This window comes from Hippocampus zosterae, chromosome 2 (genome assembly GCF_025434085.1).
Source record: "Hippocampus zosterae strain Florida chromosome 2, ASM2543408v3, whole genome shotgun sequence".
NCBI lineage: Eukaryota > Metazoa > Chordata > Actinopteri > Syngnathiformes > Syngnathidae > Hippocampus > Hippocampus zosterae.
In genome coordinates, this window is record NC_067452.1 from 8911813 (window position 1) to 9159182 (window position 247370).

Here is a 247370-nt window from a genome sequence, read left to right on the forward strand (position 1 = left end):
GGGTAGCTTTGAGAGGCTGGGGAATATTTACTGTATTTACAATTTATATTTACATGGTGTGCAGCTTTCTCGCAGACAGGACAAGTTGATCAACATGAACCAAGTAGATAATTAGCAGAGGTTTGTCTTATTTTAAAAACGACACAGTTAATCATTGTCACAGAATGGAAGGACGGCGGCATTGCTGCGCTGCACACCAAGGGGGTCTATTGGAAAACACTTTGAACGACGGGAAACTGACCTTTGATATCGCCGTATTTTTTTAGACAAGAACAGAGGACAAATTGCAAGAGACCTGCCAGACTCTTTAATATTCACTCCTATTTTTGAAGAGAACGATATGCACTTACCGTCTTTGTCCACCAGGTGGCGGAGTTGTACTGCCAGTGACTTCAACAATCGAGTTCCATGTTGATCGCTCGGAGTTTATTTTGTTTGCTTGGTATCATACAGACGTTGATTCAAGTGAAACATGACGCATGAATATTGACTAGCCAGAGGCAAATGAAACAAATGAAGCACATTCATTTAACCCTTGTAGTCCACCGCTTGCGATAAATGCAAAATTATGTCTTTGAATCAAAGGCAAAGGCATTCGGAAAAACACGAGAGGGCTGAAACGTATGGGGGGGTTCTAAAATGGCCTAAATTTCATGACGTCAACGGCTGATAATTCTCAGGCATTGCAGCAATAATAAAAAGGTTTTGATTCCGTAATCTTCACAATTTACATATTTTCACCATAGAGACCCATTATAATTCATATTTTTGAATGCATCGTAAACCTAATGTGTAAACATGCATTTCACGCGATGTTTACGTCAATCGCTTTGTTTTCGCTTGGACAGACGTATGCATGCCACATTGTTGGGTTGAGGTCATTCCAATTTTGCAACTTTTAGGTGGCGCCAGAGGATCGCAAATGAGTTTGCCTTTTTGCGGGAGGCTTCAAACCAATGCATTTTACATGAACATGTCGGTCGGATTGTTAGTAGGGCTTGGTTGGGACCTCCAGACACATTTTTTTTTTCCTTTTGCAAAAAATAAAGAATAAAAAATCCCAAAGAACTAATAAAAACTATATATGTATGGATAGCACAGAAGCCTCTGAACATTCTGAGTGTTTGAAGAAAAAAAAAAGAATGTTTGTATAACACAAAATGCATCATTTTAAAAATTGTAAAATGCGTAACTTAGGGTTTTTTCCATTTGAAAGACCCAAGGGTTAAAGTCATCTATTTGTGTGTGTGTCTGTGTGTGTGTGGGTGGGTGTGTGTGTGTGTGTGTGTGTGTGTGTGTGTGTGTGTGTGTGTGTAATACTTCGATTCATTGAAATGCAGGCAATCCATGCAAAACTGCAAGTTTTAATTAACCTGCTCGCTTGCAAAAACGGGATGAAAGTTATCATTCAACGACATTCCACTAGACGTCCTGTTTGCCATGCATTTGTAATGTGTAATATGACATATGCTGTCCTGCCCCCCCCCCCCTCACTGTGGGCACTCAGCAGTTATATTGACGCTAACCACAATGTAATGAGCGTTTATGAGTCTGTACTTTCTTTACCTGTATGTGTCTTTAGCATACACTTGAATAAACACATCCAAGAGCAGTATGAGTGTGTTCTTCCTTTTTAGTGTGTAGCCCCTGAGACAAATTAATGAATGTTACATTGAGAGGGCCTGCCTCCATTTTCTATCGCGTAATTGAGTCATTATGTAATAAGAAAGAAAATTGCCACCATACTCCTGACCTCAGACAATCACTCATCTTCTCACATAGGCACGTGTACATGGAGTACGGCAGGTTTCCATGACAACATTGTGGGAAAGGTTGCAGTGAAAACATCCAGCAGGATGTGGAGTTCGGGGTTTTTTTTTTTTTTTTTTTTTGGCAGCAGCAGTTTTCATGAAAGACGCTGATGGCTTTGAGTGGCGCTCAAGGGCATTTGGATGCCCTGGAATACTTCAACCAACCCCCCCCCCCCCCAAAATGTTGTTATGCAGTATATTTATTTATTCACATGACTGTAACAGGTGTAATCAGCAACTCTATGTGACAATTTAAACTCTCACAGTCTCAGGAACTTGAATACAAATGAAACACACAATGAAAACCTCCCTGTGTGACTCCATTTGAGGCTGAGAGGTGGCACAGCAACGCGGGGTCATCAAACTGCGAGCCCCAACTGATGGTCGTCCATCACATTGCTTCCATTTGCCCTCATTATGCAGGAAGTGGAATTGCTCTTTCGAAATAGATTACAGCATACAACAGTGCCTCTCTTGAGGGTGTTTATCCCCCAGAAGCATCACACCGCCGTTAGTTTTGTTTTTTTTCCCTCATTCCCAATGTGTGTGATGTTAAAGGAGACATATTGGGCATTTTTTTCGATTCCCATGGATCTTCCACTCTCCATCCAAACCAAGCTTTCGTACCCTTGGAGCAAGGTAGTTGGAAGAGGAAATGGTATTCTCCAAACAAAGGGCGAATCGTGTGTGTGTGTGTGTGTGTGTTGTTGGGGAGCAGGCATACCTAAAGGTAATGAAATCAGTGTCAATCAGGAAGTACTTCATACACTTAAATAAATATACAAGTGTGCATGTGGCATTTGCAGTGGCACTCAAGTGCACTTGTCAGGAGCTAATGCAAGTCCCTCTGCATCTAAAGAAAAGTGCAGCTCTGCTTACCTTTTGGCTTTGACATGATAAAGTTTTTGACAGTGTAATAAGATAAGAAGATAAGAAAACCTTTATTCGTCTCACAATGGAGAAATTCCCAATCAAGTCTATGCTGAAAGTAACATATCTTACACCACCCTGGCTGCCAATTTAACAAATAAATCAGTCAAACATCCACCGTACATCTCCTTTAAATATCATGGAGGACTTCTCTGACCTCTTTTCTTCAAAGTGACACTGATGAGATTTCTGCCTGCATGTGCCCTGGCCACAAATAGCATCCGAATCATTTTTGGATAGCTACCCTAAATGAGACAAGTGTGTGACTTTGAACCCTATGCTCCCTCCTAACAATGGTATTTTGTACAAATTCTACATCTTGAAGCAATGAAGGCGTCTTGTATTGAACTATTTGGTGAAATTCGCAGGCCTTACTAATTTGCTGTTGAAGACACAGGAAGTAACACGAGATTCGTTTTACAAAGCAGTTTTACAATTTTACCTTAAGCTAGCAAAGTGAAATTTCTTCCCTCTCAACCAGACAACAAGACAACAAGAGTCGCTGCGGGTGCCCGTGCCACCATCAAAAGAACAGTTAACATTAAATGAGAAAATAATACAAGACAACACATAAGACACAGATTGTCGTGCAATCTTAACCACTTTTCCTGTAAATCCGCTTCAATTCCAAGCCGTCCAAGCTGCGACTCCTAGTTCCAAATACGCATCGGCGCACTGCGCTGATGCTCCTTTCTTCTCATTATCGGCTCCTCAAGCCATGCATCAATCCAGCTACAGACTGTCCAACAGCATCGACCTTTCCACTAAACAAAACGGGCCTGTGAAAATGCTGCCCATTACAGGCGCAAAACACAATCGCTCCGGGGCTGTCCAGCAACGACAGTCAAATAGCGCCGACATTCCTCCCAATCAAAAAAGTTCTGTCATCTTGAATTCAATGAAAAATAAAAAGACAGAACTCACAATCAATTGCTAGATTGTTTTCTGGAGTCAGGAAGGTGTTTACGTGTAGGATTTGGCCGTTGTTTTCATGGGATATCATTTCTGTCGACTAAGCAGGAGAAGCAGCAAATGTTATGCTTGGTCTGGTTTGTTCTTTTTTCTTAGCCTGCATTCAGTTTTTGCATGCTTTACTTCACTTCTATTTACATGTGTAAACCATAGCATAACGTAACCCCTCTACTGGTGTGCACAGATGCATGCTGAGCATTGTGTAAATGCGGTTGTTTATCTGCCTATGACAATCAGAAAGCAAGTCATGTAGACATGGCGGGCATCTGAAAGCGGCGCATTCTTTCATTCCCTCCAAAAAGCACTTAAACACGGCAACTGTCTATCTCCAAAACCACTAATGCCCCTGGACGTGCATGCTAGCATGCCTCCAAGAGAACCGCGCAATGATTTGATTAGCTCGGCTCAAGTCTTTAACGTCTCCTGGAAATGTCAGCCGAATCATCAAAGTGGCCACCCCCTTCATAAAGCCTTGATGAAAGGCATTCCTAGCATTCTGGGCCTTCGATGTTGTCCGCTCATAGGCACAGTGTCTCCATCTGCGCGGCATTACCTCTTTTATGGTGCTTTCATAAGTGGAGACAGACCCCAAACAAGAGACAAGTGACATTTCCCCCTCCAAGCCAAGTTGCAGGAATTTCTCGGTTACCGATCTTTACATATCATACTATTATTTCCACTTGAAATATTTGGTGCTATTACTGGTCACTGAAGTAAAAATCAGTTTGTTTGTTTTTTAAATCGGGCTCAGTGAAATATTTTCATCCTCATCAGAATGCTTCCGAGCTCCTGCATACAAATGTGCAATCCCGCATTGAATATAATGCATCTCAAATCGACGTACATTTTTTTCTTCTCAGATGCAACACATGCACACCCCAGTGTGCTTTCATTTTGCACTAACTGACAAGAATATTGGATGAACAAAAATCTTCATCGGTACACAAGGACTAATGCTAATGTTTTCACCACCAGAGCTCTTAGTTTCACAATATTTGTATTATTGTGTTTGTAGTTTGCAACTGTGCTTTACTACATTAAGATAAGATAAGATAAGATAAGATAAGATAAGAAAAAACTTTATTTGTCTCACAACGAAGAAATTATTGTCTTATACTGAAAGCTGTTTCTCATAGTTAGCTATAGGGTAGTAGATACTGTGAGGAGTTTGTATCTTTTTCCAGCAACATAACATGTATGTGCACGGATCGATGGGTCGCAAAAAAACTAAAATGATGGATCCTGACCCACAGGGGTGAAAATAGTTCTCACTATGTTGCAGTTTAGGTCAACACTACCACAGTCACACGAAGAACTAGTAAGCAAGAGGTATTAAGCAAGTTTGGAAACGGGCTGGCACCACGGACCTCCCGAATGGATTCTCTTTTTTGAGTGTTGTTGCGATTGAATCCACACCCGGAGTCAGGATGGCAAAAGTTTAAAATTGTTTTTTTTTAAAGGTTGCTTTGGTCACAGAATCACAGACATTCATTCTCCCTGCCATCAAGCTGACAGATATGATGATTGTCCCCGCATGTGGTTCATGTAGAGATGCTAATGAAGACATTGTATCATGCGCCATTAACCGCCAAAATCACACACGAGTGCACACACGCACGCAGGTGCACGCACAACACACACACACACACACACACACACAAACCTCCCTGTAGAATCAGGTCATCCCTGGAATGATTCATCATTCAGCCTATTAAACAGACGCGCACACACATGGACACATTCAGCGTGCCTCATTACATCAGTGTGTATCCACGCCTGAACAGCGCAAATGACTGATGGGAGGCAACTGGCACGCTTACTGTACTTGAACGCATCATTGCCTTCTTCCTCTATGCGGCGCTGCCCCCCCCCCTTCAGTACATTGAGCTGAGGATATGAAGCTAATGATTCATTAAGAAAAAATGTCATGCGTTAGTAAGCTATGAGGGCACCAAAAAATGGTGGGGGGGCTTCCAATCAGTTGTATGCCTCAGAAACTGACAGGACCTTATCATTGGAATTCTCCCAGCACTACTTGAACTCATTTTCTCTTAAGTGATGTATTTTCAGAAGACTCATACACTAAAAAGTGAAACACCAACCTGACCTTTGACAAGTTAAGCACACATGTCGATTGTGGATTGTGACCAGTCTGATGATCTAGGCGACTCCTCGCATGACGAAGAAAAGGACTGCCGCGTGCTTACTATTCTTACAGCGTGTGGTGTATTTGTCGACTGAAAGACAGCCCGTCACATGTACAGCAATATGTCGTAACATCGATACTGACCTGCGAGAGGAAGTGAGGTGCAACAGTGCATCCAGACGGATGGAGAATGGAAAGAGCAGGAGTAGAAGAAGAAACTACTTAGCTTATCTGGTAACTAGCTTGTGATGGTTGTCATGTCTGTTTTGGTGAATGACTTGAGATTAGACACGCTGTACATGTAGGCGCTCCCCGATTTGTGTCTGGAAACAGCGGCAGCTTCAGGAGGCTTCCTGATTGGCCAAGATTCCGTTTCACATCACAACCTCAGAGTCTGCGGCTTACTGTACGTCTTTAAGAGCAAGAAAGGGGAAATGTCCATGTTTGTCGACCTCCAATTTATATGCCTAGCCCTCAGTGGATGAATACCTGAGGTCATGGGAGGTCATATAACATCATCATCATCATCATCATCATTTATTAGCTATATATGTATACACATAACAGAATTCAACAGGTGCGGACGCATGCATAAATTGCTAGGATCAAACATTACATTACTGGACTAGTCAATGCTTAAAATGCTTAAAACACTCTGTGCTTAAATCTTTGTTCAGAAGACGGACTGCATTAGGGAAAAAACTTTCGCGATGGCGACTAGTTTTACCAAGTATCGATCTGTATCTTCTACCGGATGGAAGTTCTTCAAAAAATTCGTTAGCAGGATGAGAGTCATCTTGTGTGATTGAATGAGCTCTCCGCAGTGAGCGCTGAACATAAATCTCGTCCAAAGACGTTACATCATGACCGATAATTCTGGAAGCGGTTTTAACGACTCGCTCGAGCAAGCGCCGGTCGTCGACCGTTGCACGACCAAACCAGACCGTGATCGAGAGCGATAAAACGCTCTCGATCACCGCCCGGTAGAATTTTGTCAGAATGCGCTGGCCGACCCCGAAGCTCCTCAAGCGTCGCAGAAAGAACATGCGTTGCTGAGCTTTTGCTACACAGTGGCCGACATGCGCCGACCAGGTCAAGTCACTAGAGATGTGAATCCCCAGGAACTTGAAGGTTTCAACGATTTCGACGTCCGTGCCGTTGATAACCATCGGCTCCAGAGGAGCCAAGGGTTTCTTCGGATTGTCCTGACGGAAGTCGACGATTACTTCCTTCGTCTTCGAGACATTGAGCTCGAGATTGTTCTCGGTGCACCACATCACCAGTTCGTCGACCTGGCGGCGGTAGTCGCGCTCACTGGCCACAATGAACCCAGCAACGGTGATGTCGTCGGCAAATTTAAAGAAGTGACAATCAGTAAATGAGGCCACGCAATCATGTGTCATCAGGGAATACAGAAGGGGAGACAGGCAGCATCCCTGTGGAGCGCCTGTACTCAGAATTAGTTCACTGGACACTGAGGAGCCGACTTTAACAACCTGCGGTCTCAGACAAAGAAAGTCATAAATCCAGTGACACAAGTTCAGCGGAAGTCCTAAATTTAGAAGTTTTGTAAAAAGCTTGGACGGAAGAATTGTGTTGAAGGCGGAACTAAAGTCTATGAAAAGAAGTCGGCAGTAGGTCGGAGTACTCTTGTCAAGATGTCGGTACACTTTCTCAAGCGCTATAGACACAGCGTCATCTACTGACCGGTTCGCCTTGTAGGCAAACTGGTACGGGTCCATAGAACGAGGTAGTAACGACTGGAGAACATCCTTCACTAGGCGTTCCAAAGACTTCATGACATTTGAAGTCAGAGCCACTGGGCGGAAGTCGTTTAGAGTAGTTATCGGCGAGCGTTTTGGTACGGGAATGATGACAGATGCTTTGAAAAGTGCAGGAACTTTGCAAAGACGAAGTGACCAGTTGAAGATTTCTGTGTAGATTCCACCGAGTTGCTGTGCGCACATCTTGAGGAGACGGTTCGAGACTTTGTCGGGACCCGTCGCTTTATGGACGTTTGCGCGTTTAAACTGCTTCACGGTGTCAGTAGTAGAAATCTTCAGACGATCAGGATCTTCGGGTTCATCGCTGGTATTAGGCTTTGGCATTGACTTTTCAAACCGGCTGTAGAACCTGTTCAGCTCATCAGGTAGAGTTGGGTCGTCAGGATCAGAGTTCTTGTTGCCGCCAGACTTGTACGGCGCTATTTTCCGCACTCCCCGCCAGAGGTCGCGACTATTTGTAGACTCGAGGGAATCCTCGAGTTTCCTGGCGTAGTCGCGTTTGGCGGTTTTGACGGCGGACTTGAACCGATACTTTGATGATTTGTACGCGGCCGCATCTCCAGACTGAAAGGCTGTTTGACGAGCACGTGATTCGCGCCTGAGGGCACCGCCAAACCAGGGTTTCTGATTCGGATAAGCGGTCACTTCCTTGATGGGGAGGCATAAATCCTCGCAGAATGTGACGTAATCAGTCACCGCCTCGGTACACTCATCCAGGGTCGCATTTTCTAGGAACACATCCCAGTCCGTGCATTCAAAACATCCACGGAGTCGATCAATGGCATCGGACGTCCACTGCCGGACTGTCCTCTTGAATGGTTTCTCACGCTTGAATTGAGATTTGTACGTCGGGATGAGGTGGACACAGGCATGGTCAGAGGTACCGAGGGGGGCACGTCGCAGTGACTGATAGGCGTCCTTTATCGTGGTGTAGCAGTGATCGAGGGTATTCGGCCCCCGAGTTGGGCAAGTCACGTGCTGGTAGAACTTTGGAAGAGTTTTACGGAGATTACATTGATTAAAGTCGCCGGCAATGATAGAAATAGCCCCTGGATTCGCGGTCTCATTGTTCGCGATGACGTCAGCGAGCTGGTTCATTGCCTTCTTGGTGTCGGCTTTGGGTTCGCTGTAGACAACTGTCAGTAGAATTGAAGGGAACTCTCATGGTAAATAGAAGGGACGGCAGCGAATGGTGAGGCATTCAAGTTCCGGAGTACACGACCTAGAAATAACCTTTGTATCGGTGCACCAGGACTCGTTGATCAAAAAGCACACACCACCGGCCTTGCTTTTGTTGACCTGGTCAAATTCACGATCGAATCTGAACAAGGCGAATCCGGGGGGTGTAACAGTGGCGTCGGGTATCTTTGACTCTAACCAGGTTTCGGTGATACAAAAAACGTTACATGTTCTGAAGTCCTGTCGCGAGTCCATGAGGCTGATTAGCTCGTCCATCTTGTACCGCAGCGATTGCACGTTTGCCAGCATGATGCTCGGTAGAGGGGCACGGGAATTACGTTTCCGGAGTTTCACCAGCGCACCCCCTCTCGATCCCCGCCTCCGCCGGCTAACGGGTCGTATTCTACGAGTAGACTGGCTGGGTTCTGGAGACTCGGACAGGATTTCCTCGATCAAAATACGAGCTTCTAGGGCAAAGTGAGGCAACTCACCAGAACTGTATCGATGCTTGAGTAAATCCTCCCTAGTATAGTGAAAACACTGACACGATTTAGTCCAGATATCAGAAAATAAAAGCCAAATTATTGCACAGCGTAGCACCATGTCGCCATTGCCCGGCGCCATCTTGGTCCGGGGCGCCCTACTCCCTACTTTCATTTCCCCATTCCATTCAGGTTATGTCAGTCTTATCATCGAATTGTGGGGATGATTCCTTCTGTCGCTCAAGTCAACTGAGCCTTGTTGTCATACCTTTGCCCTGAATGAGGTATGAGGATAAAACGTCAAGTTGGAAGGAAGTGAACACTTATTCCTCGTAAGAAAAACCACAAAGAAGAATTGAGTCTGTCGTTTCACTGAAGTATTATTCCTGCCTTCCTATCTTTTTAGCCACTGCTGTCGCCAAGCAACCTCGACACTACAGCTGCACGATTACAGTCGCAGTGGGGGCGGTTGGAAATTGACGCTGCTACTCAACAGAATCCAAATAAACATGAAGCATAACGGTCCTATACGGTCATGCATGGATCAGGTTGAGGGGGATTAAATGGAGCATGCAATCAGACGGCTTCAAACTGCTGCGCGTGAGCAGTCATGTATCATGTATCCATTTTGCCATAACTAACTCTGTTCTTACAATTTGTGCATTTTTCCTTTCAAATGACACGACGCGTCCAACCAGCCATCAATAGTTTTCAGGAAAAACATTTATTTACAGTCTGCCCTTAATTTTAGTCGCTGATGTGAAAACCGTTAAGGGAATCCTTTTTTCCTTTTGTGTGTGTGTGTGTGTGTGTGTGTGTGTGTGTGTGTGTGTGTGTGTGTGTGTGCGCGTGTGTGTGTGTGTGTGTGTGTGTGTGTGTGTGTGTATGGCCCAGCTGTAAATGTCAGTGCGTCAGTGATTGAATGCATGTCGACAAGAGATAACTCAGGGGCAGCAGACCCACTGACCTAGACTCGTCGCTCACCTCAAGTCCGACTTGAGCCGCAGGCTGAAATCACATCAGAATTGGAATTTATTTGTTCCCCATTCTTGAGTCTTTTTTTTTTTATGAGAGCATTTCAGAAGGGAGTATTAAGTGTGCCACTGTTAAATGCTATCACTGATAATTCACCACTGGTAGGTACAGTAATGCCCTGCTTTTTTGGGGTTTTATTTTATTTATTTATTAATTTTAATAGTCACATCATTACTTAATACAATGGCACTACAGACATAACAGTATCTCCATTGACAATCGTGGGTGAAGTTGTCTGCAGGGCCGCTGCTAACCAAATCACATGCCACAGCCCCAACTGTTGTTCCAAATGCCACAAAAATACTTGTTGACAAACCGTGCGAGCGGCAGTTTTTCATGCAGCAAAACTAGCTTGTTGACAGGCGACAGGCGGGATCCTGATGGAAAAGAAGGACGACGATGATGAGCAAAGGCAATGTGCAAACTGTGTGAAGGACGGGGGGGTTTTTGTGCCTCCAAACTATTCTGTCGATGGGAGGGGGGACAAAATTGGATGAAGTGGTGCCACCTAGGCACGATGGGGCCAGACGGGAGCGGCGACCCTGCTTTTCTGTCATTGTGCCAAGGGGAAGCTGGGCAAACAGTCACTTTATCTGCATTGCGGTTGCAAGCGCTTCTCCTTGTCTTGTCATTTTAATTATGGTGAATAACACGGGAGGCACGTACAAACAGTGGACACAACCACTTGCGGTTACCAGCTTCACGTCGTGTCCGAATAAGCTAGCATTTTCCTTCCAACATGTCAGATGTACATGCTTTGGCTTGCCCATCCTGTTTTTTGTAACTTTCCACTGGATGTTTTACACTCAGTGACATTTTTTACTATGCAAATTACATGAAAGTTACTGCTAAGGGTCCCTGTGGAGATTTTCTGCTGATCCGCTGTCAAGGTTACCTGAAGATCATCTCCGCTGCATATGATATATGCATTATCAAAATACTGTACTTTCATTTGGACTATTTCCATGCTGAGGGACTTTTTTGCTTTCCATGGTAGAGAGAGAGAGAGAGAGAGAGAGAGAGAGAGAGATAGATAGAGAGAGAGAGAGAGAGAGAGAGAGAGAGATATTATCTGATCCGCTTATCCTCATGGAGATCATTGGCGTGCTGGAGTCTATCCCAGCATCTTTAAAAGCAAAAGGATAAGTAAAAAAAACAACAACAAAAAAAGAAAAAATAAGAATAGAAAAAATTGTACGCTAAAACGTGTGGAATCTTTGTACCTCAAAAGTCTACCATTTTCAAGCTGCTTTGTTCAATCACTAAGATTGCATGATCAAAGACGGGGGTGAGCATTCATTTTTAAATATGAGAGGATTTTCATTCATTCACTACCGGCGGTGGACATGTGCATCTGATGGTGTTTTTAGTGTTGCAGCAACCACCCAACGTGGCAATTGAGCCTTGATATTTGTGGCGCGGAAAAAATAGAATTAGCCAAATTTTGACGAAGAAGGTTTTGGCCCGACACCAGCGAAAAGTGTAACTTTCAATGTCGGATCATTTGTCATCAAAACGTACACACACAGTATTCCTCCAGAGTACATTGTTATATTGACAACAGAACTCAGCAGTTTGACTGTATTATTCGTCCACAATCACACCAAGACATGTCTTTCTGAACCAAGAGATGTTGCTATTTGCTGTTGAGCGATGCGCATATTGTTTTGCAATTTTCAATTCTGATCAAAGAAATGGACCAAAGCGATTGAGAAAAACTGTAAATGACATGTTTTCCAGTATTTATGAGTAGAGTGGACAACGTGGCAGCATATTTACACAAATCTCAAAACTAAAATAAAATCAACAGACTCGTGCTGCTCTTATTCCTGTCGCTAATCTGTTCAATTATGGTTCTATTTAGATATATACAGTAAATGGTTTGACTTTCTTTTGTGTGATATTCCTACTCCATGTAACTTGTTATGAGCTCAGGTTTTGGACAGGTGTGGTAGTGATTTGATCGCCGTGTAAATGGCTGATGATCTCATCGACTAACAATTGGCTCTGCAAGGCGGCCATCTTACGTTGCCATCGGTGCTGAGACCTTGTGTTCTGTATTTTTTTTTTTTCATTGAAAACAATGTTATCGGTCCGTGTTTTCCACCAGAATTCCTGTATGGAAGAATGACAGCCTCTCAATGAATGAACTTCACAGTTTGAATGGACAATTCAGAGTACCTTATATTATCGCACTATGTGCATGGTGACTTTGAGAGGTTTGGTTGACATTTCACAGTGAATTTTGTTCCAATGGGCTTCGCTTGCATTTTATTGTTGAGGCTTCTGACAACATGATGCAGACTTTGAGCAGCACTCGGAGATGTATATCTTATGAGGGAAAATTTTGAATCACATTCTGAGCAAAGAAATGTGCGTGTAGCGCTTCTTCCGCCTTTATTGGTATGACCATACGTCACACAGTGTACAGTTTTCGCCATAGACACACAAAAAAAAAATAATGCACAAACGTCCTGGAGAAATCAATGTTTTCAAGTGAGATGTGCGTAGTGAGCGGCAATGTGAGGTGGCTGCTCTGGCAAATAAGCGACGTCGGTAGTCCATTCATATGTCTATGGATGTTGCTCACCGTGGTCAAAGGAATGCTTGGGGAGTTTGTACGAATGCTCAGACGCATGGAAAATTAGACGCAACATTGCTCCAGAGTACACTGCTAGTTTGACAACATGACTAAGCAATTTGACTGACTTAAAGTGACACCAAGACTTGCTGTTCTGATGGCACTGACATGCTCACTGACACAAATATTTACTTTTGCGTAATGTACTTGGGATTTTGTGAACAAAAATGGCTTTTGCAGGGGAACTTTGATCCATTGCTATTTGTATGAATTGTTTTGAGATATGCACTTACCGTTTTGCAAATTTCAATTCTGATCTTTGAAATGTACCAAAGCGACTGAGAAAAACGGTTCCATGTCTTTGAAATGCGGGAGGAAGTTGCAGTTCCCAGAGAAAATCAACGCAAGCAAGGTGAGAGCCTGTAAACTCCATACAGGAAGACCTGTCAAGACCCAAGAGTCCCGAATCCCCGAATTGTGAGCGGAATAGGCAGGCGCTCACGCCGTTTTCCTTGTAGTGCCCAAATGGTAATGGTGTAAAATGGATGAAAGCGCAGAGAAAATTCCAAATCTATACTTTTCGGTGTTTATTGTTCAAGCTTTGTTTTTTAAATTGAGTCAATGTGTTCCGCGATGCAAACAATTTCCGTTTGATTTGTGAATGAAATCAGTCTGCAACAATAGAGATTAGCACAAACCAGTGCTGTCACCCGGGTGGTGAAGCTCCACAATCTCTTGCATCAGATTTAAATGAGGCCAAATGCACATGTGGTGAAGAAATGGCAGCCGGATAGCAGAGTGGGTAAAATCCCCCGTCCCCCACTCTCCTGGCAGTGTTTTGTCCTCCAGGCACAGTTTCCACACAACAGACGGGACTCCTGCCTTGCAGTCTGCAGGGTGGAGCTGTATTAGTGTAAAATAATAATAATAATAAGAAGAAATCTACCAGCCACACCAAGCGGACAAAAATGAAAGAACACATACCGAACACTGCTTTTTCCACATTTTTGTTGCCTCTTGAATAGAAAACGTGTACGTCGCTTGTGGGCAAATCTGTGCAAAAATGACTGACCGCATGTGTTGTTCACACATCATGAAAGAATTCTCAACGGATCAACGATCAAAGCTGCATTGAAGAACCAGAAACTCACCCGGGTTCTGCGGGTTCAAATATTGAACCTCACAAAAGCAAGTGACGTGCGCTCGCAGCGTAATCAATCACTGTGTCTCTAGGTTCCACGCACCAAACGGCAGCCAGGGGGCCCAATCCATTCATCCATTTTCAATGCCGCTTATCCTGAACAGGATTGCAAGGGGAAGGGGATTTCGGCGGAAGGCAGACTACCCCCTGAACCGGTCGCCAGTCAGTCGCAGGGCACATGCCGACCGAGTGGCAACCGATTCTATGCTGCCTGCACACAAGTCAGGCGAGTGGACCACGACACCATCAGTAAGGGGGCTCAATCCCAATTGAACAAAACATCTAAAACATCCTAGACATCGTATCTGGTCTTTAACTTACTATGGCTTTTTGTCACTGGGTGTTATGTTCTAATTATTATACGACTACACATGTATGACTAACTATTCATGACCCAGAGCAAAGTACAGCAAAGGACCAAATAAACACCACAGTGGCTTCGTATTTGAGCACCACTCTTTCAATTAAGAATAATCACATATAAAACTGTGTATAGTAATATGCACACTCTTCGCACTTACCTCAAACTTTGATTGTGTTCAATCACTTGATAGATGTGCACTGTGGAGTCAAAAAGAAATTAGGTAGGTTAATTACAGTAGGTTGTTTTTAAAAACAGTACCATTCATTTCCTGGTACTCTTACATAGAAATGTTTGACCTGAGTCTGGAGTTATCCGCTGAGCAAAAAATAATTTACGGCCATTTGCTTAGCAGATAACCTGCGGTGTGTGCGTAATTTGCCATGAGTTTTCTGGAGACAAATATAGACTGCGGCATGTTTGATATTTTTTACCCCGTGAGGTGAAAAACTCACCATGTGCTCGCTACTGGAGCTACTGTACCTGCTGAGAGCAGAAATGAAGATGGTCAATCAAAACACATACTGAACACTGTTCACATGATCTCAAGATGGTGGACCCCAGAGTAGTTGTGATTGGCTGCATTTTAGAGGACAAAGTGGTCGATACAGTATAGGCCAGATTATAACTGTTTATATGACAGCATCAATCATTTTCAAAAACCGGAATAAGGACCATTCCAAGACACGGCAAAAATGATTAATCAAATCGGACGAGTCAAGTTGTCTTCTAAAATGTATGCAAATCATTGTATTTTATTTTTTATTTATGTTTTACACAATGTCTCGACTTCTTTGGAATTGTGGTTTGCAATTGGTTTATTGAGTGTGACAGTTAGTTTATACAGCTACGCTAACACATTTTTGCTCATAATAGCATCGTGATATACAACGATTTATACAATACAATACAATAAAATACAATACATGCTAATTTATATAGCGCTTTCACAACAGCGGCAGCTGTAACAAAGTGCTTAACAAAACAGTTGTGTTTTATGTTATGTGTTGTGTTTATTATGGTTACGATTTATGCTCCATGAGGTAGGTATTGCTAGCAAGCGGTTAAGATCGTGATGTGAATAACTAGCATCAGTGTCCCATTGAATTTTAGCCTAGTTTAGTCATCCATCCATTTTCTGAACCGCTTATCCTCACGAGTGTTGCAGGCGTGATGGAGCTGATATTAGCTGTCTTCGGGCAAGGGGGAGGGGGGGGGGGGACCCCTGAACTGGTTGCCTGCCAATCGCAGTCGCATAATTTATGCCCAATACAAATAATGACGTGATAGCTACACATTGCTCGATGCTTTTGGGAAAGCACTTTGAAATGTGATTAATATATGTGTAGATTAACATTGGGTGTCCATGCCAGTTTCAGTGAATATTCGCTTCACTGTGACATAGATGTAACCCGAGTGTGCATGTATGTTGTGTACTGTATATCACTCACAGAGTAACAAGTAACAAAGCGCAAATACTTTGTGACTGCACTAAGGTCAATTTTTCAGGTGTCTGTAATTTCCTTGAGACTGAAAAATATTTGAAAATTACATCTGCACTTTTTTTTAACAGTTTTCAACCTGTCTGAATGAGGTCACAACATCAGAAAATACATAAATAGAGAGATGTGAAGTTAACTGCTGTTAAGATCTTGATTGATTCAGTTGAATTTTATAAGGCAGAAAGAAAGAAAAAAACAGGGACAGCAGCGACATGGATGAATGTGCAAGGAGCGTTTCCAAGGACAGCAACACAGTCACGAAGCAAGATTTTCCCAGCCTTATCGAAATGTTTGATGATGACCTCTACAAGAATGATTTATCATGCATATATTGTGTCTTGTGGCAGCCTAAAAACACCAGCTTCTGGTGTTCAAAAATTCTCCAAAAAAACAGTAAAAAAATTTTTTTAGATGTTCTGATTGCTTAAATTAATTCGATTTGTTACCCATTTGACTTTTCAAAGCGATGGGAACATGTTTAGGTGGCAAGGTTGAGCAAGCTGGATTTTTTTTTAAACGTTATGTGTAATGTGGGTTTTTTTTGTCTCAGAAAGAACACAAATAAAAGGGGGGAAATATTTTTTGGAGCGAGACCTTTTTAATGTTGAGCCAAAGTATCACAAAAGATATTGAATACTATTATTGACAAAGAGAAGAAAAAACATTTTGACGTTTTACTCTTGAATTTAAGTGCATTTCAGTGTCAGTATTGCTACGCCGTAGACTTCAGTATTTCTCCTTTTTGAATTTTCCAAGAAACACCACTTTGTAGGAAAACGACAAAAACGAAACAAATCCATAACGGAATGTGTGTGTGTGTGTGTGCGTGTGCGTGTGCGTGTGCGTGTGCGTGTGCGTGTGTGTGTGTGTGTGTGTGTGTTTTTGAGCCATTAACATTTTAGGCCCTAGCACAGTTCGTCACCATCAAACATGGAAGGTGGAGAGCAGGTCTGTCAAGTAGGGGGAAGCTCAATTTTGGCCTCCATCATAAAATGTGTCCGTTTATTTCTACGTGAATTCTACTCTCCGTTCCTTTTCAAGAAAATGATCTGTGACCCTGTCATGCCAACAAGGCGTCTTTTCCAGGGACATAACTAGTGTCCTACAGCGACAGCAACTACAATAAAACCCACCAGAAATAAAAGATTAATCTGTCGCTAGTCGTTTTTAGCAAGGAGAGTGGCGCTAAGATGATTAGAAGAAGTCTCCAGTTGAACTCAGAACAGAATGAGAATTGAAAGATGCTTCCACGGATGCCTATACCACAAGATCGGTGATTGGCTCATTTTGCTGTCAATCAAAAAGAGATTCGGCCTCAGACAGATCATCCAATCGTCATGCAGAAAAGCTCAGCGTCCAGACCAACCCATAAACGCCCACTGTCCGTAGACTCCCAGAGACGCTGAGCGTCCGGCGGGCGGGACAAAACCAGCATTTATCCAATGACTCGCCTCATTTCAATGCATTGGGACAACCGGCTCTGAACTCTCTAGAGTCGCTCAGCGTCCGTCCACACAGTTTAAAGCACAGCCAACCTGTGGGAATGAATGAGAAGAGAGTCGCGTCGTAAACCAGTAATAAGACGCTGATTCGGAATAAAAGCTGAGCGCATTGTAGCGCATATTTAGCCGATGACATTTACACACGATTGTATGTACATACCTATATTTGATCACTTATTTTTTGATATTTTAGGGGAAGCTGACACTTTGACACTTACAACCAGGAGGGGGTGCCATAGCGCAGACAGCACTGCAGCGAGCTGTGCGTTGCCTGTGCGTTGCCTGTGCGGAAGAGGCTCACCGAAGAGGCCCGAGGGAGGGGAGAGGGAAGGGGGGCGGGGGCGGGGGGGCGCCGCCTACCTTCGTTGGTTTCCAGCGCCCTATAAGAGGGAGCCGGGTACGTTCCCACCGGCTTCGAGCAGGCGCAGACAACGCCGGGAGTTCGTCAAGTGAGGCGGTGTCAAGCATCCGCACGCACCAAAAACGTGGACTGTCTTTTGTTTGTTTTCAAATCATCGTCACTCCCCGGCGGGAATCAATGAAGGAAAGACGTCCGTCTCAGAAACTCTCCGTGAAATCCGCCATGGATCCTAGTCCGAGTGTGAAGTGCAAGATCGTGGTGGTGGGAGACAGCCAGTGCGGGAAGACCGCGCTGCTTCACGTGTTCGCCAAGGACTGTTTCCCAGAGGTGAGAACCTTTTTAACATCTTGACGGGGGTGAGGTGCATCATCAGCACGCGCAGACTTTGGATGCGATGACGACGGCAATGCCTTCCGTGTTTGCGTGCGCGGATGTACGGTGCATGGGTTGAACCGGTGGCGGCGCGTGCGAGGATGCAGCGAGGATGCAGCGAGTCTTGCGCTAACATTGCGTTGTGTTTGCGTCCCGGCAGAGTTATGTCCCCACTGTGTTTGAGAACTACACGGCCAGTTTTGAAATCGACACGCAGAGGATTGAACTCAGCCTGTGGGACACCTCAGGTAAGAACATGTTCACGTCTCTGTTTCATGAATGTGTTTAGACACGTTGAAAGCTTTGAGAAACACATTTCTCCAAGAAGACGTCGAAACGATGAAGTTATTTCTTTTAGTGTGGATGAAAAATGACTACACATATGGCGATGCTCTTTTTAAGGCTTGGACTGGGGCTTCCCTTGCTTTTGGGGAGTGGGGCCTATTGTTCCCCTCCCACGTTCAACTCTTTACAGCCCTTGTTGAGACTGCTCCTTCTTTTGAAAGAAAAACGTCAGAGAAAAAGCAGAAGACTTTTCGTCCTTTGATGCCGGCTAAACGCATGTATTGTGATGTCATGCATGACTGTGGTTTTGCGCGACTTGAAAAGCGCATCTTTCCTGAAACTGACCTCACTCTAAGCACTCTAAATAGATTGGCGCGTGTTCTCCGGATACGTCCCAACATGTAGCCTTGACAAAGCAAGCATAAGCAACATTTTCTGTTAAATTTGTAGATAAGAATCATTTGGACTGACCGGTAAATCAAATAGCACGCAAAGAAAAATGCGCCGCAGTCATTTGACATCTGGACAACAGACTTTTGGAAATCTGCCTAGTTTTGAGAAAAGTCAAGTCTTGCAACATATGTACTACCTCCGCGATTTTTTTTTTCTTTCTTCAATCTCTTGTTTTGTAGACTTTGCGATCAGGGGCCAAATGAGCTGTGGCAACGTGTGTGTTTGGGGGGGTGGAAACAACCCCGCTCACATTCATCAATGTCTGAGCAGTGAAAAGCGCAACAGTCAAGTCAGTGCATCAGGCGCAAATGCAACATATGTTATAGGGGGTGAGGAAGTAGTGACGAGTCGGGTGATGAAAATGCGGATGGGTGGGACCAAGCAGACAGCCAGCTGTTGCTCTTCTCAGGTTTGGAATTCCTCAGTGGTGTTTGAGCAACTTTTTTTAGACCTCAAACTATTTGTCCGCCTTAAAGAAACAAGACTGCCAACAGGCAAATCCCTCTCGAAGAGGCAAGAGCGGCGTATAGGTCGGACCTATTTCCTTAAGGGAAGTAGGAGAAGAAACATCTGTCAAATATTGCTCACATTTGGAATTCCTTCACGCCCACTGTTTGTGTGATTTGTGAAAGGCAAAGAAAAGAGAGCGCGTTTTCTAGCGGCGTGTCGCCCAGAGACATTTTTCTTTTCTCTCTCTCCTTCATAGAACTCCGTTTGTCTCTTTCGAGGCGATTTCTTTGATGTTGTGAGATAGCACTCGGAGCCCACCTCAATTTCAACCCCCACCCTACGCTCACGGACACTTGCTGACAGAGCCTTGGCCTCCCGATCGATCCATCATGTGCCACGTCCTCGTGTGCTCTCAAACAAAGGCCGGCATGCTGAGATAAAGGGCAGGACACATAAATGAAGTCAAACACAATCTCTGAGCTCCCACCCCCTGCTTACAAAACACCGACACACACATATATGGTGGTGGGGAGGGGGCTGGGGGGGGGGTCTTTGTTGTGCCCTAGGGGCAAACTAATAAGCAGCGTGTGTTTAATGATGGCAGGTGAGATAGGACTAATTCAGGTCATCAAGGCAGACCCCTGACAGTCTGCGCTGCCCTCCGTTTGCCCATCCTCCCTTGTTGGTCTTCATTCTCGCGAGCAGTCTTTTATTTAACGGTGAGTGAATACCTGCAGTCTGAGACCAGGTCAAAGTAGGACTCAGATGAGCCTCCCACATGGCAACAAGTATTCCTGGGAATGTGCTCCCTTCCCCTGTCGGCAGCCATTGTTGCGTGGGATCACATTTCGGGGCTCGAATTAAAGCCGCGTGTCTGGCATTCCTCGGACGAGAGGTTTCGCCATCCGCTGGACAAAGAACCCGATTGTGTCCCCAGGTCCGGATCCTTAGCGGGATGAAATTGAAGCGGCGCGGTTCACTCGTCCTACACGGACAAATGGAATCACGGATGAATTAGTCAATTGGCAGGAAATCCCAGAGTGCACAAAATGAAAGGCAGTGCCCTCAGCCTCACCTTGTTGCGGGCCGGATTATGTCACAACTAAAAAACAAAGTTCCCTTGTGATGTGTATCTTGTCTTCTTTTCCCACATTTTTCCAGTTTTTTCCTGGATGCGGGTATCGATGAACTTCAGGCGTTTCGAAAAATAGATGAATAACTCCAAGCCTTTTCTAGAAACGACTAATCTAACGCATTACTTTTTCTAGTAATTAGACTAAAGTTACTTTTCAAACTCACATCATGTTCCAATGTCGTGCTTATTTATTTTGATAGTAAAGAGATGCAGCTGGGAAAACAGCTTTCATCCCGAAAGACAGTTCCCATGAATTGCCTGCGGGTTGCAGCAGTAAGCAACATTTGACTTTTAAAAAACAAATTTTCAGCTACCTTGGCTACTCACGCATATATAGAACATGCAAGAAAACAAATAGTTAATGATTAATAAAAAATAGGCCAGCTACCGATCACCCTCATATTCACAAAAGGCACTCAGCAAACGGCTGTACAGCTTATTGAACTTGTACGAAAGGGGGACTCTATAGTCTATACCAGGGGTCGGGAACCTATGGCTCGCGAGCCATTTATGGCTCTTTTGATGATTGCATCTGGCTCGCAGATAAAAAAAAAAAAAATATATATATATATATATTCTCGCTTCTTTATGAATGCATCCATCAATCGATTTTTCACTGCTCATTTCCTCGTTCGGGCTGCAGTTGGCTCCAGGAGCCATTTTGAGTGGATGATACTGGCCAACGTTGCCGTTGCTGTGGAAACGGGTATACGCCCCCTTTTGAATCAACCCGCTCGGCCATTAGCTCAAAGCTAATCCTAAGCGAATAAAGGGCTGTTCACACGGCAAGATTTGATCCGGAGCTGCCCCAGTAGAGCGTCCACGCGTGCAAATTAGATCCGGCGTAGCCCTGGAAAAACAGCTTACACCGGACCAAATTTGATCCACCTCAGGGAGGTGGTTTAAAAATTTGCTCCGCAGCAAATGTTCGTTTGCGAAGCAGCACCGGTGTAAATTTGCACGTGTGAACGCAACTGGGTTAAATTAGCTCCAGAGCAAATGCTTGTGAAGAGTACGTATGGCGAGAATGCATTGCTTTCGTGCTCTGTCGGACTTCCGTAATGTGTTGATTCATAACGACACAAGACTTGGCTAGTAACATATTTCCTTTTGTAGGAGACTGGACTGTCTCGGAGTTGTTTGTTCTTTTGTTGTTTGTTCACAACCCCCGTCCCCCATAGAATTTATTTTGTGATTTCCTCTCTTGATTTTCTGTTTAGCGCATTAGTGTTTGCTTTTCTGAGTGTCATTGAAGTCATCATTCATTTACATTTTCTTGGGCTCCGTGCTATAAGCTCCGTGGGCTTCAAGTCCAGTATGTACCTATTACTCCTTCCACAGGTGGATCAACACCACTGCATGCACACATGTGCGCATGCACATACGCACACACACACACACACACACACACACACACACACACACACACACACACACGCGCATTCTACGCTCCTTCGCTTAAGCTCAGCTATGATAGCTATGCATGAAATCAGTAGGTCATTCCCTACGTCTTTTGTGGCTAACTCCAGGACGGCGTGCCTGTGTTAGATCGCACATCTATCCGTCTCAACAAGCCACTGTTGTCTACGGAGTTCATAGTCTGTCAGGATGGAATATCGGTATTCCGAAGTAGCATCAGAGCACCAGGAATGTATCTTACTTTTAGATTTACTGTTTCTGTTAGAACAATCTCAGAAGCTAATTACATAGCAGTCACCTGTGTGTGTGTGTGGGGGGGGGGGGGGGGCTGTGTGAGTGCATGCTGCTGTGAGTACCATTTTTTTTGGGGTCCACGTTTCTTTTGCTTGTATTTCCATTCATTGGTTCCAGCAACTGAATGATGGAGGGAAAAAGAAAATGTTGAAACAGTGTGATATGTTTGAACAAGACAGCCGTTAAAAAATAAATTCCTGCGGTTGATCTCCTTGACATAAAGGGACGATAATCCCTGCTAAGAGTTCGAGCTTTTGCTTAACTGATGAAACCTCGAGTCGATGTCTTGCTTCAACGACCCACACGTGGAGCGTACAAGGTAATTGAGGGAATGAGATATTCATCACATGAAGAACGTATGAGAACCCTATGCGGGATGCCCTCCATTTTTGGCTTTTATTGACTGTGTTGCATTCTTCTCGGTTGACATCACTGGCAGGTTACGCTGCGTCCCACTGCTATGATTTCACTCCATTTACATAGCTGACACACCCTGTGGCGAAAACATCAACCAGATCCGTTAATTTTCCTACGCTGTACTGTGGCAAGTTGAACGGGCGAGCTTGGTGGAAATGTTTTCGTGGAACCGGCCCCCTGGATCAACATTTGGCAGCAAGTGATATTGTGGAACTGCAGGCCTGCAAACGGAACACAATGGGCCTGATTCCCTCCAACATAACACCCCATCATATCATATCCACTTCTTTAACACGCTGCCAAGATTGCCTCCTATACCACCGAGCGGTCCGTCATGCATTTAACTCTGGTTTAAAAAAAAAAAAAAAAGTAGTTCTGCAGACAGATTTTACGGTGCCCTGTTTGGACAGACCGGTTCAAAATACGCATTTCCATCTATTTTCCATCATCAAGACATTTGGGAAAAGGTGGACCCATTTTGCGCTCCAGCACGTGGCCATGTTGTGCATTTCAGAGTGTTTATGCTAATATGCACGGTCGAGCTGCGGCGTGTTATGTGATACACAATACGGGGTAGTCAATCTATGTACTTATTCATCACTGCCAAGTCTAAAGTGAAACATTATTGATTATGTGACAACCACAAATGATGGATGACAAGGCCGACTCTCCCGATGGGCAATTGGGTTCACGTATCCATCAGGCCGTGTCACTGTTTTATTTCACCTGAAAGGAAGTGGGGGTTGTTGAAATGGTGCCCCCACCCAGTGTGTTTGAATTAAGAGAGCGCGCGAGTCTGTGTGTGTGTGTGTGTGTGTGCGCGCGCGCGCATTCCTGGCTGTTCAGTGTTTGGAAACGGACCTCCCAGGGGAGACTTCCATTCCCCATAACAAAATTCCCCAGATTTTTGGCAGCCATTTGTGTGTGGTCGGCCATAACTTGTCATGTGATCTTGCCTCACCTTGCTCCCCCCAGCCCCAAAGCAGTTCCTGACCACGATGTCTGTCGGGTAGAAAGGGCGTCTCCATCCCATATGGCTTCGATTTGAGGAGGGAGTCGTTTTCTAGCTCTGAGGTTCGATTTCTCTGCTGCCCCCCCCCCCCCTCAGAGAAGGATTTTGCCGTAGTCAGCATATTTTATGCGTTATTTGTTTTTCTCTCCGTTGCTATGGATTATGTCATGCAACCAACTGAAGTGCATTCCTTTGTATGTACATTGTTATTTTTGGAGCTCAGGAATGGGTTCCTCCCTAAAGTGAAGAAGACTTTCCACTATTCGTTGTTGGTGAAAAATATCTGATGCTGGCTGATTTTCTTTTTCTTTCCTGTTGACGCTCAATCTATAATTGGCTGATCCTGAAATACCTTCAGTCGTAACCGAAGGTCTTTGCCTCATTTGGCGACATGACAACAATTTTTCTACACACCTGGAAGGAGGGTGTGACATGAGAACCTAGGGTCGATTCGTGCGTTTAATCCATCTCTTCATTTCTCTTTCTTTCAGGTTCTCCATACTATGACAATGTGAGGCCTCTCTCGTATCCAGACTCAGACGCGGTGCTCCTGTGCTTTGACATCAGTCGCCCCGAAACCCTCGACAGCGTTCTGAAGAAGGTCAGTTGTCTTTGATGACTATATAGTATCTCTTCATTAAGCCCCTCTATGTGTGTCTACAATGCAGCTGTTGGTTGTGTTTTTTTTTTCCGGATCAAAAATCATTCAAGCTGTCAGCGCGCCGTGTGACATTTTGGTTGACGTAGCTGAAAGGAGGTGACGCATATCCACAAATGTGATATGGAACTGTGGAGTGGCTGTGGCTTTTTTATCTGCTGATTGTGGGTTTTCAAGCTGATTTCCACATGCTACGGTGTATAAATATCAGTCATCACACCGGTGGAATGTCTGTTTCCCCAGACACAGCTCTACTCCATAAAAAAGGCAAAGGGATTTTCCACAAAATAACAACATATTACTTTGTGACTTTTGCACCATACTCGCCAATTCCGCCCTGTTTGTTGTTGCCTCTACGGTCCTTCGGCGAGCTGAACTGGCCTGCTTGGTGGAAATGTTTTCGTGGAACCGGCCCCCTGGATCAACATTTGGCCACAAGTGACATTGTGGAACGCAGGCCCGCACCCGAGCACAATGGGCCTGATGCACACAATACTCGCCAAAACGCCCCGTTTGTCGTTGCCGTTCAAATAAAAGTTACGAGGTGGAGTTTTTGGCACAGTGTACTGGAACATTTATTTTATTTATTATCACATTTGTTCTGCATTAAATTTTTCCTTATCAGGTGTACCAGACTCGGAAGGCAGAGGAGATTGTAAACCCTTCCAAAGTAAACTTGAAAAAGACCCGAGGCTACTTCCACCTCTTTATCACCCGTGCAAAGGATTAGTAACAACTTTTGTCAAACTTGTAGAATGCGTCTGCTCCAGAAGTAGTCCAAGTGTCAGGTGACCTGCGTGTTGCAGTTGAGTCATTGTGCAATACGATTACCCTTTTATATCCGGTGAGCTTGATCCCCTGACTGTTTCGTCTCAGATTGAAGCCCTAAGAGATCCATCACAAAGCGTCCGTTGTTGGCAGGAAGGAAACATTGAGATTATTTGTAGCGCTCTCCCCTGGCCCCTCCACTCCAGGGTTCAAAGCCTTTGTGGCACGAGGAAGTTGCAGTCCTGACCTTTGTACCTCAAAATCAAGAAGAATCAGCAGATGTTTCTTATATTTCAGCATCAGTTCCGTGTCCTTCATTTGAGACTTTGTTTCAATTTCCCCACAGTGGAAGGGGGAGATCCTGGAGTTTTGTCCCAACACTAAGATGCTGTTGGTTGGCTGTAAGTCAGACCTACGCACTGACCTGAACACACTCGTCGAGCTCTCGAACCACCGGCAGACCCCCGTGTCATATGACCAGGTACGCCAAAGTTTCAAATCAAGGTTTTTGTGCCCTGCCTTTAATCTGGAAGAGCAACACTGTTCCCCCATCCCATCATTGACCATACACTCTCCTCCACAGGGCTCCAGCATGGCCAAGCAGATCTCCGCGCCCTACATCGAGTGCTCGGCTCAGCAATCAGAGAACAGTGTGCGGGACATTTTCCACATGGCCACCCTGGCCTGCGTCAACAAAAATGGCAAAAATGTCAAGCGCAGCAAGACCGCCCGCGCCACTAAGAGGATTTCACACATGCCTGGCAGACCCGACCTAGCAGCTGTAGCCTCAGACCTGCGCAAGGACAAGGCCAGAAGTTGCTCTGTCATGTGACTGTCAAACTGAGGGGGAATAGACTGACAGGATGGGGGACTGAGCATGGAGCAAGCAGGAAGCTACGGGGAACGCCTCTTTCCTGCGGGAGAAAGACCCATTTTGTGCCTGGAAAGGAGCATTATAAGATTCAATTCATGTACAAGTTCCCGCAACACGCTGCACCAATGACAAGTCAAAGTCGCGTCCGGCTCTGCACGGCCCCCTCCCGGAGTGTCGAGGAAGTTATCTGTCAGCGTGCTACCTGCTCGGGAAGTGGGTTACTTCCTGCTTCCTGCAGGAGAACAAAGCGGATGCAGGCCACGCCCACAGGAGCTAAATTAGAAAAGTGATGTCATTGGAACACTCAGAAGAAGGTGTGATGTCGTGATGAGGCTACTCTTGGGTGGGGTCGCAACTAAAAGTGGGCTTCAGAGCAACCCGCTGTCTGTCAATTCGCAGCAGCCCGGCACAATGAAGATACTGTTCGTCCCATCTGCGATATGTTGTCTGATGTGAAGTCATCGGTGTAGAACAGCGTCACTTTCCCATGATGGGGTTGTTCTGGAAATTTCATGTCGCCACTAGGGTTGGGTGGTTGAAGGAATGTTTGGTAAAATGAAGAGTCGATTAGTGAGCAATTTCAAATTTATTTAATATTCGTTTTAAATGGCCACGGTGGAAAATGCTCAAGGAGGCGTGTTTTCCAAATCGTTTGTAATTGTAAATCATATAATGTTCCAACAATTTTTATTACTCAATTCAACATGACCCCAGGGGGGTCAAACTAATTCTCATAGTTATGAAGTCGTCCAGTATGACTGTGAACCCATATTAATGTATGACTGACTTGTATTATCACACAGGCACAACACATTGATTGATAACTAGTTTTGAAATCAGAAATCAGAAGCCAGTGAATTATTTTTGATTAAGATTTTTTTTCCCAATTATTTTTCCAATGTATTTTTCAAAGAGGGATGGGTAGCAAAAAATATATTGCTGACAATATCTCATATTTCAGTACTGTCAAAATTCAAGACGATTTGAACAAAACATGAAGTCGTCGCGCATGATTTGCCATCGTGGGCCACATAGAATGATGTTGCAGGGTTGGATCCAGCCCCTGTCTGACACCTCTGTATTGCCCAAAAAACATTTAACAAAGTAGAGCCACTCACTGAGACTATGAAGTACATTTCCTCACTTTTAAGTACTTTTAAGTACCTCAGTCTCGGGATATAGGAGCAACTGAGTGGCAACTGCAATCTCCCAATGTGCCAAAGATGAGGGGATAGTGCAGCCTACAGGGTCCATTCATCTTTCCATTCCCCGTGCACCAGTCTTTTCTGTAAGCAGATATTTATCACAACATTCGTTATGTGTTAGTCCTGCACCAAACTTTTTTGTTTTTTTATGTGTTGTTGGCTGCCTATTTGACAGCCGACTAGTTGGATTTCAAAGCTGCCAAATTGGGAAATGCATAAATTAAGTTTGCCTCCATAACAAAAACAAATATATAAAAATAAAGCCTTGTGTAAAGCTACAGTAAAATATGCAATGATTCTTTTAAAAGAGAGGGTGGTATATATATTCATGGTGTGTGTGGACTGTTGTCAGTCCTCGCCAAGCCAACCTTGTAAAAGACAAATACCATTTAGCCTATAAGTCCCAATCAAGAAGGTGTTCTTGTTGTTGTTCTTGTTTTTTACTATACTAACAATTAACATTGGCAATGTTGTTTGTGGTCAGTAGAAATGCATTAACTGGCTCTTTGACGACAGTTGACCAAAGAGGCATCTTTTCTGGAAGGCCTGTGTCTCATGGTTGCTAGCTTAGCCAATTGATTTCACTTTTCCATGTGATATTAGCCACTGGTGTATATTAAGATGATCTTACTATAAAGTCATCAAGAGTTGACTTCCCACCTCCAGAAGAGAGCAGCTAGTGCTAATGTTGCCTTAATGTACAGCGCTGTTAGCATCTTAGTTTGGTTATTGGGTGTCTTGAACGGCGCTTATAAATTAAAAAAAATATATTATTATTAGTCAAGGTAACACAACTAAGATTTGTTCTTGCATCTTAGTTTTTATTTGCGCCAAAAGACACCCTGCGGTACATGTTTTAATCTGTGTCATCAGGGTCTACGTTAAAACATGTCAACGGGTTGACGCCCAGTTTTGAAGCCATGCAATTTAACTGGGGAAAAAAACACAGGTAATAACGTACTCGTGACTTAAGTTTTCAAATGTCTCAAGTTAATGTCAGTGCTGTGAGCTAAATTTTTGGTTTCATGTTGTGTCCTGCCTGCGTGCTTTTTCATGTTTTCTCAAATGCTGACATCACCTTGCCGATGTTGTTGCCACAATATTTATTGAATTGTATATTTTCCTTTTAAAATAAAATTAAATTGAAGATGGAAGCAAGTGTTGTTGGTGATTCTGTGGTTGATGTTCTCTAGGGTCTCTTTTTTTTCTTTTTTTGGGAAGGGGGGGGGGGACTTCAAGCACACCTGTCTTTCATTTGAAGCAAACAGGATGTTGAAGATTACAATTAACTGTGAAAACAAACTTGCATGCGCTTAGGGAAAAAAGCTGCTCAGTGAATTTTTGGCTTATGAAATCACTTTTTCCAAGAAATTTCACTCATTCACTCACTGAATTATTTGTAAAACCGAATTTTGTGTAAGTCTGTGATTCTGCTCTACAGAGTAGTGTACTACTGTAGTTGAAACTTCCCTCGAGTTTCCTCCACAGAAAGGCTTTGACAAACTCACGCTACTGTCTTTTCCAAAGATTTTTCTGCACTTCGCATTTTGTTTGATATCAAATCCACTCGTGGCATATTAAAACTAGAGCTGTCAAACGATTAAAATATTTAATCTAATTAAAAATGCAATTGACATAATTAACTCAAATGAACAAAAAAATTAATCGTGATTACTCACATATTTTTTATCGTTTCTGAATTTCTTTTTACATTTTTTGTCCTATTTCTCCCCATTTTAATGCTCTCATCAACTTGGAATCATGAATCAGTTTTCTATGTGCCAAATGCAAATATTTACTGAAATAATTTCAATTTTCAATTTTACATGAACATTTTTCACTTGGAGCAGTTGTTCACACATAATCTCTCACACAATATTACTGTCCATCAACAACAGTGAAATTTTTTTTTGTCACACAACATCTGCTTTAACAGCTTTTTTTATGAAATCAAAACAGAGCAATATAACATTATAAAGTGCACACCTAAGGTACTCTAGTACTCAGCCTATAGTGGATTTAAACCATGGTTGCATACTTAGTATTTCTCAAGTTTGCTTTCAACACAGCAGTCTGTTTCTGTGTTTGTTGGAGAATAACGAGACCCTGGACACCAGTGTTCGTTATGTGCCGCTGTCTTCAAAACTGCCGGCCGTGCAAACAAGTGCAAGCACTTCCCCGTGCTCCTGGGGCAAACCATTCTGAAAGGGGGAGGGGTCACTCCCCCTAACAAAGTCAGGCTATGTTGATTATGTTGGTACTTCTTGCACGGAAGTCTCTCTACGGTTTTTGTGTCTACCTCATTTCGGATGACTACACTTGGTTCGATGACAACACTGGAGACGTTTTATTTTCGCTAGGTCGCTACCACTGAACTTTCTTTGTCATGTCACCGCCTCTGCGTACCGTCACTGTCAGACGAACACAGAGAAGCTCCACCCGCTCTATTTATATGGACACGGAACGCTGTAACCTTCCACACAAAATAGTTCCAAACAAGTAACAATCGCGTCAGTGGCATACATCGTATACCTGTATGATACGCAGAGAGAGAAGAACAGGTAACTTTGATCTTGTCAGTGGAGCAATCGGGCAACTTTTTAAAAGTAAACTTTCTATTCATAAACTCTTTAAGTATCCGTTTTCGGTGTCTCCTGCTGCTGTGACTGGCAAAACAGACATGGGCGTGGACTTCTGCAGCGCGCTTGTTGATTTGTTCTTGTGTATTTATAGAGCAACGTAACATCCGCTTGTGACGTGTGCCGCGTTAAAATTCATTTAAATTAATGCCAATAAAAACGCGCTAAACTGACAGCTCTAATTTTCAGCGCTAAACTGAAAACAAAAATATATGTTTTCAGTGGCGTCCAAGGGTGTGTTGATGCCAACTACAGTATGTTGCTGATGCCCTATGTGTGCGGACGGACTTTTATTGATCATACGCCACCTACCTCGTTTGTATGCACCCCTTAAGGTTGGGGCCTCATACTACAATGCAATACAATACCATACATCTTTATTAACATATCACACTTTTCACATGACACTTTCACATGCGCAGAAAGTAAAACAATGTAACATAGAACATCAACAATAATACAATTTTTACAGCTATGAGGACGCTTTGATCCTCTCCTCTTTCATCTGTAACTCTTCATCTATAAAGAGGATGCAGAAAAGTGGTTAAGATTGCATGACTGTCTGTTTCTTATGTGTTGTCAAGTCAAGTCAAATACAACTTCATTGTCAAATGTGCTCTATGTGCAACATACAGTGCAACATTGTGTTGTATTACTTGGTTATTTTAACTTCAAGCTGGCGCCACGAGAGGAGCTGCTAAAGGCAGCTCCTATATTTTGTTCTTCTACTTCTTCCTTTCATAACTTTGCTGCTGTGAATTGGGAATTTCTCCACTGTGAAAGGTTTTCTTATCTTATTCTTACAAACGCTGTGTTGTTTGGAGCGGTAATGGATGAAAGAAGAGAGAATCGGTTTCCTTTCATCAGCGGTTCAGAGACGTCATGATCACAGCATGCGTGACATCACCAACGTCTGGTGCGAGTGCGTTGGACAAGTGGTTACCATGTCTCCTGTAAGAGTCTGAAGTTTAGTGTTGGGGGCTCAACTCTGGTATTCCTCTGTGGAGTCTTTATGCTTGTGTGGGCTTTCTTCTGCTACTCTGGCTTGCTCTCACATTGCAAGTTATCGTTTGTTCTTGTATTAATTATTTTTGCTCTTTACACAATTAAAAAAATCACAGTGTGTGTTTATTTTGTTGATTGCTTCAAAACTTATTTTGTTGAATGGTGGATCTTTTAAACATGCATTGAGAAAACCTATTATGAAAAATGAAATACTGTAAGTTCCCTGCACATATAGGCATGTATTTTGTCCCAAATTAAAATGGCATTTTTGTCATACATGTAGCTAGGAAGTTTGTGGTTCTATATGGCCCTCACAGAAGCACCAATGAAAATTGTGGAAAATTGTTCCACCCCCGCACCATTTAAATCCACATATGAGTTGATGGAGCCATGAAAATGTTACCAAAATGTAAACCAGTTCATACCAACAACACACATGTTTTGTGCGTGCATGAAATATATTGCACATCGTGTAAGTTTCCTCAACTTTATATTCACTTAATTTAAAGGTGAAATTCGGCAAATCGTCACGAGTAAACAGCAAGGAACATACATACAAGCATTCTGTTGACATTCTATTGTGGGTAGAATGAGCTCATGGCCAAGTCGTCTGCCGCTTCACTTATTCACTTCAAAGTTATTCTCATTGTTGTTTCCCTATTTTACAGCTGTGCATGACTGATTGCGTGAGGCGTGAGAAGGAGATGGGCTTAGAAGGCGGAGATGACAGCACACCACCAGTTTGGACCTATTGATCCAAACATTCCATCCCGGCTGGTCCTGAAGGGAAATAACATAATGGGATGGGGGTTGGGGGGGGGGGGTACGGGTATGAAAGCAGTGACCTCAACATCTCACTTGAGTTCTCTATCACACTGTTTAAAGCAGCACTCCATCACAGCGCTGAATGCTTATTGTAGTGTCACTTGTATCACATCGGCCCATCTAAATTGCTTTTTTTTTCTCAATCACTTTTGATCAGCAGCTTGTTCAATTGGGGAAAAATGTCTCGCTCTCACATTTTCAAGGACTTTAACAATAGCACTCCCAACAAAAGAACATACTGGATGACATTAAGACAAATTACAGAAGGCCTTCTAATATGAAATTAGTTTTTCTACAGCTGTGTTACAATTAAAACAGGGGTTTAAGAGGAAGTTAAGAGCAGACTGTATTTTTTATTGTATTCAAAGTGACTGTTCAGAATGTTACTTACGGTAAGTATTGCCTGTTTGGAAAAAACGTTTTATTTCTACATTTTATTTATTTCTACAGCCACGACCGCATCAGAATTGTTTTTATTATTACTAATACTATTACTACAACTATTAGATTTTTGCTATTTCACCACTTAAGTCTAAAGTGGTTAAATATGATCCTTCAAACATTTTTTTGGTTTTTATTTTTTATACAGAGCTGTATAAAAAAATGAATGCTAGTCTCTATATTAACCTCAGCCAGTGTCACTCACACCATGTGATGTCTGTCTGTCGAGTTGACACCTGACCTCCGATGACCACTGCCACCCCCCCCCCCCCACCCTTGCCCCTCCTCAATGGGAGCAGCTGGACATCACAAGACCACATGCAGCACATTTGCAACCAGGATATTGGTTCATTTGTCTTGGTAACACGCTAACTGTATACCTACTAAAGTGAAGCTCACCCGAGGATGGGTTTGAGACAAAGAGGGTTGAGCTCATGTGCTCTGCTGTGGCTTATTACTGTATCTGGGTCAGGTGAGACGTCATTCGAACCCAGCCGCAGAGCGCCGGTTGAACGACAACAGTCTGTGTACAGCAGACCTCTGACAAGATTTTAAAATGCACAGATACTGTATATCTGTTCAAACAAGTGAGGGCAGCAATCGACATATTTCACAAATATGAATCTCTTCATTTGTATAATATTTGTAAGCAAAGTTGGCAAAAAATGTTTTTTTTTGTTAGCGAATCATAATATCTGGAATCTGCGATTGGCTGGCAACCGATTCAGGGTGTCCCCCGCCTACTGCCCGGAGACGGCTGGGATGGGCTCCAGCACCCCCCGCGAACCTAGTGAGGATCAAGCGGTCCGGAAGATGAATGAATGAATGAATGAATGAATGAATGAATATCTGGAATCTCACCAACATCCGTAGAAATGAATATTGTCTGAAGAACAATACTTTAAAACAATAACAGCAACTCGACTGTCAACAATGAATTGCACAAAAACAACTACAACATACAAGATCCTTTCTACCGGTCCCATCTGAGTATTTCTATGTCCACACGTTACAAAACAACGAACTGAACTACGAGAACCCCGGCTTAACTGCATGTTTAATAGTCAAAACAAAAAAAGTCAAAATGTTGTAATAAGTGATAAAGGTTCATGTGTTCCACTTTTCGGAGCATTTTACATTTCTGAGGCTGCACTCAGGGTGGAGTAAGTTTGAGATGTTCTACATATTGCAAAACCAGCACATGGGTTTTTTATAAAGGAGGAGGAAGTAAGGAGGCTTAAAGGGCCAGTGAGCTGCCTCTACTGTCGCCAGCTAACACAACATGTACCGGTGTTTCATGTAAATTTTCAGCATTTGGTAGGAAATCTGTTGTTGATGTAAGGTATAGACAAAACAAAGAAAAATCCACCTCATGCAGTCGTGTATAGTTTCTCACATTCCTTTGTCCGCCCACCTGACAAACTTCGAAATCTCAGGCCTCGTGCATGTGGTGAGATCACTGCCTGAAGTGTCAGCTTTCAGTTTCGGGGGAACTGCTTGCATGCTGCTTTATGGATGTGTTTTTTTTCCTGTGCAGCTCTTGTTCTTGATCATATTTGAGGAAGTATGTGTATATTCTTAGATTCGGATTGAAAGTTTGCCATGACACGACAACAATCCCAAGGATTGAGATCTCATAAAGTACAAGGTAAAAGGCATCACTCATGACTGGCGGTAGTCCAGCAAGCCGTTCATTCAAAATGCCTGTGCATAATTATAAAAGGTGATCTGCGAGGCTTTTGTTCCTGCAAGGAGACGACCAACCCTCATTTCTGTCCCCGCCTTGTGACAGGGCAAGTGAGTGACGACGCTTAAATAAGCTGCAACTGAGCAATCATGACAGTAGGCCCGTGTGTTCTGGGAAAATGAAAAACATTTCCGGTTACAGGGAAAAGTGTGAGCCAAACTGCAAATGAACTTCATCATCCAGCACAGGGGACTCTACACCAGTTTCTTGCCTTCACCTCCTGACTAGCAGGCAAAAAAAATGTTGTCCAATCACATTTATTTTGAAATTCCCCAATCTATGTGAAGTAATTGGACTACTCCAAAAGAAATGTTTGAAATCACACTACATTTTTTGAACAGGCTCAAATACACTTAAAACAACTCAAACAACACTCTAACGTGTTCATAAGAGTCTTATAATTAAAACGCCAACAGCATTTCAAGACAAAATGTGTTTGATAAAAAGTATTACTTTTCATCTTCCCATAAAAAGTGCTTGCACTGAGGGAAGCCATTTTCTTACTTTTTCTAACCCCTACAAATTTGATATCATTGGAGAGCACTGAATGTCCTCTTTAGAGTAGCAAAGGGAGTTAATGCGATTGGATGCACTGGGTGGGAGATATTTTGGTTCACAAATGTCCTCTACAGAGGGCAAATTTGAACTACTGGTTATGAGGAGGATAATGGAAATCTGTCTTCTCAAAGCGACATGGACACCGACAACTGACATGGGTAGTAGGATGGATGATTATGTGTGATTTTGACTATGAGTGTGTCTGTGTCTCGACGCAGCATTCACCTTGTGCCTACACAAACCAGATCAGGCTTTATTGTACTTCTCTATGCGGTGGCAAACTAAACTGAAGCGTATCACTTGGTGGAAATGTGGCTTAAAAAGCCCTCATTGAATTCCAAAGACATTCCCATCAGGCACCACTAAGTGCATTTTTTTTTCAAGAAATGAGAGCAGAGCAGGCAAAGCGGGCCTCTCTCACCCATTTTGATTAGCATGAATCAGCTTAAGATGTCAAGCCAACAACCCGTAGCCACCAGGAAACACACCCTAACACCCCCCCCCCCCCCCCACACACACACACACTCCTTCTCCCCTCCTCTCCTGGAGTGTTGCTGAATCCCTGCTGTGCATTTTGTTTTGCTTCAACGGTGGCTCCATTTCATCTCATGTTGTGAGAGGAGTGCGGGAGGAGACTTCTCATGGCTGTCTTTCTGCTTGTTTTCCTCCGATGAGCCCGCCGGTCTGCTTAAGAAGTCATTAGAAATCCACCATGGGAAATCAAGTCCCTCCAATCCCAAACCCATTTTGCAGTCAACCGAGGGAGTGGTCTCTCCTATCCCTAACTTCAAACCCAGTTGTTGTACAGCCAAAAGCAATTAGAACCATAAGGGAGGTCATGGGTGACTCCAGGTCCTGCAAGGTGCCCCCCCCCCCCCCCCCAAAAAAATGAAAGTCAATTAAAATAGGGCGAAGCGGTTACTAGGCTATCGATCTACAGATTTCAAAGGGAGCACACGGGACTGTTCCAACCATCTGGAACATTGTAGAAAAACAAGGCTAAAATTCCCAACGGTCCTGAGCATTTTGTTTCATCCCGTTGGGAAGCGGCCAAAAGATCATTTGGAGGTCATACTTTAGATTTTTACCTTGAGGAAACAGAAACGAGAGTGTATAACACTCATCCTGTCCACAATCTCTGTCAGGTTCAGACCGAACCCAATAATATTTTTGGATTCCAAAAGTGCAGGCTCAGACAAAGTGCGATAAAAAGTATTCCTTGAAGAAAACTGCACCGGCAAAGTATAAACTGAAATTTCTGGTCACAAGGTGCCAGGAAAAACAATGCATGAAACAAAAAGCACTTGCAAAGGCAAGGTTCAATGAACACAGAGGACACACAAACAAAATATCAAAAATCCAATAACATGAAAACAATGAGCCAGAGCAATAATTAAATAACAAAAATACGTACAATCAAGGATCTATGAACAAAATGAGAGCAACTTAGAATAGTAGCGAGAGGTCTAGAAAATAACACTTGAAGCACAACGGCCAGCAGTGTCAATAATCCAACGCCAACTTGGCGCTTGGGAAGTCTTTCGATACATGCTTTAACTTGATGATCAAATTGGCAGCAGGTGTGCACGCTGGAGGAAAAGGCCTCCCCTGCCACCTGCTGGAGACAAACAAGAACAGGCTCATGACAACCTCACAGCTGCAAAATAAATTCAAATCCCTTTAGGCCATTTATAAAAAATGCGTGGGATTACCTACTCAATATGTTGTCATGCTCCAGAAACTCCACTGGTTTCTTCCAGCGCCAATGTGCACAGCCAACGCTCATCTCGTAAGGAACATTTTGGATACTGACGCCAACATGATTTGAAATGGATGTATTCTATTTCATTGACTTCTCATTGGTCGGATACAAATAGGTGGGTCTCTGGAATGCCTACCAATATGCATCAAGTGGGGAATTTCAACAAAAATACCTCTTAGAGCTGCATTTTATTTATTTTATTATTTTTTTTAATGTGTCTGGAAGCGAGGCGTTCTGAATTTCTTTCAAAAGATGACACAACAGTGTGACTGCCCCACTCGGCAGCATGCTTTGGGCAAAAATCTGCCATTTTCAAGTAAGAGAAAAGGAAGCAAAGATTAGCATTAGCTAACGGTATTGACAGCCTTCGATTCAGATCTCCAGCATTTCAATTCTGAGTGCAATTTTTAGTGTGCGGTTAGGGTCAAATGTAATTTGACAACTTGTTGAAGAAGTGCTGCCTCCATGAGTGAAAATACAAATGAGGTTTCTCGTCAACGTCAAAGGCAAACGGGCTGTGCAGTACAGGACGGCAGTGAGACGGAGCCACCACCAGTTGCCCCGGGGTTCAACTAGTTTTGGACAAATGAATGTTAAATGTGCTCTAATTCTTTATCCTCTGGCTGACAAATCTCAGATAGTTTTATTAAGACACCTGGAAAATATGTCTCCTTTGATACGGTCACAACATGTGGTAAATTTGGATAATGTTTATGTGCTGATGTCAAATTTTCTTATGCCGCCTTTCTTCATTAAATGTGGGGTTTTTTTTGTTTTTTTTTTGGAAAGAAGGTCCATTTAACGCCACTTTGTTTTGAGGATTACAATATTATGCTTATTGCTGGGGAAATTTTTACATTGCCCAAAAATGGAGTTCATAAGTATGGTGATATTTGACTCAACTTGTGAAAAGCACTAAAAGCCTCAAAAATCACAAGTTCACATTGAAATATTGATAGATTAATAAGACTGGACTTGAATCTTGCATCCTTTTCCTCCTGTCGCTTTCTGGCCTCAGGCTGTCTGTCACTCACACCGGCATGCTTCAAGGGCAAAAAACAGTCAGGAAATGGAATATGCGACGAGGTCAGTCTTCCTCCACATCCTGGAGGGTCCATCCTGAAATTAATCTGATTAGGTACCTTGTCATCTCTCCTGTCTTTTATTATTCATGTTTAGAGTGTTTTTGCAAAGTATTCAAATCAGAACAAAAACGAAACAATTCTGTTCAATGTTTCTTGTAATTCACTTCAATTGGGTTCCTTCTCGTGCTTCATCCTAGATTCTAAAGGCATCCAGCAACATGCTCTACCTTTCTGTGCCAACTGTAAATAAGTAACTGGTTAAAGTATACCTCTGACGGCCCATTTCGAGGTATTCATGGGGACGGATGATGAATATCGGGCGGTCATATCTTTGTTTCTACCCTTGTATTTGTCAAAACAGTGTCACCCTTGGTTAATTTTAATGCAGGGCGATTGATAAAGTGGTGGAACGTATTTTCTTTTTCTGTCAAGCGATGAAGATAGAAATGCGGTGACTATCTGCACTGCTTGACAGAAAATACAGTTGTATATGGTCACATTACAGTTTGTTATTCTTAATCAAGCATTAACTGTTAATTTACATCTGGTGATGAATATCTAATGGTATTTTACGTTAAAAAATATATAGTAAGGTATTGTTCTGTCATCGGAACTTTACAGCAATCCATACTTTTATACCGTTAAATGACAGTGATATAATGTTCTTTTTAACTGACTGATTAACTGTTTAATTTACATGCAATGGATGAGTAGGTAACTGTGTTTTATAGTTTTTTTTTTTTTTAACACAGTAAGAGACTTTCATAAATTCACAGTAAGTTTACAGAAATCCGTTCCAATGCAGCCATCCATCCAATACTTGTCTTCAGTAAGCCTATGCCAGATGTGACCTTGCGTGAGGGGCAGGGGTGCACCCTGGACTAGTCCCCGGGCCGTAGACAGATAAAGACAAACAAGCAGTAGACATCTATGGACAATTGTGAGACTCGGAGAAGCATCTTTTTGGAATGCACACTTCACATGATCTGATATTCACCATACTGGTGTAACCTATTACTGTGCTGCCATATTTGTAAGGCTAATGTCTAAGCATTTATTTTGTAAGGAAATATGTACCCCATAAATAGAAAAATGAAATAAAAGAGTTTGTTGTGTGAGTTTAATTTTAATCATGTTGACCAGGATATGCGTCAGCATCAGCCGACCTGCGCCATGTCTTTATATCGCCAGAGACATGACAATGCCAATTTTTGCAAACGTTCCAAAATGTGTGCTCACTTGTAATACAACGCAAGTAGTAAAACAGGCAGCAGAGCAGCAACAGCTTGACTCCACGAAATATGACAGCGAGTTGTTGTGGCACCGCTTGGACAAATCTGAGACAATTGTTCCACACCGGTGGAGACCCAGATCTGTCAGATCTAGGTTTCTATTTTTTGGAGAACGCTTATCTTTTCAAATTTCATGGCTGCAGCACTGTCCTCATGCGGCTGAGCATTTCTCCTCTGTGAAAGATTTCCATGTCAGGTTGTGTAAAGATGACATTCTCGGCCCCATTTGCAAGCACACAAACACGCAAACGTGCCGTATTACTTGTATATGCCTTTCGGATATCATCATAATGGGAGGAGGTGGGACACCTTCTTTGTTGTGGCTTGTCTGATTTCAGTCATTTTTAAAAACACGTTTTTCTAATCTCACGTTCATTGATCTGATCCAGACGGTAACAGTGGACGAGTGGTTAGCACGATTGTCTCATAGTTTTGAGGTTCTGAGCTGCAGACTTGCGTAGAATTAATATGCTTTGTGACGTTCTTCCTCGCACAACCCAGAAACATGTATGGAAAATTAATTGAGGAATTTCAATTGTACAAAGGGGTGAATGTGAGTGTGAATGGTCATTTGGCTCTAATTGCCTTGTGATAGGTTGGGAACTGATCCAGAGTGTAACCAACGTCTCTCCTCAATTTCAGCTGCTACAAGCTCACATGGGACCCTAATGAGGATGAGCAGTACAGAAAAAAGATGGATGGTCATCTATATCTCTGACACACAGTGAAGTCCAAAATCATCTATACCGTGGCCAACATTGAACTCAAACTTTTTTAAAAAATTCTTTCCTGATTAGCATGCACCTTTGCGGATGAGGCTCTTTGGCTATTTATGTCGGTATTGATGGAAAGAGCCAAAGAGAAAAAAATGTGGTACGCTTGCTGCTGGGATATCCACGTATCATTTGCACAACTTGGCCAAACATGTCCTTGCCCTGTTCCCATCAGAGCAGCGGGTGCTGCATTGTGGGAAATTGTGGTCTTTACAAATTCTCAAGGCTGACTTGATGTGCATTAGATAATTTGCATCGTATCTACTTTGCAAGCATGGAAAATGGCTGCCTGCTTGAGCCTGGCTTTTTTTTTTCACCTTTACTGATTCACCCTCATTACCAAAGCTGGGCATTCCGAATGAAAAGGCAGTTGAAATCAATTCAGGGCCTGAGAAACAGCTCGTGGACATGAAAATGGAGAAGTCGGCTGGTCGGCACAATCCCTCCAACCCTTACCTTTGACGGTCACCATTCACTCGTTTAAGTAGAGAAAATAATGACGCACTGGCAGTGTGCTTGCAATTATAAACACAAAAAAATGCAGACATCAGACCACAGCTATCAATTGGACTGTGACCATCAAAAAAGAAGACACATTTTTCACTGGTGACATCATCTCATGACCAAGGAGTGACTTGATGTTTTTTGGTTAATATGTTCTGCCGTGTTAGTGAAATACATAAAAAGGCTTTCCACAGTAATACTTTGCCATTTTAGTTTTGTGAGAAACGTGCCATAAAGTAGACTAGAAGTTACCCAACATTGGCATTATAAAGCTTTCCAGTCATGTACGCTGAGATGTAATATCACAACACTTGTCAGAAGTACCTGATTCAACTCTTTCTGCTTTCCAACGGATTAGCCAAAGAAACAATGAGTGGCCGTCACGTTGTGACACATAAACACAGTGACCCCATGCGGGCTGGTGTTGTTGCCAAGCAGGTGGTTCGAGGCGAAATGGTGGTAGGCCACCGGAGGCAGTGATACTGCTGATGCGTGTGGACAGGACTGTCACTGATGTCACTGCCTGTACACCCCATTATCACTGACATTCATAGGAAGAAACCATAAATTCACCATTCAACATGCAGTACATACTGTGTATAGTCGGGATGGCATAAATGGGCCAGCAATGGATTTTAGATTTCAGATGAATTTGGAAGGAGTCAGCAATCTCAAAAATGGAATTTTCTCATGTCCTGTATTTTCTTCTGCCTTCTGAGGATGATTTTCTGGTGATTTCATGAAAAGTGAGCTTTCTCTTCTCACCGCCTCCTTTTAAAGTGTTGCAGTGAACCACAGGTAAAAGTGAGGAGTGGCATATTCCCCTTGAAAAATTCAGAAATTGTTCCTCACCCGGACACCGCCGTGCAGACTACGAAAAGAACTCATTCATGTATTACGGTATACAATCCAACCAAAATGATTCCTTCACATGATTGAACATCGGGATTTATCTGACCATCGCAAATAACAGATGTTGGTTTCAGACAACAGGAGAGGTGATGCTGAGGCCTTGGGCTGTCATTTCATCAGTGCTGTGTGTCACAACAGTGGAGGCCCGCAATGACACACATGGAGCTGACATGTGAAATATGGCTTTGTGGGACCCCATTATGCAGCAATAAGTGTCAGCGCTCATCACAACAGTGTCACTTGGTTGCCGCTGCAGCCTGAAGCTATTTTGTGAGGAGCTGATGAGGTGCTGTTTAGAAAGTTCATCTTGTGTGCAGCAGAGGGAAGCAACTAACTGAACCTTTGTTTTTGAAATTAAGTCTTTTTTTTTTTTTGGTACTTTAATTGAGTAGTTATTTTTCTGACCAAAAAAAGATAGCTGGACTTTCTATTCCTTAAGTTTAGTACTTTGTTTTTTCAACAGTCAAGAGATGACGACGCATTTAAAAAAAAGATTATCTTTAATTTGATGACCAAAATATGTTTCTTTTGTTCAGTCTTTCTTATCTCCAGACTGTTAAAAAAATCATTTAAAAAGTTGACTCAACTGAAAATTTCATGTGAACAAACGTCAATAAAATTTGAAGTTGGGCAATTCAACAAAATATTTAAAGTTTTGCTCATGTGATAATTGGCTTTCCCCACATTTTCAACAAACTAGTAAGACTTTGCAAAATGTATTGTCCCTTGCATTGTACCCCAACTTAAAGAAATAAGTAAAAACAACTTGCAAATTCTTTTGGAGCAAAATACTTGCTTGCTTTGTTGTGCTAACAAATATTGTTGCCATAAATTTTAAGAATTTAAAGTTTTCCAACTTAAAGAACTGTTTTAGCCCAAAAATATAAATGATGTGTTTTTTTGTTGTTTTTTTTACAGTAAAAGAGTTGAATCAGTACTCCTGGGGTTGTTTCTTTTAAACAAGCAATCGGGTGCAATGAGTTTTACTCTCTGATAAGGCGCTAACCATAACTGTAACCCAAACCAACTGGAAAAACATTGTAAAAGAAAATGGTTAAAAACAAAAAATACCGGTAAGCAAAATCTTCGTGCTTCAAAACCGTCTCAATTGAGATTATTGCAAGTAAAAAGTCTTCTTTGAGCTGCCCTGTTCTGACACATTTGGAGCTAGCACAGTGAGCGCAAGATAGTGTCACTTTGTAAGTTTCAGTACACTGTCAATCAAATAAGAAGTTGAAGCTAACTAGTCTACATGGGTGAACCCCGCCCACTTTTGGTTTTGTGAGACCACATTTGATCACGAATGATTGCTTCATGTGTCACCCCTTATGTTCTGTCCAGAAACCATCGTTCACAACAAACTGGTCTTGTAGTGATCCCCCAAAAATGTCTGCAAGTTCACATTTTTTCCTTCGGACTCCAGTGCTCTGGAATGCTTCATCCACGAAAATTGGAGCTGCTCCCTCTGTAGAAATATTTCAAACTTAACTTAAGACTTATTTGCATTGTTTTGCATTTCGTCGAACTATATGTTGGCATGTTTGATTGCCGCTTGTTGTCTTTCTCTTACCCCCCCTGGCTTGGAAAGGGCACGAGTCGATGATAGGTGGACTACCTGCTATGGAGATTTCAGCATTAACCAACCGAGCTGGGTTTTGAGGAGGACCCACTTTTCTGTAAGCTTCTTCCTACAGCTCTTCATCTTTTTTAAATGTACTCTTACACTATTCTAAGTAACATTGTACAGCAGCATGTTGTGTTAAATGTTGCCCAGTCTGCATCTGCTGCAGACTCGTTCTCTTGGAATGGGGATTCCCCCATCCGTGGCCCCTTCTCAAGGTTGTTTTAATCCCCACCCCCCCCCCACCCCCGCACCCCCCGATGTTTTTTTAAAGTTTTTTTCTTGTCCTCCTGTGGGGTTAAGATAAGGGGATGTTGTTAATATTTGTCAGCTGTGAGTATGTGAAGCCCATTAAGACTCTGATTTAGGGCAATATAAATACATTTGGCCTAAATCGGTGACAGCTCCGACAAAGGCTCCAGTGTTAACAGCTGAACCTGTTATTATGGTAAGAGAACTTCTTTTTCCACTCAAATGTATGTGTCTGGACACAATAAATCACAATCTGTCAAATTACCTTACATTTATTTCGTCTGGATGTGATACATGAGTATGGGGGAAAAAAATCATCCTTTGAAGGCGATTTTCGGGCTGCGTATAATATACTGTTTGATTTTCATGCCAGCTCAATAAGATAAGATATACTTAGTGCAGTCTAACTGTGCGCATCAGTGTTCTTCCTTTCGGTGTTCTCCGAGACTTTGCGCAGGTTTAAATTAGCATAAGGGGGCATTTGCACCATTGTGCGATGTTGGACGGAATTTAGCCGATACCCGGCCAATAGTAGCGGATCCCCTTATTTGCATTAAAATCAGGGCAGACGAAGCGCTCATAGAGCTTGAGACATTTACACTGTGAAAGCAGAAATAGATTCGCTGGGGTCCGTTTTGTACAGGTAAACTGCAAGATCTTGCTGTTTATGTAATCGGACGCGTCTGTGATGTGGGCAGCAAATGCCATGCATCCAGGACTGTGCATCAGCTCTATCAGGCTCGACTTGCTCCGGCACCGAAACGAGGATGTGCCCGTTTTTAACGCAGAGGGCCTGCCAATGAAAACAGGGCCATCTGTGTTATTTTCGACAAATTACGGTATCTGTGCTTCTACTTAAATACAGGGCGTGAGTACTTTTGCCACCTCTGGCTATACTGGGAAAAGACAATAAAGTGTACCTAATCTGTTGCCAATTGTTGTATCATTCTTGTGGACATACAGCATCTACTGATGGCAAAAGCATCGCAGCGCCTGGCTGATTTTGCCGCCGTGGCGATGTCGACACGTAAGAATCTGACAAGATCAAAGGTCTTTTTCGCTTCCGACATCTTCCCTTCAATGTGAGCTGAATCACAGTCATGGTGTTTCACCTCCAGCAAAACGACAACATCACCATCCTTATAATGAAAAGGTTTTTGCGTGTCACATCCATGACTGAATATAGCGTTTCAAGTTGTTCATATCTCAAAGCAAGGAACAAGGATGGACGGGTGGAATTCATCCATACCTGGGTCAGACTTTTTGCTTTATGAAGTGGTCAGGCAAAGGTTTCAAGTAACATGAACATGTGGAATTGCTAGCAAAACAAAAGAAAAAAGAACGTGCAAAGTTGATATATTGATGCTTGCTGAGATGATGTTTTGGGAGATTTTGCCGAGGTTTCGTATGAAACATGCATGAAGACAGTTGAAAAAATAATCCCCCCCCAAAAAACGGATCAAAAAATGTCAATCATTTTCAGTGCATTTTTTTTTACTCGGTCCGATTGCACCCTAATTCCAATTTTAACAGCCAATTATCCAAGCTTGACATTGGCCAAAATTTTAGCACGGCTCCTCATGAGATAAAAATACAATGTGAAACCTGAGCCCCACAAAACGATTTTAACATAAAATCCTGGCACTAAAGCAGTAATAGACGATTCACACAGGGAATCAAAAGGGCCATGCAGCGGGACAGGGAGGTCACAGTTATCTTGGGGAAGGTCAGAAAAAAAACTGCCACAGGGTAATGGAGTGAGGCTCATAAGCAAGCTGTTAATAGCAAACAGCGACTCACCTCAATTTGTCAGGGGGTTGAAGATGCCTGAAGTTATCGTTTTTCTATTTCCGTTGAGCGGAAAAGTGCAAGGCGGCAGAGAAGACATTCTGGCACAGGTTTATTATGCTTGAATGTTATGTCGTTGCGTCTCCCTTGTTGCCGTGAGCAGGGGACAAAGGAGAGCACTCTCACTGGAATCAAAGTGCTTACCCGTCGAGGCAAGTGCATCCACGAGGGAACTGGTTCATGTTTTTCCCATTAACTCAAGATACGGCAAGTGCTGATGGTGGAGCTTTCGGGCAAGTCTCTCTGCGCCATTCTTGTCACAAACAATCCGGATAGCAATCTTTTAACCTTTCATCCTTTTTCTATACCACTTATGGTCGTGAGGGTCTCGGCTGTGCTGAAGGCTACCCCAGATGACTTTGGTGAAAAGTGGGGTACCCGGCGCATGTACACAAACAAATGCAAACTCATATTCACCTTGCATTCAACGGTTTTGGAAGACTGACTATTGGCAAAGTAGCCACTTCGGAAAGGACAGACGAGGAACCAAGCCTCCATCAACGGGTTTGAGGAAGGCATTTTCTCACTGGTTTGTCTAAAATACTCGGTTGATTTGTTGATGTGTAATTTAGCAAAGCCTAAATGGACAGTCTGTCCATTTAGCAAAGCACAATGGACAGTCTGCAGGCTAACGATTACGGCATAACCAGTTGTCACGAAGCCAGGAGGAGACTTACACATGCCATTCAATTTTGGTGAGTACCCGAAAACACCTGCAGATCAAGGATTTTTGAGCTATTTTCATTACAGCTAGACTCCGTTGGGGCCACGTGTGATCGAGAGCGAACAAATTTAGCAGCATTGGCCCAACTCGGGAATCTCCTCCAAGCGGTGTTGGGAATGCCTTCGGGCTACAAACAGTTCCCAGTCAACAGCCGACAACTGGGTCTTCAGGAGCGGCTTTGCGACCCTGTTGGAAGTTGCTCAACAGCAACAGCAGCAGCATTGAAAAACGGTGCAATTTCATGTGCATTACCACCGCCTACAGGACATGGGTGGAACGATACAGATTTCTCACATAATTCATCATGTCTGGGTGTCATTTAAGTTGCTCTTGGTGGTTCTGTTGTGAGGATTTGAATTTCACTGAACGGAAGTGAATTAAATCAATCTGTGGGCTTCTTTCGTCAAGGCTACGAGCTTAATAATGTCTCTATCCGATGCCACTTGCCCTTGAGCGTTTTTAACACTGTCTGCGGGCGCACAAAGGAAGAGAATTCTTGTGATGCTTTGAAAGAAACTAACTGCAGATTAGTTTGAAAAGAGGAGAGGAAAGGTTCCAACATGCACTATTCAAGGTTCCGCTATCAGCCACAGATAATGGCATTCCACACGTTGACATTTCAGGGTGTTTTAATCAGGATGTACTGAAGGGTGCCAAGTATGTTATGTTGTGTTACTCCGGATGATTACCCGATAATTCCCAAGATTTCAGCAAAGTTCTCTGTAAAATGTAATATGCAAAATTCTGTAACTATTTAAAAATAAGATTTAGTCAGTCGCCGATGGTGTACTGGTACACCGCCTGACTTGTGTGTAGGCAGCGCGGGATCAGTTCCCACTCAGTGACGGTGTGCATGTGGGTGCGAATGGTCGAGTGTCTATCTACTTGAATACATTGATATCCCTGCGGCGTTGTCATGTTATATTCTGTCTCCATATGACAAAAATGCCACAGTGTATAGCAAACGGTTGTACCAATATGTCTGGGAGAAGCACATTTCATCGGTAAGAACGCAATTTCAAACGTTCTCTCACGCTAGACCCGAATGTTCAAAATAATTGAATAGATTAAGTACAGAATACTCAAAGTTTTACAAAAAGTACAAGTAGATTAACTACCGGTATGTCAAGTTGGTGGAACATGTTACGTTTTATGAGTAATTTTTGATTACATTGAACTATATTAGTTTTTGGGTATGCATAACTTAAAAACATAAATTAATTCTAACTTAAATGGAATTGAGTTACTTAATGATAGTTTTGTTTCTACTGTTTCAAAAAGGGTAATATTTACAAATAAAATTTAGATAGCATGTGCTAAAAGTGCAACTGATGAATGCTTGAGAATCTGCTGTGCAAGCCAGTTCACCTGAAGGTGATGGGGGCTGCCACTGTGGTGAACTCTACAATATCGTATTTGCTGCCGTTGTTAATGCATGCCATGCTTTTGGAAATGTATCATTTTGCCCTGTAGATATAAAGTATAGAGTGCACATCAACAATAGGTTTATTATTTTTGTTGCAGTTTGCAGTGGAGGAGGACTGTACTGTGATCCACAGAGAGCTGTGACAATCATTACATTTGGATTTTTGATTATATTTTGTGTATACTTCGTAGTATGTACAATATGTACTGTATGGTAACGGGTCCGTTTATGGTAAATACAGAGGCCACCAGTGGAACCAAGACTGAAATCTTCTCTGACCTTGAGGGTCTCTTTGTGGAATGACCTGGCCATTGTGCATCTTTGCTTTCGGCTTTATCTCCTGCTCTCATCACAAGGAGTGTGTTCTGCAGCTCTCCGTCAAACTGCAAGGACAGCTGTCACGTCAGCATTTCTGGCATTCATCATGGCTTCTCTCAAATATCTCAATTTAATTTAGGATTCTTCCTGCAAGTTGGACATACAGGTATTGTGTATTTTGCATTTTCTCTGCAACAGATGATGCATGGCCAAATTGCACATGGCTGCTGGGTTGGCGTAAGACTCAAGTGGATAAGCTTATTGATTTAACTGAAGGCAAATAGGTAGCTATTGATTGAGCCAATCCAACTGCTAGGTTTTTTTTTAAAACCATAGAAAAACGTTCATGAATCATTACTGCGATAAATAAGGGGACAGACTTGCCCAAAGAATAAAAACAATTTGGTCGGTTGATTTTTTAGCAGGGTTGCAATTACATGCAATTCCAAGCAGTGAACTTAGATTTCAGTGTAAAATGGTGAATTCAGCTTGAAAGTGCTCATTCCTGTTCAAATGGTAAAACATAATGAATGTTAAAGCTCTTTTTTTAATGACAAGAACACAATTAAATATTTGGCTTATATCCGATGACCCTGAACATGATATGCAAAATAGAAAATGGGTAGATGGAAATGGCTTTCCAGATTCACAGTATGGACAAAAATATTTCAACAACAGATTACAGTGATCCATCGCTACTTCGCGGTTCATTTATTGTGGGTTCAGTGCATCACTGATTTTTTTGTAATTTTATTATTTTTATTTTTTTATTTATTTTACATATACATGGAGTACAATACTGTATATGTTGCTCTATGTGACTCGCTGCTGTTTTGCAGCTTCTCGCGGACCGTTTTGCAGTCTATAAAAAAAAAAGAATATATATATATGTTTTTACCTGTTTATGTTAATTGGACGCTACTTTGCGGATTTTCATTTATCGCCGGTGGTTTTGGTCCCCATTAACCCCGATAAACGAGGGATTACTGTATAACACCTATGTAAAATGGGAGACAGGATACTGTACGTGGAATTGGTCTCACTTTTTGTGATATAAAAAAAAAAACTCAAATCAACAAATCAGCTTGTTCCGCTATTAATGTACCCCATAACTATAGTTGACCCTATGTTCTGACATTTGTAAATATATGGTGGTGGTTAGGGTAAGTTAGTCCCGTGTATTAAATTGTCATGATTCGGTTTAGGGACCAACAGGTGGCACTGTAGGGCTCCCCGGGCAGCTGCACACCTGTTGGTCATTTGGTAATTAGTTGTATAAAAGGACTCCAGCCCGAACACAAAGTGTCGGGTCATTGTTGCTTCTTGCTACTGTCATGTGTGTTGCTGTTTGCTCTTGTTTTCTGTCATGTTTAGTTCATTGTTATGTTTTAGATTTAGTCATGGTTTTTGTTTGATACTTTGGACTTTGTGTGTTTTGGATTTAGTTTTCTTTGTTTTAAATACAATTCTTCAAATACACCCTGCTCCTCCCTCCTGCCTGCTTTTTGGGGTCCACCACCACCTTGCAAACGTGACAAAACTGTGGCAGAGTTCACAGGGTGTATGCAGGATTTGCATTTTGGGGGTTGATATGTATACCGGTACTTGATATGTCACTTTAAAATGGTGTACAATGATAATCTGCATCAACTGTTACAGTATTGTATTCTACCACTGATCACTTTCGCTCTGCTTGATACTTTGCACATGTCTCACAGCTGTCATTGGGTGGTAGTACCGCACAACGGTACCCTTACATTATGGAATGTCTTTCCATACCTATATGTCATAGTTGCTTGTTATTGATGATACTTGTGTGGCCTGTACTACGAGAAACAAATTCCTTGTGTGTCCTACATACTTGGCCAATAAAGATGATTCTGATTCTGATAAAAGATGGGACAACCAGATATTTATCAAACTTGACAAAAATATTGCTCTGTTTCTTCATCAAGACCTCGAGGTGGACCGGCGGAGGTACCCCTTTAGAGGTGTGTCGTAACATGGCCCATTTATGGGATTTCTATTTTATTGCTCTAATACATAATATTGTATTGACTGTTTTTCAAACAATTTACTTGGCCAAATATATCCATGCGACATGGAGTACTTGGAAGAGATTTTGTCAAGGTTGGCCAGTCCCAAGAGTTCCAAGTGATGCTATTCATGAGAATTCACGCATGTCGTACATTAGCAAAGTCTTAGCGTGCGAGTCTTGTCAATTATGAATGAGTATCCAGCCCACGCTTCACACGGGGCATACTCTGCACCAAAAGAAGAAAAATAGTAAAAAGAACACAGACCAGCATCATTGCACCTACCAGTTGACTGGTGATGTTCTTGCCACCTGTCATGACAAACAGCCGCAGGGCGATTAAAAGAGCACATGGACTGCTGACGTTAACGTGACCAGATAAGAGATAACAATCCAAATTAGGTCATTGCTGGTCGGGTAGTTGGTCCTGTCTGACGGCAAGAGGTCAGTTCCTCTCACCTTCTCTGGCTGCGCAGCTGTGGCAAAAACACAAGATACTCACAGCCTTGACTCACTCTGCTTGTGTAAGGTGAGCTGCTTCAATTGAGTGCCCAATTCTGCTTTAATGTGTGTGTTGGGTTTTTTTGCCATTTGTCTATTAACATTTTTCAGATGACACGAATAATATGGGCACGCCACAACAACAAACAGCACGCCACGAATGAGATCTTTCAGCTCTTCTTTGGCTTCTTGCTTTTTTGTTGTTGTTGATGAATAACATTTACTATGCTTGTAATTAATGTCAGAGAATTGAACGCAGAGACAAAAGGTCATTCTTCTGTGTTCTGTTGAACTGTACCGATGTGTCTATTTTTGTGTCTCTGTATCATGCAACCCATGGCCTTCTGATTATGGTACTCAAAGGTGTTTTTGCCCCTCAGTGAGGTATCATACTGCTGCGTTTAAGCCAAGCGTGAGGAGTTGAATCAGCCCCGAGGGCATGATGCACTATGACTCTCCATTTTGGAGCATCTCCAGCTGTCTGCTAACATTAATACATCTTCCTGTGGAATTCCAAGAGCCGTTTTTTTTTTCTTTCTGCAGGCTCTTTTGAAATTGTTTTTCCTACGTTGTGTTCGTGTACAGGCATGTTTCACGCGCACACTTTACTGGTCTATTGGACCAGTGCACACACCTCTCATGTTGTATTAGCGCTTGTGTATGCAGTAGGGCAGGGTATCAGAAAGTGACTGCCAAGACGATATCATCACAATATTTCATCTCACACACACACACACACACACACACACACACACACACACACACACACACACACACACACACACACACACACACACACACACACACATTTTACCGTATGAATATATGTTTTTAGAAGGCGGCACAGTGGTCGACTGATGTCGATTAGCATGTCGATTAGCATGTTGGCCTCACAGTGCAAAGTTGGTGGATTTAACTCGAGCCCGGTCTTCCTGTGTGGAGTTTGCATGTTCTCACCATGCCTGTGTGAGTTTTCTCCAGGTACTCGGGTTTCCTCCCATGTTCAGACGAATGCACAGACACTGTAACATCATACATCAGTTTCTGTGAGGGTGTGAGTGTACAGTACTATCAAAGTCCTTCGGCACCTTCAACAATAACAAGCCATGGTTCACTGCCAAACTCAGGCAACTTAGAAAAGCGAACAAGGCCGCCGTTAGAGGTGCACTGTACAAGCATGAACGAAACCAATTGGCAAAGGAAATTAACATTGCAAAGAGAAGCTGTGCAGAGAGGCTGAAAAAAAAAACAGTTTTCCGCTCACAACTCTGCATCTGTGTCTTATGGCCTGAAAGTAGTTCAAACTACTACAGGACAGCATTGCGCAAAGCAGTGAACAATAAGGGACTGGTTGACAATCTAAACTGCCCTGTGTCAACCGTCGAGGACTTCAAGTTACTGTGCATCACAGTCTCCCAGGATATGAAGTGGGAGGCCAACATTAACACCATCCTGAAAAAGGCCCTGCAGAGGATGTACCGGTACTTCCTGAGGCTACTGAGGAAGCAAGGCCTCCCACCTGAGCTGCTAAGACAGTTCTACACAGCAGTCATCGAATCAGTCCTGTGTTTTTCCATCACAGTCTGTTTTGGGGCTGCCACAAAAAAGGATAAAATCTGACTCCAACGGACAGTTAGGACGGCGGGAAAAATCACTGGTACCAGCCCAACCACTCTCAAAGACTCGCACACCGCAAGAATCAAGACAAGGGCACAAAAAAAAGCCCAGTGAATTTAATTGGACACGTTATAGTGGCCCTTAGTCCTGAGGTGTGGTTGTGAGTGTGAATGTTTGTTTGTCTATATGTGTCCTGCGATTAGCTGGCAACCACAGTTCAGGGTGTACCCCACCTACTGCCCGAAGACTGCTGGGATAGGTTCCAGCATGTCTGCGACCCTCGTGAAGATAAGTGGCTCGGATAATGGATGGATGTTTCTATAAAGTACAATAATATAGACTGCTATTTTACTGATTTAACAAACATTTCCTTTTGTAGGGGAGGCTGGGACAGATGAATGGCATTTCCATTCCTTTAAATGAGGTTAGAGAATTTGAGATCAAACTGTTTTGAGATACATGGTCGTGAAACAAATTAAACTTGTACCTCAAGGCACCACTGTGCAGTCATTTCAAGCTTGTAGTGGTGTCATGGTGTTTTCTTTTCTTCTATTTCCTTATTTAGCTCTTTGTTAGACTTTCCCTGTCAGCCCTGTAATCCAACCAGACAGTGCTGTAAGACAGTGGCAAGGTTTTAAGTGCCTTCAGAAATGTCACAATACATTGCTTTTGCGGACAAATTGCACACAAGCACACAAACGGAGATACTGTCACATATTGTATGTCAAGTGTAACTGCATGAGAATGGAAGATGGTTCATAAAAATGTTTCTTGAAGGCGTCTGCTCTTATTGTGAAGCAATTATTCTCACTGTGGTGTGACATGTCAGCAAGAAGGAGAGGTTTGCGATGTGTGGATAAGAGTGCAGAAAATCACTAGAATTCAACCACTGCTGCTGGTCAGTTACCTCCCTGCGGAAATAAAAACAGCATACACCTGCAAGGGCTTTCTTGTGTTTCGGTGCTGGTCTTGCTGTTGTCACAAGCAAGGCCAGTAGCAAATGCAAAACAAAATAGCCGAGATTTAAATAGTATTACCTTCCATCAGGGCGGCATGGTGGTTTGCATACCGGCCTCACACTGAAGAGATGCAGGGTTCGATTCCAGCTTTGGCCTCCCTGTGTGCAGTTTGCATGTTCTCCCCATGCCTGTGTGGGTTTTCTCCGGGTTCGCTGTCAAAACTCTGACAAAATAAATAACTCATATGTCAGGGTGTGGGGGGCTTTATTTTGAGGTTGTTACTTTTCCTTTTCTAATTCTTAAAGATGAATTGATCCCAAATCAGCTTGGTTAACCATTAACTGAGGGCTCACCAACCTTTTTGAGCCTGAAAGCTACAGTACTCTACTGATTAATGTGTAGTTTCATACACATATATAAAATAACAAATTTGCTGAAATTATTTTATTTGATGTGCTATTTATAGTCAATCATATTCTTTCTTGTGATTTCTCAGAACAACTCGAAAACAGAAATATATCTGTATTTTCTTTTTGCCAATGGTTGTTAGGGAGGAGCCAGCCAGGCAACCTCCTCAGCCGTACCCAGGTGTGAGGTGCAGAGCACCCTGGCTGAGGAGGCTACCTGGCTGGCCCCTCCCTAACAACGGTCACATCTTTAAATGATAACTTGTACCATACAACATTCCTAAGAAATCCCAATGTCCCATTATTGGTGAGTTATTTTCAGAACAGCCCCCGTGCTGCTCATGTGGTCCTATGGGACTACCGGTGCCGCGCGGGCACCACGTTGGTGACCCCTGCATTAAACGATCACTGGCTCAGTACACATTTAAGATTCACACAAGAAAATATTGCTTTGCAGAATGTGGGAAAACATGACATGTTCCAGGCAAGGTATTTTGTGTTAATTATGTGACTCATTTGGAGCGTACTTCAGAGAGTGGAGAGCGCCAAAGCATCCAAAAGTGTGTCTTCGTGTTCGACGAGGTTGATTGGAGTAGATATTATCAGTATGTGTTTGTATTCAATGCTTACATTTGCACCTTCTAATGCTAATGAGGACTGGGAGAAAACACTTTCACAGCACTTTTTTGCTTTGCATTGAAAATATGTAGATGCATAGAGGAGTGTCTTTCAGGAAAAACAGAAATTGGAGCACAGAATTAACTGTGTATTTCCATAAATGTGCTCTGGCCTAGCAGCCGTCTGTTGGTGCTGATACTCCGATAACAACCCCGGAGGCCCTTGATGCATATGCATGATTTTACAGTGCACATACGCACTGCTAGCTCATTAGCGGCCACTGCCCTGAGGCTTCCAACTGAGGGTAAGGCCTCATTGCACAGTTCAGCAGCTCTGATAGTACTTGGGGCATTTTGGACTTCCCTGTGTGAGCGTCAGGTGCAAACACCTCCAGTCATATTTCATCATTTGGATCCTTTCTGCCACAGCTGTCATGGCCATATTTGGGGCAATGTCAGTCGTATCTGTAACTTTCTGGAGCAGAAACAGATGGGGCCAGTTTTTTTTTTTATTTTGTGAATAGTCCAATATTAAGAGCAACGTCCCCCCAGTATGGTTTAATGTCAATGGACGCAAAAATAAATTCCACATTAATGGAGACATTTTATGTATTGCTGAAATCAACTAGTTTTAGATGTATAGTGAGCCAGGCCTCATCCACCATATATTGCTGGGTCAATGGTGAGTCCAGCTTTCGTCCCACTGACGAACATTGGGCTGGTTGTCACCCATTCAGTGCAGCTTTCGGCCATCTTCTCTACTCGGCGGAGAATGTGCACTGTGGCTGGATGCAGAAGCTAGACTTTTATCCTTGGGGTGGCCAAGGTTATCACAGGTGGTCGGCAAAAAAACGAAACAAATAAAACTTGGAAACATGTTATCAGCAATCAACATCCATTTTTATATTGAATAAAATTTACACACACATGCACATATGTATTCCCTCCACATACAGTTACTGTATTTAGAGTTACTCGCACTCAGGGTTCCTTCATTCCTGAATGAATGAATTTTATGTTTCCATATTGTGTGATCAAATCCATAAATTGTTGGCATCATCTGTGATCAAGCCTGTTTTAATAAAATACGTTTTGAAATTAAAATTAAATTATTTGAGGTGTCTCTGATGCTTGTTTCTACTTGCAGAAGCAGAGTCCAAAGTGTGGAAAAAGGGAGAGATTCAAAGAAATTGAATGCATTTGAAGTCATGGAGGTAGCAGCTCAAATACTCTACAGTACTTTGAGTATAAACACAAATCCCCCGTAACTTTGACTTCACCGAACAATCAAGTAAGTGCCACCTATCAGAGCCTAATGCTGTTAGCAAATACAGTATAAAGCATTAATCTGCAGGCAAGGCGCCAATATTTTTTCTGTACATCTCAACTCACGATACTGGGATAACATACTTGGAATGATCGATGCAGCCAGTGAAATTCGCTCTCTGCGAGGCTCTTCTGATTCCATACAAGGATCCTGGTATAAGAAATGCACTGATAACAGTGATTTCAGCAACAAAAAAAAGACAAAACAGAAGTTGTCAGTTGCAGAGGGGATGCAAGAGGCTGCCTTCTGGCACACACAGGGTACAACTGCAGCATAAACTGGCTGGATGGATGGAGGTCTTGAGGAGCCGACGATGAGAAGAAAGGAGCGTTCGCGCGGAGTGCCGATGCGGATTTGGAGCTGGGAGTCGCGGCTTGGAGTTTGAAGCGGATTATGTGGGACAGGAGAAGTGAACTAATCTCTTTTCGTCAATGGACGCTACAGCTTCGTGTTTGCTTTCAAAACTTTGCTTGTAGCAGACGTGTCAGCATGATGTCTCTGATCCACTGGTGAAAGGACACTTTGATCCTCTCCTCTTTCATCTATAACTGCTTCAGACAACAAAGTGTATGCAGAAAAGTGGTGAAGATTGCACGACTGTCTCTGTCCTATGTGTTGTCTTGTGTTATTTTTTGTTATTTTGACTTCAAAATGGCGCCGCGAGAGTGGCTGCCTTTCCAGCAGCTCCTATTTTGTTGTTGTTCTACTTCTTCCTTTCATAACTTTGCTGCTGTGAATCTGGAATTTCTCCATTGCGAGACTAATAAAGGTATTCTTAATCTTAAACACGGTAACAGGAATTGTCTTGGAAAAGAATGGCTGCTTGTGAACTTTTTAATGTTTTTAAACTTAAATAACTAGATAGATAGAGATAGAGAGAGAGAGAGAGAGAGAGAGAGAGAGAGAGAGAGAGAGAGAGAGAGAGAGAGAGATAGATAGATAGATAGATAGATAGATAGATAGATAGATAGATAGATAGATAGATAGATAGATAGATAGATAGAAACGCACACACACGCCCCCCCCCCCCGTCCCCCCACTACACACACGCACACACACAGGCACACGCGCACACAGAGTACTCACACGAGTGTACAATTTAAAAGGACAAATTAGGTCAAATCGGGATTTGGCATGGAATGGCATCAGAACGACTATTATTCACATTACGCCATCCATACATGTGTACATCTCTTGTTGCAAGACGTTAATTGTGAACGGAAAACTGGAAAATTGGAATTGACTGTGCAATTGAAGACTTGAGTGAACAAGGGTGGACATTTTATTTTCTTTGCTGCCATCTTGTGGTGAGTTTTACATATTTGCTGATGAAACGGCGCGTGCGCAATATGTCCTAAATCACTTTCCGTAGTTATTTTGCGAATGATAAGACTTATTTGCCAGGTAAGAACGTCGTGTACTTACAATACAATTTAATGCCGGTGTGCGATTGTGTGTTGTACGCCATAAAACTTGTTTTGTGTAGTTTCGGGAATGCGCTCTGTTAACGAGATGGACACGCAATTAAAGTACAAAGTGTCAAAACAAGATCAGCTGATTCACCTTCTATTTTCCAAATGCCAAACGCCATTCGACGTTGTTGGTCGATGTTGTAACACAATTCCAAAGTAAATGTTGTCTTGCTGTTGTTTTTTGCTTGTGCCAAATGAAGTACATACGTACCCATAACACTGCGTCAGCTAGTTTGTGAGCGTGTGGTGACAAAACTTACCGTAGCTAGCATGTCCAGATAGCTACAACTTTCACATAATAAACGACTTGGGAATCCGATGTAATACTTTCGTTGATACTTTCGAACAGGTCAGACGATTTATAAAGAAGCCAAAAGTCAACTCTCTGCGATGCCCAGCACAGTAAGTGACACATTTGTATCTTGCAGTAGATGTGTTAACTACAATCTGGTTAGCTAATGTGTGGCATGAGGTGGTATAGTAGTCGTTGCAAAATAATGTATATTTAGAGTATAAACCGGGCGTGAGCCTTCAGCAAAGAATAGGGGTTTTCTCTGATGAAGTCACCCTTACAGTGAGTCTTTGTGTACGATAGGTCTTGTGTGGTGGAGGCCGACTGGTCCGTTCTCAGACTCTCGGTCGGCAAATTTTAGCGGCTCTGAAGTTGGGTCGAGTCAGAACATTCTCTACTGCAAACCCAGATGAACCTTACATATCTGTCGCACACACAGAATCAGGTATGCTTTCAAATGTGGTTTTTTTTGTTAATACTACTTTTACAATATGTAAAATATTTGTGACTCCAAGTACCAAAAGTAAAAACAATTGCGTTGGTATTTTCGTGTCATCCTGCGAATTATTTTAACAAACAACGGCGAAAGGTTATAACTCGGGTGTCCTCTGCAGGCCCTAGGACTGTGTGGCCCGATGAGAACATGGGACCTTTCGGACCTCAGGACACGCGCTTCCAGTTACCAGGCAATGTCGGATTTGACAGCCATCTGGATGGCTTGGAAGAGAAGAAATCTCCAGTCGACAGGACTGTGCCTGATGTACTAACAGCCCCGTGCAGCTCGGAGAGACAACAGTTCATCCTAGCCCAGTTTGTCAATGAATTTCAGGTTGGAATCGTTAACGTCAGCCCTGTTGTATAATGAGTTAGCAAATTCACAGCAATTATCCCGATGTTCGTGCATCCTTAGTCAACCTTAAATTAGATTATCGGTTCATCCATTTTCTATGGCACTTCTCATAATTGGTACGATGACTGAGCTGGATCCGATTACCAGTACACTCAACCATGGGTGAGAAATGGGAACTGTCATCCAGTCACAGTAAATTCCATTTTCCTAAATTCCCCTTAACATAGACACAGTTATTAAATCTGCCATTCAAAAGTTAAAACAAAATTGGCATGTTTTCCTAGGATTTTTTTTTAGATGAATTTGTAATTAGCATTTTGATTTTTAAAATAATGCAACGGGTGTAACCACCACTATGCATTTCTTTGTACAGGGAATAAGGGGAAGGGTCTATGAAATATGTCACATAAAATATTGCCAACATTGTTTTTAAATTGTACAAAAATTGATCAACATTTGCACACATTTTGCCCCCTCGCCCAAATGGTAATACAGTGAACTGCATATTTATGGTTTGCATTCGTTAATTTGCAGATTTTTTGGGGAAGTGTAACCTATTTGCTGTTTTTATGTGCATGCCAAAGAAATAACAGTTTTGCTTTGGCAATATCAGATGGCATCATAGTGCCAAGGAACTATTTAATGAAGTTGAGAAGCTTCATTTACACAATTGCAATTTGTTGCTATCTTGTGGCATCTATAGGTAACAAGTGTACAGTAATCCGTTTTTGGGGTGTGTAAATTGCTCGCATGGCAGGACTCGACCAGTCGCCTAAGAATTGCAGTGGCGTATCTAATGAATGAGAGGTCATTGTTCTTCACAAGTTCTTAAACAGTTTGGTTTAATTAAATCAGCACTCACATTTAAACTATGATCTGCTTTGTGCTGCTCATCAGGGGAAATTGGGCCCCATATCCAAGCGCGTCCACAAAGCTGAGCAGTACTTCAATCAAACAGACACTGATTGCTCTATAAGTTCCTGTCCTGAGCTGTTAAGGAAAGGTGAGTGCTCTTTTGATTTATGCTTTCCCAAAATAGTTAACATGAAGTGCTGGTACATAAACCTAACTATAGAACATCTGTGTTGTCAGATTTGGAGCTTTTGTTCCCGACAGTGCCTAATACTTCCATCACAGTTGTGACGGTCTCACAGAGGAGCGGTCGCTACAAGGGGGCGGAGCTAGACAAAGAGCAGTTACTCAGCAAAGTGAGTCTTCAGTGTGAATTGGAACCTGGAAAGCTGAATCTGTGGTCTCAGTGTGAATTGGAACCTGGAAAGCTGAATCTGTGGTCCTCATTCGGGTCATGGCTTAGTTGGTGCCTTTCCTAGCTGACTTTGGGCAAGGGGCGTGGTAAACCCTGGACAGGTTGCCAGCCACACGCAGGACACATATCGACAAACTAGGATTCACACCGATGGATAATTTGGTCCTCAGTAAACTAACATGCATTTTTTGGTCGAGTTTGACATTAACATTGGTTTCGGTGTCACAACGTGACTGTGACGGACCACCGACGTTCACTGCTGCTGGACTGAGCGGGCCAGTACAAATTTCACAAGTTAATATGAAGAAATCCAAACATTTTTGCTTTTTTCTTATTTGATATTCAGTATTTTGAGGTTTAGTGTAATTGAATTTGTCAAGCATCATTGGTCTTTCTACCGTGCTGCACACATGTTTTTGCCCATCAGGTAAAATAATTCAATCCGGAATGGCTTGAACAAGATGTAAAAGCCATTGCATGTCAAATCTTCAGTTCGACCTTTTTACAGCAAAAAAGAACAGAACATGTTAAAAAAAAAAAAAATTAAGTCATTTTTACTGAAAGGCCGGCATAATATAAAATAAAGATGACAACTGTTCTATAATAATAACACCTAATAATCGTTGAAACTTATTGTATTATATCATGAAAATAGAGTGCCAGCGCCGTTTCTAGCAAAGCCACCACGACATGCCTCACGGTGGCCCGACCTGGCCACAACCGCAAAAGGCTTAGTGTAGGACTCTGGTTTTGAGGATCTGGGAGGAAGCTGACATGGAGCTTCGAGCCCTAAACTTCTTGAACTCTGAGGCAGACGTACTAACCAGTAGGTCATACGACTTGACCCCCAAAATGACTCCGAAAGTTGCACAATGCTTCAAATTGCCATCTTGCCCGATTTCATGTTTTCTAGCATTACCGCACACATCATTACCGTCGGCATCTAGCTAGCATCTATGATGGTGAGTTTCACACTAGGAAGATTATTTCCTTTTATTTTTTTGAGGGCGAGAAATCATTTCCAAATAGGATCAACACGTTCTGGAGCAAGGTGTGTTCAAACTTAGAGGATTCACTGTGTTATGTATTTGATGTCAATGTTCGTATTTGTGACACGTATTGAGGCAATTTCCACTGTGCTTCTTCCTCACTGCAGTTTGTGAGCGGTGCTAAGGAGATGTGTTTTGCACTGTGGACCGCAGGCTACTGGGCTGACTTTATCGATCCAACAACAGGAGAAGCTGTGAGTTCTTTCGCCGCATTCAGTTTTGCGACTATATTGGCACATCATCAGGTACACTTGCGCAAGCTAAGGAAATGTCTCAATCTGAATTTCAAAAACGGACAAATCATTTTTATTATCTTATCAAGATGGCTGGGAGGAGCAACATATCAATATGATGCAGTGCTGTTCCAGGCCACTTCATTGTTTATGAGATACCTGTGAATGAGTGCATCGCAACTGCGTTTCTTTGTAAAGACTGAATTGTTAGACTTCTTATTGTGGCCGATAAGTACATTTAGCATTATGGGGGCTAAATACTGTTCTTACCTAATTGTCGTTCACATGCAATGGCAGTGAATAGCTTCATTGTACGGCGATCAATTTCCTAACCAACTCGTTTTTATTTAGAGTAATGGGTAATTGCTGTCTTTGTATTTTCCCCACAGTTCTTTGCATCCCCGCTTCGTTCAAGTTCAGGTCACACAGGAGAGGAGCCACGGCATTCTGGCTTCCGCATCGAGATGTCGGGCTCCTGCACGGTTATCCGACACATCCTGAGAGGAACACCTCAGTTTGTGGGGACGGTTTTCACCAACGCGCCGACCCACAGCGGTGCCATCACACGACTACAAGGACTCTCACACGGACTGGATGATGAGGCTGAATAGTTTTCTTGGTGCTCCAAGTCCATCCGATGTTGTGAAAAGGCTTGACTAAGAAGAGCGTGTGTGTTTTTTATTTGTCTATGTAAAGTGCGTCTACCACACTGCTACCGAGCAAGTGGGCGAGACTGATCCCGAGCAACTCTGTGCTGGCCCTGCAACCGCCCTACACTGCATCCTCGCACCTGCACTATGACAGTTGGCCTTTTAGGAGGCATCACCAGGAGATTTTAGCAGGCAGGGTGTCAATCCTCAAGGTTAGAGACAACTCTAATCTTTAGCCGTTTTCAAAGTCTGATCCGACAAAGTATTTATGGATTTAGCTGCTGAACCAATAAAGTGACCCCAGCCTGCACTGATAAACATTCCTGTGATTTGGCTTTCTCACAGGAAGCACAATTTAGAATCCTTCAGTCTTGGTCCTATGTCAGTTTCCTGGTATTGGTAGAAGCCAGCAACCTGGCCCGTCCATGCTCACAGGCCAGAGAGACTTTTGCAGTCCTTTTCCTAAAAAAATTCTTAACTACCGTAAAAAAGTCCTTTTTTTTGGGTGCCTGGAGATGGTTTTTCAAAGCCCTTGCAAGAGCTTCTACAAAAACAAGTTGGCAGCACACCATAGAAAAATACAGGCGCTCCTTCGAACCAAATTCCTGACAGAGGTCCTTGTAAATGTCAATGTGGAAGTCGCCAATGTTCTGCGGGTGGTTGGGGCGTGTTTCGACCACGGTGCTCTTTAGCTGTGCTAGCATCCAGTCAATGTCCATCTCCAGCACCGACTTGGCATTCGAGGCGGCAATATGGTCCATCAGCTTCCACAAGAACACAGTACAAAATATGTTTTCTTTCTTTGTCCATGTTTCAGCTGGCGGGTGAAGGCACGTGTTTCCTGTCTTTGTGTGCGCCTCAGTGGGAGTCTGAGCGTGAATGTGCGTTGCCGCCTTGTCGCGCGTTTGCACAGGAGTGGGAAGAGGAGCCACCAAGACGTTCGTTGCGTCTTCCGATGACTCGCTGCCCGCGCAGTCCTCTTCAATTCCATATCGACCCGCCATCCTCATGTTTTCCAGGCAATCCCTGAGTACTGAGATTGATTGCAAAGCTATTTCGCCGATTTCAGACACCTGATGAGGCACGTCCAGGTGCGGCGCAGAGTCGAGCTGCGATGACATTTCGGACAGTGCGGAGTTCACAGTCTTGGACACTTTGGCCGCGACCAACTCCAACAGGTGATCGCCGCATGGAGACCTAATCTCTCCGGCGTTTATTGTGTCTTTGAGAGCCAACAGAAGCGAGTCCCAAATGCATGCGTGGATATCATCCACGGTCACACAGGAGTAGTTGAGCGCCTGTTGTGGAGAGTCACAACCATTCCTATGGAGGGGAGGAGACAGAATTGCACAGATTTGATTGCTTCTCTCCACATTTGTTTGTACTGGATGTGCGTAGAGGCATTGGACTTACACTAGGATCTGGGCATGCTCTTCCACCTGAGGCAACACAACACTCAGCACCTCTTGGGAGATTTTGTATAGGATGCTTTGCCACATTTTCAATAGCACCATGAAAGCATTGCAATCAAAATGCCCATATTCTATTAAGTCCCACGTCCTGCAAATAGGAATTAGCAGGTGTTAGCCCAAAATGACAGTCTTTCCATCCGATGAATGACTTGACTCGTTTATTTCATCTTACTTACTCGGATGTTAAGCCATCAAGATACAACTGTAATTCACTTTTGAAGAATTCACTGGCGAGCAGGGGCATGTTCAAGTTGCTGCACCGCAGATATTTGGGTTCAATTGGGGACTGACAACAAGAGAAACAAAATTATTACACGAAACAACCACTGAACTCGCAAACACCCCCAACCCTCCCAAAAAAAAAAAATCAATGAAAAAACAATCATCATCCTCATTCGACTTGTAGAGAAAAAATATCTGCCATCAAAAAGATAATACTGTTTTAGATTACATCAGTTCAACTACTTTATAGGTTTATTATGGTTGTTGGTTTTTCCGCGGTGTAAAACAGCACGGCACCAATAAAAGTACATATGATCACCCTAACAAGACAGACATGTTGATACTGTCTTGGGTGTCATCAATTGCGCACGTGCTGCAACCTGCAGGTTACCTCACGACCACGAGCCCAAGTTCGTCATGCTTTAAATGCAACTGTGAACTAAAATGTTGCTTTAGAAATGAAGTTGTGCTCATGTTTAAGCATAAATTGAAATGTAAGTAAAATTATCATGGGGGCAAAAAAATCAATAGGGGTTCACGCGCATGTGTGTGATTTACTTACGTCATCGTTGTTGGAGTGAGTAGACGGATCCCTCAGGCTGCTACTCATTTTTGTTTCCAAGGAAAAGATTTAAGAAGCAACGCCTCCTGTCTTAATGAACCCTTTCAAGGTGAAATCTTTTGAAAGAAAAAAACATTTCACCGCCTCGTCAAGAAAGCAAGTAAAACACTACATCTGTGTAATTTGACGCGTTCCACCTTGACGATGGACGTGTGGCGTCTGAACGCCACACGTTTGTCACGTGACGTCACCCACCACTTCGTGTTCGCGCGCGCACATACGCAAAGTACTGTATTTAGTTAGTACAGTACTTAAATTGTAGAGGTACACTTTAGTAACTGTTGATAAAATGATCGCCTGTTATATCGTTAGATTCACCTGCACAGCCTGCTCCACCTCTACCCAGTCGACGTCATCAGATCGAGATCCCATTCCGAGCGATAATCCATTGCAATCTATGGGATGGAAGGCCAAATCGAGTGAATGTCACAAATAAATGATTACAAGAAGAGCTTCCGTCAGATATTAAGAATTACCGTCCGCTAAGCTTACTTTGTGCAGCAAGTCAAGTTCTGGAATCTATTGATGCTGATTCCCTTGAAACCTTTTTTAGACTACTTAGCTATTAGGAAATGGTCGGTACCGATTTCGCAAATCTCCAGAAGTCAACTATTTTCCAGGTTTTTGTGATGACGAATCATTGGACCAATGCAATGCTCTTTCTTGGTGGTGGCGCCACATGTGTTGATACATTTTACCCGTGTAGACTTTCGTAAAGTGTTTGATAGTGTGTCTCATGTTCAACTCCTGCATACGCTTGTATCATGTGGCATTGCTGGCAAACTTGAATGGGTTTGGGTTAGTTTGAGGTACAAGGTTTGGACTTTTGGACGTTTGCGACAGTTGGAAATTCAAAATGAGTGTGCCTCAAGGGTCCCTTCTCAGCAATAAGCGTTTTCTTACGTTTATCAATGATTTCGATTCAGTGCTGCAGTTTCTTTGTGATATATTCTCTGCGGATGATGCCATCTTCTACAGTTATTTTAGTCATTTCCTGATGTAAGTGACTGAATAAAGTCTGAGTTGGATGCAGTTTATCAGTGGGCGTTGGAAATAGCGGACGAAAAATGCTTATTAGCGAATTAAGGCTATGCTAACCAAAAATGGGACACAGGTAATAAATAATGTACTTTGTGACTTGGTGTTAGAATTCTCTGAAAGTGTAAAGTTTTCTCACCATTGCTCGATAATTGTAGGCTGCGTCCAAAGGATTCATCAAACAAATTGTGCCGTTATACAGCACTCCCTTTATACACAAAAGCAATAGACGCAGTCGAACTGAACTTGCAGCCGCTTTAATAAGACTACTGTCCTGACAACTATGGAAATTGGAAACAACAACGAAAGAAAACCCCGTATTAAATACAGTATTTCACAATATGATAAAGCTGAGTGTTCAGTTGTAATAATGTTGTTGTTCGCCTTCAGTGTATGTCAACTGACATGAACACCGTTTGTGCCTCACATACATCCAATAATGAGCCTGCTGCTGATGAGGAGGATGACGATGTCGATCAGTGTCACAGCATGACACCCTCTGTCTGAGTTCACCAGAGGGGTAGCTGAGGAGAAAACTGCAGCACTCGGTTCGGGGAACCAACCAGTTGCAAATATTCCCTTCGCAGCAGAATGAGCACACCTGACATTTTTTTGTGTTAGTTATTAAGGTGATACTGTAGGTAAAACTTTAATCAACCACATATCCGAGAGCGATTATCAGTGACTTCAGCACATCCTGTTACCAGGCAGTCTTCCGCAGTTGCACAACGCTTGGTCACAGATACCCTGTCTCCATGGTGATCCATCATGTGGGCGGCAAAACAGTATTTGGTATCTGGAGGACACATGTTGTCACAATTGTGCTCACGCTCTCAAAGTGGATCTAGAATGAATATCTACTGATGTACAAGTTCTAGAGAGCTATCAATTTATTTTAATTTTATTTTGTGTAATAAAGATACATTTTGGATAGTAGATATCCGGCGCACAGCGATTGCACTCATAGTTATCTGCGGCATCTGGACATGTGAAGCACTTAAATACTCGACGATAAGGTGTCGATATGGAGACCAGACATACATTATTTCCCACGAATCTGTGCACCTAACTAAGACATTTGGATAATGCTATCTGCTCTTCCAGCTTCATGGAGACAATGTTGGGAATTGGTGAGTTTTTGGGATATTCACTGTATTTCTGAGAATATTTAAGTGAACTAGATTAAAGTTTGTTTCAAGTCGACACATGGGAGTTGCTGACGCAACTACCTATTTGTCTCTGATAAGTAGTATGGTACCCAAGTACTGTATAGTGATACACTGTACATGTCTAGGTAAAACATGTGCAAATGAACGTGCTCTGTCCAACAAACAGTCAACTACATGTTATAAATATGTAAATGATATCCTAAACTCTCAAAAACGGAAATAATAGATGCTTTATCAGCATACAGCCAATTTTACCGGCAAGTCTTCAATGATTAAGAGCACTATTTGTCGGGCTGCTGTTGCCTGACAAAATCCTTTTGTTCTATACACTTAAAAAATTCCATTGCAACACCTTGCCTCCAACTAAAACTGTACATTTGTATATACACTCAATACTGACTGTACTCAGAGATGATCAAACCCGCACAATACATTTTAATCACTGATTATTCATGTAGAATCGACGTGGGATAGGCTCCAGCAGGCCGGCCAGCAACCCTTGTGAGGACAAACAGTTCAGACAGTGGATGGATGGATGGATGTAATCGACGGAAATTGAGAAGAAGGTTTGATGGAGACCAACATGTGTTGCGAGGAACCAAAACAACAGACAATTGATCGGAATCAGCAATCGTTCTTGTTTATATTCGGCTCGAACGCTTTGAGGTCAGAGCTGAGACGATCGGAGTGGGATAATTCCGATTTCCCCCCTTGCGCGAATGCAGCATTGGTGTTTACTTCCGGCATCAAAACGCGCACGCATCAGTCGCCATATTGAAGTCAAGTCCTCCATCGCCATTCAAGCCTTTTTTCACCTCATACAATTTATATTTAGACTGGATAAAAGATATCATTTCTAAACTATGGCTGACCAAGATGTACAGTTACCAAACCCGCAAAGTGGCAGTACGCCGCCACCACCCAACAGCGGCGCAAACTCCCCTGCCGCCGCCGCCGATGAGCAAACGACGGCCAACAAAGACAGTCCAGCGGCGCCGGCTGAGCAGTTATCTGCGGCCGAAGGAGCCGCGTTGGAAAGCGGTCAGGCTCCAGTACAAATGACGCTTAATATTTCAAATTTTCGTAAACCAGGCGAGAAAACATTCACGCAACGCTGCCGTCTTTTTGTTGCAAATCTGCCGCTGGATATACCCGAAGAGGAATTCATCAATTTGTTCGCTAAATATGGAAATACAGCCGAAGTATTTATTAATAGAGAGCGAGGATTTGGGTTTATTCGTTTGGTATGTATGGCGTTCATGAATGAATCCACAATATCGGTTAACTCATCTATTCGGCTAGTTTACGCGTGTTTTGCAGCACTGTAGTTTGTTTTCGTTAAATGACTCGCAGCACGTGTGTCAAACCCAAGGCTCGGGGGGCAGATTCGGCCCTCCGCCTTATCTGATGTAGCCCGCAAAGCAAATCTTCTGCGTCAACTTCATGGTTCTTGCTAATACACCAAAATTGCAAATTATCCTTACTTTTTATAACCTTGAGATATTGGAAGCATTTTTGTTACAAGTTGCAATTTTAAAACAACTGCAACATATTTTAAAACAACTGCAACATACTTGAACATTTTTTATAACTAGCTTCTAAATATTCATTAATTTGTTGTTTATATGTGATAATATAAGAAAGATATACAGTACTGCTCATCAGTGTTCATTCAGTTTCACGATGAGGGATTAAAATTAGTGAGATTGAAAAGCGATGATCCTAATGTGCACCTTTTTGGCTGGTGTGTATTAGTTTTCTGTTAATTGAATATCAACTTTAGAGTCCATTATTTTGGTGTAAATTGTGAATGGGGATTCAGTTTGAATTTAAAATTGAAGCTCAACATAATACAGTACGTACCATGGTTTAAAAAAATATACAGTATACACCAGTAACGAAAATATTTCCAGAGATGTTAGGAGTCTGTTCACCATTTCGTTTCTGTCTTTCAGGAGAGCCGTACACTAGCGGAGATAGCAAAAGCTGAGCTCGATGGGACAGTATTGAATAATCGACAAATCAGGATCCGCTTTGCCGCTCATGGCGCCGCACTCTCTGTGCGGAACCTTTTGCCTGTTGTCACGAATGAGCTTTTGGAACAGGTAATGCAGAGTAGAGTTAGTATAGCTATTTTTTTCTCTTTTGGTGCAGTAATGAGGAGGATGTGTGACTCACCTTGTTCTCCCAGGCCTTTTCACAGTTTGGCCCGGTGGAACGGTGTATCGTTGTCACAGATGACCGTGGGCGGCCCACTGGCAGAGGCGTTGTGGAGTTTGCAAGCAAAGCGGCCGCACGTAAAGCCCTGGAAAGCTGCACGGAGGGAGCGTTATTGCTAACGGCGTATGTTTTTTCTGGAGTGATTATTCTGACGCTGCATGACAAGCTATTCAAAGTTGCCAAAACTAAGCAGCCTATTTGTGTTCGGGTGCATGCAATACAAACGGAATTAGAATCTTTGTTTTCATTGTACGGTGTCGGACAGAAGATCAAACATGTTTATGCCCCTCTCCCTAGCACACCTTGCCCAGCCATTGTAGAGCCCACAGAGCATTTTGATGATGAGGAAGGATTGCCTGAAAATATGTTATCAATAACTCCAAAGTACCTCAAGTAAGTCAAAGGATGATTAATGACTTGGGTTTTTAGTGACTCAAAACACTGAAGCATTTTCTTGTCATTCATCAGGGAACGGGCGCAAACACCACATTTCGCCCAGCCGGGCACTTTTGAATTTGAATACTCGTCTCGCTGGAAAGCTCTTGACGAATTGGTGAAACAACAGCGAGAGCAGGTGGACAAGAGTATTAAAGAGGCCAAAGAGAAGCTGGAGGCTGAATTGGAGTCGGCGAAACATGAACATCAGCTCATGTTGATGAGGCATGGTAGGATCTATTTGGACTGCTTCCGTATTTTCTGGACTTTTTATCTTACTTTTTTCTGCCATGCTATAAAGCATGCAGCTTTTAATGTTAAATGACTTATTTATGAATTCTCACTGACACTCACTACAAACCCTCAATTGATTTACCCAACGTCTTGTTACATTTGACCAATGAAATTATCGAAGACATCACAGTGGACCAACGAAAGTGTCTGAGTCCACCCTCATACTCATAGGCTATTTGGTGTTGGAGTGCACACGCGTGTGGCGGGTGGGTTGTGCAAGTGTGTGTGCGTGGCTGTGTAGAAGCGAAGATAATGGATCTAGTATACAGTAGAACAAAAATAAGCAGCTTGTGTTGAGTTTAATGAGCATTGGGAACGAGTGCCATAAATATAGCCATCTCTGTACTGCGACACCCGTCTCTTTGTTGTTTGTTTGGCCTACCATTGTTGGCAACTGGTTAGCCGCAGAAGACAGCCTTTCTGGCCATGGAGCGACATCCCCTGCAACATTGCAAACACATAACAAATGGATTTCCAAAGGCTACACTGCCGTCGACTTGTGTGCATGGTGCCAGATAAAGCTTGTCAGCGAATTGGCTTCGTGTGACAACAAGAGAGATTCTGGCTAGCTGCATTCAGCATTGTTTAGGGGTACGTTGTGTTCACTGCTGCTTAGGGTTGATAGAAGTTCCGAAAAAAAATCCATCTGTGTGACCCCTATCTTTGCAAATATCCCTTGTTATTACGTGGAGACCACTTTGAATACCAAATAGCCAGTAAAAGTATAACTGTTTTTATTGCTAATTTTAGCTGTTGTGACAGATGTGTTTCGTAGTCTGGAAATTATGGTAATTACTGCAAGTGCAATCTATCTAGTCCATTCAGTTATTAGAATGGTCTCACTTGCTGCTGCTCCTTAACATTACCATACTTTACAGATCTAATGAGACGTCAAGAGGAGTTGAGGCGACTGGAGGAGCTTCGCAACCAGGAGCTTCACAGACGAAAACAGATAGAGTTGAGGTATATTTTCCTTGCTTACATAATGATGTCAACACAAGAGCCAATACTCTTGTTTGGGTTTTCAAACTAAATTTGGTCGTGGGCCACATCATAAGGGGTGTTCACACGACAACTTTTACTCCGGTGTAGTACCGGTGTAGAACACTCCCCCGCATAGAGCGTTCACACGTACAAAGTTATACCGGTGTAGCCCCTGAAAACTGCTTAAACCGGAACAAATTTAACCCTGCTCAGGAGGTGGTTTAAAATTTTACTCTGGAGTAAATGCTAGTTTGTGGCGCAGCACAGATTATAAAATTGGACATGTGAACGCTACAGGGGTAGATTTGTAGCGACGCCACTTGAGCGAAGCGCGACTCAGCAGTCGATAGTCCGCTGCTCTCTGCTGTGCGTGCGTCAGCGCGAACATGTACGCACTCGCGCGTCTTTTGGCCTCAACCAATCAGCGCCGACGCAACGGACGTTACACATCAGTGCTTTGATCTACGACACCAGCAAAGCTAGCCTAGCCGAGACAACAGCTAAGTTAGTACTGACGACAAGACGCTCGAGGTCGGACGGACACGCTCTCATTTGTAATCTGTGTTTTTTCCCTTTTTTCTGTCCAAATATATATTTTTCTATGACAATAGCAGTCTTGTCCACAGTGTCTTTTTTCGTTCCACCGGGGTTTAGCTGATGTGTTTGTAAAGAGACCAACATCTCTTTAGACTCGATACGACGCGTGAGAAGAGTTGATTACATACGGGTATTAAATGCGTTGCTTTCGTGTTCTGTTGTACTTCCGTCATCTTTCCTTTCTCTCTCTCATCCTTTTATGGTGTCTGATAGACCACAGTGTTGATTTGTCTTGAGAAGTATAAACCATGGTTTTTCGATATGTCACAAACAAGGCGGGGAAGTACACTTTATGCATGCGTATGTTTTATTTCCATATTGCACGGCTGCAGAAACTGCCGTGTGAACGCAAGTGGGGCTGCACCGGGATTTACACGCTTTTCTTGAGTAAGCAGTTTTTTACATGCGAATGCTCCACAAAATATACAGCGATGTAAGATATATCGCAACAAAATACTTGGGTGCAGCACCGATGCAAATGTGTGCCGTGTGAACTCCCCTAAAGTTATGGTTTCCCTCGGATGGCCATTATGACTGAGCAACCACAAACAGCAAATGTATGCTCGCCTCTTTGTCACATGTGCACAACAAATGATAGGTAGCAACTTTTGAAATCAGAAGCCAGTAAAAAATTGGTCAGTAATTCAGTTATTTTTCAAATAATTTTAAAGGAGGGATTGGTAACCTCAAATGCTGACAATATCTCATCTAGTGCTGTCAAGCGATTAAGAAAATTGTGAGATTAATTCTGATCTGTAATTAATCTAATAATCTATATTTTAATCTCATCTAAAAAAATTATGAGAAAACCCCAATTTTAATTTTTAATTCATTACATTATTGAGGCAGATTAAAGACAAAAAAAAGTGGCATTATAAAGTCTTTCATTGTTTGTAAACAGACTTGAACGAATGCAGTCCTAACCGTTCACTAGCTGCTATAGTTGAGACTAGTCCCAAGTCCTACCTGCAACCTTTAGTTTCGACCACCAGGGTGAATATAACCGTTTTGTTTGTTTTTGTAAATCTCCAAATAATTACAAAATAAAAATGAAAATAGAATATCAGGTCCATAAAAAGTGTGAAGTTTAACAAATCAAAAAGAGTAAGAACATTTTTTCTGAGCAATACAAGTACTCAACACTGAACTTGCTTCAGATAATAACAAATAAATTTGAGACCCTTAAATCACAGTGCTGTAAGTTAGCACTTCACAAATAACACTGTTCATCATGAGAAAATAAAGTGCTGAAATAAACATCAACCTTCTGGGAGGATACTGAGGACGCAGCTGCTATGCTGACGTCATGCCTCCTCGAGGTTAGTTTGGCGAAGAGCTTTTGCTCTAGCTCACTATTTTGCCAACACTTTTGGGGCTAACGTTAGCTGTGGCTGGACTCGCGACTGAGTGCTTTGCTTTAATGTGGGAGGTTAAACTTGAGCTGCTCCTCTTTGTTTTCAAATCTCTGAATAATCTCGCGCCACCTTACCTCGCTGAGCTCATCCGCCCCTACACACCTGCCCGGCGCCTCAGGTCTGTGGACCAGAATTTGTTAGAAGTACCAAGAACTAAACTGAGGCTCAGAGGGGATCGAGTCTTTTCTGTTGCTGGTCCCTCTCTCTGGAATGACCTCCCACTGAACATTCGGCAAGCCTCCTCGCTGCCCATCTTTAAAGCCCTCCTCAAAACTCACTTGTATTCTTTGGCGTTCGACTCAGCATGACTTAGATTTGTTCTTGATTTTACTGCTTGGTGTTTTCTACCGCCTTTATTACCGATTCGTCTTACTGTTTATTGTGTATGTTAAATCGCTCCATGTACAGCACTTTGTATGCAGCGATGGCTGTTTGAAAGTGCTCTATAAATACTGTTGACTTGACTTGACTTGCTTCGGTGGTCAGTAAACCCCTTATAAATTAGGCACAACACTCTACTTATATCAAGAGTACTGTCAGTGCATTTTTGAAAAGTAAATTTTTCATTCATTGTGCCAAAAACTCTCACATGCTCCTCTATTTTCACCTCTCCTCTCCTTACCCCTGGTTACTTAGCCCACCCAACTCCAATGGGAGCCAATCATCTTATGCTAAACAAGGCCAAACATAATGACAGCCAATTAATGTCTGCTTCAGGCTGTGACTGACAGTAGTTTCCCCACCCTCAACAACTCGAACACTGGAAGCCAACACATAAAAAGGGATATGAGAAAAAGGCAACCCACCTACAGAAACAATAACGTTCGAGGTTAAAATTTAGATTAATGCTATTAACAAAACAATGCGCTACATATGTCTGCAATTAAGTACAGTAATCACAATTAACACGATAATTTGACACCTCTAATTTCAACATAAGATCAATGCCTCTGATTTGCGCTCTGGGCCACGTAAAATGATGTAGCAGGCCTGATTTGGCTTGAATTTGATAGCTCTCGGTCCTTTCAGGCGCTTTTATATTGGAGGTTCTAGAATGGACTAGCCCGTTTTGCCCCGGATTTGCTTGTCCAGGCCTGGCCCCCATTGCTTCTCCGTTACACAGGGATGAGATTTTTGGCTGAATTCCACTTTTTTCCAATCAAAATGAACTTTTTTTATATTGTTCCAAATCCGTTGAGAAAATTTTAGGGGGGGGGGGGTTCTGGTGTGATTTCTGGGCTGCCAGACTTACTTGTGTTCAGCAGACTCGGGACTCGTAATGTTTACAAATAAAGTTTGCAAACATCCATTTTGAATACCGTTTTTCTCACGAAGCGTTTGTCATTACTTCGTATATGGCCTAAAACCAAGGGATGTAGTGTATTGAAATTACTCGTGTATGTAGTCTGTATTTAACAAATGCAGAATGTTATCGAGACTCGTGACAAAGCTAACGTGCGTCAGATAGATGCGGATCTGAAAAACAAGTTTCAATCGGACTGATTAGATAGAAAGCTGACTGCGTCCCCAATAGGAAGCAGTAAAGAGGAACCATTGTCTGTGCTTGTGTCGGATTTTGTGAAAAAGCTTGATGTCGCTGGTAAAGCTCTGTGCACAGTGTGTGATGATGTCATTCTATACGGAAAATGTATTCTTAACCCATATATAGTATGTAAACAGTTTGGGACTTCACTATCACTGTATGAGGTAAGAATCAACAGCTTTTTATCATATTTACACAACATTTTACGAATACAAGTAATGAACAAATCTTAAATATTGCAGGGAATGTCTCTCCTATTTTAGTTTTGATTTTGAGCAGCGAATTTGAAGTTACTTGTTGAAGTTACTTGTTGGTGCTCACCAGGAATGCATAAGCAAAATTGCACACATTTTCACTTGAAAGAATAGTGAACAATCTTGGTATTTTTTTTCTTCTGTGAAAGTTTCAAGTAGTGTGTACATTGAATACACATCATCTTTAGCATGTTTAGTATAAAGTACACATTTTGCAAGCAAATAGGGAATGGTATTTCAACAAAAATGTGATTTTCAGATTTTTTCATCAGTAGCCAATCTCATTCCAGGTTATAACAGTCACTAAACAGTCGAGGCAGGATCAGCTGAACCATGCAAGCCTCCACTGTACACTCCACTGTACGAGAGAGACACAGCTGCCTGCCGCCAAGACATAAAAATAGTGTCTATATGGTAAACATATAGTGTGTATTACAACAATATTTGACCATATTAACAATTTCCTATGTACCTGTGGATGAAGTACCGTATTTTCACGACTATAAGGCGCCATTAAAAGTCTTAAATTTTCTCCAAAATGGACAGGACGCCTTATGATGCGGAGCGTCTTGTGTATGCGCTCAGTTCCAAAATCTGACTGACAGCCGACACGCCGTTTATATAGAGAAAAGGCGGAAGTGACTGTGGACAGGCATGCAGCAAAGACGTCGGCCAGTCAGGGAAGGGTGGGTGTGTATATATACATATATGGAGGGAGAGGGAGGGGGAGGGAGAGAGGGAGGGAGAGAGAGAGAGAGAGAGAGAGAGAGAGAGAGAGAGAGAGAGAGAGAGAGAGAGAGAGAGAGAGAGAGAGAGAGAGAGAGAGAGAGAGAGAGAGAGAGAGAGAGAGAGAGAGAGAGAGAGAGAGAGAGAGAGAGAGAGAGAGAGAGAGAGAGAGAGAGAGAGAGAGAGAGAGAGAGAGAGAGAGAGAGAGAGAGAGAGAGAGAGAGAGAGAGAGAGAGAGAGAGAGAGAGAGAGAGAGAGAGAGAGAGAGAGAGAGAGAGAGAGAGAGAGAGAGAGAGAGAGAGAGAGAGAGAGAGAGGACAGGCATGCTGGGGAGCAGTCCGCCAATGAGTGAAGGGTGGTCGTGTAAGTGGACGCTAAAGGGTCGCCCCAAGCAGTTACCAACACCTGTATAGCTCAGTTCAAACTTCAAGCCATCGGTTATGCTTTTGGCATGCGTGCCCATCTCACAGCAGCGGTGAAAAACCAAGTCAAGCAAATGAACTCTGAGCTTGCCGTTATTCCCGGAGGCTTGACTAAAGAACTCCAACCGCTGGACATCTGCATCAACCGGGCGTTCAAAGTAAAGTTGCGAGCGGCATGGGAACAATGGATGCGATGGCATACACAACTTTACAAAGAGTGAGAGGCAGCGCTGGGCGAGTTACGCCACAATTTGCAAATGGATTGTGGCTGCTTGGACGAACGTGTCTGCTTGCACTGTTGTTCGAGTTTTTGGCAAGGCCGGCATCATTTCTGTGGAGCTGCATGGCAATGAGAGTGACTCTGACAACGAGAGGGAACGCGGCGTTTTTGATGAATTACGGTACTTGCACAATTGTTCAATTCTTTCTACACACACACGCGTTGCCACCATGTTTCGCTCTGTTCTTTACTTTTAAATGTGGGAAAGCTTCACACGAGAGAAATGTTGACTTTGCTGTTGCTGCTCCTTCTTTCCGCTCGGCAATGCGTAGCAACTCACACTTTAGCATGTGATGCGTTCAATGACAACTGGGATGTGCAGTCCTCTGTTTCTGATACAGAGGATGAGGACTTTGATGGATTTCTGGTGAATGATTGATCGAAAAACGTGAGAACATTGTACGATGGCTAAATAAAATACACCCGAACTCAGTTCTGCTTTCGTTGCCTTTTTAAAAACGTGTTTTTAGCTTGTATCTGTATGTCTTGGCATGCTACCGTATGCTTCAAGCTAACGTGTTAGCGTGCGCGCATGCATGCCGTATGTTTAAGCTGGCGTATGTTTTACCACTGTAAAACTGCGCCCGGTTTGTCTATGTGTAAAATACAGAAATGTCACCCATTAATGAGACTGTGCCCAACCGTACGGTGCATCGAATAGTCGTGAAAATACGGTAAGTGAAGTGTGTGGTAAACATTTTCACAAGCCCTGCGCAACTAAGCACACTTGAATAGTTTCACTTTTTATTCCATCCCCATTTTTGTCTTTATTTGTAGACCACATTCTCTTTCTGTAGCAACTTATGTGTTCTTTGGAAGCTGCTGCTACCCCTTTAGGTGCTCTAAGCTGATGGTGCCCCCACCCCGATATTACCCTTTGAGGGAGCGAGGGGGGATTTGGTGTGTATATGTGATTGTTGACTATTTGTGACTAGTTGACTAATCTTGGCAGCCCAACTTGAGAGACACCATGTAGTGTGGAGCGCCCCTAAACAGGAAAGTGGCTGTCTGACTTACGTTCTTGAAGAGGTTCTGAGGAACGGTTCCATGATAACTGCACGGCCCTGAAAAAATTCTGATGGAAAAGCGACCACAGAGGGTAGAGCCATGCTGTTTTCGAGTAGGACCTGCACAATAGAAAAAAAGGAGCTTTTGTTAACCGTGTTACCTTCTTGGTCTTTGTTGGATGTACCATATTTTCCGCACTATAAGTCGCTCCTGAGTATAAGTTGCACCAGCCATAAAATGCATAATAAAGAACAAAAAAACATACATAAGTCGCACTGGAGTATAAGTGTCATTTTGGGGGGAAATGTATGTGCTAAAATCCAACCCCAAGAATATACCTGTACATGTCATCTCGAAAGGCAATTATAAAAAAAAAGAAAACAACACGCTGAATAAGTGTACAATATGCTAACATTACATGATGCATAAATGGCGAACTGAGAACGTGCCTGGTATGTTCAAGTAACATATTAAGAGTTATTCAGATAACTATAGCATCAAGAACATGCTAACAAGTTCACCAAACCATCAGTCACTCCAAATCACAAAATCCAATGGAATCTTCATCCTGTGTTTCACTTCAAAGCAACTCCACCAAATCCGGAGGTAGAAGGTGCAGCGCTTCCTCTTTTACGTCGCTTACATCAGACTCTTCGTGGTTTTATCAACACAGGTCTAGACCGGCCTCTTGCGGTTTAATGTGAAAATAACATGTGAAATGATAAAATAATGTGTTAATAATTTCACCCATAAATCGCTTCAGAGTATAAGTCGCACCCCCAGCCAAACTACAAAAAACCTGCGACTTATAGTCCGGAAAATACGGAATTTGCAGGTTCGATTGTGTCATGCTGTTATGATATCACTATTTACACAGCTGACAGCTCAGCACTCAAGATGCCCTTTCCCTAACATGTCTCGGCAGGCATGAGGAGGAGAGACGGCGACGAGAGGAAGAAATGATGAGAACACACCGAGAGCAGGAAGAGATGAGGCGTCAAGCAGATACCTTTAAACCTGCCTACCAGGACAATGTAAGTGCACACAGTGATGCCGTCAAGCACACAGAAACCTACACTTTTATATTTTGACACAAAACTGAATAAACATCAAATGTTTAGTCAAAAGACAAAACGGATTAGATTTATACTTATTTTTATCATATGATAACATAAGATTATCGTATTAGAAAAACAACAACAGTATTTTAGATACAATGGCCTCAATTTTGACATAATCTTAAATCATGATTTTTAGGGTGATGTTTCACTTGTATTCTTTGGCATTCGACTCAGCATGACTTAGTTTTGTTCTTGGTTTTACTGTTTAGTGCTTTCTACTGCCTTTATTACCGATTTGTCTTACTGTTTATTGTGCATGTTAAATTGCTCCATGTACAGCACTTTGTATGCAGCGATGGCTGTTTGAAAGTGCTCTATAAATACTGTTGACTTGACTTGAAGACTTCATCATAGACGTGTCATTTTGCCTCCAGATGTGCGCCAATAAAAACATTTCAAATATAATCGATATCTAAACTCTTTTGCGCTGCTCCAGCGCCCAGCGAGCACTGGCATTTGTTACATACTATGGTCTGGCTGGAACCGCTTCATAGCAGAGTCACCAATTTTGAACAGCGACCCGCAACTTTGGACAGAAAATGAATTAGTACATCATCATATCTGTCAGCCAAGAGGATGGAGCGATGAGGTTAAAAGTATAGCATTGCATACTTGCTTCACAATGGAAATGTTTCACTGCAGATGATTATTCATGCTTCAGGCTGCTTTTGCAATGACTTTAAATTTTCAACCAGTCTGTTATGACAGTATATACATCAGTTGGGTGAGTGTGTGTACAAGATATAGTGGCAAGCTTGTTTTGCCTGTCTATATGCACGCAAAAGCTAAATTCTCCCATATCACATATGATGATATCTAATTCGTGAGAAAACTAGAAAAGCTTCCAGTGTGGTATGTGTCCAATGTCTTTCATGTAATGTATGACTGTTGTGGCATTGGCTATCCAGTGCAAATTTCCACTAAAGCAGGGCTTCCCTTTTGAAAGTTCTTCTTCACTTTTTTTCAGAGAGAACAGGAAATGAGAGCGGCTGATCTGGGCCCCCGTGGAGCCGTTAATATGGCAGGTATGGCCATGATTGTGTCAACAGCAGTCAAGGCAAGAACACGTGGATGATGACTTCTGTGTTTTCTAGCCATCGTATTTGTTTTGCGTTACAAGCGGCTCCGTCTAAAAAAAATTGTATTCTGAATATGTTTAGTTCTCTTTGTGAGCCTCTTGAGATGCAATGCAAAGGAGACCCCCCCCCCCCTCCCCAGAATACAGTACGTACTGGGTCACGGGGTGTGTCGATGAAAGCTACTCTGAGCTCTCATCCTCCATGTGGACTGATCAGCTGAACATTTATTGAAGTAACATGGCTCATACTGCTGTCCTTTGGCATCGTTTTCAAAACCACGAAGGTGGTGCCAAAAGTGCATCAATTAAGAACTTAGCCGAGGTTGGGAATACTCATGCAAATGCAATTTCTTCATTTAAAAAAAGTGTATGTGTGTGTGTGTGTGTGTGTGTGTGTGTATATATATATACTGCAGGGTTATATATATATATATATACAGTGCACTCCGCTTAATAGAACACCGGTTAATAGAGTAATCCGCTTAATAGAGCAAAAGGCTCTGGAACCGATTTGCCTAATGCAATTTCCTATAAAGATACTCCGCTTAGTAGAACAGATCTCCGCTTAATAGAACAGGCCGTAAGCAATGAACATTGTAAACTAGTGGTTTTCGAAGTGTAGCTATCGCGATACTGTACCACTATCGCGAGAAAACGCGGTAGTTCTAGCCGTATACAGTAACAGGTAGCACGCGTCACTCCACACAGACACACGCACGTCACAATGGCTTCAACTTCATTCAAGAGACGAGGGCTATAAGAAGGACATACTCAGACGATACGATGCATTGCCGGATTCTCAGAAGGTACGCCCGCGGTTTCCAGGACTTCCCTCTTATCCAGCGCATTGAGAGGGAAGTCAACCGCAAAATTACGGACTCCTGTTTCCAGACAAAAGTAACGAAATTTTTCTTTGAGATGTTTGACTGAAGTTGATTAAAGTTGTTGTTTTGTTGTTTGATTAAAGATATGGACGTCCACAGTCGAAATATCTCTTCTAACTCGTCAGCAGGGGTTTTTCTGCGTGCATAACTTGGTCGTCGACGTGTCTGAAGGTGCACCTAATAAAGTGTCTCCGGTTAATAGAAACCCCGCTTAGTAGAACAGAAGCGCTTCGGCCCAATGGTGTTCTATTAAGCGGAGTGCACTGTGTATGTATGTATATATATATATATATATATATATATATATATATATATATATATATATATATAAAATGAAAAAAATCCTCGTCTCACCACTTGGGTGGTGTCCGTCCCTGATTCAGCTCGGATTCTCTACCAGAGGCCAGGAAGCTTGAGGGTTCTGCGCAGTATCCTTGCTGTTCCCAGCACTGCACATTTCTGGACTGAGATGTCCGATGTTGTTCCCGGGATCTGTTGCAACCACTCATCTAGTTTGGGGGTCACTGCCCCGAGTGCTCCGACCACCACAGGCATGACTGTCACCTTTAACTTCCAGGCTCTCTCCAGCTCCTCTCTGAGCCCTTGGTATTTCTCGAGTTTCTCGTGTTCCTTCCTTCTGATGTTTCCATCATTTGGGACCGCTACATCCACTACAACGGCTTTCCTCTGCCCTTTATCTATGATCACGATATCTGGTTGGTTTGCCATTACCATCTTGTCAGTCTGGATCTGGAAGTCCCACAGGATCTTCGCTCTGTCATTCTCCACCACCTTCGGATGTGTTTCCCATTTTGACCTTGGGGTTTCCAGTCCATACTCCGCACAGATGTTTCGGTAGACTATGCCAGCCACCTGGCTAAGGCGTTCCATGTAGGCTTTACCTGCCAGCATCTTAAACCCTGCAGTTATGTGTTGGATCGTCTCAGGTGCTTCTTTGCACAACCTACACCTTGGGTCTTGTCTGGTGGGGTATATCTGGGCCTCAATGGCTCTGGTGCTCAGGGTCTGCTCCTGAGCAGCCAGGATGAGTGCCTCTGTGCTGTCCTTTAGGACAGCCCTCTCTAGCCACTGATAGGACTTCTTACTTCAAAGACAGGAATCCACTTGAAACTTCGACGTGTACTGAATTTATTTATTTATTCATTCATTCATCTTCCGACCCGCTTCATCCTCACGAGGGGTGACCATTTATTGTAGCCACTGAGATAGACGGCGCAATTACATCTCTGTCCTATTCCACTTTGTCAAGTATCAAATCTTACTGTGCAGCAATTAGAAACCAATGATGTTTTTTTTTTCAATTCATTTCTTATGTCCATTTAGATTGTGTCTTTCTAGTTTTGCGACATCTAACTGTAGCACGGTTGGGTTGAATTCATTGAATGCTAACCTGTCCATAAGTGTAACTCATAACTCAGTGAATAGGTGAAGTGGACTTTCACTTGTGTCTTGCTTTACTTCCTTTGGTGCTCTAAGCGCTTAGCACTGCTGCCTCATCAATTGGGGCTTCAGCATCTCACTCATGGTCACGCTTGTTAGTTAACAAAAAGTATGGGAGCAGTCTCGCATTAATTATCAGCAATGATTTAACAAAGTCGGAAACAGATAAATGTCAGTATGCAACGCTATTTCTAAAGCTTCTGAAAGAATTTACATTTTGAAATCACAAGATCCAATCCCCGGTAGGTTGTCTTTAGACCTCGCTCATAGCCTACCGACTCGTGTAGTCCTTCGGGGCTACCTTCGGCCCACGAGCACTCTGACCCCTGCCTGGAATGCTTTTATGCACTTTTGCAAGTCTCCGAGCAAGAATCCTGTATGATCGGCTTTGTATTTTGGTGTATCTGCTGCTTCTTTCAAGTGAATTGAATGGCAATCTTTTGATGACTTCCGCAAGAGAAACATGAATGCTTGTTTTGAAACACTTCTGATACTAAATTTGAATGAATATCAAGTTTTATAAAGGATCGTCGGAGATAGGCACTCAGAAATAACGACAAGACACTTCTGGCTACCAACAATAGGCACTTTATTGGTCCCACACAGAAGTGATAACACAGTTCAAACAAGTTGTATGAAGCTAAAGAACTCTTACCGTATGCCATTAGGGTGGAGAGCCAACACCCTCAGCAGAGTGAGCTTCAATACGAGCTGGGCGTTTCGTACGTTAACCCACAGCGGACTCTGCTGAGGAGCATCGCTCCCCTCCTTTTATCCTCTAAAGTGTGTGCATCGGGAGGGGTGAGTGGCCATTCTCATCCCTCCCTACGCCACACTGTTTGTTGTGTAATCAAGTGGCATTGATCACAATCAAGTTTTGACAATTCAAGCAAAGTAGACTATGAAGTCGTCAAAGCAGGCTAAATAGTTTATCTCTGAGGTCGTCAAAGCAGGCTCCAGAGTCCATCTCTGAAATTGCTTAGGCAAGCAAGTCACCAAGTCATGCAATCATCTCAAAGCAGTTTTTCACTGAGAAGATATACATTGATTAAAGAAAACATCACAAAATATCTTAATATACCAATGCTCCAGTTTGTCGTCAAATAACAGATAAAGTGTGCGAGTTGGTCAAATGGTTGCCGGCTAAATGTGCCTCGTAAGGAACATGACTTGTCTGTTTTGTGCGTAGAGGGCTTAAACCAGGCCCCTGCTGGGCCCGGCGCTAACCAGGGTCAAATGATGAGCATGGGCGGAAGGGGCAATGCCATCATCCCGGAGGGAACTGCAAACATGAACCCACTGCTGATGGCTGAGAATGGCAACATGGTAACGTATTTGGCCGCGACCTTGCTTCAATTAGCATGAAGATTGTCCTTATCGGGTGGGCTTGTTTTGGGTTTTTTTGGGGGGGGGGGGCGGGGGGCTCGATGCAAGTAGCAGCATTTTGATGAGGGCAAATAGACTACGCTGATATTGATCAATTGATAATTTAAAATATTTGCTGAAAAAAAGCTAAAACAAATTAAGAGTTGTTCTCTCTGACTCTTCTGTCAATCCCCCAATCTGTGATTTCGGTGGATGACTTGGATCAAAACAACTCTTGACACATTGTACCAACAATACGGGATTGGCCTTTTGTGGATACTGCATTTGCTTCTTACAAACACACCTGCTGCTATACCAACGTATCCAATCCTGCTGTGATACCATAGCGAGGCGACAGATATCCGCTGAGTGGCTTGCTGGCAGGACGAGCGGAGGTGGAGTCACCGAAGCAGCAGCAGCAGCAGCAGCAACCACAGCAACAACCACAGCAACAACCACAGCAGCCACCAACACAGGGCCCTCCTGGTGGTCCGTCCACTATGTATGGAAGCGGGAGTCCTGTAGATGGAGTGTTTGACGGGCCCAATAGCAAACGCCCCCGCTATTGACCTCAAATTTCTTTCACAGTGACCTCCTTGCCCACCGACTACATGAGAGGTGGTGGGTATTTGTTGATCCACTTCTTGATCGCTCCTATTTTTCCCACAGTGTTTTGGTCAGTGATTTGTGATTCAAATGAAGCTTTTGGACTTTGGACATGCACATATGTTTTGACTATGAAACTTATATGCGCACAGTGTTACGCACTGCAAAAATGCTAGAAATCAGTTGTTCATGCTTCATTCAGATACAGTACATCTGTTTTTTTGTTTGTTTTTTTAATTTTACAAAATGTGTTTTTTGATGTAAAAAACCCCCTGAGAATGTATTAAAATAAGAATTGAAAGGTGGTTTTCATTTTCAAATCCAAACTAGTCAATTAAAAAGTCTCAAAGCGAATGTTGGGCGTACTTGTTTTGCTTACCTTTGACCAGTGGAGGTCAGTCGGTACTGATCGAGCACTTTTTTGAACACGTGCTTGAACTGAAAGATCTCATCATAGTGGGTGAGTTGCACTGCCACTTTGGGGTGAAAGCGAAGTTGTGAGTATGCAGTGTATTTGCAGTTTACGTGACAGTGGTAAAATACACGCATCCTACAACTACAGCTTTCTGGCCCAAACTGGTGACTGTTAGGCGTCGGATAAAATCACCCATACTCATTAAGTTTAGACCAAATACATAAATAACAACTCCGGACCTCGAGGACCCCTATCCTGCATGTCTTGGATGTCTCCTTCCTTTAATACACGTGAATCAAATGATCATGATGAATAAGGTGTCTTGGAGGAGGGAAACATTTAAAACATGCACGAGAGGGACCCCAAGGACTGGAGTTGGTGGAAATGTGACCAAGATATGTCACTTCCAAACTTTTCCTTCAATGATTATGACTTGTAACCTGCCCTGCTTTACCCAATTGATTCAAGAAATATATTTTCTAAATGATATTTAAAAATAAACAGCTGAGCTAATGTTGCACAAGTATGCACACCCTGTGGCCCCGATGACACCTCACGGTCTCCTCAGTCCTCTCAGTGTCCCTCTTCCTCTTAGCTAGCCTCTTGTATGCTTTCCTGCTCTTTGTGGTTCAACCTTCCATTACCCAGCCTCTTGCTCCCCATCCTACCGGAAGACATTGCAGGCACCGGCACTCCCCTTTCTGTCTAGGCTTACTTATAGCCACCTGATTTTCTGGACACACAAGATATCTACTTCTGTACCTGTCTCCGAATAATCATGTCAACCAACTCCCTAATTTTCCCTGTCAAAGTCCCAACATTCAAAATCTCCACATTCAGGTCCAGGCCCTGTGCTTTCTGGTTCTCTTCCTGCCAGTGAACCCGCTTTCCACCTCTCCTTTGTCTACAACCCACAGTAGCTGAATTTCCATCGCGCCCTGAAGAATAATGGATGGCAGCTGTTAACACCGGCGGTGACGATCTCAAATGGAATTCTTAAGATGAACATTCAGAATCAGCAACGTTTAAAGCCACATGCAATTCCTGACACAAATTTGTGATTAAAAATAAATCATTGTCAATTTATATTTAAGAATAATTTCCAAAACATTTGGCGATGGTTGGGGTGGCCTTTGAGGGGGAAGGTTGAGCTCCTGCTCGAAAAAAATGTGCGCTGCATGCACGCCTGCGAGTTTTGATGTTCGTTGGTAACACATGCAATATCACCAAACCATTACAGGGTTGGAAATGTGGGTTCGGGTTCCACCCAGACATGTTCGAAATATGGAATAAATCAATACTTTTCTCACTACTGAATTAAACTTATGTGCTTTTCTTTGACGCGCCCAAGGCTGCTCATTATCAACATCAGGGAAAGTCATTGTAGTGATCCAATTTAAATGGGGCAGATGGTGGCCAATCTGGGGAAGGAGCACTTGCTGGCCTCATTTGGCTTTAGCCCAGTTTATGGCCCACTTCTCTTTCTCCTAACGCACAATCGATAAACTGGATTCAAGTCTTTCAAAGTTTTGATGAAATTCCAGAGAACCTTAAAAGTGAAATGCTCCTAAGCCTTGACAAAAATGTGCCAAAAGTTGGACCTCGCATTGTGACCGTGTTTGATATCACAGGCAACTTGTCACAAGATTTGGGATCAGTGAGCAGAAGGATTAAGTCCACAGTGGATTATTATTATTGTGTGTGTGTGTGTGTGGTGTCATAAAACACAAAGGAAGCAGTGATGACAATATATATATATATATATATATATATATATATATATAAGAGCTGTCAGTTTAGCGCGTTTTTATTAGCATTAATTTAGATGAATTTTAACGGGATTCAATTTTTTCTCGCGAGATTAACGCGGCACAAGTCACAAGCGGATGTTACATTGCTCTATAAATACACCAGAAACAAAACAACAAGCACGCTGCAGAAGTCCACGCCCATGTCTGTTTTGCCAGCCATGGCAGCGCGAGACACCGAAAACGGATACTTAAAGAGTTTATGAATGGAAAGAAAGCCAGATTGCTCCACTGACAAGACCAAAGTTACCTGTTCTTCTCTCTGTGTGTATCATACAGGTATACGATCTATGCCACTACCGCGATTGTTACTTGTTTGAAACTATTTTGTGTGGAAGGTTACAGCATTCCGTGTCCATATAAATAGAGCGGGTGGAGCTTTTCTGTGTTCGTCTGACAGTGACAGTGCGCTGCTGTTGTAGTGACCTAGTGAAAATTAAACGTCTCCAGAGTTGTCATCGAACCAAGTGTAGTCATCCGAAATGAGGTAGACACAAAAACCGTAGAGACTTCCGCGCAAGAAGGACCAACATAATCGACATAGCCTGACTGTGTTAGGGGGGGTGAAACCCCCCTCTTTCAGAATGGTTTGCCCCAGCAGCACGGGGGAAGTGCTTGCGCTTGTTTTCACGGCCGGCAGTTTTGAATACAGCGGCACATAACGAACACTGGTGTCCGGTGTCTCGTTATTCATCAACAAACATACAGAAACAGACTGCTGTGTTCAAAACAAACTTGAGAAAAACGAAGTATGCAAATCCACTATAGGCTGACTACTAGTGTACCTTAGATGTGCACTTTATAATGTTATATTGATCTGTTTTGATTTCATTAAAAAAGCTGTTAAAGCAGCTGTTGTGTGACAAAATATTTTTTTTCACTGTTGTTGATGGACGGTAATATTGTGTGAGAGATTATGTGTGAACAACTGCTCCAAGTGAAAAATGTTCATGTAAAATTGAAAATTGAAATTGTTATTTCAGTAAATATTTGCATTTGGCACATAAAAAACTGATTCATGATTCCAAGTTGATGAGAGCATTAAAATGGGGAAAAATAGGACAAAAAATGTAAAAGGAAATTCAGAAACGATTAAAAAATGTGTGAGTAATCACGATTATTTTTTGGGGTCACTTGAGTTAATTATGACAGTTACATTTTTAATTAGATTAAATATTTAATCGTTTGACAGCTCTAACATTATATATATATATATATATATATATATATACGCTGAAGACCATAGAGCAGAAATGGATTTTATTGTCCAAAAGGAAGCTTTACACATGCCTCTGTCCCTTGTTACAAAAAAAAAAAAAACACCTAAAGCATGTCAGGATCATAGAAAAGAAAAACCTCATTAATTACCCATGGCACCCAGTTAACATGCAAAGATGCATATTAACTGGGAGGGCTGACAGTGAATTTAGTGTAGCAACATTTTAACAAATGAAGGGAAAAAGAAGCTTCAAATTCGGTTCATGAACCATTTGTTGTATTTTTATTTTTTTGGACTCCTCGAGATGGAACTGTTTTGGATGAAGGGCTTTGAGAAACAGCAAGTCAGCGTGCTCTCAGTCCAACGTTGAACAAAGAGTGTCACATAGTGGAGTCAAAAAAAATACAACAACCGGTCCATGAAACAAATTTGAAGCTGAATTTTCTCCTCACTAATCTCGACCAATCAAAAATAAATACTCAAGCAAAGTACAGCTACCTGAAAAATTGAGTTAAGTTGCCTGCTGTTGAAATATTTGTGACTTGCCACCACTAGCCATGTGCGTAGTTTGGCAGCACAGTGGAATTCAATGTGTTTACTTTAAATTCTCAACCTTAAATCACTTGGGTTCATCTGTCAGGAGGTAAAGGGACATGCCAGTAGTGAAGGGTTTGGGAAACTCTCTGTTGCTTGAACAAAGCGAGAGCAACTTCTAAAAATAGGCCCAACTTTTTCTTGCACGCGTTCAGGCGCCGCCTCTGCAATGAGCGTCGAAGCATTAAGAAGGGGCTAATCCATAAAGACAAGAAGCGCGTGGTCTTGTGCCTCTTGCAGCGTTCCTCACTGAGGGTGCTTTGACTATTTAGAATTGTATTATCTCTCTGCATCCGTGTGTGTTTGTGTCACTTCATCGACCGGCTGAAAGTTTCTTGATAATTCCAGCGCACTGAGATGCTTTTGTCCTTCTGGATCTGATTAATGGGATTAGAAAGCGTGAATACAGGTGGACACTGATCTGCAGACGTCAGGAGGCTGGATGGATAACATGTCTCCACAACATCAACTGGACAGACTGAGCCAGAGTGCTGGACAAAGCGACAACGGACGGGTAGTAGCTATTGTTGATATTGTACACAATCTGTCTGGTTGCTGTTCAATTAAAAGCATGAACCATGTTTTGTCAAATGCCCAAATTATTTGGGCTTCCAAATACTGCTAGTATTTAGTAGTCCAGGCGTTCCATCCAATCCTGCATCTTTAATGAAGACAAGTGGTATCGAAAATGAAAGAATGAATGAATGGTGGTCCCAAAAAAAAAATCAAAAATCATATGAGAATAACCACATGCACTGCCTGTGACATAACACGCCCACGCGTTGTCCTTCTTGCCTTCTCCCTCTGAATTTTTTGTCCCAAGCACAAGTCTGCTTTCCTTTTTTTTAATGTCTTGCTTGACTGTGTTTGAGCAGATCATCACACACTAAAGTCCATTATTTCATGTTTCATCCTGGTTAAACAACAAAAAACGTTAATCTTACATTACTCAAAATTTGAACGTTCAACTGAAGTTTATTTTTACGCTTCTTGTTAAAATGCAAGCTCATTTGGGCGAGGATTGGCTGTTATTGGAAAATCCTATAGAGGCAGCATGCAAGTGCAACTCATAGAACTGTGACAAAGGCGAGTATCAGCGGATCGTTCTCGCGATAGCGTTGTGCAGTTTAAAGGAGAACTCAGCCCAGAAATGTCCCCTTACAACATTACGTTCTCAAACCCACAGTAGCCCAAACACGGCATTGTGATGAAGATCACGTTTGTGGAATATGATTGAAGCGGCAAAGTGCACTCATTTTTATCCACCTCAGGGGGCGGCCACTTTGTCACTTGCTGTTGATTGAAAGTGACATCACCGTTGCTCGGGGCTCAGCACTTGCTCAAGGGCACATCAACAGTGCTGTGGATTCTGTCCAAACATTTGTCTCAATTTCAATTTTTTTACGATGCTCCTAGTCGCTCACGCGTTCTTGATTTTGGGTGGTCAAGTGCTTCAAAGGAGTGAACAAATTGGATGTTGGAAGCAATTCTAATGTGGCGTAGCTCTAAAATGTGCACCAAATTTCCGTGCGTTGTGTCAGGAATGTTTGTCCCCCGTGACTCGGCTGTATCAACAGTATTACAAAGTATTACAATGACCCAAATGTGTGGCCTATTAATTCAGAGTCGGGGAACCTTGAGCTGGGATAAAAGAGGCTGACTGGAGCATAATTGTGATTGACAAATGTAACCCAGCATAGGGAGGCATGAGCATTTGTGGCATACCGTACTGGCCCGAATATAAGACGGTGTTGTTTGCATTGAAATAAGACTGAAAAATGGGGGTCGTCTTATATTCGGGGTCTAGACATTATACCCATTCACGACGCTAGATGGCGCCAGATATTGTTGAAGCAAATGCTGATCTTGACTCGCCAGGCCAAAGTGAACGAAGAATAAAAATAAAAATAGCGGTAAGAAAGAAAAGAGAAGAAAATAATAGAAGAGATAACAGAAAATGGAGAAACATAGCGACAATCTGGAGAAAATCGGGTCACAAATCGGCCAGGTTAACCGGCAGATGAGGAGAAATTATGATGTAATTTAAACATTTAAAATTTTCAAAAACCAGAAGCCATTCATTTACAAATGTGATTGCACTTTGGTTTATATATTTAAATGTTCAGATATTAAGATTAGAATGAGGCAACATTACATACGTTTTCTCTGAAATATATTGTTATAATCATTTGTTCCGGATGTTTTGTAATTATTTTCTGTATAAAAATTAATTTGGTGTTCAAAAAGTCTTTTTTCAAACTTGAGTTTTGAAAAAGAGGGGGTAGTCTTATATTCGGGCCAATCCGGTATTTACAGCAAAGCTCTGTTGAGCAAAGATGCAGCAGGTATAGTTTACTCACCCTCATCAGCGACCTGATACGAGTCCCGATTTGTGCGTGCAACTGACTTTGACATGGTTGTGGCATCACTTTCTTTGCATTTGTATCTCTTTTAGCGGGTGACGTCCCAAAGTCTTCGCTGTCAGTCCGCGCCCTCTCTCGTCTTCAGAAAAGCTCTCGCCAGGTCCAAGACACTTTCCAGGTAAAATACTTGCCACACACAACCGGTGGCCTGTTTTGGGAAGATGGAAACCGGAGTACCCCAGAAATAAAAAGCCACACAAGCACGGGGCAAATATGCAAACACAGGACGCCCGCAGCCAAGAATCGAACCTCAAAGACACGCTCACGACAATTTCAGCTTGCTGCCCCGCAGGTTTACTTGAGATCTCGGCACTCTGTCTTTCTTCAGTTTTGCTGAACTTGACGCCAGTTTTGGCCATTGATTTATCGTCCTTCATCAAGAGGTAGTTTTGAGAAAGGAACTTTTCCACATGTTTGGAAAACTATTGTGGCACAAATACAATGTAGGCCATAGGGCCATCAACCTGGACGTACGAGTAGTCCGCGGGTTTGTTGCAAAAATAACTCGACGGTGATGAGGGACACTGTGATTTTTCCAGCAAAGTTGTAGAAAGTGAACATGTGAAAATGGAGGCAGCGGCAGAGCTTTCCAGAAATAAAATGTTACCACTGTGAGAATGCATGCACATGATCAGTCTCTTCTCGTGAATGAATATCATTCTTTATTAACAATGTACATGAACAGCGTTACGAGAGGTAGCCGCACTTGGCGATCGTCTCGCGTGCGCACTTTCTCCATCGGTCTCGGCAAGTTCTTCCTCCGGTCGGCGGACGAGGCACCATAACGGGGCATCGAAAATTAAAAGTGCGAACAATTCCGGGAACAATCGTTCCGTTTCCAATGGATTCCACAGACTGACTGCTCAACCCTAATTGCGGTCACCTAAGACCGGACGACACTTGTAAGGACCCCGAGTAACAGTGTTGGGCTCTTCCAGAGAGAGCCTCCCGGTTCCCGTGCTCCCGGAGACGTGCTCATTGGTGCGGTCCTTCCTGAGAGCGCCCGGCAGGTTGTTTCTCCTCGATGGGCGCGCTCAGTTGAAAACCGGCATGCAAACTCAGGACAGACACCTCTTCCTCTTCACGGACATCCTGGTGATCGCCAAAGCCAAGTAAGCGCCGCCGGCCTCCCTCGCCTGAATCGGTTAAGCAAAAGACGTTCACGTTCCATTCATGTTGCGCCAGGTCGGCCAACCAATTCAAGCAGAAGGCCCAGGCCCGTTTATGTGAAACGTGGACAGCAAGTTGCATGGACGAGGTGTGCGAGGGAAGCGCCTGCCCCGAGAAGAGCTTTGTCGTCGGCTGGCCCACCTGTAACTCCGTTGCGACGTTCAGGTGAACAATACACGCCGTGTGTATTTGGAAAAAGTCCGTGAAAAAGTGCTCACATTTCTGCTGCGTGTTTGGTTTGACTTGTCCCTGCCAGCTCCGTGGAACAAAAAGAAAGCTGGCTCTCTCACCTGAAGAAGTGAGTTTGTCTTGAGTGCCGTGCATTCGTGTGCGTTTGCGGGTAAAAGGCAACGAAATTTCCTCCGCAGTCGCATTAAAGAGGAAAAAGAGAAGGAAGAACCGAAAACCATCCCTCTCAGAGTGTACGGCAAGGGACTCAACACTTGCGCCGTTGTAAGCCGACGTCCAAAAACAAATTCCGTCCCGACATTTGCCATCTTTTTCCTTTTGCTTCCCACCCGTGACAAGTGAATGTCATCCTGTCCCGCCGTTTAGACCAAGACTTTGCCCGTCAGCAACTCGGATTCCACCACTGAGGTGATCCGACTGGCTCTGCAGCAGTTTAGCATCATTGTGAGTAACATCGCCAGTTGCCCATCTTCAGAGATGCAAGGAATGCTCCGCATACTTTGGTCAAGATTCCTCTATTATTGAACCCCCCCCCCCAAAAAAAAATAAAAATACAAGCAATACATTACTAAATGGAGTCTTTGTGGCTGTGTGACTTTGTTCTTGTGTTCAGGGTAACGTGAAGGACTACCAGCTGTGGGTCCTCTCCAAGAGGGACAATACGCCCTATCCACTCATTGGTTCGTCACTAACTTTGGTTCATCTCCATTGCTTAGTTTAGCTTCTCTTTGTTGTTTCTTGAACCTTGAAACTGATAAATGGGTGTTAAATGTGCTAGAAAGTTCCCAACTGTTTGTCAGCCGGAGAAATGCAAAAACAATTGGTTCGTCATTCAACCTCCTATTTGTTGTGATTTTTTTTTTGGGTCCGTCGGCCTTTCCAAATTGTACTGGGCAAGCGGGACCGATAGAAAGTGTCTTCCACTTTTCCAGGGTCACAAAACAGTTTCGCGGTCATCCACCAATTTTTCTTCTTCACAATTAGATGCACACGTCTTCTATGCATCTGCAAGCATGTCTGCGATGAATTTCAATTTCGACCACTATATTCAGATATGACGTGCTTAGTTGTGGCCACAAAGTAGGTATGACATTCTCACCAAATGCTCATTTGTAGCCGTGACTCTGGATTGAACAGTCGGTTAAGCGAATCTCGAATGTCTGCGGGCCCACTGTGCCATTCTTTCCACTTTATAAAGATGAATAACTAGCGGCTCCCGGTTCTCCTCTTGTCTCAGGTCACGAGTTCCCCTTCAGTATCCACATGAGTCACGCGCGACAAACGTTGGCCCGTGGCGCCGCGACGCCGGAGGACCGTGACTGGGCCATACAGACGGAGCAGCTTCAGGTGCACAAACGCTGCCAGTTCATTCTGAAAGCCCGCCCTCAGGAAACGCTTCAACCGTATGTGGCCACGGGTGAGTTGATATTTTTTTACTTGTGGTAGTAGCAGCCTTTTTGCACAATGTGTCTGTTCACCTCCCGCCCCGTATTGACGAGCCGCCACTGTGGTGGAACCCACTCTTCTGTGCCTGTCAGAGTTCCCTCTGAAGCCATTGAAAAGGAGGCGCTCCCTCATCACTTGGGCTTTTCTGCGAGGTTCCTCCCCTCAGTTGGCGTCATCCACAGGCACCGCTTCTCAGGGCTGCTTGTTCGGGCGCCCCCTCAGTGCCGTGTGTGTCGAAAATGCTCTGCCGAAAGCCGTGATGGTGGGTGTTCACACTCTGGTTGAAGTGAAAAGGGGCAAGGCCAGCCTGCTGTTTTGCGTGAATGTCTGCTCATGACAAAATCAAAGGTTTATATTTGTGCATGAATATGACACCTTTCCATGAAATGAGCCTTGATTCTCCGATCCAGTTCCCGGCTTCATTTTCATTTGACCGTGAAGTTTATGGACATGAACCAGAAAAAAAAATCCACCCCTTTGCAATGGCAGTTGACACGGATTTTGCCATTACACCAGCTCACAGCCGCTCTCCCCTCGGCAGGACATGCTGGCGCTCTTGTATCACGAGGGCCCGTGGACGCGGGGCATCTTTCGGCGGCCGGCGGGCGCTCGGGCCGTCAGGGAGCTGCGAGATTCACTGGATGCCGGCGAGTTCCTTCCTCCGCTCACACGGGACCACATCTTCATCGTCGCCGGCGTCTTCAAAGTAGGCTGTCATAATGACCCACATCTCTCGCCTGGCCTTTAATCTCCTCCGGCACATCCACATTAGCAGGACAACGTGTTTATAATCTGCAAGATAATCCTTGTTATTGCTAACGGACAAGCGCTCCGAGTCTTTGCACTATTTTTGCCGTCTCAAAAGGTCAATTTGACCTCCTTCTCCGTGTAATCTTAACACCATCGTTTCCTTACTTTTGGCCACTAAATAGCGACTCAATGTTTACTAGGACTTCCTGCGCAACATCCCCGGCAGCCTCTTGTGTTGTGAGCTGCATGAAGAATGGGTGGACCCGCTGACCGACGAAAAGGGGGAGGAGGAACGGGTACAAGAGATACAACGGTGTGATAAACCACTGATCAACCTCATTCGGTCCATCCATCATCCCTGTCGTAGCAGTAGTCTGTTGTTAAAAAGAGTGGAGAATAAATTGGAAGTGCAGAAACCTCCAGATGCATCTGTACATGGAGAACGGACACCGGTACGGTTGTCTTTCGAAGTCATGCATGTACAGTGCTCAACGTTAATTAATTTAATTTTCAAAATTTGAAATTTAGCAACATTGAGCAAATTGGTTGCAGATTACCAAATTTCATTTCATTTTCCTCACGGGATCAATTATGTATCTGTTGTTTCCACAAACCCACTAATCCACATTCTTCCCATCCATCTCTCTATACATGCAGGAGAGATTTTTCTCAAAATTATTCACACAAATACAACCGTGAGTTTCACGTTGGTTTTTCGGATCCACAAATATATTTGCGATGTTCAAGTGTTTTGCAGCTCTCCAAATACATGTGCGATTTTTATATTCTTTTTTTTCTTTGTTGTGTGTGCATTTATAATGGCTTATTTGCAAATTCTTACAAGCTTGTGAAGTGTGAAGCTGCTTGTGAAGTGTGAAGTGAATGTGCGTCTGTGGATCAGCGGGCACGAGCAATTATTTTTGAGACAAGGGTCAGGCAGTCAAAAGCGTATTTCATCTTCACACAGCCGTTAATGTTAACGCGCGGAAAGGCTATCCCTCCTCCGTCCGCTAGATGTCAGGGTTGCTGGCGCCATAGAACGGGAACGAGCTCTCGCCTGTATGTTTTTTTTTTAATTGGAACAAGCAAAACGGAAAACAAGTCTTTATCATGTCTTTTAATGAGTGTTTATTCAACACTTGTTTGGAAACAAAATACGACCGTAATTTGTTTTCCTCTACGCATTTTCCTTCTCGCCCACACATTTATGAATCTTTTTTTAAAAAAACGTGAAAATCACGATTATATTTGTGCGAATACTTTTGAGACAAAACTCTCCCCTTAGTTATGTGTTGAGCAGTATCGGCCTCTTTCCGATTCTCTGCCCAACAAGCAAATTGAAGTATTGCAGCGGCGAGTAGAAATAGTTGGTTGTCGTCCTGTAGGATGATGAATCGGCTGCCGAAAGACAACGCCCTGTTGCTCCGCTACGTGCTGGCCGTGCTGCACGCTATCCGAAGCAACGCCCGCGAGAACCAGATGACCGGCTTCAACCTGGCGGTGTGCATCGCTCCCAGCATGCTTTGGCCTCCGGGGGCACTGTGCAGCCCCGAGGCAGAGAACGAAGGAACCAGGAAGGTAAGTGAGCGGCCGTGGGAAGAAAGCCAGCAAGCGCTGAGCTGCCAAAATCCACAGCCAAGTCACATTTGCTAACTGTGCCTCCTTGACAGCTCACCCCATCACAAACACGATCTACCAGGACAAATTCACACTGCACTTCATGTGCAACTACCATACGGTGCAAACAGCCACCGACTGTTACTCTTTACAACTCCTGTTCTAAAATGTTGTTTCCTTGAACGCCGACTGTGAATCTTCAAACTATGCAATTTTAGTCAGAGTGCTTATATAGACCAGCTTTATCCATATTTCTAAAATGATTCATCATGGTTTATTTACAGCCTGTTATTTGTGATGGTGCCTTTTACCACTAGATGGCAGCAATCCCAAAATTGCTCTTCAGGAATATCACGAATAGGAAGCCGTTTATATCCACCCATCCATTATATCCAACCCTCTCAACCGTAGTATAATACATCGGAGAAGCAAATGACTCACTCGATTTGTCAAAATTAAAATATTATCCTAAGTACACTGAGGAAGAAATACTTAAATTGCTTTAATTAGTACAATACACAGTTACAGAAGAGTATGAATAAAAACAGGTGAAGTGACTGTAAAAGTAGTTGGCTTTGTTCCCTATTCTGAAAATAAAAGATGCCTAGCTAGGATGACAATTGTTGAGCTAGTGACTTTTACACCAACTCAAACCACTAAAGCAGCTATTAACTAAATTAAGCAAGCACGAAACTTGAGTGGTACTACAGGTATGAAGCATCATAACACGATCTGTTTTAAATGCATCGCGTCAGTAAAAACGTTTCTTCAAAAGTCAATGAAATGTCTGTGTGCAGGTTTGTGACTTGGTGAAATTCATGATAGAACACTGCCAGCAAATTATGGAAGAGGAGCCCTCCTTTCTGTTTGGAGGTTCACCGCGGAGACGCAACACACAGGAGACGGGACCCGATGGTACTTGTGATCTTGTATCCAGAAACCCTTTACATGGAAAACATTTGGTGTCTATATTAATGGTCACTCACGCGGTCTTGTCACATTTCCCTGGCCCTCAGACAAGTGGACGTACCCTTTGACAGACTCATCCTATGACAGTCTAGAGAATGAATTGGATACCAGTAGCGGTGGCTCCCCAAGCCTTTGCGGCAGACGTCTCCGATCCAAACCAGGCAGTCTGGACTCGGTCCTCACCTTTAGCGATTACGAGCAGGACAATGAGCCAGATGTTCAGCACGCTAACTGGCAGGTGTTGAGGGGAAGCAGGCAGATCCAAGATGCCCCCACTGTGGACCCCTCCTCTCTGCACAGCTTACACAGAGAGCGACGGTGCTCCGAGCCGGCATTGATGCACGTGGCAAAGATACAGCTGCGCTTCTACGAGAACACCGACGGTCTCACCGGCGAGGAGGAGGAAGAGGATGATGAGGACGACAAAGGCGAGCGCGCTTCAAAGTTGAGCCTTCAGCAGAGGTACAGAAGGTCCCTGGCGGTCATGGAAACCAGCTCCTCCAGCCTGTCCTCGAACCCCTCCTCCCCCGCACCAACACAGACCAAAGCATGCACTCCTTCCACATCCATCGCCACCAGCTACGCTCTGGCTTTCGACAGAAATGAGCCGCCAGGGACAAGTCGCAAAGCATGTCCAGCCAGAGAGCATCTTCAATGGGGTAATTTGAAAAGCTGCAGGAGCCTCCACCCCAACTCTTGGCTGAGGAAAGGCCGCAGACTATCCTTGACTCAACAGGAGAGCTTGGAGAAAAACTCTTCCTCCAGCGCACATACAAATACACTCACCAGTGATGAATATTAGCAACAGCATCTTTGGCAGGTAAAAGCTTTCGGAGCTTGAGCACCTCCGTCGACCGATTCTATAGTATCGTTTTAGTTAACATACGGCTAGCTATTTTAGGAAAGGAAAAAAAAGTGCTGGTAGTAATGGCCATTGAGATGTCATGAAAAGTTAATTGTTTGAATATACTGTAAGTAGTATATGTCGACAGAAAAAAATGAGGTCTTCCATAAAGTAAGAGCAAGGATGCGTCACCTAGTGGACATTCCACCATAAAGAACTTTCACACTTTTGTCATCTCATTGCTGCCAAAAAAAATTAATAATCATTGAAATACTGATAACATCAGTCACTGGCTAGTAGTGCGGGTCGGGTCACACCACTGCCCACCAACCTCTTCCGTCGCAACTAAGGATTAAATCAAACACAAATCCGGGGTTCCTGAAAGTCGACTCACAAAACGGATTTAGTAAAGCCTTTCAAATGCTCCCATGGACCCTTCCCCCACCGCACAAAATGCACTTCACCAAGCTATTTAGAAAGGTTGCCTTTATTATTACTATCTTTCTCTATGCACAGATGCATTCTAGCTATGTACAATCACATGATAAAATGCTATGGTTACATATCAGATATCAAACTGTAAAGATGATGACACACGATAGAATTACAATAAAAAGATACTTGCTGTGTGGGCTTTGTCGGTCACATTCTGTTTGCCGGATTCATCTGACCAGTCCTTAGATGTGCCACATGGTTACGTTCGTTTTAAGTCCATTGCAGACTAGAAATGGCGGTTTAGGCAGCCCATCGGGCGACAGTGATCATCACCAACAAAAAGTCACTGAGAGGAGCCATCTTGGCTTTGTCGGATGTCTGCTACGCTCTCCGGAATACGGGCCACCATGCCCTCAAGGGACCTGCTCAGACAGATCTGGCAACCCAGACGCGATCTACGGGGGAAAGGAGACACAATCATGCCTTTACTTGTCTTGTAAGTTACTTGTGGATTTTTGAAATGAAGATTGTCACCAACTCAAATGAGAAAAAAAAACCTAACATGATTTTTAAGTAAATGTGTGTGAAAAAACACTTGCAGGCTGTACATTGAAACAAATCAAATGAAAACATCCAGTCCATCGGGACTGTTGTAATGCCATGTTGTTAACTGAGGAGAAGTGTTGGTTCAGCTGCGCAACATGACTGGTTTTATCTTGGCAAATCTTTCCAGTTTTTGTTCCCACTCCTGTTGGTTTCACAGGACATGTTGCCATGAGGCATTTTTTGTTTGTTTCGTTAGTCAAGGATTTTGATTTCCATCGGGGGTGTCAAACTTATTTTTGTCACGGGCCACGTTGCAGTTATGTTTTCCCTTCGAGAGCCGTTATGACTGTCAAGTGTCAACCCATAGAAATGTATGCTTCATAATTGATACGGATGCACAAGAAGCATGACATTGAGGCACATGATTTGCAATTCCGGATCACATAAAATGACATGGCGGGCCTAAACTGGCCCCTGGGCTTTGTGTTTGACACCAGGCTGTGATGAAGAACGTGTGGCCATGCATTTGGAGTGACCATTTAGTCCGCTACATTAGCTTCTTGCTCGGAGCCACTTGATTCGCTTTCTTTTCTTGGGTCATCTATTTGACATTGCTTTCCACAATCGTTTTCAGGTTGGGCATCACCTCAGTCATGTTGACTTAACGATACAAACGGTTAACAGCTATTTTCTACAGTGCTCTTTTTGTAGATTTCATTGCTTGTTTGTGCACTTTGGATTCTGTGAACATTCGCTACACCAGCCAGGAACTCAAGGAGACTGAAACACCGGCACCAGACAGCCATTTTGAGTGCCGGATTTGACAGACAAGCGTACATAATTTGTACCTCACCAATGCAAGGTCTTTGGTGCACCGAGAGAGATTACAGCTCACTTGGAAACATTCTCTGTTTATACAAACACATGATGTGCATCTGCTTTGACTTGTTTAATAACTCAGGCTTTTACTTAGGATACGATTGATTCGATGAGTTGGAAAACAACCTTTGTTGAGGCAAAGGTAGCTATTTTACAAAAGTTCACAGGTACCCAATCATACAAAATAACTAACTAAATAACATGTGACTACTGAAATAATTATCTTGTCCAAATGACCTTGCTGAATGCATCGACCCGATACGAGGTGCTCAAAGATGCCGATTTTGCGGTGCTTTGGTGCTGCTCTTGCTGGTATATCTGCAAGTTAAATTCAACACTAATCTAATCTACCGTACTTGCAGGGCTCATGCCTTATTATGTTGCTATGGCAACAGTTGATTTTTCTGCTATACGCTGTTGCCATATATGGTGTAGAAAGGAAGATGCCTAAAATATATATGAAAATAATACACAAGCAACAATAATAATGATGTGGATGATGATAATGGTGAACATCTTTCCTGTGATCACTTCACTTATTTCACTTTTAACTGTCGCCGAGCATGGCAGCATGCAGTCCAATTTGAAGCCGACAGACGTGTCGCAGACTGATGTTGTGCCTCGTCGCCGATTTTGAGTTGTCTTGATGCATCATACAATACAATACAATACAATACATGCTGATTTATATAGCGCTTTCACAACAGCGGCAGCTGTAACAAAGCGCTTTACAAAACAGTTAACATAAAGTAAAATAATAAACACAACACATAACATAAAACACGGACAGTCGTGCAGTCCTAACCACTTTTCCGTCACACGCTTTGTTGTTTGAAGCGGTTTGAGATGAAAGAGGAGAGAATCAAAGTGTCCTTTAACCAATGGATCAGAGACGTCATGCTCAAAATGTGCACACGTCGGCTACAAGCTAAGTTTCAAAGTCAACAAGAAGCTGTAGCATCCATTGACGAAAAAAGAGATTGGTTCACTTCTCCTGTCCCATGGAAATCCATTTCAATTCCAAGCGGCGACTCACGGTTCCAAATACGCATCAGCGCTCTTCGCCAACGTTCCGCTCTCCTCATCCTCAACTTCAGCACCAATTCCAACTGTCCAACAGCGCTGACATAGCCACTGAACAAATCGGGGTTGTGAAAAATGCTGCCCATTACTGGCGCAAAAAACACAAGCGCTCCAGGTCTGTCCAGCACCGACAGTCAATGGCGCCGACATTCCTCCCAATCAAAATCTGTTCTGGTACAGGCGTGCTGCCGAGAAGGCGCAACCACCAAGCACAGATACTGCTCCTTTGACGAATGTCGTGGCCAAAAAGCGCTGAAAACAGTCCATATCAGGTCCACACAATGAAACAACAAACAAGATGTGACAAAACAAAAGACAGAAACAGCAAAAAAGAACAAAAAAGCAAGGCTCTTGAAGAGCACTTGCCAAAGGCTGCCTACTCGGGCGTCATCTTGGAAAGAAAAAAAAAAAAAAAAAATCATAGCCTGTGTAGTGTGACATAGCGATTGGTCGCCTTGCGACGCTGAAGGTAAGGCATGTCAGAATTTTCGTTCGTCTTGCCGCATAGTCTGACATGTTCTACGTCGCCCTTTGGCATTGACCAATAGGAAGAGAGTGCCCACCTACTTATGATGAGAGACTGGATATGGTGTGCACAAACAAGAAATGTTGGAAAAGTGACTTGGGCAAAAGGAGAGGGATTGGAAAGCACACGTAGCAAGTCATGTTCATTGTAACGCTTGTAGCTGATTAGCAAATGTGGCGTCATTGAACAAGTTTGAACAAGTCGTGGCGGCAACCCCCGTACTCGCTGGTGGACACCAGCAGTAAGGGATGCCGTCAAGCTGAAGAAGGAGTCCTATCGAGCCTTTATGGCCTGTGGGACCCCAGAGGCAGCTGACGGGTATCGACTGGCCAAGCGGAACGCAGCTTTGGTGGTCGCCGAGGCAAAAACCCGAGCATGGGAAGAGTTCGGTGAGGCCATGGAAGCAGACTTCCGGACGGCTTAGAGGAAATTCTGGTCCACCATCCGACATCTCAGGAGGGGGAAGCAGTGCACCACTAACACTGTGTACCGGGGGTGATGGGGCGCTGCTGACTTCGACTCGGGACGTTGTGAACCGGTGGGCAGAGTACTTCGAAGACCTCCTCAACTCCACCAACACGCCTTCCTTGGAGGAAGCAGAGCCTGGGGACTCTGAGGTGGGCTCTCCTATCTCTGTGGTTGAAGTCACCGATGTGGTTAAAAAGGGCAAGGCCCCAAGGGTGGATGAGATCCGCCCGGAGTTCCTCAAGGTTCTGGATGTTGTGGGGCTGTCCTGGTTGACACGCCTCTGCAACATCGCGTGGTCAACGGGGACAGTGCCTCTGGATTGGCAGACCGGGGTGGTAGTCCCTCTTTTTAAAAAGGGGGACCGGAGGGTGTGTTCCAACTACAGAGGGATCACACTCCTCAGCCTCCCTGGTAAGGTCTATTCAGGGGTGCTGGAGAGGAGGGTCCGTCAGGAAGTCGAGCCTCAGATTGAGGAGGAGCAGTGTTTTCGTCCCGGCCGTGGAACAGTGGACCAGCTCTACACCCTTAGCAGGGTTCTCGAGGATATGTGGGAATTCGCCCAACCAGTCTACATGTGTTTTGTGGACTTGGAGAAGGCGTTTGACCGTGTCCCTCGGGGAGTTCTGTGGGGGGTGCTTCGTGAGTATGGAGTACCGAACCCCCTGATACGGGCTGTTCGGTCACTATACCACCGATGTCAGAGTTTGGTTCGCATTGCCGGCAGTAAGTCGGAATCGTTTCCAGTGGGGGTAGGACTCCGCCAAGGCTGCCCTTTGTCACCGATTCTGTTCATAACCTTTATGGACAGAATCTCTAGGCGCAGCCGAAGCGTTGAGGGGGTCCGTTTTGGTGGCCTCAGTATTGCATCCCTGCTTTTTGCAGATGATGTGGTGCTGTTGGCTCCTTCAAACAGGGCTCTCCAACTCTCACTGGAGCGTTTCGCAGCCGAGTGTGAAGTGGTTGGGATGAAAATCAGCACCTCCAAATCTGAAACCATGGTCCTCCGTTGGAAAAGGGTGGAGTGCCCCCTCCGGGTCGGGGGGGAGATCTTGCCCCAAGTGGAGGAGTTTAAGTATCTTGGGGTCTTGTTCACGAGTGAGGGCAGGAGGGAGAGAGAGATCGACAGGCGGATCGGTGCAGCGTCTGCTGTGATGCGGACGTTGTATCGGTCTGTCGTGGTGAAGAAGGAGCTGAGCCAAAGGGCGAAGCTCTCAATTTACCGGTCGATCTACGTCCCAACCCTCACCTATGGTCACGAGCTATGGGTCGTGACCGAAAGAACGAGATCCCGGATACAAGCGGCCGAAATGAGTTTTCTCCGCAGGGTGTCCGGGCTCTCCCTTAGAGATAAGGTGAGAAGCTCGGTCATCCGGGAGGGGCTCCGAGTCGAGCCGCTTCTCCTCCACATCGAGAGGAGCCAGATGAGGTGGCTTGGGCATCTGATTCGGATGCCTCCTGAACGCCTCCCTGGTGAGGTGTTCCGGGCATGTCCCACCGGGAGGAGACCCCGAGGAAGACCCAGGACACGCTGGAGAGACTATGTCACCCAGCTGGTCTGGGAACGCCTCGGGATCCCCCGGGGAGAGCTGGAAGAAGTAGCTAGGGAGAGGGAAGTCTGGGCTTCCCTGCTAAAGCTGTTGCCCCCGCGACCCGGCCCCGGATAAGTGGTAGAAGATGGATGGATGGATGGATGAACAAGTTTGTTTTGGGGAGAATAGATAGTCCATATTTCCCTCTTCTAACCACGCAGGAACCGGTCCACTTTTCTTAGCAGAGAACAAAGGCACCTGCACAGAATGCCTCCGTCGTCATGACTGACAGCTGCTTGGCCCACCTCCTCGATGGACAAGTGGCGATGGACTGAATCGTGACGGAAGCACGCAGCAATTGGGCAGGTTCTGGTCGTCGATGAACTTTAATGTGACATCTCGCCAGGTCCCAAAACACAGAACGCCATTTATCCTCTAGTCTGATATTGTGACCGTCATGAACGCCAAAATAGTCGTGTAGTGTGTTTGACAAGGGCCATGACAGCCTTGGACAAGGAGATAAAAGACATCTCCTTATTTGTGCCACTGTTGCTAGAGAATGTGCTTAGTATTAATTTTAATGAAAGGCTGAATCATTGTTCTTCATATTTTTTCACCCGAGTATTTTTTGGGGGTTCTACATTTCCATGCAACTGTTCAAAGTCCTTGAGAATTCAAAGCTAATTGCACCTATAACGGACAAGCTTCTATTATTTTTTCTCTAACACCATCGGTGTATAAATGCCATAGCAAAAAACAAAACAAAGCATAACACTATCGTTGATCATGATAGTTTCTGAGAAAATCGATTATGATGTTATTGTGACAGGCCAAACGATACCAAATGGGACGTTCTCATATGGAATTGGCGACTGAGTTGAAGAGTGTCATCAGCGGATTACGTGAGAGTAACGGAGACCGGAGAGTCACACAACGGCAGTGGACAGCAGAGCCTACGTGGAATATTTTGACGGCTCAAACACCTGCTGTGAATTTTGCCATGCAGCATCTTGTTGGAAAAATCTGAGTTGCGCAACAAGTACTCCAACATGGAACAGTTTGACATGTGCATCCAGATGTTTTGTGGTCGAATTTAATTCATCAGTGAAGTTTAGAGGTAATTTGATGGGTTCATCCAGAAATGTCACTTGAAGGCCAAACATTCGGCGCTTTTTGTGAGTAGTGCACAAAATGCTTGACGCTTCCGACTGTTGCTAGTGATTCCTGGACTTGTTCGTGCTTGGAAAGCTAGTCCTGTCAATATGTTTGAAAGTTTTATGAACACTCACTGACGACAAGAAGATTTTTTTGTTTCAGAGCTATTTTCAATAAGTCACTTGGAGAGGTCTTACGTGTCAGTCAGGCCGTACGCCAAGTCCAACATGTCCATTTCCTCGTCCGTGACGGGGCCCAGTTTTTTGTAGACGTCCTCGTCAAAGATGAGATGACAGGTGGAGCATGCCAGCGTCCCCTCGCATGCTCCTGAGGCCAAGCACACACTTGATGAGTCGACCGGATACGCGCTTCTCATATGCGCGCGGCCGCCAAGTTTACAAACCAAAGCCATCAAAGTCGAGATCTTCATTGATAACAACGTCGAGCAGCGAGTCCCCAGGAGAGCCCTCGGCCGTGATCTTCTCGCCATCTCTGTTGATGAAGTGGACCGTCACCCGATTGTCTGACCTGCGCGGAAAGCGAATCACTGAGCACATCCCTCCAAAGTCACGCAATCATATTCATCTTTTAACTGAACCCCCCCCCCCCCCCCTCCGACCCTCGATAAGCTTTTACTAACCATGTCGGTGAAACCGTGCACAATGTGATTAAATGCTTATAATCAGCCAGAGTCTGACTCTCCTACACCAATTGACCTTTTAAGGCAAAGCATGCAAGGATTAGCAAATAAACCCCACAAACGTTTAATCACTGTGTGTGTTGGAGAGGGAGGGGGGGGGGGGAGATAAGACACAAGCTATTTGATAGCCTTTGTAGCCCATCCACCCTGCCAAAAAAAAAACCTCAGAGGGATGGTCGCAGCCTTGAGCGCACATGACCAAGTTGGCAAAGCAAGCCAAAATTCAAGGTTCTACCAACCTCCCAAGTAGAACACGCTCAACTATGCACACAACTGTCTTTAAAAACTCCCTTTACCACTGTGATGAGATGGGGGAGGGGGACTTTCTACCAACTACAATGCCAAGACGGGCTTGTACTCGCAAAACAAAAGTACACAGTGTTCCAACACAATTTGTCATCGTTTCATAGCCCAACAATGGCACATGTCAAATTTTAACGAGATGTGGAAAATCTAAAAGTTTAACCAAGTTTAGTGTTAAACTTGAGCTGAATTAATGTTGTGGTTTTTCTTCGGTAGCAATGAAATGAAATTTTGTGCTCACAGTCAAACAGGCTTGACATTTTACCAAGTCTATCGCCCTCTCCCCCGTGAACCTCCCTCGTTGTCATGATGTTACAGTGGCCTAAAAGAAGTTCTTATACATTTGAACGGAACTATTACTTCAGTACATTTTGTTACCCTGTGCACTTTTTTTCTCAACTTTTTAAGTACTGCACATAAGGAGAAAAAAAAGATCATTTGTTTTCAAATATTTTGGTGCAATACTTTTTAAGTGAGATCAATGTGAATATGAATCAGTCTTCAAATACAATTATTTTCTATATCTAAGTGCATGACTGTGCAAAATGCTACAGTGGCTATTCGTAACAAGTACATTTTAGGAATACTGTAAAACTCCTGGCTCGATTTGATGAATCCTACCACTGGTACTCGAATGGATTTTAATGTTGGCCATTATGCTGATATTTGGAGAGTTTAGCATGCTAGGTGGAAACATTTCAAGAACTACTATAGTAGTACAACACCTGGCAAAGATGATGGAATCACAGCTCCTGTGGAGAATGATCATTTCAAGCACCTGTGTCAAACTCAAGACCCGGGGGCCATGTCCGGCCTGCAACATCATGTTATGTGGGGCCCACAAAAGCAAATCGTGTGTGTCAACTTGCTTGATCCTCGCTAAGATCTGTACCAAAATGTCACATTTTCATGTGTAATCAATAACATTGAGATTTTGTGACTTTGTTTGCACTCACTTGAACAATAATTTAACAAACCATTATTGTTGACAGATTTCAAAGCTAGTACTGCATTAATTTGTTGTGTACGAGTACCAATGCGTTGAGAAGATTCAACATTTTTGTGGTTTCACTGTCATAACAGCCCTCCGAGGAAAGTTTCTGGTGACAAAAATGAGTTTGACACTCCTGATTTAAAGGGCACCTCCGCCAGCACGTATTGAGGCCTTGATGGGGAAAGGGAGTAATATTGTCAAGTTTGAAAAACATCTGGTCTTTCCATCTTTGTGTCAAGTCTTGTCGTCATCAAATAAGCATGCCCAAAACGCCCTGGTTAATCGTAAAGCAAGGCGCCATGTTCGGAACGGATGTGGCGTCAGGTCCTTGACTGGACCTTCCCTTGCACCCACCGGTTGCTATTAAGTGATAGACCACATTGTTGTTGTTATCAGACATCTTGTCATAGAGAGCACTTTGGGGCTGGACTTGTACCTCAAATACACGATCGCTGTTCGTTAACCATTTCACCACAGAATCCCAAATCCATTCAAATGGATTACTAATTGTAATTTTGCTGAACACAAGGTGTTCTTCCAGCAATCCATCCTTCCATTTTCTGAAACGCTTATCCTTTCGGACTAATTTTAAATCCATCCACTTAGTCTGCGGCTGCCAACAACCATCCAGGCTCGCCTTTCAATGATGCTACGTCACAGCTGCGCTCCCAGGAACCAAGAAGGAGCAAGTATGTGTGCACGTGTTCGCTGCCATGGCATCTTGGACAGAAAGGTCCCACAAGCTTCAATACAAGCAGGGGAAAAAAAACACATTGGGTGACAATTTTTCCCTTCCGATCACCATACGTACACTTGAAAGTTTTAATTTTGGAGAATAAAGGCAATTACAGATATGACACAAACCATTTGTATTCAAAAATGATAGCCTTCTGGCTTTTAGCAACACAAAAAAAGGTAAGAAGTCTTTTTTAGAGCAAGTCGAGAGGAAAATTTGGTTTGTAGTGCATGTGAAATAAGATTTTGCTTCATTTTCTATCTTGATGCTTTGAGGTCTTCCTTGGTCTACCAGGACGCTCGCTCACTTCCTTTTCACAACCTTCCCATTTTGTTTTCACGGTCCTTGGTTAAGGTTTTAGACACCACTGACTGGGAACAACCAACATTCCGTGATGTTTTACCTACTTGAAGTTGAATAACTCTCTCTCTACTTCCATGTCGTGGTGGAGCCATGATTCATTGTCATTCCACTTGGTGCTTCATCCCTTCAAAGTGTGAACACTCTGATTAAACTGCAGACCGATAAGCAGATTCAATTGGATGTGGGTGTTTGTTTTAAAACGGATTCCAGATGTTTCCAGACTTTTCCCCCCTTCTAAATTCAGTGATTCCAAAATAATTTCCTTCTACTTGCTAACAAAAAAAATGTAACAGGACAACAATTGGACTTCTTTCTTTTGTCGTAAAGCCAGAACAGTGGCATTTTGAATCAAAATTATTTGGTGTAACATTCGTGAGTTTAATCTCCCAATTAAAATATTTAAATGAACAACCTCCAGAATCGACGATTCATTTTTTTTCTCACCGGGGCTGAGGATGGGAGACAAATGTACACTACAGTTGTTTTAGCCGGTATCTCAAGTGCTAACCATACGCGAGTAAGTGTGTATGAACAAGAGTTATTTACTGGAGAAAATGTCTCCGGCCCTGCTTCTTGTGCCACACAAATTTGGGGTGTTTACGCTGCCGACACAGCGGGTCCAACGACCTACCTCAGCGGCTGCGTGCGGGTGACAAAACTCCTGCCAATCAGTCCCGAAGCCGGACAACTCGCTGCCATCCTCCGCGCATATTCACGTACTCCAGCGTGGGCTATTCTTCCGAACGCCGTCAGCAGTGACGCCATTTAGAACACGATGAATATGTCCACGAGCAAACTTGAAGGTACTGTACTTAAAACAGCTCGACGCGACACAACACTGGCTGTCTCTCACCTTGCGCACTGTTGCAAGCCAGCTCGTTACTTAAAAGCTACCCGGAGTCACTCAGTCAGTGTCACGCGCATTGCGTAACCAACTACTTCCTGCAGTGCGTGTTGACTCCGTGGACACACCGAGAGTAGCCGCGGAATGAGCAGGGACATGGGATGAAGAAAAAGGAGGGGAGGGGGGGGGGGGGGGAAACGTTAAAAGAAAAACAAACTTGATACTACAAATGACGCACAAGCGCTTCCCTTTATAGGTGTTTGTTTGTTTAGCTCCTGTATTTCCTGTTAAGGCGAAGAGCGGAAGATGTTAACTTCTGGTCAAAGTTTCAGAATAAATGTTATACTATACCTTATTTCGGAACGGAAAGTGCCTCTCATTCCTTACACCCTGAATGTATACCTCAACGGACTTCTAGAATACAATCACAATGAGTAATGGGCATATCTTCATAAATACACCTTGGTTGACACTTGACAAGTATTACAGTTGACTTTATTATGAATCACAATTACCTAAATTTCTGTAGAGCAGTGTTTGCTTTTGCCTACCAGTAAGTAATTTATGAATGAAAGTGCGGGGTGCCCCAAGGCCAAGGGTCAATTTTACGTTCTTTACATTACAATCTATACATTCTTTCCCCTGAGAACGTAATCAGTTGTTGTGAATCAACTTCCACGGTTATACAGACAATGCTACACTCAAATATACATCGCGGTGTCTCCTGATGGCACTGGGTCAATTGATGCCCTTTTAAAATGTGTTTTTTTCCCCATATAAAATCATGAATGGCAGTCAATTTCCTGCACCTCAACCATGACAAAACAAGGTTTTAGTCATTGGGTCTGTAGGTAAAAGAGAAACACTTTTACCCAAACTATACAGTTTAATCCCTCAGAATATGTAATGCACTCGGGTGTCACTGTCCGCTCTGATCTTAATTTGATTCACATTATCTACAACCTGGAACTCTTGACACACTAAACTGAAGCTCTCAGAGCTTATTACACATGGGGCCTTTTGATTCATGCTGATTGATAAACAGTGTGAGGCCACTGAATAATGCCTGTGTTTATTATTTGTTATTTCTGAAAAAAAAAAGTTGCACTTTATTTCAAGACACCATGCACTCACTGCGAGTGTTTGGTTGACAGTCTTAAGTACCTCATCAATGGATATCCTACTGTATTTATGGGCAGTTCTTTTTTTTTTAAGCTACACACCTTTGTTTTGCTTTTTTAGGACGCTAATTACTAGATCAGTGTTATGTTGACATCCTTCAGTAGTGATCCTGATGCCACTTATTTCTTTAGCCTTGGCAAGCAGGAAGTTGTTGAGTTTCTCCGGGCTTGAACAATCTTCTCACAGATCAATTGCTGTTCTGTTTGTGGGGCTTGCACCCATTTTCGATGTTTGTGGGTGAAGGTAAAACCACCCCTCCAATGGCCTTGTGTCCTGTGTCCCCCTTGCTGTAGCATCTTGATACTGCTGATGAGGAACACTGTACCTCATTCATATCCAACTGTGATAACAAAACACACACACACACATTGTATATACTGTACGTCTGATAAAATGACCTGGCAGATTAGATGTATTCGAAACACAAGAAGCGGACTGTAGTGACTTTGATGTGACAGGGAGCCCGCTGTTATTAGCTGCCTCTGCATCAGCATTGACCTGAGAGGGCAAAGTACAAGTAATATGGAAGATAACCAATAACCTCATCAAAATTGTGACTTCTTATTGGCGGATTTGGCTTTTACGATCCAAGCGACAGTCTATTTATGCTTCGTCTCTTACAGTTCGGCGCCGCTTACTGTTCATCAGTGCCACCTCAGGTGAGAAACATGCTTTCAGAACACCGTCTACACGAAGCGATTGCATTACAGGTACTTTGTGTGAGGAAAAACATGTTTATTTGTGTTTTTTTACAGGATGTCCAAGTCAGTGCCACTGCTCCTGCTCCTGACACTGTCAGGTAAGAAAGCACAATATGGCTTATGTTTTCAGTTGTTTTGTTAAATAACAAATGACTGTCTTTGAAGATTCTAAACCGTGTATAGGTGTGAATATGAATGTGAGGAGTTGTTTGTAAGTGCCGTGCGATTTTTTTTGGCAGTCAGTCTAGGGCGGGGGTCGGCAACCCGTGATTCCTGAGCTGCATGCGGCTCTTTTGCGCCATCCTTGTGGCTCCCTGGAGCTTTTTCAAAAATGTTTGAAAATGGAAAAAGATGGAGGAGAAAAATATATATTTTAGTTTTAATATGGTTTCTGTAGGAGGACAAACATGACACAAACATTCTTAACTTTTTCCAATACTGTAAAAATGTATCAATGTAAAAATAAATATTAAATTTCAAAATTTCTGTCAACAAGGATTTGCGTCATTGCCTGCAACACATTTCTATTAGCGTGACGGGATGCCAGGTAGATGGCGGTTGTAAACCCCCCTATACCCCCCCTCAAAAAAAAAAACAGCATTTCATGTACAATTCATCGTGGGTACTTGCAAAGAGTGGGCGGCCGAGAGAAGCATTTTTAAACGGAAAACGTGAGCGACGATCGTTCACACGCTGCAAAAGTGCGTCCCGTGCCTTATTCATCTTAGCGGCCGTTGTGGCTGTTGCTCATTATGGCAGGCGTGTGTGCGGTAACGGGTCACTCGCCTCCCAGTTGAGCAAAAAGTAGATTTTCCGTCAAAAACGGTTGGTCCCCCTGCTCTACAGGATGCACTGCAGGAGAAAAACATCAATCTTTAATGCTTATCGTGTATTTGGAGCCAACATAGTCCTTTTGATAGGAGGCGAATATTATACATACAGCATGTGTTGCATTCATTGTAAGGCTTATATAAGGCTTTCATTTTTTTGCGGCTCCAGACATATTTATTTTGGGGTTTTTTTTTTTTTTTTTTGGTCCAATATGGCTCTTTCAACATTTTGGTTTGCCGACCCCTGGTCAAGGGTGTACCCCACTTATTGGATAACTTCAATTATAGCCCAAATAAGGGCTATCACTTTTATCACGCAAAAAAATTAAGCAAATTGATGGAACACTATTACGTAATTGATTCTTTGGCATCACAAGAGTTGAGCTCAGTGTGTAGTATGGTCATGTAATCACAGCAATTGACCTCCTGAACAACTATGCTGAGATTAGATTGAGACTAATGATTTATAGCACAATGCAATACAGTTATGGCCCACTTATCAGAGTAGCACAACTGGCAGCCATCCATTTCAAGCTATTTATCATCTAGAAACATTATTTAATCAACTGGAAAGAGGCGCAGTTGTCATTTTTATACCGGTACCTATTATGTTTTCTATCGCTGACTGGAGTTTCTCAGTCTCAACATGATATAACTAAATTCCTCCACAGGACTGCGAGCTGCTCCCATCGCACCTCTGAGAGGATTGCCCAAGCCGTCATCTCCCTTCGGGCTCTCTGATGACTCTCAGCAGAATGACATCCTTGGACATATTCCTGATGGCTTTCACCAAGGCACTGAGCCATCCAAGGGATTTGTTGACAACGGCCTGGTGCAGGACCACATCAATGACATGACCAGAAAGACAGGTACATGGCAGCAAAAAGCAAATGGACAAAAGTATTTGGGCCCTCCCTAAACTTTTCCCACAAAATTGGAAGCATAAATGTCCTGGTTGGAATGCTGACTACTTAAGTGGTCTAAAACCCACCCCAGGTTGATTTGTTAACAAAATTCAGAGGTCTGTCTCAATAGTTTGGTATACATATTGTACAACTTAAATAACATGGACTTTTACTCAATGATCATGTATAGCTCTCGTCCACAACCTCATTGAAGAGAAATCAGGACTGGTGGAGAGAAAACACTGGCTGGCGGATGAAGGTAATTTGCAAATCAGTGACAATCAACAAAAAGTGAAGTAAAACATATTCATTCACAAACATCTCAAGTATCCAACTATATTGACGTATTGGAGTCTCCAAAATGTCTTTCAGTCCCTATTGATGTGCCTGCTCAGAGGAACGGAGGTGGTTGGGTTCGAGTTGAGGAACCCTCTTCGTCTCACCTTCCAGAAGATTTCAGACAGGGAACGGAACCCTTCATGTCGATCCCCGATGGTTTCAGACAGGGAAGTGAACCAGTAGTTTCTATCCCAAAAGGTTTCCGACAGGGAACAGAACCTACAATACCTATAAGCGGTGACTTCAAACTCGAAGCTAAGCCCTCAGCTTTTATCCCAAATGGTTTCAGGCAGGGAACGGAACCTTTCTTGACCATTCCAGATGGTTTCAGACAGGGAACAGAACGTTCCATGATTATCCCAGATGGTTTCAGACAGGGAACCGAACCGTTCTTGACAATTCCAGATGGTTTCAGACAGGTAACCGAACCCTTCTTGACAATTCCAGATGGTTTCAGACAGGGAACGGAACCTTCCATGCGTATTCCAGATGGTTTCAGACAGGGAACCGAACCCTCCTTGACGATTCCAGATGGTTTCAGACAGGGAACAGAACGTTCCATGATTATCCCAGATGGTTTCAGACAGGGAACCGAACCCTTCTTGACGATTCAAGATGGTTTCAGACAGGGAACCGAACCATTCTTGACAATTCCAGATGGTTTCAGACAGGGAACCGAACCCTTCTTGACGATTCCAGATGGTTTCAGACAGGGAACCGAACCTTCCATGCGTATTCAAGATGGTTTCAGACAGGGAACAGAACGTTCCATGATTATCCCAGATGGTTTCAGACAGGGAACCGAACCCTTCTTGACGATTCCAGATGGTTTCAGACAGGGAACCGAACCGTTCTTGACAATTCCAGATGGTTTCAGACAGGGAACCGAACCTTCCATGCGTATTCCAGATGGTTTCAGACAACCTTCAGACTCTATCATTAGTGGCTCAGGATGGGAAGCGGAGCCCTTAGCTTCCAACCTTGGTACTTTCAGGCAGGGAACTGAGCCGACTCACTATATCCCCAGTGGGTTTAGACAGGGAACAGAACCATCTCTTCACATGCCAGAGGACTTCAGGCAGGGAACAGGACCGCTAGTTCAAACCCCAAAGGGACAGGACCGTTCCACCTCCTGGCTCCCAACACATTCATGTCAAGGGGAAGTCATTAATGGAAAGTGCTATGAGTTCAACCCAACACCTTTGGGCTTTACAGAAGCACAGGTGATTCCATTTTTTACATCCACCCTTCTTCTGTGATGTGGTTTATTATGTGCAAATGATATGATGATGCACGGTGTGTCTGCAGTATTTATGTAAAGCTCATAACCCACATGCTGAGCTGGCATCTATAACAAGTGGCGACCTTCATTCCCGCCTAGTTTCCTTGGTTACCAACAGCGGTGAACGGAGCCCACAGTTGACGTGGCTGGGGGCCACGGTTAAGGCAAGTCCCTTTCATCCACCCAACACTGAAAATATACTGATACACTGAACTAAGCAAATGAGCCTCAATTAATGGGATATACAGTGTCTCCTGTCAGTTTTTATTAATGGGGCACTGTGACCATGAATGAAGGGCAAGGATTCTCTCGTCAGATATGTTATCTTCAGAACAGTGTTATTCTTACCTTGGTTCAAACATTGACCGTTGGACCTCTAAGTAAATGTTTCTTGCTGCGTTGATGTCAGACAGTTGAGGTCGTTCTCATTGAAAACCATACCACAACTAATACTGCCTTTAAATATTTAACAAAATATCGGTTGCAGACTGAATTGTCACACAATGTACAAATATTTCAAATGCTGCAGAACCAGCAGGCCTCCTGGCTCGATGGCTCAGAGATGAATTACAGTGACTGGATGCCGGGTCATCCCAACATTCACACGGACAAGCCTGTCTGCGTGGAGATGTTCAAGATAGGTGAGGCACTACAAATACTCTACACAGGCATCATACATCTTTCTTTTCCAAGGGCAAGTTCGAGTTCATGTCCCACTGCTGTATGACAAATACAAACATGCGTATATTTCCAGTGATTACATTCTGAGAGCTGTTATGCAATACCGTACATTTCTGCAATAACAGCTTACAATAGTGTTAAGAGCAGTTTTGTGTCCAGATTCATGAACCTAAATTTTAGTTTTCCGTCAAACAAGCAAACTGGCATGCAATCATGAAATGTCTTTTTTAAGCACCTAAAGACACTGAAGTTAAAAACTGGATAATTTTAATCATAACAGTTAAGCAGAGAGAGCATAATACGAATGAAGTACATTATTTCAAATGTAACTACAGTGCACAGCAACCCCTCCTTCTCAACACTAAAAATGAATTGCTCTTATTGCATAAGTCTTTGAGCCAGCTTTGATGACCTCACGCTTTCATCTTCCCTATTAATCAGAGGTTAATTGGACGGACTCAGATAACAGAAAATGTTTGCTATCTATTGATACAGTGCAAAGTCAGTCTTTACACTGTGGTGCTAAGAACAACTTCATGGTGACAAAACAATTTGGCTCATGTGTCCCAACACTGTCTTTCAGATGAAAGCTGGTGGACAGCCGCTGACTGCGATCTGAAGAGAGCGTCCATCTGCTCATATCAAATAGCTGCATAAAAATACAAGCTGACCTCTTGCTCTGACATTTCTCCAAAACACCAGCACATTCGAATGCTTATTAAAACCATAAACGCATCCAAAACCGGGGTCCCTGTCTTCACTCTTCTTCATAAGGCTTCAGACAGAAAACACTTTACGTCTAAATACAGACAACACTTTAATGATCATGTTCAGTTTGTGTGTTGGCAAAGCAAATTCTGAATGTACATATTAGGGAGCCAATTTAAAACAATTTCTTACAATAGGAGTACCTGGAAAGTGCAAAAGTACATTTGATAAACATAGAAAAAATAAAAATCATGCTGTACATTACGTATTTATATTGTATTCATAAATAATCACAGATATACACATATCAATTTGGTGACAGTCATGGAGAATGATGCAGATACAACAAAGGCTGTCATTTGTCTTAAGTCACTTCCTCTCAGGAATACCAAAGCCATGAGAACCCCCTTCTGATAAAGGCACTCCATTTTTTGGAAGTCTTACAACTTATAATGTCTGATGCAAATGAACAACAACAACAACAAAATGAAAACAAAACAAATCAGAGAATCAAAAGACTGTGTCAACCCGTCGGAGGGACACTTTGGCTTAGTAACACTAACAGCTGTCACCCCTGACATGCCCTTACACCCACTTCTTAACTCGCACACATTTCCGGTCACAGTCCCGGCAGGATCTTCACACTGTGGCTTTTAGTGTTCAAATCAACAAAAACACTTGGTGTAAAATGTACCCTGTTAACAGGATGAATGTGTAGTGTTATGAAAACAAACTTTTTTTGTTTTTTTGGAAGGAACAATGACTGCTAACAGTCGGGGTAAGCTGCAGGAAGACAAAAGGAGTATGCAGTTGAAATGATGCAAGGCGGCAAAAGAAGACAAAAACACCCAACACAATATTGCTATTACCATCTGGTGCAGCCCTTGGAGAATTCCTAAACTGTGTCAGAAACAACAAAGAGAGCTTACAAAATGCTACTTTTCCTATAAATAAAACATATCTGAGTAACTCAAAAACATTCAGCAAACAGACTGCTTGTGTGTTTTCCGCAGGAATTATGTCTGTGCTACAAGTCTCATCTGCTGCCATTACAGCGCCACGCTATGATTCAATGGCCGTGTGACAATTCACAATCCAAAACGTCATTTCACATGAGCTAATGCCAAGCTACAGGGTGCATACGTACATTTGCTGGAAAACAAGAAGCTCAACGAAACAGACGATACGACAAATCGAAAGGCAGAGAATTTTGAACTTCTATGTGAGCTAGCTTTGAGGCAACAAAGGCAAACTAAAGGAAGGGGATGGAAAGGTCACTTGAAAACATAAAGACACAAACAAAAACAATCTGAAGAGGTGGTGGGCTGATACTGAAAGCTTAAGCTGCCTCTGGATCTGAACCGCAGCGCCAGCGCCATTTGGTCAAACCACAGGAAAGAAAATTGAGCACATTTCACTTGGATGTGACAGAATGAGACAAGCTGACATAAATGGAGGTGCGGCGTGTGACACGAATGGAGGGTGACCGTGGGAGGCGGGGGACAGCAGCGGGGGTTGGTTTAGGGATTGAGCAAAGGAAGGGCCGGGATGGTGCTCATGCTAGATGATGACGTCCGATTCCCCTGAGGAGATCCTGGTCAGCCTCTTGGTGGAGCCCCACAGCTTCCGTGTGATGTGGCCTGAACGCAGCTGCGAGGGACCGAGGTAGAGGAAGTGGAGTAGGGTGCAGTAATTAGGATGGAGGAGGAGGAGGAGGGGGAGAAAAGTATAAAGCCAAAAGAAACAAGAGAGAAGGGGATATGATTTATGTGTGATTAGTTATTCACATTTGATTGTTAGTCAAGCAATAAATAAACATCAAATGTTGATTCCTTTTGTTGTGAAAAGGAAAAAAGGGAAAGGTGTGTAATGATTTCCTGTCTAGACCAATTTCTGCTCTTTGCCATGTACAATAAAACATTCAGTTTTGTCATTTACTGTCTGCCAACATATAAATTTGACTTAACAACAAAATACAACTCAAGATCAGTGCAAGATTATCAGCTTACATTATGCAGGAATACGACTAGTAGAAGCAGCGATTAGTGTTGCGCAAGATTGGTTTCCGGCATTATAAAGACATGACACTTCAGGTAATCGACACTTGAAATGGGGCCAGTCGGGACCTGGACTAGGGCTGCTATGGTCTGTCGGTGACAGAGGCGGGGCTGAACACGAGCTGGTCTCGCTGGTGCAGTAGGCGAGTGGGTGAGCGAGCTCGAAGCGAGGCCAGCAAGGGGGAGGCCATGAGCGGCGATCCCTCCAGGCTCTGAGCGATGTAGTTCCTCAGTGAGTTCTTTACCTCGGCTGGCTTGCCCACGCCCACGATGATCAGCTTGCCATCGTGGAGGCCCACCAGGATGTGACTCTGCTCCTTGGTGACGGATACACAGCGCACAGGCACACGCATGGCCATGGGCTCCGCACATAGCGACAGACTGCAGACAACCACAAGACTGTTTAGTTGATCGCACAATGAGAGCAGGTCAATGCACTCGAAACAGAATGAAATATTTTGGACGATGGCACGTTGAAACCTCATGATATACTCTGATTGGTTCAGGCTGCAAATGCGAGGTTGATGCCGTGAATATATTCATTCCAATTCTAAAAATTTGAAGCTACATGACGTTATTTTCCACACTAAAAGGTCCACTGGATTATGAGGCGCACTTTCAATGGATGGCCTATTTTGTATTTTTTTTCATATACTGTATTGTACGCACCACGCTGAAAGACACAATCTACAATGCATCCACTAGATGGAGCTACGCTCAAGGAAATGCCAACAGAACTGCAGAAACGCAACTCGAGTGAAGGGCCTCAGCAGTCTAAAGTCTGATGCTCTTTGCTGTACGCGAGCGCGTACGCATACGCATGTGGTTCAACCCATCAGCGCCGACGCAACCCACGTCACAGAGATCAAAGAAGCTTTGAACAAACGACAACAGCCAAGATAGCTTAGGTGTTGAGTGGGGTTGCTACAGAACGATCAGATTTATGATTTAATAAAGGAGCAACACGGTTCACTTAACTAACAGCAAGTTATAGCATTGACTCGTTAACATTGAACTCTCTTGCAACTGCTGTGTTTCCGTGTTCAACTGCGTAACCTGATTGCCTTAAGTGCTTGGTGGTTGCGCCTTCTCGGCAGCATGGGTATACCAGCACTGTTTTTGACTGGAGGAATGTCGGCGCCATTTGACTGTCGTTGCTGGACAGTCCCGGGGCGCTTGTGTCTTGCGCCTGTAATGGGCAGCATTTTTCACAGCCCCGCTTTGTTCAGCGGAGAGATCGGTGCTGTTGAACGGTCTGCGGCTGGATGGATGGAGGTCTTGAGGAGCCGACGATGAGAAGAAAGGAGCGTTGGCGCGGAGTGCCGATGCGGATTTGGAGCTGGGAGTCGCGGCTTGGAGTTTGAAGCGGATTACTTGGGACAGGAGAAGCGAACTAATCTCTTTTCGTCAATGGATGCTACAGCTTTGTGTTTGCTTTCAAAACTTGGCTTGTAGCAGACGTGTGCACATTTTCAGCATGACGTATCTGATCCACTGGAGAAAGGACACTTTGATCCTCTCCTCTTTCATCTAGAACTGCTTCAGACAACAAAGTGTATGCAGAAAATTGGTGAAGATTGAACGACTGTCTGTGTCCTATGTGTTGTCTTGTGTCATTTTTGTTATTTTGACTTCAAAATGGCGCCGCGAGAGTGGCTGCCTTTCCAGCAGCTCCTATATTTTGTTGTTCTACTTCTTACTTTCATAACTTTGCTGCTGTGAATTGGGAATTTCTCCATTGTGAGACTAATAAAGGTTTTTCTTTTTTCTTATCTTATCTTAAGTTTGAACTCTGCATTGTAAGCGTATCTCTAGCAAGGAGCCATTTTGGGGTTGACATATTACCGTAATAACCACCAAGGCGCATCGGATTTTAAGGTGCGTTGTGAGCCTTTAAGAAAATGGAAGGCTTTTAGGTGCGCCTTTTAGTGCGGAAAATATGGCAACTACATTTATCATTGATCCGAATCGGAATCAGATTCCTTATTGGCCAAGTATGTAGAACACACAAGGAATTTGTCTCCGGTAAGAACACACTGCACTAGTTCATTATAAACAAGGACATGACAAATAAGTATGGAAGGACATTCCACAATGTAAGTCAGGCATGTCCAGCTCCGGGCCTGGGCCACTGTGCTGCCTGTTTTCCAACTCTCCCGGCTGCAACACACCTGATTCAGATGATCAGCCAGCTCTGAAGCAGCATTAGAACGTTCCTGATTATTCAAATCAGGTGTGTTGCTCTTGGGAGAGCTGGAAAACAGGCAGGACAGCGGCCCTTGTGTCCAAAGTCGGTCCACTTTGGACACCCCTGATGTAAGTGAACCGTTGTGCGGTGGTACCACCCAGTGACAACTGTGAGACAATACACAAAGTACCATGGGGGGCTAAACTGATCAGTGGGAGAATAAAATACTCTAACATTTGTACAGTAGGTGCAGAAAATCATTGAACCATTTTCAGGTGACCAGGAGCAGTATTTATAGTACAACAAGTGTGCAATTATGCAGATGTCCTTGAGCGCTTTAAAGTGTCTGGTGCTGTGAAATAGAGATCAGTGACAGTGGTTCAAGTGAGTACAGAGCTGGAGCTACAATAACTATAACGGGATGCTGTTCCACAGGGTTGTGCAAACTTGCAAAGAGCCACTATACAGGTAGATTTGGGTTTCTGTTTAGGGAGTTAATGGCTAGAGGGAAGAAGCTGTTTAAGCGTCTGCTGGATTTGGTGCGCATGGATCGGCAGCGCCTTGCCTGAGGGGACTAGCTGAAAAAGGTGGTGGGCAGGCTGTGGGGGTCCAGTAGGATTTTCCGTGCCCTTGTCTTGATTCTTGCAGTGTGCAAGTCCTCAAGAGTGGGTAGGGCGGTGCCAATGATCCTGATTCTGGTTATAGATGATTATGGTGTGCACAATATTCAGAATTCTTTTGATCTTATCAGCAAAAACTGTACAGCAATGCTCTTGACAAAATGCAAAAACTATGGAAATTCCGACAAATGGTTATGGATGTGAACTTCTGCATGTCGGTAGCAACCCAAATTACGTAAAGTAAGCAAAGGCAAATAGCAGTACAAATATAGCAGTTTCTCAAAATTGTGTCCAATGATGCCATCCATTCTGTTACTCAATATCAAAGCTAAGAGAGAGTGTTGAATGGTTTGAAGGTTTTACAGAGATAAACCTCTTTTCACAAGTGTGGAATGCATAAATGTTAAAGATGGGATGCATGACGTTCTTTTCTTCTGCAAGCTACCGTTACATTAAATCTTCATTTTCGCCAGTAATTTTGTCTGGTTAAATGGACTCGATGATGACACTTAATCATGGAACTAAAACATTGCCATAAACCTCTATGATGATGGCTATAGATTGATAGGGGAACAGACTACGATTATCGTTACTTCATAATGGTTAAACAAAATGTTGAGAATCAAATCTTCAGGCCAGTCAGTGGCTCAAAACTCATCTGTACTAGTAATGTGATCGATTTCAGGCTTGGGTTTACCTGTAGAGGTCTCGAATGGACAAGTAGCCTTGCTCACTGCCAGTAACAACAAACTCCCTGGAAACACACATGTCGGTCATCTGCTCCTTCAGAGGTTCACTGCAAAGGTGCTTCCCATTGACAGAGTAAAGGTGGAGTGCGTTTTTATCCTGTGACAAGAAAAGCATACCTCAATCCATTTCGAAGATGTTGAAACATTAGATAAAACAACATTCCAATATACACACTTTTAGTGTTGCTTTGCCTTCCAAGCAGGTGTGGACCAGCAGATGACCCTCCCAGGACACAGCCAAATGGAGGACAGACAGGGGCAAGGAGCTGTCGCATGGCGGTCGCAAGCAACGCACATACTGACCTCTGCGCACGGTATGGATGATCACTACCCCATCCTGATGCACACAAAGATGAAAGAGTCAGGAGCATTACGAGCACAGACCTCCAACAAGGCTTAATTAAACATTTGTCCTTTGTGATGGAATCCGCAGGAAAACAAGAACAACATGCTAAGTAATGCTGGTGTCGGGTGGGAACTTTCCATGTCGAAAATGACATGGTTGTTGAGCCATTAACATCGCTTGGTCAATTTAATATTGTTCGGTAACGTGTTAAAATAACAACCCATGTGGTGCTTGACCAACTGTATCAATTTGTGAAAAAAATATGAAAATGACAACGTTTGGATATAGGAGGGCTCTGCCCAACGGCAGCAATACGTGGATTTGATTTGCTAAGTCAACCTCTGCAGTAGTACGGAAATGGGTCAACACCAGATGGTGCTGTTTCCCGCCAATATGTCTCACCTTTCTCTCAGATGATTAAGGGAGATAGGTAGGCCCGGGCACAAACCATCAGCCTTAAGATAGCCACTCAAACAGCTCAGCGGGCATATTATTAGCATGTACATTTTTTTGCACCGCAATTTCTGCCGAGTTGAGTGGTCACGCGAACATGTGATGTGACTGTCAAAAATAATCTAAGCTGTTCTGTTGAACCAGTTTCATTTCGGTTGTCAAACGTTATTATGCATCATGCAAACTATTGATCTAACTGTGCTGCCGAAAGCACAACATGACTCAGATGACATTTGCCACAATGAAACTTGTGACATGACAGCTTGTGTCGTAACCCTTACCCGTGCTCCAGACACAGCCATGTCCAGCTCTGTGCTAATGCAAACACTGACAACCTCATCTGCGTGGCCATACAGCACTTGAACAGGTTTAGGATGCAGACCTACTGGAGCACCACCCTACAGGAAGAGAGAAGAGTGAAATCCATTGTAGTAGTTACTCTTTCTTTGTCATGTTTGATCAATCCCCTTCAATATGTTGATGATCATTTTCACAGTCAAACAAGCTGCAGCAATAAATATGTTACACTAGCTGGTTCTATGAAGTGACAAGGTAGGACCAATGATGCTCGAACCTGCTGTAGAACCTGCCACACCATGCAGGTGGTGTCTCTGGAACCTGAAATCAGGTGGATGCCGCAATGGTCTGTTGACAAGCAGGTTACAATATCTGGAGGAGATATAAGATGCGAGGAGAAATGCACACAGGTTGGTATTATCGAATAAAAGACTTGTTAAAGAAGCACCAGCGGATAAATAGCCAATACAATATTCATTAATTCAAAATCTTGTGGAAAGGCTTTCCAGAGGAAGTAGAAATTGTGGTCCACATTTTTGTCAATCGCATCTGTCTCGACTATTTAAAGTACCCATGTGCCGGATGTGCTGCCCGACAGTCTTGCCCTTGACAAGTGAAGTGACTCGGAGGCTGTTGTCCCAATGGCCTCCACTGAAGAGCAACTTTCCATCGTGAGAGACCACAAACAGCCTCGTTGTTACCTCCACACCGGGAGCGAAGGGTCCTGACAGAAAACGCTGGGTCCTGTGGGCAATGAGTTATCCATGTGCTTGGTGAAAGAAGTAATTTTCTCCAGCGTCAAATAGACTGGCTGCATGCATGTTTGTGGCAGGTGCAGCATTCTCACTTGGAATGGGACACTGTGGGGTCCTTAATGAAGGTGAAGTAGTTGGAGATATTCTTGTTGTAAGGTAGCCACCCATGCGTCCCAAAGAGACAGTTTTGACTTACTGTCACCTTGACAAAAACACGCACAGGAAAAATGTCATTGTTTGTAGTGCATTAATTGAAAACAATTCTGATATATTTTCTTAAAACAAGAATCATTTGTCAACGTTAGCACATAGGAGCACATTAGAGAAGACCAACCATTGTGTCTGGACTCCCTTGACTGATGAATGAGTGGGACTGATTCTTTGGAACAATAGCTTTAATCAGTGGTACGTTGTCACTGATGCCCTGCAACATGGGGTGAATATCAACGTGAGATGTGGCATATGATGTATGTGAAGAAGGAGAGAGGTCAAACCTCCACAAAGAAGGACTTAAGGGTGCTGAGGTGTTCAAACATAATCAGAGGACATGAGTCCAGGAGAGCCTTCCTCTTCTCCACTTCCTCCTGAGAAAGACGAATTGGATGTGGCTCCTATTCACCCACAAACACATGTAAACAGATGCAGTTAAAATGAAACTCTTATGCTCGCTCTTTATTCCAGCAAACATATTATGCACCTTAGGCAGTGTTTCCCAACCTTTATTGAGCCTAGGCACCCCTTTTACATAAGGAAACCGTCATGGCACAGCTCTAAGCAAAAATACTGAAATAACGATGATCTGGTGTCAAATGACTTTTTCTGTGTTAAATCTGGGCTTGTTAAATTAAACACAAAGCGGTAGGTCATGTCTCATTCTGTTGCATATGTAGCAGCAGGTGGATACACAGATTTATTGTGCCTTCTGCCATCTAATGGAAGGGCATTTTACTGTTGGGCCTTTCACTATATGTCGCAGGAATAGAGCGATGAACGAAGATATACTGTAGTTGTAATTCATAAGTAAGCGCTTTCTGACAAATAAAATGAAATTAGATCAAGTTCCTGCGGTACGCCTGATGATAACTCATGGCACACTACTGGAAGCTGCCACAGCTCACTGGTTGGGAATCACTGATTAAGGGTCTTTCTGCACCTTGAGTAGCTGGCAGGGTGTCTGCCCAAAGTTACTGATCATGCCTTCCAGGGCCTTGCGCTCTTTTTCATCAGTGATGGCATCAAGGTCTACTGCTCCTATAAAGTCAAGGTGGCATAAAATACTGACAGTGCAACAATATTTTTTTTATTGTGATCTACTTACATGATACCAGAGATAAGAAAAGTGTGTGGAAAGATAGTGTTTGAGAGAATGAAACTGTGATGACCGCTCAGAGTGCTTTACCCTCATATGTGCAGTAGTAAAAAACATTGAGGGCTTCCACTGCGGCGGGACCCCTCTGTTTGTAACCGAAGATCAGATCGATCCACTCATTAAGGTGTGCAGACACATATTCAGACTCCTGTCACAGTGGCACAGACACACAATCAGAAAGCCTTGAAAAAAACAGGATTCAGTTCCATTTTTCATACTGGTACTTAGTAAGACAAAATGCACTCTACAGCATAATGAAGCACAGTCAAGGAGCACATGAATTAGAACAAAAGCTCACCAGGGCTTTGCGGTGTTTATAGATAAAGTCCTCAGGGGACTTGGCCCATTTGGGCAGAATCACATCATTTACTTTTTCTTTCGTTATCTGCCGGCGACCAAGGTCAAAGTCTGGGTGACAGCAGGGCACAAAGGTAACATTGTAAGTAGCATTGTCTTGCTGTAACCATGCACATCACAACTTTGAGTGAGTCCATAGAGAGCTTCACCATTGTGGTTCTCAAGAAACTCTGGGAAGTAGAAGAACTCAGGTATGAGCTCCTTGACGTCATTGGGATTGTCCATGAGAGTCAGCCAGGTTGCCGGAATGGAGTGGAACTGGCGGTCGGCACAGTCAAACCTGAAGACAATTGGAAACAAGATGATGTACACTGGAAGCAACATATCATACAAAAGATGGATATTATGATCCTAGTACCATGCTGAAGAATGAGAGAACCTACTGACCGTCCACTCTGCAGCTGGATGTGTAGGGAGGTGAAGGGCTCAACTCTGATCAGATAGTGCATCACACCAGCTGCACTCGAATAGTGGGTTCCATAATGAAACTTGTCGACAGTTCCTGTTGGGTCCTCAAAACTTTCATACCTGACAGACATGAAAAAAAGCTCAGAATCAAACAAATTACGTCACTGGTTCAGTGAGCTTCAATATACATTTGCAAGAAAAACTACTGTATGTTAACCCTCTGCAATTATCGATACTTGTGTCTAAAATGGTCCTAAAATGTGATCGTATTTTCACATCAATAGATACACAGTCTGCTTAATCCAACACCACAAAATTACACGTTTCCACTTTTTTTATTTTGTTTTACTGAACACAATATGAAAAAAAATATGAAATATGAAAAAAAAAAGTGAGCCAATGGATTTAATTATGAACCAGTCGAGTCGAGACTCCTTTGGTCGCAAGACTTCACAAAACTATTTCACTTTTGCAACATTCTTGGGATTCATGGTGTCCATCACTCTCTAGAGGCCATTCTGGTTGAGGTCAGGACTCTGGCTAGGGCATTTTAAGAATGCATATTTTCTTTTCTTGAAGGTATTCTGTTTTTGAATCAACTTTGGGGTTTCAGGTCGCATCAACCATACTGTGTTATGTTTCAATTGGCAGACAAACAGTCTCAAATTCCCCAACAAAATGTGTTGACAATCGAGGGAATTCCTTTTCCCTTCAATGGTACCAATGCGTCCAGGCACTGAGGCACTGAGGCCTATCAGCCTGGCATCGGCGTGGAAGACGCCATTATCAACCTCCTCCACTCAGTGCTGTCACACTTGGAGAAGGCTGGGAGCACTGTGAGAATCATGTTCTTTGATTTCTCCAGTGCCTTCAACACCATCCAGCCCAATTTGCTGGGAGGCAAACTGCTGAACGCCGGAGTGGACCACCATCTCACAGCATGGATCATAGACTACCTCACAAATCGGCCGCAGTACGTGAGATTGCAGAGCTGTGAGTCGGACCGGCTTCTCTGCAGCACTGGAGCGCCGCAGGGGACTGTTCTGGCTCCATTCCTGTTCATCCTCTACACATCTGACTTCAGACACGACACTCCAAACTGCCACCTTCAGAAGTTCTCCGATGACTCTGCGATTGTTGGCCTCATTACAGAAGGGGACGATCGGGAGTACAGGGGACTGACAAAGGACTTTGTGGACTGGTGCCAGCAGAATCTCCTCCAGATCAACCCGAGGAAAACTAAGGAGTTGGTTGTGGATTTCTGCAGGAATAAGTCCTCACCAGCACCGATGAACATCCAGGGTATGGACATAGAGAGGGTGACCTCCTACAAGTACCTTAGTGTTCTTCTGAACGACAAACTGGACTGGTCTACAAACACGGACACCCTGATTAGGAAAGGACAGAGCCGACTCTTCCTACTCAGGAAACTGAGGTCTTTTGGGGTTCAGGGGTCACTCCTTAAGACGTTCTATAACTCGGTGGTGGCCTCGGCCATCCATTATGGCTGGTCGGGCAGCATCTCAGCCCGGGACAGAAAGAGACTGGAGCGACTGGTCAGGAAGGCCAGTTCTGTCCTGGGTTGCTCCCTTGACACTCTGGAGGAGGTGGGCAACAGAAGGATGCTAACTAAGCTAAAAGCTATGATGGCCAGTCCCTCCCACCCCCTCCAGCCCGCCCTGACAGCACTTGGTAGCTCTTTCAGCCAGAGACTGTTACACCCGCGCTGCAAGAAGGAGAGATACCGACGCTCGTTCCTACCGACTGCTGTCAGGCTGATGAATAAAAAATAACAATCATAATAATAATAATAATTAAATGATGTGAAGAAAAATTGTAAATAGTACTGCGATTTATCCATTTGTGTTGATATTGTATTTAATTGAAAGATGTTTGTTGTTTTTTTTTTCTCTTCCTCCTTTCTTCTTTCTACATACATTCTTGCTGCTGGAGGCTGTAAATTTCCCCAGTGTGGGACGAATAAAAGATATCTTATCTTATCTTATCTTATCTTATCTTATTAAAGCAGCCCCAAACAAAGATGGCCACCCCTCAACCATACTTCATAGACAGCTACGTAATTTCAGATTTTTTTCTTGCAACTGCATAATGTATTGTAGATCCCTCTCCATAGATAATATACACTGTACGTAATACACATACTTTTCTCGAACAGCTTTAGCATTGTCGTTGTTCTGTACTGCCACCGGCTTTGACAAATCCCTGAATACCATGGGGTCTGAAAGGTCCAAATCCTTGGAGGTGTAGTCTGCTAGAACCCAGGGAAACTATGAACAAAGGTAAAAGGGTGGTAAAACCATTTAGCAGATCCTTCACTGGTCGTATATTCAGTCAGTGAACATACCACTGGATACTGCGCCAGGTCGTTGTATGTTCTGCCAGCAATTGTGTTGAGTTGCATCAGGTAGTCAAAGTTGGAAATCTCTCGGTTGACCCATTTCTGTGGACAATTTGACCCAAAAGGCAGATGAAATATTCACTATTTCAGTATGCTTGATGAAGTTGTCTAGTTTTAAACCTGGAATTACAGTGTAATGTTTATTATCCTAACACGAATGAAAAATGTATACTGTACAATAAAGTTCCTGACCTGCGTTAATCCGGAGGCTTTAAGGAGCTCTTGTGGAGAACGTGTTCCATATAGACTGAGGGATCGCAGTAGCAACATGCGGTCATACACCTTATTTCTTGCCTGTAAATTGGAAACCACCGAAGCTACTGCATTGCTACTTATCAAAAAGTCAAAGTCACATAGGTTTAAGGAACAATAGAGATCACCTCTTTCTTGAAGTTGAGAAAGTAGCTGGTTTGGTCAATAAGGAAGATCTCCAGAGCGGAGCGTCGCAGATTATATCGCCGCAGATGGACTTCACGAATCTGACTCAAGGGCCATTTAAAGTCATGGCCCACACCTTCAGTAAACAAGGAAGCAAATTCATCATGAATGGTGTTAAATAATGTTCAAACCCTAATTCCTAAAACAGTAGGGACATAAAATGTGAATACAAAAAGATTTGCTAAAATATTTATGTTGAAACTAACAGTTGCGCCCCCAACCCAATCGGTTCGAATTCGGGCTCTGGCTTTCTGTGTGGGGTTTGCATGTTCTCGCCATGCCTGCTTAGGTTTTCGCCCGGTCCTCTGGTTTCCTCCCTCATTCCAAAATCATGCCCTGCGACCGTTGTGAGGATAAATGGATCATAAAATCAATGGTTGGATATATATATAACTAAATATATATATATATATATATATATATATATATATATATATATATATATATATATATATATATATATATATATATATATATTCATTCATTCATTCATTCATTCATTCATTCATTCATTCATCTTCCGAGCCGCTTGATCCTCACTAAGGTCGCGGGGGGTGCTGGAGCCTATCCCAGCTGTCTTCGGGCAGTAGGCGGGGGACACCCTGAATCGGTTGCCAGCCAATCGCAGGGCACACAGAAACGAACAACCATTCGCACTCACACTCACACCTAGGGACAATTTAGAGTGTTCAGTCAGCCAGCCACGCATGTTTTTGGAATGTGGGAGGAAACCGGAGCACCCGGAGAAACCCCACGCAGCCCCGGGGAGAACATGCAAACTCCATACAGGGAGGCCGGAGCTGGAATCGAACCCGGTACCTCTGCACTGTGAAGCCGACGTGCTAACCATAACGGGATTAAACAGTTTCTCGCGAGATTAACGCGGCACACGTCACAAGCGGATGTTACGTTACTCTATAAATACACCAGAAACAAAACAAAAAGCGCGCTGCAGCAGTCGACGCCCATGTCTCTTTTGCTAGCCACGGCAGTGCGAGACACCGAAAACGGATACTTAAAGAGTTTATGAATGAAAAGTTTACTTTTAAAAAGTTGCCATATTGCTCCACTGACAAGACCAAAGTTATCTGTTCTTCTCTCTCTCTGTGTATCATACAGGTCTATGCTGTATGCCACTGACGCAATAGTTACTTGTTTGGAACTATTTTGTTTGGAAGTCAAGTCAAGTCAACAGTATTTATAGAGCACTTTCAAACAGCCATCGCTGCATACAAAGTGCTGTACATGGAGCGGTTTAACATACACAATAAACAGTAAGACGAAATGGTAATAAAGGCGGCAGAAAGCACCAAGCAGTAAAATCATGCTGAGTCGAACGCCAAAGAACACAAGTGGGTTTTTAGGAGGGCTTTAAAGATGGGCAGCGAGGAAGATTAGAGTAAGGAAGGTTACAGCGTTCCGTGTCCATATAAATAGAGCGGGTGGAGCTTCTCTGTGTTCGTCTGACAGTGACAGTGCGCTACAGTGGTAGCGACCTAGCGAAAGTAAAATGTCTCCAGTGTTGTCATCGAACCAAGTGTAGTCATTCGAAATGAGGTCTACACAAAACCGTAGAGAGACTTCCGCGCAAGAAGGACCAACACAATCAACATAGCCTGACTGTGTTAGGGGGAGTGAACCCCCCCCCCCCCCTTTCAGAATGGTTTGCCCCTACAGCACGGGGGAAGTGCGTGTACTTGTTTGTACGGCCGGCAGTTTCGAATACAGCGGCACATAATGAACACTGGTGTCCGGTGTCTCGTTATTCTTCAACAAACATACAGAAACAGACTGCTGTGTTGAAAGCAAACTTGAGAAAAATGAAGTATGCAACCATGGTTTAAATCCACTATAGGCTGAGTACTAGAGTACCTTAGATGTGCACTTTATAATGTTATATTGCTCTGTTTTGATTTCATAAAATAGGTGTTAAAGCAGCTGTTGTGTGACAAAATATTTTTTCACCGTTATTGATGGACAGTAATATTGTGTGAGAGATTATTTGTGAATAACTGCACCAAGTGAAAAATGTTCATGTAAAATGGAAAATCGAAATTGTTATTTCAGTAAATATTTGCATTTGGCACAAAACTGATTCATGATTCCATGTTGATGAGAGCATTAAAATGGGGAAAAAAATAGTACAAAAAATGTAAAAGGAAATTCAGAAACGATAAAAAATGTGTGAGTAATCACGATTAATTTTTTAGTTCATTTGAGTTAATTATGACAGTTGCATTTTTAATTAGATTAAATATTTTAATCGTTTGACAGCTCTAAATAAAAATGATATATAATTCGATACAATTCGAGGTTGCCATTGGCTTGTGGTATACCGAGGTACTTGTAGCTGTCCTCAATGTCTGCTATTGTTCCTTCAGGGAGTGAGACCCCTTTAGTGCGGACGACCTTACCTTTCTTAGTCACCATCCGACTACATTTCTCAAGCCCGAATGACATCCCGATGCCGCTGCTGTAGATCCTGGTTGTGTGGATCAGGGAGTCTATGTCCCTTTCGCTCTTAGCATACAGCTATATGTCATCCATGTAGAGGAGGTGACTGATCGTAGCTCCATTTCTGAGGCGGTATCCATAGCCCGTCTTGGTGATTACTTAGCTTAGGGAGTTCAGTCCTATGCAGAACAGCAGTGGGGAGAGTGCATTACCTTGGTATATGCCACATTTGATGGACACTTGGGTAAGTGGCTTGCCATTGGCTTCAAGTGTGGTTTTCCACATCCTCATCGATTGAAGGCACTTAGGGTCCTGTGCACCTGATACAACTCCAAGCATTCAGTGATCCATGTATGTGGCATCGAGTCATAGGCTTGCTTGTAATAAATCCAGGCTGTGCACAGGTTGGTATGTCGGGACCTGCAGTCTTGTGCGACTGTTCTGTCAGCCAGTAGCTGATGTTTGGCTCCTCTGGTATCTCTTCCAATGCCCTTCTGTGCTTCGCTCATGTATTGATCCAAGTGTCCACTTATCTTATCCGCAATGATGCCTGACATGCGCTTCCATGTTGTGGGGAGACAGGTTATTGGCCGACAATTGGATGGGACTGCACGATCAGGATCATTCACCCTTCGGTTAACCATCCTGGGTGAGTCCCATCCCTCAGCAGCTGGTTCATTTGTGCTGCTAGGCGCTCATGGAGTGCTATGAGTTTCTTTAGCCAGTAGGTGTGGACCATGTCCGGGCCTGGTGCTGTCCAGTTCTTCATATCTGAGACTCTTTCCTGTATGTCTGCCACTGTTATGGTAACTGGGTTCTGTTAAGGGAGGTTGCTGTGCTCCTCTCTCAGGGTCACCAGCCATTGTACACTGCTGTTATGTGCAACCTCCTTCTCCCATATGCCTTTCCAGTACCTTTCAGTTTCCAGTCTTGGTGGGTCAGTTCTGTTGTTAGGACCCTGGCACTGAGCGTACACTTTCGCAGGTTGTGTTGCGAACAGCCTGTTTATTCGTCTGGCCTCATTCTCTTTCGTGTACCGCTTTAGGCGGCTGGACAAGGCTTGGAGCCTTTGTTTGGCAGTTTCGAGTGCTTCAGGTATGGTCATCTGGATGTACCTCTCGGGTATCAGCCTTTTCATCACACCTCTCTGGGCCTCCGTCAATTGATTCACATCTTTCCGAGCTGCCTTGATCTTAGCCTCCAACCGTCTTTTCCATGGTGGGTAACATATTTCATGACTTCCATGGTTGCTCTTATAGCCAAGCATCTCTAGGATCACTGATGCTGAAGCGTATATCTGCTCATTGGTTTCCGTGATCGTTACGGTAGTGATCACCCTCAGTGCTGCATTCACACTTTCCATGAGACTTTCAGGTGGTACTTCACATAGCCATTTAAATCGGTTTCTAGGTTGCCCAGCTTTCATTCTCACCAGGATCTTAGCTTTCAGGTCAGTTGCTGCCTCGCTCAGCATTTCATTCATTGGGGCTGGCCTCCCAATCTCGGCATCTGCATTCATTGGGGCTTGCCTCCCAAACTCTGGTATGACCTCCTCCTCTGATCTGGCAGCCTGGGGCCCTTCACCATGGAACCTGCGTTGGACCTCATCAATCTCAAGTTGTGACAACAGTTGCCGTTTGTGGATGTTGGAACACTGAGCTACGAGTTGTTTCGTGATTAACCGTGACTGTGGGTTTCGAAGTAACCATTCAGCCCACATTCTCTGCATGTAACCCCTCTGACTAGGGTTGCTTGAGTAGTAGCATTCCAACAGAGCCATGTTATCGCATCTCGCCCATCTCCGCTTTGTTCCAGTAGCCCATTTTTCATCAAGGTGCTCTGGTTCCCCAGCACCTGACGCAGACCTTGGTTGGCCGGGCAACGTCTGAGCCGGCATGTCATTCGTTTTATTGTCTCTCATCATTGTATGAGGTAGGCATTTGCCCAAGGACTCACACTGGATGGTGTTATGTGCTTATTTTTGCCCCAAGCGGGATTCGAACCACCGTCTCCCGTACGCCAAACCAATGCCTTACCAACTGAGTATATATGATATATATATATACATACGCACGCACACGCACACACACACACACACACACACACACACACACACACACACACACACACACACACACACACACACACACACACACACACACACACACACACACACACACACACACACACACACACACACACACACACACAATTTCCAAAAAGATACGTTTTTGACAGCCCTAGTCCCAGCTTCAATGGAATTGTGGTTTCTACTACAGTTACTATCCAAGTAAATAATATTTGATTATTATAATAATAATTATTTTTTAAATGATTACCTCTGCAATATTCCGAATGCTCATTTGTGGTTTGCATGTTGTCAAAGTTACGCAAAAACACCTATTCTACATGAAACTTGAGAGAGAAGAAGCTTTTGGTGTGTCTTTGGATATAGGGGTGTATTTAGGATTTATTTTTGTAATAACTTTATGGGAATTTTAATGGCCATTTTTTTCATGATCCTAAACCTCTCTATGGATTATGCATTTATAGGAATTAAATATTATAGGCATTTGAACAATTTGGTGTCAATTCAAATAAGGATTGTTCAGCCTTTTTTAGAGGTTGATTTAGAGTTTTACGAGCTAAAATTGTAACAACAACACAAAGAGACGCACCTTCGTCTTTCTCTTGGCTGCTGTCATAGAAATAGATGTGCTGGGTAGTGAGTTCCAGACGGCCAGGTACCACATCAACCACCGTCACCAACTGACAGTCTTCCGACAGAATCAGCTTCTCCTTTTGACCTGCTTCCTCTGCTTCAATCCTAGATGGAAAACATGATGGAACCAGTAAAATAACTTTCGGAATATTGCAGAGGCTTATGACGATCAACTATTCTTCAGCGATGTCAATTGTGAGACAATTGCTTGGGTAAATGATCCATCCTTCCATCCATTTTCAACACCGCTCATCTTCTACAGTGTTGCGGGGGGTAATAGAGCCTATCCCAGCTTACTTCGAGCGAAAGGCAGACTATACCCTGATCTGGCTGCCAGTCAGGGCACATATAGAGACGAACATCCATTCACACACTCATCGTTAATGAGTGGGAATCGATACCACACAGGCCAGACACAAGTGAGGGGAATGTACCACTACACTATCAGTGATTGTTTGGGTAAATTCCTTACTGGATATTTGCTGTTGCCGGGTCATCCTCTGGCAGCTCCAATTTGTCATCATCCAGGTTGGTGACTTTCACCTGCTTCACAGCCTCCAGCAGCAGAGATTCCGGGTTGACGAACTGCTGATGAACACCTGAGTAAAGTCCAGGAAGTTAAGATATTAATAAAAATGTAAATAAATATATATATATTATATATATACACACACACACACACACACACACACACACACAATTAAATCGGGGGGATGGGGGTTATACCAAGGTTGTCTCGCAGAGCACTGGCCTCCCTATAAAGGTCAAAGTTGAAATTCCGGATCAACTTCAGTCTCATGCGGGAAAAGTTCTCTGCGCTGGACAGCTTCCAGTGCATCTTCTTTGGCTGCCTGTTACATCAAGGTGAAAGTTTTCTTCAACAAGATGCTACATTTTAAGTGTGAATGACCATTCAACTTTCCTTCAGTGGTCACATCTGCCATATCATCATCATCATCATCATCATCAATTATGTTCTTTGAGCACCTTGGAGGTACAAAAGTGCTTATACAGTTGAACTTCTGAAGTTGTAAAATTGAGTTAGCCCAATATTTTCAAGAGATGTGTTTGAACAGTCATGCATGATATCATTCAAGTGAGCTGTAAGCCTAGAGACTTCAGTTGAGCAAATATCAAAGGATTAGTTGTGAAGGTGTGCTTTGGTTTTTCTTGAGCTATTTTACAAATTAGTGTTGAGAGGGCCACAAAAAGAAGACTGTTTTTATGGTTGCCGTCAGACTCAAGATTGTGGTTGGCCATACACACAAAAAAAAAAAGAAATACAAACTACTATCATTACCTTTCAGCCCAGGGCCCCCTCTCACACACAAGGCCCCGCCGAGCAGCCTTCCACTGCCTGAGAGAGGCACTGTTCTGGCTATGTTGTTGCTTCAACATGCTGTTGTACCTAAGGTTCTCGTGACGACTTTGGCGAGAGAATGGCTCAACAAATTGTTCCTGAAGTAAAAAGGGAATGGGTGACATGTTAGTACAGGGCAATTTCTGGGTTTCGTTTGAATCCAACTGAAGGGTTCTAATTAACCTGGAAGCACATCTTGCTCTCCCCCCTATCTCGCTCTCTCCTATGCAGGCTGACCATGAAGGCCTCATAGCACTCCTTCCAGTAAAGTGCCATATTCTCATGGCCCTGACTGAAGGTCTCAAGTTCATACTGCTTCATGTATGGAATGATCTAAAAATAAATTGGAGAAACATCACTAATGCTGTCATCTCATCATCTCAAACATATCACAGTACATTTCAGACTCATACATATTTGTCCAGATAGACACGCCATTCGGGTGAGTTGCAGTATACTTGAAAATCCTCAAAAAAAGATGGGCTGCCATTGGTATCAGGCAGTTGGGGCAAATGCAGCTCCATATAGAGGAGACGGTGAACTTTGGAGAGGAGTGTTCGCAACAGAGGAACCAGGAATGAGTATGTTTCCTCTGTCTTCTCCTGGACAGAGCGCCGCAGGATGCACTCAACCTTGCCCAGCAAGTAGCACGCCTCATCCTGGCTGGACACTTCCTTCATTTGTAGAATAAAATTCAGTTTAGCAGTGGCTACTGCACACACCTGTGATGTGAGAAAAACAACACTTGTTGTTATGACAGAGGTTGTTTTTTGCAATTATTGACAAAAACAAAATAAGGACAATGTTTCACCTCGGGGTCCTCTTGCGCCATGAAGCCGAGCAACAATCTCAGTCCAACTTGGGAAAGCTCGAACCACTGGGTGCCAGCAGAATACCACACCATGAGACAGTCCATCAGTGTCACAGTCTCCTCCAGCACCTTCTCTGTCCACAGTGCCGGGTTGACCAGGCCCTCTGCTTGCAAGAAATCTTGTACCACGTGAAGTAGACGGACCGCGTTCTCAGTGTGTTGAGGCAATGTGGCAGCAGATGCCTCACGGTTGTCAATCACGGCCAATTCCAGCATACGTTCCATGAGACTAGAAAGAGGGGGCACAGAGGGAGCGTAAACATTTAGGTAAGCTGTATGTGGAAACATTAAACCTGCTCCTGTAGCAATTGCAGTAATGTCATCACTCTGGAAGAGGACAAACCTGAGTTTGATTTGGTCAACAGGAAGTAGCAGCTCATTGGCTGTTCCCAATTTGGTGAGTGCTGAAAAAACCTGGCCACGCTCCAGCCACGCGGAGTCGTCAGAACCTTCGACTCCACGCCACATCACACACAGCAGAATCTCCAGCAACATACTGCACAATTCTTCTTCAGCCCGCTACAAGATCATGACAAATAAAGTAAAATACATAAATAGGAATAGTTTTCAGTTCTTCAAGACAATGTAAACTTTAATTCACCTCAGTATTATTAAAGGAGTCTCCCAGGGAGACGTTGTCATTGAAGAGGAAGGTGTCTTCAGTTAATGGGGCTGTGTGATCGATACTTCCAGAGTTGCCTCGAAAGGGCTTTGGTGCTTCTAGTGGAGAGGGTGTGCTCGGCATACTGCCAGGTGTCTGGCTGCCACTCTCTAAGCCCTCGTAGGTCTGAAGGTGAGACAGGTCAAGCGTCAAGCCACCAGATTTTCCCACGAGCCAAGGCTTGAGTTGTGGTTGTGGCTCAGCCGAAGCGGAAGATGATGGAGTGTCCAGTAGTGAGATGACATCACTGTTCTCCATGCTGTCTACTGAACGAGTGTCGCCCATGCTTTGCCAGTCATTCTCTGTGCGATCCAAGCGGCCAGCACTGCTTGCCCTTGTTTTTCGGTGTAGCGGCAGTTCCAGGCGGTTACTATTGGCTCCACTGGGTTGGTTCAAGTCCAGGCTGCAGGTGCTGACTGTGTCTGCACTTCGCGATGGCAATGAGCCTTCACCTCGCATGTACAGTCTTGCAAGGGTATCCTGCCAACACTGCTGCCTCGAAATCTGGCAAGCAGCATCTTGTTGGGACTGTAGGAGTTGGTACACCTAAACATGAAGAGGGATATTAAAATGCCTGTGGAACATGAGGTGAGATTTTTCAGATGTTTCAGATTTGAGAGTGATTTGGGGAGATTTTTTTGGGGTCACACGTGTGAGTATCTGACATGTAAAAAGTTGGTTAAGATGAATCTATCTTTATGTGGATCAGGCCTTAGTACAATTTCCGACTGGATATAGTCGGACTTGCCTCCACACACAGCCTGGGTTCTGGTACCAGTTCTCTCGAGAGGGGTTGGACTCTCTTCCACTCTGGAGTTGCTCACGGTGAGAGGCGCAGAGCAGGTGTGGGCATACTCATTGCCCCCCGGCTCAGTGCCTGTACATTGGGGTTCACACCGGTAGACAAGAGGGTTGCCTCCCTCCGCCTTCGGGTGGGCGGACGGGTCCTGACTGTTGTTTGTGCATATGCACCAAACAGCAGCTCAGCATACCCACCCTTTTTGGAGTCCTTGGAGGGTGTGCTGGAGAGTACTCCTGCTGGGGACTCCATTGTTCTGCTGGGGGACTTCAATGCTCACGTGGGAAATGACAGTGATACCTGGAGGGGCGTGATTGGGAGGAACGGCCCCCCCGATCAAAACCCGAGTGGTGTTTTGTTATTGGACTTCTGTGCTCGTCACGGATTGTCCATAACGAACACCTTGTTCAAACATAAGGGTGTCCATATGTGCACTTGGCACCAGGACACCCTAGGCCGCAGTTCGATGATCGACTTTGTAGTTGTATCATCGGATTTGCGGCCGCTTGTTCTGTACACTCGTGTGAAGAGAGGGGCGGAGCTGTCAACTGATCACCACCTGGTGGTGAGTAGGCTCCGATGGTGGGGGAAGATGCCGGTCCGTCCTGGCAGACCCAAAGGTATAGTGAGGGTTTGTTGGGAGCGTCTGGCGGAATCCCCTGTCAGAAGGAGTTTCAACTCCCACCTCCGACAGAGCTTTTCCCATCTTCCGGGAGAGGCGGGGGACATTGAGCCCGAGTGGACCATGTTCCGTGCCTCTATTGTTGAGGCGGCCAATCTGAGTTGTGGCCGTAAGGTGGTTGGTGCCTGTCGTGGCGGCAATCCCCGTACTCGCTGGTGGACACCAGCAGTAAGGGATGCCGTCAAGCTGAAGAAGGAGTCCTATCGAGCCTTTATGGCCTGTGGGACCCCAGAGGCAGCTGACGGGTATCGACTGGCCAAGCGGACCGCGGCTTCGGTGGTCGCCGAGGCAAAAACCCGAGCGTGGGAAGAGTTCGGTGAGGCCATGGAAGCCGACTTCCGGACGGCTTCGAGGAAATTCTGGTCCACCATCCGACGTCTCAGGAGGGGGAAGCAGTGCACCACTAACACTGTGTACAGTGGGGATGGGGCGCTGCTGACTTCGACTCGGGACGTTGTGAACCGGTGGGCAGAGTACTTCGAAGACCTCCTCAACTCCACCAACACGCCTTCCTTGGAGGAAGCAGAGCCTGGGGACTCTGAGGTGGGCTCTCCTATCTCTGTGGTTGAAGTCACCGATGTTGTTAAAAAGCTCCTCGGTGGCAAGGCCCCAGGGGTGGATGAGATCCGCCCGGAGTTCCTCAAGGCTCTGGATGTTGTGGGGCTGTCCTGGTTGACACGCCTCTGCAACATCGCGTGGTCAACAGGGAGAGTGCCTCTGGATTGGCAGACCGGGTTGGTAGTCCCTCTTTTTAAAAAGGGGGACCGGAGGGTGTGTTCCAACTACAGAGGGATCACACTCCTCAGCCTCCCTGGTAAGGTCTATTCAGGGGTGCTGGAGAGGAGGGTCCGTCAGGAAGTTGAGCCTCAGATTGAGGAGGAGCAGTGTGGTTTTCGTCCCGGCCGTGGAACAGTGGACCAGCTCTACACCCTTAGCAGGGTCCTTGAGGGTATGTGGGAATTCGCCCAACCAGTCTACATGTGTTTTGTGGACTTGGAGAAGGCGTTTGACCGTGTCCCTCGGGGAGTTCTGTGGGGGGTGCTTCGTGGGTATGGGGTACCGAACCCCCTGATACGGGCTGTTCGGTCACTATACCACCGATGTCAGAGTTTGGTTCGCATTGCCGGCAGTAAGTCGGAATCGTTTCCAGTGGGGGTAGGACTCCGCCAAGGCTGCCCTTTGTCGCCGATTCTGTTCATAACCTTTATGGACAGAATTTCTAGGCGCAGCCGAAGCGTTGAGGGGGTCCGTTTTGGGGGCCTCAGTATTACATCCCTGCTTTTTGCAGATGATGTGGTGCTGTTGGCTCCTTCAAACGGGGCTCTCCAACTCTCACTGGAGCGTTTCGCAGCCGAGTGTGAAGCGGTTGGGATGAAAACCAGCACCTCCAAATCTGAAACCATGGTCCTCAGTCGGAAAAGGGTGGAGTGCCCCCTCCGGATCGGGGAGGAGATCTTACCCCAAGTGGAGGAGTTCAAGTATCTTGGGGTCTTGTTCACGAGTGGGGGTAGGAGGGAGCGGGAGATCGACAGGCGGATCGGTGCAGCGTCTGCTGTGATGCGGACGTTGTATCGGTCTGTCGTGGTGAAGAAGGAGCTGAGCCAAAGGGCGAAGCTCTCAATTTACCGGTCGATCTACGTCCCAACCCTCACCTATGGTCACGAGCTATGGGTCGTGACCGAAAGAACGAGATCCCGGATACAAGCGGCTGAAATGAGTTTTCTCCGCAAGGTGTCCGGGCTCTCCCTTAGAGATAAGGTGAGAAGCTCAGTCATCCGGGAGGGGCTCAGAGTCGAGCCGCTTCTCCTCCACATCGAGAGGAGCCAGATGAGGTGGCTTGGGCATCTGATTCGGATGCCTCCTGAGCGCCTCCCCGGTGAGGTGTTCCGGTCATGTCCCACCGGGAGGAGACCCCGAGGAAGACCCAGGACACACTGGAGAGACTATGTCACCCAGCTTGCCTGGGAACGACTCGGGATCCCCCGGGGAGAGCTGGAAGAAGTAGCTAGGGAGAGGGAAGTCTGGGCTTCCCTGCTAAAGCTGTTGCCCCCGCGACCCGGCCCCGGATAAGCGGTAGATGATGGATGGATGGATGGATGGATGGATGGATGGATGGATGGATGGAGGCCTTAGTACAAACTAAGTAGTAGTATACAATAGCCCAACATGTCTTGCTATTAAAAAAAAAAACGGAGGAAGAATAACGGTTCAGAGAAAGTAGTTTGTGCTTTCTCACCCTCTTACAGACAATGAGCCGAATGCTGGGTCCAGTTCGATGAGTGAGCTGAACTAGTGCCATCAGATCCTTGTAGTTGACCACTTGATCTGAAAGCACACACATGCAGATTACACTTGGTAATCTTCCGATGACCCATCAATAATTATTATTGTGAAAACAAAAGCCAACCTGTGTGCAGGACCTGATTGAGGAGACAACGAATGAGAGTCGGTGTGATGTGAAGATCGGAAAAGAGGAGTGACAGGCCGCTGTAACCCGCCTCCCTCAGCCTCAAACGCTGCTTGTTTTTCTCATAGATGCGATCACATCGTAACATGCGCTCAAACAGCTGTGCAGATTAGCGATGAAAATTCAGTAAATCCTACAAGTTCAGAGATGACTGGGGGCAATTTTGTTTTTCAGGTGGAATTGGCTGTAACCCACCTTGAAGACAAGTTCTCGAAGGCGGTCTGAGTATTTATTGTTGAGCAGAAGTGCATAGCAAGAGTCAGCTGCTCCAGGCTCAAAGAGGAGCAGAAAGAGCTGGTCCCTGGATGGACTGCTCTGAAGGAGGCTGAGTAACATTTCTAGTAGCCCACAAATCTTCAATACACAAAAATACCTCAATATAAGTGATTGATGAGAGAATATGTCTGCTATGTTTCATCCTTGGACATACTTCTACAATTCAGCTGACTGCTGTGATCTATGGGGAATAGGGTCTGGTACGTTAGCCCACAAAAAGCACAGATAATGTATATACTTGAAATACATTATGGGAGAAAAAAAGGAAAATGTGTTCCCTGCAACCCCTCACCCCCATCTTAAAAAAATGCTGATAAACATTCATTGTGCAATTGTTGAGGGGTGGGGGGGGGGCATAGCAACACGCACAAAAAAATAATAAATAAAGAAATAAAATAAAAAATAAAGAAATTGCGAGTGCCGCACCGCGAAAAGGTGGTGTCCAGTGTAATCCAGTTACTAAATGTATCATTGTGAATCTCTTGGTGGTATTTGTGGTATGCGTTTACTAGTTGAAATACCTGAAGGGTGGCTGTGTACTGTCTCAACGTATGTAATGCGTTACAATCTGACATAGACATCAAGTATAGCCAGGTAGCCTGAATAGTCAATTTTACTCGCGGTTCCAATTGTATAACAAACACAAAAATATCTCAAAATATTAAAGGAGGAAAGAGAAAAAAGGATTCCTGACATGAAATGAGCCAGTAATTTCCTGGGGAAGCACAACTGCAGTAATTCCCACTGGAGTCTGTTATGTAACAAAAGACACATCATCGTATTGCCTCAGTGAAAGAGATTGTTTGCTTTCCAATTACTGTTTCTTCTTGTTATTGTTAGTATTATGTTTAATATTATTATTAGGTGTTTTTGAAACTGTGTAAGGTGGGTAAATGGACCAAGTCACAGACCATAAAATGTTGTCGGTTCTGGAAAAAGAGTCATTTGTGGCATTATTTTCCCCACATTTTTAAAATGTTTCAGTTTCTTGGAAACAAAACATGAATCTTATTGGCAGGCATAATGCAGGAGTGGGACATCTATGAAGCCAAACTGTTGATGGAGGATGTGTTTAGCTTCATTCCAATACCAGTTTTATAACATATGACTAACCTAGAAAGAATAGAGCCTAATGTTAAGATACCAGTGACTATTGGCTAAGGTTAGTGAAAGCGTGTTTATGTTAAGGTTTGTTCAAGGTCGCAAATGTTCGGCAGACATTGTCGCAAGGAAATCTTGAGTGTGTTCTCTTGTGACAAGAAAAGTAAAGGCGAACGTTGGGCGACCATTTGGTGATCAATTGCAACCTTGAACAAACCTTGACGATAGTGCAACATTAACTACCTTCGCAAACACTGCCAAATGTTCGCCACTCCGGGATAAGGGTTTTAAGGTGCTAGGAAAAAATTGAATGATTTAAAATCTGACAAATAAAGGTATCTAAGCTCCAGCTAAACCATGGCCTGAATGATGACTAGTGCTATAGGAAATAGATGGATGAAGGCAATTTGGTGACAGTAAATCCGGTGCCATTTAGAGTTCCTCACCTGATCTTCATCCCCAATGGCAGCAATGTATCCAATAATGCTGTGCATCTCCTCCTGTGAGATGCCCTTGCTGATGTAGTATTTGATGAGGTCGTAGAGCGACATACGGATGTTCAGAATGTCGTCCTCACTGAGGTCGCTCTCTTTATTACTGTTTTTCCTAAAGTGAAAAATCGAGTTAGATTCTCTGTCAGGTAAGACTTTATTAGCATGAGCCAGAAAAGTTAGAGAATAGAATTTCACCCATTATCGAGGCGTATGTTGTCCAAAAGGAATCGGACTCCATATTTTTTACGGAACTGCTTCCTGTTGTCTTTGATGACAGTGGTTACATACTGTATATGGCCTTCAAAAGAAAATACAGGAAAACTCAGAACTACTGAAAGTAATGCCGTGTCCCCAATTTTGTATTTTAAATGTGTATTCTTTTCTTTCAGAGATCAAGATCTGACCTATACGTAAAGGGAAGTCCCCTTTGTTCCAGATGTTGAAGTTGAAGAGTAGATGTGTGTGAAGTTGCTGCAGGAGGCCCTGGTTCTTCTCGAACGTCACCTGCTCTATCAGCAGCTGCATAGCTACGAGCACATTGACATCAATGTGTCCTGCTGGAAGCTGAAAACATACAAGCATAATATACTGTGTAGTTTATGAATTCAAAAATGACCCTAACCAAAACACTAGACTCTGAGCTCACTGGAATGCATAGGGAAAAAAAGTCTTGTTTAGCTGCAGATTTACTATTAAGAGGGTGCGGTGGCTTTGCCAATCGGAACCATTTCCCACATTTTTAACCCACATCTCCATGGAAGCTTTTATTTTGTCATGGTCGAAATACTGATTCTGATATACTCCTGATATGCTCCTGTATTCCCCTCAGATGCCCCTTTGTTTCTGTAAAGGACCAAAGAAATCAATTTGTCACATGGAAGGAAGCGCAAAGCCAAAAAAACAGTTTTGCATTTTTGTACCCGTTATTCAATTTGTGATTACTTAATTTATTCATTCCTCCTGTCTCAAAATATATCCCACTCTAGTGTGTGAGTGTGATGACATACAAGTGGATTAGTTAGTGATTGATTGTAAAAGACTGTGGAATTCAAGTGGCCACAAGTGCTTCACTCACAGGAAAATTCAAGTGGACGCTAGCGACCTTTTGACCACACACTGAGCGAGTGAACTTTGCACACAGCGCCAACATTCCTTGCTGGGCCCACCAGACACAACTGTGAATGTAAAAAATTAGCCTCAAAGACACACCTTCTGCAGTAGGGCTCCTAGAGTAGCAACACCATGCGAGTGGAGCAGATTTTCCTGGTTTATAGCATGCCTCTGTAGAAAATGCTTCAGCACCAACAGTAAAGTAGCTACCAGATTCTTCTCCAGGCGTGCTTCTGAAACAGGACATGAAAAATGAACATTTCATCTGCCGCTCATGAACACATTGGGCTGGTAAATACTGTATGGTTTACAGAGTGATTCCGCCAACAGACCTGAAGCCCTATTTGATGGGAGAATGACCCATTCTCCATCAGCGGGAGTGATAACATCTGGGGTGATGAAGTCTGACCCAGTTGAAGCATCACAATTCTGTTGATCAGGGGTCATTAGAGCCAGCTGCTCTAGTATAGGAAACAGCACTTGCAGCCCGCCTACGCAATTGATCATATCCTGTCAAAGACACAGAATACAATAACTACTGTTTTGTGCAAAGTATGATAATGTGAGAGAATTTTAGGGATGTCCGACCTTGACGTCCCAGTTAACAACTTTCTTCCCAGTCAGGCGTCCATGTAGTTTGTTGGGGGAAAGATCGAGGCAGATTGGGTTTTGACATGCCTGTTGGTTTAAATTTATGGGAGATTAGGTACATAGCGTGGATTATTTTTGAGACCAAGAAATTACCTTTGGCGAGTAATGCAGCAGCAGTTTACTTGAAAGGTCACCAAGTTCTGACTCCTGGGCTTTTAAAGGAGACACACAGTTTGGACCTGTGTAAAAAACATGTCATTCAACATGATTTACAGTTTCTTTTTAGTCCTTCATCTGTACATCGTCTTCTTCTGTTTACCAGCACTACAGAGGATTTTAATGTGGTTGGGTTGCAGGGCTTCGTGGAACACCATGACACTCGCCAGCTGACCCTGCAAAGATGTGGGGCTTCCCCACTCACTGTCCTGGGTCCCTGCTGAAATGAGCTTTGTCACAGACTCAGGCTTTCCGCTCAGTAGTCCGCCCCATGTGTGCGGCGAAAGGATGCTTCCCAATGAGGAACGTGTGCTGGGTGAGGTGGCTGAGGAAATAGGGGGGTCGGGGATCTGGGAGGGTGGCGGAGTTGTGGTCCGGTGGCCCGCCGAGCCAATGCAACAGGAGGTAAATGGCTGCGGAAGGGGGAGACATCATTTCGAGTAAGCATTCTCTTAGTATTTCACAATGAATAACTGCATTAATGAGACATTATGCTTTAAAAAAATTCTGATTCTAACTATCGCGAGTGACAGTTTCACCTCAGTCATGGTGGGGTACTTGAGGGGGGCAGATAGCTTCTGCTGTCCGTCCACATAAATGTAGACGAGGCTCTGTCCAAATGGCCTCTTTCCAGGTACATGCACCACACCAATGCTGTGCTGTTGACAAGAAAAAACATGCAAACTATACTTACCCTGCTTGTGTTGATGTGTCCTATGCCTTAAACACAAAATATTATTGAGAAGGCACACAATATTTGGCAATAAATTGCCCTAACTTTTCAAATTGTTCAGTCAGAAATCATTATTTATTACAGCTTTTTGCTGTACAACGTATATAGTAACAGCATGTCACTCACCCAGAGGGAGTCACAGAAGCAGTTGTCGGGCAGCATGACTGTGACATATTCCTTTTTTGTGCAAACAGCCACCACCAGTACACCCGCAGAGCTAATAAAGGCCTCAAACCCCGTGCCACCCGAGGTAAAAAAGCTGCATGGGTTGAAAAATGGGGAAAAAATGGTCTGTCAATGTATATGCCAAAATGCTGTAGTTCATTATACTACATATATTTATACTCTATATATATATATATTAGAGCTGTCAAACGATTAAAATATTTAATCTAATTAAAAATGCAACTGTCATAATTAACTCAAATGAACTAAAAAATTAATCGTGATTACTCACACATTTTTTATCATTTCTGAATTTCCTTTTACATTTTTTGTCCTATTTTTCCCCCATTTTAATGCTCTCATCAACATGGAATCATGAATCAATTTCTATGTGCCAAATGCAAATATTTACTGAAATAACAATTTCTATTTTCAATTTTACATGAATATTTTTCACCTGGAGCAGTTATTCACACATAATCTTTCACACAATATTACTGTCCATCAACAACAGTGAAACAAAATATTTTGTCACACAACAGCTGCTTTAACAGCTTTTTTAATGAAATCAAAACAGAGCAATATAACATTATAAAGTGCACATCAAAGGTAAACTAGTGCTCAGCCTATCGTGGATTCAAACCATGGTTGCATACTTCGTTTTTCTCAAGTTTGTTTCTATATGTTTGTTGAAGAATAATGAGACACCGGACACCAGCATTCGTTATGTGCCCTGTATTCAAAACTGCCGGCCGTACAAACAAGAGCACGCACTTCCCCCGGGCTGCTGGGTCAAACCATCCTGAAAGAGGGGAGTTTCACTCCCCCTAACACAGTCGGGCTATGTTGATTGTGTTTGTCCTTCTTGCGCGGAAGTCTCTCTACGGTTTTGTGTAGACCTAATTTCGGATGACTACACTTGGTTCGATGACAACACTGGAGACGTTTTATTTTCGCTAGGTCGCTAACACTACAGCGCGCTGTTCACTGTCAGATGAACACAGAGAAGCTCAGAACACTGTAACCTTCCACACAAAATAGTTCCAAACAAGTAACAATCGCGTCAGTGGCATACATCGTGTCCCTTTATGATATATATAGAGAGAGAAGAACAGGTAACTTTGGTCTTGTCAGTGGAGCAATCTGGCAACTTTTTAAAAGTAAACTTTCCATTCATAAACTCTTTAAGTTTCCGTTTTTGGTGTCTCGAGCTGCCGTGGCTGGTAAAACAGACATGGGCGTGGACTTCTGCAGCGCGCTTGTTGTTTTGTTTCTGGTGTATTTATAGAGCAATGTAACATCCGCTTGTGACGTGGGCCACGTTAATCTCGCGAGAAAATATTTAATCCCGTTAAAATTCATTTAAATTAATGCTAATAAAAACGCACTAAACTGACAGCTCTAATATATATATATATATATATATATATATATATATATATATATATATATATATATATATATATATATATATACACAGAGACAGAGAGAGAGAGAGAGAGAGAGAGAGAGAGAGAGAGAGAGCGAGAGAGATAAAGTTGTACTTGATACTTATGTATGTATGTATGTATGTATGTATGTATGTATATATATATATATTCCAAGTTACCACTATACTATGTACTGTATGTATATTTCATCATAAAAGACAATTCGATATATCGTATGATACAACTGCTTTCCTTTTAAATAGATAATTATTAATTAACTTGTCAGTACTGCAAATCTAGCATTTAAAAACTACACATTTTATGATGTTGAAAATGGTGTTCTCTCTCTGTCCCCCCAACTGTTCTTTTGAACTAACCTGTAGAGCTGCTTTCTCTTATCTTTGCTGACTGGACCCAATTGATCCTGGTCCAGGGACAACCAGGCTAAGAAGCTGAAGGCAGAGCCTGGCCAGCGCTGTACTGTTGGAACTACAATGCCAGCCATACTGGGCGACAGATCAAAGTACTGCATTGCGCTCTCCAGACCCTGTTTACGTACCATGACAAGGAGAGCTTTCAGAGCAGGTCCCACATAGGGATGAGCTTGGTTGGATTCTGGAGGTCTGAGTAGGTGCAGGAGCCTAAGGAGATCCCTGGCACTCAGGGACAGGGAGCCAAGGGATCCCACCAATCGCAAAAGGCTCTCTGCACAAACTCGGTGTAGCCGCCGGTGGCACTCAAGGACAGCCAGTGCTCTCAAGACCATGGCAGCATTGACACAGGTGGTGCGTGTTTGCCGATTGAGGCAGATGAGGCGACAGAGCCAATCGGCAGCAAAAATCTGCAACTCTGATGAGTCCAAATCTGGCAGCCACTGGATGAGCAGGAGTAAAGGCTCCACATTGCTGATTCCCAAGATTCCCACTGATGTGTGCTCACCTTCCACTGCCTAAGCATACACCCAAAGACACACAACCCATTACAACACAACCTACAGGAGCAACAAAACATTAAGTAGCCTCACCATGTTCATCATCTCTTTAAGGAGGTGTCGAGATGGCTGGCCAAGCGAAACGAGGACTTCGTACAAGTGATTATAACCAATTCTTTCTTTGAACACCTCCTGTGAGGTGTTAGAAAAAAGCTTTTATTATATAATTGCTATTACTAGCAGAATTTGATACAGCAATTTTCATCCACCTAGCTTGGCAAATTTGACACAAATGTAGACCTGAGTTGATAATACAATACTGTACGACTCTTTACCTTTGCAGCTGGTGATCTATGCATCACTGTGGTTAGGGCTCTAATAGTTGCTACAGCAAGGGAGTCTAACCGTCCTTGTATCACCTGAAAAAAAAAAAACGAATCAGCATTTTGTTTGAAAACATTTTCACCGTGTAAACACATGCAGGCAATTTAAATCCACACACATAACAGGTAAACTTTATTTACTGAAGAAAATCAAAAGATGGAGGTGTTTGGTTTTGATCTCGTTAAGAGGCAAAACATGAGTAAAATCATCAGCAATAGTTACAACTGTGACTGTAGGAGCTGCAGGGATCACAGTTTTTACTACACGTGTTACCTTGAGAAGAAGGAACATCTTGGTCACCACGAAATGAGAGCGTAAACACTCATTCACGCACACAAGCACAAACATGCATAGTTACACGCACAAAGTATTTTTTTTTATCACACAGACACAGAATGCAACCCGAACACCAGAAGACAAAACATGAAAACAAACACATCTCCATCCAGCTCTGTCCTACAGTGTTCCTCTCCTGATGTTTCAAGAAAATAAAACATGTAGCTGAAAAGAGTTTGAATTTTGGACCAGTTGGATTGTGTTGAAAATGTCAATGAGCCCAAACCCCCTCACTAATACCCTTGAACTCTGGGAGGACAAACACTGCTCCAATGTGACAGTATTCAAATGGACCCCCGCAAATAGTGAGGAAAACCAAGACAACACACAGGGGAGGATAAAAAAGAAAAAGAAAAAGAAAAAAGAAAAATGCAATCCAATTAAAGGAAGCTGGCTTGCAAAGCTGTGAGGGAGGCATAGAGGTCACTCCTCAGCAAGACTGCAGAGATTTGCTGTCATACTGTTAATCAGTTAATTCAAAATACAGATCCACAGAATTTGTATTCTGTTGTTCAGCTGTCCATTTTACTGATATTGCAAATGGCTTGAGCGTTGCTCAGGTTCTGTGTATGTTACTTTATGCTGGAATTCAAAAGATAAACCTGCATAGAAAAAAAACCCCATTAGGCTGTATTATCTGCCTCTTCATTAGGTTTCAGGTTAGCTAAAACAATGACACTTCATGTAAAGGTCTATCTACCTTTCTTTCAGAGGACCTTGATAAATGGAGTGCTTCAAACTCAACTAACCTAAATGGCACCTCTGTGAGCAATGCCAGTACAAAGAGCTGGATGAAAATAGTGGGACACAGAAGAGATCTTTTCTAAGATATTCCTGCAAAAGCATAAATAATGAGTAATGCTTTTATTTGAGAGTGCCGAAGAGTTACAGCATATATTTGTCCATATGTTTCGCAAATTTTTATGCCTAAATTTTACAAAATGTAATATTCTGGGCGGGGTCTGGTGAGGGTCTTGCTGTGGAGTGACCAGTGTCTCTGGTCAGGTAAGGGGGTGAGATGGATAGTGAATGGGGATGGGGAGGGTAGGTTGAGGTGGAACTTTCTCTGTTGTACCTGAGTGTCTCTCTCTCCTGACAGTAACCTGTTGTTGGTTATATCTTTCTGGTCCTTGTCTGCCGCCGTGCACCTAGCGTTAACCAGCTGACACACACAACAGGCAAGATGTCAGCTTAGCGCGTGGGGGAGTTGAGAGAGCACGAGAGAGGAAGAGACAAAGGTGGGTGGCAAGAGGAGGAAGGATGAAGTGATTAGAGCGGCAGGTGAAGGGTGAGAAGACCTGACCCTGCGTAGGGAGTGGGGGGGGGGGGCACTGTGGCAGAGTGATGGTGATCCAGCCGAGCTGTAGAGAGTTACCAAACATGCTGCATACAATTTTTTTAACTAAAGGCGTCAAATGAACTAAACATGGCAAACAGTGCAGTGTGATCCAAAAAGCCTGAAGTGTTACATTCACATACTTTCATTTACATAATTTTCAAACACTCCTGCTGAATGGAGAAATAAGGGGTGTTCACACGGCACACATTTGCATCGGTGCTGCACCGATGTATTCTGTTGCGATATATATTACACCGGTGTAAATGTTGTGGAGCGTTCACACATATAAAGCTGCTTACTAAAGAGAAGTGTGTTAAACCCGGGGCAGCCCCACTTACGTTGAAACGGCAGTTTCTGCGGCCATACAATACGATATAAAACATACGTATGCGTAAAGTGTACTTCCTTTTCTTGGCCTTGTTTGTGATATATCGAAAAACCATGATTTATACTTCTCCAGGGTTAAATTTCCTCCGGTTTAAGCTGTTTTTAGGGGCTACGGTGTATAACTTTGCACGTGTGAACGCTCTACGGAGGACAGCCCCACCGGAGAAAAGTTGCAGTGTGAACACCCCTGTATTTTCTTTCTGTATCTTTAAAATTTTCTATTTAAAAAAATAGAGAAACTATTTGCATAGCTCCTGTTTCTGAGTTTTTATAATGACCCATCATTTTACAGGCGCAAATCAACCAGGAAGTTACCTTGCTATTCTGGAGCAGTCGTATCAGATGCTCAAAGCAGTTACTGTTGAGGAAGATGGCTTGTAGAACTGGCCTGTCTGAACAAAGGAACATGTCCCTCATTGTGTCTGTGTGACAGTGAGTGAGAAGGATGGGGGGGGGGGGGGGCGGACAGACATAAAGTATGAAAGTACTCTACGAATATTCTGCAAAACTGAATGGTTGTAGGAAGGATCACATCCATTTTTTTGTTTGCCATACCTAGCATGTGCACTTGCAGTGCCACAAAGCGGCTTTCCCAGTGTCTGCCTAGTGTTGGCACTCGACCTTTGGCTTGCTGCTGCTGCTGCTGCTGCTGTCGAGTGGCAACCACAGCTGCTGGGTCCGAGTTGAGCAGCTTGAAGTAGTTTTCGAGCACAGAGGCAATTTCTACTTGCCGCTGGTCTGAGCTGGCGGCCAGGAGACACTGCACCACTACCCTCAAACATCCCAAAGTCAGACATGCCTTCCGATCAGGGGCCTCACTGTCCCAGTCCTCTCCTTCGTCTGAGGAACAGCTACCCATGGAGCAGTCCACCAGCACCCGAATCAAAACTTCCATGGTGGCCGGAGAGACAGCAAGCAGTGCGTTCTTCTGTCGGAGGGATAAGGGGAAGGGAAGTTAAAGATGTTAAATTTAGCCTTTTTCCCGTGTTTATAGCATTATGTTCTGGCTACAAATGTGGGTTTTACATCAAAAGATGAGTATGAGATGAGAGATCAATAGTTTGGCTTTTATGGGCAAGTACTTGCATCTGATCAAGTTAGAACATCACTTGTGGTGTGATAAGACACCGCATTTTCATGTGAAAAAAAACGACAGTCTGTAACTGATAGATGTAACAGAAGACAGTGAATAAGGCTTAATATTTAGATGCAAATCCATGACTTGCAATAAGTGCATCAAGCCTGTGGGCCATTGACCAAACCTTTGCATTCCTATTTTGCATGCTTCTCCAAGCTTTTGACAACGGCCTCTTTTATTTGTTGATCTTTAACTCTTTCAGTTTCCTCTTTAGAAGGTGAAATGCATGATCTGTAGGGTTTAAGTCAGGAAATTGATTCAGCCATTCTAAAACCTTCCACTTCTTATATTTCACCTATAGACAGCTTTCGTTTTTTTCCATTTGGTGGCATCTCAAACCCCTAAATGCAGTCTCAACAGGTAAAACCCCAAACTGAAGCTGAACATATGAGTGCCTAAAAAAAGTAATTAAACCTCTTGAACTTGTTCACATTTTGTGACATTACATTCACAAACTTGAGTGTATATTGTTGAGATTTTATGTGATAGAGTAGACCAAAACAAAATATCACATCATTCTGAAGTGGATTGAAAATTAATTTTAAGTGAATATAAATGTGAAAAGTGTGCTGTGCATTTGGAGTCAACCCTCTGTAGTCCCATATCCCTAAATACAATCAAGCACACGGCTACATTAAAAAAATAAAAAAACAAAAAAAAACAAGAAAAGCAGCCAATGGTCCATGGTCACTCTTTAAGAGCAGAAGATACACACAGCTCAGGTGGCAACCAATGTCCACGGGATAACTACATGTTGTGCACTCCACAAATCTGGCCTTTATTGAAGAGGGGCCAGAAAGGCATAAGAAGTCCTGTTTCCCATGTAGGGGACACCTCAAACATCAGAAACAATAGAGCTAAATACATGCCAATCAGTGGAAAATGACAGTTTGAGTGGCCCGGTCAAAGTCCAAATCCCACTGAGCAACTGTGGCAAGACTTGAAAATTGGCATTCAATCTGGCAGAGCTTTTTTTGCAAAGAAGAATGGACACAAATTACTGTATCAAGATATGCAATGCCGGCAAAAATACCTTAAAAACAGCTGGAATTGCAGAAAAGGGTAGCTCTGTAAAGTATTGATGCAGGGAGGCTTAATAAAAATGCACACCACGTTTTTAACGTTTCTATTTGCCTAAATGTTTGGAAACTATGAATCAGTGCCGTTCCAAATAACACATGTATGTTTTTTTCCAGGTAATTGATATTTTGACATTTCATGGACTTCTCAAGAAATCCTAAGCTATTTCAACATCAGTAACTTATTATCTTGAGCCTTATCTTGTGTGATTGGTCGAGAATCTGCGGTCCCGAAGACACATTTCAGGTCAATAAACAACATAATCCAAACATTTACAGTATTAGAGGGGTTGTTCTTGTGAACTTCTCATCAAGGTGTCTTACCTGGTCACCAGCTACTATGGCACCAAATAGGTGCAGCAGACAGCATTTTAAGCTTTCCTTAAGGTGTTCACTTTCTTGAAAGCACTCTAGAAAGAGAGGACACATACAGACAGACTGATGCATTACTGGAACCTAAATTGGCCAAGGTCTAATGAGTCTGTAAAGCAGAGAAAATGCGATGCTTGTCAGCACAGAATGTGCACAAAAAAGACATGAGACAGTGACTCTGGGTGATGGTATTCCCACGTCATAAACAAACTCAACTGTCAAAACATCTTGTTGGGTAGGTACGACACGTGTGACATCTTGGTATTGTTCATGAACAGATTTCAAGGATAACTTTGCAGATGCAAGTTTGGGAACTACTGTACCATGAAGGACTGAAGCCATTACCTGCCATTATGTTTGCCATCAAACTACAACAGCGACAAATATTTGAGTATTTGTTCAAAATGGCTGAGGGCAGAGACCGTTTATCTTCTCATCTACAAGGCTGGCAAACACAACAAGAATTGCAGTTAAGTTGTAAGAGAGCTTACAGAAAAGTCTTGAACCATTTTGGTGTTTCCCTACTTTTCAGGAACAGAAACAAATGTGAATGACAGAAGATGTGGAGGTTAGAAACATACGGTAAAAGAAGGGGACAAATTCCACAGTAAGTGGAGCTGCTTTGTACTTCTGCCTGCTTCTCTCGACTGTGCCCAGCTGCTTCCTAGAGGGGAAAAAAAAGCAGGTTAGACACAACTATGAAAAGTATTACACATGGTAGTGGCTAACTGCAAATCAATACTGATCAGTCGTATCTGCTGAGTGATATTACCTGCAGGTTTGATGCCTCCAATTGCAATAAGGGTCATAGAGGCTCTCGCAGAATGCCAGTGCATGACGTACAAACTCCTCTGCCTGGCTTTGGTCCACCAACTCTTTCTCTTTGGTATTGCTCTTCAGCTGGAAGACCACATAGAGATAAACTTCAGAGAATCTTTTCATTTAGTTCTCATGTGCGGTTCATTGCTAGGCATGCTGCACACAAAACAGCGCGACCCAAAAGTGACTGAACAGGACATCTGCAAAAAATTATATTGGTGACTCACACACAATGAAAAAAAAATAGGTTACAGTATTAGGATATGTACCACATATACTACCATACTTTTTCATTTCACCACAAACTGTGTGGCATGACTGCCAAGAAAATATCCCTTATTTTTTAATTGCCCTGGTGGCTGTAGAGTGGATATTTGAGATTTATGATATTATTATTTCTACACTGCGTATAAATAAAATACACATACATACACCTCTCAAAGCTGTTTGTCTATTACATCGAACTACTTTTTTGCAGCCCAAAAACTCGAAAGAAAGCAAGAGAGAGAGAGAGAGAGAGAGAGAGAGAGAGAGAGAGAGAGAGGGTGTGAATAAGGGAGATGAGCTTGACCTGCTGAATGTAAAGTGTTGTCATGGCAATGATGTGGTTGATGTAGGAGCAGGTGCCTATCTCCTCCACATTGGACAGGTTCCTTATGAGAAACACGCAATTGCAAGCACGCAAAGAAAACAAACAAAATAAGATATCAATGACCTTTCAAATGATATTATCTTGCGTGCAATAGAGATGTTTGTTGTCCTGACCTGCAGACAACGATGAGGAACTTGAGCAGAAGTAGTGCCAAGTTTTGCTGCTCAGGCTCCAGACCATCAGAGGCTTTTTGGACGCATTGCAGAAGTTGGTGGCGCAAAACCTGTAAGATGTTGTCTGGCAAAAGACTCAGTACCGGCGGGGGCTCCTCCAGCCTGCACATACAATTGTATTATAACCCAACATGAACCTTTTGTGTTTCCTTAACTAAATACAGTATGTTTGAAAAAGCCAACATTTCATCTTTTCTTTCATTAGCTGGGTATACATAAAGACAGGTATTCCGATTTGAATTAATCCAAATAATTAAACGGAATGAAAATGTTCCAGGCGGCCCGGTAGTCCAGTGTTTAGCACGTCGGCTTCACAGTGCAGAGGTACCGGGTTCGATTCCAGCTCCGGCCTCCCTGTGTGGAGTTTGCATGTTCTCCCCGGGCCTGCGTGGGTTTTCTCCGGGTGCTCCGGTTTCCTCCCACATTCCAAAAACATGCGTGGTAGGCTGATTGAACACTCTGAATTGTCCCTAGGTGTGAGTGTGAGTGCGGATGGTTGTTCGTTTCTGTGTGCCCTGCGATTGGCTGGCAACCGATTCAGGGTGTCCCCCGCCTACTGCCCGAAGACAGCTGGGATAGGCTCCAGCGACCCTAGTGAGGACCAAGCGGCTCGGAAGATGATGATGATGAAAATGTTCCAGATAAACGCCTCAATTGGAATATAAAGGCCAAACCCGGATTTCATTTTTTTTCCATTTTGATTCAGAGGAGTGGTATATTACTTTTGCCAATCTGACCGTAGCATCATGCAGAATGTAAGAGTAACCAAGCTGTGTCCGATGAGCGCATGCTCGGTCTTGACCTAAACGTGTATTGACATTGTCGAATACGTACTTTTAAATAGCAACATCTTAGCAGAGGTTGTCTGCAACGGGAGCACTTGTTTTAAAGTACTTGTTTTAAGTAAAGATGTTTTGATAAAAGTTTAAAAACCATCACAACTACTGTCCTAAACAGATGAATGAACTCGATCAATCATGTGATGTTTACGTCGATCTCCTTGGGTCACACGGCTGATCTGATTAATGTAGTGGAGCATGTAAACGGCAAAGAGATGTTCATTCAGAATCATTTCCATCAGAGTTGCAAAACAAAACATCTCCATGTAAAAACGACTAATGCTGACGCGCAACAAGAGCGATCACATCATGCACTGGGGTCGCCATTGCCATTTAGGCTTTAAAGGAGGGAGGATAACAAAGGAAGCATAATAACCTCTAATTAGAATCAGCCTTTCTTTACCTTAATGGCGGCTTTTCAAAGTCCACATCCAGACATCTCTCATAGGAGCTGATGAAACTTTCGAGCCATAGCTTCAAGTAGTCTGGATCTCTCTGAGAGAAGAAAACAGAGGCCAAAATATGGCGACAATGTATGAACTTTCTGGAACTTTATTGTGTATGAACTAAGCAGTTGTGCCGATAAAAAATTCACTCGATCAATTTCAAACAAATACACAGGAATAAAATGTGTTTCAGAGTCCTATGACAAGCAATATTATGATTACACTGTTATAGGTTTTCATCATTCTCAAACACTAATGTTGTCACATTAGAATTTGATGATGATGGGTGAGGAAGTGGTGGAATGGGAGGTGTGCGTGTGTAAGGGGCTTGGGGGGTGGGGGTTGGAGATCCGTTAGCAGCCGGCTGATCGACATATCCTAAATTCCTGGAACAAAGCCAAGACAACAGATGGCTTGGAAACATCTGCTGCAGTAGAGTGGTTTGGCATTGTCTTATTGAAATAAGCAGCGGCGTCTTGGAAAAAACACATTGTTTGGATGGCAGCATATGTTTCTCCAAAACCTCTCCAAACCTTACAGCAATAAAGGTGCCTTCACAGATGTGTAAGTTACCCATGCCATTGACACCAACAAAGCCTCATACAAGGAGGAAAAAATCCAGGTCTGTTCCTCAGTGGGCACAAGTCCTCTTTTCAGATGAAAGTTAATTTTGCAGGTTATTTGGAAATCAAGGTCTCTGAGCCTGATGAAGCCTGAAAAAGTCCAACTGTGTAAAGTTCAGTCAATCATAGTTTGGGGTGCCACGTCATTTGCTGGTGTGTGTCTATTGTCTTTTATGAAGTTCACAGGTAACGCAGCTGTCTACCAAGAAATTTTAGAGCACTTAATGTTTCCCACTGCTGACAAGCTTTTTGGACACAATGATTTCCTTTTCCAGCAAGAATCGGCACCTGCCCACAAAGTCAACACCACAAACACCTATTTTAATTGCCATGGAATAAGCGTTCTTGATTGGCCAGCAAACCCGCCCAATTTGAACCCCACTGAAAATGCATGGGGAATTGTCAAGTGGAAGATGAGGGATTGAAGCAAGTCAAAGCTTAAAATATCTCACCTTGTCTGTCATGATGTAATATAACAAACACGTGTCACTTTTTGAAGCAAATTAATAAAATAAATCGACTTTCCCTCAATATTCATATTTTTTGGCATGTATCAGGAGTTATCAAAGGAAAGGAGAGAAGACACACCACTTATTTAAACATGAATGCAGTATTACATGCTCAGCTTACTGACAGCTTCTCACATAAAGGCTGACTGCTTGTGTCTGTCAGCCTGCCAGGGAGGATAACAGCCAACTGGAGTAGGAAGCACACTCACTGCTTTTCTCATAAAAGCACAAGCCTGTGACTGCAAAAACATCAGCCCCCGGCCACGTAGTAAGAATGGGAAGATTTGCACGGGTTATATTTTACTTCAGTTGAACTAATTCATATCTTCCATAATTACAACCTACTAAAATAGAGAGTGAACTATGTCAACAATCATGTTAAATTTCTATTCTCATATAATCGTGTATGATGACTTCAAAAAGTGGCTTCCCAAAAAATTTCTATTGGAGCATGCTTGGAACAAAACCAGATGACGTATAAAAACCCATAACGATGGATTAGCAGAAAGACAAACACATAAATAAACTAACCACAAGTGAAAGACAACTGACTGCAGGTTGTGTGTGTGTGTGTGTGTGTGTGTGTGTATGTGTGTTAGTGGGTTACAGTGTCATCATTTAGGCAGCAGTTTAGGAGCACAGATGTCCATTGAGGGACTGTGGCACACATGGACACACCCTGCACTGTGTGGCTCCCTTTTACCCTTGGCCTTCTCCTCCTGACTGTGTGTGTGTGTGTGTGTGCGTGTGTGTGCCTGTGTGTGTGTCTGATGACAGTGTGCATTCATTGCGACAGCAAGAATGTTCTGATCGGGTAGAGCAGATCAGGCTATATGACATCATATCCTGATTTTAGAACTGGAGTTATATTGCTGAAGCTCACAACAAGTGCTCCAATCCTCCCAGACAGGCGTGGTCGGCCACGTTGCCCTGCTTATGTGGATAGCCAATTTTGGTGGAGGTGACATGGCTGGAGTCACTGAAACCACAAGGTTATTAAAAAAACCCGAAAAACTTCACTGTGGATTTCAAAGAAGGATGTGGTCCGTGACATCAGAGGGTAAGGAGGCATTTATAGAGGCGGGTGGATGGGGCATACTACCCAAAAAATGTTGTTGCAGGAGACTCCAAAGCATAGAAGGAAATGAGAAACAAGAGGGACATGATAATCAGTGGAGGAAAAGAAAGTCACTTGGAGGGGCGTACTGTCTGCCATGCATCCATGGGGTATAGTGTGTAGTCACAAGACAAACCACAAGATTTCTTTTTACATTACAAGTCGGCACACTGTTTTGTTTCTGTGATTATTTAAGTGTTTGAAACTTTAACAGCTAAATTTAAGAGCCAACGTAAAAAAAGGCTGAATTACTGGGCAGTGTTTGGCTGGATCAATAGAGGTGAACACAAACATTTGTGAAGGAAAAGAAGGACAGTGTGGCTTTCACAAATCAGCAGAGCTGATCTCAAGCTGGCCAGATACCTAGTCCATACATGTGTGTTTGTTCTGAACCATTCGTTGAAGCTAAGCTTGAACATTTAACAACTGCTGTTTGGAGTTGTCAATTTCCATATGTATCCGATGGTAGCAGCTTCATGCGAAGGGAAGAACTTGCCGGCCTTTCTGGATCATGTGGAGCACAATTTGTTCATCAGTGACTCTTGATGAATAAATTGCGCTTCCTTAGTTTTTGTGCCACCATAGTTAGGGGTTAGTTATTCGTTTTTGTATTACCGGTAGTTCGTTAGGGTAAATCCTTAGTTTGCGTGTCAGCTTTTGCTGCCGTTTACTTATGACCCATTTCTGTGAAATTGTTGTTAAATACATTGTACGTGGCATTTGTTGTTAACACATTTTTACTTTGGCCTATTTTTTGTGAAGGTGATTATTGGTAAATTGATGATTGTTCGGACTGTGTTGTTTTGTATTCCACTCATTGTGAACCTCTTATGTTATGTACCTAACCGAAGATGGGTGCATAACATGGGGCAAAAAAACTGCAATGACGGCAGTACTATGCTACAGTGAAACTCCTCTGCAACGAAATCATGTTTGCAGCAAGAAATTTTTCACAACAGGGTTTTTTTTCACTGTAGCAAATTTGATCGCAGATGTAAACACACACACACAAACATATGTGTACTCTTTATTTTTATTCCAATAGTGCATAAGTATGAGCATACACTTATTTGACACTTCATATAGTCAGTGTAGAAAGAAAAAAAGAAAAAGAAATTGCGAAATGTATGATCAGCATTGACTTTCACTTGCATCAATTTCTTCGATAATGTCTTTTATTTTGCTTCCTCCGTCTTTCATTTTGATCACTTTTACCCTCCCTTGCAGCATTGGAGCGCGTCTTGTCTTAGCTGCTTGACATCCAAAGGTCCGTTTTGTAGCCATTTTAGCAATGCAACATTCATACTGCGTCTGAATCTAACAATAACAAATACTTCCTGGACCCGGTGGCTTTTTTTTCTCCATCTCACTGCCTCTAACTAAACTTCCCCTCGATCGCTACCCAAGACAGCGTTGCTCAGCTGATGTCATGCAATGAACTTTTAAAGCCAGCCACATGACGGTTCGTAGTCCTCGATGGCCAGAGTTAGCGCGATGGAACTCACCTTCTCTTTAATTAGCGCTACAGTTAGCGTAAGGTTTTTAGCATGATAATAAGTAAAGCATTCCAGGAAATGTTCATTTATTTGACTGTCCGTCGAGCCACAAGAAATTTACTCTGAGCAGCTAATCGGATGCATTCCACTATCTTCCACGGATCTACGGTAGCTACAGTATCTACACACATAGATATTGAGATCCCTCTTGGCCAATCGGAGGCCAGGATGATGCTCGGTAAGCCAATGGCAGAGCAGCTATGAGTATGTTGCGTTCAGGAAACTCGGAGCTGTGTAGCCAATGTGGTGGTTGCTATTGCCGTTTCCGAACAAAGCAGTAGAGGTCGCTGTTGGATCAGACTTTGTTGTAGTGAATCTCTTCGCGAGGCAAAAGCAGAGAAAACGATTTCGTATAACGCAACAGGGTTTTTTTCTTCGTATGGGGGGCAGGAGTGTGGGAATGGTGTTAATGCATGAAGATTTTTTCACATTAGGGGGTATTTTCGCCCATTTAGGTTTCGTTGTAGAGGAGTTTCACTGTACTTCCACTGGATACAAGTGGAAACCAGCAGATGTTTCATTGTAGTGACAACACACAGGCAGGAGCCAATGACAGAACCTACAAGGATCGCTTATTATTAGAGCTGGCAAATGATTAAAATATTTAATCTAATTAAAAATGCAACTGTCATAATTACCTCAAATTCACAAAAGAATAATCATGATTACTCACACATTTTTTTATCGTTTCTGAATGACCTTTTGTATTTTTCTGTCCTATTTTTCCCCATTTTAATGCTCTCATCAACATGGAATCATGAATCAGTTTTCTATGTGCAAAATACAAATATTTACTGAAATAACAATTTCGATTTTCAATTTTTCATGAACATTTTTCACTTGGAACAGTTACTCACACAATCTCTAACACGATATTACTGTCCATCAACAACAGTGAAAATAATATTTTGTCACACAACAGCTGCTTGAACAGCTCTTTTTATGGAATCAAAACAGAGCAATATAACATTATAAAGTTATACAGAAAGTTATAAAGATCTAAGGTAAACTAGTACTCAGCCTATAGTGGATTTAAACCATGGTTGCATACTTAGTTTTTCTCAAGTTTGCTTTGAACACAGCAGTCAGGCTATGTCGATCCTGTTGGCCCTTCTTGCGCGTAAGTCTCTCTACGGTTTTGTGGAGACATAATTTCGGATGACTACACTTGGGTCGATGACAACACTGAAGACGTTTTATTTTCGCTAGGTCGCTACCAATGCCCCGCTGAACTTCACCGTCACTGTCAGACGAACACAGAGAAGCTCCACACGGAATATGGACACGGAACACTGTATCCTTCCACACAATTGAGTACATCAACATTGAAAAGTTGATTCTTTAACAAGCGTTGTTTTTGTCAAAGAAGACGAAAATTACTTTGTTAACGCCCTTTTTTCATGACAATAACAAGAGGTTGACAAGCTAAACGTGGCTCTATGATGACTAAAACATGACGTGATGTATGTGTCGTGATGTGTGTGAGTTTTCAGTGATGAAACGAGACTGGACGAAATAGTGTGTGGTCTGTCTGTCAGACTTTCAAAAGGCATGAGATTTCTTCCTATTGTGCACATAATCTATCAGAAAATATCAGCAAAGCTGCTGGAAGCGATTCTTTTTTTTTTTTTTTTTGGTCATGCCCACCACCTGGCCGGGACGCATGGCACACGCAAAATCGTGGCACAACACAACACGTCTGCGGTCAATAGTCACACACACAGACACACTTTCCATTGATGGACCATGGTGGCAGTGTCAATAAAGGGTCTTGGTAGTCGCAAACAATATACGGACACATTTTCTGTACAACCCAGCAGAAAGAACAACACAATGCATTGTAGATGGAGGTAATGGTAAATGTTTCCACAAACTTCGTGGAAAAAATACTATGAATCTCAGGCGGCATCTCAAGGCTTACCATGCTGATATTTTTTCGCAGGTAAGTTGCAACTAGTGAAGTTATCAGCCAAAAATAGTATCCATTAGCTAGCATTTGATGACACTCAACAATTAGCTGGTGATACATTTCAGTGTAAGCTTAAAATTTTAAAACATAACACCTGCTCCAAATGAAAAACTTTAATAATAAAAAATTTAAAATTTAAAAATAACTGCTTTAAGTTATTTTGGTTGCGCTAACTCATCTCCATTCCATGTCTGGCCGTTCAGGCACAACAATTTTCGCATCTGTTGGTAAGATGTACTGTATGTTGGACCATATATGTACGAGTCAGATGCGACTTCTCTTCCTCTAACTCAGTGGTTCTTAGCCTGCGTTCGATCGAAACCTGGGGGTTCGGTGATTCGGTCTGAGGGGTTCGACGGAGCTTCTGCCATGGAGGTTAAGGTACACCCACCTCAACATGTCAATTAGTTTTGACACGCCTGTTTGGCCATCACTGGCTGGTTCATTGGGCGCACAATTAAAAAAAACTTCTACTTATGTCTTGAATTTGATTTAGTTTTCCCCCCGTTTTTAATAAACGTGTTTTTTAATGTCTTGAATTTGTAAAAAAAAAAAAAAAAAACATTTTTATTTTTCACTAATGAAAGGTTTGGTGAATATGTACACTTTCCATTCTGAGTCCTGCTATTGTTGTCCTTGACAATATACTGATTGGATCTTTGCATCCTTGCTTTTTGAGGAAAGTAAACTTCCTCAAATCCTTGACAACTCAACTCTAATATTACTTGAATGGACAATGTGAAAAAGAAAAAATACCAACTCTTCCTTGACGTATTAGCCTCTTCCGGGCAGTGTAGTGACGGCATGGATGGAGTACACACAATGAGATGAAAAAGTTGCAATTGAACTCGTTTTTCACAGATTCAAAAGAATTTGTGCCTTTGAGCAATGCTATCTTCAAGCTGCGTACGCGAACATCTGTACACTGCGCTCACCCCCTCAGCGAAATAAAAAAATATGCGATTTATGATTGTAGCAGAATCGCTGATGGTGTTGTGGTACTCTCGCCTGACTTGAGAGCGGGCACCATGGGGTTGATTCCCCCTCACTGATGGTGTAGATGTACCGTATTTTCACGACTATAAGGCGCCATTAAAAGTCTTAAATTTTCTCCAAAATGGACAGGACGCCTTATGGTGCGGAGCGTCCTTTATATGCGCTGAGTTCCAAAATCTGACTGACAGCCGACACGCTGTTTATATAGAGAAAAGGCGGAAGTGACTGTGAAAGAAGTCGGCCAATCAGGGAAGGGTGGGCGTGTATATATACATATATGGAGAGGGAGAGAGAGAGAGAGAGAGAGAGAGAGAGAGAGAGGGAGAGAGAGGACAGAGAGGACAGACAAGCTAGTCCGCCAATGGTGAAGGGTGGGCGTGTAAGTGGACGCCTCAAGCCAGTACCAACACTTGTATAGCGTGTGGCAATGTGCATTGTTGCAAAACAACTCCGGTTTTGGTTTCTAAGAACCCCTGAAAATAAATTCGACAAAGAGACATGCCTACGAAGCTCAGTTAAAACTTAAAGCCACCGGTTATGCTTTTGGCATGCGTGACCATCTCACAGCAGCGGTGAAAAATCAAGTCAAGCAAATGAACTCTGAGCTTGCCGTTATTCCCGGAGGCTTGACTAAAGAACTCCAACCGCTGGACATTGGCATCAACCGGGCGTTCAAAGTAAAGTTGCGAACAGCATGGGAACAATGATCGATGGCAAACACAACTTTACAAAGAGTGAGAGGCAGCGCTGGGCGAGTTACGCCACAATACGCAACAACGAGAGGGAACGCGGCGTTTTTGATGGATTACGGTACTTGCACAATTGTTCAATTCTTTCTACACACACACGCGCTGCCACCATGTTTCGCTCTGTTCTTTACTTTCAAATGTGGGAAAGCTTCACACGAGAGAAATGTTGACTTTGCTGTTGCTACTCCTTCTTTCCGCTCGGCAATGCGTAGCAACTCACACTAGCATGTGATGCATTCAATGACAACTGAGATGTGCAGTCCTCTGCTTCTGATACAGAGGATGAGGACTTTGATGGATTTCTGGGTGATGATTGATCGAAAACGTGAGAACATTGTACGGTGGCTAAATAAAATACACCCGAACTCAGTTCTGCTTTCGTTGCCTTTTTAAAAACGTGTTTTTATCTTATCTGTATGTCTTGGCATGCTACCGTATGCTTCAAGCTAACGTGTTAGAGTGCGCGCATGCATGCCGTATGTTTAAGCTGGCGTATGTTTTACCACTGTAAAACTGCGGCTATTCGTACGATGCGTCCTGTGTATGTGTAAAATACAGAAATGTCACGCATTAATGAGACTGCGGCCATTAGTACGATGCGTCGAATAGTCGTGAAAATACGGTAAGTGTGAATGGTTGTGCGTCTCGGTATGTGCCCTGCAACTGACTGGCGACCAGTTCAGGGTGTAGTCTGCCTTTTGCCCGAAGTTACCTGGTTTTGGCTCCAGCTCCAGCGACCCTGTTCTGGATAATGGTAGTACTGTATTGCACATTTTATACTCACACATTTCACACACACACACATCCATGTTCCTATCCGCTTTATCCTCACAAGAGTCGTGGGGGTTGCTGGAGCCTATCCCAGCCATCTTCGGACAGTAGGCGGGGGACACCCTGAAACCCGGAACTGGTTGCCAGCCAATCGCAGGGCACACACAGACGAACAACCAACCACACTCACACTCACACTCACACCTCGGGACAATTTAGAGTGATCCATTAACCTGCCATGCATGTTTTTGGAATGCATGGCATGCATGGAAACTCGTGATCTAATTTTCCTAATGCAAGGAGAATCTGCCAAGAATCATTCTGGCTCATGGCCAGAACAAAACCATATAAAAACTGACATCCTTCCAGACAGCATGATGCTGATTTAATGCCACAACACACTCTGATCAAAGTTTATACTTGACTGACTGTGCAACCATACTATTGGCTCAGATGACATGCATTCAAGATCATGTGATCAAACAAGCTTTACTTCCACAAACAGCTTTATTTTCATGGCGAAGATACTCTCAAGGGAGGAGGTTGCCGGACTGTGTGTGTAATTGTCAGGGATTAGTGTGGGCAGTGTGTTGTTGCAGCCAGACTCACATGAGGAGCAGCTCAGGCAGGCTGTTTTGATTGGACGCCTGGAAATGCTCAGGCTTTACAAGCAGGTGAATTAAATTTGGCCAACAGCTGACTCAAGTGTGCTGGCTCAGTTTGAGAGTCAGCTCATTCATGTCCACAGTACAAATTGCACACAATGCCCATATGATGATGAGCAATTATCAGACAAACTGACATGACCTTCTATTGTTTTACAGACACACACACACGCACACGCACGCGCAGGCACACGCGCGCACACGCACACGCACACGCACACACACACTAATGACATGCTTATGTCAGACTGAGCAAGTATTGTTGGCACTATTTACACAGCCTGGTTCATTGCAAACACACACAAATGAGCTGGCAAATACGTCAGACACAAGTGTAAGAACGGAGCGATGGGATCGCATCTCACCTTGGTGCAGTAAAGCATCCAAACCTCGTACAGTCTTTCGCTAGATGCCATTACGCCACTGAGTGCCCGTTGGGCTGCAAAGCTCCACAGAGGTCACTTTCGTGGGAGCTTCATTGTCATCAAGTCAAGACCTCAACTTCGGTTTCTGGGCGATCATGATCGTCCCACGCTGGCATTACATCACAGAAAACCAGAGAAATCCACGGGAAAGCGCCCAAGAAGGAATTGCTGATGGCTGCTGGGGATTAAAATTCCTTCGTCTTCTCTGGAGAAGGAGTAGACAGTCAGTATCCAGAATAATGATGACCCTGTCACAAAACACCTCAGATTTATTCAATCGTTACCGTACAAATAAACGCAACGAAATTTGTCACTCTCGATGCACTTTGAGCTGCCCTATGATATCCAAGCAGAAACAGTCTGACTACTGTACCCGGTCAACACGCACACATGAAACATGTCTATTTCTCGTGTGTACTCCATAAGCAAACTACAATCGGCCTCAACAGTCCTGTTGTAACAGCTACGTAACACCTTCAGACATTTTCGGGCAATAAATAAGGCGTTAGACGACATTACCTGCTCAAGCTAACAGCAAGCTAGCTGTCAAAACGCCCATTTCCAGCTGTTAACATTCCCCCTGTCATGTGACAGAAACTGCTCGTTTTACCGAACCTGTCAAACCACAACGACTGAGAATGGCGGTACCAGTTTGTTTTGGTTTCGCGGAAGAGAATCCGGAGACACCTGGGTAGCGAAAACCACTCTCTTTGCCGGAGCAGATCACGTCAAGTTGGCAAAAACGACGCGATGAGTGGAGCCTTCTGTTCGATGGTGACGTTCGGGTTTCTTCAGAACAAGAGAGTGGTTTCCAAGGCATCCCACATAAAAAGGGCAACATTTAATGGGTGCAGTCGACCATTTGAAGACCATTGTTATTAATACTGTTGAACATATATATATATATATATATATATATATATATATATATATATATATATATATATATATATATATATATATATATATTGACTGACTGTGCAACCATACTATTGGCTCAGAAGACATGCATTCAAGATCATGTGATCAAACAAGCTTTACTTCCACAAACAGCTTTATTTTCATGGCGAAGATACTCTCAAGGGAGGAGGTTGCCGGACTGTGTGTGTAATTGTGTAATATATATATAATATATATAATAATATAATATATAATAATATATATATGTATTATATATATATATATATATATATATATAGAGAGAGAGAGAGAGAGAGAGAGAGAGAGAGAGAGAGAGAGAGAGAGAGAGAGAGAGAATATATACAGTATATATATATATATATATATATATTTGTGTGTGTGTGTGTGTGTGTGTGTGTGTAGTGTGTGTGTGTGTGTTTATATGAATATATCGGACCGCCTTCGTGGATATATAGGACCTCTTATTTTGTTAACAAACCGGAAATCAATTACGGAGAGTAATTCGTTTGTTTTGAAATTTACACTGGCAGTGTTATGCTTTAGTGTTGTCTCGCAGAAGTACGTTTGTTAATTGTGTAATGTATTTATTATACGATTTTAACAATTGGCAGTTGAGCGTCAAAATATACATTCGTATGTTTAATGTTTACGACATTTTAAACTGCTTTACGGTGCCGATGTGGCCTTCAATATTTGCCAAACGCCTCCAAGCGTGCTCCCTTTTTTGATGTTGTACCGTCTCCCAGTGGAGAAAGTATTAAGATGCAACGAATAAGGAGCATTCACAGTGAATAGCGGATTCTTTTGTCTTTAACAAATTAAAAACACTTAAATTAATTTATCTTTATCAATTTGAATGAATAAAAGTCATGAAACCGAATTCACATACTTGTCGTGATTTTTCTCCCGGCATCCTAACTCAGATTCAAAGTTTGACAAGAAATTGTGATCTAATTCACGTTTCACAATCCATCTATCAAATCGAACGCACTTCTTCTATTTCATCTCATATAAATACAGTACTACAGCTGAACGTTGAAACATTAAAAGACTGTACAATATACAGTACTGTGAACTTTACTTAGATGTTTGTAGTGAAGGCTTCCTTGTTTAACAAATGTAGCACTGTCACTTTAAGAGCCACAATAGATCAAAACACGCGGGAACATATAAATCCATCCATCCATCCATCATCTACCGCTTATCCGGGGCCGGGTCGCGGGGGCAACAGCTTTAGCAGGGAAGCCCAGACTTCCCTCTCCCTAGCTACTTCTTCCAGCTCTCCCCGGGGGATCCCGAGTCGTTCCCAGGCCAGCTGGGTGACATAGTCTCTCCAGCGTGTCCTGGGTCTTCCTCGGGGTCTCCTCCCGGTGGGACATGACACCTCACCGGGGAGGCGCTCAGGAGGCATCCGAATCAGATGCCCAAGCCACCTCATCTGGCTCCTCTCGATGTGGAGGAGAAGCGGCTCGACTCTGAGCCCCTCCCGGATGACTGAGCTTCTCACCTTATCTCTAAGGGAGAGCCCGGACACCCTGCGGAGAAAACTCATTTCAGCCGCTTGTATCCGGGATCTCGTTCTTTCGGTCACGACCCATAGCTCGTGACCAGAGGCGAGGGTTGGGACGTAGATCGACCGGTAAATTGAGAGCTTCGCCCTTTGGCTCAGCTCCTTCTTCACCACAACAGACCGATACAACGTCCGCATCACAGCAGACGCTGCACCGATCCGCCTGTCGATCTCCCGCTCCCTCCTACCCCCACTCGTGAACAAGACCCCAAGATACTTGAACTCCTCCACTTGGGGTAAGATCTCCTCCCCGACCCGGAGGGGGCACTCCACCCTTTTCCGACTGAGGACCATGGTTTCAGATTTGGAGGTGCTGATTTTCATGCCAACCGCTTCACACTCGGCTGCGAAACGCTCCAGTGAGAGTTGGAGAGCCCCGTTTGAAGGCGCCAACAGCACCACATCATCTGCAAAAAGCAGGGATGTAATACTGAGGCCCCCAAAACGGACCCCCTCAACGCTTCGGCTGCGCCTAGAAATTCTGTCCATAAAGGTTATGAACAGAATCGGCGACAAAGGGCAGCCTTGGCGGAGTCCTACCCCCACTGAAAACGATTCCGACTTACTGCCGGCAATGCGAACCAAACTCTGACATCGGTGGTATAGTGACCGAACAGCCCATATCAGGGGGTTCGGTACCCCATACCGACGAAGCACCCCCCACAGAACTCCCCGAGGGACACGGTCAAACGCCTTCTCCAAGTCCACAAAACACATGTAGACTGGTTGGGCGAATTCCCACATACCCTCAAGGACCCTGCTAAGGGTGTAGAGCTGGTCCACTGTTCCACGGCCGGGACGAAAACCACACTGCTCCTCCTCAATCTGAGGCTCGACTTCCTGACGGACCCTCCTCTCCAGCACCCCTGAATAGACCTTACCAGGGAGGCTGAGGAGTGTGATCCCTCTGTAGTTGGAACACACCCTCCGGTCCCCCTTTTTAAAAAGAGGGACTATCACCTCGGTCTGCCAATCCAGAGGCACTCTCCCTGTTGACCACGCGATGTTGCAGAGGCGTGTTAACCAGGACAGCACCACAACATCCAGAGCCTTGAGGAACTCCGGGCGGATCTCATCCACCCATGGGGCCTTGCCACCGAGGAGCTTTTTAACCACATCGGTGACTTCAACCACAGAGATAGGAGAGCCCACCTCAGAGTCCCCAGGCTCTGCTTCCTCCAAGGAAGGCGTGTTGGTGGAGTTGAGGAGGTCTTCGAAGTACTCTGCCCACCGGTTCACAACGTCCCGAGTCGAAGTCAGCAGCGCCCCATCCCCACTGTACACAGTGTTAGTGGTGCACTGCTTCCCCCTCCTGAGACGTCGGATGGTGGACCAGAATTTCCTCGAAGCCGTCCGGAAGTCGGCTTCCATGGCATCACCGAACTCTTCCCACGCTCGGGTTTTTGCCTCGGCGACCACCGAAGCCGCGGTCCGCTTGGCCAGTCGATACCCGTCAGCTGCCTTTGGGGTCCCACAGGCCATAAAGGCTCGATAGGACTCCTTCTTCAGCTTGACGGCATCCCTTACTGCTGGTGTCCACCAGGGAGTACGGGGGTTGCCGCCACGACAGGCACCAACCACCTTACGGCCACAACTCAGATTGGCCGCCTCAACAATAGAGGCACGGAACATGGTCCACTCGGACTCAATGTCCCCCGTCACCCCCGGAACATGGGAAAAGCTCTGTCAGAGGTGGGAGTTGAAACTCCTTCTGACAGGGGATTCCGCCAGACGCTCCCAACAAACCCTCACTATACGTTTGGGTCTGCCAGGACGGACCGGCATCTTCCCCACCATCGGAGCCTACTCACCACCAGGTGGTGATCAGTTGACAGCTCCGCCCCTCTCTTCACCCGAGTGTCCAGAACATGCGGCCGCAAATCCGATGATACAACTACAAAGTCGATCATCGAACTCTGGTCTAGGGTGTCCTGGTGCCAAGTGCACATATGGACACCATTATGTTTGAACAAGGTGTTCGTTATGGACAATCCTTGACGAGCACAGAAGTCCAATAACAAAACACCACTCGGGTTTTGATCGGGGGGGCCGTTCCTCCCAATCACGCCCCTCCAGGTATCACTGTCATTGCCCACGTGAGCATTGAAGTCCCCCAGCAGAACAATGGAGTCCCCAGCAGGAGTACTCTCCAGCACACCCTCCAAGGACTCCAAAAAGGGTGGGTATGCTGAGCTGCTGTTTGGTGCATATGCACAAACAACAGTCAGGACCCGTCCACCCACCCGAAGGCGGAGGGAGGCAACCCTCTCGTCTACCGGTGTGAACCCCAATGTACAGGCACTGAGCCCGGGGGCAATGAGTATGCCCACACCTGCTCTGCGCCTCTCACCGTGAGCAACTCCAGAGTGGAAGAGAGTCCAACCCCTCTCCAGAGAACTGGTACCAGAACCCAGGCTGTGTGTGGAGGCAAGTCCGACTATATCCAGTCGGAAATTCTCTGCCTCACACACCAGCTCGGGCTCCTTCCCTGCCAGAGAGGTGACATTCCATGTCCCAAGAGCTAGCTTCTGCAGCCGAGAATCGGACCGCCAGGGTCCCCGCCTTTGGCTGCCGCCAAGCTCACATTGCACCCGACCCTTTTGGCCCCTCTCATGGGTGGTGAGCCCATGGGAAGGGGGACCCACGTTGCCTCTTCGGGCTGTGCCCGGCCGGGCCCCATGGGTGTAAGCCCGGCCACCAGGCGCCTGCCAACGAGCCCCACCTCCAGGCCTGGCTCCAGAGGGGGCCCCCGGTGACCCGCGTCCGGGCAAGGGAAACCTAGATCCATTCATTTTTATCATCATTGGGGTCTTTTGAGCCGTGCTTTGTCTGGCCCCTCACCTAGAACCTGTTTGCCATGGGTGACCCTGCCAGGGGCATAAAGCCCCAGACAACTTTGCTTCTAGGATCATTGGGACACACAAACCCCTCCACCACGGTAAGGTGACGACTCACGGAGGGGCGGGAACATATGCAGCGTGTGAGAATCAGACCAGAAAGGGTGACATGCACGTAAAGGAGGGTAGTCGCTGAACTGTGCCCACTGCTTGTCCCAACTTGATACACCCATGATCGTCCTCGTAACCCTGGCGATATTCAGGTAATTGGTAACTAGTTTTCCATGACGCATGTTAGGTGTTAATTTTGGACAGGTGATTAATTAGTTGAATGGTATTTGTAGAGCACAATATCTGGAGTGGTTTGGTTTGGAGTTTGAAATCTACCACTAGTGAGTCGTGTGAACAGCTGTACAGCGTAAGTGTTCGCAATGTTATAAGATGTAAATATGTTTTTTGTGACTGTGAAATTATATGAACTGTGTTATCTGTTCTTTAGAGGGGAGATCATTTGTGTTTGTCCAAGTGCTTTGTACACACCCAACACACCGGGACATATCGAGTAAGTGTGGCTGCATCTCATAACATTGGGTTGTAATGATTATTTGTTCTGCACTAAGAAGTATTGTGGCTTGGAAATGCTGTATTTTTATTTCTGTTTTCCTATTAAGAAAGCCACTGCTGTTGTCTATTGTGGTGTAATTGTCTGTAATCTGTTAAATAATTTTCTTTGATCTCTTAGATCCCTGTTCGACCTCTTTTAAAATTCAGTTAAAATCTCAGTCTTTCATCTTAATGCTGAACAATTTTTCATTATTCAGTCGGGAATAAAGCCCACCTAAAAATTATTTTGTGTCCAGTCCAGTCTTTCCAAAGATGTTCATAAGTTGAGCTATAAGCAGCAGAGAGAGGGCAGCATTGACCTGTGAATGACCTTTAAATAGTCTAATTAGCACCTCCCTTAAAGTCCTCCACTTTTAATTACAAGTTACTGCTCCCACGACACAATAACGCCTGATGTGGCCTTGGACGTAAAGACTAAGAGGCATCTACTTTTCCGTATGGAGCAGATGTTGGCTGGTTAGGGGAGCAGATGGCACTTGTGTTTAAAGAAAACTGGAGAGAAAACCTCAGAGTCAACTGCACCCCAGCACACTGAAAAAGTCATGAACTAAAAGGATTCAAAACAAAAGTGAATCCTCCCTTACGTAATAGAATCTGGCAATAGCATTCAACAGTATTTTTACCCTGCTGAGCTTGTGAAGATATGAAATACTGTATTAAAGGAAAACACTCTGAATTTTAGCCTGTGGCATAAAATACTTTTCATGTAAATGGGTCATTCAACCCTTCTCATAGTAACTTTTCAATGCTCTCACATTTATTAAAAAATATACATACATCATGAATTTGTTGCATTTTTCTATCATTATTATATTGGGTAAATGACATGTAAAATGTTCAAATACTTTTATTGATAGAAACTACGTATTGAAATAATTTTGATTTTGGGTGGATTGTTCAGACATGGCCTGTGAGAGAGTTCCATCCTGTTATTGGTATGTACTGCAACTTGGTTACCAAATATTCAGTTTCCTGCAATGTCGTGAATGCTACCTCGCTGTCATAATATTTTCTCATATACAGTATATGCGGACACTTTTTCCGCACATACTTTGCGTATGTGTGGAAAATTGCATATTGCGTTGAGTATTGCAATACGCAAAGAAGAGCTGGAAGACTGACAAAAATAAAAGGGATCAACCTGCTGCTTCTGAAGTGGTGTCTTATTACTGTGACTGTGAATTAATCCAAAAATATGGATATTGAAGCTAAAAACTCAACAGTTAACTCATTCACTCCCAAAGACGTTTTTAAACGTCTTTTCAGACTTGGTCTAGAATTGGCTGTTACTGAATGAGTTAATGATGTTATATTTAACAATACTTATTGTTATAATTTTAAAATAAAACCTAATGTGTCTGTCATTCCTGCATGTTTTTTCTCTTTTGAATGTTAATTTAATGAAGGCCATTTAATATCATGTGTTAAGAATGTTATTCTAATTCACCAAAAATGTGAAATATATGAATATTGTTCATCTCTTTCAGATCTGCAGACTCCTTGTTTTTTGAAATTCCTGCCAAGAGTGATTGCACTTCCTTAGTATGGCATCATGGGAGCTGTAGGCTTTTAGCCAATAAGGCGAAAAACCAACTAACAGGGTGGAATATGACTTTGAGGACACCCAGTAAAAATAAAAAAAAATAAATAAACAAAGATAATAATATTATATATCTATATGTATGTAGATTCATTCATTTTCCGAACCATTTGATCCTCATTAGGGATGCGGGGGGTGCTGGAGCCTATCCCAGCTGTCTTTGGGCAGTAGGCGGGGGACACTCGAAACCAGTTGCTAGCCAATCGCAGGCCACACAGAAACAAACAACCATTCACGTCCACATTCACACCTAGGGACAATTTTGAGTGATCAAATAGCCTGCCATGCATATTTTTGGAATGTGGGAGGAAATCGGAGGACTTGGACAAAACCCACGCAAGCATGGGGAGAACATGCAAACTCCACACAGGAAGGCCGGAGCTGGAATTGAACTCTGCACTGTGAAGTCAAGCGATCGTGCGGACCATCCTCCTTTATGGCTGTGAGACTTGGCCTTTGAGACTGGTCGACCAGCACAAGCTGGAAGTCTTCGACAATTGCCTCCGGCGCCGCCATTCGGACCGGGTCCCTACTGCTGATCTCCACCTCTGCCTGCACCTTCATCCTTTACCAGCGATTCTCCTGCAACGCCGACTCTGTTGGTTCAGACATGAGGCACGCCACGAGGAGGGCGAGCTGATCGGGGATGTTCTCCTTCCTGCTCCTTTGCCAACCTGGCGCAATCGGCATGGTGGACAAGTCAAGACCTGGGCCGACACGATGAAAGAAGACCTCGCATACCTTTCCAGCCCCAGGTGGTGGGTCTGCCACGGTGGAACCAGGATGTGGCTGTTGGTTGACCTGGCACAGGATCGCCACGCTTGAGCCGCCATGATAAGGGATGTCATGCGAACCAAGGAAGAAGCCGGCTCAGTCCACCCAGGACGAAGGCCGCCGCAAAAAACAAAACAAAACAAAACAAACAAAAAAGCTATTCTTATATATGAATCCTACAAGGAAGATCTCAATATAGAATAAAAGTTTTTCATCGTGGACATTTGATTTATTTTAAAGAAAATATTCAGATTCTCAGTCACTCTGGGGACAAAAGCAACATCCAGGAATGTGCTTTCGAGTGAGAGCCACTGAAAAGCGCTTCGACCTCTCTTTGAATAATGTATTCGTCCGAAGTAGAAAGGGAGTTTTATTTATCCTCACAGTGCAGATGCACACATTATATCGCAATTCATGACTGATCATTATGAATTACGATTAGGGAATTATTTGGAATACCTCTTGACTTCTTTCTCTTTTCCTTTCATTCACAGCTCCATTTGACTTTCAAAATGAGTTATCACTGATTATTGTAATGAAGACGCCACAATCTCATGACACCCTGAGTCAGCTCACTTACATTCGTCCTCCTGCTCCTTCTCCTCCTCCTCATCATCATTAATTCATTCTCCGAACCGCTTAATCTTGCTCCCTGCACTTCCAGTATCTATGAGGAGAAATGGGGGGAATCATAGTAATTGAATCAAGTTTGAAACATGGCAGTGTGTAGGACATAAATAATAAGTTAATAGCCACAGACTGTCAGAAACCCCTTCAGGAAGTACATCATGGGTGCAGGTCTGGCAAGTGTGTCATTTTTTTTATTGGCAAAAGGAAGTTGTCTAAAACAGGATGGCTGGTGAGGTCAAAATCTGTTTATCTGTTCCTGCGAAGCCAGCCAGTTCCCTTCTGGTCAGGTCAGGTCTCAGATCCTGATTAAATGTTCTTCTTTTCTTTGGATGTTATTGACACTCCAAATCAAAATGGAAAAAATGAAACAGATTGCACATTTCTTCAACACAGCAAATCAAGGGACTTAGTTTTGTGTGTGTGTGGCCTCCGCATGCCTGTATATACTGCCAAAAACTTGATGCCAGATCTGTGGGGGATCACTGTCCAGTCTATGTCGTGGTGGATACATGATAACTTCATAGTCCTCGATTGGATTCAGCTCTGGGGAATGGCCAATCAAGTCACTGATGGTGTAGTGGTACATTTGCCTGACTTTGGCGCAAGCGGGGTTAGCTCAGTTTGATGCATAATTTCCAATTTTCGTAGTTTCATTGAAGTAATCGTTAATTTACGTTTTTCGGAGGCGGTCATGAACGCCTCTCAAGTCGAACGGAAGGAGCGTAGCTCCATCTGGTGGATGCACTGTAGATTGCACCTTATAATCCAGTGCGTCCAATGTATGAAAAAAAAAATTACTAAATAGGCCATTCATTGAAGGTGCACCTCATAATCCAGTGCGCCTTTTAGTGTGGAAAATACGGTAGTTGCAAGGACTTGTCCAAAAAGAATGAGCAAAGCATTTTCTTGAGGTTGTCTTTCTGTTTTCCTGCCCTCCTACTTGTTGTCTTTTCTTTTTGCATAACAGGAAGTGAAACTGGTTGGTGTATGTTCTCTTTCTCTAAAAAGAGAAAAAAAGTGCAGTGGTGTATTTTTGTCCATCTGCTTGTTTGTTAGGCAAGGTAAAATTCATGAAATTTTGAGGCCAAATTCTATTTGGCCTGTACACCACAACTCTACAGTCATGCCGTATAGGGCAAGCATGTTGATATAAGCATCACAACAGCTGGCATGTACGGGACATATGTCTTGACCATTTTAGTTTCTGAGAAAAAGCCTGGGATATTTTCTGAGACCTAAACGAATGAAAAAAGTAGTTGTGACGGCCTCCTGCAAAAAAGGGTCTCTTTAAGGTTAATCGTATTGAACGGCTTGTGTGCTCCATTCTTTGCTCTGGCAGCCTCACTCTTTTTCCCTCTGTGTGTGTAATTACAGGGAATATGAAGGAGGAAAAAAAAAACTTTGGCATACTTTCCCTTTCTCCTCCTCCTTCCAGCCTGCTTAACGTGTGGAGCTCCTCGCACGAAGAGGAACCCTGCAACAATCTTTCATTCACCTTCTCTCGGTGCTTCATCTTCTCACACACACTATACACTTCCTCTTCTGAAGGGAAAGGGAAGGTGGGGGATACGGTTTCCTGATGACAATGGAAACTCAATCAGGAAATAGAGAGCGGGTAGAGAGCCCGGTGTCCTCAGACATCCACTCCCAAGGCCACCACGGGCTGCAGGTAGAGACATCAGAAGATCTGGTACTCAAAGAGGACCTGCAAGCTGCTAAGAGGATTGAAAAGTTTGACATCCCACTTGACAGTCTTAAGAGGATGTTTGAGAAGTCAAACGTGAGTATCGAAAATCTGTTACATTCTCTCCACTTCTTTGTTCACTTTCCAGTTTTTTGCATGTTACCAGAGTCCGTCATTTGTCATATGCCTTGCACTGCCAGTTAAATATGTCGCCTCATTGGATAGGTTTCATGAGACTAGCATTTCAACAAGGAAGCTGAAAAGAAATGTGAAAAATGTATGCAGAAGCCACAAGTAGCAGGCCAAGCATCTGGTAGACAGATCACTGTCGGGAAATAACACGCTAGCAAATTTATCAACACACACACACACACATACACACAATTTTTCTTTTTATTGCTCTTTTGGGGGGGGGGGGTGATTTGTTATTGTGCAAAAAGTGCATTAATAATAATTAATATATAATATATAATTTCCTAAATAACACAGCCCTCCAGGAAACCCGAAAACACTGCAGCATTTTTCTGAGCGAATAATGTAAAAGTCTTGTGTGGCAAGTGATGACACACTTTAAAGCATTGGTAGCCAAAGAGTTGATACCATTATTTGGAGCAATTGTATTCTATGGTTGAATTGAGTGGGGGGGACGCAATGTAAGAGAGCACATTTCTCCTGCTTTGTTTTTCCATCTCAGCTGGCAACCTGAGAGGAAAGTCTCACTCACATTTTCCAAATATCAAATGATGACTTTGAGGAGCCCAGACGACCTACTTTTTTAACCCGCTGTAGTTGTGAAATTTATTGCAGCAGGTTTTGGGATGATAGTAAATGGAAAAACTTCACCATCATCCAAATCCTCTTCCTGATGCCACAACACAAATCAGAGCCACTGCATTATGGGGAATGTAGTCATGCACTGCCAGTCAATGACACAGACACATTCAGTGCCACTGGATAGTGCCATTCAATACCCTGTTATTTGAGACAGACGTATGGTTAAGTAGGATTTCAAAATAACCTGGTAATTGCTATGACGGCTCGAGCTGGACTCACATCAAACATCTCAAAAAAGACAGTGAACAAGGATCACTTGATGTCACATCTGGCAAACGAGGTATAAATATTCCACAGAGATGACTGTGGCTAATGATCTGCATGAAAAACAAAAAAGAGGCACCATGGCAGTCTTTGCTCTTCTCTGTTTAGCTGATATTTTCTTTGGATGTCTTGGGGTGACCAACGTGTGTGTATATATGTGTGTGTGTATATATATATATATATATATATATATATATATATATATATATATATATATATATATATATATATATATATATATATATATATATATTAGAGCGTGTGTATACAACAAAGCGTGTGATGGAAAAGTGGTTAGAACTGCATGACTTGTCCGTGTTTTATGTTATGTGTTGTGTTTATTAGTTTACTTTGTTAACTGTTTTGTAAAGCGCTTTGTTACAGCTGCCGCTGTTGTGAAAGCGCTATATAAATCAGCATGTATTGTATTGTATTGTATTGTATATATATATATTAGAGCTGTCAGTTTAGCACATTTTTATTGGCATTAATTTAAATGAATTTTAACGGGATTACATTTTTTCTCGCGAGATTAACGCGGCACACGTCACAAGCGGATGTTACGGTGCTCTATAAATACACCAGAAACAAAACAACAAGCGCACTGCAGAAGTCCACGCCCATGTCTGTTTTGCCAGCCATGGCAGCCCGAGACACCGAAAACGAATACTTAAAGAGTTTATGAATGGAAAGTTTACTTTTAAAAAGTTGCCAGATTGCTCCACTGACAAGACCAAAGTTACCTGTTCTTCTCTCTGTGTGTATCATACAGGTATCCGATGTATGCCACTGACGCGATTGTTACTTGTTTGGAACTAATTTGTGTGGAAGGTTGGGGTTCTGTGTCCATATAAATAGAGCGGGTGGAGCTTCTCTGTGTTCGTCTGACAGTGACTGCGCTGCAGTGGTAGCGACCTAGCGAAAATAAAACATCTCCAGTGTTGTCATCGAACCAAGTGTAGTCATTCGAAATGAGGTCTACACAAAACCGTAGAGAGACTTCCGCGCAAGAAGGACCAACACAATCAACATAGCCTGACTGTGTTAGGGGGAGTGAAACCCCCCTTTCAGAATGGTTTGCCTCTGCAGCACGGGGGAAGTGCGTGCACTTTTTTGTACGGCCGCAGTTTTGAATACAGTGGCACATAATGAACACTGGTGTCCGGTGTCTCGTTATTCTTCAACAAACATACAGAAACAGACTGCTGTGTTCAAAGCAAACTTGAGAAAAACGAAGTATGCAACCATGGTTTAAATCCACTATAGGCTGAGTACTAGTTTACCTTAGATGTGCACTTTGTTATATTGCTCTGTTTTGATTTAATAAAAAAAGCTGTTAAAGCAGCTATTATGTGACAAAATATTGTTTTCACTGTTGTTGATGGACAGTAATATTGTGTGAGAGATAGTGTGAATAACTGCTCCAAGTGAAAAATGTTCATGTAAAATTGAAAATCGAAATTGTTATTTCAGTAAATATTTGCATTTGGCACATAGAAAACTGATTCATGATTCCATGTTGATGAGAGCATTAAAATGGGGAGAAAATAGGACAAAAAATGTAAAAGGAAATTCAGAAACGATAAAAAATGTGTGAGTAATAGCGATTAATTTTTTAGTTGATATGAGTTAATTAGGACAGTTGCATTTTTAATTAGATTAAATATTTTAATCGTTTGACAGCTCTAATATATATATATATATATATATATGAGGAAAAATTAATCCATTAATTTTCTCATCCACTTTATCCTCACAAGGGTTATGGGGCGTACTGGAGCCAATGTTTTCATAAATTGCTAATGATTGCTTTTTCTGGTTTGGTCCATAATATGTCAGATAACAGGGAAACATGTTGACCATTGTTTTCCAAAGTAATAACAGATGTTTCCAAATGTCTTATTCTGAGCACCCCTGAGCCCCAAAAGATAATCCGTCTGCTTTCATGGAGGACTACAGAAATCAGAGAATATTTATTTTTGTGAGGCTGAAATGAGAGGAAATTGACAATTTTTCAATGTCTCCCAACAATGTCTCCAAATGATTAATCAGTGATCAAAATAGTTGTCAGTTAATTTGATGATGGATTAACTGTCGAGTATTCAATTAATTTTGACACCTCAACTTTTGGGCCTTTGTGCTCATCTGTAGACAAGAAGTAGCTCTCCTTTTCAAAAAAGGTTGGTGACCTCTGGTTTAGACTGACCCTATTTTTGTCATTTACACTTTTCTGCCAAAAGAAACCATAATGTTACATCAAGCATTGGAGTTAATACTCGCTTCAGAGGTTCAAACAATTATTCTGCAAATGCCTGTGCCTCAGCTCACTCGTTACCGTCACATTTGTTCCAGACACAGTCACATGGTGTTTGAAGATATTTCTTTTTCTATTAAAATCATCATCATTGTGTTTCCATGTTCAATCTGTTGAAATGGCTTTTTTCCTCTTTGATTACAACTACACTCACCAGTCACATCATTAGGTACAGCCTCCACCCATCCATTTATTTTACCGCTTGCTCTCATTTGGGTGCTGCTGTAGCCTACCACAGCTGACTGTGGTTGAGGGGCCCGGAGCAAAGTAAATCTACAAAGTCAAAATATCTTGTGTATGTATAGATGTAACTAATGCCTCTCAGGTTAATTGATGAAAATGTTGTCACGGGACAAATCTTGATACAGCTCTTGTTTTGCTTATCATTTTAATGTAGGCCTGTACAGGGCCTGAAATTTGGCCCAAGAGTTTGAGATAGAGAGGCTCCTGGTGCTCAACTCAAGGCCGAACGTTTTTTGTCCCAGCTGCCACGTGGCGAAAGCCCAAATATTAACCAATGAGCGATGACAATGATTTTAGGTCACATCAGTTTTGTGACATAAAAGGTAATATGCACAGTGCAACTGTCTACAGTGCAGCAGCCTGACACACATCTCTACTGGTCGAGTTATTGCTGCTTCCTGCTCCATTCTCTTCCTTCTCCTCCAATAAGACTACCACATCTTCCACCACCATCAAGGTCAGCACCACCCCTCACCAGCGCCGCCATAATTGTGGTCACCCCGTCCTTCAATAATCCTTCTGATAGAGACCTTATCACTCATATTGCTTCTGCTAATAATCATAATGGATTCGTTTTTACATTCTTAATACACAAAGTCATGTAAGAACTGCCAGGCATAAATCACATGAACGCACGCACACCTGGCTTTCCTAGGTCAAAGTAATCCAGCTCATTTGTTCACATATCAGATAATATCCCTTCATACAGAAATTAATGTCGATTAAAGGAAATCAAATAAATCATTGAGTTCTAATGGCCTGGAATGGACTGGCTGTTTGGGAGTGGTCCCAAATTTTCCACTGCTTACCACGCCCCTGTGCCTAAAGGTACCGTACCTGTATATCTCATGTCTCTACCTAGGGTGGCACGATAGGCTCTATAAAGAGTGCTCATGGTTTTAGATGCTAAGCCCATGTAAAGCTTTGTCGGTACATACAGTATATGGACAGTTTCCCAGGTTTCCTGCAAGAGACTGACGCTTATAAAAAACGACCTTGGCTCTAACTCGTTCCTAAGGCAAAGCTTAATATTTGATGACATTTTTTCCCCCTCCTCTCTCCACATTTTATCTTGCCATGCCCCATTTCAATTATTCAAATGATGTCATGTCTTTGGCTGGGCAGATTGACACACTCCCAAGCGGTCATGAAGCTTAAGTCCCCACTGTGGGAGTACAGTCTGTTTCCACTAAGCGCGAGGGTAAGGTGATGCAGTGATTTATCTGCAGTGCAAAGAGCATGTTTTCAGTGCAGGATGAGCGTCTGTGGACACAAGTTTGTGTTTACAGCATGGCATGCATCTGACCTTCTGGTCATCACTGTGCACACAAGGAAGAATGCGCACATGTAGATTCACATGCATGATACAGACATTGTCATCTTTTATCATGTCACGCCCATACACCATAGCTTCAATGTACTGCATGTGCACAATATAATGACAACCAATGCAAGTACTGTACTGTAATAATGGAAGAGCACTCAATGAACTGCAGACCTCTTCTTCGGCCCTACAAATGAGCAATCTGACTTGTTTGATTAAAACTCATGATGCGAAAGGCTGGACTGTCGCACACTAGACCTGTTGGTGCAGCGACCTGCTTGTTGTGGTGTGCCCCAAGTCAAGTGTTTTCAAAGAGAACTTAATGGATACTTGCTTCTTGCATTCCACACATGGATATCAGTTATGTTGTTCCTGCACAATCCTGCACTGCAAACATGGCGATAAAACATTACCTTAATTTCTCGTGCTTTCATGTTTGATACTGGTGATACCTATTTACCATATACAGTACCCCCAAATAGTGACCTCAGTTCTAAAAGGGTGCCTTGTCCATTTGAACAAAGACCCTATATGAAATGTCTGTAAATGCTGCCACCACAACTAATACTGCTCATTCGGGGTGTTACGTACCTCTACAATTTCACTGGAAATAATTGTGTATTACATAATCCAAACAACACTGGTATTGTACCCTTTACTTGGACCCTACTTTCTGCACGACAACATGGCCGTGACGTTTTGCATTGATGTATTGGCGGCTGTTGGCCAGCGGGGGGTAGTGTGGCATTGATAGGCTGGAATGACAGTGCAACAGAGACCTTATTATCTCGGTTATTGTCACCGCGAGGGGTTTAAGTTCATAACTTGTATGAATATATGCATTAGTCTGTCATATTATTACGACTTGTATGAAAAGTGCCTCCTTCTTGCCTTATTGGTATCGTTAAAACCAAAAAATATCACGGGGTGTAACTGTTTTAGGGAGATGTAGTTACACCAGATATCATCGAGAAAATCATTAAGGGTAATATGACATAAGGAATGCATTTAGAGAGCACCGCTGGTGGTCTGGAATATTCTCATAACTGAATTAGTCCTCACCAAGACTAACGGATATTAAGTTTCCTTTTTCATATTTCTATTTGTTCTTAGCGATCTGTCTGCCTCATTAATTTTTTTAAATTATGCCAGTAATGGGCTAAAGCCTCTACATTGATTTTTTTTTGGGCAGGGGGGATAAGACACATATGCTGCAAGCACCAGCATTCTTGATTGGACTCAGTTAAATGTTAGGTAAACCAAAAGGCTCAATGTGTCTATGAGAAATGGTTGCGGCCTCGACGAGGACACTGGCGTCTCCATCATGTCTATTGAGCTTGTAAAAATGCCATTAACTTTTACCAGGCATCTCTAGCGCCTCGGTTTCATTGATTCGAATCTTTTAATGGAGCTGGCAGCGGAGCTCAGTGTGTGCCCATTGGAAATGTGCTGTGTGATGATGACTTGTTGCTTCTGTCTGCCTGGGCTCTGTCAATGGTTGCTATGAGTCTATCAAGTGTGGCACTGCAGTCTTTTTAATATCACACTGGCCTCCACTTGGTCTGTCTGTCAAGGGCAGGCTCTATCTACTCGAGCATATGGGGCTCTATTTTCTATGGCCCAGGCGGAGATGTGGGTGTATTCAGATTTTTGTGCAGGCGTAAGCCTCGCTGTGTCTTTTTGGGAATTTGGCAGATCCTTATACACCAAAGTGGGCACAGCGAGGGTGTGTCATTACATATGTGGTCTGACAATTTGGTGTCAGAAGGTTGTCCAAACATTGAGCCTGCTGGGACCACATCTAAATCCAGCGCAGTAGGTTTTGGTAAAATCCAGTGGGCCTTCACAGAGATTCTGAGCTTCACAGACATGTGTGTGCATGTCATCGTATTTCATTCAGAAACATAACAATAGTAGACACCAATATCTCTGAATTAATCAAATATTATTATCCATCCACCCATTTTCTGATCTGCTTTATCCTCACGAAGGTCACGGGATGTGCTGGAGCCTATTCCAGCTGTAATCGGGTAGGCTCCAGCACCCCCCGCGACACTAGTGAGGATCAAGCGGCTCGGAAGATGAATGAATATATATATAAATATTAAACTAAAACTATTTTGAGTTCATTACTATTATGAAGAATGGTTGTCTCGTTATTGAGGAAGTCTCATGAAGTGTAGAGTTTATGTGTTTTCCAGGTAGTTGAGCTTCTGTCTGCATTAAAGTACCTGAATGTTAGGTTAAGTGAAGACTGTAACAAGCACCTTGGTGTGAATGCGAGTGTGAACAGGTGTTTGTCTGTATTGTAATTTTGCAACAAAGACTGTAAAGTCTCACCACCCATTTGCATTAAAAGTTAGTTTGAGATACAAGGCAAGGGCTTATCATCTACAGTTTATATTTCAGACACACTTCTTTTGTCACTGTGGAGGCTCCTTGCCATCTCTCATCTCTGCCTGGCATCACACATAAAGAGAATCTGTCTCCATGTCAAGATTTACAATGAAAATGTTGAGCTGCTTATCTTATTGGAGCTCATAATGAGAAAAGCTAACTGAGAAGCAGAGTTTAGATCCACATTGAACACGAGGTTTGACAAGACTGTGGAGCGACAACCACGCAAAGACCTTGTATGCCACCCTTTGTGCTCTGCTGGGAATACTATAGACTGTAATGATACTGGGATACTGGGAATCCATAGACTGTGATGCATGCTCGTACACACGCACACACACGGCCACATACACGCACTCACACTCACAAGCACACACGCACACACACACACACACACACACACGTACGCATAGTGGAACAAGTGAAGAAATGCATCCATGCATCCACAGTAATGTGGGTATCTCCACGGCTTGTCGCAAAGGTCAGTAGGTCAATTGAAGTCCCCCTGCCCCCTACCCTCCAAAAATCCTTTACTTAATTCAATTTACTTAATGTTTGCATGATTAAAATAGGTTAGACTAACCAGTGGCTGCCCTACCGCACTGTGCCGAGTTACAGTGAAAGGGACAAAAATTAAATGATGAAAATTAAAAATAATGATCACAATACTTCAATATTTGTGTATATCTGTATTTAGATGAGCAGGAAAACTGGTGTACAGTTAATGATGAATAAAATTGATCCGTTTCTGGCGTCTCAAACGAGGACACCTATTGACTCTCATATGACATGCACAATACGTCCTTGTCAGTAACATCTTAACAGAGTTACTGTTAAGGCCGACATCACTTTCTTTTTGGCCCTGAGTGCCTCCAGCGGTCAACTAACCTGACACATCCAACATGGCCTCCACATCTATTTGGCAGCTGGCTCATCGATGTGGTGGCCGTATTAGATGTGGCTGAGACATTGTCCTACCGTGGATCTAGTTTTGTCTTCATTTTCAACTCAGTGAGGTCATTTCAAAATTTTTCGAGAGGCAAACATGGACCCTGAGAGGCATGGATGAGATCATGTATGGTGGATCTCTGGACTTAATCATAGGTTTCTCAACAAAATTACACACAGTGCAACTACTGTTTTAGGCAATGTTAAGAAAGGCGTTATTCTTGTTATGTATGGTGATTGTGTGGCGGATTGAGATAACGGCTTCATCATTGAAGAGTGAGGATTTTTCTGGCATGACTTCGATCCCTAGCTGGACTAAGTATATGATTATTTTGGTTTATTTAATTTAAATTCCTGACAATATTTTGGTTAAAACAGCCCTGTTCAACCACCACAGCTGTAAGAAAGTGCTGTACATAAATGAGAAAACAATCATTAAAATAGTCTTACAATCATAGTTTACTATAGGTAAATGTCAAAATCTAAATCTTCAGCCTACAAATTGTATAATTATAAGCATATATTGTTATAGTACCCCTCCTGTCCTCCTAGTGAAAACTTCACCAGCCACCACTAAAACTAAAATGGAGAAAAATAGGTTAAACAATGGAGGAAAAGAGGTAATAACCTTTTAACCACATTTTAATTTTTGGTTGCACATAATTATGTGCAACCAAAAATTAAGTACTTTACCAAGACATTGGAGAACATCAAGCAAGCGTCCATTGGTTCAGCCAATGTTAGCTTCTTGGGCAACTGGATACAGTTTTCGGAGAAGCTAAAAACAGCCACATCCCACAGCCGCATTGTAAAACGTCATGTATAAATAGTAGTGTGTGCTGATGCGGTCACTGACGCTCACTGAACATTAAGATAGCATCAAGCATGATGAAAGAGAATGAAATATGATTTATATTCTGAAAGGATGGAGTCAAAGCACTTTTTAAAGCCCAGGCTGATGGACTGGATTGAAGACTCTGGAAAAGAAAGATGAAGCTGTTTACACACGCACACAAACAGGGTTCATTTAGCACCGTAACCTTTGGAATGACATTGAACTCATTGATCAGAAGCCCTCTGTTTTTGTGCTGCTTTGCAATGTGCTACTTTTAAAAATGGAATCAGAATGAGTCATCACTTCTGAGAGGCCCCATGACGCTGGCAGCAGTTGTCAGTTAGGGGTGTAGTGGGTGGCCGCTGGAACTTAATTACGGGAGGATATCTAACCCCAACTGCTAGTCTGGGGCTGTTTGCGTGTAGAGGCAACAAGAAGTTTGGAATGTGAATAAAATAAAGAAAAATATCATGTATTAAGGCCTTTTCACATTGCACTTGGGTGTCTTGGTGTTCGCCACAGGGCAGCACGCAATTTAGCAGGAAGTTACACGAAGGCTTTTTTCCGTTCTTTGGTCTATTGTTGTTAGCATTCTGAAATGACTCTCATACTGATGTGCCTTCTGACGTCAACACAGCGCCACCTCTCAAATTAATTTTCAAGTCTAGATTGCATCTCGTTGTGGCAAATGCCCATCTTGTGTGCTGTAGCATGGAGTGGAGGTCCCCGGTGCAAGATTGCCCATATTTAGAAGTGCTGACCTAGCAGACTACAAAGAAGTAACTCAGAGGTTTTCCCTTTGGGATTAAACGAAAAATCGACCGCATTTCGGTAAAAAGGTATTTGTCATTGCGAAAAAAGAAACCCTTGGCTTTGCATATTTAACAGCAAAAACGGAATGGGTTCATCGTGTACTAATGGCATCGCAGAAACTTCAAGAGTTTAATATTGTTCATGAGCCACAAATGAAACCGCTTTGAGGTGTATCTTAAAAAAGGCAAGTCAAATAGAAAATTTCTTTGCCAAAATATACTCTATTGTGTCCCCACTTGTATAAACAGTGTATTCTGATGAATACTGTGCTTGTAGAATAAGAATGACTCAGATTAATCCACCCGCTTTTGGCCGTGTCAGGAGGGTGACATTTTATGCAGCACCGCCACCTCCTGTGACTAAAATCGTCCGCGAGCTTGCATCATGAACCTCAAACCCAGAAAACAGGTGAGCCGTGACATTGGTGGCCTGTATTAATTGCCGTTTGACTGTTGCCGCTAGGTCTGCCTTCTTTTTATTCTCTGCAGTAAGCCTCGAAAACTCACCTTACTTACCTCACCGCCAAGTGTTTGATCTTCAAATTAAATTTGTTGAGTTCAAGCTTTTTGACATGTTCCCATGAGGTGTCTTTTCATGATATCGGGACCAACTGCTTCTCCAATTTTCACCCTCTTGAGAGCCTCTCCAACTTCCCCTTTCTTAATCAGTACTAATTCCTTGTCCACCATAATTGCCTGTTCTACTCTCACTTCTCTCCAATTTTCCTCATTCATCAACTCCTCAAAATACTTTTTGCTATTCAAGACACAACTGTTGCCATGCAACACATTTCCATCTCTTTCCTGAATAATCCTAACCTGCTGCACATCCTTTCCATCTCTAACTCTCTGTGTAGATTTACACCGTAGATCTTTCACTTCCTCTTTACTGTCCAAACTGGCATACATGTTATCTTATGCCCCTTGTTCGCTCTTTACCGTTACTAAATTCATCCTATGTCATATCTCCTTGTATTCTTGTCTTTTCTCCTTAGTCCTCTCACTGTCCCACTTCTTATTAGCTGACATCTTTCCTACACTTTCTGGTTCCACCAGCAAGTCTCGTTGTCCCTTTTCCTACCAAAAAATGTTCCAAGTATTCTCCTGCTAGTCTCCTGTATCACCTTGGTCTAGAAGCTCTTCCTGGCCTTCAAGAGCCTGTCTCACCTCTTCTTGAAAAGCTGTACGGCATTCATATATATATATATACTGAATAATTTTACTTTTCTCGATATTTTTGTCTAGTCTGTATAGTGTAAAATGTGCTGATAGTGTTGAGACTATGTTTGGGAATCTGCATTTGACAGAAGTAAGCCACAAAGGCACCGCAAAGACCATCCAGACAAGACAAGCGTTCATTGGTTTTACAATGCCAACAAAGAGTGGAACTGACAACAAGTGTTGATTTTGCTCATGCAGAAATTGGTATGAAAATCGCTCATCTGGCAGCGCGATACCTTCATTTGTCTGCATTGCTTGAATTGGAATCATTGGCTCTCTTTATGGGAGATGTTTGGTTTCCCATACTACATGTTGGTCTGTTCGATATACCGGTACCTGTTGAATCTTTAACTGAGCCTTCAAATTTGTATAATTCCTTCATCTTTTTCACTCAATTTCCTCAGCCATTCCCTCGTCTCATCACTCCTACTCAATTTTGTCTCCTGTGCGTGTGTTTGCAAAAGATTGTCTTGTAATAGCTGTGTTTATCCACAATTATGGCAAGCAGATTTGTGCTGTTGCATGATAAAAAAAAGTATTTATTCACTTCTGTATTTTTAAGGAAGCCTTTATACCATTGAACAGCACACGGCGCTTGCAAAGAGAATAAGCAGCTACTGAACAGTCAACAAGCTCTGGGGGAGGGCAAGAGGGATTGCATAAAAGCTGAGCTAAAAGATGACCTTCAAAAGAAGAATGCTCACTATTGCATAATATCAAGTGAAGACATGTGATAGTGGAGAGAGGAGGGCAAGTAATTAGCTTTGACGTCAGGGAGCCAGCATTGAAATGCTTGTGGAATACATGTACCGGCGTTACGTATTCAGGATACAAAAAATAATAATAAAAATTATTGTTCTGTTTTGGTTACAGAATCTGATTACAGGTACATTGATCAAAATTTGGGTTTATGTCACAGGATTACAATTACAATACAGACAGAGAGGCCATCAGCACGTTTGTTCATTGGAGAGCGACAAGGGGATAATTAATCTAGCTTGAGGGGACACCACACTTTCGATCTCTCTCTCTCTCTCTCTCTCTCTCTCTCTCTCTCGATCTATCATCATCATTTGGCATTGAATTAATCCAAAATAATTAAGTTATATTACTATAACCCTTTCATGCACCCTGTAACCTAATAACGTGATAAACTGTCCCTGAGAGGGTTAATAATACTTGGATTACGTTACTCACTACATTTTTTTTAAACAAGTAAATAGTCACTGAATGGGACTCAATTTTTAAAGTAAATCTCCCAACCCCGGTGAAACAAGAAGTTGTCAATTCCAAAAGCATTGTGTTCAATTCCAGTGCTTGTTTGATCACACAGCATTAGGTACATTTGCACAATGTAAAATCTGCGTCAATAATTTGCTATTTGCAAAGAAGAGTGGAACAAGCTTTCTGGAAATACGCTTTCCATCCATCCATCCATTTTTTAATCCATTTATCCTCACGAGGGTCGCAGGGGTGCTGGAGCCTATCCCAGCTGTCTTTGCGCAGTCGGCAGGGGACACCCTGAGCTGGTTGTCAGCCAAGTGCAGGGCACACATAGACAAACAACCATTCATGCTCATAATCACACCGAGGGACAATTTGGAGTGTCCCATGAACCTGAAATGCAGGTTTTTGAAATTTGGGAGAAAACGAGAGTCCTGTGAGAAAACCCACGCAGACACGGGAAGAAGACATCAACTCCTCAAAGAAAGGCCGGAGCCGGAAGCGAAAAATGTATTTCAATACAGTCTAACTTTGAAGCTCGACGGCCCACCGAGGGGCCCTCCGTCATCTGTCAAAACAAATCGCTGATGCATGTCGTCAGCTGAGTACATGTGTGAACATGTTATACGTCTTTTAAAAGCTGAGATTCTGGAGATTTGAATGGTGACCAACATTTTACAATTGTCAAATTTGAACTAGAGCTTGGGGAGACCTCAAGCGTTGATCCTGTTGTGTTTTCAAGTCCTAATCAACATTCTAAATCCATTTTCAAGGCTTATTTTGTGAAAAGAAATTAGACAACCATTAAATTCGCCGTTTTTTGCTGTTTTCAAACATCCATTGTTCAGTGACAGCAGTACTTACACAGATTCTGACTGTTTGGGAGAAATACTCAAAATGGTAATATATTGAATATTTCAAAAAGAGACCAAAACTATGCTGATCCTCCAAATGGTTCAAGAACAGCTACAGATTTACATCGAGTGCACCTTTTTTCCAGGCGTTTTCAGCAAAGTTGCCCTCAGCCTAAAGGGGTTTAATCCAATACAGTTCCTGTTAATAATGTAGGTGGTCCAATATAATCCTTGTGCTGTAATCTTAAAAGTAATGTCTCTTGATTACTTTGAAATACGTTTGAATTACTCCAATACCCAATACGCTAATAAATCCACAAGAAATCAAATCTCACCAATACACACTGGGTGTAAAATGTCAGAAGGCAGTCACTTTAGCTCTGCTTGATACTTTGCACATTGTCTCACAGTTGTCACTGAGTGGTACCACCGCACTCTGGAATCAGAATCAGAATCAGAATCAGAATCATCTTTATTGGCCAAGTATGTGGAACACACAAGGAATTTGTCTCCGGTATAACACGCTGCACTAGTATCATCGTAAACAACAAAATCATTGAACCATTTTAGAGTATACCAGTAGTTTTGTAGTACCATTTTGTGGTGCAAGAAGAGTGACTATGTCAGTGACTGTTTAAGGAGTTAATGGCTAGAGGGAAGAAGCTGTTTAAGTGTCTACTGGATTTGGTGCGCATGGATCTGTAGCGTCTGCCTGAGGGGAGTGGCTGAAAAAGGTGGTGGGCAGGGTGCGGGGGATCCAGGAGGATTTTCCGTGCCCTTGTCTTGATTCTTGCAGTGTGCAAGTCCTCAAGAGTGGGTAGGGCGGTGCCAACGATTTTTTCTGCCGTCCTAACTGTCCGTTGAAGTCGGATTTTGTCCTTTTTTGTGGCGGCCCCAAACCAAACCGTGATGGAAGAACACAGGATTGATTCGATGACTGCCGTGGAGAACTGTCGTAGCACCTCCTGTGGCAGGCCATGCTTCCTCAGCAGCCTCAGGAAGTACATCCGCTGCCGGGCCCTTTTCAGGATGGAGATGGTGTTGACTTCCCACTTCATGTCCTGGGAGACTGTGATTCCCAGGAACTTGAAGGTCTCGATGGTTGACACAGGGCAGTTGGATAGTGTGAGGGGCAACTGAGGAGAAGAATGTTTCCTGAAGTCCACGATCATCTCTACAGTCTTGAGCGTGTTCAGCCCGAGGTTGTGTTGGTTCACTTACATTACAAAATGTCCTTCCATACCTATTTGTTATGTCCTTGTTTATGGTGATACTAATGCAGCGTGTTATACCGGAGACAAATTCCTTGTGTGTTTTACACATGTGATTCTGTTTCTGATGCTAACCACTTGTTCATGGCGTTGTGTATGGATAGATAGATAGATAGATAGATAGATAGATAGATAGATAGATAGATAGATAGATAGATAGATAGATAGATAGATAGATAGATAGATAGATAGATAGATAGATAGATAGATAGATAGATAGATAGATAGATAGATAGATAGATAGATAGATAGATAGATAGATAGATAGATAGATAGATAGATAGATAGATAGATAGATAGATAGATAGATGGGCACTTTATTCATCCTGTGAGGGAAATTACGGTAGGTTTCCCATCTTCCTAACAAAGTTTTGAAAACCTTTCTACAGGAACCAGTTTTGTTTGTTGAGTGAAATAGAAGAAAAGAGGACAAATTAAGCTTCACAGTTAGCGTCATTGTATTTTCCCTGTCACACGAACACACACACACACACACACACACACACACAGGCTCAAGAACATGCTGCATTACTCCGAACCAGCAATCCATTATTACCACAGATTATGGTAGTTAACAAAATGCGGGCGAACTCGCTGCTCTCCCTTATAAATCCATAAATCACCACCAGTCCAGATGACTTTGACAACTTTTAAAAATGTATTTATTTTTTGGGTAAATGTCATTTAAATTGACTACGGTAATTGCTTTAGTGAATATGGTCCCAACAATCTTCGCTTGTTCCTTCCCCTCCATGCCGCTTTTAAACTGTTCGCCTTTGGAAAGCCCAACACAACGGCCCATGGCCCAAATGGCAGTAGTGATCACCTGGTTTGCTCATGAGCCTCATTCCTGAAACACTTCTATATCTTCGTACTTGAATTTGTGCCTATTCAGCTAACAAATTTAGAACCTCCTCAGACCATCCAGATGCACATATGATGAGGGATCGGTTTTCCCAAGATGACCACATTTAATAAATTGACTAATGTCCTAAATAACCATAAAGGACACTTCACATCACTGTCACGTGTACATGCCTAATGATTGTATGAATGAATCTGTTGCTGTCTGTGTGTCCTCAGTTGTCACTGAACGAGCAGATGAGAAAATGAGCAGACCCAGAAAAGTCATTAAAGCATTTCAGTTCTTTGAAGAATTGAAATTCCCCAATTTCAATTCGGAATTCATTAAAAATTCCATCATTCACATGTCAGGATTATGATATGTTGTCAAATTCTGAGCATACCTCCGCAAATATAAACCTCTGATGCCTCACCCCTCATAAAAATTGTAATCGTGCATAATAATCCCAATAAAAAAGTACCTATAATATTATTACTTTTTTGGGAGGAAGGGAGGTTAAAAGTAACAGAATACAGTTACATTTCTTTGTATCCTGATTACACGACATGTATTTTGTTACTGCCTGAGTATGACCAGATTTGACAAGAAAGAAAAAGGTTTGCCTGGTGCAGTGCAGTGTGGTTTATTTTTGAGAGTTGTCACTTACAGCATATGGTAGGCCAGAAAAACCATAAAGCATTTTATACGGCTCAAGGCCATTGGCCAAAGAACTGTCACAATGGTTTTGAGCGGTGTATGCTGCATGCGTTGCAGATAAAAGGTAGAAAATAATTTGAAATGATTTTCCCAAATTGTGAGTGACTTATTGTCTTGGCAGGCTCCCTTGAGTCACTTACTGGCCACTAGAGCCTGCATTACTTTACAGACATTATCATAAAAAGGTATCATCTCCCCGGCATCGCATTAATCATTTCCTTTGCAAAATGGCAAGATGACATGTATTGTGAACAAGCATTTGGATGAAGGATTATTTAGAAATCAAACATACAATTGAAAGGACATCTCCAACTGAATGGAGAGACGGCAACTTTGATGCATGTGCTTTGTGTTTTGATTAGCAAGTGATTATTATATTATTTGATCCATCAGATTCATTTACCAATGAAAACTGGAGGTTGTGTTTCACTTGATTTTATCGCAGGAGTGTATGGTAATCGACTTTACAACACAATTAATTTTCATTTTAGTTTTCTGGTCTCGGCTTTCTGTTGATTTGCATTATGAGTCCAAAAATATCCATGATTTCAATGTCAAAATGGACTCTAAGCATGCATCATTTCGGCATTTGGGGTACGGAGACGCAGGGTTTGATTCCGGCTCAGGCCTTCCTGTATGGTGTTTGCATGTTTTCCCTGTGCCGGCGTGGGTTTTCTCTGGGTGCTCTGGTTTCCTCCCATATTCTCAAAATATGCATGGCAGGCTGATTGAACACTCAAAATTGCCCCTAGGAGTGAGTATGAGCGCGGATGGTTGTTCGCCTCAGTGTGCCCTGTGATTGGCTGGGAACCGGTTCAGGGTGTCCCCTGCCTACTACCCGAAGACAGCTGGGATAGGCGCCTTATCGTGAGGATAAGAAGATTAGAAAAAGGCAGACAGATGGATGGATGGCTGAGTACTTCGGCATGCTAACTTCCGGTCCTGAATCTCACATATAGCGATAGCAACTCTTTAAAATAGACTTGCAGTCTGCTGATATGAAGTCAACTTACCATAAATGCCATATTACCTTATTACTTGCTCCAGTAATCCAAATGCCGGTGAAGCAGTCACCTTGCAGTTCTTTACAAATGTACTTCTTCTTATAAATGTCTTTGGGTCCCCTCTCTCATCACCTCCCACGTTGACTTCTGTTCATACTGTTGATGGAGAAACACCATTCACAGATCTGTCATAGAGGCAAGCCGTGGGGTGTGGCCCCTCTTACACCTTTTTTTCTTCTAGGGAGGGATTGAAGAGTAAAACAAAACCTAAACATGTTACTAATATGGTTATGTTAAACAATACTTCATGGCCATTGCTTATATGTATTCGATCATGAAAAAAAGAGAAAAGAGGGAAGAGAAACAGAAGAGTGCCCCTCTCTGAACACCTGTCTGCAGCTCATCCTGTTTTGCATCTCCGTGTCTGAAGCACAGGAAAAACACAATCTTGCACACAATGAACTTTCAGCCACTCTTAGAGATCGAAGGATGTGTGATACATTTAATTACAAAATACAAGTTGACACTGTTGGACATAAAATTTCCACTACAGACCTCACAGTGCAGAGGTCGTGGGTTCGATCCCGGGTCCGGGCTTCCTGTATGGAGTTTGCATGTTCTCTCCGTGCCCGTGTGGGTTTTCTCCGGGTACTCCGGTTTCCTCCCACATTCCAACAAATACATGCATGACAGGTTGATTGAACGCTCTAAATTGTCCCTAGGTGTGAGTGTGAGAGCATGGTAGGTTAATTGAACGCTCTAAATTGTCCCCCTGTGTCATTGTGAGTGTGAATGGTTGTGTCTGTGTGCCCTGCGATTGGCTGGCAACCAGTTCAGGGTGTACCCCGCCTACTGCCCGAAGACAGCTGGGATAGGCTCCAGCACCCCCGCGGCCCTTGTGAGGATAAATCGGATCAGAAAATGGATGGATGGACGAAGGACAAGCATTTCCTACTAATTGCAGGATGAGGATAAATGTTCCCAGAGGAAGTGATAAAGATGGCAGCTTTGTGACTCATCCTGAAGCTGAGCATTCAATGGAATCTGGAAACTCAAAAGCCTCTGAATCTTCCCACCAGAGATGCGAAACCACCATTACATCGAGTTAATTACGGAATCTGTATATTATTTAAATAAATGGGCTCCATGGGAAGAGTGACGGCAAGCACCTAGCCTCACCTCAGATTGTACCATTCCTCACAAAAAAGAGAAATAGCAAAGAGCCACGGTATCATCTATTGGTAAAATGAGCGTTGTACTAAAAAGGAGACTATTGGAATGTGCCGGTGTTGTCTCTCTCCTTCTGATTTCTGCCCATGTATTGTGCAAAATACATTAAATTAAGCATGAAAAAAAAAATCATTTCCATTTCATAACGACAACGTAATCGTTTTCCCAAAGTGAGATGCTGACGCGCGTCAAACCTGGAAGTGTGCCGTCACTTTGATGAGAACAATAGCACAGCCCACTATGGAAAGTACAGTATATAAAGCCAGTGTTGGTGTACTACATTGTCATTGCTAAGAATGATTTCGTACAGGATTCCATCCATGTACAAGTATAATATTTTTAATTGAATGTTTTTAGAAACAGCTAGTTATTCATTGATTATCACATTACATTTTTTTGCAAATCCTTTAACAAAAGCAAAACGTGTGAGAAATTTCTTTCAGCCGCGTTGTTTTGCCGTGATGCTGAGAACAGTATTTTCAGATCTGAAAGGTGGCAACCTTAATCATGGGACACTTCTGTGTTAGCTTCACAATAATTTAATGAATGAACAAAAACACTGCAGAAAGATCAAAACACAATTGTGGATTTTATGCTGCAGATGTTCTTGAAGTGAATTCATTTGAAGAGTAATTCTAATTTAGCGGCGGCATTGAATTTCGGATGGTAGGCAATTTTTATTCAATTACTTTCAGGTATCAGCACACTTGTGCCCAGGAATAGGCAGTCTTATTGCTTACATTCAACTGCAAACGAGCGCATCCATTTCCGAGCGCATTTCCGAACCTTGGGTAATTGTCAACTTGAAAAGATAGAAAGAGGACAAATGAATCACATTATGGAGAGAAAGGTCAACAGCAGTCTTCAGAGACCATAAATGCACAAGGGTATGTCATTAAAAAAACCCAAATAGGAGCAAAGACTATTTGTGGGGAACGAAAATGTCAGTAGTTGGAATGAGACAAAAATGAGAATTCTCTCTGTGTGACCGTTGACCAATTACCTCTTCCTCTCATAGGCAAACAGCAATATGAGGATTCTTTGAAAGATGGGACAGTGTCATCTCTCCAGGCAATATGATGCACACATCACCGTTACCATGGTTTCGCTATCACTGGTGTATGACACAGGAAATGGTCCCAGATGGCCAGAATTGATATCATGAGCTGATTTTTTTTTTTTTTTTTTTTTTTTAAACGTGGATCCAATTTTTAGCCCCGTGAATTGATTCTCTATTGTGAAGGCCTGGCACTGTTCAAACACATTTCCACAATTCGTTCTTAATTATCATTCCTAATGTAAATCTGCAGGAGACCATAATCAATCCACATGAACAAGGCATGAGTGAGACCCCTTCATCCTTTCCCTTGTTCTCCCTCCACATAGGGACCAAAGAAGTACTGTAGATGCAAATGTGTGTTAACACTTGAACACAGGTGTGATTGTATGGAGTCAAGATTGTCTGATTACATTTTTTATGAACGTCTGAAGACAGTTGGATGTCCCCTGACTGTAGCTCACAGAGATGTTCTGTTACACTTAAGGCTCCATTTTCATGACCAGTGCAAGTCTGGCGTATAGTGCGGTCTAATTGTACGCATGGCTGGAATTTCCTTTCTTTTGTTATTTTAAAAGACGTGCACAGTTAGAAATGGCGGTTTGCACCGTTGTAGGCGTGAACATCGTCCACTAGCTTCACGGCCAATGGGTTCCCACCTTTAAATTCAGCATGCAAGCCGTACACAATCATCGACATGACATAAACAGAAGCTGACTTGCTGAGTCCGTGCAGCAGATCGGAGCGCCCATTGGCATTTATAAGAAGAAGTACATTTGTAAAGAACTGCAAGCAGACTTCCATGGAAGGATGATTTTAAGTTGGAGATCACAGATCACTGAGAAGTGGGCACTTGGAGACCGCCTTCCAACGTTTGTGTTGGTGCATTTGTTTTAAACATATAACATTTGCAAAGTGCTATGTAATTAATTTTCTGATTGTGGCTGAGCACCCGAAATTTGAAACGGTACATTCTACTGCCACCACTATAATAGAGTTTCCTGTCATACATTTGTACCCGTTGCCAATTGTAAAATACATGTTCCCAGTGAGTGACATTTGTGGTTCCTTCTGTTGAGAAGTCAAATACACATTTTATGAAACATTGGAACACTGGGGAGCCAGTTTAGAGCATGTGACAGTGCTTCATGCAGCTCAGTGAAATGAGCTTCATTCGAGGTGAGCGTCACCTGAGAAAGAAAGGGAGATTGACAGTGACAGAAACGGAAAGATTACGGACTATCCATGATGACTGAGTGTGTATGATACTGAGATACTGTGAGAGAGGATGTAAATGAAAACATGTGTTTTAGAGATTTACAGTTACAAAGACAAAATTTTTTTCTTTTTGAGCAATTTTTCAAGTATTGTTTGACACCTAATAATTGTATAATTTTGCCATGGGCACAGTGTGCATTGCGTGACTGTAGTGGCTCATTGAGGATGCCCCGCAGGATGCAATTCAAAGACTGCTACGGGTAGAACATAATTTGCATAAAACAAACACCCATACATTTGTAAACACACACACACACACACACACACACACACACACACGCACACGCACATGCACACGCACACACACACACACTGGATTTGAAAATTGAAAAACATGTCCTGTCTGCGGACTTCTAAGTTGTGACAAAATGCTTGCAGAGGAGAAACATTCCACCAAGGACGCGTCCTCGTTGAAGCTTTTTTTTTTTTTCTTAAAACAAGTAGAATTAATTACATATTGCAGAACAGAATCTATTCAAGTTCAACCAAGTGCACTTCCAGTAAATGTTTTCCGTGCGGCTCATCCATATTTACTTGTGAATTATGTGTAGACCAGATGGGCAGCGCTGTTTGTATCTGTAATTGTATGGTTGAAGATGCCAGCCAGCTGTCATTGTAACCCTGGAGTCAGTTTTTGTCAGAAGAGTTTGTCCTACTTTTTCAGTGTCAGACTGTCATTTGAACGTGCACGTTCCCCATGGATAAAACTATACAACGCAACATGATGGTGTAGAGCTGCACCGATATTGGAAAAAATAATGGGTTTCATCCACATCTGGCTTCTGCAAAAAAATATTTACTCACACGTACCCATATTTTGCGGTTTTGGAAGCAAAAAATCTTACAGCAGGGTTGTCAACTAACTTTAGCTCTTGCAGTAACATTTTAATGTTCGTTTAAGTCTGGTGTATTAGCCTCTGGGCCGCGGGGTCACTTGGTGGTCAGTAAGGAAGGAGAAGTCAAGAACGCACTCAAAGTTGAAGAAGTGTTTATTTTAGCTATTGATTGAAGTAGCCTAAACCTGGGCATAGCCTGTAGGCCGGGGTTCAGCAACCAACGGCTCCGGAGCCGCATGTGGCTCTTTAGCGCCGCCCTCCTGGCTCGCTGGAGCTTTTCAAAAATGAAAAATGACTCCCCCTGGATGGCTAACCGAAGGGCGAATGATCCTGATCATGAAGGATCCCTCAAAGGGGGCAGTCCCATCCAACTATCGGCCAATAACCTGTCTCCCCACAACATGGACGCTCATGTCAGTCATCATTGCGGCTAAGATAAGCGGACACATGGATCAATACATGAGCAGAGCACAGAGGGGCATTGGTAGAGATACCAGAGGAGCCAAACATCAGCTCCTGGTTGGCAGAGCAGTCGCGCAAGACTGCAGGTCCCGACATACCAAACTGTGCACAGCCTGGATTGATTACAAGAAAGCCTATGACTCGATGCCACATACATGGATCACTGAATGCTTGGAGTTGTATCAGGTGAACAGGACCCTCAGTGCCTTCGTTGCGAACTCGATGAGGATGTGGAAAACCACACTTGAAGCCAATGGCAAGCCACTTACCCAAGTGTCCATCAAATGTGGCATATACCAAGGTGATGCACTCTCCCCACTGCTGTTCTGCATAGGACTGAACCCCCTAAGCTAAGTAATCACCAAGACAGGCTATGGATACCGCCTCAGAAATGGAGCTACGATCAGTCACCTCCTCTACATGGATAACATAAAGCTGCATGCTAAGAGCAAAAGGGACAAAGACTGCCTGATCCACACAACCGGGATCTACAGCAGCGACATCGGGATGTCATTCGGGCTTGAGAAATGTAGTCGGATGGTGACTAAGAGAGGAAAGGTAGTCCGTACTGAAGGGGTCTAACTCCCTGAAATGTCAATAGCAGACATTGAGGACAGCTACAAGTACCTCGGTATACCACAAGCCAATGGTAACCTCGAACTGGCAACAAGGAAAGCGGCTACAGCCAAATACCTCCAGCGAGTGAGGCAAGTCCTAAGAAGCCAGCTCAATGGCAAGAATAAGACCCGGGCAATAAACAGCTACGCCCTGCCAGTGATCAGATACCCTGCAGGAATAATAAGGTGGCCAAAGGAAGAGATTCAGACCACGGACGTTAAGACCAGAAAGCTCCTAACCATGCATGGAGGGTTACATGCCAAATCCAGCACCCGGAGACTGTACGCAAGCCGAAAGGAAGGAGGCCGGGGACTAGTGAGTGTGAGAGCCACTGTCCAGGATGAAACATCCAAGCTCCATTAATACATCAAGGAGAAGGCTTCAATGGATGACGTACTCAGAGAATGTCTCAGACAATGGGGAACAGAGGATGAGGCGCTGGAAGAGGGACCATCATGGGAGGACAAGCCCCTACACGGGATGTACCACCGGACCAGGGACGTGCGGTCAGGGGAGGCAGGTGAGGCAGTGCCGCACCTCTCAACGCGCATTGCATTGCGCAATCATCACAAACTGGGTTGATACATGCAACTGGCACGTCCTGCTTGCCGTACATCTGCACATCAGCAATATAACATTTGCAGATACATTTATTTGATCTGCTTTTCCTAAGTCTGGCTAATGTTTTTAAACCATTAAAGTTTAATGTTTTTTTGTGACATATTTAGATTTGCTGATGGGAAATAAAACCGCAGTGAAAAGGCATAGGTTGCGGCAGATCGTTCTCTGCCGCAATTAAGAGGGCGTACGTGAGCAAACAGGTACGTTGCGCTCTTCTTCTGTGCAGAGGCGCCAGGCGAGTCAAGTGCGATCCTTTTTTAAATTTGCTACGTCGGACAGCCAAAATGGAAGAAAAGGATTATATATCGAAGCTTAAAAACTTCTCAAAACTGGACTTTCAGTCAAAAGTGGACGTGATTAACACAGGTAGACCAACGCCGGAGTGAAAAGGTTTGCTTCAAACTACGGGACAGCCCGGACAACTTTTCAAACGGAGTGGTAAAGCCGAAAAGAACGGTGATGTGGCTGTCCTTCGAAAACCCGTCTTTACTGTTTTCCCTGCCTTTTGTTCTCAATTTGTCTCGATATTGTGATATAAAAAGCGCAAGGATCGATTTGGCATTGAACGAACAGTGGAGGTTCAACGTTAGCATCCGCAATGCCAAGGTAAGGGAAAAGCGAGAGATTGTGAAAGACCTCATTCATGCAACCTGCTTTTTCGCTAAACGGGAGTTGGCATTTCGTGGTCACGACGAGAGGGCAAGCTCTTCTAATCGTGGCGATTATGTAGAAGTATCACTTGCTTTTGATGAGAAAGATGAGAGGTTAGCTAGACATTTGGACTCATCCAGTGTGCTTTCTGGCTTGTCCAATAGAATACAGAACGATATAATTGAAGCTTTCGGTGATGTGATAATAAATGATCTAAAAAGGGAGATCAATGCTGCCCCATTTGTTTCCATAGAGTTGGACGAGACTACGGATCTCACAAACAAAGCACAGATCTGTTATTTTGCGCTATGTTGCCAAAAGTGAAGTGGACTGTGGTGGTGGAAGCGTTTTTAGGATTTGATGATGTAAGTGATGATAGGTGAGCCCCTGCTGTAGCTGCGTATGTCTTGGAAGTGTTGGAGAAAACAGCTGTGTTAAAAAACTAGTAGCGCAAACCTATGATCCAGATCGCTGGGACAATGATACTCAAATGATGGTCACTGGATATGATCGATGGCTGTCAGAAGCATCGACATGCTTTTTAATGATGGCATATGAGGGCATTTTCAGTGAAACTGATGCACTTTTTAGAGTGCTGCAAAACAAAGTCATGGACATTGGATATTGTTGTGCGCGACCCACGACACCATCGGAGTTGTTGAACGCATGAGACGGGACTTTAACACACTGTATGAGCGATTTGAGCAGAAATGCAGCACACTTGGCCGAAACAACAGTGGAAGAAATCAGTCGGTCAGAGACGAGAGAAAACTAATGTTCGACAAGATTATGGTCAACATCAGTGTTCAGATGAAAGCTAGGTTTGATCATTTTGTGAGCTAGCTTTCCTCGGTTTGGTCGACTGTACAAAATTTAATGACATGTCACAACATTTTGATGACACCAAACTGCAGAGGCTGTCAAAATCTTATAACAAAATAAATTAGTCTAAGAAAAATACAATAGAATATTGTATTTTTACCCATGGGGTCAAATTTTGGATATGAAATAACCAGTAGCCAATTGAATAAGCTACTGTTTTTGGTTGATACATTTGTAAATCTGACACTAAACGAGTCGGTGCCTCACCAACCATGAACCTCACCGCACGCCACTGCACCGGACCATAACTGAAGTGGCTGATCTCAAGAAGTCCTATCAGTGGCTAGAGAGGGCTGGCCCGAAGGACAGCACAGAGGCACTCATCCTGGCTGCTCAGGAGCAGGCCCTGAGCACCAGAGCCATTGAGGCCCAGATATACCACACCAGACAAGATCCAAGGTGTAGGTTGTGCAAAGAGGCACCTGAGATGATCCAACACATAACTGCAGGGTTTAAGATGCTGGCAGGTAAAGCCTACATGGAATGCCATAACCAGGTGGCTGGCATAGTCTACCGAAACATCTGTGCAGAGTATGGACTGGAAACCCCAAGGTCAAAATGGGAAACACCTCCGAAGGTGGTGGAGAATGACAGAGCGAAGGTCCTGTGGGACTTCCAGATCCAGACTGACAATATGGTAATGGCGAACCAACCACATATCGTGATCATAGATAAAGGGCAGAGGAAAGCGGTTGTAGTGGATGTAACGGTCCCAAGTGATGGAAACATCAGAAAGAAGGAACACGAGAAATTTGTAAAATACCAAGGGCTCAGAGAGGAGCTGGAGAGAGCCTGGAAGGTAAAGGTGACAGTCGTGCCTGTGGTGGTCGGACCACTCGGGACAGTGACCCCCAAACTCGATGAGTGGCTGCAACAGATCCCGGGAACAACATCGGACATCTCAGTCCAGAAATGTGCAGTGTTGGGAACAGCAAGGATACTGCGCAGAACCCTCAAGCTTCCTGGCCTCTGGTAGAGGACCCGAGCTGAATGAGGGACGGACACCACCCGAGGGGGAGGGGGGGGGGGAAGATGAGGAATTTTTTTGTGTATTTTAGCCAACCTCACAGCCGGAATCGAACCGACAACCCCTGCACTGTGAGGCGGACATGCTAACCATCCACCCAAAATGAAAACATTTCTACAAAAAAATATGTAATGGTGAAATAACTACTATGGTCCTAATTTCAATCCCATAAGGCCTTCAGCACAAATTGCTCTTCATGACAATTATTCTGACGTTCCTGAGACAAGTCTCCTCCATCTGCTTATATAATGGAAGGGCAAATCTCAATCATCCATTAAAAAAAAAAAAGGAAATACACGACGAACATTTATATGTGCGCATTTCCACAACCATGTCAAGCATTATCACAACAAATGCAAATGATTGTAGCCTGTAATAAATATTTTGTATGACAAGCAAAACAAATCACTATGCGTTTTTTAAATATGGTACAATCCTGGTCACATTTCCAAGGCTTTTGTTGAATCAATTTCTGGTTATTTAATCGCAGAAACTCCACATAAACAAACCTGCACCTCTGAGATAAAGGAATCATGATTGGCTAGTGTGCCTTATCACTACTAATACTTCTTTAAGCAAAGAAAATACAATTCTTACAGTCAACATCAATCATAATCGTTACTTTCACACACACACACACGCACGCACGCACGCACGCACGCACGCACGCACGCACGCACGCACGCACACACACACACACACACACACACACACACACACACACACACACACACGCACGCACGCACGCACGCACACACACACACACACACACACACACACACACACACACACACATTTGCCACACATATATCTTGCACACACACTCTCATAATACAAGCAGGAACAAACCTTTGTCAAAAGCGTCAATTATGAAGAATTGAGAGACCATTGGGTCATTGTACGTTTTACATATAATTTGAATGAATGAGCCATTGATTGTAATGTGCAAAATGATGTCGGCCATCTGCGACAACTGATCACTGACTGGCTGTTAGCTCGCGAATCAGTGCATGATATTGAACTACACTATGAGCTAGTCCACAAAAGCGAAGCCACTTACCTCCAAAAATGGCATAATCTAAAAAAAAAGAAAAAAGTTGAGCAAGATGTTTTTGTGTTTAGATTTTTTTCACACTTGATGATGAGTGTGATCTGCATTGTTATGGATAGGTGTGAATTTTATTTCATGGAAGCCTGATTGTGGATGATGTGATAAAGAATGACAGAAACATGCATGTCTACCCCTGCTCCCCCATCATTAAGGTGTTATGCCATCCTGGCCACCCCACTGAAAAATGTCTGGCTACACCCATGCTTTTGATACATGGGTACTTGTAATTGTCCGAACAACAGCTACTCTCCATGACCTGAGGTGCCGCCTTTCCTTTGCCACAGTGAAAAGAACAAAAGGAAACAAAAAAACCCTTACGGGTGTTATGTAACAGCACTTGCCCTTTTTGTTCCTTCTGCAACCAGGAAGTGACAAGTGTCCATACATCACCATCCAAACGAGTGACATCCAGATGTATTGTGCTGCCCGATCAACCCCGAGATAAGACGATGGCCTTTTGTCTGGATGACAGTTTCTGTGAGTACCGTACTTGCAATGAAAATGTAATGTGGATGTGCAATAGGAGGCCCAATGTCCTTCACTGAGTCTTTCAACTGACAAATACAGCTGTCGAACATGGAAAACGGCTGCTTGGAAGTACTTGATTATTCTTGCCAGATAAGACTGTCTGGCTCGAACATTTTTAATAAGAAACCTTGGCTCTTGGAAGATAACTGTGTCTTTTTGATTCTTTGCTTTTAGACTGCGATAGCAACACTAAAGTTGCCCCTATTTTGTTTTCAGCTAAGTGTGATAGTGGGGTGTTCACCTAACTTTCACAGTGCTACGAGTTGTGTGTGTGTGTGTGTGTGTGTGTGTGTGATGGCCCAGTTAATTCACAACTCAGTTTTTAGAGTCTGCTCAAAAGTTGAATGCCCTCGAGGTCGTAACAGTTGGGAATATCACCAAAGGTTTGGGAAAAATACACCACAAGTTGCACAAAACTTTCAAGTTCAAACCGCTACCATGTATGGCGTCTTGCAAAACCTTAGAAAACCTCACGAGACCAACACGGGATCAAGAGAAGAGGCAAGCAGACTTTACAACCACACGGCTCTAAGAGGCTGTAAACAACTCGCACTGTATAAGACCATAGTACTTGGTAATGTCTAGTTGTCATTTATTAAAGTGTCAGCATATTAATGCGTGTGGATGTCATGAAAACCGCAGGAAGCCTGCAGATTGTGTTGAATACACAACACATTACTGTCACAATGAGAGACCGGTAAATAACCTTTCACAGAAAAAAAAAAACTATTTTTTTCAAATGTTCTTTAATAGCCGATGGTGCAATGTGAGCAAAAAAGTAAACCTCTCAGCAACTTGTGAATAATTGTCAATGTCCATGCATTGCTTTTGATGCGAACATTGCTGCCACCAATGTCGCCATTATGGAAGCATGCCAAATAGGTGGCTCTGCGGCCGACACCATCTAAACATAGACAATGCGGCAGCGAGCCCAGAAACCGCTGGAGCCGTTTGCACGAGCAGTCTGAGTCAGAGTGTGAACCAAGCCAAACTCGATCCAATGCCTAGCACATCAACAACGGACAAATTCACTTGCCGGGGCCTGTAGACCAATAGTGGTAGGAAATATAAGAATAGAACATGTGCTACAGATCATGAAATCCAATTTTCGAACTGCCATTCAGCAAACATTTAAAGGCCAAAATGTCTTGGGGGGGGGGGGGGTGTATGCCCTTAAATAGCACGTTAACTTTTGTTCTGTTCAGTTATTATTTAATTCAGTTGTACACATGTTTTCCTTTGAGGACAAATACTATTATGTGATTAATCTAGATTAATTACAAAGCCTGTAATTAATTAGATTTTTTTTTAATTGATCCCCACCCTTACTTACTGTTCAGAGTTTACAGCCTTGATAAATATAAAACACACGAGGGTGGATGCTGTTATAAAATGTGATCACATATTTTAATTAATAGTGTCATGTCAAAATAGAAATTAATCACTCACAAAATATACCAGCCCAGGGTGTTCCCAACCTGTCAGCTGAGCTAAGGCGCGACCTCATCCACGACTTCAATGAGGAGAAGCGGCATAGAAACCGATTGGATGGATGAAATGAGCTCGAGTGAAATCTTACACATCTAACTTTACAACTGGAAACTTTTGTTAGGTTTCTAAATTGTACAATCCTTGTTGGTAGGTGGTGGTGGGGCTTCAATTTTGAGGTATCATTAATTTTGAACTTGTAACTTGTTTGTCACTCATAAACAGGTACAAACACAAATGTGTCCTCTGTGTAGAAAAAAAGAAAAAAGAAAAAAGAAAAAAATAAGCTATTATTTATTTTCACTTTGGGTAGTTAGTATATACCCCTCCGCGAGTCGTCACCTTACCGTGGTGGAGGGGTTTGTGTGTCCCAATGATCCTAGAAGCTAAGTTGTCTGGGGCTTTATGCCCCTGGCAGGGTCACCCATGGCAAACAGGTTCTAGGTGAGGGGCCAGACAAAGCACGGCTCAAAAGACCCCAATGATGATAAAAATAAATGGATCTAGGTTTCCCTTGCCCGGACGCGGGTCACCGGGGCCCCCCTCTGGAGCCAGGCCTGGAGGTGGGGCTCGTTGGCAGGCGCCTGGTGGCCGGGCTTACACCCATGGGGCCCGGCCGGGCACAGCCCGAAGAGGCAACGTGGGTCCCCCTTCCCATGGGCTCACCACCCATGAGGGGGGCCAAAGGGGTCGGGTGCAATGTGAGCTGGGCGGCAGCCAAAGGCGGGGACCCTGGCGGTCCGATCCTCGGCTGCAGAAGCTAGCTCTTGGGACATGGAATGTCACCTCTCTGGCAGGGAAGGAGCCCGAGCTGGTGTGTGAGGCAGAGAATTTCCGACTGGATATAGTCGGACTTGCCTCCACACACAGCCTGGGTTCTGGTACCAGTTCTCTCGAGAGGGGTTGGACTCTTTTCCACTCTGGAGTTGCTCACGGTGAGAGGCGCAGAGCAGGTGTGGGCATACTCATTGCCCCCGGGCTCAGTGCCTGTACATTGGGGTTCACACCGGTAGACGAGAGGGTTGCCTCCCTCCGCCTTCGGGTGGGTGTACGGGTCCTGACTGTTGTTTGTGCATATGCACCAAACAGCAGCTCAGCATACCCACCCTTTTTGGAGTCCTTGGAGGGTGTGCTGGAGAGTACTCCTGCTGGGGACTCCATTGTTCTGCTGGGGGACTTCAATGCTCACGTGGGCAATGACAGTGATACCTGGAGGGGCGTGATTGGGAGGAATGGCCCCCCCGATCAAAACCCGAGTGGTGTTTTGTTATTGGACTTCTGTGCTCGTCACGGAATGTCCATAACGAACACCTTGTTCAAACATAAGGGTGTCCATATGTGCACTTGGCACCAGGACACCCTAGGCCGCAGTTCGATGATCGACTTTGTAGTTGTATCATCGGATTTGCGGCCGCATGTTCTGGACACTCGGGTGAAGAGAGGGGCGGAGCTGTCAACTGATCACCACCTGGTGGTGAGTAGGCTCCGATGGTGGGGGAAGATGCCGGTCCGTCCTGGCAGACCCAAACGTATAGTGAGGGTTTGTTGGGAGCGTCTGGCGGAATCCCCTGTCAGAAGGAGTTTCAACTCCCACCTACGACAGAGCTTTTCCCATGTTCCGGGGGAGACGGGGGACATTGAGTCCGAGTGGACCATGTTCCGTGCCTCTATTGTTGAGGCGGCCAATCTGAGTTGTGGCCGTAAGGTGGTTGGTGCCTGTCGTGGCGGCAACCCTCGTACTCGCTGGTGGACACCAGCAGTAAGGGATGCTGTCAAGCTGAAGAAGGAGTCCTATCGAGCCTTTATGGCCTGTGGGACCCCAGAGGCAGCTGACGGGTATCGACTGGCCAAGCGGGCCGCGGCTTCGGTGGTCGCCGAGGCAAAAACCCGAGCGTGGGAAGAGTTCGGTGAGGCCATGGAAGCCGACTTCCGGATGGCTTCGAGGAAATTCTGGTCCACCATCCGACGTCTCAGGAGGGGGAAGCAGTGCACCACTAACACTGTGTACAGTGGGGATGGGGCGATGCTGACTTCGACTCGGGACGTTGTGAACCGGTGGGCAGAGTACTTCGAAGACCTCCTCAACTCCACCAACACGCCTTCCTTGGAGGAAGCAGAGCCTGGGGACTCTGAGGTACGCTCTCCTATCTCTGTGGTTGAAGTCACCGATGTGGTTAAAAAGCTCCTCGGTGGCAAGGCCCCAGGGGTGGATGAGATCCGCCCGGAGTTCCTCAAGGCTCTGGATGTTGTGGGGCTGTCCTGGTTGACACGCCTCTGCAACATCGCGTGGTCAACAGGGAGAGTGCCTCTGGATTGGCAGACCGGGGTGGTAGTCCCTCTTTTTAAAAAGGGGGACCGGAGGGTGTGTTCCAACTACAGAGGGATCACACTCCTCAGCCTCCCTGGTAAGCTCTATTCAGGGGTGCTGGAGAGGAGGGTCCGTCAGGAAGTTGAGCCTCAGATTGAGGAGGAGCAGTGTGGTTTTCGTCCCGGCCGTGGAACAGTGGACCAGCTCTATACCCTGAGCAGGGTCCTTGAGGGTATGTGGGAATTCGCCCAACCAGTCTACATGTGTTTTGTGGACTTGGAGAAGGCGTTTGACCGTGTCCCTCGGGGAGTTCTGTGGGGGGTGCTTCGTGGGTATGGGGTACCGAACCCCCTGATACGGGCTGGTCGGTCACTATACCACCGATGTCAGAGTTTGGTTCGCATTGCCGGCAGTAAGTCAGAATCGTTTCCAGTGGGGGTAGGACTCCGCCAAGGCTGCCCTTTGTCGCCGATTCTGTTCATAACCTTTATGGACAGAATTTCTAGGCGCAGCCGAAGCGTTGAGGGGGTCCGTTTTGGGGGCCTCAGTATCACATCCCTGCTTTTTGCAGATGATGTGGTGCTGTTGGCTCCTTCAAGCGGGGCCCTCCAACTCTCACTGGAGCGTTTCGCAGGCGAGTGTGAAGCGGTTGGGATGAAAACCAGCACCTCCAAATCTGAAACCATGGTCCTCAGTCAGAAAAGGGTGGAGTGCCCCCTCCGGGTCGGGGAGGAGATCTTACCCCAAGTGGAGGAGTTCAAGTATCTTGGGGTCTTGTTCACGAGTGGGGGTAGGAGGGAGTGGGAGATCGACAGGCGGATCGGTGCAGCGTCTGCTGTGATGCGGACGTTGTATCGGTCTGTCGTGGTGAAGAAGGAGCTGAGCCAAAGGGCGAAGCTCTCAATTTACCGGTCGATCTACGTCCCAACCCTCACCTATGGTCACGAGCTACGGGTCACGACCGAAAGAACGAGATCCCGGATACAAGCGGCTGAAATGAGTTTTCTCCGCAGGGTGTCCGGGCTCTCCCTTAAGGTGAGAAGCTCAGTCATCCGGGAGGGGCTCAGAGTCGAGCCTCTTCTCCTCCACATCGAGAGGAGCCAGATGAGGTGGCTTGGGCATCTGATTCGGATGCCTCCTGAGCGCCTCCCCGGTGAGGTGTTCCGGTCATGTCCCACCGGGAGGAGACCCCGAGGAAGACCCAGGACACGCTGGAGAGACTATGTCACCCAGTTTGCCTGGGAACGACTCGGGATCCCCCGGGGAGAGCTGGAAGAAGTAGCTAGGGAGAGGGAAGTCTGGGCTTCCCTGCTAGAGCTGTTGCCCCCGCGACCCGGCCCCGGATAAGCGGTAGATGATGGATGGATGGATGGATGGATGGATGGATGGATGGATGGATGGATGGATGGTAGTTAGTATACAGTTGGCTTCCATTAGGTATTCTATGGGAGTGTGTTTACTATCCACTTTAGCAACAGGAAATCCATGTGCAATTTCAGTGGGATTATCAACCGAGGAGTGGCGCTTATTGGCCACTCCTCAGGGCCAATAAGCGCACTTTTCTGTGGTCAATGGGCTGCCAACAAGAGCTCATGGGGTGGGCTCAAGTCAGTAAACACCAGTGATCACGGCTAATAATAGAGAAAACAGTCCTGAATAATTCATGTGAAATTGATTCAATCTTGTTTTGCGGGAAGGTTACAGTGCCAGAAAGAATGAACGAAAGACTTTGAGTTGTGGACAGTGGTTTATGAAAGGATCCTCGCTTATGCTGTAGGCCAGTGTTTGTTCACAGCAGGAATAAAGGAAGAACTCTGTTTACGTCGCGCTGCTTCTCAGACATTGGTTTGTTTGTTTATCTAGCTATCTATCTGGCTATCCATCTAGCTATATACAGTACATATAAGCGGCTGGATAGACTGACAAGGTGTAGGTTGTGCAGAGGCACCTGAGACGTTCCAACACATAACTGCAGGGTTTAAGATGCTGGCAGGGAAAGCCTACATGGAACGCCATAACCAGGTGGCTGGCATAGTCTAGCGAAACATCTGTGCAGAGTATGGACTGGAAACCCCAAGGTCAAAATGGGAAACACCTAGAAGGTGGTGGAGAATGACAGAGCGAAAATCTTGTGGGACTTCCAGATCCAGACTGACAAGATGGTAATGGGGAACCAACCAGATATCGTGATTACAGATAAAGGGCAGAAGAAAGCCGTTGTAGTGGATGTAGCGGTCCCAAGTGATGGAAACATCAGGAAGAAGGAACACGAGAAACTCGAGAAATACCAAGGGCTCAGAGAGGAGCTGGAGAGAGCCTGGAAGGTGACAGTCGTGCCTGTGGTGGTCGGAGCACTCGGGGCAATGACCCCCAAACTAGATGAGTGGCTGCAACAGATCCCGGGAACAACATCGGACATCTCAGTCCAGAAATGTGCAGTGCTGGGAACAGCAAGGATACTGCGCAGAACCCTCAAGCTTCCTGGCCTGTGGTAGAGGACCCGAGCTGATTTGAGGGATGGACACCACCCGAGTGGGGGTGAGACGAGGATTTTAAAATTTTTATATATATGTTCGTGTCTGTGAGGCCAAGAGGACTAGCCTAATATTAAAAGTATATTGATACATAGCATAAAATATTCATCATTTATCAGAACGCTTCCACGGTGGAGTCTCGAGGTTTTACTTTGACTTTTATTCAATTTAGCTTTTTTTTTTTTAGACAAGAAAATTAAGTTTGCTACTAGATACAATGTGTTTTTTTAAAAAAAACAACTTTTTATTCTACAGGTGTCAACGTCAAGGACCGGGGGCCAGATCTGGCCCACCACATCATTTTATGTGGCCTGCCTAAGCAATTCAAGCATATCAACTTCCGTGATGCTTTCTAAAGTCTGAACCAAAATTTAAAATGTTCATATACCGTAATTTCCGGGCTACAGACCGCACCTGATTAAGAGCCGCATGCTCAGATTTATGAAGAAAAATCAATTTTATGTGCCGCACCGTACTATAAACCGCTGGCCAATGAGTAGGCGGGGTTTAACCCCCGCGGAAAAAAAACGCAACATTTCTTCAGGTTAAAATAATATCCATAATTTTATGAGCATGATAAATGCATTTGCACAACGAAATTACGCTGAAACACAAAATAAGAGGCCATCTTGATGTGCTTTTGCGTAATTATGGGGAGAAATACTGCAGCCCACTCGGCTTTAAATAGAATAATGCAAATCATATAAATGGGAAAAGATAAATGAAATTATTTCTATAGCCAGCCGCTTAAAAATGATCATCGTTGGCAGCTTTAGGCCCGATGCTGCGTGGCTCAAAACACAGGTAAAATGTGTTCTCTCGTGGCCGCTCTTTTTCAGTATGACGGAGGAGTCACCTTTTTTAATTACAGTCCGAGTGAGAGGCAAATCAAATGTCAGGGGGTCTTCGTCCATATTTATTATTTCATCTGGGCTGATGGAATTCTCCGCGATCTTTGTTTGTGTGAAGTGTGAATGTGCGGACCGAAGCAAGTTTATCCTCGTAATTGGGAGAGAGCTGCTGACACAACGTCGTGCGTGCCCAAATAGACAAGCTTTTCCGGTTCATGAATCTATAACACCATGATGGCCCACCTTTAAAACCTCGAAAAGCTTTGGTTGTCTTTTTACACTGGCTCAGTTCTTCCTGCCGGAGCCTCCACCTTCGCACCATCGACTCATCTATGCCAAGATTACGGGCAGTAGCTTGATTTCCTTCTTTAACTCCCAGAGTGATCGCTTTCAGTTTAAAAGCTAATCATATGCTTTTCGTCTGGTATTCTCCATGTTGATTAGGGTTAGAAGAAAGACTGAAATAAGGAAGTTGTGATTACCGGTAATCATACAATTTCATTGGACCCCGGTGTACTACTCACTCATTTTATTGGTCGACTGTTGCCAGGTAACACATTTTTCCGCGCTACGGCAAAAGAGCGGAAGTTGTGATTAGTCATACAATCTCATTGGACCTTAGTGAACTACACATTCATTTTATTGGTCTGTTTTTCCCGCGATGGAACAACATTTTTTTAAAGCCGCTTCATATTACACGCCGCAGTGTTGAAAGTGTGGAAGAAAAGTGGCGGCTTGTATTCCGGAATTTACAGTATAATGTAATTATTGCAATGTTTAAACAATCCATTATTCTTGACTTCTGATGTCAAAACTAGTTATCCATCTATCTGTTGCTTGCTGTGTGTGTGAAATGTGGAGGTGGTTCAACATAAAGGAGTATTTGGAACTAGGAGTCGTGGCTTGGAATTTAAGCAGATTTACATGGGACAGGTGAAGAGAGCCAATCTGTCTTTTTCGTTAATGGATGCTACAGCTTCTTGTTGCTTTCAAGCTTAGCTTGTAGCAGACGTGTGCACATTGCAGTATGACTTTTTTGATCCACTGGTGAAAAGGACACTTTGATTCGCTCCTCTTTCATTGCTAACTGCTTCAGACAACAAAGTGTATGCAGGAAAGTGGTTAAGACCGCACAGTTGTCTGCGTCTCATGTGTTGTCTTGTATTATTTTGTCATTTTTTGTTAACTGTTCTTTTGATGGTGGCACGGACACCCGCAGTGGCTCCTCTTGTTTTCTGTTGAGAGGGAAGAAATTTCATCTGTGCTGTATGTTACACATACATACAGCACATTTGACAATAAAGTTGTCTTCAATTAAATTCAATTCATATGGTTGCACACATTTCACAGTTCGAAGGGAAACCGTAACTACAATGGCTCAAAAATTCTGGAAGTGAATGCCAGAATGGAATGTTTGTATGTGTTGGTACTGCAAATGAATTTCCTACTTTCAGCAAAATTGTAAAAATCTTGAGGCATTTCTTTTGACCACAACCATTATGATTATGAGTACCTGACTTAATTTAAAATTGAGGAGGATTTGTTCCTAGATTTTATTCTTGGCCTCATTACGGGCAGTTTTCACATGAAAATGTTGAAAGAACATACATACATTGTCTGCACAACCTATCTGAATAGAAAAAGAAAGTTTTAATTGAAATCTTGCAATGTGATTTATTTATGGTAGTAAGATGTGGTAAAATGAAAAGGAAAATTGAAACCCAATTTATTGAATGAATACCAGCATTTATGCAGTGGATAGCACAAAGTCAAAATGTGTAATTGTTGAATGTAGTTCCCCATTTAAAAAAACAAACAAAAAAAGCCTTGCGCAGAAGACAGTTTGTTTTTAAATCAAAGCAAGCCGTTATAGCGAGTACTGAGTGCAAAGTTCTGGAGCTCATTAGACTGAGAACAAGTAACCTCATGCTGCAGATGGTGAATACACAGTCCAATTATTATCGTATTTTCCTTTACCCCCTGTAATGTCAGCTTCCATAACACTGCTGTGACATAAGTTAAAGGGCATGCCGGGTACCTCGATACTCAAATCTAAAAAAAGGCCAAGGCGATTGCACCAATCCTCTCCTGTAAGTCCATCCTATTTTTTACGAAGGGGGATTCTAAAATAATATCAGCTGTCACTGCATGCCAGGGCCTCACTGCTGAGGAGCACACTGCTGGAGCTGGACTCCAAGCTTTACTGCAGGTCTCTATCCCGGACTCAACTTCTTCTTTTCCTAAGTATTCCTTTCTGGAGTTGCCAGGCCTTTTTCTCTTCAGGGGGATTCGATTGACATCATTTGTTTCGTGTGTCCTAGGCAGAAGGTAAGCAGTCATTGTCAATTAGGGGCATTCAAAGGGCAAGCCTCGTTCAACAAGTGCATGTACGCTCAAGCAGCCAAAACACAAGTAGAGAGAAAATAATTCTTCTGCTTCTAATGAATTGTTTTAATGGCTGGGGGCTGAGGAGCAGAGCTTGTGAAATGACGTTGCTGTGCTGTAAGCTCCAAAAGGACCATAATGTGGTATTTCAGTGACTCCGCAAGGAAAGACTTTCTGTTTTCTCTCAGCGAGCATTGCTTGCGACATGCTCATCGGGAGTATTCTGAGAGTGTGGCGAATGAGAAACAAAGTGCTAAGCTGAGCACAAGGAAGCACTTCAGGGCAATCCGGTCCACATGTAAAGAACTCACTCTGATAGATTTGACAACTCAATTATTGCGCCTGTTTTGCTTTCATCTGTGAGGAGAAAATCACCCTCTGTGGCTGACATTTCAATTTGACTCGCTCATTTAGGGTGCTCCTGTCAACCCTCGCCAACCAAAGACTTTGGTGCATATTACAAGATTGGCTCGCTTAAGGCATGCGGTGTCAGAAGCGGGCCGAGACGAAGCTATGACACGGCCATGTTTAACCCAGGCCGCATACTCTGCTTTGCCATGTATCGCTGAAATGACTCGTTTGTCTCTGTCTCACTTCAGCGGGAGCGCGACAGAGTCAGGGAGGCCACTGACTTTCTGCATTTTATCCAGAGTTGGACATAAATGTACACAGTTGTCGTGTAACACTGGCAATAAAATGAAAGTGATGAAAAGATAACATTAGCAGATGTAAATATGGCGCCTACAAACAATGCAGATGCAGATATTGCTGGCACCGAGAGCACATACATTAGTGAATGCTCATAATTATTGAGATAGAGTGAGAGTCCTTTTACATAACCTTCACACAGCGCAGGCCTGTAAGTACTCCTCCCCTTCCTTTCCTAAATCTTTCTAGGCGCAGGAGAACATGATGCTGCGGTAACAGGCGGTATATAAAAAGGCCTGGTTTATTTTCTTAGCCTGAGTCTGGCTTGCTCACCTTTGAGCTATGGCAATTTTGCAGACAACATACCTTTGAAAGAGGCTGTTGTCACTGCCGTCATGCATCAACCAGCGGGGACTCTGGCTCTGTGACGGCTCCAGACCATGACGTGAACATTCATCTCTGGTGACAAATGAAACCGCTATATGCTTATGCTTCTGTCATCATGCCGGTGTGAGGTTTCAAGAAGGCCTCAGGTGTAGGTTGTCTGAATTATATTTATCAGATGGACTCGGTAAAAACCTGTTTATTTTCAGATCCCACTGGCTGCCTATTACTCACCATACACTAACATGCCACACATAACAGAAAGCTGAAACTGGTGTCATGAGGATAGCATGTTTTTAATCGGGTGGTGTTGAACCATAGTCATTAATACCACTCAAAGTCACATTCTAAATTCGATGAGGAACCTGTTCCCTGTCAAGAGTTATTTCTGTGTTGGTCCTCCAAAGACCGCACAGAATAATTGTGTTTATACAATACAATACAATACAATACAATACAATACAATACAATACAATACAATACAATACAATACAATACAATACAATACACGCTGTCACAAAGCGCTTGACCAAATAGTAAACATAAAATAAAATATGTGGCTCCGATAATGGATGGATGAAGCATTTATTTTCAAAACTTTTAATCATGCTTCAATCAATTTCACAATGTTCAACATTGTGATAGCAAGGAAAAACAAAACCAAATATTTCATGAGGTCAAATACATTGTTGTTGTTTGTTGCATTTGGTCTTACCTTTATTTGTCCATGAAATATTTTTCTACGTACTTTTCATGGTACAAAAAAATCTCAATATGCCAGGGGGAATGTTAAATAAATAAAAAATTAAAAAGCAGAGTGGAAGACCCTTCTTCTACACATTGCCAATGCAGCTCAGCGCTGCCAGCTGTCAAAGCTACATGGCATTTTCACTCAAATTCATGGCAGTCCAGAAAGACTACATATTACACACATTCATTAAATAGACTAAGACTGTTGAACGACAACATGTGGAATAGCTTAGTGATAAAATGTGTTTGGCAATATAAAGAGACACAGCAGCGCCTCTTTTATGAGTGCAGTGCAACAACTGTGTGCGTCAAGTACAGCTCGCTGTTTTGACTCAATATCATCTGACTTTTTCCAAACAGATGATCTGATCTGTTGAAACCAAATTACAGCAAATAATCAACTACTGCTCACTTCAGTTAGGCAAGCGTCCAAAAAACCCCAAATTAGCCTCTATAAGGCCATTTATAAATGAGATTTCTCCTTCTGTCTTCTTCTCTCTGGATTTCTCCTTGTTTGCTCCTGACCCATCTCAAACCTTCCCTTTTTACCCAACAGTTTTGTTTTTAATCAACTCAGCAAATTCACTCAATCAGACTTTTTGATACATTCCAACCGGGCTTCCAACCTCATCACAGAACAGAGACAGTTTTTATTACGGTACTAAATGATATAAGTTTGAGCATTGTCGCAAGGAAGCTGTCGGGTCTTGTCTTATTGGATCTCAGTGCAGTATATGATCATAATATACAGTTGAAAAGGTTGAAAACTTGGGTGGGATTAAATGGAACAGTCCTAAAATGGTTCAGGGCATACTTGAAGGAAAGGAGTTACTTTCTGACCATTGGAAGTTTTGAATGTGACGTGGGGGTCCGTCAAGTGTCCCTTAGTTGGCCCTTAGTTTTAGAAACCTATTTTTGTCTTTACTTTTACATTGTTTTAAATATTTTGAAACGTTTCTGTTAATGTGATTAAATTTTGTCAATGTCTGTTTTCCCCCCCTACTTTGTCGCTCACTGTTCTAGCATAAATTTTTTAATGTTTTGTTTCTTTACTTGTGTGAAGTTGAACTTGTGCATGAAATATGCAATATAAGTAAAGCTGCCTTGCCTTACCTTCAAAAATCATCCTAATTGGGTGAAATAATTAACCCGGTGAAAAGGACAGAGCTAACACTGGGTTATTTATCCCCAGCACATTTGGTTGAGGATTTGGCCCAGAATGTTGGGTCAAGTTGTTTTTATTTTTGCTCCAGAAGGGGCTAAAAACTACCTATTGTGATGAGATTTACTGCCAACCTTCAGTAAGAATAACTTCACCCTTTGAGGGGTCACCACAGCAAGTCATTCACGTGATACATTTGGCACAGCTTTTACACCTGATGCAACCCACACTTTTTCAATGGGTCATCACCATGGTAGGAAATTCTGAGAATGGGACATGAAACTTTACAGAATAGATCCAGCTCTCAAGTCATTGCACTTTCCAAGGTCATACATTTACCAACACGGGGGATGAGTGGCTGAAGATTTTTCATTGGCCTCGCTACACCTTGAATCAAGCAACACAACAAACAATTATTTTGTGCAAACTTCCTTTTAAAGTGCATATAAACACTTAAGAACACATTTCCTCATGAGATCCATAAGTGAATGAGGCTGCCCAGGAAAAAAAAAAGATGACGTGTGGGAGTGGATCCGATCTGATGTGATCTTTACATCATGTATTCTACATGTGCATACTACTGTACATTCCCTTCAGAAGTTTACAGTTCTTAGACATACACTCCTAACTTGATTGCACTCTGTAGAAAGTGACCTCTAAGTCTTGGTGTCTGTTTCCTCCAAACAATAATTCAGTGTTGTGGCCATTCAAATTCAGATTACGGTAATTGAACGAATAAAGGGAGTAAGGAAGGAAGGAAGATGTGACTGACTGTGTATTCATGATGCAAACTGAGCTCAAAGCCTGATTGTTGTATTTAGACCACACTGCACACACCGTCCAGTATATACATATTGCACTACTTCACTTGAAATGTTTAGAGAGAAGCTACACAGCCAAGCTGAAACAGCGAGCATTAAAAGCGAGCAAATATCGGAGCAGCGACAGGCTCTTTATTATCCTGCAATAGGTTTTAAAGAAGCAGGTGCTGTAACTCTCCACAAAAACTTCTAATGACTTTCGCCATCAGTGCACATCCAGTGCATGTGCAGCAAATACTCCGTGTGAGCATCTGATGACAAGAGAACAAGGCGTAGGATTTCAGCATGACCAAAGGTTGCAGCCTGTGCCGATAATGAGAGAAAATCATTTTCATGTAGGTTTTTCTTTCATCCCACCACATTGTTGCCACGAGAGACTGAACGCGTAAAGTGCTAAAAGGTCCAGTGTGGGTGTGCGCGGAGACACGGTGCAGCGTTCTCTGTTGCTTAATGAAGCTTTGTAGCGCAGAAAAGTCAAATGCAGAATCAATGGTCTCCTCTAATTGGCAGTCCATGGGGGTGCATTGAGCAAAATGAGGAATCATAAAGTAGTGTGTGATTATTGATGGATTTGTTACAGATCTGTGTATAATGAATCAACATCAGTAAGAAGGAAAGAATTCCGAATAACTTCAATATTGTCTTCTGTTAGAGCCCAACAATGATAACATTTATTCACATCTCAGAAGGTCAAACAAATATTCAAACAGCTTCTTCCCTCTGGACTAGTGGTTCTCAACCTGGGTTCGATCGAACCCGAGGGGTTGGGTGAATCGGTCTTAGGATTTCGACAGAGCCTCTGCCATAAAATTAAATTTAAAAAAACAAACACAAAAAACTCGTAGGTATTTAAATTTTATTTACTTTTTTCGTTTTTAATGAATGTGTTTTTAATGTCTTGAAATTGTAAAAAAATCATTAAACATTTTTTTTCACTAATGAAGGGTTCAGTGATGTGCATGTAAACTGGTTGTGTTTGGTACCTCTAACAAGGTTAAGAACCATTGCTCAAGAAGCTAACTCCCAAAACGGTGACCCAAATCTACCTGTACAGTGGCTCGTTGCGTTTTTGCACACCCCTGTGCAACAGCATTACTGCAATAATCATTGTAGCATCAGCTCTGTACTTAGTTCAACCATTGTCACTGATCTCTATTCCACAGCATCAGACACTTTAAAGTGCTCAAGGACATCTGTACAACTGCACACCTCAACTTTTTCTACAAATATTGCTACTGGTCACTTTAAAATGGTGTGCAATGATAATCTGCACCAACTGTTACAGTATTGTATTCTACCACTGATCACTTTCACTCTGCTTGATACTTTGCACATGTCTCACAGCTGTCATTGGGTGTTACTACTGCACAACGGTACCCTAACATTACAGAATGTCTTTCCATACCTGTTTGTCATGTCCTGGTTTATCGTAGTTACTTGTTATTGATGATACAAGTGTGGTCTGTACTACCAGAAACAAATTCCTTGTGTGTCCTACATACTTGGACAATAATGATGATTCTGATTTTGATATCTTCTTGTTTGTGTATGCATATAGCTGCAGAGGAACAACCCATCCAGGGGAGTCGGTATCCAGACGCTGATGACCGTGAAACCGCCGAGTCTGTGTCACTAAAAGATCGTCTGGCCATGTATCAGGCTGCAGTGTCGCACAAAGAAAGTACCTGCTCCTCCTCTGCAGCGGTAAGACCACGCAGTACATGCAGTATTTAGGACAGGGCATGCTGTGTTGCTAGCTAGAGATCTGCAGAAGCTGACTAACACTGCTTACATCATACATTTGTAGCGTCAGGCTCAATTAAAGTATTGTAGATTCTCAAACAGTGGCCTCCACTCTTGTTGATGCTGGGCCAACAAATAAACGCCTCCCTTCAAGTAGCACACAAAGCACAGCTCTCGATTTTATTATTTTTTTTAAAGAGGGCCGATTCTTGAGGCAAAACAATTCATGAAAAGTGGGTTAGTTAGGTAATGAACAACACACAACAACATGGTCTTACAGCCACGAAGCAAGTGCAAACATGAAAAGACGAGACAACTCCCACCAACTGGCCACACGGCTCACGGCTGGCACGTCGATCAAAAAGATATCTCGAGGTGAAGGATCCAAGACACGCACCATAGCAAATCATCCCCAGAATATCACCAAGTCTCCTCCTAGTTTCACGGTATTTAAAATGTCTTTTCTGCATGCTTCTTTGTTGTGTCTGATAGAGCTAAGTGGACATGTCAAAAAGCTCCAGCTTTTTCTCATCTGTCCAAAGGAGATGAGCGTTTGCTTATCTCAGGATGCATTTTGAAAAGTTCCAATCATGTTATTTCAATAACCACCGTTGCTGTAGTTTTTACTTTTTAATTTAATTTGTGAGCAGTAATTGTTTGTGTTACTGTATGTGTACAAAGAAAGAACTGTACAGAGAGGAGACTCTCATGTGCTTGAGCTGCATCCGGCACAGGGTGTTTTGAATATGTCAAGGAATGAAGAAGGAAGTTTTAAAGAATGAAATAGGATGCTTAGCACAGTCTCAGCTGCAGGTCATAGGTCCCTCATCAGCGATTGAAACACACAGATTAATCACCCAAGAACAGCGACAAAAAAAGTACGGGTCTATGCCGAGTTTTCAAATTTCTTTTCTTCATTACATTTGTCAGTTATTTCAGTGAGCACTGTGTTTTTTTCTCTTTAATGGATGAATACCAACAATTTAGTTTTGGATGTCGATACGAAACAAAAATAAAAACAGTGAAGAGATTTTACATTAACCAAGATCGTGGTATTGAAAAAAAAATCCACCCCAAAAAAATGTAAATCTCAAATGAGCTTTTTGACTGGTCGTTTTGTTTTGTATACACAATAATCGTGTTCAATTGAGTGTGAAATTAGTTCAGCTGTAGTTATTTAATGAAATGTTTTTTATTTATTGTGGTTACATTTTGCAGTCTTGCATTGCAACATACTGAGAATCACTTTTGATTGTTTTATTAAACGGACTTTGTATAAAGTACACCAGTGAGACAAGACATTTCATGTTCTGAAATTATGATATACTTACTACAGTTTGTCTCACAACAAATCTTATATGGAATCTCTTTGAATGATGCATACACAGACAAAAACTAACTCCAGTGAAGTTAGAAGGTAGAGTAAAATGGAAATGAAAACAATACAATGATTTGCAAATCCACATCAACTTATTTATTCCATCAAATACAGTGCAAAGACAATAAGATAAGATAAGATAAGATATCCTTTATTCGTCCCACAATGGGGAAATTTACAGCCTCCAGCAGCAAGAATGTATGTAGAAAGAAGAAAGGAGAAAGAGAGAAAAAAAGGCAGTTAAAGTTCAAACTGATATATATATATATATACGGTATATATATTTTTTTTAATTGCAAATATTCTCTCCTTTTGAATTTGATGTCTGCAGCACATTCAAAAAAAGCTGGAACAGGGGCCACAAAAGACTGGGAAGGTTGAGGAATGCTCAAAAAACATCTGCATAAAAGACGCATTCCGAGAGGCCTTGTTGTTCACAAGCAAGGATGGGGCGAGGTTCACCGCTTTGTGAACAAGTGCGTGGCAAAAAATTCAAATTTCAGGATTTCATCATTCATGCTATGAGAATAAGGAGAAATGTCTGTCAATCCCTCATGCAGGCACTGTACTAAAAACATCACACAGGAATAATTATCTCAAGAATGCTGCGACATAGACTCGGGAACACTTCAGAAATGCACACTAAAAAAAAAATGTCCACATTTCATATTTTTTTTAAATCGTGGCTGTCATGGAATTTTCCTCTGAGCCAAAGTGGAAAAGGACCATCCGTATTGTTATCAGCCCCAAGTTTCAAAGCCAGTCTGTGTGATGTGGGTGTGTTTATGCCTGTGGAAACTGTTAACAGGCACATCTGTAAAGGTGCCACTAATCCTGAGAGGTACAAACAGGTTTTGGAACAACATATGTTGCTATCCAAGCAAGGTCGTTTCCAATCACACACCTCTGCTAATTTCAGCATGACGACGTCAAGCTACAGTCTTAAAATACCGTGGCTTAAGAGTAAAAGAGTGCGACTACCTGACTGGCCTGCCAGCAGTCCAGACTGGATACCATTTAAAATCTGTGTTCCTTTATGAAACGCAAAATATGACAACAGAAACTGTTATGCAACTGGCAAAGCATTCCTCATTCCTCATTCCTCAGATGTACCTTCAACAATTAGTGTCTTCAGTTACTAAACGCTGATTGAGTGTTATTAAAAGGCGAGGTGATGTAACAATGAGGTAGACATGCCCAAGTCACATTTTAGTTTTTTTTTGAACCGGCTGTTGGCATCAAATTTAAAATGACTAAATAAAAAACAATAACATCACCAATGTGAAAATTAAATGTCTTGTAGTATGTACATTGAATATAGGTTGAAAAGTATTTGTAGATCAATGTGTTCTATTTTTGTTTGTTTTTTTAACCGTCGTTCCAATTTCATTGGAATTGGGGGATGTACATGCCCTCTAATGTGATGTAAAAATAACAATAACCAAGTACAGTATTTTTATTGAACATTTCTATTCAGAGTACTTTTTACAAACAGAACTGTTACAAAGCATTCGCTGTTCTCTTATCGCAATTGCTTGGTGAGAGGTCTTCGCGGGGAGCCTTTTAAGAGCTCAATTTTTATCTCCATTTATCTTCAGAAAGGATGTGCTTTTAGCGCCTTTCTCGTCCATTTCAAATTGCAGAGAACACATTTTGCAAAGATCGATCCGGCCATCATTTTTCTGTGCAGGGTTCCAAAATTGTGCCATGTTGTCTCTCCCTGCATCACAAAATAGTAGTATGGAAGCACGGCAAGCACAGTTTCAAGCAGGATGCACTGGATCATTTTCGTGCACTTCATGGCTATAATAGCCAGTGCTGCGGCACCACAACCTCCCTGACCTCACTTAATGCTCAGTGTCAGGCCCCTTGTGACAGCAGTGACAGCTGAGAGCCAAGTCCGAGCTGCCATACAAAATCTGCATGGACTCTTCTTTTTCCCCCCCGCCTTAGGCAGCTGTCGCCAGCATATTCAGACAAATGTGACGAGGTGCCTCAGGAACTGAAGAGTGCCCCATCTATCATACAACCAAATACAGCACGATTAGCCAATCTGGGATACATTGCAACACACTCTGTGGTTGCCAAAAAGCAGCATTAAACATGCAAATGTACATAGCTGAGTAACGACTAAAATATGTTTTATAACACAATGCTTTCTTCCACCGAGTATCTCCATTAGCCACCACAACAGTACAAAAAATTGTACTTCTACTTGACACTATGCTGCCCCCGTTCTCTTTGCACTGAGCCAAGACTCACAACACAGGAAAGAGATGTTTTCACTTTGTTTTTCTAAACAAACCTTTAGTTGGAAACCGTGCAGGTAAAACTCTGATGGCTAAAACTAGTAAACATTGTTGTGGGTGTCAAATTCATTTCATATTGTGGGCCACATACGGCCTCGGTTGATGTCAAGTGGGCCGGACCATTAAAATTATACCATACTCTGCTATGAATAACCAAAATAACATGTCTTTATTTTGTTTTGGTCTAAAGAAGCACAAGAACATGAGTAAAATGTCGAAATATAATGAAAATATCTTTTACAAAACGTTTCATGAAGCACCTTACATTTCCTTAGACAAATGTGCAACTTACTTTTATCATTCACATGTAAGCATTGCAACTGGTCCCAATGATTGTACAAAGGCACAGAATTTTAACAATTAGTATTGAAAATATAGTAATGCATTTTAAGATTAAATGAGATTTATAAAGAAAGGAATTTTTAACCATTTACACATGTGCATATAAAATCTAAATTTAATCCCTGCCTACACCTTACAAACTAAGGAGACATTTTTACATTTCTTTACATTAAATATGTAAAGAATAAAGTATTCACATGTCCTTGATAGCGTCTGATGTGTTGGGTCTGTCTCAGTAACACATTGAGACTGCCGTTGTCTTCTACTCTGATCAAAACAGTGTGTCCCCTAGCGGATATTTCATGAATTTCACCTTATTCAAAATATACATTCCGTGTCTTTTATGCATTTTTTTGCACTTCCAAATGATCCTGCGGGCCTAATTGAACCTCCTTGGGGACCGCGGGACGTATTTTTGACACAACTGGTGTAGCATATTGAGTTCAGTGTATGATACTGTATTGAGGTAATTGCAATGCTTTAATCACATTCGTTCAAGCTAGGATTGCAACTGTCTCTTCATCAAAAGAAGGCCTTATTCCATTGAGGCCTGTCAGTCCACTTCAACATATACTGTTTAACAACAGTGGTGGATGTGAAAACATGAACATATGTTTCTTTTTCTTTTTTTTTTGTTAACAATGTAAGTTGTTTTTATTGTTCCTGGAAATAAAATGTGCCACAAGTGGTCATCATTCGATAGTGACATATGCCAGCTAAGATAGTGACTCAAAGGAAATACAAGCAACTATCAAAGCTTATCGATGTTAAACGATTGCTTTTGTGTAATATAGATGATTTATTTGAGTCAATCATTCATAACAGTGTTTTTTTTAATTTATTGATTTTTGCTCTCACTTGCAAATTACATTGGACTCTTTGTGTATAGAGCAGCAACACTCACACATCTATGCAGACACAACAACAACCTCAGCTAAGAAAAAGTTATTACTTTTTGCCATTTCACCAGAGCTAGACGCACCTAATGTCTTATTTGGAAAGTACTTCTCATCCAGTTTGTTGTCACTACTTCGCAAATGAATCAGGCTTTCGTGTTCTGAATCCTCAACAAACACAGTCTTTCAAAGCCTACTACAAATCACTGACAAGCTTTCGTGTTGTAATATGAATTTCCTTACCTTATGTACCTGTCCTTCTGTGTTGTGGCATGGCCAAGCTTTTTGGAATGTCTAATATGGTAAAAGTGAAAAACTGTTGGAATAGCTGCAAGGACCATGCTTAATTCACCCAACTGCCTAACTGGATTTTATATTCCTTTCATACATCCCTTCGAGCCCTCCAAAGGAACAACTTTGTCTCCAATGTTACAGTTTAAATCAACATCAACCTTGCTGATTGATGCATGTAAAGTCATTTGCATAATGCTATCATAGTCATTGCTATTATGTATTACCAACCCCAATTCCATTTAAATTGCGATGTTGTGTAAAACTAATTAAAAACAGCATAAAATGACTTGCAAATCCTTTTCCACCAAAAATCAATTCAATACACTCAAAGAAAATTCATGTTCAACCTAATGAGCACTATGTTTTTCTTTTGTTTTTCAAAATTCTTTCATTTTGGAATTTGACCCCTGCAACATGTTGGGACAAGGGCAACAAATGACTGGGAAAGTTGAGGAATTAATTGGAGTTCTTCACGAGCAAGGATGGGGCTCACTAATTTTGGATCAACTTCGTGAGCAAATAGACCTGTCACGTTCTGCCCGAAGCGATAACGATCGCTCCGAGCAGAACATGACAAGACCAGCAGTTTAAGAACAAGGTTTCTCAATGTACAATTGCAAGTAATGTAGGGATTTCATCATCTATGGTCCATAATATCGTCAAAAGATTCATAAAGTCTGGAGAAATGTCTGCATGGAAGCAGGAAAAATCAAACACCAACATTGAATGCCAGTGACCTTCAAATTCTCAGGCTGCACCGCATTGAAAACTGGCATCATTGTGTAATAGATATTGCTATGTATGTTCAAGTTTAGAAAACCACTGTCAGTTTATAGTTCTTCGCTGCATATAAAAATGCAAGTTAAAACTCTACCAGGCAAAGCGAAAGCCATCCGTCAACAACACCCAGAAATGTCGCCAGCTTCTCTGGCACCGAGCTCATCTGAGATGGACTGACACACAGTGAAAAAGTGTTCTGTTGTCTGACGAGGCCATATTTCCAATTGTTTTGGGAAATCATGGATCTGGGGCCAAAGACGAATCCCGGGTTGTCATCAGCCCTTAGTGGGTAATATGCACATCTGTAACGGCACCGATAATGCTAAAAGCCACATCCAGAATTTGGAGCAACATATACCCAAACACCTTTTGAATCCTGTCAAAAGGAAGTCATGTGACATGGTAAATATCCTCCTGCCCCAGCTTTTTTGGAACACGCAACCCAAATCAATTAAATTTCATTTATAGCGTGCCAAATCATGACAAAAGTTGCCCCAGGGCCTTTTTAGAAAGATCAAATTTGCCACTGATTAAAAGATAATGTGTGCTGGAGAAATTAACTAGCGGAAGATACGACAAAGGAGAATCCGAACTACTGAGCAACTGAAGTTGTACATTAAGCAACAATGGCAAGGAATTCCACCTCCAAAGCTTCAACAATTACTGTCCTCAGTTCCCAAATGTTTATTGAGTCTTGCTAAAAGGAAAGGTGAGGTAACTAAGTGGTAAACATGACCCTATAACAGCTTATATGGAATGTGTTGGAGACATCAAATTCAAACTAAAAAAAAAAAAATTGCACATAACATCCATTTGGATGTTGAATTTGGCTTTGTAAATCTCGTGAATTTTTGCATTTGATTTCTCTATTCATTCCATTGATGGACAGATTTTGTTTTACCAGGTGATGGAGGAGTCTGAAGCCTTCTCACTGCCTGGCGGCCTGGCCAGTGTGAAGAAACAGTTTGAAAACCAGGAGTTTGCCTCATCATCTTCCCAGTCCAGCAGCACCCAGTTCCATTTTCAGCAGAGATCTGTGCAGGTGAGAATGAGAACACGATTGCGTTGTTGTCATTGCCATTGTTGCTGAACCCAAGAGCGTGCAGTCTACTCTTTTCATATTTCTTTGTATTCAGACTGACTTGTGAAACAAGTGATACAGCTTTAGAGTTGCGGTTTAACAATACGCAAAAATCCTGGTTCGATATGTACCTTGCTTCGATAAATTTTCGATCCAGTGTAGGAGCAAAATGGAAAACCTAAAATTGCTTGTGTTGATTATTTTTAAACTAAACATTTACTTGTAACATAATATTAATTGAAAAAAAAGAATATCGGAACAGAGTGGTGCATGTTCACAGTAGTTATAAAATAAACTTTCAATAAATAAAATACCCCCCCCCCAAAAAAAACAAACACACATTTGATTTATAAAAAAGAATTATAAAAATACATTAACAAAACTTTTCACAAGTCCAGCATGTAACCCTGTTGACTTGTGCTCTACCTTCATCATATATGTTGCTAGAAAGATTAACTTGTCTACATTGTCTGCGGTACATGCAGATCTGCTATGAGTTACAATGTCCCCACTTATGCTTTGGCTTGAGATGAATTTCTACAGAGAGGGTGCTTGAATGCAAGTCTGCTCTATTTGCACAAAAGTGTTATTTGTTTTTTGTAACAATGTAGCAAACTCACGCATGGTGGTGGTGCTGGTGGTAGGGGCGTGGGGGTGCGGGGGCTTTTGACGAGTGTTAGCATAATTTTAGTATTGTCGCAAACATACCTGAGCTCACCTCAACAGTGTCGGCTCACTTCCTCTTCTCATTAGCCAATGCAATACAGTAATGCAAAACCTGGAATTCACCTGTGCACAGTCCAGTACCAAACCGAACGCCTCATACCAAAACACTTCAATACAAACACATATATTGTTGAGCCTGTACTATACAGCGGTGCCCAAACTTTTTGGACCGAAGATCGACTTTTCGATCAACCAACCTCTCGCGACCGTTACCTCGAACGCACATTCATGTACACACGCACGACATGATGAGCAACAGCCTGACACGGAGGCATGCAACACACATTTGCAGCCTGATAACTGTCGTAGCTCACACGTACCGTTTTATTTTATTTTATTTTTTTCATAATTTTTGTGAAAATTGGACTGATAGGATGATTAGGGTGCAGTGTACATTAACACTCAAAAAATATATTACTAACATACACAAAGACACACAAATGGTTGTTTGTTTTTTTTCTCCTCTACACCGCTTGTGATCTACCGGTCGATCGCGATCAACATAATGGGCACCCCTGTATAATAGCAGTTGATTGTATTGTTGTTCATTTTGTCGCCATAGTAACGTACCGTTTAAAAACACACTGGCAGAGGCAGTCAGTTTTATATGATTAAAATAACCTGTACGCGAAAACGCAAGGCACTTGTTCTCCAGTGTACATTCGCTAGCATTAGCACTTGAGGCAATTTAATCAACAATGATAAATGCTTCTGACAGAAACGTCTCCAGCAGTAGAAGCATCTTCATATTCTTGTCAAGTCGGTGAACATTATCCAGGAAGACAAGTGGAAAGATCGTTCTGTTGTTGGCCCTGGTTTGCAAGATGGTTCCCTTGTTCTCCTCTTGGTCTGGGTGTTTTCCTGGTATTGCCTGCTTCCAACGTTTCATCTACCACGCCATTAAATCCGTCACCACTTTTGGAGCAAAGCCTTATTTAACGGATATTTGTGTAAGTGAATTGAATCAGCAGTACTGTGCACTTCAGCGGAACACGTGTGGCTACTCGCCCGCCGTCATCTACGTTAGCATTTATTACACTTAACTTCACCCTTTTCCCGATTAATTTGTTTAGGCCTCACATTACATTTGTAAGTACAGTACAGGTAGTAAAAGTGGCTTGTCCCTGATAAAAAAAAAAAAAGTTTTCCCGCAGGCACGAATGTGGCACAATGCTATTTTCATTTGTCAATCAAATAGGTCATCATTAATTCTTAACTCATATGCATAAAGCAAATGCCAGAGCATGTTACATCTGCTTCTGCTCGACCCCAACAAAGCAAGGTCAAATCTGGCCCTCCATTCACTCTCCCCATCTGTTCATTGAGACGGAAAGCCAAGTGGATGCACTGAGCGTGAAAGACCTCGGTGAGTGCTAAAATTTACAGTGAGGTGTGTGCGAGAAATGTCTGGGTCTGTTTCATCGCCTCAATGCTCTCATGCCTCAACAGAACGCACTTTCCAGTCAGATTCCCTTCACAGATGTTTTATCAAGGATCTATGCCATGTTTTAAAGCTTGTTGAACATTCAAAAATATGTAATCCTGACATAAGTGGTTTCAGGAGAGGATGCTGCTTCTTTCGTGTGAACTGCAAAGGAGACATATCCAAATGCTCCACCACTTGCTCACTTGCCTTTCATTTGAAAGGATTGGCAAATGCATTTTCTGTACATTTCAAATAGAAAAATCACTGAGTGTAATTCACACTCTGCTGTGCAGCGATAACAATATATCTACAGACCATGAGGGGCTCATATTAAGCGTTAGCAAAATTACTTTTGCGCTATTTCAGTTTTCTGCAACTATGTATGATATGACTTAGGTTTTATAAGAGTGAATTTCATCAAAATTAAAAGATTAGGATAATACAACACAGTACAGTTATTATAGTTTGCAGTGTTGGAAAATTGTACAGTAATTGCATCCCAAGAGAAAATAAAAGACTGATGTGTCAGTATGGCAAACTTTAATTCGACCTCAGTGCAAGCTACAAGCATAATAACAAATAAGTTAAGTGAAAACTAAAGTTAAGTGTTACTCGGCTATCATATCACTGCAAAAATCTGAATGCATGCTACATGCCACATCTCTTTTACTGGATGTCACTCGATTGTACCAAATCAAGTGTCCACTGAAGAGGGATTCAGTGTATTTTTCTTGATTTGAAGGAGGTGTCCTCTTCCTCCGAGGTGACTGTGAGAAGCAGTGTCAGAGAAGCCGGCCCTTCCACAAGCATGTTTCAAAATCAGCAAGAGGTACTTATGCCGCATGTCACACCCAAAAGGTCCTGGACTTTCTGCTCCATGACACGTACTGAATAATACAACCATACTAAGCACTTCCGATGGCACGAATCAAAAACGTGTGTGATAGCGCATACTAATGATTTGCCTTCTTTTTTCAGGTGATCCATGAGGAAAGTGTGCACCATAACAATGTGGCCGCCAGTCATGGAAATTACAATGACTCAGGTTACTTGTTCATGTGCCTTCTACATTACATGTATGTTTCATACCCTGTATAGTAATAATAACATATACTAGCCATTCAGACAATTGTCTATTCAATGCATAGCAAAAAATAAATCAAAGAGGCAATGTATGGATGGTAAAGTATTCGAAATAAGAAATTGAAGAATTGCAGCTGCATGGTTCCAGAAAAGGAGAAGTACCTGTTTTTTTAATGAAATTATTTATTTAATTTTCTACTCCACGGTAAAGGGCATAATGAGGCAACCATCTTTTTGTGTCTAATTCAGTTAAGATTGCCGGAGTAGAGGACCTACCAAAGGTTTCCACGCAGTCTTTGAAGCAGCAATATGAAAAAAACATAGAGGAAGCCACACCAGCCAGTGAAATAAAGGTAATGATGGAGTCTATCAAAATCGGCTGTGGTTTGATGACGTATAAGTAGAGAATGAGTCTACGTGAAATGATACGTTGTGAATTCCAACCTCATCAAGAGAAAAGTGAAAAGAGACTTGACATGTAATCCCATTGTGAATAGATTGTCAAATTGTTGACTTTTGGATTGACAATATCACCTTACTTTAACTGTTCCTCTTGCCATGCCCATTAATCAATGTCTTAGGTTGATGTGGATTTTAACCAGTTTCAATGGAAGCCAGTAAGCCAGTTGTCCAAAGCTTCAACTAAGACAAGCCACCAAAGCTCCTCCTCCGTGAAGACCACTGCCTCATCTGCACTGTCCTCGGCAACACATGAATCAACAGAATATTTTCCTCCTCCTCCTCCTCCCATGAATCTCCGGGAGATAAGAGAGGAAGCCCCTGAAAGCAGTGCCCAGCCTGACAGGCAGTCACCCCAATATAAAGGCGATGGTAACAAGGAGCAATACTTTAAACACAAGAGCATGGCTGAACTCAAGCGCCTCTACAAACATATTCACCCAGAGGTCCGCAAGAACCTGGAAGAAGACTATCTAAGTCATCTTACCGAGTCAGAAGAGACTCAAGAAATGGTTGGGGACGTCCAGCAGACATGCTTTATGTTTGAAAATGGGGGCTCAAGTGGGAGTACAAGTCCTGATCGAGAATCCTTGGAGTGGGATGAGATCCTCAGAGGAGAAGTGGAATCTCGGCGTTGGATGTTTGAAAACAAGCCATTGGACACGATAAAAGACGACACCCCAGATGAGAATGATGTTCGGAATATTGCACAGCAGGAAATCATTGCTGGTAAGGATGTGAGATACACAGCGTGGATGTTTGAGACTCAGCCCATGGATGCTCTGGGGAGTGAGACACTGGCTTCTTCGGAGCAGGTAAAAAAGGCAACTGATCTTGCAAGAGGTGATGTCCGCACTGCCACTTGGCTCTTTGAAACGCAACCGCTGGACTATCTGAACAAGATCTACCAAGAAGATGAACAGGACACTGTTACCACAAAAGACATCACCGGCGGAGATGTGAAAACTGCCAGGTATCTCTTTGAGACACAGCATCTAGATTCACTCGGCAAAACAGAAACCTTTGAGGAGAGCCATTTTTTGAGCCTGAAGTCTGAGTTGGAGGAAGTGAAAGGGGATGTGAAGACAACCACTCGCATGTTTGAAACTTTGCCCATGTGTGTCATCCGAGGGGATTCGGGTGAGATGCTGGAGATCACAACTATTCGCAGGGAAGAGACTGAGAAAGGCGACGTAAAGACATCACGCTGGATGTTTGAAACCCAACCCCTTGACACTATCAACAGAGACCTTGCGAATGCAAAGCTTATATGTGGTATTTCCATGGAGGACAACATTCAAGGGGGGGTCAACAAGGGTAGATGGCTTTTTGAGACAAAGACTTTGGATACCATCAAGGATGAGGAATGGGAACACACTCGGAATAAAAAGGAAGAAATCATTGGCGCTGATGTAAAGAAACACTGCCTGGTTTTTGAGACTCAGCCTATGGATACCCTGAAAGATAATGCCAATGCGCGAGCTTTACCCTCTGAGGAGGTTGTTGGAGGTGATGTGCAATCAGCAAAGCATCTGTTCGAGACAGTGCCCATGGAAAATCTCAAGGAATTAACCGATGTGGGCAAACTTAAAAAAATGACAGCAAGTGAAGAAGAAAAGGGTGACGTGAGGCATCAAAAATGGGTTTTTGAAAGTCAACCTTTGGAGAATATAAGAGAAGAGAAGAAAGAAATGATGAGAACTGTGAACCTTGAAACTCTAGACAAAGGCGATGTGACAAACTGCAAGGAGAAGTTTGAACGTATGGATTTAAGTAAATGTGAAGGCAAACAGAAAATTCAAGTTGAGGGTGTTACAAGTGGATCTGTGAAATCCAACAGAGTTCTTTTTGAATCCACACCTTTGTATGCGATGCAAGACTCCTCTGGCCATTACCATGAAGTGAAGACTGTCAGGCGAGAGGAGATTGTTAAGGGAGACGTGCATAGTTGTCGATGGATGTTTGAAACACGGCCTATCGATGAGTTTGACGAAAGCCTCAAAAAGTTTCAGATCATAAAAGGTATATCGAAACAGGAGATCGGCTCAGGGGATGTTAAGACAGCCAAGTGGCTGTTTGAAACGCAGCAGCTTGATGCCATCAAACACATCGATAGCGAGGAAAAGGAGACGAAAGAAGAGACTGAAATTGAAAGGGGGGATGTTAAAACTTGCAGATGGCTGTTTGAAACGCAACCGATGGATCTCCTTTATGAGAAGGTTGGAAATAGCGAGGCAAATGTCCAGGAAGTGCAGAGAGGTGATGTCAAAACATGCACCTGGCTCTTCGAAACCCAGAGTCTTGACAACATTCGAGACCATACAGAGTCTGAGACAATTTTGAAAACCTGCACTGTAAAACAGGAAGACATCCAAGGAAAAGACGTGCGGCTGGCCCGCTTTCTTTTTGAGACAGAGAATCTCGAAAACCTAACCGGTGCGGACAGTGATTCTTTCAGAAGGGTCACAGAAATTGACATCCAGTCTGGTGACGTTTCCAGGATGAAGTACATTTTTGAGAATCGCTCATCAGACATCATGAGCTCGACCTCTGAGGAGACAATGCAGCTGTTAAAGTTGCAGCAGGCTGAGGACATCCAGAGGGGCAATGTCGTCAACTGCACCTGGATGTTTGAGAACCACCCAATTGATACAATCCATGATGAATCCAAAGAGGACAGAGATATTCAAACAGTCACCGATGTTCAAGGGGGTGATGTTAACAAAGGCCGTTTCATATTCGAGACGTTCTCCCTGGATCAAATCAAAGACGAGTCTAATGAGGCTGATATTTCAAAACTCACAAGTATATATAGAAATGATTTGGAGAAGGGGGATGTCAAAAATTACACCATGATGTTCGAGACCCAACCTCTGTATGCCATCCGGGACAAAGAAGGCCAATACCACGAAGTCACTACAGTCACCAAAGAAGAGATCATCAGAGGAGATGTGGTCGGTGCCCGGTGGCTGTTTGAGACCAAACCTCTAGATTCGATTAGAGACTCAGAGGAGGTGTATGTTATAAAAGCTGTTACTGAAGAGGGTATCAACAAAGGAGACGTTAGCTCTGCCAAGTGGAGGTTTGAAACACAACCGTTAGATGAAATTACAGCGGAAATAAAAGTGATTTCCAAAACAGTTGAAGACATCCAGGGCGGTGATGTGACGGCAAACAAGCAGCGATTTGAGACAGTTGCGATGTCTCAAAAATACATTCGAACGGTCAGTGTGAGTGAAATCCAAAAGGGGGACGTCAGATCGGCCACGTGGATGTTTGAAACCCGCGCGATTGATGAGATTGGCGGCGAAGGAGCAGAGTATGATGGGATGGAGAAGGTGACAAAGGAGGAGGTGATGAAAGGGGATGTCAAACAGTCTGTGTGGCTCTTTGAGAAGCAGCCGCTCGACAGCATCAAAAAGACGGATGACGCGGAGCTTGTGACTGAAAGGGAAGAAATCCCACAGAGTGATGTAAAGACAACTACGTGGCTATTTGAAACAACGCCTTTCCATGAATTCAATGAGAAGACTGTAGAAAAAAGAGACATTGTCGGGAAAAGCGTGAAAGAGACACTTGAGGAACTTTACTCTCAGAAAATGGTTGACTCACAAGGCATCCTTATTGAAGCCGATGAAATTGGCGATGTCCGCATGGCAAAGTACAAACTGATGAACCAAGAGACCCCCGAAATCCAAAGAGAAGAAATTATTCGCGGCGACCTGAACAACATAATGTTGAACCTGCTGAATCGCAGCGAGACCATTGAGAGGGGGATAACGATTGACAATGAAGAGCGGGCCAATATCAACATCACAGTAGAGCAACTGCTCAACCAACAGAAAGGCAGCACTATTGAGAAAGAGGAAATCCTCCGTGGGGACGTCCAGGAGGCCATAAACAATTTGCTTAAGAATGAGAGTTCTTCCAAACGTGGCATTCTGATTCAAGAGGATGAAAAGGGAGACGTGAGGATGACCATATATTCCTTGTTGAATAAAAAGGAGAGGGCAAGTATAGAGAAAGAAGATATAATCCAAGGGAACGTCAGCAAAACCCTACACCGTCTCCTCTCCAACTCGGGGGCAGAGGACTCTAAAAAGATAAGGGTCGGTGACATAGAAAGGGGTAATGTCAGCTTTTACACAACGTGCATAGAATCTGGTGCCTTGGACTACTTGAAGCAGCTTCAGTACGAAACAGGTGAAACTGTGCAAGCAGTAGAAAAGGAATGCATTATTGGTGGGGATGTTGAAGAAACCAAACTCTTGCTCAGGAAGACTCAGCAGCAGATTGGCCGCACAGTGAAAAAAGACGATATCGTTCCCGGTGACGTATGCAGCATTGTTCAAGTCTTCATGACGCAGCCCACCGTGACTTACAGAAACCTGGAGAAACAGGACATTGTGAAAGGTGACCTGGGTGCAGCCTTGGATGCACTGAGCCAAGCCATCAATCAAAAAGCGGCGATAGAGAAAGAAGAGGTGGTGAAAGGAGACATACCCACGACTCTGAGATCTCTGGAGAAGGCTCAGCATCAGCTCAAAGAGACGGGAAAACCAGAAATAATCCCAGGAGACATTAGAGGTGCGCTCGAGTCACTTGAGAAGTCGGCAACTACAAAAATAGAGGCCACCGTTGAAGATTTAGTGGCAGGTGATATCAAAGGAACCCTCAAGTCCCTAGAGAAGGCCAAACGTGCGGTCAAGGAAGTTGAAAGAGAGGAGATTGTCAAAGGAGACATTCACATTGCCATGCAACATTTAAACAAGGCTTCCAGTGAGAAAATGACGTATCAGCATCAAGTGAGCGAACAAGGGGATGTTAAAGGAACCATTCAGCTCCTCCTTGAGCCAATCAGCCCAAGAATGCAGCGCCGGGGGAGCATCGAAGGAGATGTCAAAACATCCATAAAATCACTCTATGAAGGACATGAATCAACATTTGTGGAAAAAGAGGAAGTTGTGAAAGGGGATGTTCAAGGGGCCATAAAGTGCCTGATGCAAAAAAAACAGTATTCAAAGCCAAAGCGCACGCATTCAAAAGCAAAGACACCGCAGAAAAATCCACTCACTCCAAATCAAGTGACACATGAGCGCTTGCTTGAAGAAAATCTGAAAAATATAACCGGCGATTCAGAGACTGCTGTGAAAAACCTCTGTCAACGCCATGAGTCGCAAAAGCACAGTGACGGCAAGCTGGTGAAAACGCAGGTAATTACCAATGAGGCCTCTGCGACTGTATCTAAAACAGACAATGCTGCTGGGGCCTTTCAACAAAAGAACATAAAAGAAGAAAGGCCCAAAGTGCTGCCCCCTCAGAAAACACAATCCCCGAAGCCCATTATGGAAAAGACGAAACAAACATCTAATTATGAGCAAGCAAAAGCTAAAACAGCTGACATGAATACAATTAAAGAGCTGCACAACTCACTGCAGACAAATGTTTCAAACAAGCAAATGAGCCAAACAAAGTCAGTTCAACAGGTTCAGACAAGAGTCGTGCAGGAAAGTATCTCTTGTAAACAAAATGTCACAATAAGTGAGCAAACCGTTAAAAAGCAAACAGAGAACCAGGCTTTCGCACAAAAGAAAACCTTCAAAAACATGAAAAGTGACTCTCATAATCTTGACATGGTGACGGGCGGCTGGACCAAAAAGATTAAGCCGGAAATTTACTTCCCTCCACCTCCGTCATCGCCACCGCCTCCCTCTGAGTCTGAGCTTTCTCTCCCTCCACCACCATCTCCAGTGCTGGAAAGCCCTGCATTCTGCTTGTCCCGAGCCGCCACTGCAACGCAGGAAAGTGACCTTCCACCACCACCGCCGCCGCCTCCGGTAGAAAGTGGAAAATCAGAGCCAGATTTTTTTCCGCCTCCTCCTCCCACCTCTTACTCTGGACAAGATTTCCTTCCTCCCCCACCTTCACAAGAAGAACTTAAAACAATGCCTATGCCTCCTGCTACAAAACCAGGGAAGCCCAATGGTAAGCCTTTGTTTAAAGTGCCCAAACAAGCAGAAGCACCAAGGCTCGTAGCTGCTAAACCAAAATGGCAAAGAAATGTGCAGAATCCATTGCAATGTCCCACTCGGCTTCACCTTGACCAAGAAAAAACAACAACAGCACCCAGCAGTGAGGTCAAGGTTCAGGAAGGTGTAACAGAAGCAAACCAGCGGGAAGCACACGACATTAGTCAAGTGCACACAAAAATGCCAAACCTCCCTTCGGATAAAGTGGTGGAAAACGCAGGCCCACAACCACCCCAAAAAATATTTCCTCCACCAATGAAGTCGCCTATGCCTGAACCGGCTCCCGTGCCAAAGCCGAGGCCGTATGCTAGCAAATTTAAAACCCCCCTAATGCTTGCGGAAGAAAAATACCGTCAGCAGAGAATGGAAAATGAGGAAACAGGCACATGTACTGTCACAACTCCCACCTCCCCTCCAGTAAATATACAAGCCCCCGCCAATGTTGACAGTCTGCAGCATTCCACATCACACGGGACTGAAAAAGTAGACACTACAGAATCTTCAAAAGCATATGTACGGGTTCCTACAAAATCTTCAAAAGCATATGTACGGGTTCCTACAGAATCTTCAAAAGGAAATGTACACATTTCCAAAGAAAAAACTTCAGCGCACCATACAACCACCCAAAAAATGCCATCTCAGATTCCTCTGAGCAAGCCGTTGATCTCTGTGGCAAATAAAAAAGCAGCCCTGGGATATTCCAATCATTCTTTAGAAAAGGAGCAAATTACGGGTAAGATATCCTCAGGAAACGTACTCTCCTCAAAAGTGAACCTAACAAATCAAGCAGCGCCCGCGTTTAAGCCTCAACCCTTTTCTGTATCCCAGTCTGAACAAGGAACCTCAAATGTCAATGTCCAATCAAGTGCTGATGTTGTCACCTCTTCGGTCACTGAGCAGAAGCAGTTTTTTAAGGAGTCCAGAGTCACTACACGCGATGGTCTATCTCGGCAGGCTCCAGCCACTGTGAGAGCCGAAGATGTGAAAAATGTCAATGAGGTGGCAACAAAAGAAGGAAAAATGCCCCTTTCTCAACACACCAAAATCCCCAAGGTAATGCCAAGTTTCAAGGTGAGAACCTTTAAAATGCCGGCTGAGAAAAAAGATGAGACAAGCGATGCGTCGGGACAAATAGAGGCAACAAAAAGTGAAATGCAGCAGGCAAGCAATGTGTCACAGAAGAATGAAACAAAATCGATCCAGGGAAGCAGCCTTGTAACATCATCAGTGACAGAAGTTCAAGCAACAGAGACCAAAAAATCCGTGCCTATTAAGGAAGAAACTTACACAAAGTCCTGGAAACAGGCGAAGGAAGCCAAAGAAACCCAGGCACCAACAGTCACTGTTGTAATGCCCAAGAAGGCCAAGGTAACAAATGTGTCCCAGGTTCAGCAGAGCACGAGGACACAGCAAGTCCAAAGACAACAGGAAATTGTCGTGACCGAGAAGGTGGTCCAGCATAGCTCTCAGAGGCAAGAAACTGCTCATATTCACCAAAAGCAAATAAAGCAAGAAGCTGCAGGCATAAGCAAAATGCAGACATCGGGAAAGTCAACAAGTGACAAATCGGTAAAAATGACTCGTATGGACCAGGCCCGTTCGGACGGAATGCCACAATTAGAGAAATGTCTCGTCATGCAGAAGCTGCTCACTCAAATAAAAGAGTTTGAGAGCACACCAAGCAAGATCGACCTCGCCACTGTCAGCATGATTATAAGTGATCTCCCTGACTGGCTGGCTGGCTCGGATGAGAGAAATAATTTAAGTGGACTGGCTAAACAGTCAAATAAGAAAAAGTTGAAAGAGATGGTGGCTTATTTGAAGAATATTATTCAAGTTAAGCACGCAAATCTGGAGGAAAAATTGACAGCTATGCAAAGGACAGAGCAAGAGTTCCCTCCGCCCCCACCCTCAGTGGCCCCGAAACCAGATCAGAAGGTCTCCAGCGGTGTCACTACAAAGCTATCAAAAATCAGTATCGGTTCATCTAAAAGTGAAAAGAAGGGATCTGATGAGGAAAAAAAGTCACTGCACGAGAGCAAAGTGCAACATGAGCTGAGTGAGGCAGCAGATCAGACAGTCCAGTCTCCATTGGCAAGCATTCGCACCCCCTCTCCCACCTTCATTAGCATTGAATCGAGAAGGATAGAGTCACCGCTGAGAGGCACCCCGTCACCACCGCCTTACAAGTCTTTTGGGACTCCTCCGCCTCCGGCACGTAAGCAGTACACCACCACATCCACCTTCCGGGCCACGCCATCTCCCACTATGAGTCGTTCTGAGAAGCTAACGAAAGTGAAAGACACTACCTCGAAGCTTTCTTGCAACCCCATCCCTCCACCTCATGTGGCGGCGTCCGAGGTGTTTGTGGATTGTGGAGAGCAATCATCTCCGCGTCTCAGACAGGCCACTCCCACCGTGAGTAATGACCAGGTATTGGCGAATGTGCCTGAACTGGGCGACTCCATGATAACAGTCAAAGACAAAAAGTGTTTCTTTGAGGAGGCCCGGAAAGCAGAAGTAAACAAGGCATTTCTTCGGAAGGATCCAATCGATATCCCTGAGCGCCTTGAAGCTGACACTGAGGAGAATGCTCAGGTTTTGACTACAGACATCATGAAAGAGGACCTCCCAGGAGTGGCCATGACAAAGCTGGTCAATAAATTTGAGTCTCCAAAAGCAACGGTCTACTCCAGGAAAGAGCCAATTGTGATTACAGAGAGGCTGGGGGGTGACGCTGAGGAAACAGAGGCCGACCCGCACGCCCCCCGAACAGAGGAGGTGTCGACATTCAACGTTAAAGCCATCAAGAACGTCTTTGAAAGCGGCGAGCACAGTTCTCAAGCAGCCCGAGACCTACGAGAACAAATTGAAAAAAGAGAAGCAGACTTTTCCCATTTTAAGCCAATGGAGCAGTCTGAAATGTCCTCACTCACTGAGCGGTTCTGTAACATTGATGACTTTGGGAACATGACGAGGAGTGAGGTGCATTCGGAGAGCTCTGGAAGTTCTGTGACCCGTGGCAACCCTCCTTCCTATGCTGACGTGGTGAGAGGCAGAGTTGCACCACTTGCTGTGTCCTCTGATGCCTCCACCGAGGAGCTACTGAGAAACCTCCAGCAGTCTTGGGCTGAGAGCCAAGGAAGCTTCCGGAATGTGGGCTTCAGCGTCACAGAGCAAAGGAGTTCACAGATTGTCACACATCAGCAAGAGACTGTTGTGATGGGTAATGCGAGCGTTGCAGCATGAGGACACTAAACAGGCATGATGGTGTGTTTTGGTTTGTATCATTTTCATTCATCATGCAAAAGGAAACATTTGGCTAAGCCTGCTCTATAATTTTTGTCATGTGCATTTTGTTGTTTTGAGCGTTTTACAGTTGCGGTGATTCCAGCAGTTTCACACCTAATATTCACAGCTCACAGAATTACAGTATTTTCCTGATTGGCCATGCCAGTTAGGTGTGATTCTTCCAAAAGCAAAGCATCTGTCTATCCATTATTTCAACCGTGTTATCTTCACAAGGGTCACGGGCGTGTTGGATGCTACCCCACCTGATTCCGGGCAGAAGGCAGAATACACCCTGAACTGGTGGCCAGCCAATCGCAAGGCACACAAAGACAAACAACCATTCACACTCACAATCACACCTAAGGACAAGAGTTTCCATTCAACTTAGCATGCATATACTTTTGATGTAATGTACTGTACCCAGAGAAATCACACTCAGGCAAAGGGAGAACACGCAAACTCCACACAGCAAGGCCAGGGTGCTGAATCAAATCAACCAGTTGGCCACCGTCCCGCCCTGGCACTAACATATTGAATTAATATTTCTCACACTTGGTTCTGTGGTGTTTTCATTGTCGCCGATGGGGAGCAAGCAAGTAATGTGTTTTGATCAATGGCGAATTGATAAGGAGGCCCACATTTTATCCATCTTTTAATACGGCCTCTATCGCATCTCAATTATATGACCCGTGCACTATATTCACTTTCTTTTGCCATATGATGCTCCACCGACAATGAATGATGTACACTGCCTTTCTGCACGGATAGAAATGGAACACCGTCATCATGTACTACAAAGAAGAGCAATTATAGTGCTCCAGAAGTGAGGGCTCGCCAAAGGCTCCCGGAACTACAAGGCTTTCCAGGGGTTCCAAAAAGCGCATTTTCTTCTTGGTCTTACTGAGGGCTGATTGAGAGAAAAAAAACAAGTACATCTGAAATACATGACTCACCGAATAAATTCTGTTTCTGCTGTGTTAAAGAAAGCACCATTCAGCTTAACGGATAGATGCTGCGTCTATTTGGGAATTGATGCACCCTGTAACCTGACAACACCATAAGCTATCCACTGTAGTAACCGCTGTCCCTGAAAGGGTTAAAATAACACATCCAGGCTACAACCGGGATCTGCATTGAAAAGGTCCATCTGATCAATGTTTTTTTTTTTAATTGTGGTTGTAGTTTGCAGTCAAATAGAACTTTAAAGAATCACAATGAGAACTCCTCTCCGTGAGCCATCACCTTACCGTGGTGGAGGGGTTTGTGTGTCCCAATGATCCTAGGAGCTAAGTTGTCTGGGGCTTTATGCCCCTGGCAGGGTCATCCATGGCACCCAGGTCCTAGGTGAGGAACCAGACAAAGCACGGCTCACAAAGCCCCTTATGAAAAATAAAATCGATCCTACTCAGTTTCCCTTGCCCGGACGCGGGTCACCGGGGCCCCCCTCTGGAGCCAGGCCTGGAGGTGGGGCTCGTTGGCGAGCGCCTGGTGGCCGGGCCTACACCCATGGGGCCCGGCTGGGCTCAGCCCGAAGAGGCAACGTGGGTCCCCCTTCTCATGGTCTCACCACCCGTGGGAGGGATCAAAGGGGTCGGGTGCAATGCGAGCTGGGCGGCAGCCGAAGGCGGGGACCCTGGCGGTCCGATCCTCGGCTGCAGAAGCTAGCTCTTGGGACATGGAATGTCACCTCTCTGGCAGGGAAGGAGCCCGAACTGGTGTGTGAGGCAGAGAAGTTCCGACTGGATATAGTCGGACTTGCCTCCACACACAGCCTAGGTTCTGGTACCAGTCCTCTCGAGAGGGGTTGGACTCTCTTTCACTCTGGAGTTGCTCACGGTGAGAGGCGCAGAGCAGGTGTGGGCATGCTCATTGCCCCCCGGCTCAGTGCCTGTACATTGGGGTTCACACCGGTGGACGAGAGGGTTGCATCCCTTCGCCTGCGGGTGGGGGGACGGGTCCTGACTGTTGTTTGTGCATATGCACCAAACAGCAGCTCAGCATACCCACCCTTTTTGGAGTCCTTGGAGGGTGTGCTGGAGAGTACTCCTGCTGGGGACTCCCTTGTTCTACTGGGGGACTTCAATGCTCACGTGGGCAATGACAGTGAGACCTGGAGGGGCGTGATTGGGAGGAATGGCCCCCCCGATCAGAACTCGAGTGGTGTTTTGTTATTGGACTTCTGTGCTCGTCACGGATTGTCCATAACGAACACCTTGTTCAAATATAAGGGTGTCCACATGTGCACTTGGCACCAGGACACCCTAGGCCGTAGTTCCATGATCGACCTTGTGGTCGTGTCATCGGATTTGCGGCCGCATGTTCTGGACACTCGGGTGAAGAGAGGGGCGGAGCTGTCAACTGATCACCACCTGGTGGTGAGTAGGCTCCGATGGTGGGGGAAGATGCTGGTCCGTCCTGGCAGACCCAAACGTATTGTGAGAGTTTGTTGGGAGCGTCTGGCGGAATCCCCTGTCAGAAGGAGTTTCAACTCCCACCTCCGACAGAGCTTTTCCCATGTTCCGGGGGAGACGGGGGGCATTGAGTCCGAGTGGACCATGTTCCGTGCCTCTATTGTTGAGTCTGCCAATCTGAGTTGTGGCCGTAAGGTGGTTGGTGCCTGTCGTGGCGGCAACCCTCGTACTCGCTGGTGGACACCAGCAGTAAGGGATACCGTCCAGCTGAAGAAGGAGTCCTATCGAGCCTTTATGACCCCAGAGGCAGCTGACAGGTATCGACTGGCCAAGCGGAACGCAGCTTTGGTGGTCGCCGAGGCAAAAACCCGAGCATGGGAAGTGTTCGGTGAGGCCATGGAAGCCGACTTCCGGACGGCTTCGAGGAAATTCTGGTCCACCATCCGACGTCTCAGGAGGGGGAAGCAGTGCACCACTAACACTGTGTACAGTGGGGATGGGGCGCTGCTGACTTCGACTCGGGACGTTGTGAACCGGTGGGCAGAGTACTTCGAAGACCTCCTCAACTCCACCAACACGCCTTCCTAGGAGGAAGCAGAGCCTGGGGACTCTGAGGTGGGCTCTCCTATCTCTGTGGTTGAAGTCACCGATGTGGTTAAAAAGCTCCTCGGTGGCAAGGCCCCTCGGGTGGATGAGATCCGCCCGGAGTTCCTCAAGGTTCTGGATGTTGTGGGGCTGTCCTGGTTGACACGCCTCTGCAACATCGCGTGGTCAACGGGGAGAGTGCCTCTGGATTGGCAGACCGGGGTGGTAGTCCCTCTTTTTAAAAAGGGGGACCGGAGGGTGTGTTCCAACTACAGAGGGATCACACTCCTCAGCCTCCCTGGTAAGGTCTATTCAGGGGTGCTGGAGAGGAGGGTCCGTCAGGAAGTCGAGCCTCAGATTGAGGAGGAGCAGTGTGGTTTTCGTCCCGGCCGTGGAACAGTGGACCAGCTCTACACCCTTAGCAGGGTTCTCGAGGGTATGTGGGAATTCGCCCAACCAGTCTACATGTGTTTTGTGGACTTGGAGAAGGCGTTTGACCGTGTCCCTCGGGGAGTTCTGTGGGGGGTGCTTCGTGAGTATGGAGTACCGAACCCCCTGATACGGGCTGTTCGGTCACTATACCACCGATGTCAGAGGTCGTGACCGAAAGAACGAGATCCCGGATACAAGCGGCCGAAATGAGTTTTCTCCGCAGGGTGTCCGGGCTCTCCCTTAAAGATAAGGTGAGAAGCTCGGTCATCCGGGAGGGGCTCGGAGTCGAGCCGCTTCTCCTCCACATCGAGAGGAGCCAGATGAGGTGGCTTGGGCATCTGATTCGGATGCCTCCTGAACGCCTCCCTGGTGAGGTGTTCCGGTCATGTCCCACCGGGAGGAGACCCCGAGGAAGACCCAGGACACGCTGGAGAGACTATGTCACCCAGCTGGCCTGGGAACGCCTCGGGATCCCCCGGGGAGAGCTGGAAGAAGTAGCTAGGGAGAGGGAAGTCTGGGCTTCCCTGCTAAAGCTGTTGCCCCCGCGACCTGGCCCCGGATAAGCGGTAGAAGATGGATGGATGGATGGACAATGAGAACTCTACTTTGTTCACCTGTCACAATATGAGGCAGTTATATTACACCCTAGTAAACCATGACCACAATGACCACTGACGGGGAATGGGTTCTCACTGAGCACACTCATTGACGTGAGGTTGTACGATTGCAAATATTTCTTACCACAATATAACCACAGCAGTGTCAGGCTCGGCCATGGGTGTCAACATATGGTCCGCGGGCCGGAACCGATCCCCAAGGAGGTTCGATCAGGACCGCAGGATAATTCAAAAGTGAAAAAATGCATTAAAGACACAGAATGAATATTTTTCATCAGATGCAATTCATGGATAATCCACAAGGTGACACAGTGTTTTGATCAGAGAAGAAAACAGCAGTCTCAGTCTGTCACTGAGACAGACCCAACACATCAAACAGCATCAATGCGCCAATGCTTTTTTTATACCAAAACAAAGGAAAGACATGATATTTTGGTTATTCATAGCAGAGTATGGTGTAATGTGAATGGTCCGGCTCACTTGACATCTACCGAGGCCGTATGTGGCCCACAATGTGAAATGAGTTTGACACCCCTGGTCTAGACGTTACTAGCATTCTTATCGTTTGGATTTTTGACTTCTCTTGACGACTCTTGTATTGCATGCCATTGCCATTTGTTGTTGTGCTGCATGTTGTTAATGTACATTCGCGTACTGTATGTTAAACCGTCATTTCCTCTTTGTGCAGAGGATTCAAGTTCCAGATTCCGAACTGTGCAGGGTGTGTCAGAAGAGGGTGTATCCTATGGAAGCTCTGATTGCAGACAAGCAAAACTTCCATAAAAGCTGTTTTCGCTGCGACCACTGTAGGGGCAAACTAAGGTGAAGTGACCCGATATTGCAATTATTTTTATGATGCCTCATTTCTGAGAGTTGATCTGCCCTTTCTATCGTAGTCTTGGCAACTACGCATCTCTCCATGGACGAATGTATTGCACGCCACACTACAAGCAACTCTTCAAATCCAAAGGAAATTATGATAAAGGATTTGGACAGAAACCACTCAAAGAACGATGGAATAACAACCAAAAAGCTCCGGTTGAAAAGACTGGAGTCAAATCATCTTTGCCCGAAAAGAAAGAGTTCCAAAAAAATTCCAAATATCCCACTGCTGAGAGCAAATTTATTTATCAGGATTGCGGCATGAGCTCAGCTGGGAGTGGAAGCATCAAATCCACAAGTAAGATATCTGTTGTGTGGCCTCCACAGATTGATTCTCCTAAGAGATCCTTCACGATTGAGGAGGAGCTGAAGTTTATGAAGCCGTTATGGCCTCCAGTAGAAGTACAAGAAAAAGAAGTCACTCTGCCCATTAAGCCTTCAGTGAAAATGGGTGGCATTCCCCTTGCTGAAGCACAAAATCAACACCAGGAGGATGTGCAAGGGAGCATGTGTTTAATCTCACATATGACCACAAAAGAGAAGACTGGCGTCGAGGCTTCAAAATGTCCTGACATTGGCTCACAGGAAGCAGCAGATCAGAGTGTCAGCCAGGAGGTGAACAACAGTGCCTCAGACGCTTTGCCTCCACTAGAATGTGGTGTGGAAACTGAAGTCCACGAGCAACATGAAGAGATTGTGGATGGATTTGTGATAAGTGTGATGGAGAAGCAAAAAGAGCAGATGGCGGAGGAAGTAACAGTAAGCGACAGACAGACCGATTACGCAACAGGTCAAGATGTGGCTCCTGAGAAAATTCAGAAGGAATTATGGATGACTTGTTCAGATGAAGAGGCCCAAAATTCAAACTTCAACAATAATAACGAGAGCAGTATGCTGCATGACCATCACGTCTTATTGCGAGGGTTGACTGAGGATGAGGGGAAAGGATTTCAGTCCAACCTTTTGACAGACGCAAGTAGGACTGGAGATGTTTGCCAAGCTAACTGCAGCGATGACTCAAACTGGATGCCACCTGAAGTGCTACAGCTGGCACAGAGGGATGATGCCTTTGTGCCAGCTGGTGCCAAATGTGCTGAGGCCACAGAATCAGATCCAAACGTTTTCACACATTTTTCAGAAGAGAAAGCCGAGGGAACGCTACCTTTCGAGAAGGCGGCGGTTGAGCCAAAGATTAGCTCGACACGCTTCCTGGAGGACATTTTTGCCGGTCTCAGTACCAGCGGCTCCACTCTGCTATCCGATTTCCAATTTGACATCTTTGAGAAATCCGCTGAGGAGGGGCCTCCGCTGACAGCGCTGGACGATCTTTTGGATTTGAGGCCCGAGCAGAGGGGAAGAGCAGACCAAGCAGAAGGTGAGAGGAGAAAGGATGGGAGCGGCTGCGACACCACTCTGTGGAGTCGTGACGAATCTCTGACAGCAGAGGAGCAGATCAAGAGGAACCGATATTATGACGATGACAGCGACGACTATTAAATACCAAGCATTGCAGTGTACAATCAGAATCCGACAGCATAGCCCCCCACTCAGTTTTATGTGCGCGTCCATGGAGAGATGAAACGCTCTCATTTAATGCACCTAGCTTTCTGCAGTTTTAGCACAGATGAGTTGCACCTGGTGTGCACTGTAACATGAATATTCGCTCCTGTATGTTGCACAGAATTCTCAGATGACTTGCTGCATTTGTATTTGCGAGAACACATTTCACATAAATACATTTGGACAGGTTTTTCCTTTTTTTTCATGTATCGGCTGTGTTTTGGGTGAAATAAAGCTTCATGAACTCACCAGTTTATGACTTAATGACTTAATGAGTAAATGAAGAGAGAAATGAGAGCAGCAGTGGCGCCGTTGCGTTAGAAATACATACGCATAACGGGCAAGAAGGGATCCCTTTGGAGACGGCTATATTGATTTTTTCTGATGCAGAATGACTATTACTTTCATTTTTTCACTTTCTTTTCTTCCGGCAGAAACAAAGTTAAGATACTACATGTTAAGGATGAAACGTGACCATACGACACAGTTGTCAAAATCAATATCTGGCTTTCCACATCATTTTTTGTGGCCCGCGAAAGCAAATCAAGCATGTCAACTTCCATGATGCTTACTAAAATCTCTACCAACATTTAAAATTCTCATATGTAATAAATATGAGATATTTTGTCAGCATCTTCTTGTTACCAAACCCCTCATTACAGTAACTTAAACAATAGTTGAATAAACTGGTTCTATTGACTTTTTTATATGGGTTCTGTCATAACGGCCCTTCAAGGGAAACCGTAACTAAAATGTGGCCCATGACAAAAATGAGTTTGACACCCCTACATACGATATAAACACGACATGAACCTCACGATACAACAAACATCACGATATTGTGGGGAGGTGGCCGATATTAAAGAAAAATGCTTATACTCCTGCATAAAAACTCAAAATATGCATAAAAAACAACCAAAAAATTTCTTAATTTTTTAAAAAACAACCAAAAAATTTCTTGTGCATAAAACAGCAGTGACTTGGCCTACGTATATTATCAAAGCAAAAACAACTGGTTTCGGAAAACAGATTCTGTTGGTTCTACGTTCTGCTGACAGCTCCTTTATCAATGTCAGGCAACTGCTGTTACTGGTTCAATAATTCATCATCCTTTTTAATTGCGCTGTTCTTTCAAGCAACATCTGGATTGACAATTGATAGGAACGGATTCCTATATTTCATTCGTTATTCATCATTTGATTCTTAGACTGTAAAGTAAATGCTGACTGCTGGTCAAAAGTTTTAGTACAACCTTATTTTGTCCTCTTTTTCCTGAAATTTAAGTAGCAGAGTGCAGGAGGACTAAAACACGTACCTGCCCACAGTATCGTATCAGAAGAAATATGCCCATTTCAGAGTGATAGACGGATCATTTTTGAAGTTTACTCAGAATCAGAACATTTACTTTAGAGGTTACCCGCCTCCTCTGTGCATAAAAGTTGTATGGGGATGATCACTCTTATATTTTCACAGGATGTAGTGGTCATGAGTAGGCCTGTGCATATGAATCTGGCCTTATCTGGGTGATGATTGGCCACAGTTTTTGGAGCCCGAGTGACATGAAGCGTTTCTACACCTGCACAGTCAGTGGTGACCTGAGTCCTCTGCGGTAGCCTCGTCAACCACAGCAAAATCGTGAAGTCCGGGGCCCCCATACCGAGACCATGACAGTCGCAGAATGTAGAAGGCGTTGGATGGCTGAGGTCTGAGGAGACGCATGGATGTTCAAGACGATGGCGTCACTGGTTTGTATAGCACATGGGTTTTGAGGCGCACATTCGAATAGAGGACAGAAAAAGCCCAAAAAGTAAGAGATAAATAAGCCAGAAATAGACCACAACAGTGATTAGAATTGCAATAGCTGCCCTCGTTTTATTGCCAACCATTCCCACCCTTTCCCCAGACCTTATACAAACAAATTAAATAAATAAATAACATACATGACCACCATAACACAAATAACAATATGTCAATAACATTTTCCAGATACATATCAATACACAAAATAAAACAATAAGGTGCCATTACACTTGAATGACAGGCATATCAACCCTTCCCCAATACAATACACAAAATAAAACAACTCCAATCAACAACTCAAGGTGCCAAAGCACCACCAGGCATAGAAATCTAAGATTAACTTCAGTAAACATGGATTCACAAAAAAGTGCAGCTGCAAGACAGCACGATTCAACGGCGAATGGAAATAAATTAATAAACAGATAAATAAATAAATGACTTCCAAACTTTGCATTTCTGCCACGATTTGATTCAGCCTAGAACGTTTCGTTTTTCTTTTCTTGTCTCAGCAACATCATTAAAAACATCGTTAGCCCTCTTAGTCAGGTCTCAATGAAAAGTAATGCCAGGTTTGAGAGACGAGATGGGCTTCAACTGTGACTGTGGCCACACCAAGCAGCTGGAGCGCATTCAGGTTCACATTCACATTACCGGTAGTGTCGGTTCTTGCCACAATCCTAGTCTCAAGTCTCAGATTATGATTGTGTCATGTTATAGCAGACAGTGCTTGTTTACCTGCTGTGGCCGTGCTGCTGCTCGGAATCTATGTCGCCCCGCCATGGCTGCTCCCACCAGGACAGAAGAGCTCTGCAGCACACCATCTTCTTTTCTGGTGATTTCTGTCATTTAAGCATCCTTGCAATTCCAAATGAAATGTGTTTTAGTGACTGATGACTGATAATATGTAAAAAGGTTGTGAGTCTAGTTCAGGGGTGGGCAAACTTTTTGGCTTGGGTGCCACATGGATTTCTAAAATTTGACAGGTGGGCCGGGTCAGCACAAGATACGGTACATATAAAAAGCTGCATAGGTTGGCAGTCCACACCAAACATCAACAGAACAAAAGCATTAAAGTGTGAACATACTTTTTTAAAAATGAAAACAGTGAAACAACGATTGTATATGTCCTACATGAACGTCCAAGTATGTTAACAACATACATGTGTGACAACACAAGCAACAAGTGCAACCATATATTGCCCAAAAACTGTAACAGACAGTACAGGTATATAAAAAAATATACAAAATATTACATGACAGCATTGCTCAGCTCATGTCGCGCAACGAACTTTTGAAGCCAGCCTCGGGACGCTTCAAAGTCTTCGATACTCATAGTATTAGCGCTATGGAACTCACCTCATCTCTTATTAGCGGTCCAGTTTGCAGAACGTTTTTAACATGATAAGAATCAAACAATTCTAGGAAATGTTCATTTACTCGAGCCACAAGCAATTCACTCTGAGCATGGAAATTGCCAGAATTGGACTGAGTAAGAATCGTTTCCTTGTTTTTCAAAGTCTCGTAGATTTGAGTCTTTCCGACTCCAGGCGTCTCCTGAATGTTTCGTACTTTGTTATCCGCTTCGTTTAATAAGATACATATCACTTTCCCTTCCACGGTCATTCCTCTCTCCCTCTTTCTTCGTCTTCCCCCCCCTCCCTGTGCTCTGCAACTTGAAGTAACTGCGCCACCTGGTGTTGAAATGCCTGTCATTACAAGTCCAAACGAAATGAATGCAATAAAACCTTGATTGCGCACCAATCTTCGTCGGGCCGGATTAAAAAGAACAATGGGCCGGATCCGGCCCGCGGGCCGGAGTTTGCCCACCTCCGGTCTACTTCAAGTAGAATGCAGCCTTTATGCGGCACGTTAGATCTATCGTGACCAAAGTCAGAAAACAGCTGAACGGACTGTCTGTGTATGCAGCATTATTACTGGCTGATGAGATTATGATTTGAACTTGTTCAATTTTTATTTTCTTGATGAACAAAAGTTAAATGCATTTAAATCATTTACTTATACACATTGTATATATGATAAGCTTGGATGTTAACATGAAGGATATTGGATACGATCATCTTCAGTGATGGCAGTTATGCGTTACTAACTTCCGAACATTTTGATTCACTGGTAAGGGAATGCGTTACTATTTCTAAAATAGTGGCCTGATTTAAGTTTGAGTTCAAAGATTTAATGCATTACTTTGTGGTTGAACAAAACTTGCAAAACATACAAGGAAATGTACATCATCAAGTGTGGCAATAACAATTATTTAAAGGATCCCATCTCTCCTTTTGTCATTCGTAAAGAAGAGCCATCCACTGAAAAACAGCAAACCCCACAACTTACAACGCCCACCCCCTCCAGCCTGCACTGACAGCACTAGGTAGCTCCTTCAGCCAGAAGGAACTACCTTCTGTTACACCCGCGCTGCAAGAAGGAGAGATACCGACGCTCGTTCCTACCGACTGCTGTCAGGCTGCTGAATTAAAAAAAAATAAAAATTAAATGAAGTGGAAAAACAATTGTAAATAGTACTGCGGCTTTATCCATATTTGTATTTATATTGCACTTAATTGAACGGTGTTTGTTTTTTTTTCATCTTTCTTTTTTCTACCAACATTCTTGCTGCTGTAGACTGTAAATTTCCCGAGTGTGGGACAAATAAAGGATATCTTAATCTTATTTTACATATCCATATACTTGAGACGAATTATCTCTGCGTTGAGTGAAGTTGACGTCGGCGGGCTGAAGCGGGTGCACGGGACATACATGGCTGTTTGAATGTTGTTGTTTTTTTTTGTCCAGATGCCATCATCAGAACCAGTCATTTCCGCTCGCTCAATTGCTTCAAAGGCGGCCTCAGCGCTGGACAGAGCGGCGACTTGGGCTCGCCCCCCCCACCCCCACCTCGCCCCCGAGGCCGACTGCTGATTGGCTACTATCACTCGACTAGCGGTCCTCTCGTTGGGCGCCTGCCTCCTCGCGCCGTTTGCAGCCTGCCCTCCAAGAGCGTGCGGCGCGAGGCACCGTACGCTCCGCATCAAAACTGCTGTCGACCTGACCGAAGCGCGATTCCCCCACAAGCTGGACATCGGAGCAGAAGAGCACCGGTATGTGCACGGAAATTCCCTCACGAGCGCCGCGTTTTGTTATGCGCGTGTGTTCCCGTGCGCGTGTGTTGTAAAGCACTCCTTTCACGCTGCAAGGTGCGCTCATGCCACCGGACGGATGCTGTTGTTTCGAGAAGTGAGGTTTGTTGTTTCTTTTTGCTCTCTCTGTTCGAAAGGGAGAACCCGTGGTTGTATTTTTTACGGCTTCGTAACAGTTGGATTTTTACTTTTCATTAGTTCCTGAGCCAGTGGTGCGTGCACAGATAATGTTGTGTTGAAGTGTAATAAGGGTGAAGCGTTGATCGTTTTAAGAGCATGCCATCATCCGGTGGCACGAAGTCTCCGCTACTGGCCCCTGGATGTGTGAGCGAATGGGGGCATTGCAGAGATGGAGTACGTCCAGATTAGTGCATTGTGCATCTCATAATACCCAACTCGTCATAGCCTAATAACAAGACTGCATCTGGCTGCTAATCCATGTTAGTCATGCACGTTTTTATATATGGGGGGTGGGGGGTATACCCATATATATTGTATATATGGGTATACAATATATATATTGTATACAATATATATATTGTATACCCATATGGGTATACAATAATTAGAAATATCACTACGAGCACACATTCCATCAAAAAGTCCACGTGGAAATCCTTAATTCAGGCTGCCAGGCCACCAATGGGAACACCACAGGTGGCGCTGTGACCCCCAGCTGCAGGCAACATTAGAGAAGTGTGGACTGATAGTGGAGTTACTCCTAAACATCCTGCTTAAAAATGAAGGCAACAAAACAAACATTTAAACTTGAATAACGGAGAATCCGGGCAGCCCGGTAGTCCAGTGGTTAGCACGTCGGCTTCACAGTGCAGAGGTACCCGGTTCGATTCCAGCTCCGGCCTCCCTGTGTGGAGTTTGCAAGTTCTCCCCGGGCTTGTGTGGCTTTTCTCCGGGTGCTGCGGTTTCCTCCCACATTCCAAAAACATGCGTGGCAGGCTGATTGGGCGCTCTAAATTGTTCCTAGGTGTGAGTGTGGGTGTGGATGGTTGTTCGTCTCTGTGTGCCTTGCGATTGGCTGGCAACTGATTCAGGGTGTCCCCCGCCTACTGCCCGGAGACGGCTGGGATAGGCTCCAGCAACCCCCGCGACCCTCGTGAGGATCAAGCGGTTTGGAAAATGGATGGATGGATGGATGGATAATGGAGATAATGGAATGGAATGCCGTAAGACATTTCTTCTCTTTTCTTCTATGTGGGCGCCAACGCATATTGAAGCGATGGTTCGGGTTTTGAACAAATCCATCTTATGGCATTTACGCGATGTGTAAATAAAAACATGCGATAAATCTTGGCTGGCGGATCTTTCTAAACACAATGCTACAAGAGTAATGTATTCTCCCATATTGTTTTGGTTGTTCCCTTTTTGCGCTCGGAAATGGAAAGAAAACAGGTTGCTGTTGTTGTTAACTGCGTGACAGTGGTTTGACTATTCAAGACGACCGCAATCTCCTCTCACATAATCCTGCCATACCAAGTTGGAGACCTGCACTTTGACAGTTTCTTTCACTTGCATTAAAAGATCAAGACACACCAACTCTTCTGGAGTCTTGCTGCCGTGTGAAGTCACTAAATCAGTATGCTCCACATGCTTTAGATTGTAATAATGCCGAGAGAATGACAGGCCCATCGCAGCACACACCTTCCAAATTCTCTCATTTGTGCCATTTCTGGCACATGACCAGAAAACCGAGGCTGTCTCGAACGATGAGATGGGATGGAGGTTGTCTCTTTGAATTTCAGAGGTATCCCACAACCCTTCCAATTATCTTCAGGGACACGACGCACAG

The 247370-nt window shown here is 43.6% G+C and overlaps 10 protein-coding genes and 5 long non-coding RNA genes across 21 annotated transcripts; 9 read left to right on the forward strand and 6 right to left on the reverse strand.

Moving 5' to 3' along the window:
- The first annotated feature begins 17870 nt into the window (after nucleotides 1-17870).
- Nucleotides 17871-28343, forward strand: rnd3a (Rho family GTPase 3a). Its single transcript, XM_052053347.1, has 6 exons — nucleotides 17871-18174; nucleotides 18380-18467; nucleotides 24176-24285; nucleotides 25457-25591; nucleotides 25694-27922; nucleotides 27970-28343. Exons 1-5 carry the CDS (start codon nucleotides 18025-18027, stop codon nucleotides 25940-25942), a joined length of 732 nt encoding a protein of 243 aa, XP_051909307.1. The 5' UTR covers nucleotides 17871-18024; the 3' UTR covers nucleotides 25943-27922; nucleotides 27970-28343.
- Nucleotides 28344-55697: 27354 nt separating this feature from the next.
- On the forward strand, nucleotides 55698-60515 carry mmadhca (metabolism of cobalamin associated Da). Its single transcript, XM_052053215.1, has 8 exons — nucleotides 55698-55788; nucleotides 56206-56258; nucleotides 56452-56593; nucleotides 56763-56977; nucleotides 57896-58001; nucleotides 58091-58206; nucleotides 59422-59508; nucleotides 59937-60515. The coding sequence occupies exons 2-8, from the start codon at nucleotides 56247-56249 to the stop codon at nucleotides 60156-60158; spliced, it is 900 nt and encodes a 299-aa protein (XP_051909175.1). The 5' UTR covers nucleotides 55698-55788; nucleotides 56206-56246; the 3' UTR covers nucleotides 60159-60515.
- LOC127592401 (uncharacterized) lies at nucleotides 60205-62949 on the reverse strand. Its single transcript, XM_052053139.1, has 5 exons — nucleotides 62832-62949; nucleotides 62454-62569; nucleotides 61846-61955; nucleotides 61611-61757; nucleotides 60205-61520 (listed from the first exon to the last, which is right to left on the reverse strand). Exons 2-5 carry the CDS (start codon nucleotides 62499-62501, stop codon nucleotides 60575-60577), a joined length of 1251 nt encoding a protein of 416 aa, XP_051909099.1. The 5' UTR covers nucleotides 62502-62569; nucleotides 62832-62949; the 3' UTR covers nucleotides 60205-60574.
- An 824-nt stretch (nucleotides 62950-63773) lies between these two features.
- LOC127596171 (ly6/PLAUR domain-containing protein 6-like) lies at nucleotides 63774-64839 on the reverse strand. The gene is given in 5 exon segments (XM_052058359.1): nucleotides 63774-64098; nucleotides 64100-64161; nucleotides 64226-64347; nucleotides 64475-64616; nucleotides 64831-64839. Coding segments are annotated over 5 exon segments (459 nt in total). The 3' UTR covers nucleotides 63774-63974.
- A 622-nt stretch (nucleotides 64840-65461) lies between these two features.
- Nucleotides 65462-81522, forward strand: pspc1 (paraspeckle component 1). Its single transcript, XM_052052874.1, has 10 exons — nucleotides 65462-65964; nucleotides 66676-66825; nucleotides 66912-67063; nucleotides 67238-67333; nucleotides 67409-67605; nucleotides 68548-68632; nucleotides 75824-75932; nucleotides 76987-77044; nucleotides 80632-80768; nucleotides 81155-81522. Exons 1-10 carry the CDS (start codon nucleotides 65584-65586, stop codon nucleotides 81374-81376), a joined length of 1587 nt encoding a protein of 528 aa, XP_051908834.1. The 5' UTR covers nucleotides 65462-65583; the 3' UTR covers nucleotides 81377-81522.
- A 155-nt stretch (nucleotides 81523-81677) lies between these two features.
- On the forward strand, nucleotides 81678-95091 carry LOC127592104 (rho GTPase-activating protein 20-like). Its single transcript, XM_052052577.1, has 15 exons — nucleotides 81678-85963; nucleotides 87905-87990; nucleotides 88811-88984; nucleotides 89058-89207; nucleotides 89299-89340; nucleotides 89411-89495; nucleotides 89598-89675; nucleotides 89845-89911; nucleotides 90469-90648; nucleotides 90770-90939; nucleotides 91219-91383; nucleotides 91628-91740; nucleotides 92813-93005; nucleotides 93842-93959; nucleotides 94061-95091. The coding sequence occupies exons 1-15, from the start codon at nucleotides 85892-85894 to the stop codon at nucleotides 94813-94815; spliced, it is 2448 nt and encodes an 815-aa protein (XP_051908537.1). The 5' UTR covers nucleotides 81678-85891; the 3' UTR covers nucleotides 94816-95091.
- A 235-nt stretch (nucleotides 95092-95326) lies between these two features.
- LOC127592574 (adrenodoxin-like) lies at nucleotides 95327-105697 on the reverse strand. The gene is made up of 4 exons (XM_052053454.1): nucleotides 105206-105697; nucleotides 101882-102006; nucleotides 101676-101805; nucleotides 95327-95747 (listed from the first exon to the last, which is right to left on the reverse strand). The coding sequence occupies exons 1-4, from the start codon at nucleotides 105337-105339 to the stop codon at nucleotides 95636-95638; spliced, it is 501 nt and encodes a 166-aa protein (XP_051909414.1). The 5' UTR covers nucleotides 105340-105697; the 3' UTR covers nucleotides 95327-95635.
- On the reverse strand, nucleotides 100556-101669 carry LOC127592714 (uncharacterized). Its single transcript, XR_007960194.1, has 2 exons — nucleotides 101082-101669; nucleotides 100556-101030 (listed from the first exon to the last, which is right to left on the reverse strand). It is a non-coding gene; the product is annotated as an uncharacterized LOC127592714 (long non-coding RNA).
- A 1501-nt stretch (nucleotides 105698-107198) lies between the features above and the next one.
- On the forward strand, nucleotides 107199-112080 carry LOC127592227 (uncharacterized). The gene is made up of 11 exons (XM_052052786.1): nucleotides 107199-107259; nucleotides 107356-107399; nucleotides 108803-109000; nucleotides 109227-109295; nucleotides 109409-109794; nucleotides 109837-109944; nucleotides 110029-110098; nucleotides 110141-110598; nucleotides 110684-110821; nucleotides 111187-111298; nucleotides 111922-112080. Exons 2-11 carry the CDS (start codon nucleotides 107357-107359, stop codon nucleotides 111993-111995), a joined length of 1656 nt encoding a protein of 551 aa, XP_051908746.1. The 5' UTR covers nucleotides 107199-107259; nucleotide 107356; the 3' UTR covers nucleotides 111996-112080.
- Nucleotides 112081-112126: 46 nt separating this feature from the next.
- Nucleotides 112127-161000, reverse strand: nbeal1 (neurobeachin-like 1). 4 transcript variants are annotated; one of them, XM_052052163.1, is made up of 54 exons: nucleotides 160850-161000; nucleotides 151487-151578; nucleotides 150185-150346; nucleotides 149991-150072; nucleotides 149373-149500; nucleotides 149182-149264; nucleotides 148553-148638; nucleotides 146567-146939; nucleotides 146327-146433; nucleotides 145361-145447; nucleotides 143901-143984; nucleotides 143659-143757; nucleotides 143012-143583; nucleotides 141166-141298; nucleotides 140846-140965; nucleotides 140410-140719; nucleotides 140244-140329; nucleotides 140088-140177; nucleotides 139832-140009; nucleotides 139599-139732; nucleotides 138794-138953; nucleotides 138585-138687; nucleotides 138342-138501; nucleotides 136714-136872; nucleotides 136459-136618; nucleotides 136288-136376; nucleotides 132511-133116; nucleotides 132253-132428; nucleotides 131850-132138; nucleotides 131452-131760; nucleotides 131222-131371; nucleotides 130979-131136; nucleotides 130405-130529; nucleotides 130151-130277; nucleotides 129635-129783; nucleotides 124445-124578; nucleotides 124257-124358; nucleotides 124011-124106; nucleotides 123809-123933; nucleotides 121625-121765; nucleotides 121387-121517; nucleotides 121179-121288; nucleotides 120911-121028; nucleotides 120665-120762; nucleotides 120006-120122; nucleotides 119846-119935; nucleotides 119604-119713; nucleotides 119328-119500; nucleotides 119034-119128; nucleotides 118741-118857; nucleotides 117836-117997; nucleotides 117609-117757; nucleotides 114349-114484; nucleotides 112127-113696 (listed from the first exon to the last, which is right to left on the reverse strand). In XM_052052163.1, the coding sequence occupies exons 1-54, from the start codon at nucleotides 160898-160900 to the stop codon at nucleotides 113607-113609; spliced, it is 8271 nt and encodes a 2756-aa protein (XP_051908123.1). In that variant the 5' UTR covers nucleotides 160901-161000; the 3' UTR covers nucleotides 112127-113606. The 4 variants fall into 4 exon arrangements, with proteins under 4 accessions (XP_051908123.1, XP_051908138.1, XP_051908113.1 ...); XM_052052178.1 differs by lacking the exon at nucleotides 145361-145447; XM_052052153.1 differs by having other exon boundaries at nucleotides 112127-114484.
- Nucleotides 114671-117602, reverse strand: LOC127592705 (uncharacterized). The gene is made up of 2 exons (XR_007960184.1): nucleotides 114936-117602; nucleotides 114671-114890 (listed from the first exon to the last, which is right to left on the reverse strand). It is a non-coding gene; the product is annotated as an uncharacterized LOC127592705 (long non-coding RNA).
- An 11-nt stretch (nucleotides 161001-161011) lies between the features above and the next one.
- On the forward strand, nucleotides 161012-161799 carry LOC127592694 (uncharacterized). The gene is made up of 2 exons (XR_007960178.1): nucleotides 161012-161159; nucleotides 161561-161799. It is a non-coding gene; the product is annotated as an uncharacterized LOC127592694 (long non-coding RNA).
- Nucleotides 161800-166361: 4562 nt separating this feature from the next.
- On the forward strand, nucleotides 166362-167085 carry LOC127592673 (uncharacterized). Its single transcript, XR_007960171.1, has 2 exons — nucleotides 166362-166500; nucleotides 166582-167085. It is a non-coding gene; the product is annotated as an uncharacterized LOC127592673 (long non-coding RNA).
- A 3969-nt stretch (nucleotides 167086-171054) lies between these two features.
- Nucleotides 171055-239213, forward strand: xirp2a (xin actin binding repeat containing 2a). 4 transcript variants are annotated; one of them, XM_052052121.1, is made up of 11 exons: nucleotides 171056-171645; nucleotides 181843-181929; nucleotides 198794-198905; nucleotides 213846-213991; nucleotides 220934-221071; nucleotides 224005-224091; nucleotides 224241-224307; nucleotides 224595-224698; nucleotides 224927-234059; nucleotides 238858-238991; nucleotides 239066-239213. In XM_052052121.1, the coding sequence occupies exons 2-10, from the start codon at nucleotides 181906-181908 to the stop codon at nucleotides 238950-238952; spliced, it is 9906 nt and encodes a 3301-aa protein (XP_051908081.1). In that variant the 5' UTR covers nucleotides 171056-171645; nucleotides 181843-181905; the 3' UTR covers nucleotides 238953-238991; nucleotides 239066-239213. The 4 variants fall into 4 exon arrangements, with proteins under 4 accessions (XP_051908100.1, XP_051908081.1, XP_051908071.1 ...); XM_052052111.1 differs by lacking the exon at nucleotides 181843-181929 and having other exon boundaries at nucleotides 171058-171645; XM_052052140.1 differs by lacking the exons at nucleotides 181843-181929; nucleotides 198794-198905 and having other exon boundaries at nucleotides 171055-171645.
- Nucleotides 217763-218396, forward strand: LOC127592678 (uncharacterized). The gene is made up of 2 exons (XR_007960174.1): nucleotides 217763-217923; nucleotides 218243-218396. It is a non-coding gene; the product is annotated as an uncharacterized LOC127592678 (long non-coding RNA).
- Nucleotides 239214-247370: the final 8157 nt, after the last annotated feature.

What these genes read in the sequence shown, in the direction of transcription:
- rnd3a (XM_052053347.1), top strand. Translation starts at nt 18,025, where the DNA reads ATGAAGGAAAGACGTCCGTCTCAGAAACTCTCCGTGAAATCCGCCATG. An exon ending in TCGACAGCGTTCTGAAGAAG is followed by an intron (nt 24,286 to 25,456) that starts GTCAGTTGTCTT and finishes ATTTCCCCACAG; the next exon opens with TGGAAGGGGGAGATCCTGGA. An exon ending in CCCCCGTGTCATATGACCAG is followed by an intron (nt 25,592 to 25,693) that starts GTACGCCAAAGT and finishes TCTCCTCCACAG; the next exon opens with GGCTCCAGCATGGCCAAGCA.
- mmadhca (XM_052053215.1), top strand. An exon ending in TGTCGCACACACAGAATCAG is followed by an intron (nt 56,594 to 56,762) that starts GTATGCTTTCAA and finishes TGTCCTCTGCAG; the next exon opens with GCCCTAGGACTGTGTGGCCC. An exon ending in AAGAGCAGTTACTCAGCAAA is followed by an intron (nt 58,207 to 59,421) that starts GTGAGTCTTCAG and finishes TCCTCACTGCAG; the next exon opens with TTTGTGAGCGGTGCTAAGGA.
- LOC127592401 (XM_052053139.1), bottom strand. Translation starts at nt 62,501, where the DNA reads ATGAGTAGCAGCCTGAGGGATCCGTCTACTCACTCCAACAACGATGAC. An exon ending in CTTGATGGCTTAACATCCGA is followed by an intron (nt 61,758 to 61,845) that starts GTAAGTAAGATG and finishes TCCTATTTGCAG; the next exon opens with GACGTGGGACTTAATAGAAT. An exon ending in GAGCATGCCCAGATCCTAGT is followed by an intron (nt 61,521 to 61,610) that starts GTAAGTCCAATG and finishes TCCCCTCCATAG; the next exon opens with GAATGGTTGTGACTCTCCAC.
- pspc1 (XM_052052874.1), top strand. Translation starts at nt 65,584, where the DNA reads ATGGCTGACCAAGATGTACAGTTACCAAACCCGCAAAGTGGCAGTACG. An exon ending in GATTTGGGTTTATTCGTTTG is followed by an intron (nt 65,965 to 66,675) that starts GTATGTATGGCG and finishes TCTGTCTTTCAG; the next exon opens with GAGAGCCGTACACTAGCGGA. An exon ending in TGGAGCCGTTAATATGGCAG is followed by an intron (nt 77,045 to 80,631) that starts GTATGGCCATGA and finishes TTTTGTGCGTAG; the next exon opens with AGGGCTTAAACCAGGCCCCT.
- LOC127592104 (XM_052052577.1), top strand. Translation starts at nt 85,892, where the DNA reads ATGGATAACATGTCTCCACAACATCAACTGGACAGACTGAGCCAGAGT. An exon ending in AGAACGAAGGAACCAGGAAG is followed by an intron (nt 93,006 to 93,841) that starts GTAAGTGAGCGG and finishes GTCTGTGTGCAG; the next exon opens with GTTTGTGACTTGGTGAAATT. An exon ending in ACAGGAGACGGGACCCGATG is followed by an intron (nt 93,960 to 94,060) that starts GTACTTGTGATC and finishes CCTGGCCCTCAG; the next exon opens with ACAAGTGGACGTACCCTTTG.
- LOC127592574 (XM_052053454.1), bottom strand. Translation starts at nt 105,339, where the DNA reads ATGGCGTCACTGCTGACGGCGTTCGGAAGAATAGCCCACGCTGGAGTA. An exon ending in ACCCGCACGCAGCCGCTGAG is followed by an intron (nt 102,007 to 105,205) that starts GTAGGTCGTTGG and finishes CTTTCCGCGCAG; the next exon opens with GTCAGACAATCGGGTGACGG. An exon ending in TCTCGACTTTGATGGCTTTG is followed by an intron (nt 101,806 to 101,881) that starts GTTTGTAAACTT and finishes GCTTGGCCTCAG; the next exon opens with GAGCATGCGAGGGGACGCTG.
- LOC127592227 (XM_052052786.1), top strand. Translation starts at nt 107,357, where the DNA reads ATGTCCAAGTCAGTGCCACTGCTCCTGCTCCTGACACTGTCAG. An exon ending in TGACATGACCAGAAAGACAG is followed by an intron (nt 109,001 to 109,226) that starts GTACATGGCAGC and finishes GATCATGTATAG; the next exon opens with CTCTCGTCCACAACCTCATT. An exon ending in TGGGCTTTACAGAAGCACAG is followed by an intron (nt 110,599 to 110,683) that starts GTGATTCCATTT and finishes GTGTGTCTGCAG; the next exon opens with TATTTATGTAAAGCTCATAA.
- nbeal1 (XM_052052153.1), bottom strand. Translation starts at nt 160,900, where the DNA reads ATGGCATCTAGCGAAAGACTGTACGAGGTTTGGATGCTTTACTGCACC. An exon ending in GACTGCTCCAGAATAGCAAG is followed by an intron (nt 145,448 to 146,326) that starts GTAACTTCCTGG and finishes TGTGTGTGTCAG; the next exon opens with CTGGTTAACGCTAGGTGCAC. An exon ending in TGTGGCAGGTTCTACAGCAG is followed by an intron (nt 118,858 to 119,033) that starts GTTCGAGCATCA and finishes CTCTTCCTGTAG; the next exon opens with GGTGGTGCTCCAGTAGGTCT.
- xirp2a (XM_052052111.1), top strand. Translation starts at nt 171,445, where the DNA reads ATGACAATGGAAACTCAATCAGGAAATAGAGAGCGGGTAGAGAGCCCG. An exon ending in TGTTTCAAAATCAGCAAGAG is followed by an intron (nt 224,092 to 224,240) that starts GTACTTATGCCG and finishes TTCTTTTTTCAG; the next exon opens with GTGATCCATGAGGAAAGTGT. An exon ending in CACCAGCCAGTGAAATAAAG is followed by an intron (nt 224,699 to 224,926) that starts GTAATGATGGAG and finishes TCAATGTCTTAG; the next exon opens with GTTGATGTGGATTTTAACCA.